Source organism: Rhinichthys klamathensis, unplaced genomic scaffold, assembly GCF_029890125.1.
Source record: "Rhinichthys klamathensis goyatoka isolate OS25496 unplaced genomic scaffold, OSU_Roscu_1.1 h1tg000281l_1, whole genome shotgun sequence".
Lineage (NCBI taxonomy): Eukaryota > Metazoa > Chordata > Actinopteri > Cypriniformes > Leuciscidae > Rhinichthys > Rhinichthys klamathensis.
The window spans coordinates 3,566,703-3,855,060 of NW_026606800.1; the positions used below are offsets into that span (position 1 = coordinate 3,566,703).

Genomic DNA, 288,358 nt, shown 5'->3' on the forward strand with positions numbered 1-288,358 from the left:
TGTGTGTGTGTGTGTGTGTGTGTGTGTGTGTGTGTGTGTGTGTGTGTGTGTGTGTGTGTGTGTGTGTGTGTGTGTGTGTGTGTGTGTGTGTGAAATAAAATTAAATAATAAATGTAATGCATAATATAATATAAATAAATGTAATATATAAATTAAATATATACATTTTGCATACAGTACCATTGGGACAACTTGACCAAACCTAGACTACTTTGTTAAAGTAGATGTACAAGATATTTATAACTCTATAAAATGAGATACAACATGGAAAGCCAAACGAGATACAACATTATGTCCATTGTACTACACGAGTAATATTGTTTCTTGTTGACATTTTTTATTTTACTTTAAAAATGCATTATGAAAATATAAGACCTTCAGCAAGTCTGAATCCCAGGAACACCTTCTGCCCTTTCATCATCTTGCCCTTTAGCACAACATACAATCATATCTTGCTCCATAGAGACATCCAGGCTGATTATTACAGTTGGTTGCTTTGAATAAAGTGTATCAACTAGGTGACAAGTATCCAAGGTAACCTTCATCCTCTATGGGAATAACAAAGCAGTGCAACCTGTTTTGTATTACAAACATTACCTGGTGCTGAACCAAAATCAATACAGTCCGTGCTCCCAGACTCACCACCTTTTCATCCAAAGTCCAACTGCAGACCCGATACACCTCCACCAGTAATTGTCTGGAGCCTAGACTCACCATACGGCTCAATTTTCCCCTCAATTCTCGTCTTTATCGCATTTGCTGAATCCTGTTGAGAGAGTTTTGTGATTAGAGATGAGGGTTTGAGAGTGCAGACGTGTCTTTCTCCCACCAGGTGTTGGAGAACAGTGCTCTAGTTTCAGAGGTGCTGGAGAAAGAACAAGCACATATTTGAAGTCCATGCTGAGCCATAAACTGTCGCAGACTTCAAGAGGCTTTGAGGACAAGGATGTGTCCTTCTCTAGACTGCAGCAGATCTACAGAGGAACTACAGGCCAGCAGGTGGTTCTGAAGAAAGAGAATTCTCCTTTTAAGACCCATAGACTGAACTGCAAACATCAAATGGATCATTTAGCAAGCAGTCGAGTTTAAATACATCCACCCTACTGCTTAAATCATTCTCTGTCTAGTGCATATTTGCCGTCCTCCTGTCATTGTGAATAATGAAGGAAAAGAAACGCTGGCATTATTTTGCCTGCTCTACCCTGGATGACGTTAACATACTTTTGCTGCTTTTTTATCCTTCTTTTGAATCATTTTTCTTTCAGAACTGTCGAAATACAATGTCCAGTTGCGAATATTTTGAGTTAGACATGTTTTGTGACCATGGTCTATCTGATACAATAGTTTTTTGTGTGTGTGATAAACAGAGAAATTTAAGTCATATTATTCACCAGCACATGACCTTTGATTATGAGACACGGGACTAAAAACAATAGCTAAAGCGTTCGCAAGGACATAAACGTGAATTTTTGGGTCAACTTTAATCTGAAGTTTCTTAATGATCTCTTTTTGAATGCAAATGATTTTTACTACATATTGATATGTCTTTGCTATATGCTGTATTCTCTTAGTTTTCAATTGCAAACGTTCAATTGCAATTCTCAAATATACGCCAGAATTATTGACACATTACATATTATATTATATTACCCATACCCACATATTATATTATATTATATTATATTATATTATATTATATTATATTATATTATATTATATTATATTATATTACATATTATACTGTATATGTCTCTGGCATTGTTTTTCTTGAAAGATTCAAGACTCTAGAAACATTCAGTGGTTTTATTATTATATATGTTTTTTAAATGGGCTGTGACCTTAATCACTCTTTCACAGGCAGTGCCACTGAAAGCATATTTGTGAGGCTCAGCATTTCATAAAATCGAGGAAGGTTATTTAATAGATTTAACATTTTGGCTGATACCTAGGCAATTTCTGTGTCACCTTCTCTGCAGATGATGCAGTTTACACTGGAAGGCTGTAATTGGCCCGCGGCGTCTCTCCAGGCAGGTCCTGTCCAGTAATCCGTTAGGTGAGTTTATCTGGCCCGAGTCGTTTCTGACCGTGAAACTGTGATTCATACACCTGCAGCAGTCTGGAGAGTCCTGATTTCTAACACGCAGTCAGATTGGTAAGCTGTCAAAGCTGTTAATCAATATGGTTCCATGGCGGTTGGTAGTTCCAGTGTGTTTTATGTCTCTTAGGGGACTTCAACTCTATCGAGACTGCAGGAAAAAAAGAAAAACAACTAACAAGGCAATAAATATCTTTGCTTTTCCTCTATAACTACAATCAACACAACTGAAGAATGTGCTGGGCAGATCTTGAAAGGATTTGAGTTCACACTTAAAATGAATAACCCATGGCAATATCAAAAATAAGTGCAGTAAATAAATACATAAATAAACTACATTCTTAAGTTTGTCAAAGCAAGAAATTTGTTCAAACAAATTTAAGAAATAAGTTATGCATGCTATTTCAAAGGAAATCATTTCAATTTTCAATCAATTTTTTTAAATAATATAATATTGTGTGTGTGTGTGTGTGTGATATACTTCATTGAATGTACTTACTGCATGTAATATAATATTTTGCAGGGACCTGCAGTAAGAAAGTAAACGTTTCATGCTTTTAATTTCATGTTGACTTTTCAACAGATAAAAAGTGATTCATACTGACTGTAATCCTTTGGTGTTTCCTCCTGGTTTTGTTTTCTAAATTTTCAATCAGGTAAGCCTACCTTTGTTCACTACATGAAGCTTAATTATCATCAATGCTTGGCAATGTAGTATATGCTTTTCTTTGAGAGACATCCTGTACCGAAGAAAACAAACCAATAGTATTTTGTTCTAAGACATTTTCTTTTCTCCATCATCCATATGAGACTGTGTTGGCCACACACACACACACACACACATCTAGTTTCTCTTACAACTCAACATCAATAAGCATTTCTAATTAGAGTTTGTTGAAAATAACCTAAGTTAAGCAGCTCTGTTAGTAGTTTGTGGTTTTCTTTTTAGTTGAGGGAATTAATTATAAATGCCGCCAACATTTTATTATTAATTGAACTAACTGATTCTTCACTTTGATAATTTCCACTTTGAATTAAAACAAAACAGTTAAATGAGGCAATTCTGCTTTGTACACAATAGCCCATGTGAAATATTCCCCTTAATATTAGATTACAATTTTTGACATGAAAAAGCACTCAAATGTCATTTAATATCCTTTTTCATGTTTTAAGTGTGTGTGTGTGTGTGGTGGGGGTGGGGGGGTTGCATAATTAAAAAGGAAATGTGTCGACCGAAACGTGACTGCTGCGATCTCCTGCTCGTTGTTTTTCCCCCTAACTAAATTAAACTCAAACAATGACGCTATTTGTTCAGTTCTATTAAGATGCCTCAGCTAGGCAACAGTACAGTGCATAAGTCATATGAGGACGCTGAGTTTGCATCTGAGAACAGTGTCAGGCCTGACAGTGCTGTCAGCATGATCTGTGTTGTATGAGGGTAATATATATATATATATATATTTATAATGCAATACAAATAATATTTGTGTGCTATTATTATTACTATTACTATAATAATACTACTAATACTACTATTTGTTATTTCTATTATGCCTTTCTATTATGTCTTTTGTGGTATACTTTCTGGATATAACATTTTAAAGCTTTAAAGACACAATAAACAATCAGTTTGAATTTTCTCTGAAAGCAGTGTGGTTTATTTTGTGGGGCTGCATAAAATTTAAATCTGTTTATCTGTGTGAATAGTTTTGGCATATTTGGCAACATTTGAGGAAAAAAAATATCTGAAAAGAAAAAAATATCTAAAAAATTCTGAAAGAGAGTTGCTTACCTCATATAAGTCCAATACAAATAACAATGCTATACAAACTTTCTAAGCTGTCTTTTTTGCAAAGATTTCCACAGTTTTGACAGTAGCTTAACAGTTCCCTTTCTTGGTGTAACTATTGGAGCAGTGAGGCATACAGTGTGCTTTAGATGAAATCATTGAGAACACATTCAGACACTGGCCGTGAAACTGAAGGCAGCTGCCTCACTGCCCAGTCAGTCAATGACTTCAGACTGTGTTTTTCTACCAAGGCACGTCATTAGTCTGTTTTATAGACAGACTTCCAAGACATCATAACGTATAACCAAGAAGAAATACTGATGTAATGTCTACAATGCTAATTTCTCAGTAGAAATTGAGTCATGCAGTTTGTTGAGAAAAACTGAAATTTATGTACTATTTCTTTCCACTAATCGTCAAACTGCAAACACAGGATTGTGGGTTATCAAAGGATACATCTCCTTAATGCATTTGATATTATATTATATGACTTGTGCTTGATCTTATATAGTCGTGCAAATTTCTCTATGACTAATTTGGTTCTTCAAACTCATGCAAATTCAATTTGAATATCTGGATTTAAAAAAATGTGAGTTAACATGCTTATTAAAAATATCACATGTAGTAATACAAAGCAGGTTTGAGTTTATGGACATCATGCTATGATAAGCCCATAAGGAGCTTTGAAGAAAGGAAGAATCCAGGATCATGTCAGTAATCCAAAATGGAACTAGAAAGTAAAGTTCATTAGGACAAACTTTGATGTTGGCTTGACAAAGCCGTATTAAAATTTGAAAGTTTTATAAGCTTTAATTTTAGTGAAGTGGAAAGAAAGAAAGAAAGAAAGAAAGAAAGAAAGAAAGAAAGAAAGAAAGAAAGAAAGAAAGAAAGAAAGAAAGAAAGAAAGAAAGAAAGAAAGAAAGAAAGAAAGAAAGAAAGAAAGAAAGAAGAAAGAAAGAGCTAGCATGGATGGATTAACATGTTTTAACACATTGTTATCATGAATTTGCTAGCATAAATTAACATGTAGCTAACACGTTTTAACATCTTGCTAAAATGAATTAGTATTTTGCTGGCATGTTTTAACACATTGCTATCATGCATTATCATGGTGCAATCATGATTTAACATGTTGCTAGCATGATTTAGCATTTTGTTAACATCATTTAGCACATTTCTAACATGTTTTAACAAATTTTAAAATGAATTAACACATTGCTATGTTTCTAGCATGATTAACATGTTACTAACATGATTTAACACATTGCTAACATGTTTATAACATGTTTATAACATGTTTAGCATGTTGCTAACATGATTAGCATATTGATAGCATGTTTTACCTATGATAGTCACATAGCTTTGTTAGTGATAACTTAAAGAGAATATTGCAGGTAAAAAAAAAACTAAATTAATATATAACCTTGTATGAAAATATCATATGAAAAGGTAATGCAGGATTTAAAATGTTTTAAAACGACATAAGGGCACTAATTTAGTAGATAAAGTGAGCGTTTCTTGGACTGCTCGTAAAAACGGCTTTTTTTTCAACATCGCGTCATTTTACGTCACGCTAGGGAGCCTCAGCCTCGCCTCAGTGCAGAGTAGGCTGCCATTCAGTGAGAGCGGCCGTGAGTCAGTGTGTTTTCGGTAGTTTTTGTATTTCAATCTATCATCGCCATGGTAAATTATTGTGTTTGTGGAGGTTGCAAAAACTCCGGCCTGTCAGGGGATCGAGTCCACAGGTTTCCATAACAAGAAAAAGGACGGTGCTGTATATATCTTTCATGCCTGGTGCGGTTTGTGCAGGTGAAGAGACGGGATTTCTCTTCCGCATCGGCTTCGAGAAACGCGGTCGTGTGTAGCTTTCACTTCAGATCGTATGTAGCGTTCACTTCAGATCGTGTGTAGCGTTCACTTCAGATCGTGTGTAGCGTTCACTTCAGATCGGAGGATTATCATCCCGGCGATATGATGGAGTTTAACATGGGATGCCGAAGCAAGAATATTGATCGTCGTATACTGTACCAATGGCATCAAATAGTGTGATATAGGTAGTCATGCCCTGGCCTAAATAGAGGCAACTTGTAATTGAAAAACAAAATTACTAGGTTGATTAAATATTCAAATCTTTAATTTTCTGTTTATGTTATAACCCAGATGAAAAATATGTTTTAAAAATGTACTTGAGTATGTTTTTAGTTACAATAGAAATATACTCAAGTATAGTTTTTATACATTTAATAGTATACATCTACCCTAAACATACTAATGTCTGCTGGCCTGATATACGATGGTAATAATCTGTACAATATTGTGAGCACAGTGTATATCGTTAGCGAACGTGTATCTATAAGCACGTCTCTCACCAAGACACCTGTCCTGTTCTCCACTGGTTCTCCTCACACCACAACTCAATGTGTCTCTGACCGTTCTGTCTAACATTAATCCTGGCCTGTCCCTACTCTATTGGCAGCATAGCAGGCTCATAATTGTATGGCTGTAGTCCGTCATACGGGTAAGTATTTCCTCAGCGTCCGATATGTCATTGCGATCCATTGTTTTCCTGTTGTTTGAATCGACCGCTCTCCCGCCCGTTACGTCACGCCCGCCACACCCATTTTCAGACGCGGAAGTAAAATTTTCTCACAAAAACGACTCCAGAAGCTTCTGTAGCGTATTTATAAGAATATTTTAAAGAAAATCTAGTTCCTACATTATTTTAATATACATTGACTTGACTCGTTGGGTCCTCTAACCTGCAATATGCCCTTTAAATACTCGATAAGCCTTATTGTACAAAAGTTTTGACCCCCTCATTGAAAGTCAGAGACTTTTTGTAATAATAATAACCTTAAATAGTAGGTCAGTGTGTTGGCATTGTCAAGCCAACATATATATTTTTTTTTAAACTCCTAATTGACGACTAATCTGAATATCCATGGAGGTTACAGCCCTGTGTTTCTTGAACACTGGATTCATACACGCATTGATGCTGTCCCTTCAGCCTGCGGAGGAACCATTTTCAGGTTTTGGAAAGTCTTTATATAGCTACTCTTCCGCTTTATGCACTTTGATATGAAACTCCGGTCTGTGCCGCTCCGTAACCCCTGAACAAAGCCCTCGCTGTCTGGATGGATGTCTCTCGTTCAGTCGTGCCCTTGAAAGTGTGAAAAGCTGAGGTCAAAGGTGAGGTCTGAGACTGTACTTCATGAAAGATTAAGCAGCCCTCTCTTGTTTTGTATGCATAGTTAAAGCTGAGAGGAGTCTCCCACTGCTCTACACATTTATTTTTATCTGCAGGTTTGATCCGGCCCATTTACAGCTCAAATTTGATTAACTTTATGATTTAGCGTGGGAAGAGCCAGCAGAACATTCACTCCTGATCGCAATTATTCCTGTCACACTCTCCTAATTAGGCTGGAGGGAGGGGCTTGTCAGGTCACATGTGCACTTGTTGTCAATCACTCCTCACAAACATAACATATTAGATATGTCATCATAAATACACTATCATTCAAAAGTTTGGGATTGGTAAGATTTTTCCTGTTTTTAAAAGAAGTCTCTTATGCTCACCAAGGCTGCATTTATTTGATAAAAAAAAACAGTAATATTGTGAAATATTATTTGAATATATTTAAAAAGGTAATTTATTCCTGTGATGGCTACTGAATTTCAGCATTATTACTCCAGTCTTTAGTATCACATGATCCTTCAGAAATCATTCTATGCTGATTTGCTTTCTCAAGAAGCATTTATTATTATTATCAATGTTGAAAAAAGTTCAATTTCTTACAAATAATGAAAAATAATAATAAAATGTTTAAACAAAAATAAGTACGATTTTTGTTATATTTTATATCCACCTAAAAAACATCATTAGCTAATCTTTGAACAGCATTGTTTTTCACAAACACAGACGATGAAAAACCACAAGTAAACATTTGCAGTTTCGGGAAAGTTGGAATGTGCATTTCTGTTTTAAAAGGTTAAAAGCCCCTTGGCATTGAATAATACATGATGTCTGCTCAGTGAAACCATATTTACCTGGTAAATCGGAAAGGAGGCAGCCATTCTTTTTTTGTCTTGTTATGCTTTTCTGAGTTTTGACAATGGCAGATGTGGAGTTCAGTTACCAGATAGATGGAACGCAAACGCGCGCACACACACACACACGCACGCACGCATACACGCACACACAGTGGTTTCAGACCATGCATGTCACAGCAAAAATATATATCACGGCAGTGATATAGTGGGCTGCAAATGCTTTCAACATCTGCATCCAAATATACCTTCAGATTGCTTCTCTGTTGTGGTGTTGCATAATGCATGATGCTCTGCTACATAACTTGCCTGCAAAAAAATCAAATAAAAAATTCTTAACCAGAATTTTGGTATTGTTTTCCAGTAAGGATATGGAAGCATATGGTTAGCAATATTCAATTTGAAATGTAATATGTAAAATGGCAATGAAATACCATACCAATGAAATCGTCTCTGGTTACGTATGTAACCCTAGTTCCCTGAAGGGAACGAGAAGCTGCGTGACAACGCTTTGGGAACGCCCCTGCGTGAGTGCGTCATGAAGCACGTATGAAATCAGTCCAATGGCGAGACGGAATGTCATAGGCGGGTGACTTCATCGACCAGGAAACTATATAAGCACCCCAAACACAAGCGCGTCAGCTTCTGACAAGACTGAAGCAAGTGCTCACGGGCATGCTGGGAGTATGGCATAGACACGCAGCGTCTCGTTCCCTTCAGGGAACTAGGGTTACATACGTAACCAGAGACGTTCCCTATCAGGGAACTCGAGCTGCGTGACAACGCTTTGGGAACGCTAATACCAACGTCGCCACACGAGCAAGTGTCCGTCGTGTGAAGTCAGAGCGCACATTCGGACGAAAGAACCTGCGCCCCTGGAGTGGAGCTGAAGTCGAGATAATAAAACTTCACGAATGTGTGCGGTGAGGACCAACCTGCCGCATCACAAACATCCTGGATTGATACTCCTGACAGGATAGCCTTAGAGGCAGCCATACTCCTGGTTGAATGAGCCCGGACAGCCAAAGGAGAAGGCTGACCGGCAGACTCGTAGGCAAGTGAGATGGCCTTGACCACCCACTTGCTCAACCTCTGCTTAGATACTAGACAGCCCTTCTTAGGGGGTCCAAAGCAAACGAATAGCTGTTCGCTCTTTCTCCACAGGGCAGCTCTGTGGACGTATGCATCTAGGGCCCTAACAGGGCAGAGCAGATTTAGTTTCTCTTGGTCCGACGTCAGAAATGGAGGAGGACAGAAAGCCTGCAGTACAATAGGCCTGACCACATTGGTTGGTACCTTGGGAACGTATCCTGGCCTTGGGAGGAGGAAAGCCTTCACCATGCCCGGTGCAAATTCCAAGCACGAGGGAGAGACCGACAGAGCTTGGATATCTCCTATTCTTTTTAATGAAGATATAGCCAGAAGAAAGATAGTTTTAAGAGTGAGGAATTTCTCAGAAACTTCTTCAATGGGCTCGAACGGTGCTAGAGAGAGACCTTCTAGAATAACCGCCAGGTCCCAGGTCGGCACCCTCGTGCGAACTGCTGGCCTTAGCCTCAGAGTGCCACGAAGGAAACGGGTTACAAGTGGGTGTCTCCCGAGAGAAGCTCCACTCAAAGGGACGTGGTAAGCAGATAAGGCCGCCACATACACCTTCAGTGTGGAGTGGGATAACCCTGTGGAGAAACGCTCCTGAAGGAATTCCAGCACTGCACCCACCGGGCAGTTGACTGGGTCCAACTGGTGTTCTCCACACCAAGAGGTGACATTTTCCACCTCAAGGCATATAATTTCCTGGTGGCCGGAGCTCTGGAGTGGAGGATGGTCTCCACGACCTCAGTCGAGAGACCAGATTCTATGAGCTGGGCCCCCTCAGAGGCCAAGCTCACAACCTCCATAGATCTGGGCGGGGGTGAAGTATCGACCCGCTCGCCTGAGAGAGAAGGTCCCTCCTCATCGGAATCTCCAGAGGAGAGCCGTCGAGGAGAGAAATCAGGTCCGAAAACCAAACTCGGGCCGGCCAGTACGGGGCTACCAACAGTAGACTGACCCCGTCCCGGCGAACCCTCTCCAGAACTCCTGGGAGCAGAGCAATCGGGGGAAATGCGTACAGGCGTGACCTCGGCCACTCCTGTACCATCGCGTCCAACCCCAGAGGGGCTGGAGGACTTAGGGAAAACCACAGTTGGCCGTGTGATGTTTCCCTGGATGCAAATAGGTCTACCTCGGCACGACCGAAATGTTTCCATAGGAGCTCCACCACCTCGGGGTGGAGTCTCCACTCCCCGGGCCTCGGCCCCTGCCTCGACAGGATGTCTGCCCCCTGATTCAAATATCCCGGGATATAAATTGCCCTCAATGAAAGAAGCTTCCCCTGGGACCATAGAAGGATCTGGCGAGCCAGCTTGTATAACGGGCGCGAACGCAGACCCCCCTGATGGTTTATATAAGAGACCACCGATGTGTTGTCTGAGCGGACAAGAACATGGTGACCTCTCAGGTCTGGGAGGAAGTGTTTCAGAGCCTGAAACACAGCCATCATTTCTAGACAATTTATGTGCCAATGAAGATGATGGTCCTGCCACAGACCCTGGGCCGAGCGACCACTCATGATCGCCCCCCAGCCTGTGAGAGAGGCGTCCGTCGTTAGTGTTACACGACGACACGGAGCCCCCAACACAGGACCTAGGGACAGGAACCAAGGTTCTTTCCACATAGCCAGAGCACGGAGACACCGTCGCGTTACCCTGATCTTGCGGAGCGGGTTTCCCCTCGGGGAAAACCCCTTGGTCCTGAGCCACCACTGCAGTGGTCTAATGTACAGCAGGCCGCAAGGTATAACGTTGGACGCTGCTGCCATCAGACCCAGAATCCTCTGATATTCTTTTACAGTGAGTGACTGGCCTAGCTTTGCCTGTTTGACGGCTAAGAGAATCGAAGCTATACGAGCAGGAGACAGACGTGCCTGCATCGTCGTTGAATCCCAAACCATGCCCAGAAAAGTGGTCCTCTGTACTGGAGAAAGCACACTCTTTTTGGCGTTGAGCCTCAACCCCAACTTTTTGATATGGGCGAGAACGACATCTCGATGCCGAATCGCCTGATGCTCCGATTGAGCCAGAATCAACCAATCGTCGATATAGTTTAAAATGCGGATGCCCTGGAGTCGCAGCGGAGCCAGAGCTGCATCCATACATTTCGTGAAAGTTCGGGGAGACAGTGCTAGGCCGAACGGAAGAACCCGATACTGGTACGCTTCGCCCCCGAAAGCGAACCTCAGGAACTTCCTGTGTTGTGGAAGGATGGAAATGTGGAAATACGCGTCCTTTAGATCTATCGTGACAAACCAGTCCTCGGACCTGATCTGTGACACGATCTGCTTGAGAGTAAGCATTTTGAATTTGAGCTTCCCTACTGAGCGATTTAACAGGCGCAGATCTAAAATTGGACGCAACCCCCCATCCTTCTTTGGAACTATGAAATATCGGCTGTAATAACCCAACTCTCTGCTGGGAGGAAGAACTCGTTCTATAGCCTCCTTCAGCAGGAGAGTTTTCACCTCCTGTTCCATAACCAGAGCCTGCTCGGGGCCCACCACTGTGGGCAGAACCCCTCTGAAGCGAGGCGGGCGTGATCTGAACTGAATCGCGTACCCCTTCTCGATAGTCTGCAGGACCCAATGAGATACATTTGGAAGGCTTTTCCACTCTGCCAAAAATTCTACTAAGGGTACCAGTCTCTCGAGACTGGCCTCTGGAATATTTTGCGTGGCAGACACAGTGCCCTGTAACGGCGCACCGGCAGGGAACAACTGGTCTGACCGCTCTAAACCGCTCCTCAGAGCGGGCGAGCGTCCCTCGGGAAAGCGCTCGCTGGGACCGTCTACGCCCCGGCACGCAGGCGGGGTTGGCAGAACGGGCCCCTGAGGGCACCGAGACAGAACGGGCGCCGTGTACAGCGGCGAACACCTTTCTCTCTCGGTGGGGACCACCCTCAGCACCCTGACACCTTTGGCGTCAGGACTTCTTCGACGAAGCCTTCTTGGCGACAATAACCGTCCTCAGATCGGCTTTGCCCCTGGAAGACCTCGTCTGAGAGCGCCGCGCCTCGGCCCAGTTTTGCTGGGGAGGAGCGCGAGACGCGACACTCTTCTTTTGTTGCGCCCTGTGTGAGGAGCTACTCGACGGCCGGGGCTGCTCCCGCCCAGCAGCCCCGGAGACATGGACACGGAGGGGGAGAAATTTCTGGAGCGCCGCCGCCTGCTTTTTTTCCTCCTGAAACCTTTCGATGACCGAGTTTACCGAGTCACCAAAAAGGTCAACAGTCGAAAGCGGGGCGTCCAGTAAAAAAGATTTATCTTTATCTTTCATGTCTGATAAGTTCAACCATAGGTGCCTCTCCGTAGCCACCATAGCTGACATAGAGCGGCCGACTGATCTGGCCGTCTCTTTGGTGGCACGGAGAGAAAGATCAGCTGCCTGACGTAGTTCACGGATCACATCTGCACCGATTTCATCCCCTTCACTAATGTCTTGCAACAGGTCTGCCTGATATGCTTGTAGGATGGACATAGTATGCAAACACGCTGCCGCTTGACCTGCCGCCGAGTAAGCTTTGCCCACCAAAGCCGAAGTATTTCTTAATGGCTTGGTGGGCAACGCCGGTGTCTTAAAAGACGATGCTGTATTTGGAGAAAGATGGCTCGCTAAAATCTCCTCAGCCTTAGGCATCGCCCTGTAACCAAAGCTCTTAGCACCAGAAATATTAGAATAAACAGATGTTTGTTGAGTAAATATTCTGGCTGACACCGGTCTATTCCATGATCTCGACATCTCGGTGTGGAGATCAGGAAAGAACGGAAGACACCGGCGTGGAGGTGCAGCCCGAGATGGCAGAAATCTCTCATCTAGTTTACTTCTTGAACGAGATTCCTGTCTTTCAGCTGGCCACTCAATGCTTAGTTTTTCTACAGCTCGAGTGAGCACCTCCATCAGCTCCTCACTAGCAGGAGACTGAAGTGACGAGTCCCCAGTCTCTGCTGTATCAACACTTTCAACATCCAATTCCTCAGAACTGGATAGTTGAAGTGTTGGTGCCTCAGCCTGGGGGGAAGAAACCGCAGCGCGTGCTTCCACACCGGGATCTGAGGCACTGGATCTACCAGGTAAGGGCTGAGATAAGGCAGAGCCCGTCTCAATCCCCGCTGATAGATCCATTTGCGATCCCCACGATTGAAGCCTCCGATGTGCCTCGGCAGCAGCGGGACCCGAACCGCGGGGAGCGCGCACCGAACCACTCTCCTCGAAGAGGGCTCGGCGGGAGCGGAGCGTTTTCAGTGACATACGCTCGCAATGCTCGCAATCAGCTCCCTCGAGAGCTGACTGGGCATGCTGCACTCCCATACAAACAACACACAGATCGTGAGTGTCCCCACCCGTGATATAACGTGGGCAGGGATGAACACACTTTCTGAACTGCTGTTCGCTCGCCGTAATATTGTCTCTTTATAGTTTTTTTTTTTTTTTTATATATATGTGAAAAACTCCTGCCTAGCAATTTCTAAGGACAGACAAAAACACTTTGAGACAGAGACTGATATATTTCACACACAGAGCGCTTGCTGAAGACTTCAGAAGCTGACGCGCTTGTGTTTGGGGTGCTTATATAGTTTCCTGGTCGATGACGTCACCCGCCTATGACGTTCTGTCTCGCCATTGGACTGATTTCATACGTGCTTCATGACGCACTCACGCAGGGGCGTTCCCAAAAGCGTTGTCACGCAGCTCGAGTTCCCTGATAGGGAAGTACATTTAGAGCAAAATTATCATTCAAATTCAATAATATAATTTACATTTGCTATTTCCTACACTCATTTTAACTTATAATTGAAACATATATTTAAATGTTTTATAAGTTGCATTAAAATGAAAATGTATTACAGAAATGATTAGATATGTTTAACGTGTTCAAGCAAAAATTGTTGTAAAATTGTAATTTAAATGTTATTTTTCTTCATTGCATTTACACTCACAGTTAAAGGGGTCATATAATGGTACATGCACTTTTACAAGTTGATTGTACTGAAATGTGTGTTGGCAGTGCCTGTACACAACCATCATATAATGATAAAAATCCATCCAGTGGTTTTGTTTAATCTCCTTATGTTTTCCCCTGCCTCAAATCGAGCCATTCGAGCCTTTGACGTCACAAGTTCGCACGCCCCTCCCACGATTGTTGATTGACAGGACTCGAGCGTTTCAACACAGACCCGCCCTCGCTCATGAGGGAGCTGTCAATCATAGTCTGCGTGGCGCGGTCATTGTTGATATGCTGGAGCACTGTCTATGAGCAGAATGGCGTCTAAGCGATTGTGGTGTTCTGTTCTTGGGTGTAATAACGAACACAGCAGTCATTTTAATGTTCCTAAATCCGAACCGCTGAAGACGCAGTGGCTGTGTTTGTTTTCGAAGGGAATATTCTCCACGAGCAACGTCAATGCTCTCATGTTTGCGCGAATCATTTCTCACCAGACTGCTTTATAAACGAGGGTCAGTATAAAGCTGGATTTGCTAAGACATGAAAAAAGGATCGGTACCAGATATTCGTGTTCCTGCTGAATCTCCAGAAGAACGGAAGTGAGTTTTATTAAACTTTATATTAATATGTTAATCTTTGCAAATCGCTAGCTGCATGCTTCACAATGAATGCGTCTAAGGTTTACACTCAGGGTACATTACGGCATGTTTTCTATGTATGACGTTCTCAATATAATTCATTATCCCACGTTTATACTGAACAACGCGTTATGGTTATTGTGTTATTGAGTTACAAATGGTGTACGCACAGAACAGAGAGGTGGGGTGAGCAAAGCTCATTATCATTTAAAGTCATATGCACTGAAACGGCGTGCTGAAAACAGAGCTGTTTTTGACCAGGTAAAATAAGTGTTTTCTTACAATACTAATGAGAATTTTTAATTAAAGTATATTACAAACTTTTAATTTAGACCCTAAAGAATCATATTAGCTTGTACAAAAATGGCATTATATGACCCCTTTAAGACACTTGCAATTTCATTTTCAATAAATTTTACATAATCAATATAGCAAAATTCAATGTGGATCTGAAAATGCATACCGAGCCGATTACGTCCCTGCCCCGTCCTGTCAATCACTGCATCAAGGCGGGCTGCGGTTGGAAACATCCCGGCGCCAGAGCTATTAACAGCATTACATTTACTGTCAGATGAAGTGGAGCTTATGCTACCCATTAAGATATCATGTTTAATACAGTATAGGCCTATCTTAATATAGAATACTCAGTGACCACTTTATTAGGTCCATCTGTTCAGCTGCTTGTTAATCTAATCAGCCAATCACATGGCTGCAAATCAATGCATATAGGCATGTAGATATGGTAAAGACGATCTGCTGAAGTTCAAACTAAACATCAGAATGGGAAAGAAAGGTGATTTAAGTGACTTTGAACGTGGCATGCTGTTGGTGACAGACGAGTTGGTCTGAGTATTTCAGAAACTGCTGATATACTGCGATTATCAAGCACAAATATAGGGTTTACAGAGAATAGTCAGAAAATTAGAAAATAGTGAGTGGCTGTTCTGTGGGTGAAAATGCCTTGTTGATGCCAGAGGTCAGAGGAGAATGGCCAGACTGGTTCAAGCTGATAGAAAGGCAACAGTAACTCACCACTTGTTACAACCGAGGTCTGCAGAAGATAATCTCTGAACGCACAACACGTCCAGGTCCAATCTTGAAGCAGAAAAGCTACAGCAGAAGACACACCGGTGACACTTTTGTCAGCTGAGAACAGAAAACTGAGGGTATAATTCACACGGGCTCACCAAAATTGGACAATAAAAGACTAGAATAAACGTTGCCTGGTCTGATGGGTCTCGATTTCTGCTGCGACATTCAGATGGTACTGTAGGGTCAGAATTTAAACTACATGAAAGCATGGATCCATTCTATCCTGCCTTGTATCAATGGTTCAGGCTGCTGGTGGTGTAATGGTGTGAGGGATATTTTCTTAGCACACTTTGGGCCCCTTAGTACCAATTGAGCATAAATATTTTTGGAAGAGCGATATTTATCGGCAAGCGGAGTCGACGGGAGATGTGATCGGTGGCTCCACATTGTGTGTATTTGCACTCCATCATCATTTTTACAATAGGGATGATCAAACTACTGTAAATGTACTACAAAATCAATCTCTCATCAGAGCCAGAAATAATTTCATTCAACCCAGTTCTGCTCTATACCTCGTATACTAGGTCACATTTTGCCACTTGCAAAATCAATTTCCTCAGCACTGCAATATTTTCCAAAGTTTAATTACTTTCAATAAATGGGAAATAGACATTCTCAAGGTGAAAGAGCTCAATTTCACTCACAGAGATCTGTTTGTTAGTGCTGAATTATATTGTTTCGCAGCAGAAAATAGTTCAATGCCTTGGCGTCTTTTCCACCTATTTTTCCGGCAAGCTGACAGTGTCTTTCAAGTCAAGTATGACATCGCATTACAAACAGCATCTGTAAATAAAAACAGATTTTTCTATTTACATATACAATTACATATTTCCATGCCTAAAACGTTTTTTTTTTTTGTCTTTCCTCATTCTATGCTACATAGATTTTACTTCCATTTCCTAAAATGTCTTAAAAGACAATGATGTTAATATGATACAAATATGAAAGTTATTGTAAATATGAAGCAATTATCAATATTACATGAATGCATTTGGCAGACACTTTTATCCAAAACAAAATACATTTACATCAATTACAAATGTTATCAATTCATGCATTCCCTGGGAATCGAACCAATGACCTTTGTGTTGCTAACGCCATGCTTGCAATTTAAATTAATTTGGTGTTTAATCCTATTATTTTTTTAATGATGCGAACAACTACAAAACATTTGTTGTTGTAAATTAATCAGTGAAGGAGATTAATATTTAATTTATTTTATTTTAAATTAAAAGTTTGGTTTCACTTTGGGTGGCCCCTTTAAGTTGACTATAAGTAATGTTGCACCTACATCTACTAACTCTCACTAGAGTGTTAGTAGAGTATTAGTAGACTGGTAGGGTTAGGGTTAGAATAAGTTGACATGTAGTTGCAAAGTTACTTATGGTCAGTAGAATGTCTGTTGGAGGATCAACACAATAAAGAGTTAGCAGATATTAAGCAGACAGTCTACTGATACTCTAATGAGAGTTAATTGACATGTAGTTGCAAAGTTACTTATAGTCAACAGAATGTTCAAAAGGGACCATCAAAATAAAGTGTTACCAAAAGTTTAAATTCAATTTTAATGATGTGAAAAATTACAAAAACATTTTTTATGTAAATTAATTAGTAAAAAAGAATTAAGAATTAACATCCAATCCCTCAGCTCCAGAATCCTCAGGTCCTCCCACTCTTTCCCTTTCCACATGACAATGACAACGTGGCAGATGTAGTATGTCAGAGTTTCAAGGTGCATTCACACCATGTTGTAATAACCATAATTGCGAGATTTCAACTCGTAAAAAGCATTCACGTTCTCGTAGAGCTCGTAATTACAGCTTGTAAGATGGGAATTTTCGGAGAGCTACTTGTACCAGGTGACCGCTGTACCACCTGACCACTGCAGGTTCATTTGGGTGTTGATAGTGTTGCCATAAAAAGGCCTTTTTCCCAGTTCAAAACCCAAATGGCACCAAATGAAACGACCCATAGAACAAATCAGTGCAACCAAAAGACTGAATCAACCAATCTGCATCATGTATAAGCAATCTCAACCATGCAGTCATCCCACGTTACATTAGAGAAGGAAATAAAAACCTGTTCTTTTGATGTGAATTGATCTGCTCCAAACGGGAGTGTGACTTCAAACACAATTCTCCTGGTGAGACAGGAAATAAGAAACAGAAAAACAAAGAGCGAGCATTGAAATGGATGAAATGAAAAGGAAAGAGAAGGGCAAAGGCTTCTTCTGACATAACAGTTTCTAAAACCATTCATGTTAAAATCCATCTCGCATTCCATACACAGAGACAGCATAAGCATGTTGGTTTCTTTGAATAATATAAACACTGTGTAGTGCACAGCACAAAAAGTGCTTCAACAGTACAGGATACATGTGTCGCTGCTCCTTCCTCCAACCAGTGAACCAGAATCGATCGAAGTCGTCCGCCATCATGACGGACATATCAATTCTCGAAATGCTCTGTGTGGAACGAGGAGGTCGGAGAGATAGGATGCTTCCAGAGGAGCTTACAGTGAGGAAACACATGTGCATCCTTGACTGAAGTCTTTTCAAATGTGACCTGCAAAGTATAAGCTTCAGTAACAGTTACAACATTAATCTCTATGCAAATATAACATGAAAATTCTGTAAAAAAAATATTTTGTGAAAAAAAGAAATTCTGTCAAAAAAGTTATATAATGTACCTTTAAATCAAAAAAAGAAAAAAGTCAGCATATTTTTTTTGTTGTTGATAATAAGAGAACCCTAGTGAAAAAGAGTATACTTTATTGTATTTGAAATATATTCCCTTTTTCAATAGTACATTGCAAATATAGTAACACAAATTTTTACTATCTTTAAATATATTAGCATCATGCTTTTACTTATGTTTTCACAATACAACTTTTAACACATTTTAAAATAATTGTACTTTAGTATATTTTCTGAAAATATATTTTAGAAAAATAGCCTATACTTGAAGTGAAAATTCAGTTTATTTTTTAAAAGTGTAGGCTATTTATTTGCACTTTATTAAAAATATATTTTAGGTATATTTTAACTGTGTGCTAGAAATTATCATTGTAACAATGCATTGAAAGTATACTTTCAAAATACATTATAGTATACAATAGTATTTTGTACAAAGTATAGCTAAGTTTTGTCTAATAATGTACATTTGTTATTTATTAATTGTTTTCACACGATAGCCTCGTGGGCAAGTGCACCGGCATGTGCTTCGGGAGACCCGAGTTCTCGGAGATTTGTGGGATGCACATCCAGGGCACGAAGCTCCCGTTCCACCACATCCCAAAGATGCTCTATTGGGTTGAGATCTGGTGACTGTGGGGGCCGTTTTAGTACAGTGAACTCATTTTCATGTTCAAGAAACCAATTTAAAATGATTCGAGCTTTGTGACAGGGTGCATTGTCCTGCTGGAAGTAGCCATCAGAGGATGGGTACATGGTGGCCATAAAGGGATGGACATGGTCAGAAACAATGCTCAGGTAGGCCGTGGCATTTAAACGATGCCCAATTCGCCTTTGGCTAAGCCCCGCCCCCCTTAGTTACTGTTGCTACGTCCGACAAACAAGCTTCATCTGGGCTCTGGTATCAACATGGCTTATGCTGTGACAGCTCTTCCTGCTGAAATATTATCAAACTTTTATAAAGCAGCAAATAAAGTGTCCGATAGAAGTAGGCAAAAGGGCTGCAATATACGTTCGAAGGCTATATTCACGACATACAGGTGAAACGCAAGGAACAACAAGGCATCCAAATAGAGGCAAAAGCATACAAAAAATGAACAGTCAAAAAATGAACCACCGCATATCCTACTAATCGAGACAGAGGCTGGGACTAACAATATCAAGGAGCAACACTGTTCATGCAAAGCTGGGTAGGTCTCTATTCACTTCTATAATCGTTATTACAAAGAAAACGAACTACGCGAGTATAACGTTGTATTTATTAGCAGCGTGTGCTAGACGACACTTGTCAGGATTTGACTTCGGTTTGGGAAGGGAAAAAAACGGACACCCCCCTCCAACCTCTCTGGGAAACGCGTATCTGTGTTACAAATGCCCCAGGCACAACGTTTAACCATATTTTTGATAAAACTACGACGGTAATAGCCGGCCGAGACCAAAAATATGAGACGCCTGTGTTAAAGTCAATGGAGCGCTGTGAAAAAGTGTCGGAGCGCTGTGAAAAAGTGTCGGAGAGCTGTGAAAAAGTGTCGGACCACTGTGGGAGCTCGTTCTTGGCTGCGCTGTGATTGGTCAAGCTACATTCTAGGGTATGGCTTAGCCAAAGGCGAATTGGCACTAATGGGCCTAAAGTGTGCCGAAAAATCATCCCCCACACCATTACACCACCACCACCAGCCTGCACAGTGGTAACAAGGCATGATGGATCCATGCTCTCATTCTGTTTACGCCAAATTCTGACTCTACCATCTGAATGTCTCAACAGAAATCGAGACTCATCAGACCAGGCAACATTTTTCCAGTCTTCAACTGTTCAATTTTGGTGAGCTCTTGCAAATTGTAGCCTCTTTTTCCTATTTGTAGTGGAGATGAGTGGTACCCGGTGGGGTCTTCTGCTGTTGTAGCCCATCCGCCTCAAGGTTGTGCGTGTTGTGGCTTCACAAATGCTTTGCTGCATACCTCGGTTGTAACGAGTAGTTATTTCAGTCAAAGTTGCTCTTCTATCAGCTTGAATCAGTCGGCCCATTCTCCTCTGACCTCTAGCATCAACAAGGCATTTTCGCCCACAGGACTGCCGCATACTGGATGTTTTTCCCTTTTCACACCATTCTATGTAAACCCTAGAAATGGTTGTGCGTGAAAATCCCAGTAACTGAGCAGATTGTGAAATACTCAGACCGGCCCGTCTGGCACCAACAACCATGCCATGCTCAAAATTGCTTAAATCACCTTTCTTCCCCATTCTGACATTCAGTTTGGAGTTCAGGAGATTGTCTTGACCAGGACCACACCCCTAAATGCATTGAAGCAACTGCCATGTGATTGGTTGATTAGATAATTGCATTAATGAGAAATTGAACAGGTGTTCCTAATAATCCTTTAGGTGAGTGTATATATGTGTGTGTGTTTTTTTATTTTTTATTTTTTCATGCATCCCTGAAGCACATGTAATTTCTCTCACTCTTCTAGTCTAAATGTACCAACTCCTGCCCTAGATAGAAGGCTTCTCTCAGCTAGTTTCATCTCTGGCATGGAAACGTAATTACAACTCAAGTTGCATTACATGATGCCCAGAAGTGGTGACCACACACATGAGGAGAAAACTCTGATTGAATGTCTTCTCTTCATCGTCTCTTACAGCATATTGCCTCTCAGGCCCCATGAGCTTCCACTCGCTTTGCTTTGAGACGTGTTTACCTGCAACTTCTTGCTGAGCAAGATGGAACTTTCTGCTTGAACTGCAAACATCAGACTTTTCTGAAGAAACTGCGTCTATGCCCCACAGAACAGATCAACTATTCAGAACCAGAGGAAAAAAAAGAGAACAAACCATTGAGTCAGTCTCACGAGTGTTTTAAGCCATTTTGATGTTTCTCTCATAACAATCCATATAGTTAAAGATAATATTTTTATTTTAATAATAAAATACATTTCTATATTCCTTTGAGATATTGTGTGGTTTGTGTTTCTTTTAACTGATTCTGCGAGTTTGTCTTAAAGGAATAGTGAAAATTCTGTCATTTTCCTACCCTCAAGTCGTTTCAAACCTGTATGAATGTCTTTCTTCTGTTAAACACAAAGGAAGATATTTTGAAGTATGTCGGTAACCAGACAGTTGATGGACCCCATTGACTTCAATAGTAGGAAAAAATACTACAGTATGGCTGTCAATGGGGTCCATCAACTGTTTGGTTACCAACATTCTTCAAAATATCTTGTGTTCAGCATGCAGAAGAAAGAAATTCATACAGATTTGAAACAACTTCAGGGTGGGTAAGTTCATTTTTAAGTGAACTATTCCTTTAAGCCACATTAATCATGTAAGAGTTCTGAAGTCTTGCAAACAATATCACAGGGTAGTTATTTGCTGAATCTTACTTTACTATAACTGTCACAAATTGCTCCGAAGCACAGATTGAGGTAATCCACAATCGTAATCCTTACGACAGGCAAAACCACAGTGAAGACAATCCAAAACAAGCAATAGAGTAAAACGCACAGGAGACAAGCGTAAGCACTCAGAAATGCAGTGACACATACAAGACTTTGCAGAGAATGACTAAATAAACAGGGCTTAATTAGACAGATTTAACAGGGTAATGACACACAGGTGCAAGTGATCAAACAATAATGAGTCCAGGCAATGGGTTATGGGAAGTGTAGTTCATGATGGGAAAGCCAATGAGACGGGAGGAGTGCCCTCTAGTGGAAATCAAGGGCACTCCAACTGGTGGATGTAACAATAACACAGCCAGATCTGGGTAAATTACTAACAAATTGTAGGCAGTTACTGATTCCAAATTACATGACAAAAATAGTAGTTAGTAACGTAATCCATTACATTACACATTTAAGGATATATAATCAGACTACTTTTTGATTACTCTTAGATTACTTTTGACCTAACTCGTTTATCACATTGACTTGAATAGAATAAACCTGTACCATTTTGATATAAAAATACAAAGAGAAAGAAAATATATTCCATTCTTTGTTATCAACAACATGAAGTGCATTAAATATTACATTACATCAGAGTTTCCCAGACTGGCGTTTGTCATGGAACTTAAGGGGGTTAATGAGTTTAATGAAAAGCTATTAATTAATTATCATACATTTTTTTTATTAAAATAATTAAAAATAAAGGCAGTTCAGATAAAACACCAGGGAGAATCAATGAATTATGAATAATTTATTGCCATTGTGAGAATAATATCATGTAAATCAATAAAAAAGAACTCTATTCTGATTACGAGTATTTTAAAACGTAATAAAATCTTATTACAAGTTCTTAATTTTTGGAATCTGATTAGGTAGCCTAATCCAGATTAGATGTAATCAGTTACTTCCCAGGACTGAACACAGCAATAAAAAGTTAAAGGTAATTTTACCAGCCGGTGTTTGCATGTTCCCTCTGGGGATCCAACGCATATTCCTGTGCAATATAAAATAAACCAATGCAGCTCCGTATACTGTCGAAACGTTTCCCTGGAGGATTGTGTTCCTTCACACCTTCGGTGCTGCGGTAGTCAAAGACACTTTCAGAGATGTTATCAGCAAGCCATGGCAGATGCCAACACCTCAAAAACAGAGAAAGAACTACTGTAGATGTTATTTTGTTGCATAAACCATGGCTCGAGTTAGATGCAGTTCAAACATATGTTGATAGGATGAATTCTGGAATCTGTCAGACTGGGCTTGAAGAGAGGGACTATACATCTGACAGCTGAAATCCATCTTTACTGCAGGCATAGTTTTTAATCAAAGGAAGCTCCTAATCATGGTTTCTACCTTTGTGTGCATTTCTATTCAAGAATCTATTTCATTGCTTTATGTCAGGCTCTATTTTTGACCCTGATTCATCTGCATTCAGCATAACCACCCACCTGTCATTCTGCCATTATTTACTCACCCACACGTCGTTCTTCTAAGCTCCTACCGCATGCTGAACAAAAATTAGACATTCAACAATCTTCATGCTCTTGCTAACAATGACAGTTCATAGTGACCATGGTCTGTCAAACATGCCCCCCCCCCCCCAAAAAAACGAGTTTTTTTCTTTAGTTATATAATTTAAATATAATTTCTACGGCTGTAAACCAAACCTTAGTCCCAAATTAGTAAGTGGCTATGAGTCACAGCTTAATTTCATGTAAATTTGAAACTCCTTTTTTACCCAAATCTGGCTTCCTTTTTTTTATACAGTTGTGGTCAGCATTAATGGCACCCCTGGTAAATATGATTTAAAAAAAATGGCTGTATAAAATAAATCTGCATTGTTTATCCTTTTGATCTTTCATTCAAAAAATGTATATATATATATATATATATATATATATATATATATATATATATTAAGTTTGGAAAATCATCAATCATCAATTTAGGCTGCATTTATAAAATGAAATAAAAAATATATAAAATAAAATGTAAGAACTTTTTTTATATAGACCTATAAAATATTTTACCCTTGAGATTAGTCATCAACATCTTCTTAAGGTTAAGTCCCTCCTTTGACTATATGTTGAAAAAGAAAAAAAAGAAAGTAATGTGTGCCACCTCTTCTCCATGTTCTGCAGTCATGACGGTGACTTCCTGTGCCCTGTGTGATAGGTATGCATGACACGTACGTCTCCAATGGTCCTCTCACTCTCCTGGTTGATGTGGTCTGATCTCAGGTTAGACTGCATTAGAGAGGTCTAAATCCATGGCATGATGAAAGGCGATTTGGGGATATGGTTGGCTAGTCAAGCACTGTGCCAGAGCCCCATGTCCTCTTGCTTTCATTAAAAACTTCCTCCACTCACATGGAATGATTTATGAGCAGTTCCACACTGCTTCTCACCTGGGCTTCAGGTCCCACAGATCTGAAAACAGCCGACCAGAACAAAGCCATGCTCTCTCGGAACCCAGCCATTCGAATCAAAGAGCCAAGCAGGCATAGTCTGGGAAAAGGTGATGTAAAAGTGTTCACATGTATGGTTGATAGAATTCCAACCAAGACATTTCTTTATAATGTAAAACCATTTCTAGGGGTAACCATTCACTTTTTCTCAATGCACATATTAAAAGTCCTGATGATTCATATGTTTTGAACTCACAATATTCAAAAGTGTGAATCATTTGATTTGGCGAATCATTGATTTAAAATGAAAAATAAAGTTACTTTGATGCAATAAACAGTCTGAAGTCTTCTTTTTATGCCTATAAGAATAACTAAATAATTATATAAAAATACTCAACTGAATCACTGCTATTGAATCAAACTGAAGCAAAAAAATTTTTTTTTAACCAAACTGAAAACCACTGAACCGATTCACACCCCTAATGATGACTCAAATGACAAAAAATATTTAGTTCTTACTGTCCAGTAATTCCCAAACCCTTTACAAATCAGTTGATTCACTCAATACAAACTTGTTCCAAAATAATCTATTTACATTTTATTTACATTTACATCTCTGCAATGCCAAACACAATGAAGACACAGTGCACACAACATTTTGCAATGCCAGATGTCTCTGTCCATTTAATAAGGATCTTTAGTTTGCAACAGGCTGTTTACAGTATGAGCTAACAACTCCTCCGTTTCATTTGCTTATTTCCCGTGGGAATATAGACGGGGTACATGGTATCAACTGATTGCCTTGTGTCCCAGTCTTAAGCCGTATAGTCTCAACCTTAGACGACATGCATACCAAACTGTTGAGGAACCATCTAATGCATATTGCAAAAGCAAAAAATTGTTGCAGTCTGATTGGATAAACTGGTTTCAATCAAACAAAGTTGACTATACGAGACTGTATTTCAACAGCGCCTATACCTAAAACATGAAAGTGCCTTGAATTTGGTTATTATTTGATGAATTACTGCTTCCATCATCTGTGAAAAAAGTACACAATTCTTTAAAATAGCAGTTTGCCATGCTTTAAGAATGCAACATTAATGGCATTCATTTCTTTTGTGAATTTAGTAAAAAAAAAAAAGTATGTTTGATTGTTTGAGTTTGCACAAGAAAACATGTCTTAAACTGGATTACGGTTAGTTGGCGAAAAATATTTGAAATGCAGTGAGCATCTAGTGAATTCACGCCTTCTCATGCACGAGACGCTGCAAAAGACGAAAGCGCAACGGTTAAAGACGTCTGTATAGTTGAAAAACTAAAGTGGCGCAGTGGAATGGAAAAACGCGTTCTGTGTGAACGGCCCCTACCAAAAAAAAGAAAGTGCCTTGAATTTGATTATAATTTGATGAATTCCTGCTTCTATAATCTGTAAATGTACACAATCAACTCTTTAAAATAGCAGTTTGCCAGGCTTTAAGAGTGCAACAAAAATTCCATACATTTATTTTCCATAAGACTTAGTCTATATAAGACTAATTTGCATAGAAAGGAGTTTGCAATAGAAAACATGTCAATTGCTTCATTTCTTTAAATATGCATTTCGCAATGGGATTTCATTACATTTTGTGGCTTCTTCAACTGTATTATGGGTAGTTCGCGAATAAGATTTGCGTTGAAATGCAGTGAGCCTCTAGGGAATTCGTGTGGTGTTTTTTTTTTAGTAGCTGAGGGTTTACTCCAATTGTCACATTATCCCTGATTTTTGCTCTGGTGAATAAAAGTCGTTCCATAGGCCGAACATTAATTTATTCCCAGCTGGCAGCTCTTCTTTCTCCTCCCCTGTGTGTTTGTTCTCAGAGGGAGGTCCAATCATCAGGTCCTTCCATGAGAACAGCTGGCTGCGTTTCAGCTCTCTCCTCGATAATTACAGCTCAGAAAATATCGCGCCCTCCTGCTGCCTGTAATCAAATCCATACATTTCATATTTCTGATCCATATTTCAGTGCACTAGGTAAACGGTTCCTTCGCCGCCATCTGTTGAATTGAACCTTAATGGTATCTGCTACGTTCATTAGCTTTTATTTGTCATTCTGTCCTTTTTGCAGCCCGTTCCGCTTGCTTGCACTGCAATGCACATATAACAGAACTGTGACAGATACAGAGCAAGTCGAAGCTTGCCCTCTGGGTTTGCCATGAATCTCGATTTCACAGAAAACCCCAAGGTCGAGTGCTAAGGTGTTCACACAAAGATGTATGGGTGTTTCCCATGGGATCATTTATTGAGCCTGACTGTGTTTTTCTAGGTGTAAAAAGCTGCAAATGGGTCAAATATGACCCAAATATTGATTTGATGTATTCTATTATATTTAGTAGTTCCTGAATTAAAATAAACAGAAAAAAATGGTGGTTTAATCATCGAGAGATTGGAAAGAAACTAATAAAAGGAATAATTGGACAGAAACTTTTTTCTTTGTACTTGCTCCCATTGGGTAGCATTTTTAGAAAGCATGGAGTATCATTCCACTGTTTTGCCGACTACACTCAACTGCATTTACCACTAAGACACCTAACGAAATCTTTATATTGTCTTTTAGCTTGCCTAAATGATGTTAAAAACTGGATGGCAATTTTTTTTTAATGTTAAACGAGGACAAAATGTGTTCATTGTGTTTGGCCAGCCAAATGACCCTACCAAGGTCCTTTTAGATTCGAGCCCATTGGCGTCTTACTGTAAAACGTCGGTACGAAATTTAGGCATCCAAATCGATGATAACCTAAATGGAGAAGCAAATTAATTCGGTGGTACGTGCTTGTTTTTATAATCTGCGTACCCTAGTAAAAACGAAACCTTTCTTATCATATGTAGATTTTGAAAGAGTTATTCATACCTTTGTTCTTTCGCGTCTCGATTTTTGTAACGCCCTCTATTGAGGCATCTCTGCCGCATCCCTGGCCCGTTTACAATCAGTGCAAAATGCTGCGGCAAGGCTGTTAAAGAGGGTCACGAAATATGAATCTATTACTCTTATTTGAGCTCGATTTGAGCTAATTTGCGCTGGCTCCCTGTTCATCTTGAGACAAATATAAGATTTGAATGTTTGTATACAAATCTCTAAATAATCTGGCCCCCGTGTACTTTATATTCCCCCGAGAGCATTGCGTTCAGGAAATCAAATGCTTCTTGTCGTACCAAGGACTAAACGCCTTCATAAAGGTGATCGCGCTTTTGCTGTTATGGGACCGAGATTATGGAATGAGCTGCCTCTATCTATTAGATCTGCTAAATCTATATCAGTATTCAAGAACTTGCTCAAGGTGCATCTATCATTGACCGCTTATAACAGATAATCTCAATGTGGTATATGTGGTGTCTGTGGTGTGAGATTTGTTATGTATGTTTTATGTTTTATCTTTAATTCTTTTATTTTATTTTAATGTAAAGCAATTTGGGCAACCTAGGTTGCATTTATCAGTGCTAGAAAGAAAGAAAGAAAGAAAGAAAGAAAGAAAGAAAGAAAGAAAGAAAGAAAGAAAGAAAGAAAGAAAGAAAGAAAGAAAGAAAGAAAGAAAGAAAGGAACAAAAAATTATAATAATAAAAAAATATACCAAACCACATATTACAAATGCATTAAAAAGAAAATGTATAAATAAATTAACACATTAAAAATAAATTTAACAATAGTAAAAAGTTAAAAAGTAGATACAGAAAATAATAAATAAAGGGGGGAATAATACACATAAGACAAAAATAAATTCAGGACTAAACTTAATAAAAAAATATTTGTATTTGTTGTATCAAGACATACCTTTATTTTCCTATTATTAAATGTATTTATTTATATATTTTTAATTTCTGCAGGTTTTGGCCTCCAAAGTTAATAAGATATTAGGAAATATTATAAATATTCTTAACATTAATACTAGGGGGCAAAAAGCCTGTTTCTTCTTTGACAACCATTTGAGGATAACCTTATATTCCCGGAAAACAAATATCAGAGCAACATGCAAATAATAAACATTTTACATTATATTACAGTGCATGTACTAACAGAGCTAATACTCAAATAAATAGTCGATTAAACCAGTAGACTAAACCCAAACAAGCACTTTGGGTAAAATTACAGTCAAATCTCCCTGCTGTTTATTTATTCTGTGACTGTGCAACTTAAATTAATTTAGTCAGACTCCACATAATGATGTAATTGGAGTCTTTTATCTGGCTGGATACTTTGGGCTACATGAACCCCATCTACTAGGCTTTATAAAGACTAGAGAGAATAAAGGATTTCAGCCGTTATATTCTCAAACTGTCTGGGGAAGTTTTCTTTAATCCATTGACTCTGTTGAGGTGGATGAGAAAAGACTAATAATTTGACCGCTCGAAACTCTCCACATTATAGGCATGTATAGTGAAACAGTGAGATCACACTTGACCTTAACTTCCAGAGGATTCTCACACATCTATTTTAGCTGTCATTGTGTTCAGGGAAAAGCTAATGTTCAGTAATGGCTCTTCAGTCGTACTCCTCGCTAGCGCCGACAGAATAAGGCGAGCTTCGCTCTTCTGGGAGGGTGGTGGAGCTCTCAGCGTCGGCGCTTGTTAATCAGCCAATAGGGCTGTGACTCACGAGTCTGCCCGTTAATGCATGAGCAGACTTTTCACATCAGAGCCAACAATACCACTCTCCATAACTCTGCTCTCTCTATTCACATTAAAAGCCCCATCATTGAAACAGCTTCTACTTCACTTTATGAACACATAGCTTAAGCTTAAGGTCACAAAAGATGCACATTAATGGGATATGCTTCCATCACTAAAATTAAATATTACTGCAGAATTCTTAGGCCGAATTTTGGCTTCTTTCCCTCTGTCAATTTTTTGTTCGGCTCCATAATGTCAAAAGGCTGTGCTGCACGCCGTACGGGCTGAATATTAGAACTATCCGACCATTCCAAATCCTTTGAACCCCGTGATTGGTCGAGCTGGGAGACCTGGAAGGAAAGTGCAGCAGAATTTAAGTGGCCAAATGAAATGTGATGAGTCAGGATAGCAGACAGCCAAAAAACCATTACCTGAAGTGATCTGTGAAATGAATGTCAAAGATTTTATTATGAGAGGGTCGAAAGAATGCTTAATTTTAGCTGAAAAGAACAAAGATCTTTCATCGAATGTAACTTTTTTTCCCCCCCTGATCCTTGCAATAATGGGAAACACCTCAATGTCCTGCAGGAATGACTAAAGGATTGGTCATTAAAGAGATTTGATAATTTTTTACAATGTCTTTTCATGTTATTTTTGCATTTGTTTCTGGTTCTAATGTTTTTTATCTATGTGCTCCTCATTGTTTCTGACATAATACAAAGAAACATTTGTTATTTTGAAGGACATTTCATTATGACCATGGCCATAAAAGTTCCAAAATGGCAAGAGAGAGAGAGAGAGAGAGAGAGAGAGAGAGAGAGAGAGAGAGAGAGAGAGAGAGAGAGAGAGAGAGAGAGAGAGAGAGAGAGAGAGAGAGAGAGAGAGAGAGAGAGAGACAGAGAGAGAAGTCAGCTGTGTCCCAATTCCAACACATTCTCATCTTTGGGGTCATATGTGACGCCATATGACATTTCGTCGAAAAATATTACGCACATGGCATCCTTTAGCGTAAGATTTCGACGAAATGTCAAAAGCGTCACATGTATGTGTCACATGTCTGTCCGGTCTTGTGTTGCACATGGGGGTTTGTTATGTTGAGCCATGTGCTCTCGTCATTGTTTGACCCCTCCCTCTTGTTATCTGATTATTGGTTTATTTGCTCCACCTGTCTGTCTCGTTACCCTCCTTGTTTGCCTCCCTATTTAGTCTTCCTGTGTTTGCTGTCCTGTGCTCGTTCGTTGTATTTGTTACGTTGTGTTTGTGCTTGCCTTGCCTTGCCTTGCCTTGCCTTGCCTTGCCTTGCCTTGCCTTGCCTTGCCTTGCCTTGCCTTGCCTTGCCTTGCCTTGCCTTGCCTTGCCTTGCCTTGCCTTGCCTTGCCTTGCCTTGCCTTGCCTTGCCTTGCCTTGCCTTGCCAATGTGACAGCTTCTGTTGTGGCAATAACGTTTGTACAGCATTTGAAGGGGCCTTCAAATTGGGACCGTCTTCGCTGGACCGCTGTGACGCAATCGGCCTTCGAAGAATGCAGCCTCTGAATTGGAATGCAGCTAATGAGTTGAACTCAGACTTGTGAACAAGTCAGTCAGTGGCTGCGTTTAACTCCATTTTTACTCCCTTCCCTCACTAACTTCACTCCATCTTGTTCACTCAGATGTACGTCATTCCTTATGTTGCATGAGTGCCCACTACTGGCGGAAACCTTGCAATGTGTTTAAATGGAACACCCTAGCCCTTGATCACTTGGAATCCGCAATGGAGCTGATTTTTTTTTTAATCAAAGTAACTTCAATATCATACACTGGAGTTGTCTAGGCTGAGGATAAAATAGGTGCGATCTGCTGTGACATCACAATCATGTTGCATTGTGGTCTATGGATCTGCCTGAAGTGTACCAATTGATTAGACTCGCCCCCTCTGTCAAAATCGAGGGGTCGAGGGTCTGTTCAAATAAACTTCCCTCGCCCGCTTGATGAAGTTAAACACACTTCAAAATGGCAGTGGGGATTCCCTGAGGGGAAGAGCTTAGGGATGTTTGTGAGTGTATGTCTAAAAGTGGAGTTAAACACAGCCAATGTGAACTAGATCATTTGAAAAGAACCGATTCAAAAGAATGATTTGTTCACTGATTCAGTTCCCAATGATCTGGAAAACCAGTGGTTCTAGTTACCATGACTACTTCTATGGCACTTGTTGGTCTTTTTTGTGTCATTTTGTTTCATTTAAGAAAATGTGTGGACACTATGAACTGGTGTTGTAGGAAAATCTAATAAATCTATTTATTAGATTGAGCAAATGACAGAATAAATTGAACTCTCCGTTTGAGCTACTGTGGGACACATTCAGCATCCATTCGCTTGCATGACACAAGCTCCCAAAATATCAATCAGAGGCTTGAAGAGGGGTATTAACCAACTTTTATGTTGCATTTCTGAAAAAAAAAATGCGTCCTCTGAAGTCTCACTTCATCAAACATTCATTTTAATCTCGCATCTGGAACAGAATAATTTGATTGTAAAATGTAGAGAAATCCATTTTAAACCTGCTACAGCAATCAGGGGTGTGTTGACTCTTAATCTATGATTTAATTCAATTGTATTAGGTTCCTTATTATAGTTAGTATTTCATTAGTGAGCCACAAGGAAAAGCAACACGTGAAATCTGTTATTAGAAAGGAAATGACAAAAATTGCAGCATTTTACATAAGATACGATAATTTTGCCCAAATGGCAGAATCTCACATTTATCCTTCCTTTTATATATCTAGAGGCTATTTATATATCTAGTACCTCTGCAGAACAACTAGTTCTTTTGTGTAAGAAAAGGCTAGCTGAATGTATCATTGAATTACAGACTTGCAGCCAAAACTACAGCTGCACTGTAATTGGCACAAGCTTTTGAGCAATACTCTTTTCTAAATCTTTAACTGCAGAAAGCACAAGAGATTTTCTGTACCTTATGAATTCTTAAAGCGACTATTTGGATGAATTTTTAGAGAGTTTTATGTCAGGTACATCTTTTGGAAGAGATTATCCAGTCAACTTCGGCTGGGTTTCCTGTTAATCAGGAATCAAGATCATTGTGACTTACGTTGTTATTTTACGATAAAGCAATGCCTAATTCAACACATATATCGATATGACTTAGATCTAAAAGGGACGGTTCACCAATTTTTTAAAAATAATCGTCATCATTAAATCAGCCTCATTTTGTTTCAAACCTGTAGGACTTTCTTTCTTCTGTAGAACACAAAGGCAGTTTTTTAAGAACGTTTCAACTGTTTTTGTCTACACAATGAAAGCCAATTTATGTTTTGGATGAAATAATTGCTTTACTAATTAGACAATTCTATGTGTACAATCATGTGAAGTGCAGTAGAAATTAAGTATAACTTAACATACTTTGGTGAAGTCTTGACTGTGACTGAGCATCTTTATGTCTTGCATTTCATATTTGACGGCAGTCACTCCATTCTCAAATATCAGGTTTTACTGAACATATCAAAAGCTGAATTTTTGTAGCTGCAGTTCATGCGATTATAATGGGTGTGCACATCGCTTTCCTCTCGATTCTGCTCGTAATTCCTTCTCTGCCACTCTCACAAACACAGATTTCTGCTCTTTAAGCCACTGATTTGATTGGAAGGTTCATCATTTCCTGGAATCTCTGATCTGATTAGCTTTACTGTTCTAGTGGTGAGAGACTAGCTGTTCTAAAGCATAGTTATATTTTTACCTCACAAGTACAATTCCAGGCTGCAACCGATTTATTTTCTGCAAACTTAAAGACAATGCAAATCCAAGAATGCATTTAATGCACTAAAGGACACAAAACATATGTAATATATACTACATGTTGGTAATTATAAGGCTGCCAAAGTTAGTGCATTCATTTGGATCATTACATAGTTTTATTGATTGACAGCCCTAGTAATTGTATAATTGTGAATGTAAATACAACTTTTGATATTTACCCTATGCTGTTGTGTTTCATAAGGTCCTGTGCACAAAATAAATGAATGCATAAATCAGTAAATCAAGATTACACAAACATATTTAACAGAGAATAGGATAAAACTACAGTTGCTGATCGTATTCCCTCCTTAGCGACACAGAAGGCTTGTGCTCATGCCAGACTGTGCTTGCACATGCTGCATTGTGTTAATGTTCACAGCTATTACAAATGATGGAAATGAACCTCCCCATTAACAGCCTCTCTGGATTTAGTCTGTATAGCTCTTGCTGACTCTAGTCACTCAAGAGCCCTTTTTATGACCCCTTGTATGCAATTAGTTTAATCTCATGTTCAGATGCACAGTCGTTTGCTTGCATACATGAAGTCTGTTCATTTATTACTCTGATACACACCATCAGTGAAATCTGTGCTTAATTAATATTCTGCAAGGCTATTTGTTTCAAAACTCTCAGAAAAAAAGGTACAAAAGCTGTCACCTTGGTGGTACCTTTTCAAAAGGTATACTTTTGTACCTAAAAGGTGCATATTGGTACCTTAAAGGTACATATTAGTACCTCAAGTGTACATATTAGCACCTAAAAGTAACAAAAGTATACCTTTTGAAAAGCTATCACCCCAGGGACAGCTTTTGTACCTTCTTTTTCTAAGAGCGAGGAGTAGAAGATAGCAGGATTGGGCAAAATCCTTTCAGTTCATGAGTATGAATTTGTATTGATATGGCTCTACAGGACATTGAATTGGTATACATGGAAAAATAAAATAGAGGAATTTCATTAGTCCAACACAATACAAATATTTACTTTTAATGAGATTTTAAAGATTATAGATATAGATTTATATATTTTTTAATCTTTATCTTATTTTTTCATAATCACAGGGATCCCTATAATGTGTCTGTGAAGTTTCAGCTCAAAATACCCCATAGATAATTTATTATAGCATGTCCAATTTGCCCCTATTTGGGTGTGAGCAAAAACACACTGTTTTCTTGTGTGTACATTTAAATGCAAATGAGCTGATGCTCCCCGCCCCCTTTCCAGAAGAGGGCGGAGCCTTTACAGCTCGAGCTTCTGATACTCCTGCAACAACAAAACTGGAGAATCAAACACAGCCAAGATGTCAGAAATCGTCAGTAGAGGTGTTCCGCCATGTTCGAACCGGAGTTGACACAGATGGAGAGACTCAGGAAGAAGTTACAACTTTTAGAATGCAACAGGAAGTTTCTGAATGGTTAGTTGATGAATTTATGTAGTTGTTGTGGAGTTAACTTTATTCAACTTATCGATTAACATGTTCCTTCATGATTATCTATACTGTAAATTGTGCTCATGTGGGAACTGTAGTAGGTTGCCTACAGAGCCAGAGAATATATGCCGCATGTTTAAATGCGGTTATAATTTATATAATCATCTCAAACCACATTATATGAAGTGGGATACTTGTTCTGGATATAAAGTTTGAGCATGAACAGTTGGTATTGACCCATCTTTCAGAAACAACTTTAAAGCAAGTCTAGTGTTGAACTGACCCTCGTTTGCAAAGCAGTCCATAAAATTTGCCCAAACATAAGACTTTGCCTAATTTCTTGGGCACATTTCCTTTGTTTTTACTTCATAAATGAAATTCATCCACTGTGTCCTCAGTGGCTCAGATGCCGGGAGTCTATGGAAAGTCTTACTGTATGTTCATTGGTACATCCAATAACAGACCTCTTGTAATGTTTATGTGAAGCAGACATTATATCAATAGGTGCTATTGCAAGGAAATAAACATGACGGACTATGCGTGGCTCACCAGCTCACTGCTAATAGGGCAGATCGTCACCAGTCATGGACAAGGCTTGTTTGGAATAGTGCTTTTTCAGTCACTGCTTCTGATTTATGGGGATTATGCAAAAGGAGCAGGTGGATTTTTACTATTATAGGCTGGTGGACCAGCCCGATCTCACGGCAATTTGTACGAATTTTACGAGGTGGCTAATTCGTACGAATTCATACCTCACTTGTACAAATTCGTACGATTTTTGCTAATTCGTACATATTTTACGAGTTACCAAATTCGTATGAATGACCTACACTTGACCCCGCCCCTACCCATCACGTGGGTTTAGACAAATCGTACGAATTCGTACGAGTGAGGTTGTATGAATTAGTACAAATTAGCCACCTTTTAATCACTCGTACGAATTGGTCGTGAGATAGCCTTGGGTGGACACAATACCATGTAAAAGGAAATTTTGCATGATAGATAGATAGATAGATAGATAGATAGATAGATAGATAGATAGATAGATAGATAGATAGATAGATAGATAGATAGATAGATAGATAGATAGATGTGACATCCCTCTGACATGAGACCCTGGATAATGAATCTCCCACTTTTGCCCACTCACTCTCCTGCCTGTTGAATGGTAATCCAGCTGGTTGGAGCTTCACTGTCACAGATTCTGGCAGTCACAATCTTTCAGGGATGAAGTGTGGATTGTATGGGTTTCTCAGATGGGTGGGATGTTGCAGTGTACACTGTGGTTTAGCTTAGTGCTTAATGGGCTGATAACTGAAAGATTGTACAGTAAAGAGTTTGGACCCTTTTATTTTTTGTTGTGAGACACATAACAAATATATAAATATCTTAATGTCTAAATAGACTACAAAAAGGTTTATTTTAAAATGTTTTTATAAAGTACATTTGTTTTACGAAAAACCTAGTCCTCTGTTGTGCTCTCTGAAGACTTCACCATTTATAACTTTAGAGAAAAACTTAGATATAATCATGCAGCTTTAGAGACAAATCTATAAAACGTTATTAAAATTCAGCTGTTGACGATTATGAACCCAGACACATTTGTGCACTGTAAAAGGTATTTGTGGGAATTATTCAAGGGAGGTGTAACAAATAATACAATTAACTTACAATTAACTTATACAGTATAAAATTTGAGAAATACAAAAAAACAAAACACAAAAACCGCATTTCCACAGCAAGCGTGCCAGGGCCAGTCGTGAGTTGGATAGGGTCAAACGGCTGTTCATTTCCAGGGTTATCATATCAGGCTACCAGCTAACATAAACATTTAAGACATTTAAACCATTTCAGCTCAAAACTCACTTTCAGACACCAGCGAGTGTCTAAGAACTTCAGATTGCAATCAGATGGGGATTCTGATCGCTGTATAAGGCAGATATATATTTAGGCCTATATGCCATGCTAAAGGCTATGCTAACCAATGCCATAATAAATACACATGCGTAGAAAATACCAGAGACTGCTTGAAGAACTCAGATCAATCATATATGATTATAATTGTATATTTATATTTATTTCATCTGTCTCTTCCCTATGCCTTTGTTGATATCCACATATGTCATAAATGACATATTCTCCGGTTAACTCATTTAACTCTTGTTTTCTGCTTGTGAGCTCCCTCTGTTGCTCAGACCTCCTCAGATCACATAATTCCTTGAAAAAAAAGAAAGAAATGTTCATTCTTTCTAAAGAAATGTGATGTAAACATATTATATTTTATCCAAATTGTTCTAAATGTGTAAGCCTTTGTAATTAAAAGCCTTAATGGAGTTGTTTTGTGCATTCCTGTGATCAGAAATAAATGGAAGCAGATGCAGCTGAATAAGTATGCGTGTTCTCTTTTTATGTGAAATACTGATTCAGCGTGATTGATGTGCAGCCCTTTCCAAACAAATGACTGTCACTTTAACATTTTTATCGTAAATCACTGGTAAAATATCGCTGCTGAAGTATTAAGTCTGTCATAGTCATTTAGCAGCTAGTTTTCATTTACCTAGCTTCCCCTTGCTGGGGAAATTGTGGGGTTGTATAACGTTGTTCTATGGAGGGGTGTAAGGTTTTAGGGCAGCCCTGCAGGGCTACTGATTTTGGCCTTGCGGTCCAAGGCTATTGGCTCTGCCCGGCACGCTGTTAGCCCTGGATCGCACTGGCCCGATAGTGGAAGAGTGGCTATTGATAGGATGGAGATGATGACCTCAGGGTACATGTTTATACATAAATATGTTTTTACAATTCTTATTTTGATGGTCCCTTTGGAACATTCTGTTGACTATAAGCAACTTTGCATCTACATAATCATTTAACTCTCATTAGAGTATCACTAGACTGTCTGCTTAATATCTGCCAACTCTTTATTGTGATGATCCTCCAACAGACATTCTACTGATATAACTTTGCAAGTACATGTCAACTTATTCTAACCCTAATTAGTCTACTAATACTCAACTCATACTCCAATGAGAGTTAGTAGACATGTAGGTGCAACTTTACTCATAGTCAACAGAATGTGTTAAAGGGGCCATCAAATTAAAGTGAAACAAATTTCTGCTTCAACCATACTCCAGAAGACTGCAAATAAAGTCTTTGTCCTCAAAAGGTGTGTGGGTTTTTATCAGCAGGTTACACTGAAAGACTGCCATTTTGGCAGAGTCTGGCAATCCCAAGTGCCCACAGGCTCAAAGCACAACCTATTGTTTCCCATCCAGCATTCAGGTGGGTCTGAAAGGGCCCCGTGTGCCACAGTCTCAGTGCCAGCTATTGTGTCTTCACTCCCTCTGCTTGCCCAGCCACACTTCTTCACGAGACGTTTCCTGGGATATTAAGTAACAATTAATGTATCTAATTGAGTAACAGATTGAAATTTAAACTGTATTTGCTAATAATCTTTCAGTCCACTGAGCTCTTGACAGCACACTAGAAATGAGCAATCAGATTAGATTTCTACAGATTTGAAAAAAGTAAAGGTTTGAGTCCCTGCCTTGTTTTCTTCTTTTGAACGACGAGAGAAGGAATCTCGAACAGATCTAGTCTAATGTTATTTACACAGGCTGGGTTTCAGTCACTGACGTGGGCAGCCTGGGATGGAGCCGTGTTACACAAACCAGCACTTTAACTCGTAGATGGATCACATATCGATTTCTGTACCATAATTCATTTTATATAACTGCTGGCAAGGCACATATGTGGATAGTGAGTGGGCTCGCTTCCGGAGATATTTTTATATCCTTTTAAGGACCGAGACCAGAACAAACACTGGTTTGACGTGTTCAGAGAGTTGAGATTTTTATTAGCCTTCCAAACACCTATGAATCAATGCATTTTTTTTTCTGTTCGCTTGAGAACTAGATACACATCCAGTGGCTGTGCTTTTGATTCAGTCAATCTTTAACACTTCAGATTCTTTTCATCCAGACCAGTGAGAGTCTGCTACTACAAAAGACCAGAGCAAAAGTCTTGGCAAATACAGTCTGACTGGATCAAGCCAGCTAACAAAAATATGTACTAAGAACGTAAAGTCAATGTTTCTGTTAAGTTGTGTTACTGTCTATTCAAATGCTATTTCTGAATGTTCTCTGAACGTTTAAAGCGTGTTAAGGAAACATTCCAATTAATCATTCTTCAAACTTCATTAGAATGTTACTTGTAAATGTTCTCCAAACGTTCTGAAACAAGTAGTAATACTTAAACTATGTTAGACGAATGTACAACTAAAATCTGGAAATTAACATTAGCATTGATTCTGAGCTTATCATCTGAGCTGTAAAAAAACAACACATGACTAATTTCTCAGGAGCCACAGGAAAATGACCCCCCACTTTGTGCTGTGCTGAAACAGCCCTTATTATTAAAATGAATCAATATTCACCAAGTTCTCAATACACACATTCAAACAAATACTACCACAGATTTGACTGTTCTTAATGAGAGTAATTATATAACTACACTTTAATCTTACCCATAGCACTTTCCTTACACATTCTGCCATGTTTAGATCATTTTACCCATTTATGAACCTGTTTTACTACTGAGGGAAATCCTTACAAAGTGTTTTAAGAGGGTTAACCCTCTGGGGTCGACAAACACGCCGCCGCGTTTTGCTGGATTTTCTTCACATAGCAGCAAAATTGACTTAAAATACTCCGTCATTTATGGTCATAAAGGCATAAGAAATATGAAAAAATAAACTGCAAAATGTCTACTTTTTTATGTGTCCACTTACAATCGAAACAAAACATTGTGCTTTTGTAAAATAAAGAAAATAAACAGGGTTTGCTTTCTGCCTCTCCGTCTCCGTGAACTTTTTTCTGGAGCACGTCTCTAAACTTAAACAAAACTCAGAGAATACTAGTCACACAGGCAAGAGCAATATATATTTATAAACATTTAAGTTTCTATGTAATATGTGAGAATATTTTGAGTAATTTGGCCGTCACATGTATGGTATGACACACACACACACACACACACACACACACACACACACACTGAAGGTATCTGAAGGTCCATGGCCTTCATTTATTTATTCTACCTTTCAAATGCCTTTTATGTTTAGATTTATTGTTTAAATTAACTAGGAAGAATGAGAAAGAGAATCAACAGGACCAGACAATTCAAGAAACATCCTTAAAACAACACTCAAACTTGGGTCACATCACATGAAAAAAAAAAACAGCAACATTTCTAAAAAGACAGAAAATACAGCACAGACATGGCTTTACATAAATCACTACTGTAATGTAGTTAATGGGGAATACAGGGAAATCTGCTGGGTGAATGTTTGATCTCTTTGTCAGTTACAGTAAGAGTGGGCCATGTTTCTTATCTTCATGGTACGCCTTCAACGGCTGAAGCGGTTGTAATGATGTGGATGGTTGCTATTTCTGTGTGGGCTCTCAGAGCTGGATTAACACACTCTATCAAGATGATAAATGCACAGAAGCAATTCATGCATCTCTCTTTTGTGTTTGTAATCTATGCTGCTCATGACCAGGCATTTTGTCAGCATGTTTCCTTATTCACTGCCTGATTTTCAAGTGAGAAACGGCATTGCTTTCAAAATTGATAATTTAAGAAACATAGGAAGATCTGAGGTTAAGCACAGGCCAGTTTCTCTCAATTCATTTTTGTTAATGGTAGCTCCTTGCTTACACAAATATTTGACTATTTTTGGAATAACTTTTAAATCAAGCAATTAACTACACAGTATGTTCACAGTAATATAAGATATAATTTTCATATTGTGTTTCTGTTCATTATGTGAATGTGTTGTCACGGTACCAAAATTTCAGTAGTCGGTACCAATACCAGCAACATTTCATGATTCATGTTCAGTGTTGGGGGTAATGCATTACAATCAGTAATCAGATTACTTTTTTTATTGACAATGTAAATTGTACAAGCACTCTGTAAAGTCTCCTCCAGCACATCCCAAAAGACTTTCAATAAATTTAAGTCTGGACTCAGAGGTGCCAATTCATGTGTGAAAATGATTCTTTATGCTCCCTCCCAACCATTCTTTCACAATTTGAGCTGGATAAATCTTGAGCATTGTCATACTGGAATATGACCATAATGTGTCTTTCTACATGGTTGTTTAAGAAATGAAAAGCTACACACTCCATCAGTTAGAGTTAGAAGAACTGTTGCCAAACATATAACTTGCTAGAAACATAATAATCACTGCAATAATGATCCAATCATATGCTCTTAAGTACATGTATTTGCATATTTAAATCCAAACAGCGACTTTTTTCTTTCTTTTTTTTTGTCCGGGCATGTGTACATTGTTGGTTATAATGATTCACGAGTGTGCAGAGCTCATACTGAACAAAATCTGTTGTATCGAGTGGATTCTGACTAACTTAAATGCCTCTGATTGGCCATTGCCTTCACAAGTTCAACAAACATGTCTCTGATTGGCTACAATGCTCAACGTTACAAAACATGTTGTAAATACAAACCTTTGACGCTCTCACAAATCTGCATGTGTTTGATAGCAGCCGCCTATCAGCAGGTACCGGTACTTCAAAAAGGCTGATATCGTCACATTTGTAAAAATTTAACTATCTACTTCATACCACCAAACTGGTACTTCTGACAAAACTAAAAGGTATAGTTCACCTAAAAATAAACATTCGGTGGAATTTTTTGTGTGAAATTCTTGTGGAACAAAAATGGCCGAAATTCAGAATGATGTCCAAAAACAACGTAATGAACATAAATAAATAAACAATAAACAGAATATTCATCTATGGGCACTGTTCCTTTAAGTGTTTTACTGAGTGCTGTTCATTGACTATTTCTCTGACACTTCACCAGGTGGCTTCTGATCACCAAATACACAGATCCTTCATTAGCAGCTCATTAGCAAACACTGGGCCAAGAGCTTGTTAACTTATGTTTATTACTGTTTTCATCCATGGGAGGAAAAAAATATTGTTCATTTTCAGCGAGTTGGAAAATAAATTAATCATCTTCACCCTGGGCCCGCAGTCGTTTGTTTCTGTCAGGAGATATCTCTACTGTAAACATAAGAGCCCCCCTGTGCCTCCAATTAGGCTGCACAATAACTAGCATGTTGACGCGCAGTGGCAGGACTAATGCTTTTGAAACAAATCATTAACATTTTGTAATTATTTATGCAACTCTGGTCACATTTTTTTCCGCATAAGATTGCACATTAAACATTTAACTACAGTAGTTCATCTTTCACTTGGTAGAAGCTAATCTAATGCCAACATGCCAACAAGTGCAATTAAAAGTCAATACACAGTTAAGATTGCTTTCCATTCACAAATTATAAATATGGATTGAATACTTAACAGGTATTTACACCATGCACTTATAGAGCAAGACAACTAATAATCTATGGAAAAATGGCTTTCTATTATACCTGATAAGATGCATCCCAATTTTGACTAGATGAAATTAAAACTGTCATTCCTGGAAACAAGCATGAAATCAAACGCAGTGTGTTATCATTTCAGTCTTCTTTGACTTGTCTAGCGTTTGAATGGAAACAAATAGAAAGTGACAGCGGGAAGAGGTACAGCTGGAGACAGTTTCATTACCTTACATCAGTCAGCGATCACAATATCGAAGGATATGAAAAAAATATGACGCTTTGTGTTGGCCTCGTATTGAAAAGAAATCTTGCTGTGACAAACAAGACCCCGTTCTGTGCTGAAATAGAAAGTGTGTTGCCAAGGCTTTGTTTAGTTCTAAATGGTTTTAATTGCTCAAGACATTTTGGGATATTTAGCCATGTCCCTGAAATCCTTTGTCCAGTGCGCTCATTGACCCTAGGACTCTATAATAAGGGCACAATTAACATTGGCACATATATGCCCACATCTGGGCCAAATTGCCAATGGGATGGAAAACATTGCAATGGTGCCAAGCCCTAAAGGCCAACAAATATCCCAATTTATATTCATTCAAGACTTGATATAAAAAAAAAAGAAATGTGTTTTCCTCAACTTGCAACTCGTCGCTCCACACAGCGGGTAAATTGGGTCTGTGTGACGTTCTTCCTGTGCTTGATATGGTGTATTGTTATCGTGTATCAGCTCTACAGGCGGCAGTGTTGGGATTTAAGGTCAGGCTCAACTGCTGAGACGGACTGATGGAAGAATCAGACTCATTTTAGCCTCACAGTCGAGCTGGACGAGGCTTCGGGCAGTAGCTCGCTAGAGAAATATCATATTTTGAAGCATTTCCTATGAGAATAACCCATGTGTTGCTACTGCCATCTCACCAAGAATAGGTGCATGGCTGGAATATGAAACATAAATTATGTTCCCAACCATTCCATTCAAATAGCATGCTATTCTGTAAGCAATTCTCTTATGCTCACCAAGGTTGCATGTATTTGATCAAATATACAGTAAAAACTGTACTACTGTAAAACACGTACTACTGTAAAACACAAATAAAATATATTTTAAAATGTAATTTATTCCTGTGATGACAAAGCTAAATTTTCAGCAGAATCAGTTACACATGATCCTTCATAAATCGTTGTAATGCTGATTTGCTGCTCAAGTGACATTTGTAACCATTCAACTATTGTCAGGTTTATTTGATGAATTTAAGAGTTTAAAAGAACATATTTTGTCTTTACTGTCACTTGGATCAATTTAATGCATCCTTGCTGAATAAAATTATTAATGTCTTTTTAAAAAGTCTTACTGACCCCAAACTTTTGAATGGTAGTGCATATAATGAAAACAGTCAGAATATTGCAAAAAAGATTCACAGAACATCATGGGCCCTATCTTGCACTCGGCGCAAATGACTTTGTACACTGACGCATGTATCATTCCAGACACAGACACACGTCGGTTAACTAAGAAATACACTTGCGCTCCCCGGGGCGGTTCAGCGCAAAGAGGAGGCGTGTTCCGGCGCAAACTTTCCCTCATGCTATTTTGCTGTTCTATAAAACAACAGAAAACCAGACCAGAAAAAACCTAGTCTAAAGTCAGTGGCGCGTTGCGCGTTGTTCATTATGCTATTTTAAGGGCGCATGCTTAGCCATAATCAATGTAGCGTGTGCACAACGCGCATACACGTTGATTCTCTCATCTAAGCAGCAGTTTTCATTTTTGCAAATCATACATTATTACGATAGATAGATAGATAGATAGATAGATAGATAGATAGATAGACAATTTATTATAAAAGCATACATGTAGCTTACACATTTACCCAAATTATCATACGCCTGTTTAACACAAGTTAATTTGGGTGGGTTTCTCCATCCCCAATGTCACTTCTCTGTGTTTTACGGCCCTGACGAGAACGTTGCTCTCCTCGGCTGTGAACCGCTCCTGTCGCGCGCCTGGCAAATCCGCCGTTATAATAGGAATCCGCTTTAGAACAAGCACGCCTGCTCTTAAAGGGAATGTGAGATGACGCTCTGATTGGTTTATTTCACGTTACGCCCAAACCACACCTATGAATAATGAAGCTACTTCAGACCAACCCCTTTTAGATTTGCGCCAGGCGCAAGAGGCATTTTCCATTTGTAGGAAAATGGCAACAGCGCCGGGATCCGCCCACAAAGTTACTTGCGCTTTGCGCTTTGACACTTGCGTTTCAGATCGTTAAAATAGGGCCCCATGTATTAAAAATCACTTCCAGGGAAAGTGGTGCAAATTAGAAATGGCAATAGAAGTTGTAGTCATGTAATGTTTTTACTTACATCTAAAAATCTATTCACTAAATGTGTTCCCATTATGCTCATGTCTTCTTACTAAAAAAAAAAAAAACGTGTCTATCTTTAAACAAGTGTAAACGTTTCTCATTTGCATTTTCCATACCCATGCCAGCTACTGAAAGAGTTACATGATATAAATCAAAACACCCTGGCAACTATCTATCAATACCCTAGAACTCCCAAGCACACCCTCGATGTCAAAACAACCTTTAGACACCACCCACAACACCCTAGCATCAGTTTTGCAGACAAACACAACATTTCTTCACCCAAAATAAAAATCTAGCTGTGCCTGAATGCATTCTCCATAGTAAAATAAAGTTTGGGACATGTTCCCCTTTCACAAATGGACAGAGCAAACTTAGCTCCTATTACTATGTTTGCTGCAACGTATAAAAAATGATACCTGCTGTAGTGAAAAGAAATCAATATTATCTCAGTTACGCTACATTTTGTATTTAAGAGCCACCTTTCCAAACTGGAAAGATAAGAAGACATGCGCATAAACTACAATAATAATAATTTAAAAAAAACATTTACCACATACATCCCTTGATGCAACACAACATCTCACGTGACATTGCCTTAACAGAGGATGTGATTATAGCTGAACCACACCCCAAACCACCATAACATAGCTAACAGGTTTAGCATGTGCGTTTGAAGTTAGCATGAATGCAAAGCATCAAATGAACTAGAGAAACAGCTACTTTAGGTTATGTAAGTCAATTCATTGTACAGTTTATATAATGCAATAGGAAAAAAATAATCTTCAAAATCCCTTTTTTTAGTCATAAAATCTGCAATGGTGCTCACAGTGACATGCCACTTCTCCTGTGAGCTCAAAAAGGTGATGGGAGTGTATGATATTGATGACATCACCACAGCTCTTTTCTGACTTGTTAAACTGACAGTGTTACAACTGACCCCATGTTCCAACACTCTCCAGTCTCCCCTTACTCGAACTTTACTCAGACAATAAGTAAGAACATAAAATTAAGATAACAAGACATTAATAAACTTCTCCCACTCAAACTCAATTGGACTTGAGGTGGACTCGGAAATAACATTAATCCCCACGCTGCTCAACTTCTGTGTTTTTTTTTTTTTTTTAGAGAAATCAAGTTTATTCCCACATAAGACACACTTGGTTTGTTCCTCAAACATTTGTAACTTTTTTCTTTTTTTTTTTGCTGCTGCTGCTCCATTTACAGATAGCACATGCACGCTTACAACAAAATGAACACGAGTAAACTTGTCTTATGTCGGAAACCAAATTTTTTACGCCTGACCATATGAATCAGCTACTCAACTAACACCAGGCAAATAAAACATCACAAATATTGTAAATAAACAATAGTATTAACATGTACATTTTTTTTTTTCATTTTTTTTTTCTATTGCATAATAATCAGTACAAAGGAAATAATACAGAACAATGAACATGAACATGTGGGCATACAGAGAAAAGGAAAACAATTAATAATAATACTTTACTTTACTTTTTTTTTAAATTACAATTTATATAAAACTTGTTCTATAATCCAGGATGTTTTCAAAGCTTTTTTATTGGAGGGGATTTTTTTGAAGTGATGACAATAATAAGTGTAAATCATAAGCAAATACTTTACAGTTAGGTTTGAATTTAAGGTATCTTGCTTTATGAATATGGTATTTACCCATCATACAAAAAAAGTTGAATATATCATCTAGCTTTTTATTTTCAAAGACATCCGAGTGAAACAGAACCTTACTGACAGGAATATTACACAACTGATGAACTGCAAGAAATATGGAAGCTGAAATTTGAAGCCAAAATTGTTTAAGAACAGAAGTAGAATAAGTGAAATAGATTCCTCCTCTTGGCAAAAAGAGCATAGTGGGGAAATATTACGGTAAAATTTACTTAAATATTTATTACAAGGTTAATAATGAATAATTTTTAACTTTTATTTTATTATGAAACAAAAATTAGTTTGGCACTGTCCATACCCTCATGAAATGTGATATTTGGGAAAAGTGCAAACCATTTCCCATAATCCTTAATAATTGAACTATTACTATCAGTGATAAAGTTTCTTAAAAAAATTATTTGTACATTTAACATCCAGGATTTACCCCTTGTATAAATAGTTTAGGGACATTCATATTCATGATGTGATATGATTTATAAGATTTCACCAAAAACAACAAATTAGAACCGATAGTCTTTGCAAGCTTAATGTAGTTCTGTTTTGATACATTTAAACCTAGTTCAATAACATCTTTATAAGAATATAAGTCTCCACTATTGTTTAATAAGTCTGAAACAAAAACAATGCCCTTATTAAACCAATCAGGGAAGAAAAAGGATTTACAGGCTGATAATATATATCGATTGTTCCATATGATATGAGGAGAAAAAGTGTGTTTAAAGATCAGCTTCCATGACACAAGAGCTTGCTTATGAAAGTACATTTAAAATCACAAGAAAGCAAAAAAAATTTTTAAATTTCCACATCTTTTAAAAATAAAATTAGGAATCCAGAACCATACTGTCACGGTTGGTATATGCAGAGGAAGAAGGAGGCTGAGTCAAAAATGAGCCATGGTGGTGAGGACCCTTCGGGCGGCCATGGCTGTGACCTATGGCCCCCCCCAAAAAAATTATTGGGGAGAGTGACTGGATGAGGGACAGGCTCTGGGACAGGCTGGGCAGACGGGACGTCAACAGTCTCTGGCTGGGCAGACGGGACCTCAACAGTCTCTGGCTGGGCAAGCGGTGAGGGCTCTTTGCTAGACAGGACCAGTGGCGAAGGTTTTGAGCTGGGCGGAACCAGCGGTGAAGTGGGCTTTGAGCTGGGCGAAACCAGCGGTGAAGAGGGCTTTGAGCTGGGTGGAACCAGCGGTGAAGAGGGCTTTGAGCTGGGCGGAACCAGCGGTGAAGAGGGCCTTGAGCTGGGCGGAACCAGCGGTAAAGAGGGCCTTGAGCTGGGCGGAACCAGCGGTGAGGAGGGCCTTGAGCTGGGCGGAACCAGCGGTGAAGAGGGCTTCAAGCTGGGCGGAACCAGCGGTGAAGAGGGCTTCGAGCTGGGCGGAACCAGCGGTGAAGAGGGCTTCGAGCTGGGCGGAACCAGCGGTGAAGAGGGCTTCGAGCTGGACGGAACCAGCGGTGAAGGAAGCTCTGGACGGAACCAGCGGCGAAGGAAGCTCTGGGCTGGACCAGCGGTGAAGGAAGCTCTGGGCTGGACGGGACCAGCGGCTGAAGGAAGCTCTGGGCTGGACGGGACCAGCGGCGAAGGAAGCTCTGGGCTGGACGGGACCAGCGGCGAAGGAAGCTCAGGGCTGGGTTCATGGGCTGTAATGAATGTGTGTGCTGCCCACACACACAAAACAGCCATGGATCCCACAAGGAGCACTGCGTCCTCCAGAGCTGGCTGGACGGTCTCTGGCTGGACGGTCTCTGGCCTGGGGATGAACACAGGAGAGGTGACGTGCAGATCAGGTGTTGTCATGGCGTGCCAAGGGAGGAAGCTCTCCAAACAACTGGAGAGTGCCTCTCTCCAGTCCAGACTGGAGAGATCTGGGAGCTCCCTTGGATCGACCCTCTCAGCCCCTAGCCGGTAGCACGCCTTGATCGTCTCGTCGCTCAAGGTGCAGGTGACAGCAAGGAGACAAAACCTCTCTGTGTATTCGAACAGATCGCGGCTACCTTGAGCCACCGCCGCGATCTGTCCAGCGAGTTCCCAACTCATTTTCTTTTCCTTGGTCGGTTCTTCTGTCACGGTTGGTGTATGCAGAGGAAGAAGGAGGCTGAATCAAAAAGATCCAATTCCAACATTTACTAATTAACTCCAAAATCAAACTGGTACAGGCGGGCAGAGAACACAAACACCAGGTAACATTTACAAGAACTGACGAAGACAGACTGAACACAAGCAAACTAAATACAAGTCCAAATGAACACTAAAGAGGTGAAGACAGGTGACACAGATGATGATGACGAGGGACAGGTGGATAATGAGGGAGTGAGTTCAGGTGTGGAGACAAAAAGGATTCTGGGTAGTGTAGTGCAGACTAAGACAGACTGGTGCAGACGGAGACTGTGACACATACTGAGTTCCCCTTTAAACATTTTTTCAACCAGTAAAAAAAAAAAAAAAACCCTGGTTCAAGGTAAAAAAAAAAAAGTCTAAAACATTCAAACCCCCGTTTGAGTACAGTTGAGTTAAAGATTTCCTGCTGACGTGTTCCTCTTTGTTTTTCCATATAAATTTAAAAATAAGAGAGTCAATAGATTTACAGGTGACAGAATCAACATAAAGGTATATAGAAGGATAAACAAAGCGTGAAATTCCTTCAGCTTTAAATAACAGAGTTCTGCCATATATTGTAAGGTCTCTTTGTAACCATAAGCTAAAAATCTTTTTGGCAGGATAAAATTTAGGATGGAAATTCAGAGAAATTATCTTCTTGGCAGATTTACAAATATGAATACCAAGATATTTAACAACATTTCTTACTAATATTCCATCCATAGAGGTCACATCTGAGTTGTGTATAAACATTATTGCACTTTTTTTATTTATTACTAGAAAAATTATTTAGGCTGCGAATTATTGAACTTGACATTGATTCTTTAAAAAGATGCATGTATTATCAGCCAGTTGACTAATCAGAGACCTTTCCCTCTCCAATATGAATTCCTTCAATAGCAGCACAATTCACCATAAATAGATTTAACAATTCTCCAGCCAGTAAAAACAAAAAAAGGGGAGATTTGACACCCCTGCCTAATACCTGTTAACATAAAATCTAAGTACCATTGGCAAGAGAGACACAGCCATCTATATCATTATATAAGGTTTTAACAACACCAATAAAATTAGGGCCAAACCCAAATTTATCTAAAGCTCTATAACTAAAGTTATGTTCGACTGAGTCTAAGAAAAGAATAAGGGCGTCATTACTAATCAAATCAGAATAATCTAGTAAATCAAAGATAAGGGCGAATATTATTAGAAATATGCCGGTTTTTCATAAAACCTGACTGTGTTATAACTTCCTCTAAACAATTTTTAAGACGACTAGCATACACGGCTGCCAGAATTTTGTAATCTATGTTTAGGAGAGAAATAGGTCTCCAATTATCTAAATCCTGGATGTTTTTATATGGCTTTGGAATTAAAACGATTAAACCTTGCTTCATTGTATGGGTCAATTCTCCTCGTTCAATGCATTCTGTTAAAGCCTCATAAAGTAAATCCTTAATGTAATCCCAAAAAAACCTATAAAATTCAAAAGGTAGCCCATCAGGACCAGGTGACTTATTTGACAGAGATTTTGCACATCATTCAACTCGTTTCTTGTAAGTGGGACATCACAAACAGATTTATTAAGTTCTGAAATTTGGGGGATAAAAGGTGTCACCTTATCAAAAAATGAGTCTGCAGCAAAACTATTAAATGCAGAAGAATTTGATTTCTGATCAAATTAAAAAAAAACAAATTGAGATATCTGTTCTTTACAGGAGTAAAGAGAACCATCAATAAGAAGAGAATCAATTGTTCTCTTCCGTCCATAATGTTTTTCTATTAAAAAAATAAGTTTTTTTCGCCAAATTCAAGCCATTTAGCTCTGGATCTTACAAAAGCTCCCTTTGCCTTTTCAAGATACAGGGAATTCAACTCCGCCTGTAAAGAATAAGCATGTTTTGATCTTCTTCTGAGATCTGTCTATTTACAAGATCTGAAATATTTTTAAGCAAAGCTGCATATTTGTTTGCTTTTTCAGAGGAAAGTTTTTTACGAAAATAAATTTAGAATATTCTACACTCAAATTTGAGTAGTTCCCATTTAGACATAAAGGAAATATCTGTCCTTGAGTTGATGTTTTCAATGAACTGCTTTAGATTTGTTTATAGGGAACTGTTTAATTTCCAATAGCCAGGATTATATGTTCTTGAATCATGGCTTCAGGACCAACTCAATGCCACAATGATCAGTTAGTGGTGAAGGAGTGCAAGAAACAGATGTCAAAAAAAGAAATCAAAGAAATTGACACCAACCATAAATCAATGCGAGATTTATGAGTTAAATCTGACTTGAACCAAGAAAATGAGGTGGAATCAGAATTTAGGAATCTGTGTGCGTCAATCAAATCTAAAGCAAGTTATCTGGCAGTTATCAAAAATAGCATTTTGACATTTTCTAGGAGGATGTTTCTCTTCAAGAAAGTTAGTGGCTTCATTAAAATCTCCTCCAATAATCGTATAGGCAGAGGGGAATTTACGTCGCTTATAAAACCATACACATGAACTAAAATAAAATAAGAATCATTCAATTGAATTACAACCAATATCCATCTTCCTTTTGATGAAGATAGGAAATCAATAACTGAACCACTGAAATTTATAAAACAGCGACACCAGGTGCACTGCGAGACCCATGATCAAATAAAATCTTATTACCCCATTGATTTTGCCAAAATTTCTCATCTTCCTTACATGAATGAGTTTCTTGCATGAAATAGAGATCCCGGTTAAAAGATTTACAAAACAAAATAATTACGTCTCTTATCCCCCGAACATTAAGCGAAAAACAAGAAATATGAATAACATAAAAGTTATTAAGCTAAACAACCAGATAAACAACCAGATTTACAGCTGAATTTGGAAAAAAAGTAGTCTGAACTCTGTGTTCTTGTTAAACTCTGAGGTAAAATGCAAAGATGAAGCTCTCTCCCTACAGCAGTTGCAGTTTGCTGACTTCAGATAAATCTTTACAAAATGAGCAGGGTAATTGCTGTGAAATGGCCTTTTCAAAAGCGTCTCCTGATACTTCTGGTGCGTGATCTACTGTGCCGAGCATCAGCATCACGCTTAAGTAGCCGTAAATTATGCTAACGGCTAACCTAAGAACGCGTTTGCCAGGTACGGTAGTTTAATAACAACACTTATTGTAGAGGCAATTAAGCTTAATAAACCTCTTTTATTGTTCATTAAAGAAGCCTGCAGTCGTCATTTCAGGTCTGACTGTGCTCACCCTGGTGGCACATTCAACACTTCTGAGGATTCCTGTAGATGTGTCTTCACTTTAGCCTGCATAATGAATATTATATGCTACAGACCATCAGAGGTTTGCACTGAAACTCTTCTTTGGCTATGATGTCTGTGCTCAATAATATATCATTACCGGTACATGTCAAAAAAGACTGCCGTTCGAAAGTTAGAGGTCAGTAAGGTTTTCTTTGAAAGAAGTCCTTCAAGATTTTTTTAATAAAAAAAAAAATACAGCAAAAACGGTAAATACTGTTTTCTGTTTAAATATATTTTAAATTGTAATTTATTTCTGTAATCTCAAAGAATTTTCAGCATCATTACTTCAGTGTCACATGATCCTTCAGAAATAATTCTAATATGCTGATTTGCAGCTCAATAATCATTCCTTATTTTTATCAAAATATCCCCAAATTATTTTTTAACTCTTTAAAAAAAAAAAAAAGAATCTTACTGACACCAAACGTTTGAATGGTGTATATTTCTTACAGCGTGTAATTTCTGTACAACTAGCATCACTGAATGGAATTGCAAAAAGAAAAATAAGTAAAAATAATGATTTAAAGTTTACTTGTAGTCTCTGCATTTTAGAAATTATTTTTCATCCCTGTGTTCATCCCCACTTTGAGGAACACTTGCAAAGGAACATCCGTGCACCGTTTTAAATAAGTCAAGGTTATTCTGACAAAATACATTTTTCAAGCAATATGTGTTTTTACCAGTGACAGATTTCTTTCTGGAGAACTCTTAAAAGCATGAAAGGGACTCACTTTCTACATTGAAAGAAAGAAAGAAAGAAAGAAAGAAAGAAAGAAAGAAAGAAAGAAAGAAAGAAAGAAAGAAAGAAAGAAAGAAAGAAAGAAAGAAAGAAAGAAAGAAAGAAAGAAAGATTGGTGTACAATGACAATTAAAATGGATACAAGACATGAATCCTGCTTGAATGACAAACAGCATCACCACAGTTACCGTAGACGTTACACCAACACTGGCATTTATATTGCTACAGTCCTTCTGTGTTCTGATTATCTGTCAATCATTGTTTCTCTACCATTCATCATCATTCATATTCACACATCCATCTTGAGCACGATGTACGAGTCGATGTTTAACGTTGATGCATGAGCTTGAAATATAAGCTTATTAGATTTCTACTGAACAGTTTATTTGATGACTTCGTTGAGAGAAGTTTATTTACTCTGGGCGCAGGGGTTTTATTACAGACATTGATCAAAGTGATGGCACGCTTTGAGTGATCGGCTCACCCATAATCCCAAGTTGTGCATGTGCTGTCGATGTAATAATATGTAATGGGGGCTCACAAGCTCTGGGGTACCCATATTGCATCCCTCATCACCTGTGCAAGTTGCCATAAATGACTAATTTAATGGAAGTATTGGGCTAGAGGCGGCAGCGACACCGATTCCAGGAGGAAAAAACAGAACAGACGGGCCCAGAGCTCTGGAGTGAGGACTAAGTGGCAGGCGAGGGAACACAGGAGTGAATTTACTGGGACAGGTTAACAGCTCACCTTGTGTTGAAACACCAAGGACAAGCACACAGCAGCACAGACGTTGTGTATCGAGTCTCAGTATGGGGGAAAAACACCACAGAGTGCTGCTCGCAGAGATTTCCAGTGCTCAAAACATCATCCCTGAGGAGTCAGCATAAAAAAATAAATGCATAAACGATCACATGAGCTGCATCTCATGGGATTATGCATGCATGCATAAAACTGAAAAACTTTCTGGAGATCAAGAATGGCAATGAATTCCTCAACGTATTGGCGAAAACATATCTGAACTAGCTCATGTTACATCAAACATATCGGATTGACTTAATACATATAAGTGTTATCACAGAGGATCGATCAACCGTATGGAGAAAGTATTAGTTTTCAAATGCATATGAGTGTTTGTGTAAAGATGAAACATATGTAGAGCTCACATCTATATTAGATAACAGATACTGAAAGACACATACTAAACTATTTATACGTAATATTTTATAAAGTTCTGTGAAATAGATTCAGAACTGTTTTTAACATTGATAATTATAAGAAATGTTTCTTGAGCAGCAAATCAGCATATTAGAATGATTTCTAAAGGATCATGTGATGCTGAAGACTGGACTGGAGTAATGATGCTGAAAATTCACCAAGTAATAATATTTCACAATATTACTGTTTTTAATAATGTCTTGATGAGCATAAGAGACTCAACTTAAAAAAAAAAAAAACTTACAGACCCCAAACTTCTGTAAAAGTGTACTGTATATTCATTCAAAATAGAAGCAGAATCATATAGAAAACTTATTTTGATTATCTACGGACACAATCCACCAAGTTTGTAAAAAAGTAGTGCCAAAATACTTGTCTCAAGAGTCTTATTGTTTTATCCTTTTGTAAAAAAAAAAAAAAAAAAAAAAAAAAAGTAAAACGGTGCCTCTTCCATTTAATTAAATGTTATTTGTAATTGTATTTTGTTATGAATGCAGTGACATTCATACATCAAGTGTAGAGCAAGTTTCCAAATAATTTTTAAGACTGCGGTTGACCCTTCATGCTTTTGGTATGCAAGTTAATAATGCTGTGATGTAAAAGAAAAATGTTGTTCTCTTTAGCTTTCAGTACGTTTATCATTTTCATACCACGACCTTGCTGCTATTTCTCTCTCTGATACATACATTTCAGATGAACCGTCTCTTGCATTCTGCCTTATTTTGACAAGCATTTTTCCTCTCACAGCCTTCGTTCTCCAGACACTTCTATTCCTCACTGGTCATCCTCAAGGGACTTTAGCTTTTCTGCGCTGCATTTCTGACACATTGGATGGATTATAAGGGGGTCTTGAATAAATCCTGCTCTCAGAGTCTCCAATTTACATGCAGCTTTTGTAGCATCTTTGCCGACAAACGCGATTGGCGCTGCTTTAAAGTGATTGGCTCTGTGAACACTGACAAGGCTGGTTCATAGGACGCCACAATGCTGTGCTTCAGAGATGGAGTGACAGTTCTATCACGCCAGCACACACTTTTGCTCTGGAATGATGATGAACAAGATTAAATCTCACCCTAACAATGGCAATCTTTCTTCTATCGCTCCGCTCTTGTCAATATCAGTTTGTTTGACAGGAAATAAGAAACTGAGCCTCTTCTGTTAGACGAGAGTCACGTCGAGGACTCGGGTCACGGCACCAACATGATCTTTAACGGTAACGCTGTGCATTGACAAAATCAAACTCGTATTCACACTAATAATGATGAATTACCTGCCCCGTCCTGGGCTTGAGTTATTTGTTGCATTATGCCTGAAGATAAGCCGTTATATTTATGCAACCAGACGGTTTTATTGACCAGATAGGGAGACGTTTGAAGGCAGGAACTGAGCCTGGTGCAGTGGATAATAATAGTTCAAGAATGAAGAATAATATCAGCTATAAACTGAAATTGGAGTGATTTCAAATGGATGCGACACTTCGTGAGCGATGGGGAGGTGGGAAAGTTGAGGTATTGCCTGACTAAGATAAATGTCATACTTGCTGGATGACTGATGAGGTTTGTTTCTTTCCATCTTACACAGGTCTTGAGCTTCGACTGAGAAAGTTACGCCAACAGACACACCTGCTGATCTGTACCTGAGTTTAGAAAAAAATTATTCTTTTTTATTATTATTATTTTATTCTTATTAATGTAAAAATGACAGACAGACAGACAGACAGACAGACAGACAGACAGACAGACAGACAGACAGACAGACAGACAGACAGACAGACAGATAGATAGATAGATAGATAGATAGATAGATAGATAGATAGATATAATGTAAAATGACTGGCAGACAGACAGACAGACAGACAGACAGACAGACAGACAGACAGATAGATAGATAGATAGATAGATAGATAGATAGATAGATAGATAGATAGATAGATAGATAGATAGATAGATAGATAGATAGATAGATAGATTGTAAAAATAACAGACAGACAGACAGATACAGATCATGTCTCAACATCAGGTTTGTGTCAGTATGAGCTCCTCTGGCCATTTCTCCTTCATTAATGCTATTATAGTATCAATGTCTCTCACTCGCCCTTTTGAGGGATCTCACCTGCTTTTGTCTGCTTCACTGACGACAAACATAAACTTTGCTGTCTAACTGCAAGCCGATTACAGTGAGCGCGCTTGTTCAACTGCCTCTGCACTGTTGAGCCATCATCAGATATTAATTAAATCCCAGGTTGTCATGGAGAGAGTCATCCTGGAGAGTAACAAATTACAAAAGGCTACGTAACAAATTCGTTTTATTCAGTGGTGGCAACTTAATAGGCCTCCATCATCATACGGTTATTGAAAACAGTTCAAGTTGCTGTATCCCATGACAACCATTACCCACATGAGCGATGCCCATGGAGAAACCATAACTCTTTCCCGCCATTAACAGAAATTTCTGGCTTTACGTGTTTTCACAGTTATAAGGTAGGGGGTGCTATGACACATCTTCTGAAAGAGTACTGAATCTCCGGATCAAAAGACATGAAGAAGAAGCAGAAACAAGCGATAGCATATGTTAGCAGATGCATATGTAAAATAACGTGATCATCAACATTAAACAGCATATGAATCAAAACTGCCACAATGTTACTGAATGAAATGTCGACCCAGGACGAGCTATAGCTATGTGAGGTTGATGGACTCGATCTACTCCATCTATGTTTCGATCATCATTCTGAATCCTATCTGGATGTAGTCTTTGACAAAAACACAATTTTTCTCAGCTTTTGCTCAAAATGTTTTTTATTTTATTTTATTTTTTTAATGCATTTTAAAGCATAGACTCTACATGTTCAGATATTCACACAACAAAATATTCTGGGGGCCATGACAATTTTGTGAAAATGATCAAAAACGCTGGCGGGGAAAGAGTTAATATATATATATATATATATATATATATATATATATATATATATTTGGTAATTACCGATATTTTGGTAATTGCTAAAAGAAGTGTTGGACAATTCATGAGTTTGCTGCATTGATTGGTGTTGTGTTTCTTTCACGGGCAGCAAATATCTAGATGTTTACTGTCATCATTAGGTCCCAGGACCTGTACTTTGGTCCAGGGAAGAAAATATTGGGCCAAGTTCACAGAATATTGGTCATTTTTTACATAGCATTTGAAGTCACCCCTTCAAGTGCTCGGTCTCTTGGCGTCCCAACCTACAAAGCGCATCTGGTACATAAAACTTCTCCTGATTTAAAGACCCAAATGCCTAACCTTAAAAACCAAGAGAGTATCATCAATATCAGAACTTCACGACCCACTTTCACCGTTAGCTTTCTTAGTTTCATCAGATCACTCTCTGATATTAGCATTAACCCACTTTCCCGTACAGGGAGGTCTCGGGAGGAGGCGAGTGGCAGAATGTCACGGAAATGTCATCATCAGACTTTCGCCGGCTGAAAATCGCAGAGAGTTTTCATTGAATGCATTAGACGTGGAAGTGGTCGAGCTATGTGTATATTGAACAGTCTGCCTGCTTCATACCTCATTATACAGCGTCTCTGAGATGATCCCTTGAGCGCAAGGAGAAAGAGACAAAACAGAATTTTAAACAGTTGCCGATCACCGTGACCTTGTCCTAGATTGAGTTAAATTTCTTTATACTGTTGCTTTCCTTTTCTCCTTTAGTTGAGTAACATATACTATAATGTTATGATTATAAGATGATATAAGCATATTTGTTGTTGTTTCTTTAAATGGTTCAAATGATACTTATATTTTTGGTACGCCAAAATTAGCCCACACCACAAATTAAGATAAGTTTGGTTTGCAATCAATGGAAGCCAAGTGTCTATTATAATGAACATATTTATGAGGAAAAATATAATTATTTAAATTAAAATAAATATATTTTGGCCTGGTTTAACAGACAGGGCTTAGATTAAGCCTGGATTAGGCCTTAGTTTATTTAGGACATTTAAGTAACTTTTTTTTAAAACGTGCCTGTGAAACAACCCAACATGAACATAATATGCATGGTATTGAAATAAAATGAAAATCAAAGAAATTCAACTGTTGAAATAGATTTTCATAATATATTTCAGACCTATATCATACAAACATACAGGCTAAAATATTATATGATATTAGTAATGCACATTTGAAATTCCACTTGTAGAAATGTGTATAAATTAAAATAAAATAAAAAAATATAATATGAAGGTAAAATACACATTTATCATTTAGAAAGCTCTAATAAAAAAAAATCAATGTAGCAGGGAATAAATAAATAGCCTAAGCGTAAACAGTGAAAATAAATTATGTGCAAAACTTTTGTGTGAATGACATATTTCTTTGAATTGCAATTCCTGCAATTACTCATATCATTCAAATTCCAATTCCATTCTGTTGCTTGTAGCAGACCAAAAACTTAATTTAGCTTAATCCTGTTTAAGACCAGCTAAAATCCATGTAAATCCAGCAACCAGAAGATTCTACATTCAAACTTCTGGTAAAATAAAGACCGATGGCAAAATAAACCACAATCACCTTGGTGAATTTAAGCTACATTTTATCAACCCTGTAGTCAGTTCCTTATTTTCCAGAACTGATTAAAGTTTTAAACACCTTACAGAAAGTAATCAAAAGTTTGTGCTGAGAGTGTGAACTTCATCCATTCGTGACAGAGGGTTATGGAGAGCGCAGTGCGGCAAAAGCAATGTTTTTCTTTCTCCAAAGCCCTTGGATTCAGTTATTTGCTCCTGTCTTGATTTCCACACTGAATATCTTATGAGAACAAGCTTTGTTTAATTCTCTCTTAAAGATCAGCAGTAATGCAATATGCTATTAGAGCAATTCAACCAGGTTATGTCACAAGTTCAGGCACATTTGTGTTTAGTTATTTACATACATTTGCAATATCCCACTAGGCTAGATTATATTTTTCTAAATATACTTTTACCATTTAAGTAACTTATTTACTGCAGCCAGAAGAGCAAGCGACAAAGAAGAAAGTAAGAATGATCAAATCACGTTAGGCCTACTCACGCTGATCTATTTCCTTTCTTCAGTTTGATGTCTTCAGGAGTCCTTTCTTAAATCCATACAGAAATTAGCATCTCTCATTTCAAACCGAGGATAATTCTCAAAGGAATGTCCTTCACTAAAGTGAGCTTAAACCTCGCTACACATTCCCATTCCGATTTCCAAAAAGGCAGCGAGCTGTCATGCTCTTTGAGCCCACGCTTCAGCTATCTGATGGTTTTCAGAAGATCTCAGGAATGAATGAGCTTTGATGAATATGCTTATGATTCAAGTGGGACTAGTTACATGAACCAATCAGTTTTCAGATATGGTCAAATAGATGGCCATCAATTTTAATATTATTTAGGTGTACTAGACGTAGCGTAATCCGGCCTGTTTTAATAATGCATTATGCATTGGTTTGGGAGGTGATGTGAAGCAACCGCACTTGAATATAGAAGATGCAAGTTTCCCATTGCAACAAAACTTCAACAAAAGGGCTTAAAAAGCTTAGGGAAGTGTAATTACTATCGTAAACATACACTGTAAAAAAAATGCTGGGTTATTTCAACCCATGCATGTTTGGATCAAATATGGACAAACCAAATCAAACCAAACCAAACCAAACCGATGATTTACATTTTTTAATTACATTTTAAACCCAATGGTTGGGTTTGTCCATATTTGACCCAAACATGGGTTAAAACAACCCAGCATTTTTTAGAGTGTAATTATATTTAACAGTTAACTGAACATTGTTTTCGATTAACTACCCATGATCCTCTGCCACTCGCCGTGTTTCGTCTGGTAGTGAAAATGTAGTTTGTCAGCTATGACAAAATCACTTTTCAGTCAACTAGCTATTGTGAAAACAACTCGGTTACAATCACGCATCTATCCTTCCCGAGAGGGACAGAGCGAGAAGTGTCACTTTCAAATTTTTCACTGACAGCCTGTAACTTTATTAACAATAATGCTAAATGATATCTAGTATAAAATGACTTAACACATTTCCCATTTTGGCTAACTGTTGACGCTGTGGGGGTACAAAACTTGCTTAAAGCAGAACTAGATTGAACCCATATTAAATTAGTTCAAATGATGCTGTTGTGACAGTTTTTAAAGCAGAAGGGTCCATGGTCTAACGGCCCCACAAACCTAAATGCATTTATGTCTGTGATAGAACTAGACGTGACCTATAGCATTGGTATAGAGAGACCGGGAGCAATTTGTATCACTTTATACTGTACATTTCCTTAATAATGTAGTTTTTACACATATATAAATAGCCTATTGCATATACCAAAAGTAAACTTTATTACCCTTCTTTATCTCTAAAAGAAAGAATACTAATATTACCAAAGAGTTTTCAGCTTCATATGGTACAAATTGTATAAATAAATAAAAAACAGGGGTCTAATGGGAACTAGATTATGAGAGAATCAATCCTTTTGACCAAAAATATATTGCTCAGTTCAGTGGCGTGCATTGCCCTCCTCAGGGGCAGGGGCGGACCAAAAAGGGCACTAAATTGTTTTTTTTTTTAATTTAATTTAACAGTACCTGCATTTTTATTCTCTCTTTTCAGCCAGTGAGAGGGATGCTTCCTTTGGCTGCATCAGAGAGTTCCTTGATTTTTTTCTTCTTTTTTTTCTTTCTTTCCTTGGCATTCTAAGAAAATATGTTATTAGAATGCATAACACCAAATGTAAATAGGGAAATGATGATAATATTACTAAATATTATTTACTTTAGCAAACAAAACAGTGAGAATCAAGGAGGTAATTATGGAAAATTAATTTTTAGTTTTGTTGATGTTGTAAATGTAATGTATGTATTATATGTATGAATGACAGTGTTAGCTATCATGAATCAGTAACACTTTACAATAAGGTTTCATTAGTTAAATTAGTTAACATTATGAACTGGACTTCAACAGCATTTATTAATCTTTGTAAATATTAATTTCAGCATTTACTAAAACATTAAAATCAAAAGTTGTATTTGTTATCATTAGTTAATGCACTGACTGTGACATAACATGAATAAACAATTAACAGTTGTATTATTAACTAAGATATACAGTAACAAATGTGTTGCTCATGGTTAGTTCATGCTAGTTCATACATGAGTAATGAACAAATTACCTAATTGTAAAGCGTTACTATGAAATCAAAGATATAAGTTCCTTACAATTTAGAGTTGGACATGGACTTAAGATTTCATTTAACTAGATGTATTTCCCCTTGCACTTTTATTCCTTGGATAAAAACGAATGACATTGTCACTCAGAATGCGTCTGAAATCGAGTTATACTTTTATTACAGTTAAGAATAACTCGCATGCTGCCGCAACTTTTAGAGTAGCATGGTGATGGTAGAGTTCTATGGAAGCTTGTTTCCGCCACTGAATGAAAAATAAAAAAGGTAATTGCGACTTTTTATCTCACAATTCTGACTTTTTTTCTCACAATTGCGAGTTTACATCTCGCAATTCTGACTTTATTTCTCAGAATTGCGAGATATAAAGTCAGAATTGCGAGATATAAAGTCAGAATTGCGTGATATAAAGTCAGAATTGCGAGATATAAAGTCAGAATTGCGAGATATAAAGTCAGAATTGCGTGATATAAAATCGCAGTTGCGTGTTATAAAGTCAGAATTGCAAGATATAAACTATTCTGAGGGGGAAAAAGTTAGTCTTTTTTCCCCCTTAGAATTGGCCTGATAACTCGCAATTGCGAGTTTATATCTCACAATTCTGAGAAAAGATGTCAGAATTTCGAGATATAAACTCGCAATTATGTGTTATTAAGTCAGAATTGCGAGATCTAAACTCGCAATTGTGAGAAAAAAAGTCAGAATTGTGAGATAAAAAGTCGCAATTCTGTCTTTTTTTCTCGCACTTGCGACTTTATTTCTCATAATTGCGACTTTATATCTCGCAATTGCGACATTATTTCTCAAAATTCTGACTTCATATCTCGCAATTGTGAGATAAAAAGTCGCAATTATTATATATATATATATATTTTTACTCAGTGGCGGAAACAAGCTTCCATAGAGTTCATACCGGTAAGTACCTAAAGGTACATATTAGAACCTTTTTAAATGGTATCATCCCAGTAACAGCTTTTGTACTTTTTTTTTTTCTAAGAGTGTACGAATTAGCCACCTATTCACCAAAACGTAAAATAGTTACGAATTGCCATTAGATTGCATGGGATAAATACCATAACTCATAACTATTTAAATTACTAAAAGCCTTTTTTAAAAATGGGTTTTAGTTAGGGTCCAATTCTCACTATTAACTAGTTGCTTATTAGCATGCATATTACTAGGATATTGGCTCTGTATATTCACATATTAGTACTTAAAAAGCACATATTAATGCTTTATTCTGCATGACCATATTCTACATCCCTTCAAAACCCAATACCTAAACTAAACAATTACCTTACTACCTATTAATAAGCAGGCAAAAGTCAGTTAATAGTTAGTTAATAGAGATAATTTGACACTAATCTAAAGTGTGACCAAAAAACTTCTATTTCCATCCCATGTGAATCATCAAAAAGCTCCCTAAGTTAGCCCATTTCTTCTATTTTTAAATAAAATGATACTCAAATTCAAATGTTTTTTGGGGGGGTGTGGTCACCCCCAAATCCTCCAATTATGATCACTCGTCCCAGTTTACTACTAACTTTTTTGTGACTATCCACAACATTTACAGTAAGTCTGAGCACTCAGTTTAACGAGCAGCAAATATACTGCTGACCCTGAGATTAGAGGGAGGTTTTGGCGTATTTTCAGTGTTATTCCCCTTAATTCACATTACATGATTTAATCAGCTTAAAATGGAAAACAAATTGCTTTGGCACAGCATGCATGAGTGTCTGTGTAAATACAGAGGCATTGTCATGCTCAGCTGTTCTTTATAATTTCATCTCACATTCTTTCCATTCTCTTTTATGTATCATGCAGTTCATCATGAATGACAAACGCACACACAGGAGCAACAACCAGAAGCAGATCACGGTGGTGTGACACGTGACGACAATGTTAGCAACATTATTCTAGCCAGTGTATTTTAGAATCAAACGAATGAACACGCTTCAAGACCATTTAGTAACATTTTCCAAACCTTAATATAGTTCCATTTGATTTATAGCTAGAAAAAATGTCGCTCTACGTACACAACTGTTTCCGACTAAAGCTTTAAAAAGCAAAGTGATATTAGCTGGTCATTGGAGGTCTGTGATTATGTACCATTACCGCAAAGACAAGCAGTAATTTGTCTTTATAATTGGCACTGGCATAAAGACCCAACCAGGGCGGCCTGCTAGGTGATGTTGGCATGGTAATTACAGTCGGACAGGAAGCTTGGCATCCCAATGGCCGCCATTTTAAGGTCAGAGTTCAACTTCAGTCAGTTTTCACACTGTAAAAGACAGAATGCTCTCAGACATTAAGATAGAAAGCGACTCAAACCCACACAGTACAAGAGATGATCTATTATGTCGACGGCAGTGGTGGACGAAGTACACATACCATGTACTTGAGTAAAAGTAAAGATACTTAAGGTAAAATATTACTCAAGTAAAAGTAAAAGTGCTGCCTTTAAACATTCACTTGAGTAAAAGTACAAAAGTATTTGCCTTCAAATGTACTTAAGTATCCAAGTACTTTGATTTTTTTATGGCTATAATGTCCTATTATAATTTGTCACAAGACTCTTGCTTAACTCAGTCTAAGTGAAGACTAATGTCACTCTTGGCACACCAATCTATTAATAAAATGACATTAATTAGTCTGATATATATATATATATATATATTTGAATTGAATTAATTTTTTGTGTGTTTAATTTTTTCTTTTTGTTTAAAGTTTCTTTGTGTTTAATTTGCTCTTCACACAATTTATTGAGGACAAAACAGAGAAAACAAAACCCACGAGGGGGCAAAACAAGACTCGAGGCAACAAGACTAAGACTAGCTAATAAATAAAGACTAGACAGGAACTAATAACAAAAACTCACAATACAATAAACTGGAACTAGACAACGTACTCACAGAAGTGTGCTAAAAAGATAGACACATGATGATCAATGATAGACAGAGTTTGACAATGAACCGACAAAGGACAGCAAACACAAGGGGATAATATAGGGAGACACTAATGACAAGAACAGGTGAAACTGACTAGACAATAATGACAAGATGAGGATAACAAGGGGGCGGGGTAACGTAACGAGACAACACAAGCACATGGCCAAAACAAAAGGCCATGTGCTTGTACACAAAACATGGGTCTGCCATGATCCTGCCACACGACTAGAGAAATCAAAGACATGATGGCAGAATCATGACAGACTGTTCCCATAAGGTATAAAACATTTAGAGTATTTACTGTATATATTTTTCTCCAGCGCCTATGGTCATAATTATTAACATCTTAATGTTATGATACATTCACATAAACCTGCACAACGCCATTAAATATATATATATATACACACACACACACACACATTATATATATATATATATATATATATATATATATATATATATATATATATATATATATATATATATTCTATGTTATGGGAGCAGCCAATTTCCCTCCGAAATTAAACACAAAAACGTATTAATGCAGTGTTTCTGCTAGGCTACTCCCCAATAAAAAAGCTATTACATGCAAGTCATTTTAGTGGCAACGTAAGCAATGTACATTATGCGTCGGTCAATACTTACCGATAATTGCTGCAATGATAGCTGCTGCTCTCTGTCCCGCTTAAAATCATTGTCAACGCGATTTATTTGGAACTATTGAGAGCTACACGAATAACGTGACAGCGCGGCGGCGAGATCACTGTCACATCTATGTTTGCAACTCTCATTGACATTTAACGGCTCTGGTTCGCGCTTAGTAGATACCGCCAAGGCAAGTTCAAAACAAAGCGCGCGCGCTGTACTGTGATTGGTGGCTCGTTCGACCAGTTACGTTTTTATCCACTCATAAATAAAAAGGAACGACTGATTTTAAAAATGTAGTTGAGTAAAAAGTAAGATATTTGACTTTGAAATGTAGTGGAGTTAAAGTAAAAGTCTCCCAAAATTTAAATACTTGAGTAAAGTACAGATACGCAAAAAAGCTACTTAAGTACAGTAACGAATTACATTTACTTCGTTACTGTCCACCACTGGTCGACGGCATCACTATTCATGTAGCTACTGTAAGAAGGAACCTAACCAAAAGAACAAATGTGTGTAATTTCTGCAATACTAGTAATTACCAAATGCACTTGGAAAAATAAGGCCTTTAAAGGGATAGTTCACTTTGAAATTAATTTTTGATATGTTTTAGATATAAATATAAATATTAAATATAAATACTGTTCGTTTTCTCACACAAACCGCTCGTTTCTTGTCTTAGGCCATCAATGTGTACTTACATTTACGAGTCATTAAATCATGTTTAATTTGGACTTCTCTGTGCATGCTCTTTGAGGTGATGACCATAGACCTGCATTACATGACTGACAGACAAGAACGGTTTGACCTAAAAATATCAAAATTGAAACTACTGTGTAAACAAAGACTACATCTTGGATGCCCTTGAGGTAAGCTAAAACATATCAAAAATGTATTTCAAAGTGAACTATCCCTTTAAACCCAAATGTTTACCTAGTCTTAGCCACAGAACTAGGCTGCAAGGTCCAAACCCACTTTACCCCAACATTCTTAAAAATAAAGTTGTCTTTAATAATGTTTGAACTTTATTAGTTAGGCAAGTAGATTTTGCTGTGGTGTCGGAGTACTTAAAGTACCCCCACTATATTTTTTTTCTTGCTGATCTGAAAAAATGATCCAATCCATGACTCAAAAAACGTAATATGATCCGAACGGTGAGTTTTGTGATCTGTTGAACCACTATATATAGAAAAGAGGTGCAGAAAAAGCTACTAGCGTCCTGAATCGTTCTAGACAGATGAGGGCAATCCTGCTTGTGACCTGTCGAAAGGCTGCATTAAAGATTAAACTCTCATCAACTTGATGATTAGGTAAAAATAGGGGGTTTTCAATAAGATGCTTTGTACTCTTCAGAAAGGTCACTGGGCGACCCTGATGTGACATTGCACGCATGCATGATTTAGAAACTCCACACTTCATGTTCATTATTCTGCAAGCGGAGCCGTCTCAAAGACGATGACATTAACCGCCATTGTGAAGAACAGCGATGGGGACAGATCGCTCGCTAAAGGTTAATTCAAACTAAAGAAGGAGTCAACCAATCAGAGGGCTGAGGTTTGTGTCCAACAGGCGGTTCGGAGGGAACAAATGAATTCTTATTCACAATGAACCCTACAGTTCATCACATGCTCTCACCTCTTATCAATTTTACTGACAATGCTGGAGCTCTCTGACAGCCCAGAGCATTGAGACTAGCTATTTTAACCTATTATGAGAGTACAGAAATAAATCACATCTTTTTGGAGGTGTTTCCTGTTATTATTGTAGGCTAGATGGAAGTTTTTCATGAAATGAAAGCTGACTTTGATTTGAGATGGCAGCTTGGCCGTAGGCAGGGGGTCTGATTATATGGTTTTGCAATAAAATTAGAAGCGTGTCCTAAAGCGTAACACGAGATGTCCTTGTGTTAGGTCACAGTCATGTAACCATATATGAGGGTCAGCGAGCTGGATGAGAATTAAATGTCCACAGCTTGTGTGGCTTCCCGTGTGTTTCCATCACTTCAAGCCATTCTTTATCAGTTCTCAAGCTTCAGGTTTATTTCCAACACAGCAAGTGGAGGAAAAAAGCTCGACAAAAGGAGTATGATGGGGAGAAAAAAAGAAAGGTTAAAATGTTGGTTTTGATTTTTGGGCCAACAGTGGGGGAAATAATTATTTGATCCCCTGCTGATTTTGTAAGTTCGCCCACTTACAAAGAAATTAAGGGTCTATAGTTTTTATGTTAGGTTTATTTTAACGGATAGAGACAGAATATCAACCAAAAAATCCAGAAAAAACACATTATATAAAGGTTATAAATTGATTTGCATTTCAGTAAGTGAAATATTTGACCCCCAAGCAAAACATGCCTTAGTACTTGGTGGAGAAACCTTTGTTGGCAAGCACAGAGGTAAGACGTTTCTTGTACACTGTAAAATCCAATAGCGTTCCTGACTCACATATATTAGTTAACTTTACTCAGTTATATAAAATACATACTTCTTACTAGGTTTTGTTGAGTTACGGTCAATTGCAGGGTGAAAATAACAAGTTACTCAATAATTTGAGTGACGCTTACTTGATACAAGCAAGTAGTAACAAATGATGCAATGGCGTTACTGAACCAGTGAGAGGCAGCAGTGCATTAAAGCGTGCCTAATGTGCCGAAAAAATTGCAAAGCATTGCCCCCCCTGGTGGCTGAAACCCGTTTAAATTTTTTTTTTGCATTGTTAAAAAAAAATATATTATAAATATTTGAAATAACACAAAACAACTAAATGGTGGTAGGTAATACACATCTGATTTTATATACTGCTTTAGTAAAAAAAAAAACTGCAATGGAAACAGGTTTTGCGCATTTACAGTCAGGTGACTTGGAGAAGACGCGGGGATAATAATAATAATTATCATCATTATTATAACATTTATTAGGCTACATATGTAGAAGACGCTTTTCAAAAAAAAAGGAACAAAGCAATTCGTCACATATCATTCATAATACAGGGCTAAGATGATCACAAATAGGCTAAACAAGATTTTGACGCATATCCAAGTGTGTGTGCGGAATGTGGAGCGTGCACTGGATGGCACGGAGTCGCGGGGCGCGGGCGCGAACACTTGCATTTTCCTATCAACAGTGGAAACAACTTAAAATAGGCTAGCCTACTCATTTCTGGTCATACAGAAAATAATAATACATTATTCGCAACTACTTTTATTTGTGTACACTCACAATAACAAGAAAACGTTGTGCTTTTGTAAAATAAAATAAAACAATCAGGCGCGCTTCATGGTCTCCGTGAACTGAAGCGCTAGAACTGAAACAAAATAGCCTAAGCTAAAGCTTGAAATGTCCACTTTAAAACGAACAAATTCGAATCGAAAGCTAATACCTTCTGATTATGTAATCCGTATGAGAGGTGCATTTCTCTCTAAAGGTGCATCCTTACAGCGGAGATGGAGATATGTTTTAGCCGACACTGATTTTTTATTAATAAACAATTAAAATGCCTTGTTATTTTTTCAGACACATTTATTAATTATTATAGCCTATAACTCACCTATAAATCCCCTTTCTGTAGCCTGTGGTTATCTTCTCATTCAGCACTACGGGAAAAATATAATTTCCAGGTTCTAATTTGGCCTTAGAAAACCAGTTGAATCTACATTTTCTTTTTCATATTAATTTGTCAATATTTTAAATGTTTAATAAAGGGGCAAAAAGTCATAAACAAAAATCTGAAAATTCGTCCATATTATTTGTTTTGCGCAGCATTTGGTGTGTAGCAGTTCAAATAAAAATTTTGGTGTTCGACTTTGCGTTTTAAAAATACAACCGTTTATTTTTCGTTTTGCAATTACGGGTTAAATTAGGAAAAACGAATGGACACAAAAGTACACTGACCGTTTGGACATAATACGAGACAGAGTTCTTTATTAAATTAATAAAAGAAACAATAATTACAGGAATACTGGATTCTAAACCGCAAAGAAATGCCACAATCAAGACCTCGGAGCAGAAATGAGGGAGAAACAGCCAGGAACTCTTAGGCTATATGTGCCGTTCGCAGTATAAGGGTCTACCATTAATGCTTGGATAACACACCACGTCTCCTTCCATTAATAATAATAATGTCTAGTGCGGTGGCTGTGATATAGCCTAGGCTTTAAACCTACCAACATCCGTTTACCATGATTTTTGGAATGACTTATCGCGAGAGGAAAAAAATACATTTTAGTCGCATAACATCGGTGAATTAATGGAAACGCCGTTTTTCGCAATAGTTTTTTTTATCGACATTTGAAAAAGTCGCAAAGGTTTTGCGCAAATCTGTAATGGAAACGCGCCTAATGATTACTATATGAATGAATGAATGCTACAATTTTTTTTTTTGCCCCCCCTGGCTCGAATGTCAAACTCCGCCTATTTGTGACAGTATTTATGAATTCACAATAGCATTATACTTTTATTTTTTAAATTGAGTAACGTTACATTAAGAATGTAATGCAAGCACTGGTAAAAGTGATTTTCTTTACTCAAACTCAACTGCTTTATCACTGCTGATAAAATTAGCCATCTTTTAACAAGATGAGAAACTTAGTAATGTTAAGTGATGTTATCCTAGACTAGTGGAACCTCTGATTGCATCAAAGATGGACCAGACCTTCTCAATGCGAAGACGTGAGATTGTGGATGCAGATGGAGCAGTGGCCAGCTCTTTTTACAGAGAGACCAGTAAGAACTTATTCATATCCCTTTTTCCACCATGAGAAACCACATTCTGTTTAGGTTTGGCTTTAGGATTGGCCTGTAGGCCTGACCATGCATTGAAAAATTTCCACACTGTCCCATGCCTTTTTTTGTGTGCCTGTGTTGTAGGTGTTTGCAGAGTTTGACAGGATAGTCACCACAGATCTGCAGACTGCAGAGTAACTTTTATGGTGCTGTGGATCGCTACACACCACGTTTTGTCACAAGTCTTCAAGAAGCATTGGAGAGAAATTTGATGATCTTATGCAGCGAATTAATACAGGGGTGAGTTTCCTGCAGCCTTAATTTTTTATTATTATGACACTTTTTTTCATCTTCAGATAAAAAATTATGATACTTTTAATAAAATCCAAGTCCTTTCTGTTCCTCAATAGGCAGCAATGAAAGAAATCATTAGCTCATGTGTCTCCAGTGGTTTAAGCTCATTTCATGAAGCAACATGAGCGCTTTTTGTAATAATATTTATATATAATAATATAAAAATAATATTTTGTATTTACTAAATCTTATCGATTTGTTCAAAGGATAACAACTGGCTGCTCATGCAGCAATACACACATGTATGCAGGACAGATAACTGACAATTAATCATGCCTTTTCACTTTTCCCTGTTGTAATATTTTTATTGTTTGGTTTCATTCAGGTTTGTGATGTTGATGAAGCCTGGGCACAAGTATCTGTTGGGGTGCTGACTGTCATTGATGAAGAAGAATCTCTCTCTCTACCTTTGCCCAGTGTCTACTGCCATCATTGTTGAGAGAGGTATTGTAATAATCTGCAGAATCATGCAATTTGCATCTATTTAGGTCTGTCTTATGCTTTAAATTTGGATTACACAAAAGACATGAAAAACACTTGGTTTGGGACAGAACAAACTCCCACCAAAACGGCAATCTCTGAAAAATCTCTTGAGTAATGAAATGTGCAAGATTAACGATGTTTGGCATTAGATTAAATTCGTTTATGACAGTGGAATTAGATTAGTTGATAGACAAATAAAAGGGAAACTAAGCCACTTGTTTAAAATTATCAGCCCATTAGTTCCTGAGCAAGTTAAAGGGTTAGTTCACCCAAAAATGATAATTCTGTTAGTATTTACTCTCCCTCATGCCGTTTTAAACCCGTAAGACCTTCGTTCATCTTTGGAACACAAATAAAGATATTTTTGATAAAATCAGAGAGCTTTCTCTCCCTCCATTGAACGCAACGTCATTGAAACTTTCCAGGCCCACAAAACTAGTAAAAACATTGTTATCCATGTGACTACAGTATTTCAACCTTAATATTATGAAGCGACGAGAATACTTTTTATGTGCGAAAAACCCCCCAAATAACGATGTAACGAGGTTCAGTTGTTATGGGAAGAAGGAGGCGTGAACCGGCGAACATTCAACAAGTTTAATAACCTAAAATAAAACAAATACAAAACGAAAGTATAAGCCAGCTGCCCCTCGAGGATGACTGCTGGCCACACATAACAACATAAAATCCAGGCCTGGCCTTTCTCGATCTCTACTGTCGTCGCTCCTCCTTTATGCCTCTGCTCCTCCTCACAGGTGTCGCTCATCAGCAATCACGCCAGCGGCCTAGCGCCGCTCTCTCACGGCCCTCTGCCTCGTCCTGCTCGCTACAAACTACATTCAACAATCTCTTCTCTTCCACGTCATTCTCCTACACTATGGACGATAGTGTAAACAGCACAGTGCTTCTAGGTTCTATGTCAGAATGTAGGCTTATTATTGGCCAGCATCACACATGACCAGCGTCGGCCAATAATAAGCCTACGTTCTGATGTAGAACCCAGAAGCGCTGCGCTGTTTAAACTAGATCAACAGCGTAGGAGAATGACGTTGAAGAGAAAGAGATTGTTGAATAATGTCGTTATTTGGCGGGGGTTTTTCACACAAATACTATTCTCGTCGCTTCATAACATTAAGGTTGAACTACTGTAGTCACATGGACTATTTTAACGGTGTCTTTACTACCTTTCTGGGCCTTAAAAGTCACAATGACGTTAATCTTTGGAGGGACAGAAAGCTCTCATATTTCATCAAAAAGATCTTCCTTTGTGTTGTGAAGATTAATAAAGGTCTTACGGGTTTGGAACGGCATAAGGGTGAGTAATTACTGACAGAAATTTCATTTTTGGGTGAACTAACCCTTTAAGATGCTGTCAGCGTATTCATTTCTAATGTACATGTGTGTCAGAGACATTGCTTCTTCATTGTTTATGATAATGAATGTAGCCACTTTTTTTGCACTTCTATATACCAAGTTTGGTCTCCGAAGTGTTATTGATTAAAGTGAGTAATTGTTATTTATTGAATTGTTAAAGCTGTTTGTTGAGGATGTGTTAGAGTCAGGGTATGGTCTCAAATTTATTTATTTTTATTCAGATTTTATATAAAAAAAATATATATATTGTTGTACTGTAAAAGGTTTTTGGGAAACAACTTAACAATAAGGTTAATTAGTTAACATGAACTAAGAATTAACAATACTTCTACAGCATTTATTAATCTTAGTTAATATTAATTTCAACATTTACTAAAACATTATTAAAATCAAAGTTTGTATTGGTTAACATTAGTTAATGCACTGTGAACTAACATGAACAAACAATGAACAGCTGTATTTTTATTAACTAACATTAACAAAGATTAATTAAGACAATAGCAAATGTATTGCTCATTGTTAGTTCATGTTAGTTAATACACTAACTAATGTTAACTAATGAACCTTATTATTAAGTGTTTCCGTTTTTTTGTTTTACAGTTGTTGTTGTTTTTTTAAACCTAGTGATTTACATAAATTGTATACCCCAATGCAAACTTGTGTGGACCACCCCTGTGCAGTTTTTAAGAAAACAATACAATAAATTTACCTTTGAACTGTATCATTGCCTTACATTTATTTGTCCAGTTGTAAATGTTATCTTTGTAAAATTGTGAAACTATTCTCAATGATTTATAATAGATGTGTACACGTGTAAGTGTACACTACTAGACATGCACTTGTTAGTTCTACATATTTTTCCTATTTCACTTTACTCAGTTTTTAGAGTGCAATCGGTTTGCATGCTTTTTTCAAGTAAGGTGTACTAATTGGATTTTACATCAGAGTTAACACAACTAGCATAAATGAGTACATCTAAAGTAAAAGATCAAGTATAGTATACAAATTATTTTAAGTTACTGGAACTCTCTTGTAAGTGTACACTACTAGACATGCACTTGTTAGTACTACATATTATTCCTATTTCACTTTACTCAGTTTTTTGAGTGCAATCGGTTTGCATGCTTTTTTCAAGTAAGTTGAACTAATTGGATTTTACAGTGTAGTTGGTCACCAGGTTTGCATAATAAAATAATAATTTCCTCCACTGTATATCAATAAGGTATGGTTTCCTTCCAAGCTGCAACCCAATTATTAAAATTTTGCTTAAAAAAGAAAGAAATACACAGAAATACACAAGAGAAAAGAAAAAACAATTCACAGCTTTTTTTGTTCAAGAAAATTAGGAAATTTTTCTAGGAGTAATTTTTTTGCCAATTGTCTGAGGGAAATATTTTAGTCATATTACTTTTTTGACATTTACGAATTTATTTAGCAAATATGATGCATGTCATCTTAAATAAAAATATCCACCTCAAGATTAAAATTAATGCATATTTTGGACATTTTAATTGCATCTTGATGTTTCATTCTAACATTTGTTATGTGCAACATCTCAAGATGCATAAAACTACATGGATATGAGATTTGTTTTGTAAGTCTGAGATTTTGTGCCTCATATAACACCTGTCAGTTGAAAATCATAAGTCAACACAAATGCCTTTGAATGAGTTACAGTACAAGCTAAAGTTTAATATTTAATTAAGTTCTCTAAACAATTCTTTCCAAAGCCTTAGCAAACACGACTCATAAATAAAACAATAAAGTCATATAAAACACCTGCATTTAGAAAAATATGAACACAATCTCTAAGGGGTAGGCTAATAATGGGATCTGCATTTTCATGGGTTTAAATAAAACGTTTTTTGTTACAAAAATCACTTGATTTTCTAAAGTCAACGAATTTGCGACAGCTGAATGTAACATTTTTGACAAACCAAACATCAGTCTCTGAGTAACATAATTTATTCAAGCCACGAAATAAGCATTCTGAACGTCTCTAACACGTTTTATGATTAGCCACCCCTCGCTCACGTTATATCAAATCTGTCAAAAACTGTCAGTTGAAATATTAGAAATAAAAACAAGCAAAAACAAACACACTCAGAGGCATCAATCACTTCAATACTTGCCGGCAAAGAAAGAAATAAGTATTACTTACGATCCATCTGTTTTCAAATCCACATCCTTTGAATATCAAAACATCGATGTCTGTCAAAAAATAACGTGCACACAGTAGTGTTTATCAGAAGCAGAGCTCCAGCGATTGCACGGCACGCATTTTTTTCTTCTAGAAAACACCAGCCTACCGGATGTTTCAACGCTTCGAGAAGAGGGAGAGCGAAAAATGGCTGCCTGATGGCTTCAATATGCTGAGTGTAGCCTAATACATAGGCCTACGCATGTGAGTAACTTTGTTCTTCACTTACTGAAATTGAATCGAAACTGAGTAAAAGTCTCCACACTGCATGCTAAACAAAAAAATGAAAAACTTAGCTGGTTTAGCAAACATCATTCAACTTGTGTTGGTTTTGACAAAAATCTTTTTCACATTCTGATTCTGACATTCCTGATTTAAATATTTGAAATAATTTTCTATTCCTGACTGATCTTTTTTCATAATTTTGGCAATAGATGAGCCGTTAAATGAGTGATCTTGAGATGTCCCTGTAGTCGTCCAATTTGACTCTCATGCTGATGTAGCCTAATATAGGCCTATATAAACTTGACATATGATTTTTTTTTTTTTAAATGTAGTTTGATCACTATCATCTCAACTGTTTAAAAGTTCAAATTATCAAAGATTAAATTTTGTTTAATTTTCCATGAGCAGATTTAGACTCATTCTGACCTGGATGAAACGAGCAAGATGATTTAATGGGGTTTCGGAACTAGGATCCATGTCTGGGAGGTTCATATCAGAAGGGGATTGATGTTTTTTCTTGCAGCGAGAACATTCATGAACAAAGTCCGGAGTGTCACGCAGCAGGCCAGACAGCAGGAGCAGCGGTTCCCGAAGCAGTGTTCCTGCTGACAACCGTTTACCAGCACAGCCGCTCTGACAAGCCTCTCATCTTCCCATTTCATCTTCACCTCCTGCATCATTTAGTCCCTGGAGAGTGTGCATACTTAATGTGCGATGATACACGGGTTACTCACCGCCCGCAAAACACAGTCAGAGATATTCACATGTCTACAATCCCGTATGCCCACACAAAAATTCATCATTGAGAACGTAACATGTATTTTGAAGATGACTTTTGGGGTGATTTGGTATATGATAATAACCAGGGCGTTTGATCAAATTCACAGGGAGAATTTTTTTATGCATTGTGCCCACTCTTTCCTGGAAAAATACTTCAGTTGGAGGAAACAAATGTAACAGAAACTCATTCTCCCGGTGATGTGAGAACAAAACCCCCTGGAGAACCCCAAAAGAGGGCCAAACTAATAAAGAAAACTATAACAACACAGAAGAAATGGGGATCAACAAGGGAAACATTACATTACCATAACACAGAGAGGAAAAGATTTAAGAGCACATAGTGTTCTCGCCATCTCAGATTCAGAGCCTACGGAAGCTTTTAAAGTCACCATGAAATCAAAATGAACGAATCTTATTTTTTATGGAATATTTCAGTATTTATTATAAAAGATTCATCCATGCATTGCACTTTTTTTTTTTGTGTCATGTTCCCTCGTAATCTTTAATCAAAATAACTGCTCCGTCTTGCATTGACATCTCTTCATGATGAAGTATTTACTGGCACGAGGGTGGGACAACCTGTCACTCACATGACATCACAGCTGTAGCAAACCACAACCATCCAATGATCCAATCAATTCCGCATGGACAAAATTCCGTCCTATACATTTTTTCTTTTTCAAAAAGTTGTGTCACTCAGATATACGTCACAATATGGAAGCAAAGACTGAATAATGAGTACTGTTGTGTTCTCATTGGTGGAGGATTGGGCGGAGACTAGCACAATCAACCAGTCAGAGAGCAGGTTTCACTGCATGACACACGTTCTCTATCTCTGGTCGAAACAGGCTGATCTACTGTAACAGGTGGCATAGTAACTATTTTCTTCAGCATATTATAAGTGTGTTTGAGTATGAATTAAGTTAAACATTTATTTAGCCTGTGTCACAATATGAGGTAAATCCGGCCCTGGATAAGATACAATTTTTCTTTGATCTATGATTGTTTGGTACATCTAATTTACCGGTAGTGAATAAGCATTTATCTTACAATCGAACAGACGCTTACAATTTTGATATGCAAGTAGTCTTTCTGTCTCTCTGTTATCTGTTTTCAGCGGTTGTTATCTAGGAAATTGCGCTGGATCGCGCGATTGACCAATCAGAATCAAGTATTCCACAGAGTCGTGTAATAGACAGAGTTATCAGACAAATTGAATGCTTTACTGTGCAGTTATGAAACCACATGCATGATAAATTATTTTTTGAAACAATTTAAAGTGCATAAATGAAAAATGATTGTCTGTGAGTCCCTGCGCACAGTTTTAATTAACCTATCCAGATAATAACATTAATAATGAATAACAATAATGTATTCAGACATAACGACGACATTAATATTATATTACAACTTAAATTTTTTTTTTTCAGATCTGGACAAGGGAAAGGTAAGAAGAGAGCTAAGTTTATTACATTGATTTCTGTGGAGAAATGTCTTTGTCCATCAATATTGCAGTGCAGAGTAAATGTCGGGGGGTGTTTGGTGTCAGGGGGTCCCCACTAAGGGCTTTGACATAATTCCAACACTGTAGCCTATAAGACAGGCAGAGCGAAGGGAGAAACCGCCTGTAGTGCTGTATCATTTGTCCTTTGCCGTGTCACAGAAGAGAACAATGCCTTCCATTCAGATTCCTCCCCAGGCGAGAGAGACGTAATGAAAGATAGACTAGATTGTCATTTCCTGTGTTTGCTGTGCTTCTGTAAACACTGGGCGCTGGCACACAGCTGCGCCCCTGATCTATGCCATGATCTCCCGTATACCTCAGGCCTCGCACCGCTCAGATGAACTGTCATCATCATTGAACTTGGCCGTGTGAAGAGTGGTTTGTTTTTGCAGAATAAAAAAAAAAAAAAAAAAAAAAAAAATGCACAAACAATATACAATTATACTTAACATTAGTGTTCATGTTAGCATGTAAGTAATTATGTGATTAATGAGAAATACTAATGAACATAATGTACTTATTATGCTATTAGTTTGTGGAGCAGCTTGCAATTACACATTGCTTTTGTAATTTATTTGATTCATCGTCCAATTTGTGTAACATGAACATTGTAATGTGGTGTTAACAAAAAACACAATTAACAAAAGCTCAAACCCTGAACACTTCATGACAGGAAAATAAAGTCTGCGGTTAATCATAATTGAAGAGACTTGATTTGTAAACATAAAAAGTATATGCGACATATGTAAAATAAGTCATTTTATTCATCTAAGATATTCTGAAAACTAATTAGGATTTCCTGAGGGAACCCATGGCAAATTAGCTTTTTGTGTCAGCCTTCAAACTGACATGTCTGAACAGCTTTATCATGCCGTGTGACATCATTTCCTCTAATGTTCTGGGTGAACAGCAAATCTCTATTTCCCATTCCTTCTCACTTTTGTCTATATCAGTTTTACTTTACCCAGTGGCTATGGCGTTTTCTTTCTTCCAATTCCGCTTCAACTGTCTCATGTCGTTGGTTTTAAATTGATAAAAAACATTTTCTCTCTTCATGTGGTTGTCCAATTGTTTTATTTATTCATAGTCTATATTTATACCTTTTTGGTTATCATGGTTTATTTATGAATCCATTACGTCGTCTTTATATACGTCCTCGGACTGTTCCAGCTGTGAAAAAAAACTTTCTAAATTGCAAATAGGGAGAGAAAAAATTCAGCAAAAGTTTGTATTGGATGGATGGAAAGACGGACAGGTAGGTAGACAGATCTTTCAGATACACTAGATCTATCAGTTAGACAGACAGACAGATATACAGACAGACAATTTATGGATGGAATTCAGTGATGAGTCATTTTAATTCAACAGTTTGAGTATGCTAACCATCTGACCTGTTGGATGCATCTTTATGGTCGGCAATTAAAAATGAAAAATAAAATGAGTTGTTGATTCTCTTGCAGTGTCAGCCTTGTATGAGTCAGATCCGCCCCCGAGTAGGAAGAAAACCCCATTAAAAACAACAACTCAATATCATATTAAAAGATTGTTTTATTCACAATTGAAGTGTAACAAATATAGTTTATCAAAAACTTTTGCTTTAATATAATTTATTACATGATAAGATCGTAAGATTTATATAAATGATGGCTGGCAGTTTGCCAGAATGAAATATGTACAATTAACAAAAAAAAAAAAACGAATAAGAAATAAAACCAAACAATTTCCCACAAAATGAATTGCATTTATATTAAAGAAAAACATAACAAAAACAAATCCGATTATGTGCAATGGAATGATTATCAGCAATATAGTACAGTTACATTTCTGAGGTTGTCTCATGAAGAAATAACAAACGACAAGAATCACAAACGATAAAAAAAGGCATTTTCTATGCAAGATCATCAACACAATATTTAAACGACAAATTTTAATCTGAAAAGCACATCTCCTATTCCTGTTCCAGACTGTCACCTAAGATTCTCTGCGGATTCTCAGTCACAGCTTGAGAAATCGCTTTCACTAAAGAGACAGCACGAAGCGCTAGTCCGCGCTAAGCCGCGGCAGTGCTAAACATCGTTTAGATTCGCAGTATTATGAATACAGTGAACGCGATGTCTTATCTACAGTGTCACAGTGTTTTATGACGGGCCTCCCTCGAGATGACGTTGCTTTCATATATTACTCGCCAGCACACATATAGCAGAGAAACACCATGTCAAGAGTTGCAGTCGCTGGCCTCAAGAGAGGAACCTCTGTGAGGTATTTTTTCCCATGTAGATCCACCAGTATAATACATTGGTTAAAGCACCACGCCATACTAGTTAAGCAGAGTGGGTCAGGTTTTTTTCTTATTTTTGGAAACACAGCCTAAATGTAGACACTAAACAAACCTGTCAACCACATCCTGCTATTCAAACCTCAAGTTTGAGGTGTCAATTTCCCAAAAACATTAATAAGATGGGAATTGGGTCGTTCCTCCTAGAATTGGAATGTGGCTATGTAATGTGTAATAGATGTAGTGATGTATATGCAAGCCAATGTGTCAGATATCTTTCTTATTAGTTTCCTGTGTATGTGTGTGTGTTGTATCCAGTGCCATGGACTGCTTTGCATTCATTGGTTTGCATCATTTTCCATCGAAAATCTTCACTTATGCTGTCACATTGTACAGTAATATTCCTATTCTTTTCTACACGGAGAACCCAAACATACTGATTCACAACTTTGTGCTTTCATGTTAAATCAAAAGACGCAAACAGATAAAATGATAAAATCACAACAGCTAGGCCAAAGTATGTTCAATTCACATTTGGTGGTACATTCAAACAAATATTCACTCCCCTTTTTGACCGACGCTACCCGTGTCCTAATAAAACACTTTCCCAATGGATTTAAGCAGCTTCATCACTGTTAACTACAGAGCCCCTAAAGGGACATGGTGATGGTAAAAAAAAAAAAAAAAAAAAAGAGATGGGATGAAATTTCTGTTTCAATTCTTCTGTTCTCTTGCAAAACTTTTGCATTCGCTTTAAAACTTTTGCGCTTTCTTAAAAAAAAAACGTGTTTGCTTACAAAACCTTTCGTTCCCCCAATAAACTCTGTTCATTTGCAAAACTTTCATTATGGGATGGGAGGTGGAAGGAATAACTATATTTAAACGCTTTTGCGGGCAACGTCAAAGTTTCTCGGGGAAACATAATAAAGAGAATGCAAATATTTTGCAAGCAAACGCAAAGTTTCTTGGAGGAATGCAATCATTTTGCGAGAGAACGCAAAGGCATTGAAATATTTTTCCATCACCATGTCCCATTAGGGGCTCCATAGTTTTCTGCCCTTTACAATGAAAAAAGACAAAAAACCCTACGTCTTGAGTAATAAATTAACACAAAGTACTCTATTTTACATGTCCAGGATAAAAAGTCTCTGCCTCCATTGATTAAGTAAACAATTAAAACACATTTTGAACACATTTTATGCAACAGAGTAAGCTCACGAATGTAGAGGAATGAATGATAAACGACTGTCCATCACAAGCTTAAGAAGGCTGAAGCCAAGTAGGATGAAGCTCTTGGTCAGAGCGAAAATAAATAGAGCGTTGCTATTAAAACATGACTAAATTGATCAGTAAGACTAAAAGGCACTAGTTGACTTGCTTTCCCTACCTTGCTGTAGAATAAAGCGTCAAAATACCGAACCAAACATCACCCGAAAGAAACAGACAGCAAGAGACAGCAAAGTTCGGTGGATATGTCATATCTTCGCTTCTGTAAACACAGATGATTTAAAAAAAATAAAATTAATAAAAAAAAACAGAAAAGGATGTCGATACACTGAGTTACCTATGGCTTTATAAAGTGTGTGAGAGGGCAAATACAATGGAAAACGGTATGGTCTGGTCTCCTCACAGAGGAAATATGGTCCTTCTTGGTCTCTGAGGCTCAGAGACATGTCCAGAGTGTCAGGGACAGAGAGAGAGAGAGAGAGAGAGGACAGGGGCAGCATGCAGAATCCCGAGAAAGAGACGGCAGAGGAGAGAGGGCTGTGGAGAAACACATGAAACTCCAGCAGAAGTTCTGAAGTCCTCTCCAGCCACAGGGGTTTTACACCCATAACTATTGTCCACTGTTAAAGAAGGTCCAGGAAGTTACGTTTCATTGGTCCTTTGGGGTGGGATGAAGATTACTTGAGATGGTTGGCTAACTCTGGGCTGGGTTTCTTAATGACGGGAAGAGGATGAGCCTCCGTGTTGAACACCCACTGATCGAAGGGCAAATGGTCATCGTCTGAGAACAGCAAATACAAATACCTGGAAAAAAAAAAGAGAAAGACAATCTTTTAAAGGGCACTTTATGTTGTATATAGTTGATATAGTAATTCACAGTAAGATTGCCAGTGAGAGATTTGTGATATTTGAGAAAAATTATTATGTACATGAATCAGAAGCATAAACATCAAGGTTATGAGAGGGAAATAATGTATTCTTATAATTGCCACAAAATCTCTCTCTCTCTCTCTCTCTCTCTCTCTCTCTCTCTCTCTCTCTCTCTCTCTCTCTCTCTCTCTCTCTCTCTCTCTCTCTCTCTCTCTCTCTCTCTCTCTCTCTCTCTCTCTCTCTCTCTCTCTCTCTCTCTCTCTCTCTCTCTCTCTCTCTCTCTCTCTCTCTCTCTCTCTCTATATATATATGTATATGTATATGTATATGTATATATATATGCTTTGGCAACATTGTGTTACACAGTCATGCTAATAAAGCTAAATTGAAATTGAAAATATATATATCCATCGAGAAAGAGAAAGTTTTCGGTTTTTCTTTTTTCAGTATTATGTACAATTTGCGACAAGATGGAAATTTTACAGCTCTAATGTAATGCCATAAACTCATAAATACTTTATTTCTGACCATGCAAAAAAGTAATAGCACACCTTCTGATCAACAAACTGCTTGATTTGAGAAATCCTTCATGTCTATATAGCACAAGGGGGGTGGGAATAGCCAAATGGCAAAGTTTAATACTTATGCGCAATAGTAAAAACGAAAACATCACTAATTATCTCCATTAAAGTCAACCTGCATAAATAAATCTACCTCTTAAAATCTGAATGTTCCCTTCGTAATAAAACATGAACATCTCCCAACTAAGTGCTGATGAATTGAAGTAAAACACTGCCAAGACAACAGCACTGTAATAAGGGATGGAGATTACAAACTACAAAAAGTCTGAACATTTTACTTCCTTTGGCTGAGAGTCATGGCTAAAGGACATTGTTTCACAAATGAAGGTCATAATTCAAAACCTGCAGCCAAGGGGGAAAAAAACCCCCACAGGTTTATTTGGAGGGCCGGATGACACTCGTTAAATTACAGCCTATAAACTTTAGCTGGAGACTACGATGCTGACGCCTGTTTCCTGATGAAGTTGTGACCTTGATAATACGGTTTCTAACCCTTCCTCCCTCTCGGTTCCCTCTCTGAACACGCATTGGCTGGAGATTCGCCGATGAAAGGCTCTCTTCTCCACTGCCCCTCTGAAAATATAAGCTGTTGACCTCAGGCCTCCAGAGTTAAAGCTAAATCACGCATGTCCACTGGATGAACCACTCCTGGCAGCTTAAACTGCACCTGAACTACTTTTGCAGCCAGCATGATCTTCAGACCTTCAGTTTCAATGCCCTGCCACTGGCTAGAAAAAATTTGGAAGGTTACGGCCAATTATAAACGAGACTAAGAGGATTTATTTAATGACAGAGGTGACAACAGTATTATACTGCATCTGCAAGTGAAATGGACCCAACAGCTATCAAGCTGATATCCTCTTTTAAATTTTAAATACTTCAAAATGGAAGTATTTGTTATACTGTGATTCATCTGTGCACATCATTTTTTAAATTTTTCATAATCTTTAATCAAAATAACTTCCCCTCTTGCAGTGACATCTCTTCTCTTCTCTGATGAAGTATTTACTGGTGTGAGAGCGGGACAACCGGTCACTCACATGAAATCACAGCAATAGCAAACCACAACCATCCAATCAATTCCTGATGGACAAATCCAAGTCTCGCCATTCGCCTTGTTTGAGAAGCCGTTAAGCTCAATAAGAAAGAAAAAAGACAAAATTAAAACTTCCGTTTCATGCAGACTTTAGTTGAGTGCAGGCGTCTCCTGGTTTTACTATAGTGCTTTTAAGTAAAGCCTCAAAATACTGAATTTAACTGCACCCCAAAAGCAGCAAAAAAACCAACAAAATAAAATAAAACCCTGGGCAAACCAAATCATGAAGTAAAATGGAGGTTCGCATATTCTATGAGAATAGGGAAATCCACACCACAACTATAACGATAACGACGGTAGGAATGTAATTGTTGAAATTACTTTTTAAAGCGATTTTCTTTCCTGCTGGTAAATGATAAAAACATTGATAGCCATTTAGAATCCATCCTGCTTTAATGGATGTGGGCATTTAAAGCGGCAGATGACAAAACTGAAGCATGTGCCTATAGTAAATGAATGTTATCGTGCGTTGCTGTGGACGCCAATATAGTTATCGCTATATCGTTCTTGGTGTGAATGGGCCTTAAATCATAAAGGTTGACATGAGGATAAGTAAATGAACGAATTTTCATTTTTTAGTGTGAACTCTCCCTTTAGTGGTTCAGCATGTGAAGCGGAGCAGATGAAGTGGGCTGAAGTGAGCATGTTAAAGAGCACAGTCATGCCCACAAACACACTGAGAGCATTTCTATGAACAGGAAACTCTGATCCCTCAGCCCGCCAGACAGTCTGGCTCTGAAGAAGATTCATTACTTAATACGCACTAACTGTGCAAAAGAGGCAAACACAGCCAAAAGCAACAGAACGAGAAACAACCAGAATAAGAGAAGGAAAAGCTGAAAGCAGGGGTTTCTGGAAGCGCTCACTCTCTCTCAAAGAATTGCTAAGTCTTTTCTGTGTTCTATTGTGTGAATTGTGCTCCTCCTGGCCAAAGGGCAAGCACTCCTCCAGAGTATTAAAGGGAGGAGAAATGGAGAGCCACTGTCTTCAGCGGCAGGGTGAGACTCGAACAGTGATTTCCTCTTAAGCCGCAATCAAACTGGAAGAGAACTGGAAAAAGCTACCCAAAAAACAGGACACAGAAGTGCATTGTGACCTCTCTAACTCCTCAGCTCTTCATTCTGGGCCCTGATGGAGTAAAATACTTGTTCTTTATTCATTTCTTTCATTTATCAGTGTTCCAACTGTCACCGTCTTGTGTCTCAGTCACTTCACCTTGACAGTGATAATTCTCGCTCTGACAGAGAAATGGCTCCATTGACTACATTCTGAGTGAACATCGTTCCTTTAGTCAATCATTGCAGAAACACAAGTTAGTCTCAGACTCTTAAACACGCCCTATGGATAATTCGCAGAATATTTGATATTTACTGCACAACAAAGTGGCAAGAGGTTTCTGAAAAATCTAAAACTAATTGGCTGGCTGATCTGATTTCAACGACTCAACCTCAGTGCTCTAATATACAAATATGTGTTTACAAACTTATTATATATTCCTCAAAAAAAAAAAAAAAAAAATCAAAAAAGACAAATACAACCTTTTTCATAGCGAAAAGCAAGTCTATTAAGATGTTTGATTTGATTTGATTTATTCAACAATGATCTTAAAAAAATACAATCATGCCAAAGGCAATTCATACACATTTCAAGACAAATTGTCGAGGATAAAATACACAAAAAAGCCTCAGGCTTATTTCCATTGTGGTCCTCTATATGCATAAAATGGACAAACAGTTCGAGTGGGAATAAAATCAAAAACAAACATCTCACACCTTAATAAATTCATATGGGATCTTAATTGGAAAGCCATTAGTTAACTTCTGTTTTGCACTGTAACATTATTTTTATGACAATTAAGCACTGTTCTCCAAATTCTCATTAGTTTTATGTTTCCCCCTCATTATTCTGACTGATGATTCTCATTAGATTCGTATTAATTTAAAACAATTTATTTTACTGGATTATAGTAACAAATCACAGTAATAAATGTATAGTATATGAATCAGAATTCATTCAACACAGTACAACACACATTACCATTGCAATAATAATTACAATAATACATATTTACATTATACACACACACACATACATATATATGTATAATGTAAATATGTATTAAGTACACATACTGATTGCAGTAATACAACATTTTTGGAGAAATATGCTTAAAGGGATACTCCACCGTTTTTTCATATTAAACTATGTTATTCTCTTATCTAAGACAAGTTGATACATACCTCTCTCGTCTCAGTGCGTGCACTGAATCGCTCTGTCGGGCGGAGAACTTTGAGAGCAGTTAGCTTAGCCCCATTCATTGTATATGGGCCAAACAGAGATGAAGTTAGAAGCGACCAAACACATCCACGTCTTCTCTATTTAAATATAGTTACACAAGTAGTTACACGACCAAGTATGGTGACACTAAATAAAATGTGGCGCTTTTTATAAGCCGGTAAAATGGATAACTATAATGTATGGCGGAATAGCACTTATTGGGAGCACTTCGACTCGGCGCTGTAATATCTTCACTCGTGAAAAGTCCTCTCCCCCCTCTCCCTCTCCCTGTCATTTCCATCAATAGAACCAACGTGACCTGCACGCCTGCAGTAGTATTTTTTTGTGCAGAGTTGACGAAGTATCAGGGAGAGGGAGAGGGGGGAGAGGACTTTTCACGAGTGAAGATATTACAGCGCCGAGTCGAAGTGCTCCCAATAAGTGCTATTCCGCCATACATTATAGTTATCCATTTTACCCGCTTATAAAAAGCGCCACATTTTATTTAGTGTCACCATACTTGGTCGTGTAACTATATTTAAATAGAGAAAACGTGGATGTGTTTGGTCGCTTCTAACTTCATCTCTGTTTGGCCCATATACAATGAATGGGGCTAAGCTAACTGCTCTCAAAGTTCTCCGCCCGACAGAGCGATTCAGTGCACGCACTGAGACGAGAGAGGTATGTATCAACTCGTCTTAGATAAGAGAATAACATAGTTTAATATGAAAAAACGGTGGAGTATCCCTTTAACTGTCATGAATATAGTGTCACAGAAAAAAAGGTGTTTAACTTATAAAATGTAAAAGCTCTAAGCTTTTAAGCATTAAGCAAGCAGTACTCACTTGAGTGTTTCAGCCAAGTAGAAGCTCTGCTGCACGTCATCATGGTTAGGAGTGCTGGCGTAGACGTCTCTTACTCCGCTGTAACCCCCTTCCAACCTGCAGTACTTCTCCAGAGCCTGAGATACAGAGATATAAATGCACCTGTCAGTATCAATGTAATTCCTAGCAACTGCATGTACCTTTGATTTTCAGAGACAGTACACCGATGCAAAGGTGTTTACTGGCTCCATTCAAAAGATCCAAAGTCTATATGACAGGGCTTGGCAATTCTGGCCACTTTTCTGCAGAGTTTAGCTCTGACCCTGACCCTGATCAAACTCATCTGCCTCCCCGCTTTATAATATGCTGGTCTCTAGATATATATCTGGGGCTGCTCCTTCAGTGTAAGTCTATGGGAGATTCAGCCTGTTTTATTGACAGTCAGGCATAAATAGTAGTTCCAATCACTCAGAAAAGTAATAGTGCAGCATAGTTTACCTCAAGGAGCCACATGATTTACAACAGAAAAAAAAAAAAAAACTGTGTGGAACAATTTATGTGCCAAAGTTTAATACTCAGGATTTAGGTGTTTGTTTGAATTACTTTTATTCAGCAAAGATGCATTCATTCAATTGATCAAATGTGACAGTAAAGACTTCACAAATCATCATGTCTATGGTAAGTCCCCATAAAACATGTGCATGTGTTTAGTGATATTTTTTTTTTTTTTTTTTTTTTTACATATGTGAATAAAGTTTAAAACCATTGAAATCTATTTTTTTTTTATCAATAAACATCAAAGTTAAATTGACAAAATATATTTTATTCATTTAAAATTATCCACTTTTCATGCTAGAAACCTCATATAACAGTTTATCCATCAGTAATGGGATGTCTCTGTAATGGGAAAGCAAATTGTGCCCTATTTGTGAAAAGTGCCATAATAACAATCAAATTATTGGCGTTGTGGCGGTGTAAAGATTGTGTAAAAGAACATTTTAAGATAATGAAGATTTTACAAAGCAGTTTTTGAAGGAAAGAAAGAATCAAGCCTTTCATTCCATAAGAGTTGAGCCAGCACATTTTTACTGAGAGGAGAATAGATGGCAGAGGGAGAGCGAGGGAGGAAGAGATGTGATGTATCGCCTAAAGGGACAGACAAATCACAATGGCAATCTGAAGTCATTATGATACAATTACAAGGCTGTGAGATCCTGGCGGTCTCCATTGTCTCTAATCCTGCTATGCTGAAGTGCAGGGAGCGTCTGAGGGCAGTGATAAAGCTTCACTGTGACTCACAGTCTGGCCTACATCCCAGTTTAACCAGTCACATACTGGTGACATTACATAATAAGTGATGTGTCAAATCCACATGACAGAGTTCTCACCTGTACCGCCTCCCAGCCCCACTGTCTGTACTTGGGGTCGTGGGTGAACCTCCACATGTACATGTACGTTTCGATGACCTCCGGCCTCAGGATGAAGTACTTCTCATTTTGCCGTGTGGCGATGGCCTCCACGCCGCCGTCGAAACGGAACGCCTCGGGACCCAGCTTCATACCTGAAACATGCATGCCGACAAATTCATCGCTCAAACGTCCATGTAGACAAGGGATTATGGGATTACATTGTTCCTGAGATGAAGAGAAACACTATCAGGATGTGGATTAGGGGCTGTGGCTTAATCTGGACCTTTGTTAATCTGCGTCAGATAAAAATACCTACGCATTATGAATACGTAGGTGAAGACTGTGACTGTGTATGTTTACGTTCATGTGTATGTGCATAAACGTATAATTTAAATATTTACTTAAAGGGATGGTTCAAAGTAAATTCAACCTAGGGTCCTTTGCACCAGGACCTCGAGCCAAGCACCCCCCCAGAAGCCATTTTTCCCTTGGTCAAACATTATTAAAGTTAGAGCTTATTTGGAGATATCAGCCGAATGGCTTAGTGCAGGCGCTAATGGATCCAAGCTTGTATTTAGTAAATTACCCCACTAATAATGCCCGGAATGGTACCAAACTTCTACAGTAGTACAAATAGGTTCTGTACTCATAAAACGAGGCATTGGAAAGTTTATTTAAATAACACTTGCCTGATGGCTTGTGCTACCGCTAACTCGGACGTCGAGGTCACTTCTGTGATTTGGGAAAAGCCCGTAAAAGTCCTTTGCAAAACTCACAAGTATAAGGGAAAAGCTAGTGAATTTATTTTAGTTTTTCCAAAGTGTTGACAACTTAGTGTTAACTAATAATTGTTACAACTCGTACTACCAACAAAATATTAGTGCATTCCTGGAACTGTGCGTCGTTACATTACATCCTTATGCATCGCTTTCTGCCAGGACTTTTACAGGCTTTTCCCAAATCACGGAAGTGACCTCGACGTCCGAGTTAGCCATAGCACAAGCCATCTTGCAAGTGTTATTTAAACTCCTGATGTACTTACAAACTTTCAATGCCTCGGTTTATGAGTACAGAACCTATTTGTACTACTATAGAAGTTTGGTACCATTCCGGGCATTATTAGTGGGGTAATTTACGAGATACAAACTTGAATCCATTAGCGCCTGCACTAAGCCATTCGGCGGATATCTCCAATTATAAAACGGTTAGTTCCAATCCTTGATTCTGATTGGTCAATAGCTGTGCTTTATTCACGATAAAACACGGCTATGACCGCTTCACCCAACGGTTCTATGTATCACTACACAACACCCCTAGCAACCACTCTTAGCAACTTAAACAGATGTTTCATCTCATTGATATTGTTCATTTAAAGCTAGAGCAGAGCATTGTGAGAGATCGAGTAAGCGAGTGTACCTGCATTTACAGTAGACGTAGCATTTTCCTTCAGGTCAGTCCTATATTCATAATAAAAAAATGCGTTTGAATGTCCGCTGCATATTTTGTCCTTTTAACAGTCATGGGGTTTTCCGTGCATAACGTTAGTCATCTGTCAGTTGCGTCTGTCTTCTCCGTGATCACAAGTTCGAGTCCTTTCAAAAGCCTTCTCTACAGACTCACTCACTCACTCACTCATAAAGACAGTCTTTGCCGCCATCTATTGGCGAAATAATATATGTAACTTCTGTTGCTGTTCACGTTCCGGGACTATTTTTTCCAGCGGAAGGCAGGCTTTTAGTGATTTTACTTCATGAAAGTTGCATAGATACATATTTTTCGGCTTTAATATTTTTATTGTGTGGCAACCGTTTTATAAAAGCAATAAGGTACTCGAGGCAAGTGCTGTATCGTGAATAAGTAACGGCTGAAGGGGTTGCAGGCACTCCGCTTCGCGTCGTGCCTAACAACGCCCTCCAGCCGTTACTTATTCACGATACAGCACAGCCTCTCGTACCTTATTGCTTACATAAGCTCTAACTTCAATAATGTTCGACCAAGGTAAAAATGGCTTCTGGGGGGGGGGGGGGGGGGGGGGGGGGAGGGGGCATGTTTGGCTCAAGGTCATGGTGCAAAGGACCCTAGGTTGAATTTACTTACTATTACCGTAGTTTAAATAAGTAAATAAATCAATAATTCTCATTACCGTAATTACCATTTTACCTTTGAGTACTTTTGGTTTACTGTTATACAGTAATTTGAATAATAAAAAAAAGAATAATAAAAGTAAATAATAAAGATAATATAACAAAAATACTTTACTACAACAATAATTTATTCACAATAACAAAAAAAAATTAATTATTTTTTTGCAATCATAATTGGTAGGCAAGAAAAATAAGCTTACTTTTCTTTACACAAAACATTATTTCTTATTTCAGGGTGTCTGCACTTGCACTGCACTATTCTAACTATAACTAGAAAATGTCTGTATAATCAAGCATCTTTTTTTTGCTGGAAATGTTTAATATTCGTTGTTTCAGCATTTTCAAAGCAGTTCTGTCACTCACTTGTTCGGGTGTAAGACTCGTGACACGTGCGGGCGATCTCAGCCGCGAGCTCCATCTGGTGTCCCGTCTTATCATCGGGGGCTCCGTCTGCTCCTAAAGCAATCATACCACCGGCGAAGCAGGTCAGGTGACCCATCTTATGCTCCAGGAGTCCGCCTTTCCATTCTGCGATATACGTCAACCCTCCGCTTGACTTCCGGATCAGATTCTTTTCAATCGCCTGAATACAGAACAGAAAACGAAAAGTAGGTGTCACTTTAAGTTGTTTTCAATGCCAATTTCTTCACTCTGTGGGTTAAAATGAACTTTGTCCTCATTTGTATTAGGCAAATAAAACAAAAGCAAACAAGGGCATTCAAGGCCTCGGTGTGATTTCTCTCAAAAGCGTCCTAAGAACAGTTCAAGGTCCAGAGTAAGGAAGATCATAGCAGAAATCAGGGTCACAGCTGTGTGCCAGCGATGTGTATTTACAGAAGCGTCACACACATGGGAAATGAGATTATTATCTGTCTGGAAAAGGGCTCCGGTGCATTTGAATGGAAAACTGGAGACTTGATCATCATGGCACCAAAGGCACGCAAGGAAATAAGTAAAGCATCTGACTCTCTCTTTTTCTTACATCACACCCTTTGTAATATTATTTCATCATAAATATGGCATCAGTGTTGTGGAGAAACTGAAAGTTAGTAACAGTACTAGCTTACATTTTTTTTTTTTTGTATGTTGAATAATGTATTGTAGCTGTTCATGTAATGATAGCATTTTTGTCAACAAGATTTTTTTTTGTCTAATTGAATTAAAGAGTAAGATGAGTAATTAATCAAAAAAAAAAATTCTATAGCATGAGAATGCTGGATTCAAGTGTTCGATTTTGGATCTTGCATCACCCTAAAGGATATATACTACGATAATGAATGGCAGTTTATTATCCTGTGTATCACTGCTGTGCTAATTAAATGCATAGATGGACATTAACTATTCATTAAATAAATCAAATATAAAAATAAATCAAAAATAAATATTGATGTGAGTTCAAATTATTTTATTATCCAAAAGAAAAAGAGTGCGGATTGATGCATGAAATCGCAGTAGACCACAGTAACTACTCTCCTGCCACAACACATGGAGAAATAAATCACATTCTGTACTGTGAGATGTGCTTGTCAAACCTAAACCATAACAAATTTAATAATATTTATAAAATGTATCTTCTTTCACATGACATTGAGGATTGGCAGACAGGGGTCCAGCACTTTTCAGAATCATAGTAACTTTAAAAATGTAGAAAAATTGTGTATGAAACCAGTTGCCTGAATGCCACAAGTGAGCAGGATCAAGAACAGTTGTAATAGAAATGATGCAACCCACATTGCAAATCAGGTTTATCTGCTAAATTTACAGACTTTCACTTGTTTACAATGAACAAATCAAACAAAAGTAATTGAAATGGCTCAACACCACAAAATGTTGAAAAAGTGGTTTCCCCAAATTCAACTTTTAATGACTTCTGCAGTCTCAAAATGATTCAACCCCTTCATGGCAAGCATATTTAGTACAGTGGAACACTCTTTTGCTGTTATGACCTGCTACAAACGAGATGTATAACCAGACACTAGATTCTGGCAGCGTTTCTGAGGAATCTTAGTCCATTCCTCATGAGCAATGGCCTCGAGTTCAGTAATATTCTTGGGTTTGCGTGCTGCAACCGCCTTCTTCAAATCTCACCAGAGATGTTCTATGGGGTTCAAGTCAGGTGACTGTGATGGCCACTGTAGAATCTTTCAGGAGTTCTTCTGCAACCAAGCCTTGGTGGAATTTGAAGTGTGCTTGGGATCATTGTCCTGTCTGAAGGTCCAATGATACCCAAACGTCAGCTTCTTCACTGACGGTATGATGTTTTCTCCTAGGATTTCCTGATATTTAAATCAATCCATGTTGCCTTCCACACGCTGCAGGTTTCCAGTGCCAGAATATGCAAAGCAGCCCCAGAGCATCACCGAGCCAGCATCATGCTTAACTGTTGGCAGAGTGTTCTTTTCAGCATATGCTTCATTCTGCTTCCTCCAGACATACTGCTGATCCATAGGGCCGAAAAGTTTCAGTTTTGTTTCATCGCTAGACAGAACAGAATCCCCAAACTTCTGTGGCTTATTTATATGATTTTGAGAGACTTTTCTTGTGCTTTTGGGTGAGTAGTAGTGTACATCTTGGAGTTCTGGCATGGAAACCACATGCGTTTAGTACATGCCTTACTGTGCAAGCTGAAAGCTCAGTGCCTGTTGCCACCAAGTCTTGCTGCAGGTCTTTTAGCAGTCACTCTAGGGCTTTTCTAAACCTGCCTTCTCAGAAATCTGGCTGCAGCCATTGATAGCTTCCTTTTTCTGCCCAGTCCAGGTAGTGCAACCACAGTTCCTTTATATTTGAACTTGCGAACTATGCTTCCAACGGTGTCTCTAGGAACATTTAGCGCCTTCGCTATCTTTTTGTATCCTGTTCCTTGTTTGTGAAGGGCGACGATTTCTTCTCTCAACTTTTTGGACCATTCTTTTGACTTATCTTTTGAGCCATATTTCTAACATGCAGTCAAATGTGACACTCAACAAACACTAGCCAGTTCAGGTATTTCATGTGTTCTAGCTCAAGCACACCTGATGCAACTAATGAAGCCCTTGATTAGTTGCATCAGGTGTGCTGAAGACAACACCCATTTTGCAGTTTTGTGTTGTTGTTGTGAGGAATTATATTCAGGGGTTGAATAATTTTGAGACAGCAGAAGTCATTAAAAACTGCATTTTCAGTTGAATTTGGGGAAACCACTTTTTCAACATTTGTTGTGTTGAGCTATTTCAATTACTTTTGTTTGATTTGTTCATTTCAAACAGCTGAAAGTCTGTAAATTTTGCCAATAAACCTGATTTGCAATTGGAGTTGAATAATTTCAATTACAACCGTATTCCAATGACACTAGTTCGTAGCTTGGAATGCTAGTTGTAAAGTAGCTCCCCAACACTGTTAGGCACAAAAATGAAGACTTCAACATTTAGCACAGCTTGAACAACAGGAACTCAATCTACTGCGATACGTCAACAGTCATTGCCGTAATGTGCTTATTTTTCCCAATGGTGCAAATAACTGAATGCTACAGCTGAGAGATGTGGATGAAAGGAGATGATTGAGCACCCTATCCATGGTTAGTGAGATAAATTAGCTGAAATCAGGCTGTATAAAGAGAGTTAAAGACCTGATAAAGAGCTTTATATAGTGGTAATGAATGCCTGGGTAAAATGGTGGACACAATGGCAATTTTATAAGCCCTCTCTGAAGGTGACCGAAATAATGCACTTTTCTTTTCTTGGATGATTGGCCTGGAGTCCAAAGTGTGTGTGTGTGTGTGTGTGTGTGTGTGTGTGTGTGTGTGTGTGTGTGTTTGAGTCACTCCAGGGAGGCACCCAGACAGACGGCCAGAGGGACAACATTATCTCAGGCAGGTTGAGATGGTCCTCTCTCTAATGAAAGTGAGGATTGAGTTTGTGGTCTGTAACAATCAGTCTGCACCAGCTTTCCAAAGCTCTCACGGACAGCTTCAGCAGAACGCTGGTGGCAGCTTACACACACGCACGCACGCACACACACACACACATGCACGCAGACACACATGCACGCAGACACACATGCACGCACACACATGCACGCACACACATGCACGCACACACACGAACACTGAAGAGGAATTCCAACACCTGAAAACCTGCAGAGGACAAATTTCTAGATGTTCAAGCTAAGAGTAATAAAAAAACAAACATTTGCAATGCAGATTCTTTCCTGGAAAAACTGGACATGGAAACTTGAGGGGAAACATTCAACAATCCAGAACTAGCACTAAAACTTTAGTCTGACTAGATTAAATTTAATTTGTTAATGACAATTGGGCCTTAAGAATAGAAATTTTAGTTTTTAGTTTTTGTTTTATTGAAGTGTATCTGGATCGCTCTACCAAAAAATAAATAAAAAAATGAGACATGGGAATTGAATTGGAATTGAACAAGCGAACATGCAGAACTGAATTTAAGGACATACAGTATACATAAAATGAAAGCCTTGTAGTTTTAAATTATACTTTTACATTTTTTAAATTTATGAATTTCCCATAAACGGAAATATTCTGAAATATTTTCATTATATTTAATAAATTACCTTTCATTTTATGAACCACAGTGGAAGAACAGTTAGTTTCATAGAATGCACTACCCATTTAAAATAGAGCAAACCTAAATAAATAAAAAATAATAATGTGGGAAAATTTAGCTGATAGTTCAGGTGAAAATCAGTGATAGTGTTAATTTTTTGACAGTTTTGGACTCGGTTAAAACTGTTTAACCTAAACAAATGTATTTGTAAATGTATTACAGGAATAATTAGCCAAAATGAATTACGTAACTATGTTTTATTGCATACTTGTATTGGAATAAATAACTTTGAATTTTGTTCAACCCTGGCATCAACTAAAACCACAATTGCTTTCTAATTTAAGTACAAATTTTACAATTTTGTTTCCTCACTATTTTGCTGACACAAATCCCTTGAAGGCATCATCCAAGAAACATGGATGTCTAGTCAGCAGCGCTCTGGCCATTTAATTAAATCAGCAGTAGAATGTAACATTTCTCTGGTCTTTTTCTCTCTGTAAAAAATGGACTTTACCTGCAGGGCATCGTAGTAGAGCTTCTTTCCCTCCTCGTCACTTTTGTCTGACATGAGCCAGGCCTTCAGCAGGTACTCGTAGAAACTGTCCCCCAAGCCTCCAACTGAGACGTGATCTGTAACACAGCGAAAATGCCAGAGAGTAAGTGAAAAATCCCTTCCATTCATCTATAGTCTGCTGTGGGACTGCATTAAATAGAATTGCACAAAATATTAGACATGAATATGTGCGCACACAGAAACTTTCACACAGTACGAGAGAGCAAGAGAAGCGCTCTTATCTCAGTAAGTTTGTATGGTAAAACATGTTTGGAATTACACAAATATCAAGATAAAGTGAACCTGGAGTACTTCACAATTCACAATGCATGTTAAAATCGTAGTAGTAATCGTAGTACATGCTTAATGCCATGACAAAAACATGCATACTGTATAAACAACATACCAGAATGAATAAAAGGTTACAAACAACAAATGATCTTCATACAGAAAATAAAATTCATATTTTACTACTGTGATAAAAAAAATTCTAAAAGGTCTTTCTGATAATTATAATACTGTATAATTATAATTATGATATTTGGAATAGTTATAAATTTCCATCTGAGCAGCAGTAATAATTTGTTTAGGATTATTTTTATTATTTTGAATATTAAAAGGTAAAATCAGATGTTTTATCAGACTTTTTATTTTTACATTTATATACCCACGTATGACAGAAGGCCATGTGACAGAAAAGATACGGTATGGGGGTCAGGGTTTTCTTAAAGTCTGAACCATTTTCATATTTTGTTAAGTAGGCCTTCCTACTAAAAACAAACAATGTACATAATAATCAAAACACTCATAACGAACAGAAAACAAAGTCAACCAGTATTTTTTTGTCGTCTTCCCATTTATAACATTGTTTATTATGACATGCTCTTAACATGCCTATTAATAACACTAAATGTAGATAGAAAAAAAATTGTCAGTCATGTATGACAGATATAAAATATATTTTTGTATTTGCTGCATTCTCGTTTTCTGCAGTGTTTAGCAAAAGTATCAACTTATTTTGCTGCTCACTGTGTTTTTGCTACTGTAGTTAAAATAACTACATTATCTGCGGCTCTTCATGTGGCGCTTTAGCGGGAGAGAGAAGCAACTTGCACGGAATGGAAAGGCCTTTAATGAAGAACGTTTTGCTCTAGATATAAATATGAGAGGATATTTAGCACCAAAAAGATCATTATCATAAACAACCCTGAGGGCTTGTGGTGTGAACCGCTCCATTGTTTTGATGGTGCTACCGGGTTCATTATGTCTCGTGGTCCGGTTGGAACCAAGCCAGGGTCCAGAATCAGATCACAGTCCGCTATTTGAGGACCCCTGACCAAGAACATCCTAGCAACCATTTAGAAAACCATAGAAACCACTTAGAACACCATAGAAACTATTTAGAAAAGCCTATCAACCACTTGGAACACCCTAGCAACCATTTAGAAAAGCCGATCAACCACTTAGAACACCGCAGCAACCATTTAGAAAAGCCTATCAACCACTTAGAACACCGCAGCAACCATTTAGAAAAGCCTAGCAACCACTTAGAACACCGCAGCAACCATTTAGAAAAGCCTAGCAACCACTTAGAACACCGCAGCAACCATTTAGAAAAGCCTAGCAACCACTTAGAACACCCTAAAAACCATTTAGAAAAGCCTAGCAACCACCTAGAACACTGTAATTGATAATCGGATTCATTCACACAAAAGTTTCTCAATTCATTTCAAGTCACATTTCCTTTTTAATTATTATGAAGCAATGCATCACTATGCAAATACTGTCATCACTGAGTGGCCCAAAGTGACAGACCGTTTACAGCATACTCAAATGTGTGAATTCCATTTAGTAGCCAAAAAAATTAATAAAAACATACCATTCAAGCAAAACGGACTGATGCATCCAATTAGCACGAGATAGGGCTATTACTGATTTTACAGATGAATTGTTGTCAAATTTTCTTGAATATTAAGTATTGATTTGTGAAGGTTTAAGACATTTGAAGATGAGACATTAGCATAAATTTATGAAATTGTATACTCTTTAGAAGTATTAATTCATTTGAATAAAATTAATATAGTAACTGAAATATATCTACATTATTTTGGGAAATGAAAAGGGTCTGACCAACACTTCTGATATAAATTAAAATGGATATAAATATGAGGCTGATGTAGCACATGTAGCTGTAATTGCTGGTTATTGCACATTTTAAAACCATAAGTATCGGCTATTAGCGGGTCATTTTTATTCACTGGCCCCTGGTGCACATTTTGGCCCATGAGCAGCATAATTTGAATATCCCTGAGGAAGATTAAAAAAAAACCTAATTGAGAAATTCAGCTGAGTACAAGTGCCATAAAAACCCCTTAGACATTTGAAATAAGACTTTAAACTAAAGCAAAATCCTTGTTTTTCCCTTCCTGTGCATTCCTCAGCAGTGTATTTTTTACATCTGTGCGCTGTGGCTCCATTTCTCTTGACGTATCTATCACACAAACAAGTGCTTAATGAGGTATAAATATTCATGAGCTTGATCATCAATCAGACAATCACACAACAGTGCTGCTCCTCGACCCACAGACTCTCATCTCTCACACACAGTGGACTGGACAGCACTGAACGGACTCACCCTGCCACCTGGAAACACACACACATTTATTTCCTCCTTACGCACACAGACCTGACTTATCTAGGATTTCGCTTGATAGAAAAGCATGCACTGCGGAATATATTAAAAATGAATGCTTAAATTGAATCTTATTAGTTAAAGATCTGGGCTTATAACTCAAAATTGGTAGGTTCAGTTATGAATTGAAAAGGTACTAAAATTTCATTTAAATCATTTGTGCCCACTTTCAAGGCATTTGCTAAACTAGATTTTTACACCTTCTGTAGAAAAAGTGAATGATTGATTTGGAAAGTTTGGGGTCAGTAAGATTTTTTTTATGTGTCTTATGTTCACCAAGGCTGAAACAATGTTTCAATGTTACAATGTTACATTTTGTAACAATGTAAATGTCTTTGCTATATTGTTATTTAATGCATCCTTGCAGAATAAAAGTATTAATTTCTATATAAAAACATACATTATTTGTCTGAGTGTAGACAAGAGCCGTGTCTCTCGAAGTGCTTCATTTATTTGAATGGGAGAGGTTGTTTCCTTCTCTTGCAGTGCAGGCACAGAAGCAGGTATTGAATTCTCAAAAGAAAGTCTTTAAAAGATTTTAGCGGGAGGTCATTGATACTCGTGGCAGACTGGATTTGCCCGCGGGCCCGATTTTGAACAGCTCTGCGCTACCTGATTTAACTTCTTAGTCACAGAAGATGGCTTTTCCCCACTGTTGTAATATTAGTTCACACACAGATCTCATAGAAACTCCAAACTCTTCTGCGCTGTTGGTAAGAGGGTTTGGATGTGAAAAGGAGATGTGAGGTCTTCTGTTGGTAAAAGCTTGACAGCTGGAAACGGGGGTTTTTATGTCAGCTCTTGACGTGCTTCCTGAGCAAAACCTGAAGACCAGCTGAGCTTATTACCCAACAGACACTGAGAACGTGTGAAGTCTCTCTGTACAGCACTGAAGCACACAGAGCAGCCCTGAAACAGACCATATACAATATACACACGTTTTGTTCTTAGCCACAACCCTTACTGAAAGCAAAATGTGAAACGACAAAATTACAAAATGTATTTTGTGTTTCAAAGCATGACATGAGGGTGAATGAACGATTGTAATTATAAAAAAAATTTAGGGCACCAAAAAATGTGAAATTCTGCGAATATTTTGTTCCAAACCGGAATGACTTTTACTTCTGTGGAACTCAAAATAATTGGAAGGATGTCAATGTGATTCAAAACACTGGATACCACTGTCTTTCATTGTATGGATTTTTCACACGCACACACACAGTCATACAGATTTAGAAAAAAACCAAGGGTCAGTAAATTACATTCTTTAGAGTAAATTAAGTCATTATAATAAATTCTGATAAATACTTAGAATTAGAATTAAAATATAAAAAAAAATATTAATAAAATGTTAATATTTCATTTACTAATTGTAGCAATTATATCCATTTTAAAATGTACAAATATTATTTCAATAAATGTTTTTGTAAATATTTAGAATTAGAATAAATAATAAGACTAAATTCTTGATAATAATAATAATAATAATAATAAAAAGAGTGCTACAATTCAGTCTCCTATGAGGTTTTATTCCGTTGGCATGTCCCCTTAGAAAACAGCTTACTATGTTTTGGAACTTTTGTCAAGTTGCACATATGAAGCTAAACTGGAAGAGACAAACTGATTTGAAACATTGAGAATTCCTGACCATGTAAAACTAAGTTAAATGCACAAGTATGAGGAAAAAAAGAGGAAGGGTAAAAGGAGGGTAGATGGTGGACTATATATGAAAGTTGTTTCATTACGGTCAACCCCGGAGCTACTAGCTGCTCAAACCCAAACATGACAACTGACCCATATGGAAAGCCCTTCAGGACTGTTCTGGGCTACTTGTGAGAAATAAAAAGACTGACAGCTATTTTTAAACGTAGCTGTACGTTATCATCCCATCTTCCCTGCGGCCTGCTGCCATCTCAGATCATTTTTGTTTATGATCATCTAACAAATGACTTTTGTCGAAGCGAAAAAAAGAAGGACTTGTTCTGATGCACAAAAAAGAAACCTTGTTTCGGATTGCTACATTCTGACAGCTCAAAAGCCTCTCCCTTTTATTTTTTCCGCTCAGTGGCGACGTTCCTCCATCAGAATTTGTGCTCCTGTGTTATCCTTACTACACACACTGCAGTATCTTTGTTCTCCTTCGGCTCTTCATCATCAAGCGCCTGCGTCATCGCTGACCATGAAGTTGAGACAGCACTGCTCTCCAGACTAAGCCGCCAATAAATCCCTCAGAGCGAGGACGGCACGAAAGCCGCCTAACACCGCAGAGCAGGCCTCGCTGAAGCCGTCGTTTCGGTTGCCTCGAGACCAGCATAAAACAGCCCAAACTATTGATGTACGTGTCATCTAGAGGATGAATGCAAGGATAGGAGTGTGTATATTTATGTCTGTGTTGCATAATTAACCCTGAAAGCACGATGAAGATGAGATGTGGTGAGAGAGTCGTGCCACTTCTCCACAGTTTCAGGGTTGCCAGACTCAGCCTCAAACGGCATTGAAACGTCTGAACCAGATTACACCCAAAAATGTCAAAAGCGGCCTGAAATCGACAGTTCCAAACAGAAACGCAAATCGGTCTGCTGGCAAGCAAAGTCATGTTTAAAAGTTCCCAGGCTCCTACAAGAACAACTTGTCACTGGTTTTGCCAAAGTTTGAGCGGTTCATGGTTTCAAAGTTTTGAAAGAAATTCATGAGTTCCAGTTGAGAAACTCAGTAGCTAGAAAATAATATCCTGCTTTGCCCTCAGGGATTTTGCCACCAGATTTACACAACCTATGTCAAACACAAACTGTGGTTGGTTATTTTAGATGTACTGCAGGTCATTTTTGTCTATACAGGAGATTGTGGCCAGAATAACCTGCAATATGGAATGGACTTTATGCAGATAATCTAAATTCGGGCAAAAAGCAGACAGCAGGAATTAGCTGTCTGATGTAAACAAATGTAAAAATATAAATAATCATCTATATTAAATTATCTAAAATTGCATAATAATCTAAAATAAAGTCAAATAATCTAAAAAAAAAAAGAAAAAAAAGATATATATATGAAACCGATTTTTTAAAATAATTCAGATTAAGCATTTTAATTAAACTGCAGCAAATAACACTTTGTTATTTTGTTTAGTTGTCTGTTCAGAATCGCAGGAGAATTGTGATCTCTATTTGAAAAAACAAAAAAAATTGTGATTCTCAATTTATCCAGAATTGTGCAGCTATATGTAGTCAAAACTCTGTCTGCAAGAGACAGACAGCTATCTAAGGGTGGGCGATATGACCAAAATCTTTTATCAAGATACAATTAATTCTATTTCAATAGAACAAAGACACAAATGAAATAGACCTAACAGAAATCTTCAAGCACTTGATAGGCCTATTGAAATAGGCTACTACATTAATTCTATAAAGTAATCAAATGTACAAAAACACTTTCAGTGTAAATTAAACACACTTATTCTCATGAAAGTTACATGTTATTGAGTCAAGAACAATAGGATTGTTAATGACGAATGCACTGATCTAATATACTGATACACATGATTTCTTTCTGTTTACGTTCACGTATGACATAAACAACTGCGTTTATGAGGATACTCGCAAGGGCATTTTGAAAGTGTGTGTATTTGACCGTTTAAGCCCAATAAGGTGCTAAAAAGTACTTTGCTCCGTACTCACGCGCTCTATGAGCAGTGGCTTTATGTGCGCTTTGCAGACGTGTGTGCTTGGAAACTGTATTTCAGAGAGCGCACATATACCAAAATTAGTTTGCCTTCGCTGCTTATTGTGCTTGAACGGTTTAAAATCACTTATTTTTAAACCACAAGGCTTAAAGGTGACATATTATGCCCCTTTTCACAAGTTGTAATATAAATCTATGGTGTCCCCAGAATTTGTCTGAAATTTCAGCTCAAAATACCTTCCAGGTGCCCTTTTTGTGAGTATCCCTTTAAATGCAAATGAGCTGCTGCTCCCCGCCTCCGTTCAGAAGAGAGCTGATCCTTTACACGAGCTTCGGATTCTCCGACAATAACAAAACACGTGAATTTCAGTAAAATCCCAGAAATAACCAGAAGCGCAGTAAGTGCAGCCTTACGGAGTGACTCAGGAAGAGGTTGCAACTTTTAGACGCACCTGGACGTTTCTGAATGGTTAGTTCAGTGTTCTGTGCTCGTCTGTGTAGCCAACGACAGAACAGTTCGCATGCTTTGCTCGAACTTTTGCCATTGCATTAGAACCGGTTACACCGTTGTCGCTTGCAAAACCAAATGGCGGCGCCGTGGGTGGAAACCATAAACGGTGGAAACGTGCAGATTAAAGGGACACTTCACCCATTTGCATTAAGCTTTCCATTGTTAGAAACCCAGTCATACTATTGAATGGTCGTGCAACACTCATTTTCCCCTGAGACGAGAGAAATCCGCTATTTACCTTTTTCACTTCTTCCTACAATGACGCAAAAATCGTCATTTTACGTCATTGTAGGAGGAAGTGTTAGAGGGGGGGATTTCTGTAAAGACTACAAGCACTAGATCCCACCCTTTCAAACCCGCCCATAGGGGGTTGGACCTAATGCGCTAACAGAGCTATCACAGATCAGTGGGTGGGACTTCACTTGTAGATACTGAAATTCATATCAGCCATCTTGTTTATAAGCTAAGCTAACAAGCGCTGTGGAGATAAGAAGTTATGACAATGACGGAAGAAACTAAACATGATATGGAAGAAACTAAACATGATATGGAAGAAACTAAACATGATATGGAAGTAGAGAATTTTTAAATTCTGCTGCTCGAATCCGCTGTTTGTGGCTATCTTTACAAGCCGCAATATAGTGAAGAGCAGCTGAGGCTGATGGAGGAACAGGAGACGGCTGCCTGTCGCGGACGAGGAGCCCGGGCTGGCTCGAGCTGGGCGGACTGCTGGTGCCTGTGCTCTCGCTGTGCTTTGCGGACACAGATAGAGTCCGTCTGCTGCAGAGCATTTCAACGATAGCAATTTCTCCTGGAGGAAATCTCTGAATCAGAGGAGCACACGGACGTTTGTGTTGTGATGTGAACCATCCTAGTGTCGCACCGCATATGTTCTGACTGAACCAGGTATCATGCAATAATTCACCATATAGAAAGAAATACAAAGGAGGAGTAATTCGCTAATGAGTTTGCCAATGTAACGAGGTTCGTTGTTGTGGGAAGGAGGAGGCGGGAACCGGCGAATATTTAAACATTTTAATAGTAAAATAAACGCATACAAAACAAAAGTATGAGCCAGCTGGCCACACACAACAGAAATGAAACATAAAACCAGGCCTGTTCCTTTTGTGCTTCCGCTCCTCGGTGAGAGATATGAGACCGCTGCGTCTCACAGGTGTCATTCATTATCACTCGCGCCGTCCTCTCACGTCCCTCGTCCTGCTCGTCACAGCCAACTAACTAGACATTTTGTGTGAAATGAATTTCAAACTATTTTGGCAGCTAGCCTTGTAGACGGAAGAGTGATTTGTGATGTTTGCGCTGCTGTTCTGGATTAGTGGGAGTGGCTTGCGGAGCTGTGCAATGTGGTGCATTGTGGGAGTTGTTGTCTTACATACAAATGCACCTTATTTTCTGTCTTTTCTCAATCAAGAGGGCACCAAATTCAAAATTTCTTTTACATTTCGACTACATATATAACCCACTTTCAATAAAGATTAATGTTGAAATGGGTGGAATGACCGTTTAAGGGGCGGCAATATTATAATAAGATCCCCTTCCTAAGTCAGAAGGGGAGCGAAATCTGATCGGTTTATTGTTTACATGCTAGCAGAGAAAGGCCAAAACAAAGTTACTGGGTTGTCACTTTTCATGTTTTCAGGGTTGGTAGATGCACCGGGGACCCAATTATAGCATTTAAACACAGAAAAAGTCAGATATTCATGATGTGTCACCTTTAAAATCTCATTCAAATGATAAGCTTTCGTGATGGGGCAAGCCGTGGAGCGCAGCAACTGAGTCACATCACCTCCCAAAGTTCAGTCTCTGTCAATCCACTACAAATATTGTCTTCAATCTGCCTTTGAGTGTCACCATGAGAGTATTTAGTGTACAAATCAGCGCACTCTCTCAAAGAGAAACACTTCCAATTGCCGCTCATTTTAAATCAAGGCATTTCTGGGAAAACTGGCAACTTCTTGGACATACAGTATTACATTTCAGCTAATACTTCTGAAGTTCTTCAGTATGTGTGTGTGCGTTTTTGGACTTACGCTGGCCCCACTGTCCACTGTTAGGGTTCAGGTAATTCGGGTACAATCCTTGAGGTTTGTCCAGCCGATTCAGCACCTTTCTGATGTTCATTACCTGCAATGCCAGAGCACACATCGCTTATATCACCACATCCAATTATTAAGTCATAGCTAAGCTCATCCACTATAGTAAGCCACTGAAAACCATAAACAGCCTCTGTGATGCAACCGATGTCTTCCAGGGGACAGACTCATAAATCTATAGACTAGGTCACTTTCACAGTTTGTACAGCCTCATTCAGAGCTTGTAATAGTGTCATTTGTCTGTGTCTATATCGCAAGTCAGGTCAGCGGATTCATTTGGTGAGAAATCAGATCTGAGAATTGCAGCGAAACGAGCATCAATAAAACGGTTATGAGCAGAGGTCAATCTGGGTCACTGTGGTCAGTTCTTCTAACAGTTCATGACCCCTACAAGTTTACATTTAGTTCAGCATAGCGTTTAATGCACTGCAGAGGTGTAACGCCTGAACTGCTGCTCACCTTCTCTGCAAAAACTGGTTTCCCAGAGAGTGCACTGAGGTGCATGAACTCCAAATGCAGCGTCCCGTATTCTGCGAGAATGCTGCTTCCTCCTGACGCCCATGGCCAGTTTCTGCCGATCCCACTGCAGGAAGAGGAATGAAGAGAGATTAGGCTTATTTGTGTAACTGAGCAATCATGAGCTGTGTACACATTTTGTGCTCTGAAAACTTTCAACCAGTCAAAACTGACCAGTTTTCTTAAACCGAAAAACATGAAGCGGCATTGTTTTTTCTGAGTAAAAACAAAACAAAACGGGTAACACTTGATTTTACAGTGTCCTTGTTACATATGTTACATCCACGTATAGTAATAACAGTAAATTATGCATAATTACATGCAACTAACCCTCAGCCAAATTCTAATCCTATCCGTACTTAAATATCTATAATTACACTGTAACAGACACCTTAAAACAAAGTGTAAAAAACAAACAAAAACAAACAAACAGTATATCAGTGAGAAATATGGCAGGACTTGATTGATGACACCAATATTATTGGTAAGAATTTCTGTTGATTCAGAGGCTTAAATACATGCATTATTTTTACCCTGCGGTTCAAAAGTTTGGGGTCATTACGTAAACAAAAAAAAAGAAAAAAGAAATCAATACTTTAATTTAGCAAGGATGCATTAGGTTAAATCAAAAACAATAGTAAAGATAATTAAAATGTTATATAAAAAATGTTATTGGCATATTAAAGCAATTTCTGAAGGATCATGTGACACTGAACACTGGAGTAATGATGTTGAAAATTCAGCTTTGCCATCACAGGAATAAATTACGTTGTAAAAAACAAAAACAAACAAACAAACAGATATTTGAAGTTGTCATAATATTGCACAATATGATTACTTTACTGTATTTTTTATCAAATAAATGCAGCCTTGGTGAGCATAAGAGACTTTCAAAAACATGTAAATGTGAATATATATTGTGTATATTTCACACACACACACACACACAGTATATATGGATTAATTATAGTTTTACAGAAGCAAGTTCTAGACTTAGAAAATGCTAAAACAATTATAAATAATGAAATAATTATTTCAAGACAATTACGGTTTGCTTATCCGTAGTTTACAAGTTTTACCTTCCTGCTTTTTATTTACCATGTCACTGAATTGATAATTAATTTCCGACTAGAGTTTATTCAAACATAATTAATCACACCACTTCTGACAGTTGCCAAGTTGATTTCATAGCCTTATTTTGCAGAGGGGCCATGTTCTCCTCCTGTGATTAGATCCGTCTTTATTGATTTTCACTGGCACGGTTCCATCTAAACCCTGACAACTTAACTCCGGCCTGGAAAAGGAAGCCACCAGTACGCCACGTCTCCTGACCAGCGTTCACTACCCCGACAGCAGATCCGCTCTGCACAGGACTCTGTCTCTACACCAATTATGAAGATAAATTACTGCTGAGTAATGACATGTAATCACAGCTTTAAAAGGACGACACTCTCCACTTTATTTTTAAAACCTAATTCTACAAAACAGACTGTGTAAGATATTTATATCATTAAGTCAATAAATTACCCACAATAGCTCTGGCCAGGAGGAACTGAGTACTGCTAAAGTACTCTTAACGGTTTAATTTGGACAATGGTTTTATGTGAATGTTTTTCTGTGTGTGATGCAATTAGATAGCAAGGAATTTATAGGCACATCTGTATAATTAATGAACAATCGTTTTGACTATACATAAGAGGATATTTTCTAGCCTGTGGCAGCAAATTCTTAACAAAAACTGAGGCAATGGCCTCAAATGCAGTGCTGGGCAGAATTATTTGCCCCCTTGGTAAATATGATCAAAGATGGCTGTACATTATTTTTTTTTTTTTTTAAATGCAATGGTCTCTGATCTCTTGTCAGGTGTTCTCCAAACTCATCAGGCATTATAGGAGAAGACTCAGAGCTGTTATCTTGGAAAATGGAGTTTGCAAAAAGTATTTAATAAAAGGGGGCGAATAATTGTTCCCAACATGTTTTGGAGAAAAACATTTATTTCATAATGTGATTTCCCCCCACTTTCAATTCTTTTACTTCAAGGTTAGATTTTTGCTTTTTTTTTTAAAAAAAATATATATGTATCAAAAGGATTAACAATGCAGATTTATTTCTTACAGCCATCTTTGATCATATTTACCAAGGGTGCAAATAATTCTGACCAGCACTGTATCAGGCACTAGCAGGAAAAGCGTGCAAACACCTCTGGAGAGTTGCTCCCAATGTCATCATTTTTTACACAACGCTGATCTGCCTCTGGCACTATAGACCTCTGCCTGTTACACAAGCTGCAGGGCTCTACAGTGCAGGTATTTGTGCGAGGAAATTGCTGTGTGCTAATGTGAAAATGCATTCAGTGACATCTGACACCTGAACAAAACTCGTTAACATATAATACTAGCACTATCACTCAAATTACAATGTGATCGGCTGCTTCTCAAAGTCAACAAAAGAAAGAAATCCCACATGTTTGCAACCATTTAAGGATGTTTTTCAGTGTCTGGACTTAAATTACAGCATATACTCTACCGTTCAAAGTTTGGGGTCGGTAAGATTTTTTTAATGTTTTAGAAAGAAGTGTCTTATGCTCTAAAGCATAGGTTCTCAAAGTGCGGCCCGCCGAAACATTTCTGGCGGCCCGCGATAACATCTGTAAAACTGTTAAAACTATTGCTTTGAAAAAATGAATATCTCCGTTTAGTGGTGTTTAGCGGCATCCATAGGCATAAGCGGTAATTACATGGTCCGACCGACCGATCGCACTTGACCTCACTCCCAAGGCCACCAGGAACAGTGGTTGTCTACACAGGAATAGGAATCGTGGCCAACCGAAACCAGCACCACAAATCCCATTGCAATTTAAAAGGGTATGTTGACCAAGTAATCAATATTCAATGTGACTTAATAATAATCTTAACAATGTCAAGCTTATTAATAGCCGCGTTTCCATTACCTTTCAAAATGTTCGCGGGCGCGAACACTTGCATTTTCCTATCAACAGTGGAAACAACTTAAACTAGTCTATCATTTCTGGTCATACAGAAAATAATAATGCATTATTCGCAACTTCTTTTATTTGTGTAAACTCATAACAAGAAAACGTGCTTTTGTAAAATAAAATAAAAATATAGCTGCGAGCAGCGATTACGGGCCCAAGCCGGTGGCACCGCAACCCCGGTGCCTTTAGTTACCTAAAGGCACCGGGGTGGCGGTACCACCGGCTTTGGCCCTTCATCGCTGCTCGCAGCTATATTTATTTATATATATATATATATATATATATATATATATATATATATATATATATATATATATATATATATATATATATAAAGCCGGTGGCACCGCCACCCTGGTGCCTTTAGGGTTATTGTGCACGACGTGCAAAAACGTAACCCTGCTTTGACTGTCGAAAAGAAGTGTGCTGTAGAGCTTGTATCAGTGTGGGCTCTGCAAAAGTGTGCATTGAGGGCACATGTCAACCACAAAGTATGCGAGAGCAACCTTCTGAAAGGTCAGGTCTACATCCAGGTCTACATCTGCCGTGTGTTTACATCATAGTAGTGAAGTTTGAAGCAATCAGGTGATTTCAAAGCTTTTTGAAAGTGACAGACTTCCTGCTGCCAGTTGGTGGCGCTATAACCGGGGTGGCGGTGCCGCCGGCTTTGGCCCTTTCACGCTGCTCGCAGCTATATTTATATATATATATACACACACACACACACACATATATATATATATATATATATATATATATATATATATATATATATACATAAATATATATATATTGTTTTTTTAAGAGACAAGACAGAATATTACTTGCCTGATCTGATTAGAAAAATAGTGTTTGTGTGTGTGTGTGTGTGTGTGTGGCGTAATTGAACAATGTAGACATAAAGACATACTCCGTCCTTTTGTTCATACAGGACATTATTCAAACTGCAAAGTGTTTACTTATATTTGTGTACACTCGCAATAAAACACAACATTGTGCTTTTGTCAAACTATAAACTCTTGTCAAACTGTAAACTACAACTGTCACCCAACCAAAATCTCTTACACACACACACACACACACACACAGTTTAAAAGCAAAAAATATCAAACAATCCTATTTAAAAACAGTCTGTGGGAGCCATCTTTTGGACATTCATCATATCGCATTGGTTTTCATTTCTTGTCATCAAACAGAGCCCTAATCTGTTTATTTTTTCAGTTACACATTCTACATTGATTAAAAAAGAAAAAATTAAAGGTGTTAAAATTAAAGGTGTAAATATATGATCTGAAATATAGCACATTCATGTAAAATTCATTTAGGTTCGATTACCAAACATACAATCTTAATGTAATTTTTAAGCAAACAATACATTTAAAATATATGGGTTGTATGACTATTTTTTTATATAAAAAGATATATATCCAAAAAGACAAGGTCTAAAGTTTAACAAGGGTTAAACTCTTATCACTGTAACAGACACAATCACACACACAATCACACACACACACACACAAGTCAAATCACTTACATTTTAGATGCAATATTGACTTTTTTTCTGTTTCAGCAGCGAAAATAGTTAAACAAAGATCACAGCAGAACCATCGCGCATCTCACAGCAACGCGTTCTCATTACTGAATGATTCAGCATTTTGAACGAATCGGTTGACTCAAAGATTCAATGACCAATCAATCCATAAACATCTATCTCATAAGTGTTTACTTATTTGTGAACAATCGCAATAAAACACAACATTGTGCTTTTGTCAAACTGTAAACTACAACTGTCACCCAACCAAAATCTCTTTTTTATTTTATACAGAAATAAATAATCTATCATTCAGATGAGAATAAAGTTAGTGTTAGGTCAAATTTTAAGGAAAACTCTGAAATATAGCACATTCATTTAAAATTCATTCAGGTTCAATTACCAAACATACAAATCTTAATGTAATTTAAAGCAAACAATACATTTAAAATATATGGGTTGTATGCCTATTTTTTTTTATATAAAAAGATATATATCCAAAAAGTAACAGACACAATCATACACACACACACACACACACACACACACACACACACACACACACACACACACACACAGACACACACACAAGTCAAATCACTTACATTTTATATGCAATATTGACTTTTTTCTGTTTCAGCAGTGAAACTAGTTAAACAAAGATCACAGCAGAACCATCGAGCATCTCACAGCAACGTGTTTTCTCATTACTGAATGATTCAGCATTTTGAACGAATCGGTTGACTCAAAGATTCAATGACCAATCCATAATCTGTCTCATTCATGAATGACTCAGCCGTTCGAACGAATCGTTCGAACAAATGAATCAATGACTCGCTCATTAAGACGGTCGCCTGGCGACACCTAATGACGGCTTAGTGATATGTTTAAAAGTATCATTCTTTCAAACGATTGTTAATTAACTCATATTTGAAACATAAGCTATATATATATATATACACACATATATACACACAAAAATAAAATAAAAACACATTTGAAGCGTGTTTGCTTACTAAATTGTGAGCAGAACGAAAGTTGCAGCAAATATCAGCAACAGGAGTCAAATTTCATTAATCACGAGAGTGAAGAGCTGACTGAAAAGATGATGACGGAATAGGCTATTTTATGTAAAAGCGCCTATTTAAGCGAATCTATCATTGTACTCTTTTGTTGTTGTGTTTTCCGTGAAAAATAATAGACTATTGAACTCACAATTCAAGCAATTGGCCCCCGATATTGCACTAATTTTAAAGTGACACTAAAAAGTATGCGGCTGCAGTGGCATTCATTACGGTGCGCGTCCATGGCGACGAGCGAGCAAAACAGAGCGAACGTTTTTTCATTTCTACTTCCATAGAAATTCATTCGAGCGCACTGTGAGCGCCACCACTATAAATGTCCTTACTTTACTTTCACTTTTAACTTAGCGATATAAAAGCCCCCGGTGTTACACGTCAAATAACCGGTGAGAAAAAATTCTCGGAGTCACATAGCAGCTACCTATATTTAAATACAACAGGCCTACCTGATTTTGAACACAAGAGGGCAGTATAGCCCTATGTATTTGATATATTTATTTTTTAACTGAATAGTGCATCCTGGCTGTTTTTAAACTTGTACATTATTCTTAAATTGAAAACAAGAATAAAATGGGTTTAGTTCTGATATTTGTATAATTTTATCTAGAAATAAATGGTGTATAATTAAATTTTTAGAAGATATGAGGCTTTTAGTGTTTATTTTTTTTTTACATGACTTTAATCCCTCGCCATAGCAAAACAATTAGAGATATTCAATAGATATTCACAATTATGCTTCTTTAATGTATTTTCATCATGTTGAAAAAGTTTGGTGGGAATAAAATAAACCACTTAAGAGGAGTGGGTAAAAATGTAGAGCCTGGTTTTGCAAAACATCCACATTAAGACCAAAATAGCCCACTTCCTGTTGGGCTGGCTTAAAGTTGTTTGGCCCGATGAGATCTATATGTGTACAGAGTTTCATAATATTACATGCAAGTGTGTTTGATTTATGGACCAAATTTTCTGACCAAGTTAATTTAATTAATAAACTAATTATATAAAACTATTTTCAATGCACTACAATTCAACTGGTTATATGCCTTTACTTATTAATACAACTTATGTAAAAAATACAAGGCGTAAGACATTTTTTTTTCTTTTTTAATGCAGGCCAAACCACACAGCAGTCAAATGGTTAATCTAGCCCCCCTCCCCCTCCCCACACTCACAGACACACACACACACACATAGACGTAGGCTCAGAGAGAGAGAGACATAAAATGACAATTTTCAAACCAAAATATCTGACTTCCTGTTGGTTGGAGCTATTGAGTGTAAATTAGAAAGTTGTCTAGCTGGAGGAGAACAATACACATACCGATTTTTATTACTGTAGATAAAATCAATCCCCCCACTTTTGACAAAAGGTGGCGCTACTGAGCCCCTCACCACGCCCGTTTCTGAAACTCTGCACATGTCTACTGTCTAATAAATGTGATGTGTCTGTCGGGTTTCATGCAATTTCAAGTATGTTAAGAGTCTCAAAAGCATCAACAAAGAATAATAAAGTTTGATGCGTTGCCACGGCAACAGTATCTAAGATATCAATAATCCTTTCTCAGGTCTACATCTGCCGTGTGTCTACATTATACACATAAAGTTTGAAGCAAATTGGGTAAAAATAAGAGGGTGATTTCAAAGCCTTTAGGAAGTGACACACTTCCTGCTGCCAGTTGGTGGCGCTATAACTTTGACTCACAATAGTCACATCCATGTGATCGGACTCTTACAGCGAACACACTGCTGAAGTTTCATCAAGATCAGTTAATGTATGCAGAAGTTATAACACACTTCCTGTTTCCTTTATTCGCCATAAATTCGTTTCCTCGCCACGGCCAAACCGTTCGAGATATCAAAAATCCCCTGGCAACTTTTCATCCTCAATGTCTTGACTTCATGCTGACCGAGTTTCGTGGCGATTGGTTGAATTCTCTAGGAGGAGTATATCGAATTCCAGGGGCATACGCTTCCAAACAAACCATAATAGCCGACTTCCTGTTGGGCTGGGGTAAAAAGTAAAAGTACAAAGGATATATGAATCGATGAGATCTATATGTGTACCGAGTTTCATATTATTACATTCAAGCGTGTTTGATTTATGGACCAAGTTTTCGGACCCCATTCCAGGGGGCGCTGTCGAGCCCCCCTGCCACGCCCAGGTACCAGCTTCAGCCCGGCCCTGATGGCCGCGGGTTCTGACCCGTGTGCAAAGTTTCAAGAGTTTTTGAGCATGTTAAGGGCCCCAAAAGTGCGCTGAGAGTCTCAAAAGTATCCAAAAAGAATATTAAAGTTTGATGCGTTGTCACGGCAACAGCATCTAAGATATCAACAATCCTTTCACAGGTCTACATCTGGCGTGTGTTTACATTATACAGATGAAGTTTGAAGCAAATCGGGTAAAAATAAGAAGGTGATTTCAAAGCATTTTGAAAGTGACACACTTCCTGCTGCCAGTTGGTGGCGCTATAACTTTGACTCATAATAGTCACATCCATGTGATCGGGCTCTTACAGCGAACACACTGCTGAAGTTTCATTAAGATCAGTTAATGTATGCTGAAGTTATAACACACTTCCTGTTTCACGTTTCTCGCCATAAATTCGTTTCCTCGCCACGGCCAAACCGTTCGAGATATCAAAAATCCCCTGGCAATTTTTCATCCTCAATGTCTTGACTTCATGCTGACCGAGTTTCGTGGCATTTCTTTGAATTCTCTAGGAGAAGTACTTTAAATTCCATTGCATGCGTTTTACAAACAACCCTAAATAGCCGACTTCCTGTTGGGCTGGGGTAAAAAGTAAGAGCATGAAGTATATATGAACCGATGAGATCTATGTGTACCGAGTTTCATATTATTACATGCAAGCGTGTTTGATTTATGGACCAAGTTTTCGGACCCCGTTCCAGGGGGCGCTGTCGAGCCCCCCTGCCACGCCCGGGTACCATCTTCAGCCCGGCCCTGATGGCCGCGGGTTCTGACCCGTGTGCAAAGTTTCAAGAGTTTTTGAGCATGTTAAGGGCCCCAAAAGTGCGCTAAGAATCTCAAAAGTATCCAAAAAGAATATTAAAGTTTGATGCGTTGTCACGGCAACAGCATCTAAGATATCAACAATCCTTTCACAGGTCTACATCTGGCTTGTGTCTACATTATACACATCAAGTTTGAAGCAAATAGGGTAAAGCGTGTTGGATATATGGACCAAATTGTCTGACCCGTTCAAGGGGGCGCTGTCGAGCCCCCCTGCCACGCCCGGGTACCAGCTTCAGCCTGGCCCTGATGGCCGCGGGTTTTGTCCCGTGTGCAAAGTTTCAAGAGTTTTCGAGCACGTTAAGAACCCCAAAAGTGCCCGAAAGCATAAAAAAGCATGAAAAAGCTTAAAAAAAGGAATATTAATGTTTGATGCATTGCCATGGCAACAGTATCTAAGATATCAATAATCCTTTCACAGGTCTACATCTGGCGTGTGTCTACATTATGCACATGAAGTTTGAAGCAAATCGGGTAAAAATAAGAGGGTGATTTAAAAGCATTTTGAAAGTGACACACTTCCTGCTGCCAGTTGGTGGCGCTATAACTTTGACTCACAATAGTCACATCCATGTGATCGGGCTCTTACAACGAACACACTGCTGAAGTTTCATCAAGATTAGTTAATGTATGCAGTAGTTATAACACACTTCCTGTTTCACGTTTCTCGCCATAATTTCGTTTACTCGCCACGGCCAAACCGTTCGAGATATCAAAAATCCCCTGGCAATTTTTCATCCTCAGTGTCTTGACTTCATGCTGACCGAGTTTCGTGCCGTGTGTTTGAATTCTCTAGGAGGAGTATTTCACATTCCATTGCATGTGTTTTCCAAACAACCCTTAATAGCCGACTTCCTGTTGGGCTGGGGTAAAAAGTAAGAGCATGAAGTATATATGAACCGATGAGATCTACATGTGTACCGAGTTTCATATTATTACATGCAAGCGTGTTTGATTTATGGACCAAGTGTTCAAACCCCGTTCCAGGGGGCGCTGTCGAGCCCCCCTGCCACGCCCGGGTACCAGCTTCAGCCCGGCCCTGATGGCCGCGGGTTCTGAGATGTGTGCAAAGTTTCAAGAGTTTTCGAGCACGTTAAGGCCCCCAAAAGTGCCCAAAAGGTAGTAAAATAATAATAATAATAAATAAATATAGCTGCGAGCAGCGATTACGGGCCCAAGCCGGTGGCACCGCAACCCCGGTGCCTTTAGTTACCTAAAGGCACCGGAGTGGCGGTGCCGCCGGCTTTGGCCCTTCATCGCTGCTCGCAGCTATATTCATATATATATATATATATATATATATATATATATATATATATATATATATAAACAAGCCGGTGGCACCGCCACCCCGGTGCCTTTATATATATATATATATGTCTACATTGTTCAATCACGCCTCACACACACACACACACTTTTGCAGAGCCCACACCAATGCAAGCTCTATAGCACACATCTTCTCAAAGGTCAAAGCGGAGTTACGATATTGCCCGTCATGCACAGTAACCCTAAAGGCACCGGGGTGGCGGTGCCACCGGCTTGTTTATATATGTATATCGTATTATTCTAACTTGTAAAAAACTATTAACTTTTGTTAATATTCAACCATTTCACAACTAACTTTTTTCCATAGATCAAACACAACATAATTATATGGTGGACTGAAACAAAAATTATTAATTAAATAAAATTATTGTTTTCCTCTGAAATAGCAAAAGCATCACACACTAGCTGTACCTGCTCTAAATAAAAAATAGTAATTCAATAAAAATACAAAATCGAACTAAATAAAATAAATTATTACAAAAACAAAATCAAACCAAAGAAAATATATCTTCGAAAAAAAAAGCGAGTGTCATGAGGAAAGGCGCCTCAGGAATCGTCAGGATTAACTCCATGTGTAAGGAATTTTGATTGATTTTATTTGTCACTTGAAAATTATTGTTAAATGTGTGCCTGCATAACTTTAATAAGATTTATTTTCTTTGATTTGATTTTGTTTTATATAATTTATTTATTTCGATTTTGTATTTTTATTTAAATACTATTATTTATTTAGAGCAGGTACAGCTAAGTGTGCGATGCTTTTGCTATTTCAGAGGGAAAAAAACACATTTTATTTCAAAAAGGCTTTTCAATTAAATAAAATGTTCAAGCTTTGTTTTCGTTTTATTATTTTGTTTGTTTTAAGCTTTGTTTAATTTATATTGTTAATCATCTGACACAAAACAAATGCATAAAGTATCATTTTAACTTTTAAAAAACTATTAACATTTGTTAATAGTACATTGCCTGTCTTTTGTTAATAGGACAAAACATAGTTATTATATTTTATAATATTTTATAAATATATAAAATAAACATTTGTAATGAAATCGTTCAAAAAAATGATATTAGCATTGTTTTAAACTTTGAAATAGAAGTAGCGCAATGCCTGGCCACTCCCGCGCCGCCTCCTTTTCACAATCCGAGGGAACCGTCTCCGGAATATTAACCTCACTCCTAGAAGTCCAATTCTCATTATTCATGCCTCTTACCTGGGATTGATTGCACACACACACACACACACACACACACACACACACACACACACACACACACACACGCACGCACGCACGCACGCACGCACTCACACGCACACACACACACACACACACACACACACACACGTGTCAAGTCACTTAAATTTTAGATGCAATATTGACTGTTCTTCTGTTTCAGCAGCGAAAATAGTTAAACAAAGATCACAGCAGAACCATTGCATCTCACAGCAACGTGTTTTCTCATTACTGAATGATTCAGCATTTTGAACAAATTGGTTGACTCAAAGATTCAATGACCGATCCATAAACATCTGTCTCATTCATGAATGACTCAGTCGTTCAAACGAATCGTTTGAACGAATGAATCAATGACCCGCTCATTAAGACGGTCGCCTGGCGACACCTAGTGACGGTTTAGTGTTATTTGATTATACACTCAAAATATTCCACAACAAATCCTTTAAATTTAATGATATTCAGAACAGAACACGAATAAAAAAATAACTATAATAAAGCCAAAACGAAATAATTTAAAACAAAAGTAAAAGTAAGTGGTGTTAGGCTCACGTAAATCTCTCTTTAGAATCTAAATGTTGCAACATTTGCGATGTATTTGGATGCTAAACTATTCTTTATTACAGGCTTTGTACTTCACTCACGTTCCAATATCGACGGAAAAAATCATCCTCTTCACTTGTGCAAAAATGTGCTTGGAAAAATCACAGTGGAGCGGTGCTTACTGTGAATGATACAAATTGTACTACTGACTATTTCAACATAGCAGTGTAATTTGTATATGTTAGGTTGAATGTTTTATTATTGTGTGTGTGTGTGTGTGTGTGTGTTTGTGTGTGTGTGTGTGTGTGTGTGTGTCAGTGTGTGTGTGGGGGTCTGGGTGGCTCAGCGCGATTGAACAGTGAAACATACTCCGTCATTTTCTTCATACAGGACATCATTCAAACGTCAAAGTGTTTACTTATATTTGTGTACACTCGCAATAAAACACAACATTGTGTTTTGTTAAATAAATTAAAGTAATACGTCCCCCGAAATGGCGCTAATTTTAAAATGAAACTAAAATGCTCACGGCTGCACGGGCATTCATAACTCTGCGCGCCCACGGTGAGGGACGAGCAGAACAGAGCGAACGTTGTTTAGTTCATTCCTACTTCCATAGGAATTAATTGAAAAAGCTCACTCTACTCTGCACCATTATTAATGAATTGTGCAGACGTCCTTATTTTACCTTTGCTTTTTACCTGATTTTGAACACAAGAGGGCAGTATAACACTATGTATGATTTGTAAAAAAAATTTTTTTGACTAAACAACCATTCTGGCTGTTTTTAAACTTAAACATTATTCTCTAATTGCTCTCACCATGCCCGTTTCTGAAACTCTGCACATGTCTACTGTCTAATAAATGTGATGTGTCTGTCGGGTTTCATGCAATATCAAGTATGTTAAGAGTCTCAAAAGCATCAACAAAGAATAATAAAGTTTGATGCGTTGCCACGGCAACAGTATCTAAGATATCAATAATCCTTTCTCAGGTCTACATCTGCCGTGTGTCTACATTATACACATAAAGTTTGAAGCAAATTGGGTAAAAATAAGAGGGTGATTTCAAAGCCTTTAGGAAGTGACACACTTCCTGCTGCCAGTTGGTGGCGCTATAACTTTGACTCACAATAGTCACATCCATGTGATCGGACTCTTACAGCGAACACACTGCTGAAGTTTCATCAAGATCAGTTAATGTATGCAGAAGTTATAACACACTTCCTGTTTCCTTTATTCGCCATAAATTCGTTTCCTCGCCACGGCCAAACCGTTCGAGATATCAAAAATCCCCTGGCAACTTTTCATCCTCAGTGTCTTGACTTCATGCTGACCGAGTTTCGTGGCGATTGGTTGAATTCTCTAGGAGGAGTATATCGAATTCCAGGGGCATACGCTTCCAAACAAACCATAATAGCCGACTTCCTGTTGGGCTGGGGTAAAAAGTAAAAGTACAAAGGATATATGAATCGATGAGATCTATATGTGTACCGAGTTTCATATTATTACATTCAAGCGTGTTTGATTTATGGACCAAGTTTTCGGACCCTGTTCCAGGGGGCGCTGTCGAGCCCCCCTGCCACGCCCGGGTACCAGCTTCAGCCCGGCCCTGATGGCCGCGGGTTCTGACCCGTGTGCAAAGTTTCAAGAGTTTTTGAGACAACATTGTGTTTTTGTTAAATAAATTAAAGTAATACGTCCCCCGAAATGGCGCTAATTTTAAAATGAAACTAAAATGCTCACGGCTGCACGGGCATTCATAACTCTGCGCGCCCACGGTGAGGGACGAGCAGAACAGAGCGAACGTTGTTTAGTTCATTCCTACTTCCATAGGAATTAATTGAAAAAGCTCACTCTACTCTGCACCATTATTAATGAATTGTGCAGACGTCCTTATTTTACTTTCGCTTTTTACCTGATTTTGAACACAAGAGGGCAGTATAACACTATGTATGATTTGGAAAAAAAATTTTTTTGACTAAACAACCATTCTGGCTGTTTTTAAACTTAAACATTATTCTCTAATTGCTCTCACCATGCCCGTTTCTGAAACTCTGCACATGTCTACTGTCTAATAAATGTGATGTGTCTGTCGGGTTTCATGCAATTTCAAGTATGTTAAGAGTCTCAAAAGCATCAACAAAGAATAATAAAGTTTGATGCGTTGCCACGGCAACAGTATCTAAGATATCAATAATCCTTTCTCAGGTCTACATCTGCCGTGTGTCTACATTATACACATAAAGTTTGAAGCAAATTGGGTAAAAATAAGAGGGTGATTTCAAAGCCTTTAGGAAGTGACACACTTCCTGCTGCCAGTTGGTGGCGCTATAACTTTGACTCACAATAGTCACATCCATGTGATCGGACTCTTACAGCGAACACACTGCTGAAGTTTCATCAAGATCAGTTAATGTATGCAGAAGTTATAACACACTTCCTGTTTCCTTTATTCGCCATAAATTCGTTTCCTCGCCACGGCCAAACCGTTCGAGATATCAAAAATCCCCTGGCAACTTTTCATCCTCAATGTCTTGACTTCATGCTGACCGAGTTTCGTGGCGATTGGTTGAATTCTCTAGGAGGAGTATATCGAATTCCAGGGGCATACGCTTCCAAACAAACCATAATAGCCGACTTCCTGTTGGGCTGGGGTAAAAAGTAAAAGTACAAAGGATATATGAATCGATGAGATCTATATGTGTACCGAGTTTCATATTATTACATTCAAGCGTGTTTGATTTATGGACCAAGTTTTCGGACCCCATTCCAGGGGGCGCTGTCGAGCCCCCCTGCCACGCCCGGGTACCAGCTTCAGCCCGGCCCTGATGGCCGCGGGTTCTGACCCGTGTGCAAAGTTTCAAGAGTTTTTGAGCATGTTAAGGGCCCCAAAAGTGCGCTGAGAGTCTCAAAAGTATCCAAAAAGAATATTAAAGTTTGATGCGTTGTCACGGCAACAGCATCTAAGATATCAACAATCCTTTCACAGGTCTACATCTGGCGTGTGTCTACATTATACACATCAAGTTTGAAGCAAATCGGGTAAAGCCTGTTTGATTTATGGACCAAGTTTTCGGACCCCGTTCCAGGGGGCGCTGTCGAGCCCCCCTGCCACGCCCGGGTACCAGCTTCAGCCCGGCCCTGATGGCCGCGGTTTCTGACCCGTGTGCAAAGTTTCAAGAGTTTTTGAGCATGTTAAGGGCCCCAAAAGTGCGCTAAGAATCTCAAAAGTATCCAAAAAGAATATTAAAGTTTGATGCGTTGTCACGGCAACAGCATCTAAGATATCAACAATCCTTTCACAGGTCTACATCTGGCTTGTGTCTACATTATACACATCAAGTTTGAAGCAAATAGGGTAAAGCGTGTTGGATATATGGACCAAATTGTCTGACCCGTTCAAGGGGGCGCTGTCGAGCCCCCCTGCCACGCCCGGGTACCAGCTTCAGCCTGGCCCTGATGGCCGCGGGTTTTGTCCCGTGTGCAAAGTTTCAAGAGTTTTCGAGCACGTTAAGAACCCCAAAAGTGCCCGAAAGCATAAAAAAGCATGAAAAAGCTTAAAAAAAGGAATATTAATGTTTGATGCATTGCCATGGCAACAGTATCTAAGATATCAATAATCCTTTCACAGGTCTACATCTGGCGTGTGTCTACATTATGCACATGAAGTTTGAAGCAAATCGGGTAAAAATAAGAGGGTGATTTAAAAGCATTTTGAAAGTGACACACTTCCTGCTGCCAGTTGGTGGCGCTATAACTTTGACTCACAATAGTCACATCCATGTGATCGGGCTCTTACAACGAACACACTGCTGAAGTTTCATCAAGATTAGTTAATGTATGCAGTAGTTATAACACACTTCCTGTTTCACGTTTCTCGCCATAATTTCGTTTACTCGCCACGGCCAAACCGTTCGAGATATCAAAAATCCCCTGGCAATTTTTCATCCTCAGTGTCTTGACTTCATGCTGACCGAGTTTCGTGCCGTGTGTTTGAATTCTCTAGGAGGAGTATTTCACATTCCATTGCATGTGTTTTCCAAACAACCCTTAATAGCCGACTTCCTGTTGGGCTGGGGTAAAAAGTAAGAGCATGAAGTATATATGAATCGATGAGATCTATATGTGTACTGAGTTTCATATTATTACATGCAAGCGTGTTTGATTTATGGACCAAGTGTTCAAACCCCGTTCCAGGGGGCGCTGTCGAGCCCCCCTGCCACGCCCGGGTACCAGCTTCAGCCCGGCCCTGATGGCCGCGGGTTCTGAGATGTGTGCAAAGTTTCAAGAGTTTTCGAGCACGTTAAGGCCCCCAAAAGTGCCCAAAAGGTAGTAAAATAATAATAATAATAAATAATAATCCTTAGGAAAACAATAGGGGCCTTCGCCTTTTCAAGGCTTGGGCCCTAATAATCCTTAGGAAAACAATAGGGCCTTCGCCTTTTCAAGGCTTGGGCCCTAACAATCAGTAGCCTAGGCTACTACGCGCTTTCATGATCTCCGTGAACTGGAGCGCGAGAACTGAAACAAAATATAGCCTATGTAGGCTAAAGCTTAAAATGTGCACTTTTAAACAAACAAACTCGAATCGAAAGCAAATACCTGATTATGTAATCCGTATGAAAGGTGGATTTCTCTCTAAAAGCGCATCTGCTTAACAGCGGAGATGGAGATATGTTTTTAGCCGACACTTAGAAAACAATAGTTTATTAATAAACAATTAAAATGCCTCGCTGTTTTTTCAGACGCATTTATTATCATTAGCCTATAACTCACAAATCAGGCTAGATCAGACACGTACAGGCTATATGGCTCTTCTCATTCATCACTGCGGGAAAAATATAAATTCCAGGTTCTAATTTGGCCTTAGAAAACCAGTAAAATCGACATGTTTTCCATATTAATTTGTGAATATTTAAAATGTTTAATAAAGGGGCAAAAAGTCATTTAAACAAAAATCTGAAAAAGTCTGTCGATATTTACTTTTTTTGCGCAGCAGTTGGTGAAGCCAGTTCAAATTAAAATTTTGTTCAACTTTGCGTTTTAAAAAGACAACAACCGTTCATTTTTCGTTTTTCAGTTACGGGTTAAAAAAGATAGATAATATGCAAATCTGCAATAATGGAAACGCGACTGACAAGCAATGATAGAAATGAATGATGATGATGATGACTTGTTTGGTAAGCTTCTATTTTAAAAGTTTCTTTCTCTCCCCCCCAAAATTTTCACAAGTTTTGCCAGGTTTAGCCTCAGTTATGAATTAAAATGTGTTTATTGCAACTAATGTAAACTGTAGAGATGCAACCTGGTCATTAAAATAATTTCAAATGGGATTTTCTTTTCAGTTTTTTTTTTCTTCGTTTTCTCCCCCGCACTTTGGCGGCCCTCAGTTCAATGTTGGGTTCCTAAATTGGCCCTCACCTATCAAAACTTTGAGAACCCCTGCTCTAAAGGCTGCATTTATTTGATCAAATACAGTATAAACTGTAATATTGCGAAATATTGTTACAATTTCAAATAACTGTTTTCTATTTTATTATATTTTGAGCATCATTACTCCAGTCTTCAGAGTCACATGATCCTTCAGAAATCATTCTAATATGCGGATTTGCTGCTCAAGAAACATTTCTTATTTTTATTAATGTTGAAAACAGTTGTGCTGCTTCATATTTCTGTGGAGATGTGATAATATTTTTCAGGATCCTCTGATGAATAAAAAGTTAACAGAAGGAACAACATCAATTTGAAATATAAATCTTTTGCAACATTATTAATGTTTTCACTGTCACTTTGGGGAAAACCCAAAACCTTTGGGGAATCACCCGTTTTAAACAAACAGCGAACAGAGGAGACTCCCCTGGGAAACAGAGAATGTGACATATCTCGTAATAAAACGAGAATCAACATTGGCTTGGCTTAATGTTGTAACAGCAGTCGGCACCAATAGCCTCGTGGGCAGCGTGCCTACATACAGCGAAGTTGTGCTTCAGGTTGTGTCCCGTGTTCGAGTTCAGGCTCGTGGACCTTTCCTGATCCCACCCCACTCTCTATCTCCAACTTCACTTCCTGTCGACAAGATGGCACTCAATAGGTGAGTAAAGTATTTTACTGAACAGATAAATTGCCATAAGTAGCTCTAACAGAGTTTATTGTAAAGCATTACCGTAAAACTTCAAATAATAGCCGAGTCCCAAATAGACGCCTGTCTCTTTTACACGCCGGGTGTGGCTGCAGGTTTGGGTAAATAAAAGCCGGTCTCAAATAGAGGCCGGTTCTGTTTTTTAGTTTCGGTTTGTATTTAATCTTCTAAAACCCGTCAGATCGTCCGCTTTTTGGGCGGCCCCCAAAGCAAATTTTTGTCACACCAAAGCCTTTTTTGATCGGTGAGTGATGTAGAATAGAATGACTGCTGCGCTTGACAGGGCGCATAACGAGCAGAGAGAGCGCTCCGGCCGCGCGCGCGCACTCTCACGTCTTCAAACAACACGAGCGCTGCCCTGCTCTCTCTCTCCCTCGCGCATATTAATCAAAATCAATGGACACGATAGTAAAAGATCGGAAGACCGCAGTTTCACGAGGAGCATTTGGAGATTTTTAGAGATTATAGAGACTCTAGGCCTACAGTCAATGAACAACATCAACACTAAATTATAAAGGCCGGTCTCATATAGACGCCTGTCTCAAATACAAGCCGGTGCAGTTCGACGATTTGGGAAAATAAAAGTCCGGGCTACTATTTGAAGTTTTACGGTATCTATTGTGAAGGGTCATTATTCATCTGTTACGCAGAGCCGAAGCACAACCAAAACAATATTCTTCTGAAAAACGCATGCGGTTTTGTTTTTAACCGCTACAGGGCCAAAAGTTACATAGTGTACCTTTAAGACCAGTGCAGGTGATTATAAAAATATCGATATAGTTTTCTTTATCGGATGTTCAATCAGGTCTGCCGCCTGTCAGGTTGAAAGAAGTTTATTCTTGAAAGTGTCTAATGTACTTTGTCCCAGACCAATCCTATGCTTCAGAATTGTTGCAGTACTACATATTTCATATATTCAGTTTTTCAGTGCCTGATTGTGCATATGTTGTATTGTCACACATTAGTTTTGCAGTCTTAAAAAACAAATGCAGACTGTACCCATAAGGGCAAGAGCGCTCCTAAGCAAATGTTAATGTAGAGCCCTGAGCTGTGCCAAACCAATTTGTATTTCATTACACTGATGATTAAAGCATGTAACAGAAATTTAGGAAAATGAAGGGAAAAGTGATGCCAGGCAAACAACTAAAAGAACATACAGGCTCCTTAATGAAATTTCCAAATACAGATTTAGCTGCTCCTCTTGTGATATTCCATGGTGGCAGAATATAGACCAGTGGTTCTCAACTGGTTTGGCCATGGGACCCACATTTTCCCATGTTCATCAAGCTGTCACCCAAATTTTTTTGAATTTGAACCAAGTATTTCTCAAAAAAAGCACTGTTCTGCTTTACTTCACATACACCTAAATTGTAGGAATATCACTAACAACAGTGATGAATAAACAGTTTAAGATAAGGCTATTAAATAGTTGGTTTTTTGACTACACACAGCGTGAGCCACTCAAAACGGTCTAGCGACCCACGGGTTGAGAAACACTGATATAGATGATTCCTTTATAGAAATTTAAACGGCCCAAGATGGTATTTAACACTAGAGATGCACCGGTCAACCGGCCATAAATAAGATTTTCATGATCGGTGCATCTCTATTTAGCTAAGTTTTTACTAAGTTTTCATTACAGTTCCGTACAGTAAAATAAAAGTACAGTCAATTATAACAACATTCACTTTTATGAGGTTTGTATTTCATTTAAATCCTATTAACAGAAAGTAATTTTTGTCTACTATTCAATATGTAAATTTGAGTCATGTTACCAAACAATCACCCAAAATAGATGTTGAGCATTGGTCTACATCAGATACATCATATTTTGTATTAAAGTAAGCAAATTACCATGTGTTTCACTTTTGTCGTATGAAAATCGCTTGCAGATTTTGTTACCGTTTCATGTCAGTTTGTAGCAGCAGTCTTATCACACACACACAGCCACACCTCTGCATTTATATACATGGAAATAAAATTGCTTTATTACAAAAAAAAAGCAGTTCAATAAACAATAAATGAAAAGTTAATAAGAAAATAAGCATCTGCTGCATGCCTAAATTAATTTCCTAAAGTAATGCATGTTTATGACTAAAAGTTAATAAAAATTATAATAATAAAAAACAAACTTTTGTTTCATTCCTAAATGAATCAGTAGCTGCGTTTACATGGACACTTATAATCGGATTGACGGCTCAATCGGACTAAAAAACCTTCATGTAAACACCTTAATCGATCCGATTGAGCTCGATCCGATTGAAATTTCGGCATACAGCGGCATATTCGTGCAGTGTGCGCATGTTAAAGTCAATTCCGATTTGAATCTTGTGACATATAAATGCGCACATCAACCCGATTATTTTATTTATAGTTCATGTAAACACCGTGTTCGGATTTAACCATGTAAACGCAGCTACTGTTTTTGAAAAATCAATTGAGTAAATGATTCAATGACTCAATCATAAAGGCAATCATTAGTTTCTTCTTTACAAAATGAATCAGCATTTTTGAAAGGTTTGACTGAATGAATGACTCATTGATTCACTACAATACTAAATATTGCAGTATGTGGTACACACAAACACACACACTTTCTTTTCGCACAAAACAGCTAAGCTAAATAAATAAATGGGCATAATATCTGTAACATGACTGTAATGTAAAATGTCCTTGACTTATTTTTTGTTTATTTTAGAAATTAGCTAGTGTACACACCGCTCCAAAGACGACACTGTCCTAAAAGGTAGTTCTTTCCCAGCTGTCTCTTTATGTAGGCCTATGTCCCAGCAGTAGGACATTTAATAATGAGCAGTAAGGGATACATAACAAATTATCTGCCAGAGCTCAGAGAAAATACCATTAGCCTGAATAATTAACTAGCGCTGGAGTGAAATAAGAACTCCAGCAAATGAACCAAAGCTCATGTATCCTCAGGCTGCTACAGGAGTTAGCCTTTATGTTTGAGAGAGTGTCATTGTGTGACTGGTCTGATGTCAATCTCTCTTGTTCACAACCTAACAATTCATTTATGTAGGCCAGAGGCCACATATGTATGCTATACATTACAGGGATCTATAAAGCTGTCGTACCCCATATTGATCTGACAGGATGCAATGCGTTTAACTTTGCAGACAATAAAACAGCAGAGCCTTATATGTAACGGTTTTGACTGCTCTAGCACCGAGCAACAGCAAAATACCTCTGAAATTAGGCTAATCACATCACGCACATATTCCTAACAGCCCAAGTCTTCTGAATTGATTTCCCAGCTAGAGTTTAAGCACCCGGGGCACGGTGGCGACTCCGTTTGTCATAATAAAACAGAGATTAGTAAAAAAAAAAAAAAAACATTTATACCATTCTTTACTCCCTGACATATGCTTAATGTAAAGCTCAATTAAACCATAGAACAATTTTCCGTAATCTTGTTCGATTTTTTTTTTCGTTGGGGGTGAGATGAGAGTCCTAAAAATGGATGAAACGGAGCAGCTGCTCTCAGAGGAGGGAGAGAGGAGAGTAAGGTCTCATTATTATCTGACTTCTTGCTTTCTCCTAGTTTTTTTTGGCAAGACCAGAAGAAATCGCCTCATCAATCCCTCTCGAAAGCATCCATCAGGCATAAATATGCCTGTTATGTAACCCCTACATATGCCCGTAAAAGATGAGTAACTGAAATAAATGTGAACAATTGTAAAATACCATTTAGAGGACATCAATTATCTGGAGGGGAAAATGACGGCAGAAAAGCACGCAGCATGTGGCCTATTCAAAGCGCCGTTATGACGCTTACACTGAACATCTCAGCGAGGTGCAATCGTAAAGCAGTTACTGTCTTGCCAATGAGACGAATACATTATGTGAAAGGCACATTTACCCACCTCAATAGAAAATTAGTGTTGATTCACACTCTATAACTTTCTTGAGTGTTTCTTATTCAAGCGTGTATGCTTGTTCCACTGGTGTGACTCACTGCTGCATGTACAAATACATCATTACCATCAAGGATGAATAGACTTTTAACATTTGTTTGAAAGAAATTGAATGGTGTTTGTGCAAAACGTGTCATGATGCTAAAGTGGTTGCCAAGATCTGATTTGTTTCTGGTGCGTTGCTACGTGGTTGCTAGGGTGTTCTGAGTGATTGATTTCCGGTCCAAATCAAAGAGCCCTTAAATCTTATGTATGTATGTTATTGTAATGTTATTATAAATGTTATGTTATGTGCGCTGGGTGAAAAATTGCACATCCTAAAGTGAGTACCACTCTTTAAAGAACCAGAAATAGATCTCTTACAGTCTCTGAAATAAACCTTTGGTTTCTGCATAATAATGTAAAAATTGCTCTCAACAGGTGATGTCGAACAGTGATTGCCTTAAAATGTATTGTCCTGTTAAATTTGTACATTTTTACAAATGACCGCATTGAACCGCATTACACCGCATTGGAAAAAAAAAACTTTTTTGACTGCAAATATTTCTTAAATTTTATAATGTAATATTTAGCAAAATGTTACAATAATAAAATATTAATAATAATAATAATAAACAAAATAATAATTTAATATAAAAAAAAAAAAAAAACGATTTAAAACAAACCCTCGGATTTACAGACAGACAAGGCTTAAGCTAGTCCTGGACTACAATGCATGTTTGAGCCGTTTTAACTGAAAGCAACTTAAAGAAAGCACTGGCATATCTTAAAAATATATTGTTTTGTCTCAAGATGCACACCAATAATGTTTTTTTCTTAAGGCACCTTTATAAAAGCTACTTAAATATCCTTATTAAACAAAGGCTTAATCCTGGCTTAAGCTTAGTTCACACTACATGATTTTAAAACGTCGGGCTGAACTGTGCGGTTCACACTACATGACTTGCTCTCTGTGAAATCAGGAGTGTTCAAGTTGTTGAGCTGTTCACACCACACGACACAACGTGATTGATCCGCAACAGGAGGTAACGCACTACACGAGTTGACAACAACTCTGTCACCCAACGATTCTATCTTGTATACAAACCACGTTTTGTCACAAAAAAATCATGCGATAAAACGAGCCGGAAATGACGCGAAACAGCACACGCGCTAATACCCAGCGAAGAAGACGAAGACCCATGCCTTGCTCTGATTGGAGCAACCCATGCCTTGCTCTGATTGGCTGTAGCTCATGACATCACTGAGGTTGAGTCGGGCGACAGCTCTGGATATCTAGCATGCTAGATATTTTTCTGGGCTCGGCGACGCGTCTGCGAGGCGTCAGCGAGCGTCTTTGATGCGTTGTTGGCTCTTTCATACTAACAGATTGGCGAGCGTCCATCGTCCGCTAATCCCACGCGATTTGCACGCGATAACACCCTGACCTGTCGGCGAGCTCAACGATTTGCAAATCGGGCTTAAATCGGGCTTATAATCCTGTAGTGTGAACTAGGCTTTAGTCTAAGCCATTTCTGTGAAACCAGGCCACAATTCTAAATTAATTCATCATTTAAAAAATAATAATATTTAATTTTTGGGGCCAGTGCAAATGTTGTCAGGGAAAGCCGAGATCTGGCCCGACCGGGCGAGTATAAAAATTCCTTGTCATTGCTAGTTGCCCATTCACAGCGTAACTGCATTGAACTGCACATTTGCAGAACTTCGTTACATTATCAACAGACACTGTTAAGTAACCAGAAATCCCTGAATGCCATCCAATCACCGCAAGCATGAATTCATTGTAATACTCTGAGGTACGAGTAATATTAACTGTGATGTTTTGTTTGCAAGCTCCACTAATTAGGATGGATGTCACAGCCTTGTTTCTATGGTGAAAAACTTCAATGTAAAAAAACATTTCCTATTCCAGATCTTCGGCATGAGTACAGTATTCAAAAAGGGTATATCTAGAATTAGATGCTCCGATGTTAGAAGCAAGGCCTTAACCAGCTTGTATTCAATGACTTCGCTCTTCTCGTGAGCATGCAGCATGCAGGACTCTTCAGTTTATTTCAAGCGAATGAGGTTAAACAGAATTAAAGTGATGTCAGACAGGTGGCACGGTAAATTTGATTTTGGAATCCTTTATCTGCCTTTCAAGCTCTCATAAAAGGCACCAGGAAGGAGTGCAGAGGAGAGATAAGCTGACCATGAAAAATATTTCACTGAGCAGCGGATGTTGAAAAACTCAGTAACAGGGGTCAACAGTCACGTGCACGACTAGATGGGCTGACGACAGGCAGGGTAAAAGAAGAGGATGTGCAGGAAAGCAGACAAAATTATCTTCATACCAAAGAGCGTCTGTATGAAGAGATGGGAAAAAAAATAAAAATAGAGAAATGCTTAAGGCTGCTTGACTTTAACCAAGGGGAACCTAGGAAAAAAAAAACATAGCGAAGGACGAATGTTTATGCATGAGGGGGAACTTTCCCCTCTTGAATAGTTAACAAAGAGCAAATGTGGAATTTGCAGGAATTGATGTCTGCAGGAGGAAGTGTATGAGGGAAGGTACTGGATGATGGCTTGAGCGTTTGACACACTTCAGGAGCTTAAAGAGCTGGATGTCCTTGGTGGCAAATTTAAGTGAACACTGTAGGGATGATCTAATGCAACATACGCCATAAAACTCTCTAGGAGAGTCTAGGAGCGGAATTCATGAAAATCTTAGACAAAATTAAATTAGAAATTAAATTATAATACTTTAATAAAAAAATAGTACTTAATACATTTATTAATACTTGTTATAAATGTTTTTGAAAAAGATTTTTCCATGAAATGAAAGTCAATGAATTGTATGGACAAATTCATGTCAACAACATTGCTCAGTATTTTCTCCTTAAAACTGCAGTGAAAAAAAGACAGTCTCTGAAACACGGTTTGAAATCGCTGGTGTTTCTGACATCACAAACAACCTTGTATCCAATCACGTCAACATGTGGGCGGGCTTTAGCATATCATTAACTGCGAACTAGCACGAGAGTCTCACAGGTTATCCCGGTATATTTTTCTGTTGATATGAAAAAAATCGAGTAGATTTAGCAATGTAGCGGGTGTATGATGTATATTACTATGTTATGATGAACTATATATACACCTTTCTCCAATGACGTTCTGAGTTGTTCAAACTGTTTCTGATGATTGTTCGAAGGAAGCTGTCCGACTCGGAGATGCGAACGGGAACATGGTTCATGTAACTTTAGCAACACATTATTAGCTGTTTGATAAAATAATCAAGCAACAGGATAATTAAATTAATCACCGTTATGTGTCCGACGTTGTAAAGAGCAATACCATTGTGCAGCGTTTACCTCAGTAAGTTGGCCGAGTGAATCTCTGAGCTAGTGGAGGAGAAGGGGAAAACGTTTAAATGTGTCATTTTGGTAATCAAAGAGGAGTTTTAAGGGATAAAATGATTGACTACAGGGGGACTTTAACAATCTGTTATATTTATGTCTTTTACATATAAAATCAGCCTGACGATCGATAATAAAGAGATACAAAGTGGTGCTTACACATGACAATTTTCAATGTCTCTATGAAAAGACCTAATCGACTATTTTTTCTCTCTCCTTTAAACAGAACAATGTTTTGAATTACACGTTCAAACGCCGTGGGATGGATTGGTTCAAGAATTTGTCTTCTAAGAGCGAACTGAAATGTGTTTAAGAGATAAAAAGTAGCAATCAAGGATTAAACCATTGTAACAATCTTTCAAAGCGGAAAAGGGAACAAAGGGAACAGCTGAGTCAAGAACCAAGGAGCAAATAATGACAGTTTTACTGCTGGTTTCATTTCAAACAAGCTGGGAGTCGCGTCATCCATACAGTTAATTGAACAAATGCTTAGTGGGTTTCTAAGCAGCACTAAACATTGACATTTCGATTTTATACGACAATTAGAGATTACACATTATGACTGTTCGCACTGAGCGGATGTTACACTCATGCAGTCAATTGCTTTGAAGCAAAGGTGTGCAAGCAGAAGCCGACAATGTGAAGGGAGAGTCATCCACAGAGACCCTCAGTCTTGATCCAGACAAATCTGGGTCAAGGTTGTCTGTAAAAAGAGGGCTCTTCTTCGGTCTTTTCACGCCTTTAATTCTCTGCCTGGAACACTGGGGACTCACAGCAGACAGACGGCATAATAATAAAACCCACATAAGTCATACAAATTCAAATTTCTGTTGGCTTGAGGCTGGTTGCTGCTGCAAGTGGGTCAATACTCACATTGGTGGGTGTATAAAGTTATCTGACATCAGTCCAAACATACTGTGTTTTAATTTAGATTTGAGCTGTTATCACCTCTTCCTAATAAGTGGGTTTCATAACTATACTCGCTCTCTTCGATGATATCTCTATATTTGCTCAATTAAACCGATTCAGAAGAGAATATGAATTCATAGCCCAGAAACTGACGATTGCTGTGATTCATGCTCTCATTAGACACTGAATATGATTATGATCTCCTCTCCAGAGCTTTCAACACAGAAGAACACAAGGCTAAATCAAGGATGATGGCGCCGCCAAGGACCCCTCAGAACAAACAACAGCTCGTCACCGACTGTTTAACAGACCCAGCTACCCAATCTTTCACCTTTTTTATGGCTGGGGTTTTCCAGTTATCTTGAATTGGGTGTCATTAGTGACTATGCTAGCATTTCTATACTGGCAACTGAAAATATATAAATGACTACGTCACAACTACACAAACTAGAGATGGGCAGTTTTGTCAATTTCTCATTTCGATTACTGACAGGACAAAAAAAAAAAAAGGCGTGTCCCTCATGAAGGTGAAAATATTTTAAAGGGGTCATATGCACATGCACTTTTACAAGTTTTTACATACTTTTTAAAGGGGTCATATGCACATGCACTTTTACATACATGCACTTTTACAAGTTTATTGTACTGAAATGTGTGTTGGCAGTGCCTGTACACAACCATCATATAATGATAAAAATCCACCCAGTGTTTTTTTTTTAAATCTCCTTATATGTTTTCCCCTGTCTCAAATCAAGCCGTTCCCCTCCCACGATTGTTGATTGACAGCAGCGTTTCAACACAGACCCGCCCTCGCTCGTGAGCGAGCTGTCAATCATAGTCCGCGCGGAACGGCGAGGTCATTGTTGATATGCTGGAGCACTGTCTATGAGCAGAATGGCGTCTAAGCGATTGTGGTGTTCTGTTCTTGGCTGTAATAACGAACACAGCAGTCATTTTAATGTTCCTAAATCCGAACCGCTGAAGACGCAGTGGCTGAGTTTGTTTTCGAAGGGAATATTCCCGACGAGCAACGTCGATGCTTTCATGTTTGCGCGAATCATTTCTCACCAGACTGCTTTATAAGGAGGGTCAATATAAAGCTGGTTTTGCTAAGAAGCTGCTCCTGAATAAAGGATCGGTACCAGATATTCGTGTTCCTGCTGAATCTCCAGAAGAACGGAAGTGAGTGTAACGTTTTATTAACCTTTATATTAATATTTATATTAATCTTTGCAAATCGCTTGCACACTTCACGATGAATGCGTCTAAGGTTCATCAATGTACTCAGGGTACATTACGGCATGTTTTCTATGTATGACGTTCTCAATATAATTCATAATCCCACGTTTATACTGAACAACGCGTTATGGTTATTGTGTTATTGAGTTACAAATGGTGTAGGCAGAACAGAGAGGCGGGGTCAGCAAAGCTCATTATCATTTTAAGTCATATGCACTGAAACGGCGTGCTGAAAACAGAGCTGTTTTTGACCAGGTAAAATAAGTGTTTTCTTACAATACTAATGAGAATTTTTAATTACAGTATATTACAAACTTTTAATTTAGACCCTAATGAATCATATTAGCTTGTACAAAAATGACATTATATGACCCCTTTAAGGGCACCTATTATGGAATTTTGAAAATTACCTTTCATGTAGAGTGTAACATAGATCTAGGTGAACGAAAACATCCTGCAAAGTTTTAAATATGAAAGTTCACCGTATACAAAGTTATTGTCTCTCAAAAGTAAGAGTCGACGCGAACACAGAGTCACTGATATGAATCGATAGATCTCAAATAAACTGAGTCGCTGATATGAATCGATAGACGAACAATGCCTTTTCTCTATCTATATGACGTCAACTTGACAAGTTATTTGAATAAGATACGTCCACTTATTGCGCACGCAGACACCAGGGTAAACTTGAAAACCTCATGTCGACAACAAGATGCAGTGTTCTGAAGTGCGAATCAAAAGCGACCTTTTTTCACTGCCCAGGGAGAAGCATTTGAAGACTAAGTGGCTACAGTTCATATACACAACTATACCACACAAGTATAGGCCGAACCTTGTGCTGTGTTCGCGTCATTTTAATGACGATTGCTTTACAAACATAAATGCTTTCAAGTGTGGATTCGCAAGCCAATTTTATTTGGATCAGCTTCCTCCTCCGAATCACAACCTGTAAGTATTATTAATAATTGTTGCTTTTATGTGTTTTGTAGCATGCTCAATAGTATTTGTGGGTGTTGTGTAAGTTACGCTCAGCTTCTAGGTCTCCAATGTACTTTTTTTTTAAATATGTGAAACGTATGTCGTTGTTATTGGAGTTGTCATAAAGAATAGAGCAATACCTTGTAGTACTGCAGTGCTTTATCAATATGTTTATGTGTTGGGCTAACACAAACAATAACTGATTGAGTCATCTGACCAATCACCGCAGATTAGCGTCACGCAAAGTAGGGGTTTGGAAAAATTAGTCGTTGAACGAATCATTTGGGAGTCGGTGAGCAAATCCGGTAAAAATACATGCATATTATAAGACAACAAAAGTGTTTTTTTTGTCATTGCATGCATGTAAAACTGTTGTTGGGGACTCCCAAAACAATATTAGGAACATTTCAAATGCCATAATAGGTGCCCTTTAATGTTGACAAATAAAAATGGCATGAACATCTATGAAAACATGAACGTATGACTAGAAAATAAACACTAGATTACAATGTTATCGAAAAAGAAACATCTAAAAGGAATAGCTGCTTGCCTTGAGGTAAAGCTGAAGAGTAAATGATCTCAAGTAAACTGAAGCCCGTTCTATGACATGGACAGATGAAACAAACAAAAAAAATGCTTTTTTGGCAGCAAACACTTAATATGGGTTTGGTTCATACAGGGATAAAAAAGTACCCTATGTGTAAAATGATATACTGTGCTGTATCTTTAATGCTGTGGGCCTAATTTTCTGCCAGAGGTCCTGGACATCTTGTTCAGATACACGGCATCATGGATTCGATCAAATGGCTTTAAATCAAAACCTGACAGCCTGTGCTAGAAATCTTTTAATGGGCCATGTTCGGATCTTCCAACAGGACAGTGATCCAAAAACAAACATCAAAATCAAAACAAAAGTGGGTCACTGAGCACAAAACCAAGCATCTGCAAAGGCCATCCCAGCCCCTGACCTGAACCCTGTAGAAAATGAGTGGGCTGAACTGAAGAGAAGCAGTGCCAACATGGATCTGGGAATCTGAAGGATCTGGAGAGATTCTGTATGAAGGAATGGTCTCTGATCTCTTGTCAGGTGTTCTCCAAACTCATCAGGCATTATAGGAGAAGACTCAAAGCTGTTATCTTGGAAAAAGGAGGTTGCAAAAATATTTAATAAAAGGGTGCAAATAATTATTCCCAATGTGTTTTGGAAAAAATCATTTATTTCATAATGTGATTTCCCCCCCACTTTCAATTCTTTTACTTCAATGAAAGGTTCGATTTTTGCTTTAAAAAAAAAAACATATATATATATATATATATATATATATATATATATATATATATATATATATATATATATATATATATATATATATATATATCAAAAGGATTAATGCAGATTTATTTATATATATATATATATATATATATATATATATATATATATATGTGTGTGTGTGTGTGTGTGTGTGTGTGTGTGTGTGTGTGTGTGTGTGTGTGTGTGTGTGTGTGTGTGTGTGTGTGTGTGTGTGTGTGTGTGTAAAATTAGAAATAAATCTTAAATATAAATTACATATATATATATATATATATAATTTATATTTAAGATTTATTTCTAATTTTACACACACACATTTTTATTTTTGTGACATTTTTATCACATTTTTTTTTTTTTTTTTTTTTTCACACATCTAATTTTTGTGTGTAAAATTAGAAATAAATCTTAAATATAAATTACATATATATATATATATATATATATATATATGTAATTTATATTTAAGATTTATTTCTAATTTTACACACACACACATATATATATATATATACACTCACCGGCCACTTTATTAGGTACCCCATGCTAGTAACGGGTTGGACCCCCTTTTGCCTTCAGAACTGCCTCAATTCTTCGTGGCATAGATTCAACAAGGTGCTGGAAGCATTCCTCAGGGAGTTTGGTCCATATTGACATGATGGCATCAAGTCAAGTCACATTTATTTATATAGCGCTTTTCACAATACAGATTGCATCAAAGCAGCTTCACAGTGATCAAAGCATCACACAGTTGCCGCAGATTTGTCGGCTGCACATCCATGATGCGAATCTCCCGTTCCACCACATCCCAAAGATGCTCTATTGGGTTGAGATCTGGTGACTGTGGAGGCCATTTTAGTACAGTGAACTCATTGTCATGTTCAAGAAACCAATTTGAAATGATTAGAGCTTTGTGACATGGTGGAAGTAGCCATCAGAGGATGGGTACATGGTGGCCATAAAGGGATGGACATGGTCAGAAACAATGCTCAGGTAGGCCGTGGCATTTAAACGATGCCCAATTGGCACTAAGGGGCCTAAAGTGTGCCAGGAAAACATCCCCCACACCATTACACCACCACCACCAGCCTGCACAGTGGTAACAAGGCATGATGGTTCCATGTTCTCATTCTGTTTACGCCAAATTCTGACTCTAACATCTGAATGTCTCAACAGAAATCGAGACTCATCAGACCAGGCAACATTTTTCCAGTCTTCAACTGTTCAATTTTGGTGAGCTCTTGCAAATTGTAGCCTCTTTTTCCTATTTGTAGTGGAGATGAGTGGTACCCGGTGGAGTCTTCTGCTGTTGTAGCCCATCCGCCTCAAGGTTGTGCGTGTTGTGGCTTCACAAATGCTTTGCTGCATACCTCGGTTGTAACGAGTGGTTATTTCAGACACTGTTGCCCTTCTATCAGCTCGAACCAGTCTGGCCATTCTCCTCTGACATCAACAAGGCATTTCCGCCCACAGAACTGCCGCTCACTGGATGTTTTTTCTTTTTCGGACCATTCTCTGTAAACCCTAGAGATGGTTGTGCGTGAAAATCCCAGTAGATTAGCAGTTTCTGAAATACTCAGACCAGCCCTTCTGGCACCAACAATCATGCCACGTTCAAAGTCACTCAAATCAACTTTCTTCCCCATACTGATGCTAGGTTTGAACTGCAGGAGATTGTCTTGACCATGTCTACATGCCTAAATGCACTGAGTTGCCGCCATGTGATTGGCTGCTTAGAAATTAAGTGTTAACGAGCAGTTGGACAGGTGTACCTAATAAAGTGGCCGGTGAGTGTATATATATATATATATATATATATATATATAATATATATATAATAATGTAAATTTGTGTATAACATGTATGCATATATATACAGTATATAAAGGGAATGCATACACAGGGATGTGTATCAAGCAAGTGAACCCAACAGATCGCACACTGGTTTGAATTCAATCCTACTTTCGAACTGAGTTTCCCATGACCCCTCTCTCTCCCCTGATTATCACCTGTGTCTCTCCACTGTCCTGTCATATCCAGCCATTAAAAGCCCATAAAAACCAGAAAATTCTTTTACAAAATAAAAGATTGCCTTTCTTTGAAATGCCTTCAACTGTGAACATTCTATGAAGATGCATTAGGATGCTTCTGCACATTAGATGAATACACTTACATTAGCACATACAGTCTGAAAAGGGTCTGCGACACGAATTACAGGCACACCGCGGCACCACGGGTGCCTCGAGCCAAAGTGAACAATAGCGTGGAAGCGAACAGCATTAGCGATGTGGAGTAACGATGTAGGTGACCCACATGGAAGAAGGTAAGGGCCTTCGCTAGAGGTGTTAGGAGCACTTGTGCTAAGTGCAGATATGGTGGAAAGCTATATTTACTGACAGGAACTGAAAACCATTTGTCCTGTAGCTGTGTTATTAGCTGCTCCTTGTTATAAAATGGTAAATGCTCGGCCGCTCCATTTAGAGCATTTGTCAGAGCACTTCACTCCAGTTCTACAGCAGTTTAAACAAGGAAACACACCCTAGATACTCAAGCTAATAGGAAAAGCTTTGATAAACACTGAAGTATGTTTCTGTTCTCTGCCATGTGCCGCCCACTCATTTTGCATTGTCCTCGCCAGCGGTGCCTGACTGCATAAAGACAACTGTTGGGTAGTATGTCAGTTGAAGGATAACTCATCCAATCAGATTCTCTGACAGGCTGTCTTTGTCAGGATGTCTGCAGTGACTTCCTGCTTGTCTACGATTGAAGAGCTCGGGTGGACAGACATCCATCACACACCAGGACATCCGGGAGCTCGACCCTGATACTTATAGGTGTATGAAACAGGGGCGGGTTGGATCATATTATGTCATTTTATATATTACGGCCATTGTCTATTACCAAAACATCAATAAATTATCAACATACAGTGAATCAAATACTTAAATGAAATCTATTTAATTATTATTTTGCATGGAAAGTAATGAATGCAAATCAAAAGATGCACAATAATTCTGGCATCAGTGTAAATGCTTAATGTTATATATCTCAACTACAAATCAAAATCAATTCTTATTGGATGAGTTATGTCTGAAGCTGCTAAAAATTACACAACCTTCTTGAATATATGACGCACATGTATTATAGTGGGAACTGCAAACGACTAAACTCCTCGTCTTGACTTAGCAAATTGATCTACTAGAGTGGTACACTATAAACAATACATAAACATCTTTCCTCATTGACATTTCGACCGCCGCATGGTATAGTCAAATCACCCAGCACTAGTATGAAATAAAACTAGAGTTCATCTACACAAACATAGTACAAACACGTCTGCCTTTAGATGTACTTATGATCAAAACCTGTCTTTGATTATGAAATAGCATGCATGAATACATACGTATATATGAATATATCACAATGTCTAACTTAGACTATTGTTGTAATCCACAAATTTTCACACATCACACATTTTCGTTAATTGAAATAAAGCTAAAATAAAATAAATATCAGATGAAAAACAAACTTCAAAGTGACTGAAATAAAATGAACTTAAGTACTAAAATGACTATAACTGAATTAAAAATGAATTAAGGCTAAACAGAACAATAAACAAATAAATAAAATGACAAAAGCAAAAATTACTTTGATGAAAACTTTAACTGAAAATATAAAAATAAAAAATAAAATCAAAATACTAACAAATACTTTACAAGTATGCAAATAATACTAAAATAACACTGCTGGTTAATAAGTAGTATCCAATTTATGATGTAGGTAACCATAATAATACAATATATGGTCACCAGAAATTCACCGCCAAGAAAATTAGTTAAAATATTTAAACACATTTAAAAAAAAAAAGCTGCATATTTTTTTAATTTAAAGCCTCATGACTTTAATTGGAAGTGCTTTACTGTAAACAAAACGTTATGTGGTGATTGGCTTTACATATTGCAATAGAGCATTCATTTTATGGATCTTAATTAATGGGTCATTTAACACTCCTTAAATTAATTGACATTTCTGAGACCATGCAAGCTAGGCTGAAATATGGCAAAAAATATTACAAAACAGGAATAACAGCATAAAAAGATTGACTGCAAAGAAAGCAGCATTTACACTTAGTCGGAAAATCGCTCCTGCAGAAAATGGTTTCTGCAACAAAATAATCCCACCAGACTAATGGATGTTTACTCATTATCATATCTTGAGGACCGGGTGCACAGGTGACAGAGAGCCGCTGCTGGGTTTGAGGATTCAGGTACAGCGCTTGCGAGTTAATAAGACATATGCAGTGGAGAGATCTGACCTGCTTGGCTGAAGAAAGCCTCAGGAGTTCATGTGGAAATGTTTGTTTGTGCGTCACTGACCTCTTTAGGTTGAGGAGAGCCCAGGGGACGCCAGTCGGGGTCTTAAAAGCCGGCAACAGCTTCTCTCCTAGTTCAACAGCTTTTTTCCTGAACACCTGGAGTGAAAGAAAGACAGACAGACAAAGAGGTTAGTCTAACCTCATCTACACAGAGCAACAGCAGAGCCGTGTAACCTCTGGCTGCCCCTGCCTTCCCATAAACTCACCATATTTATTTTATCAGTCATATTTGCATGATTCACAGAGTCAGCTGACAGAAAGAGAGGCATTGATATTCTGCTGAGGGCTGGATTGGGGAGACGGCTGATAACAGCAGATAAGATGAGGGCACGCGTCCCGCTGTAACCTGCTGCCTGCCTGTCATCTTCTGTCTGCTATCGGGCCCTTCATTCTACTCCTCTGACATTTCAAACCATCAGGGGCTGCTACAATCCCTCCACCAGCAAATTGTATGTGTAAATTGTATCAGAATTGTAGGTTTAAACTATCGTTCAAAAATGTGTGTTTTTTTTCTTTTAAAGAAACTAATACTTTTATTCAGCACGGACACATTATTTTGATCAAAAGTCACAGTAAAGACATTTATTCTCCATAAAAAGATTGCGCAGCCGAACGGTTTGCAACATTGATAAGAATAAGAAATGTTTCTTGAGCAGCAAATCAGAGTATTAGAATGATTTCTGAAGGATCATGTGACACTGAAGACTGGAGTAATGATGCTGAAAATTCAGCTTTGCCATCACAGGAATAAATGATGTTTTAAAATTAAAACAGAAAAATGGTCCAATTATTGCTTAAATTTTTACAGATTTTTTTAGTAGCTATGGCGTGCCCACATATGATTAGCTATTTCTAACAACATATTTGTGTCAGAAAAATATACATTTGTATTCTTTATCAAAAGTTGTGTATAAAAAATAAGCACATAAAATAAACTATAAATTAATGACTTTGGACCACAAACAATTGCACATGGTATGAAAAATGATCAATTTATTTATATTCCTTAACTATTTTTTACAGCAAGACTACCACTAATAATTCTCAAAATTTCAATAAAACCTTTGATAAAACGTTAACAAGCTAGACAACATTATATCGTCAATACAGAATGTACAACAGTATGTTCGAGCTGTAGTTTTCTTTTGTCATTAAAAAACATGTTTATGATCAACAAACATAAGGTACAGTCACAACGCAGCACTAGCCTGTACCTTAAGATCCTAATAAATATTAGTCAAGGTTTCTTGCATCAAAAAGTTAGTTATGCATCCGTTTTGAGCTTCTTTCTGACTCCTGCAGGCAATTTGTTTTAAACTGCACCTTTACGACTTTTATATTTAAATGACCAGCTTTCCATGATATGTCCCATTTAAGCAAATATGTACGGCATTTGTTGCAGGGGTTAGCTCTTTTGAAGGGTTACTTTGGCGAAGGATGCAGCTCTGTGTCAGAGAGGCGGATTTACTCGTCCCTCTTGTAATTCATCCTGTGAGTCAGAAAGCCCACAAATCAAAGGTCCCATGAGCACGGACAGATCGCTGCGTGAGAGCCTTCCACAACACGAGAGAGGAGAGGAGGCACAGACAGAAATTAAACTGCAATTCAACGACTTGCCAACATTTATTGGGGAATAAAAGCACTGCACTAGTGTCAACCAGTTAAACAATAATAATCATACAATTGAAATGAAATCAACTGTAACACTGAAGAATGTTAGAGTCAGTTTCATATCTGATCATAAATCCCACTATACTGAGCTCAGCTTTAAACGAGGACGTCTTTACCTCCAATTCGTCTGCCATTCGGTATGCATATCAAGGATGATGTCAACAGGTCGAAGCGTTTTCCCCAGCGCCTCCCCGGCCTAGATGAAGTGTGTGTGCTCGCCCTTGCTACATCAAACACAAGGTCAGCGTCAACTGTTATCCTGTCCGTGTGAATTCACTTAACAGGTTGTCTGGTTGGATGTCACCAACAAGTCCCGCCACCTCCACCACATCCAATAATGCTTTTAGGAGAATGTTTACAGAACATTTGGAAGTGAGCCTTGAACTGTCACGTACAGCCAGCATAATTTCTATTCCAAATAACTGCTAACAGAAACAGCCAGAAACTCCGTCAAAACTGCTTCTGGGATATTAGCGGCTGGCTTGAGTGCTAGTGTGACCTTGCTCATCGTTTCTTTAATTACATGCATAAATAAATGCACATATATTTAGCTAACATATGCAGGTGTGCATTATCACCTCTGTGATTGCATTCACTTTCAACAATGGAGCTTTGATCGGCTGTGCCATGACTCAGAGAAAGCAAAATTCGAACAGAGCGGCTCTGCTAGACATTTTCAAATAGACTGATGACAATGTTTAATATATCAAAAACAGACAGCCTATAATATAAATGAGAACTGATGGCCATAGCATGCAGATATTCATGTGGTCAATTTATCAGTGGAGTACAGAGTTTACTGATTAAATTAATTTAACAAATTACAAAATTAAGCATGATTAAGTGGTACTTGTCTGTGCAAAACTTTTTACCATGATGCCTTAGTAATAAAAAAAGTAATTTTTTAAAAGGCATAGTTCACCCAAGATTGAAAATCTTGCCATCATTTCCTCACCCTCATGTTGTTCAAAACCAGCATGAGTTTCTTTCTTCTGTTGAACACGAAAGAAGATATTTTGAAGAATGTCGGTAACCAGTTGACGGTAGCCATTGACTTCCATAGTATTTTTTCCTACTATGGAAATCAATGGCTACCGTCAACTGTTTATAATAATAATAATAATAATTATTATTATTATTATTGTAGATTATATAGTGTAAAAGTAATGCTGATGAGAAATAAAACGAGGTTAAGCAGACTCATAACTTGAAGCTCGGTTAAAAACATCTTGTGACACTTCAAGGTTGTGTAAGTGCGAGTGCGTATGAACATGTACAAGACAAAGCAACTGTTGGTCAAGTGCTAGATGTCCACTAAATAAGATAAATTGCCTTGACAGTGGATTGTGACCGGAGAACCTCACAAGCCTTTACCTAGATTACTGTTAGGACTACAGGGACAGGAGCACACAGCTGCAGAGAGCCATCTGACCCTTTCAAAGCTCTCTGGATCAGTCTGATCCAGGTATGGAGAAGAGCGGACAAAAAGGTTCAAGAAAAAAACAATGAAAGCAAAGCCCTAAAGCTCAAGACAGCTTCGACAAAAGCTGACATTTACGCCACCGTGAGGACCACAGCTCACGCAAAAGGGAGACCAGAAAGTGTATTTTGGAGAAATGAAACACGGCTAAACTAACAGCAAAGGTGCTGCATGCAAATTTGGAATTAATTTCAACTTCAAATCAGGTCACACGAATGAAGGTCTTTTGAAAAATGCTAATTAATTCTATCATTAACTTTAGTATAGCTTTGCACAAACAAGGACAGAAATGTCAAGACGAATGTACCATTCCAATAAATGTTATTACTACCAAACAAAAATAAAGTTTCGATATTTCATTAAACAGAGTAAATGTTCCACATGGATACTTTTGGAAACCAGATTTAGATCTACAGGATTAATTGCTGTGAAAGAAAATCTATTATCAGATCAATCCGAGGTAAACCGGGCAGACAAAACAAGGTCAACATTACCAAATTAAAATCCCAGAAGCAGTAGCCCAGTTGAACTCCATTTACCAAATTAAAGGTGTTTAATTCATTTTTTAAACACACCATGTTTAATGGTTATTAACCATCCATGGTGGGGTTTTCTAAGATGTTTGTTAAGAATCATTATTACTATTGCTCATACTTAGTTTTAGTGATATGAACCAGTGGCCAGCCATCATTAAATGTTGAACTTTGGCTTTGTTTGTGCTATGATACCACAACTCTTACTGTACTCTTACTTTTTTTTTAAATATCATTAAATATCATTGCAGCAATTGGGCAATAATTAAAATATATATTTAAATAAATCAATCAATTAAATCAATTAAAATAAAATAAGCTTTTGTGAAATGTTCAAATTGGCCAAGAGAACGGTTCAAGCTCATCGAAGAAGAGAACAGAAGGTATGATATTTCTTTGATTACTGGTAGTGGTTACCAACATTCCCCTGATATAACATCAGAAAGAATAACGAACAAAGTGCGTAGGTTCAGTAAGGGATTGTTGTCAAAGTTGCATTAAATTATTGAACAACAACTATGAGCTATGTTCTTACGACACTGTTTAAATTGGCACGGAAACCATTAATGCCATAAGCTACATAACAGAGCTCAACAGAAAGCAGCCGGATGCTAAATAATAGTTTGAAAGCATCACTTTTGATGCGGTTTCCGGCTGTTTCTGTTTCCAGTTATTTCGAATAGAAAGGATGCGTGCTGAACGTGTGACTATGAGGGACAGAGATGATTCTGAGAGAGAAGGAGAATGCATTCCATTCAGAAATTATCACCCAAAACTTTTCTTCTTTACCAACCAATGTCAGAGCTTTAGAGCCCTGAAAAGAGTGGGGCTCAAATATAATTGTCATTTAAAACTCATTTATAGAGTTTTTTTTATTTATTATTATTTAAATTTTAGGTTGTTTGGGATGTAGGAATTGTGTGTGCGTGTGTGTGTGTGTGTGTGCGCGCACGTGTGAGAGAGAAAGTCTGGTGCTCAGTCATACTATATAGTATAGATTCATGAAAAAATTGTAATTGTGTAAGTTTAGCTACAGGAGTACACACACGAAAACACAGAGCGAGATTTCATTCATTTCAAATCATAAAACCAAGTTGAAAAATTTATGAAATGAGTGAATTCTCTGCAAACTTGTGCTACATGGCATGAAACATCGATTTCCAGTAAGGTCTGAAGTGAAGAACTACACTTGATATCTTTCAGGCCTAACAGCATGTGCGATTGCTCTATCTCTACATTAATAATTAAAAGCTCTTAATTAATTGAAACAAGACTAAGAAGCTTAAAAAGCAAAAGCAAAATAGTTGTTCGACATGGCACTACAGTGCTAAATGGCTGTCACCACTGACACAGACAGCAGAAAGCATCATTTGACATCACTTAGGGTCTGGTACAGTAGATCATGTCATCAAGCGAGCAGGAGACACTTCTGAAAGTAGCACCTGAAAGCAATTACTCTGAACACTTCAACATATTTATCTTAAGTCAGCAGAGCGAGTCAGCTCTAGCCCACGAGGCTCGGCCTTTAGCTCCAACAGTGTGCAAGAGCAAGACAGATGAGGGGAAAATATGACCACAGAAAAAGGGTGTATATGAGCCAAAGTGAAGGACACCATTAAACCCACAGGAACTTGTGCCACGGTCATCTAATTATCAGAACATTAGTGACCATCAGCTCATGACAGTTTGAACCCGGTACAAGTAAAAGATGTGTCATTTAAGCGATAAATCATGGCTTCTACAAATCACTGGTCTGGAAACGAGCAAAAATTGCAGAAATACTGTAGATGAATGAATGAGGCATTTATATAGCGCTTTCATATGTACTACTGTACACCGAAAGCGCTTTACAATCATGTCGGGGTCTCTCCTCAACCACCACCAGTGTTGCAAGTATCCACTTGGATGACACGACGGCAGCCACAGTACAGCGGTGCCAGTGCGCTCACCACACACCAGCTATAGGTGGAGAGAGGAGAGAAAGTGATAGAGCCAATTCAATGGATGGGGATTATTAGGAGCCCATGATTGGCAAGGGACATTGGAGGGAATGTGGCCAGGACACCGGGGTTACACTCCTACTCTTTACGAGAAGTGCCATGGGATTTTTAATGACCACAGAGAGTCAGGACCTCAGTTTAACGTCTCATCCGAAGGGCAGTGCTCTTTGACAGTAGTGTCCCCATCCCTATACTGGGGCATTAGGCCCCACACAGACCACAGGGTGAGCGCCCCCTGCTGGCCTCACTAACACCTCTTCCAGCAGCAACCTAGTTTTCCCAGGAGGTCTCCCATCCAGGTACTGACCAGGCATCAGTGGGCAACCAGTCTTGGGCTAGAGGGCGATATGGCTGCTACCTGTAGATAAAGTAACTTAGCACAGAATAGCCTTCCCCAACTTGCAGACAGATTTTTACAGTCAGTGTTGTTTCACTCAATATTAACGGTTTCAAGCAGTTCATGAGTAGTTGAAAAATGTCTCCCAGTTCGTTTGAGTTTAATGTGAGAGCAAATATTCACTAGGGTTCACATCTGGGGCCTCATTTATAACCGTTGCGTACGCACAAAACAGGCCCTGAAAGAGGCGTACGCCACTTCCGACGCATAAGTTGTGATTTATAAAAACAAACTTGACGGAAAAATGTGCGCACCTGCACGCAAACTCTGACCCATGCGTACGAACGTTTTGGAGACGGAGCAGTTTGGCGACACCGATGGTGAGCTGGAGTTAAATGTCTTTTTGGTCACTTTTAGACAGAAAATCTAAAGAAAATTATACATAGGCTATACAGAAAGATAATACAAATATAATTTCACTCACCAAGCATATCACTTGAGGCAAATATTCATCCCTTCTTAAATGTCCGCGCCAGCGAGCGCGTTGTGCCGTTTAGTGAAACTAACGCCTATCTAACGACAGAGTCCTAATCATAAAAACAGTGCATGTTCACAATAACAGTTTAAATAAATAAAAGAATGATTTAAACTGTTTTACTTCTGATATAAACATTTAGATTAAATATGCCATTGTCATTGATGGAGTTAAACACTTAAACATGAAATCATTACTGAGAAGTTACAACATTTTTTATATTCAATAAATATAAATATTTGTTGTGGATGCAATGCTTTTGAACACTTTTCCTCTGGCATGCTGTGTTTTAATGTTTTAACTAAAGAGATAATTGCTTATAGCAGATTGTCTGAGAAAATAGTTTCGTGCAAATAATGCACAACAGTCTATCTGTTTCCATTAAAAATATAAATCAATAAAAAATACTATTTGGTCAGTGGAAAAGATTGTGAAAACTTTCTCTGAAATGTATTTTACACTATTTGATTTATTTATTCAAAAACAAGGCAAGGATAGGCTACTAAATTATTTTTATTAATGTAGGCTAATGTGACGGCACATCCGTATTAGGCTATTTCATATTTTCCTAATGTCTATACCGTTAAACATGTTATCATGTGGATGAATAATCATATGCAAATGATATGCAGATGAGGATATGCATAGTAAAACTAGGCGTTGTAATCTATATGGTTATTTCGGGGAGGAGACGCGTGTGCGCACAATCTTCCGCTGACTGAGATTTATCGGGATTTATAAAGTGAATTCTGCGCAGGTTCTGGCGTATGCACGGTTTTATAAATCTGAATATTTTTTTGCGTACGCCATTTTTGGCTTTTGGGCGCACGTACACTTTTAGTAAGGATCCTACGCACAGTTTTATAAATGAGGCCCCTGGACTCTGACCAGGTCAAAAAATGAGTCTGATGAACTTTATTCTCAAGCCGCTTCTTGGTTGACTTTGCAATGTGGGCAGGAGTGTTGTCTTATTGAAAAAGAGCATCGGATTCCGGATTGAAAAAGAGCATTCCTCTTTAGATAACAATTTTTTCAATTGTGGGTATCAAGCGATTCTGCAATATTCTCCTGTGCTCTAAAGCATTAAATGATCTTTCACAGGGAAGCAGCTCACCAACACCAGCAGCTAAAAAGCTCCCCACACAATGACACCTCTTCCTCCATGCTTCACTGTACTGGAGAAGGATTTATTATTATATTCATCAGCAGATTTTCCAAGACACCACTCTAGAGCATCACCATGCAACTCGTGTTTCATTGTGATCCATCACTCCACACATAACTTTCCATTTTCTGCCATTCTTTGATGATTTTCTAAGAAAGCAATGGCTTTTTATAGGGCATTTGCTTGAATTTAGTTAATTTCCTGAACAATAATTTGTGGTTAAGTCAATTAAAAGCTTAGTGTTTAGCCATTTTGGACTTGGCTTATTTTTGTTATTTGTTTGGCCCAGGATGTATACAGTCCAATGCACTTGGCAGAAGCCACCAAAATTTGCTTTGCCAATAAATAAAATGGACAGACAGATGTAATAACCTGTGCTGTAACAAACATAATAGGGTTAATATTATAAAATAGTTTTTGCTGTAAAAACCCCCCAGCTAATCTCCTTTTGTAATTTATAAAATATATGTATTAGCAATATATCTCCTATCAGCCACCTTGTTCTTTAAATGTTGCCAATGGCTTCCCTAAGTCAACTACTAGTCAATTCTAGTGCATTTCTAACTGTTCTGAACAGGGGCAGTTACAATAACACCTTACAGGGAACTGTTTAATCAAACAATGTAGTCAGAGAGCTTCCTTTATGAGCATAATAGAAAGGAACTAATCTCTTTTTTAATCTTTAGGGAAAACATCATAAAAGTGATGTATTCAAGATATGTACAGAGAGACGAAGACTGCACTAAATGAATAATGAAACCTGTGATATTTCCCCAAGGTTGGATTCAGATACCTGAGTGCGAGAGCGATCGCTCATATGAACGCAGTCAGTAAATTACACCCAGAGCTCCAGCCAAAGGCTGCTCTGCGCCGGCTTTCCTTTGGCTGCAATACAAAACGTGTTGTAATAACGGAGCAGCCTGCTCACATCTGGTCTGTGTAGTCGCACAATCCAGACGCATAACGCACAGATCTCTAACTGATGTCTCGCAAACATCCATGTATGAGTCTAATCCTGTACTGTATAAACTTCAAGGTACTTATTCTGACTTACAAAACTTTCCTTAACCTTAGTTCTACACACTTATCTGCCTTGCTTCAGCCTTATGCTCCTGTTCGTTCCTTACGCTCTTCTAGTGCGGGATTGTTAGTCACCCTTAAATTTAGTCTGGTGACGTGAGGCTCCCAGGTTGTGAAATGCTCTTCCTCAAGACATCCTTCAAGCATCCACCCTTCTCTCCTTCAAAAACCTCTTAAAACACGTTTTTTTTCTCTGAAAATTACTCTTCAGTTCTCAGTCTGTAAATTGTACCTTACTATGGATATGTAATTAGTTTGAATCCCTCTTGGTTTGTATCTTTAACCTAACTTTGTAAGCAACTTCTGTATATTCTTTCTGCCCTTGGTATGTGTATTGTGCTTTGATGTTGATGTGGTTCTGTTCCTTACCCTATCTTTGTAAAGTGACCTTGGGTGTTGGAAAGGCGTTATATAAATAAAAATTATTATTGTTAAAGCTTGTTTCACACAACACGAAAACAGCATGTTTTGATCTTGCACCAATATGAACTGATTACAGTAGAATTTAACAGCTAGATTCCTATTTACAGGTCATGCAAATCTGTATATTTTTCAGAATAAAACGTTTAACATTTATTAAACTTTCCCCCAAAAAAATCTTACCGACACTAAACTTTTTAAACGGTAGTGTAGATTTTATGATGATCAAGTTTTATAATTTATAGTAGTTATAAAGAAAAATACTCACTATATTTTCCAAACACGTCTGCTGTTCTTTTTAAGCAGTAGAAACACTGTCAGTGTGAAAGCAGTTGCATTTACGCTGCTTCTTTACTTAGCGCTGCTCAAAACAGGCTGAAAACTCACCTTTTCCAACCTTACTCAGTCTGATAAAGAACACAAGAGATTCGCCCACATAATTATGCTTCTGCTGGCTGGTGCGTATCTCTGTAATGAATTAATTCTGCATTAATGCCAGAGTTTGTCTGCCAGATGTGTACAGCAGTGTGACAGACAGCTGAGGAATAATTGATTCCTCGAAGGCTGAGCAGGCATCTTTTTAATAGGACAGATATACGGTAACATGGGGCCATTGTGCTTATAATACAAAGGGGATGAATGGGCATCAAGGCAGAATGAAAGCAGAATTTATCAGCCGCGGATCCTGTTGCAGCTCTTTTCAATAGGACACTGAAGTCTCTGTGTTCAGACACACTGAGTCGGTGACATACCTTGACATTGTGACATGTCATATCAAAGAAGTGGATGGGGAAATTTCTACTTGCAACAATAAATACAAGCTTAACAATACCAGTAAGCTAAAATTAGCTAGAAAACATCCCTGTGATGGTCGGCACCAGTTGTCAAGGGCATGCCTGGAAATGATAAGTAGCGTAGTCATACCGTAGCCATTCAGATGAAAATGAGGGGCTGGTTGAAAAGACAAGATGGATGGCATGAGATGACAGGGACGAAAGATAGATGGAGAACAGGCTTTCAGCATTGTGATGAAATAGGCCACAGGGACGCACCTGTGCTCACTGATAAAGCAGAACTAGTGAGAACGTGGAGCCATACTAACCCTGAAAGTCATTCCTCACCATATCAAAGTAAGAACAGGAAGCACTGGTGTGATTTCACAGGCTACTGCCAAACTCAAGAGTAGGGTTGTCAAGTTCCAGTACTTTGGCACAAAGTCCATACTAAAATAATATTGGTAGTACTTACACCAGGTTCACACATACTGTTCCAGTGCGTATGCAGTACGGACTCATTGTGTTTTCCCATATAACACGTTTGCAGTGCACAACTGATCCGTGGCTGTATACCACAAACATTTATTCATTATTTTTATTTCAAATACAAAAAAGTTGTTACTGAAAAAGATTTTTTTCAGCATTGTGATTCTCTTGTTCACAGTGCATTTAAACAATCTTTCATAGACGCATTCACAATTAAACGCACTAAATTTAAACAACGTATTATTTAACTCATTACTTCTATATAGCTTTATAAGTTGCTCAAGCAAGTGGCAAAACATTTAAACATACTTTTCGTATGTTCAAATAAATTCAAACTTACAATTGACTAAAATAGCTGACTCATGCATTTACTTTTGCATTTAAATCTTTATACATAAATCCTGCGGGTCATCAACTTGTTTTTCCACCTACACGAAGAGACGATTGCCATTCATTATGTCACCTTGTCATCTACTGTATATGTGATGTAAGGTGTAGTTTTCCTTGCTTTACCCTGAGCAAAAAGCCATATGTTGACTGTGAAACAGTAGAGTTTTTCATTTTCGTGTCAGTCCATGTTTATTTTTGTGCAAACAATGCGCTGTCACTTTAATTCCGTGTGCGGTATGAATCCTCTAACCTGTTAACATGGGCACAGAAAATAATATGCAACACATGCGCACTGCAAACTGAGTATGTGTGAACCTGGCGTAAGTTCGGCATCTGAGAGGCTGTCTGACTGCAAGATGACCATTGCTGAACACTTGCATATGTATTTGCTCTGGATGAAATGAATCTTGGTCAAATTATGATGAAATTTCAGCTTTGCCAACACAAGAATAAATAATATTTCAAAATATATTCAAATAAAAAACATTTATTTTTAAATATTTCACAATATTACTGTTTTTATTTATTTTTTAATCAAATAAATGCAGCCTTGGAGAGAATAAGAGACTTTATTCTATACTTTATTTATATATAAACATTTAAAAAAAAATCATAAACTACCCCAAACTTTTGAATGGTTACGTGCATCAAGTATTACCTGTAAGAGATAAAGCACATAATCACAACAGAATGAAAGATATCACCAAGTCCTTCATGTGCTGACCTTTACCCAAAGGCTGCTACAAAAGGCACACTTGGATCATTCTTACCAGACGATAAAGTGGTCTGAAACCACCAAGATCAGATAGAAGGAGCCACTCAGGGAGAGGAAGAAAGGAAGGGCTGTTTTACACACACCTGTCAAAACACTCTTGTGAAAAAACACATTTTCATTTTCCTCTCTCTATTTCTTCTGTCTGGACAAGATAAATGTGTGAAAGAAGGTCAATTCAAACAGATAACTCTGGAGTTCTTGACTCTGTGACTGATTCATAAAAGGTTTGGCTCAAAATAATAATTTGTTTGTGAATCATCCAACAATGACTTCAGCTTTTGAAAATTAACGAGTAAAATCTGCACACTGTTTAACTATTCCCTTTATTTTCAAAATAAAACCGCAATGTTTCTGATGGACATGGCCCATTAAGCGCAATATAAATCAGACTGTAAGCTCACAAAATATGATTTGCTTTGCCGTAATTCAGAATAGTCTGTACAACTTTGCATTTCAGTGTTCAAAACAGGCTGATGAAAATGGAACAAATCTAGACTATCAATAAATATGATGGAGAAGAGCAATAACTTATTCCCCCCCAAAACAGAAACTCACATTGCAATGCTCCCTGATTTCTTGTCTTAAAATAGACTTTGTTGCATTCAAAAGGAAGACGGGAGCCATGTTAATCTGATGATGCAAGTTGGTGACCTTTCTGGAGAGGCAGACAACGAACAGAAAAGGCTGCCATTGCATTCAGCTCTAAATGAGAGCGGCAAAATAAAACCTGCTGTCAAGCAGAAACTCTCGCTAGTGTGTTACAGCAAAGACTTTAACCTTTAAAGAACCCACAACAGCCAAAGGAAATGAGGGAACTGGAGCAGAGTGATTCCATCAAACATCAGCCGATGAAATATCACGCCAGCTTATGTTGTGTCAGTGTGTCCAAGTGGATACACTTTAGAACAAGTTCAGTCACTTCCTGAAAAAACAAAAAAACAAAAAAACTGATACACTACGCTTTTACTGTAAGATGTAAATAATCACATTAATTTTTACTGCATGAGCCTGACAAACAATACAAATAAAATATGAAGGTGTTTTCCTGGGGATGGTTAGGTTTCGTCCCATAGAGCAGGACTTCTGAATATTGGAATGAAACTTTCTCACAGAGACAAAAGAAAAACTACCAAACTGACATATCAAAACTGACTAGAGTTGGCTTTATTTTCATTTAGTTTTAAAACAAAAGCATAAATTACTTTTTGAAAAATCTTACTGACCTCACATTTTTGAACAGTAGAGTAGTATATAACTACATCCTCACTATGCAATGTACTTATAAAAGATTTTTAAAAAAAGATGTACCATGCTTTTACACAGTTTCTAAATGGTGTAAACACTGGCCAATACAAGAAATCTGAGCTGGGGCTCAATGGCTGGAGTGCCATTTATTTGCTCAAGTAACATGCATCTAAAACTAGAGCAGCCAATGAACTGTAACAAACAAAACAGCCTCGCTCGGTTATTCTAACAAAACATTTGCCAATGAAAATAATGCAAAAGCTTATGGGAGGAATAAACACAAGCTGACATTAAAGTGAAGAATTACATAAGGGATCAAAAATCAATGTCTGAAGTCTGTAGCCTGTGAAGGCGTTAAGACGTCCAACTGGTAACTGAGCAACAGGACCTGCCAACAAACCTATGAAGATCTGGTTCTTAAACCTGATCAAGCTGTGATAATCCTTCCAAAACTTCCACCGATGTGTGACCCCTCTAACATAAACCAATTTTCGCCCTGTCAAGGTATCCTGTGGTGCGAAAAGTCGAGTGAGAAAAACACGGTGGGCTGCGTTCTTGGCAAAAGGAAGGAATACGCGCAAGATTTCACAGAAAAACTGAGGTTTGGCTCCAAGTGATTGTAACAAACAGATTGCAACAGTAATCATGCTTAACCTAAATACAGCATGCTGCATCTGAAAATACTACGGCCTATTAACGCTGGAGATTATGCAAGTGGCTTCTAAACGGCCTGGGCTCGGCAATCCAATTATGCTAGTTCAGGACTAAATGACCAGAGCTAACGCAGCATAAAATGCCTGAATGGAGACAGGAAGTAGAGCTGGATGTGTCGGTCTAGTGCCTTCATGTGTTTTAAGGTCGTATTTTTGACGTAAATTAGAGGTTTTGTTGTTTAGAGATGGAAAGTTGACACTGCAAGGCATGACAGTAATGGTCGGACACAGGTGGCTGTTAAGACTTGCTTTGTTGAACATGTCTGGGAAGGATCGGCATTGCTGTGATGAAACTCGTTTTTTCTCGCCAAAACAAACACCCTGACAGCAGTCCCAAGCCTGAGGGGGCAAATCTAAGCAGTGAATCATGAATAAAATGCGATAAGAGGCAGACAAAAACAATAAAGCCGGAGGTCCGGATTCGGCATGTTCGAATTAGAGCTTTGGCCAACTGTGAACGGTTCACTTCTCCGCTTCAATGAGCGTCGGCTCATGTCCAATCAGACACCTGCAGAGCGAGGAGAGTCAGGCCAAACACTCTGAATGCAAACCTCTTCACCTTGCAACCTCTCCAGACAGCCACCTGCAGAGCCGGGCATTTGCGAGCGATCTCGCATGGCAACAGGTTGGAAGAGTCAGGGAATATTAAAAAGCAATCAGAATATATGCAGTGTTCAAAACGTCTTGAAAAACGAACATCAAAAACATCAACCGATGGAAAAGAATTCAATAAAACCAGCAAGTGGCCACTTATTTCTGATTGCGTTTGTGTGGCTGGTGATATGGTGTGAAATTGAAGCTTAGCAAAGCTTGTTTGAGCTCCGTCCAGCTCAACTGTGAGGGCTGAAATGAGTCTGATCCCTCCAACTGTCTGTCTCAGCATTAGGGCCTGACCTTAAACCCCAATGCTGCAAAACACAATAATGCGTCACAATAAGCACTGGAGAAAATTTGAAATACAGGAGCAAATGACTATAACTTACGACGTTTACTAGTCTAAGCTCTGGCCATTTCTCGTACGAAAACTGAAGGAGCCAGATGTGAAAGTAGATATGCCAATGCAAATTTTGCCCTTATCAACGTGAAAACTCAGAGGTCAAGTGGCTTGATGGACAAGCCATTTTGTGGAAAGGGTAAACGAATGAATGTTACTTCATATAAAACGCTTGGAATATTTTGAGCATCCAAATGAAGTGGGCCTTCATTTCCCCTCACCAAAACTAACTCATTTGTCATGTTAATGGACTTTTGGTTTTCAGGCACAGACTCACACAGCGTTCCTGATCCTCCTCATAGTTATTTAGAGAGCTGCAGCGTTTTTCTTTCTCTAGTAACAGTCAATCAGTCAAAGTTTTCCTGTGATTACTGTGTAATATGAAGTCTTTCCCTGAAGCAAGCTTATATTTATCACACTTTACAATAACAGGTTAATCAGCCCTGAATTGTATGGTTGTGAATTGGCCATCAGAACCACATGTCTTGTCTAAACAGATATTTTAGAATCTAAAAAGATTCTTCAAATAAATCACCAGGACTCTTGTCTCTAAAATTTGTGGAAGAAATATTATGGCATAACAAATCAATCGGCAGTGTTTCGATATTAGGCTAGCTAGTAATTTATTTATTTTTTTAACACCCAAAACAAATCTCAATGCTAATTAACAATGACAGAAAACCCAATTAGGAATTCCCATGGCTGACAAACTGTCGCCTATGGAAACACGATGAGACTACGATCTGATAAAGTCCAGGGAGGCCAGTGAAGGCTTTTTTCCATCTTGTGTTCTGCAGATCGTCTCTCAGTGCTGATAGCCCAGCAAATGTACCAAAGACGGATAGAAACACAACGCCTGAGTGCAGCTTTCTCCTGAGACATCTGCCTTTTCTTTCTTCTCTTGCCTTCTCTCTCTGCCAGGCCTGTTCTGAACAGCATAATTCATAAAAAATAGACCATTCTTGTCAAATAGATATGGGTCTGATGTTTTCCCAGCACTCTGTATGTTGAAAGAAATGTCATATTCTTTAAGTATGGCCGCCGTTTTACATTTCTGAAATGTGAAAACACCGAGCTGAATTTGAAGCAAGTAACTCTGGGGACGAGAGATAAATTGGCCTTGCTTTTAATAGTAGGAAAGGCTGGTCCAATGGGAACCAGAAGGCCATGAGAGAGGGGGAGCAGTGAGTCATCCGTGCAAATGTACAAAAAAATAAATTTAATTGGCTGGGTATGCTAAAGAACATCAGCATCTGCTATAACACTGATTAACTGCTCAACCAAGCTCACAACATTAACAACACAAACAGGCCATTATGTGGGTGAAAAACTCAGACGTACCTGGTCATTACCTGATTAAACCTCAAGTCTCAAGTGGCACTCTGCCTGTGATTTGTGATTATGGCAGAAGAGTGTGAATTGCTAAGGATAACAATTCACACTCTTCTGCCATAATCACAAATCAACAAACACAAGCAAGACACGTGACGGTACATGAAGATGCAGGGACTGACACACCAGAGGAAGCTCTTATAGAGCGCATGATGGACAGGAATGATTAAGATCTATTATGAAAATGTAGAAAGAGCTGGGTCAGTTTAAAGTCTAGATGGAATAGTTTTCTTAACTTAAATTAAACAAATTGGTTCAGTCAAATTAACTGAGTATTTAGAACTTTTTTTCTTTTGAGGTCACAAAACTGACACGTTTTAAATCATCTGAACTGAATTGTTTCATAGTTTTGAGTTGTATGAACTTGTTTCTTTTAATTTAGACAAACTTACATGTAACTGAAACTGGGCTTGGATTTGTGTTTCCCAGCATGCTTTACCATGACACTCAACAGGGCGAGTAAATGCTAAAGTTTAAATAATGTTTTTTGAGTAAGATTAATGTCAAGTGGGAGATTTAGTAGTGTTTGATGTTCTGCTATGTTAATTTAGAAGAGTTTCTGTAATGTCACTTCTTGAAAATGGCAAAATGAAGACTATATTTCCAAAAGCACTACTACACACGCTTGTCAGATATTCAAATAAAATATAAAATACAACATACAAATAAAATAAGATAAAAGAATTAATAAAGTAAAGTAAAGTAAAGTAAAGTAAAATAAAGTAAAACAAGTAAAAAAGACAATGCAGGTCAAAAAGGTCCGAGCCATCTCTAAATACACATGACTGGAAAAACAGGTTTGTAAACAACACAATACACCTTTTATTCACCATGTCAATCAAGTCTATGTGCTAGCCGAGTGCGTGTACGGCTTCAAGAAAGTACAAAGAACATTTGAGACTAGTGGATTTTACTGGATGTACTAAAACAGAAGAGAGGTGCATGACGGGACGGTGAGAGATCTAGTGGAGCTACGGTTGAGACGGAAATGCTGAAACCTAGAGATAAATAATTGACAGCCTGAGCTTTTTGCACTTTTACATCTAACGTACCCTGTGAAAGAAGCCCAACGAGAGATGGATCGAGATCACAGACCTAATCCTGCACTTATCGCCACTTACCACCTGCGCTTACGTTTCTGAGGTTAATGTGAGAGGCATGCTGGGGCCACGGGCTACCATCCGAAAACTTCACAAACTTGAGAGTTTCAAAAGAAAGGCTTCAAAGATTTTTTGCACTGAGGTCCTGTGTTTATTCTGGGCTAAAGTATGCACAGAATAACTTTCGCAATTTACACTGACTGGTCCCGACTGGAAGCTCACTTGTTTTGTAAGCCAACATGAGGCCCCGTGTTGTAGGGCCCCATATTGTACGAAGGAAATTGCTTGTCATGCTCTATCAGTGGAGGGAAGATCTCTTGCTAATAACAGGTGCACCGAGCGTCTGGGGTATTCACAGGAATGAGACGAAAACAAGTCATTTACCTCAGAGCAAGAGAAAAATTATGCATTTACGGCTAAGTAATGTTGCTTTATGTGATGCTCTCTAAAGCTTAATTTCTCTGCTCGTTGCAGTCAAATTGTCGTGGCGGCTCAGCACAGCTGGCAACAGGCGTGGTGTTAATCGGCATATGACTTCCATCACGGTAAAAAAAAAAAACGGTGCCGAGAACAATCTGAAAGCAAGAAATGGGCAAATTAGTGTAATTGAAAATGGCGCATTAAACAACTCATAGAGAGCTCTTTGTTGTCGGGAAGAATGGCGTTTGCATTATGCGAACGGTACACAATAGCCGTGTCACTCAGCGCAGCATGCCGGCATTAAAGATGCATGCGGCGGATTCAGTATTGTTTGACAAACTACAAAAGAATGCTGCATGTATTTACAGTAAAGATGTCTCCTGACAGAAACAAACGACTGTGGACCGAGTGAGGATGATTCATTTCCTCTGCCTACTGTAAACAAGTCAAATGCATTTTTAATCATTCAGGAAAAATAACGGCAAATAATAAAAGCCATCGGCCCACGGACTGCTAATGAGCTGTAATATGTTTGAGTCTCCGAGACACAATACAGAGAAATACCAGAGTTCCCACCCCAAATCCTTCCAGAAAGAATATTATGGAGACTACTAGGACTGAGAGTGTGAACGAAGGTCTGGACAGTAGTTATGATGAAACCGATGTTATGATCATTAGCGCTGACGGCATCATTTATCCAGCCTTGCCGTGCCTGCAGAGATCAAGCGCATGCTTTAGAGTTCATGTAATTATGTTGCTTAAGCGGCTTTTATCAGATCGCCATTGTTTGGAATTTGCTTGGCAACTAAAATGAGGTAGTAGGGCTTAGTCACATGGTTTTAGTGTAAACACGCAACCAATAAAAGCACCTACACATGCCTCATTTTTGTCCCTCAGATCAGCGGGGTATCCATGTCAAAGCCCAGACTCCAACCGTTTGTCCCACTAGTGCAACTGAAATGTGTTAGAAGTTGCACTGGTGCCCCGAAATCACCAATTCACAAATGGCACAATCCAATCACCACAAAAGTGGGATCAAATCAATTTTATGCAAATTTATATTCATTAAATTAATTAATAGAGTCAAGTCAAGTCACCTTCAAAATATAGATTGTTTCAAAGCAGCTTTACAGTGATAATAGGAAATTAAAATAACAGATTGTTTTGGCTTTACAGCAGCTCTAGAATAAAGTTATTGTCCAGCTAAAGTACGTTTTTGATTGATTCACTTCCATTGCAAAGATCATTAGTAATTAACTTAGGGGCCGCTTACATGACACCATTCTAACCGGAAACCTCCAACGTGCTCTGGCCGTTCATTTACACGACAACGTTGTTTGGTGGCTCGAGAACGCAAACTTTGAAATAGGTTCCAAGGTGCAAGTTTTGAAAAAAAATTGATAAACTTTATCATCTACGTGTAAACTTCAAAAACGTGAATCTGTGAAAACAGTGCACATGCATATTACGTGTTTAGTCTATAGATATGCGCGTTTGAATATGTATGTGCGCAGGCAAGTAGTCTTTCTTTACAAATTGACCGCCAAACTACTTGTCAGACCTGCATAATACTGATTTTTTTTGTCGTTTCCGCGGATTCACAATAGAGCAATATATGCATTCAATTAGACAATATTAATAAATATTTTTTTAAAGTTATTTTTTTTTTACTTTCACTGTATTTCACTCTATGGAAAAGAGCAGCCTGGACATACATGTTCATGTTTTTTTTAACATACAAAATGCATGAGCTGTAATAAAGCTGGACTGAAAATAAGTATTTGTGCATCCATTGATCTCTGTCAAGGTATAGAAAAATCTACACCACAGATGGGACTTGCCAGAGGTTATGTAAAATGAATTATAGAGCAAAAAAAAAGGAAAAAAGATGAAAATCGATATGTGATCCATTAAGGAGTTAAGTGCTGTGTTCTGACAGGTGGCTCTGTCCCAGGCTGCTCACGTCAATGACGGAAAACCATCCGGGCGTAAATAATGCACGAATAAATCAGCCAGAGATTAATCCTCTCATCGTTCAGGAGAGGAAACCCACAGCAGGACTAAATCACAGCAAACAACATTAGCTTGTGAAGCCATCTATGAATGCGGCCATACGCTTCGACCGTTCTGGGGAGCATGTGCGATATTTGCATGAAGGCTGTCTCTCAAGACGATGAAAGATTCATCAAAGAGCGGAGACTTGCTTTGAGTGCAAGCCAAGGCGCTGGAGCCCTCACTAGCTTGAGAAGAAATCACACCGCTTTTCAATTTTAGCACCACCCAAACCCATTTAGAATCTTTATGTTATATGCATGCGTACATTCAAAAGGGTGATGAGAAACGGGCCATGTTGCCTGGCAGAACGTGGAAACTATATCGATCTGATGCCTCCCAAGAAAAGCTAAACGTCTTCGCAATGGCGATGATGTAATCATCCTCCTCCAGTGATGATTTAGTCATGCGGTGTTAGAAGAATCCTATAATGGGTTTGGCCTCCAAAAGATTACATTTTCCAAAGCCCAGTAAGAATTTAAAGCCAGACACATCTACTAAGATCTCTTGCTGTGGTTTAACAATGTGAGCGGCTACCTGAAGGCTCTCTCCTCTAATCAACATTTCTCAGTTCAGGGCACACATTATTATGAAGGTAGGCAGGAGGGCGTCTCATTATCCGGAGTGTCTGAGATTACGACTCTGAAGGACTTTCATCAGAGCTGTGCTTGAATCCTGGACTGTGTGCTGGCCACTTTGTATTCAACCGCTTCATATGTCGTGCCTCCCTAGTCAATAGTGATGAAACAAGCTTGCGTCTTGCTGAGAGAACAATAACGTAGTGTTCAAAGATTTATATCACTGTTAGACTATTCACAACAAGAGAGATAGCGGAGACCTCCACTGTTATCTGAAACGATGTTTGACAAAGAACTATATACAGGGAGCCTTTTATTTCGACACACCCATCTTATGTAACCCGACATACGACATCTGAATCTCAGTGCGGGATGACAAGAGGTCATGTCTCATTAAATGAAAAGGGTCACAGTAGGGCTGGGTGGTGTGACCATAATGTTTCAACTGTAGATACTGTGCTATAGGGTTTTATGTGATTTACATTTGAGAGCAATAATGAAACGCATTATTCCAGACTTCTTCATTTGTTATAAATGATTTTCTCTTAGATAAAGTTCCAAAAAATGTTCCAACAGTAAATATTACAACTTCATTGCAATTAAATTCATTTAATTAAATAAAAATTACTTAAATTTGAAATCATTTCATAAATAAATTTGCTTAATTATTGAACAATAAGAACTACTGCATGTTTACATAAAAAATTGACCATGGACGTAGAATATGCAGGGGACGTAAACCCGTCCCCCTTACCGTTTTGGGGGCAAGTGCGTTCACTTAGGCCCCGTCCACACTACTGCGTTTTCGTTTAAAAACGGAGACCTTTTGCTACGTTTGCACCTCCCGTCCACACTAAAACGGCAAAAACGGAGACCCAAAACGGAGAAGTTTAGAAACGCTGCCGACCCGTTTTTCGTTTTGAATCTCCGGAGGGCGTTTTAGTGTAGACGGGTCAAAACGGAGGACTTTAGAAACGACAACGTAGTAGAGGCTCACGCTCGGCTCTATGATTGGGTGTCATCAGTCATGGCGTATATCTTTGCTAGCAGCTGTTGTACAAGTAAATTCTGCATTTTACAACGCTATAACTGCCTACATGCGCCGGAGTCAAGCTATTATTCGAGCGATCTGTGACAATTCCCGTGTGCAGCGGCGGTGTTGACCGTACATGGAGCGTCGGTTTGGGGTTAACCCAGAGCATGGTGGGATAATTTTATCAATGAAGTTGTGTTTACACCGGCACGCGCATGCCCAGTGTTGGTGAATGGTCACGTGATCCGCGTTTTCAGTCGTTTTAATGTGGACGGAAATCAATTCTAATACGCAGCTAAAACGCTGGTGTGGACGGAGATCGTATTCGTTTTAATTATCCGTTTCTAAACTAAAACGCAGTAGTGTGGATGGGGCCTTAGAGGTTTTCATGGGCCAATGTGAATAAATCTAGATTTAAATTTAAAGAGACAAGGTAGTCTATGCATGACCTGATGCTTTTATTCTTATCCAAAATGAGGCGATACTAGAAGCCGGAGGGCGCTCTCTCGCAGAAAGTCCAAAACAGATACATAGAAGTAATAACTCATGCCGTTCCAGGAAATCCCTTATTTGGACAAAGGCATTCTATTGGCTGTAGCTGAATAAAAAGACATTTTAATGAAATGTGAAGACAACCGCAATATATGGTTTATGTGTGTTATTCAAGCTATCTCAGGGTATTTTCATAATAAAGTATGAATATTATAATGAATAATGTAGTGTAATTCACATCACTATTTTCTGCAATCTTTTTTTACATTGTATAAAATCTTATATAAGACTTGCGCAGTGTTTGTAGTACATAAATCAATTATACCATTTTCACAAGGAATATACAAAAAAATATAGAATACAAATTATTGTTTGTTCAGCAGTGTATTTGATTTCTTAGCCAATTAAAAAGTAAGAGATTAGAAAAAATAAAACCTGTAAATTAGACAAAGGTAAGAAATAAATCTGGCATTACACTTGACATTTCTGTCCCCCTCACTTGTGACACGATGGCTATGCCCCTACAATTTACCATTATACACAAATACTGACAAAGGATTTTGGTCTGTGCAGAGCATTGTAAAAAATATTAGTATTACAGAAATTAGCTTTTTTTTTTCAGTGTTCTTTTGATGAATAGAAAGTTAAACAACAGCATTTGAAACTGAAATCTTTTGTAACATTACAAATGTTTGTACTGTCACTTTTGATCAATTCAATGAATCCTTGCTAAATAAAAGCATTGCTATTTTTTTATTTCAAAATTTTGAACAGTAGTGTATTCTGCTCTATAAAAAAATGAGTGAAGCATTAAATACAAAAACAACTGTTTAACATCATGCAAACACCAGTCTGTCAAGTCATTCATCCTGAAGAAAAATGAAGCTCAACTTCCTTCAGCAACACTACTACAGCTATTCTGTGCTAGTAGTCACTCTGTAGATGAGAGACGGCTGTTCTGCTGAAGGGTCTGCCTTACATCAACAAAACCACACAAGTACAGGCCTGATGAAGCTAACGCAATGATCCATTCCCCCTCCGGACAAAGCTCTGTTCTGCACCGCACAAATGAAAGCTTATACTATCACTGAGAGCACATTTGCTGTGGGACGCAATGAGAAAGCCCTGAGTATCAGCCGAAAATGCCACTCTTTTGATTTGAATCAGATCCTTCACATTCTGCCAGACGTTACTAGGAAAATCTAATTTACAGGAGAGGAGATCGGAAATATGAGCAAAGTTCTGCATTATCCTGATTCAATGAAGGCTTGGAAATGGGCTTTGTGTGTGTACTTCAGGTCACGCTTGAGAGTCCAACATCTTTTTGGTTTCAAAAAGGCTTTCAATTTATCAGAGTGGGTACAGAGCTTCCTGGATATACTGGGATCTCCAAATGAGCTCTAAGTGGGATGACGGAGTGTGTGTGTGTGTGTATTTGTTTGACTTGGCTCAACGACCGGGCAAACAGCCGGACCACCGGGAGAAGACAGACCTAAGGCCCCTGTGGCTCTCCTGAGTGGTCTATTGTGCCCTGCCAACTATAAATGTCACTGATTTCCAACAATTGCATACTAAGATTTAGGAAATCTGTGTCTTTAAACGTGTAGGAGTCGAGAACAAATGCCAGCTACAGGCTTCAAGCTTCCTACAGGCAGCGTGTCAATTATAGCCAGCTTGATATCAAATCCTTTGGCCATAAACACACATTCAGTCTGGTAAAACATGAACAAAAACAAAAAAAACATCTGTACACTCCAGGTTTACATACCTCTTTGCCTGAGAGATAATAGGCGGACAGCAGGCCTCCGACAAAACGGATGTTCACTTCAAAGACAGATATTTCGGCATTCTGAGGAAATAAAGCACAGAAAAACAAAAGAGGTGAATATTTAAGCTCATGAAAACAATGCGACTGGCTCACCTTGAACTGCAGGCTGTAAAAATAGGAAGGGGGAAAAAAATGTGTGTACTACAAACACACTTCACCCTCACACACCAAATACAAAGAAATGAAACAATACAACAGAGCTGATAAAGCTCCGCTGGGATTGAGCAAAGATACAAACAAGCTCCCACAGGAGGGTGAAATCTGAGTGCAGATATTTTCTGCAGATCTGAGAAACCGTGACTGCTGGGTAAAGGGGTACCCTAATGCACGTTACATGAACAAAAACATCACTCACAGGATACAGAGCCATAAAGAGAGGATGCTCCAGACACTATCTTCAAATTAAATAAATAGAAAAAATCTAATATTTCAATAGAAAACCTCTTTGATGTTATACTTTCATCATATTTATCTGCAGTAGAGAATACTTATCCCACTATTACATCTCTAACTATATTATATTAAATATCTTTTATACCCGTGGTTCTCAGACAGGTGGAACACAGCACAACCCTGGATATTTACCGTATTTAATCATATATTTCCGTTTTCACTTGTACAGTATATTATTTATGGCAAAATGAGTAGAAGAAATGAGCACATTTAGATATTTTGAAATACTGTAATTCTGTGTATATATCTGGATTGTGCGCTGTCTGAGGCGTCTGTGTTCACGCTTCGGATGTCTCAGTCAGCGCGAGTAAGATCGTTTTGTTTACATCAGTATGAGTTTGAAAATCATATTTCATTGGTTCAGATTCATGCCATCGAGAATTCGATATGAATATTCAAAAAGTTGAAATGCCGCGCTTTAAAACGATACCAAACTTGTGCTGAGGGGAAGTGGCAGTCGTCAAGAAGCGAGTAGAGAAAACAGCATTTTTCATGGACAGAGGAAAGGTACTCCTCAGAAAACATACAAATAAAGATACTTTTAGATGTTTTAGATGAGGACTTGAACAATTTTTTTGTAAAAACCTCATTCTACTAAAATTTACGTAATTATCCCATGCGCATTCCGACTCAATTTGCCAGCACGGGTCACTCACATATATTAAAAACAACATAATAATTATTAATTTAAGTATATATTAAAACAATACAAATACTTAATTACATTTTTTGTTTAAAACATTATTGTTTTAATTTCTCATTCTAATTGCAATATATCTTTGTGCACCTAAAACTCATGCATAGCCCATGTTTAGATTGTGTATAGGTAATGTTCTCTTACTGGTGCAGAGTGCCAATTTGAAAAAAGGTTACACTACTAGGCCTCAAAAGTTTGAGAACAACATTTGAAATGAAAAACAAAACCCAAACAAACTGAACTCACCAAACAGCAGTTTTGGCTGGAACAGTTTACATTATATTACATCAATATTTCAGATTGTGACTATGCAATCTGGCACCTGTGGCATGAAACCAAACCGCAATTCTCATTTAGCCTTTGTCATTTGATGTTAAACAGTCTGACCACAGCAAGACATCTGTGGTCTCGTCTGAGGGTTTATGAGGTGAATTATTTGTGTCTCTGGGCAACCACACAATAATGACCCATTATTGCTTAGCATAGGAAAGTGCTTTAATACGCTATCAAAACAATTTCATAATGGTGCACAGGTGGCGCAGCAGAGACATATCTTGCATCACATTGGTAAATATCCATTCAGACCAAGATAAATAGCTGATATCTAGGGGTGGTTAGGGGTGTTATGAGGGGCTTTTGCACCCGGTAGTTATAAGAACTCCGCTATAGGAACTAGCCACCATTACTACATTTTCCCTGAGTACCATTTTCCTGGTTGCATTCGCAACACCAGTCGGAACACTAAAGTGACGTAAGATGGCCAACAGCAACGACATTTAGCCCTCTGGGGTCCAAGGTGCTTTTGGGGTCCTTGAGATGTTTTGACATACTCTGACATTTGTGCTTTTTTCAGTTGCTTATAAACAAATTACTGGCAAAGGTGTAATTACACTCTATTTAGCACAAACAGGGCTACCATAATATGTTATCAACATGTATGTACATTAGGGGTTGAACGACTTCAGATTTTTTGAAGTCGACTGTTATGACATCAAAGTCGAGTCGACGTCGACTAGTCGATGACGTCATTCATAAAAACACAAGAGATGGGACTGCTTTGCAACATGCCACAATTTGCATTTAATTAACAGAAAATTATACAGATGCTGACAGACAGCTCATTATGGGGCCGTTTACACCTGGTCACTTCATGTTTTTTTACTGATCTGATTTATCAAAACGATTCCATTTAGCCTACACCTGGTCACATAAATAGGTTTTCGCAAAACAGATATAAATCTGATCTTCAAACAACGTGCTATGCAGATTTAACAGAGTTCACGTCACCGAAAGCAACAATAATGAGCTGCATTTTATTGATCATCAGCTAATTTCAAAATCAAAGACCGCAATAAGAGAGACAGCACTGGTAAGATCATTTTGTTTCTTTACTTTTAATGAAGACGATTGTGTGTTAAGCGTCTGACTTACTTTCACTTTGATTTGTGATAGTTTGCACGTTGGCTTGATGAATATAGATGCTCGAGCTGCTCATATGCGGCGATGCGTGTTGCCATAGCTTCATCGCTATAATACGCTCTCACACGTTTATTTTTAGCATTGTTGGGAGAAGTCCAATTTACATATGTGGTTTCAACAACCAGATGCATTTACACTTGTCCAGTTTCGTCTGTTAAGCAGCCCAGACCTCCTCCTGAAGCGGTTTGAGCGATCGGATTTAAATTCGTCTCGAGTGCGTTTCGGAGGGCATTTACACCTGGTCTTTTCACGATCGGATAGCTATCAGATCACAGAAACACATGAAGTGGCCTGGTGTAAACAGCCCGCAGTTACATCATCATTTAGGAAGAAAAGAAAAGGAAAAAAAGCTATAAATTCACATCTGCGCCTTAGTGATGCGCAGATCCAAGTAATAGGCCTACAAAATAATATTCCAATTAATTGCGGGTGAATTAGCTACATCATTAATATGTTTAAATAAATAAATTTAAAAAAAAAAAATGTTTTAATGATTTTAATAAAGATACTGAACTCTCATTTCCGGTAAAACAGTGAGCGTGCGTCATGCTTTTACTTTCGTTTTCAACAATATCTAGTGTTAGGTTAGTAAAGTATTTACACACACTTGATGTACCAATGCTGCTTTCTTGCTGCAATGACCCTCTGGGCTCTTCATCTGTTGTCGTCTGCAACATGTTAGTATCAAAATTAGCGCAATCATAGTGTCACATGATCAACGCGACTAGTCGACGTCAAGCTTAAAGCGTCGCGGTATTTCATTAAGGTCGGTTTTTGAGAGAATATTGTTTATGCGTGGTTATTGAAAAAACTAAAACTTAAAGTTTCTGAAATAAGGCCACAAAACGCATACTAAATATGTGTCCACAAGACTTTTGACTAATGGATGTTGTCGCCTAGAGTTTTTTTCTTCAAAATGATCTGAAAATCATCCTGCCTTATCATTCACATAAAACAATAGATTGGTTTAAATTTAAAATTTAATATGCAATAGGCAATATGCACAGGGGTGTGACCTGCTGTGATTCACACCTGAAAAGACAATGGGCCCGCATAATGAGCGCATAATGGGCTGCATACTAATGATGACCCTTTCATTCAGGTGTGTCACTGAGCCACAAGAATGCAATGACAAATATATATATATATATATATATATATATAGGCCTATATAATACAAAATTGGTTCACAGTTCCAATTATTTAATTATTTTTATTTCAAATTGTGCTTGCAAATTGTATAATATCAAATGTAAACATTTTTAGTAATTGTGCAGTTAATTATCATACTGTTTTTACAGAAAGTTTGGGAATATATCCCAAATGTGTCACTAATAAAACACAATACAAATAATTTAAAGAGGAGGCTTATATTGAGCTTTTAAGATTTACCTAAGATTTATTTATATGTAGCCTACATATATTTTTGCTATTTTAATAAAAAGGTTACAATTACAACAACAATTAATATTTTAACTATATTTCAAATGTAATCTTTCTTTGTATGTACTAAAGTATACATTTTATCATACATATTTCACAGTTGCGGATTAATTAGTTTGAATATAGCCTACAATCGAACAAACACTATAACAACATCTTAGCAAACAAGCTTATTTGATGTGGCAGTATTTTACAGTAAAAACGACATCTTGTCTTTCATATGTAACATATCGTTTTTATGATTAGGACATATAAATGTTAATTTGCAGTTTAATACGTTGCTTATACAAAAATATTTTATTTCAACATATTTCAGTCGATTTTTACTCATCTCAGTATTGGAATATAGTTAGGTAAAAGCTTTTCATTCATTCACACACAAAAATGCGATTCATATTCAAACAGTCTTTTTGTTTACAGACACCATTTCATATCGCTATTAGAACAAAGCACTTGAAAATAAAGAATGTACCTATTCCTCAGCTGGATCCGTTGCTCCTCCAAATGAAACTATCTGCACTTCTGAGGTAATTTTTTCCAGGATTATTATTAAGATAGTATTATTCCTCACAGCGTCGTAAATATGAGTCTCTTTCGGTGGTTATCCAGCTGATGTGGGCGTGGATCGCCTCAGAGCATTTGTGTTTGAATAGAGCGCGCGCTCCGTGGGCGTGGTCAAATTAATTTTAATGACCTAAGACGAGAACGACTATCATCTCTCTCTTTTTGTACAGATTACATAAAATGAGAAAATTTGTTTTTTATATAAATTACTTCATTTAAAAGAAGATAATTCAGGCTTCATCCCTGTGTGCCTGTATACCTGTTTGACTGAGTATTTGCAGAGTTACAGTTCATTTTTCGGACGCGTTTCAGAATGGACTTCACTGACAGAGAGAACGCAGAACACGCATCATGTTTATTTCTTTATTAGGCGAAAAGCACAACACTTTGTTTTTATTGTGAGGTTCCACAAAAAAATACAAACTTAACAGGATTGAATGATGTACAACACTTATATGTAAGATCAAAATCAACAGAGTAATTTGAGTCTCTTTTGCACTGATAAGGAAAAAAGTTAGCTGGTATCGCCGGCGAGACCGCCGACCCCAGAGGGTTGACAACATCAACAACTGGAGGATGGAGGACTGGGCAAACAAATAGGTGCAAATGCATTTGCCATTTAAACAACGTGGCGCAGGACGTGAAAATGATAAATGCGTCGGGCTGAAACTAGCAAGAAACACTAGCGTCGCGCCTGCCGCTGCATTGCGGCGGGTGTATGATAGGGCCCGGAATGTAGACGTACAAGTTGTCTGATTGAAACAGCAAAAAGCAAGGCTAAGAGACAAAATCTCCTATGACAACTTGCAGTTCTACATATCAGAGGCAGAGATAAGAAAACAACGTGGCATGTAAATGCTGTCTATCGCGGTTTTCCATGTTTGTGGAGTTAGTTCATGGAGTAAGAAGTAAACCATTTACACGGCTTTTTAAGAATGGTGGCTGCCGGTGTTTCATATGGCATGCATTCTGCCGATCAACGTACACTTACATCACTATTAGTTCTTATTGTGCCAAGTTAGACCCTACTCTGAAGTAAACTATTCTGTAACTAAAGTCGTTCCCAGTTCCTGCGGTGCAAACACGCCAAAAAAGCTGGTACTTCCACCAATAGTTATAAGAACTATGAAAGTGTTCCTCCGGTGCAAAAGCCCCTATGGAGAGCCTCCTCTCATATGCTTATACTGTTCCAGTTGCAACAGGGCTCCAGATGTTTCCGGATGATGGCTCAACCCTTTTGTAGGTCATAGAGGGACCTGTCAGGAACTGGCACAAAAAGACCATGACAAAGGCTTTCTTGTACATGTCAACTTGGAGAGAAAAAAACAGAAAGGGGGGGAAAAAGTAAATACTGTAAAAATCTTGATAAAACTGGATAGAACTTTGTGTGAATCAATGGTAGCTATTGAACCAGTGGTAAAGCCTGAGAAATGCACGGCAGAAGGGACATAGACTGATGTGTAAAACAAAAAAGTGGGTCAAAAATACCCCAAAAAAACTCCACAAGACATGTCAGAAGTTCACTTCTGCAATCTTCTCCCTGCACACATGAATATGAACAAAGTCAATAGGGAATCAGTAGAAGTTAGAAGAGGCAAAAGCAGCGATGCAAAACCTCCAAAGACTCTGCAATTATTAAAGAGCTGCCTAAGACTTTGCTTCGCTTAGAAAAATACCGAATCCAACCGAATCGCTGATATTGATGAGGAAAGGGTGGAAAAACCCTTAGAGAGAATTGATATGGGTATTTAAAAAATAAAATCCATCTGCAACAGACAAAAGCACAGTTATGATACAAGCTAGATGTCGAACAAAACTGTTTATGTTAATGCAGGGGTTTTCAAAGTGCGGGGTGCGCCTCCCCAGGGGGGTGCGAGAGCATGTTAGGGGAGGCACGGAGCAGGGCAGGGACATATGGCGATGTCAATCAAGAGAGGTTTTTCTATATAGTTTATCCGTTTGTAAATACATCCGTGCAGCGCAGAACTGTTTAACAGGATGCGACAGAGCAGCAAAAAAACAGATAAGAAGAAAGAGCAGGACATGCTTGATGATGTGTTAGGACAAGCAAAAACTACAAAAGAGACCTGAATTCTGTTCTGACAGGAGGCTTTCTGTGGCGCACATCCGAAGCCCATGAGTTCTGAATTCAGTTCACTTTGCCAGCTTATTGAGCTTGAACGGTCAAAATGACCATCTTGGTGAGTATTCACATAAACTAAGCCAATTATGTTTAAAGTGAAAGTCAACAGCGAAATTAACATTATATTGGATCCATGCATAAGTTCTCAAAATGAAAGCAGCCTCATATAGAGGGTATGTATTGACGCCACTTTCCCGCTGGAACACGCCCCTCCAGCCGGAAAGAGCTGCTGCATGACTGGATTTAATAGGGGAAACTGCGAAAACGAGAGTAAAACGAACGATTATCAGTTTAAACAAAAGGTTGGACTCAATATGGTGTTCCTTACAACTTACCAAAGATCCAGTGATCCGTGGATATTGACATGCAGCCAGTTATTGTGTTTCCTGACATTTACATGTGCCTGATTGGGATGCCGGGGGAAATACATAAAGCAAATTTGCCTGTGAGCGCTTTAAATACAATATAGGTAGGTCTAAATCCGGGTGATCACTTAATATCACCATATTGTCCAGCCCTAAAACTTGTATAGTATTTTGTCAGTTTATTTAAAAACACCCAATTATGCAGAATATACGATGGTAAATATTTAATTGACGAGTTGTCAATACAATATATAGGGTATGATTTTACTCCAAAATTCAGCACATTGACACAAAATTATCTATTTGACACAAAATGAGTCAAATCTATTTATTCATTCAATCTCAAAGCTCTTTCCCATTTTAGATGCGTTTTGTGAGTTTTTCGCGGCATTCACGCTGAAAACCAATGTTGCTGCTCAGTCTTCCTGCCTCTATAGGCCTACCTGCTGTCGTCTATGCTGTTAATGTTAATCAAAGAAAGGGAAAGAAAATCATTAGCCTGCATATCTTTGACGGATTTATAAAGAATCAGTGTGTATACGGTTCATACAGTGCAATCATGTATGTCAAGGGAGGCCCACTGTCTTTGACTTTGAAAACCCCTGCTCTAATGCATACTTCAGAACGGAGAGGGATGGACACAACGAGCCACACTGTGCTTGAGTGCTGAATCTAATGCTATGTATCTGATTGGTAATCCTTATAAAAAGGGAAGGGATTTTCTATTTATATGCTTTTGATGAGGTTTTTCGATCCCCCAGCAGTATAGTGTCTCTGTCTGAAAGGTTATCTCACTCGGGTTCGAGTCCAGTTGGGATTTGTGGTCACTGCAACACAGCGGTCTTTTACAGCAGTCTGTGAATCTGACCTTCGATGATGCTGGCTTTTACAGGAATAAAAGAATCCCACAGCATAAAAGATGAGAGATCAGGGCTGTTGATACAGTGAAGTGGCTCTCCTCCTCAGTTCAGTTCCAGGGTCAGATTTCTCTGTAAAGCAATCTGATCTTAACTTGTAAAACAACTGATTGTGGTAATGAGGATTCAGGAATGACCTGATTAAACAAACAAAAAAATGCTAGACAAATAAAATGCTGAGATAATGTGCAAGGATAAACAAGATTAATCATATCTCCTAATATAATCAATGAGTTGCCAAAGAGATTGGACCACTTTGGGAAAACCTTTGAACCGATCTGAAACCATACTCTGGATTATAATGTAATGTAAGCTTGATTCGCAGATAGCCTTTACTTAGATAAACACCTTTTAGCTTCTAACCGGATGATAGCGGAGGTCAAATAAAGCAGCATGACTAAACTTACAATGGCTACAATTATTCTATTGAAAAAAAGAGGCTTCCGTGCATCCGAAAAGAGTTGCTTAGTATTCAAGAGACAAGCTGAATATTAATAACCGTTTCACAGGGGATTTTTGTGGACTCTTTCATTGTTGGAATTGCTTGAGGGTAGAAAGAAAAGCCTTTCAATTAAAAGTTGTTTAACACTCTTCATTAAAGCATTGGAACAAGATACAGTCTTCTCTCTTGCCTTAAATTGAGGCGGTAGGATGTACTGAAGAATTTCCGATGCTCAACTAAAAGTAAACCCCTGCAGAATGTCTAATGAAATACCTCAATAAAGAGCCACATCAAACAAAGCATCATTTTGGCCTACTTTACCCTGCATGTCTTAATTCGTTCATCAACTTTGTTTAGTAATTTCTGGACTGATCTGCATAAAGTACTGATTCCATTTTACTATTCACTTGTCTTTATGATTAATCAGATTAATACCTTCAGTGCTGATCTGCAGGTCTGAAGACGAAATAGTTCAGCACTTCTCATATTACTGAAGTATTATTGACGTTCATAAAAGGCTGATAATTCCAGCTCTAATATCTAGATGGGTGAATCACATTTAAAACAGAAAATAGCAGATATACTCACACCTGCGAACACACTTTTTAATCATCAGAATTATATGTAAATTCTTCATTTAAATTGTAAACCCCTTGTCGTTAATGAACTACTACTTGGCAGAAGAATTGTTTATCATAAGTATTAATACTAACAAATGTCATTTTTTAAAAGTAAATCTTGCTGCATTTAGTTGACGAAAAATACAGTAAAAACAGTATTATTGTGAAATATTATTGCAATTTAACTGTTTTCTAATTTAATATAATTATATATGTATAAATTAATTATTGTGATGCTAAATTATCAGCAGTCACGTGATCTTTCAAAAATCTTTCTAATATGCTAATTTGGTTGTCAATACACTTTTATTATTATCAATTTTGAAAACAGTTGTGCTTAATATTTTTGTAAAAACCATTATACGTTTTTTTTTTCATTACACAATTTCTTATAACATTTAGGCCTATTTAAAATGGAAATATTTAGAAAAAAATTCTTCACTGCCTCTTGATCAATTTAATGTTTCTTTTCAAAGAAAAAAACATCTTTAAAATAATTTTTTGAACAGAAGTGTGAATAAGTATAAATGTGATATAATATAATAATATATAAACATGACGACAAAAGAGTCATAATTTAGTTTAAGATAATTTTACCTTCTCTGACCCCATTTTTTTTTGCTACAAATTGCATATCAAATGGAAAAACAACTTTGCTTTCTTCATTTCTGCTCACACATTAGATAAGGGTTTGTTTTTAACTGCCCCGTCCTTCAATAACAGACACTCTTGCTTAGCTCTATTTATTGCATTGGGTCATGGACTGAAACACACCATACACACACAATAAAACGATCAGATCACACATTTTAGCTGTTCGTTTCAAACATTTCTTCTAAAATATCATACAGAAAATGATTCTTCATGATAGGACCCATGTAAGTCATGCAGACATGGCCGTTTTTGGAAAAAAAAAATAAACAGACAAACATGTGAACTGAAAAGCAAATCATGGAGTTAACAGTCAAAGTTCAGGGGCTGGGAGTCTGCAATTAAAATTGCTGAAAAATAGCAGAAATCATGATGTGGAAGATAGTTTATGAAGCTTGGAGGATGTGGAGCATCTCCTCATACATTACACCAGAGCCGTGAGTCAGAGTCTTATTGGCAGATTAACAAGCGGTGATGCTAGTAGACATTCCGTCAGCACGCAGACAGGTTTTCAAAGCCGTATCAAAAACTCATTATTCTGATTCTCTTGTATTATTCAGGGGAAATTTTATAGCAAGGCAGTATTTGTACGGATAAGAATCAACTGGATCATCAGAAATGAGTATAAAAGGCTTGAGTCTTACCATGTTAAAGTCTAGGTTTCGGTCCACCCACTCAGTAGCAATCTCGAATTCGTCATACATCTCCATAATGTAGAGCGTGTCCAGTGCATCCACAATGGTGGCTCCTTTGAGACTACCTGTGAATAAATACGACAACAAACCATTTGAGAAGAAATCCTGTGGGATTACCTCTAGGATCAGAGCCTAGCGGTAGCTTGAAATAAAACCGATAGCTCTATGAAAAAGACCTCAGAGCCTCTGAGATGTGGTCACTAATGCCCTGCCTAAGGTGAAATCTTGTCTAGAGAGCAAACAAACCACAACTCAACAAATATAAACCTTGCGAGTCAACACCCTCAAAGAGAAGACGAGGTTAAGATCAACAGATCAGGCCATGTCAGATTATTTAGTAGATGACACGAAAACAACATCCTGGATGGATAAAAGAAACGCTCAATAAGTCTCTGGTGCTGTAATATAGTGTAGATAATACATTTAGCCTTTCATAGACTTGGACTTGGGCTCCTTAGTTTCACATGATGTGAATCAGTTTATCAATACCACTAATATGGATCCACTAAACACTGGGACACTGATGATTTGAATACCCGCAACATGTTTGCGCATTAAAATGTAGCTGTTAAATAATATATGATTTGAAATGAATGCTTTTTGTAATAACAATATTTTTATAATAAAAAAAATAGTATTATTGTATAATAATAAAACATTTAGTTAAATTTTAAACAATTTGATGCTATATTAGTAGTGTATTATTATTACCACCATTACCAATATTATCATTATCATCATTATAATAATAATTATAGAATTAAAACTAAGAATTATTTTTGTTACATTTAAAACAAATTTGATGGCTATTATTATTACTATTATTATTATTATTTGTAGTAGTAGTAGCAGCTTCAACAACAACCACAGTAATAAAAAAAAAAGATTTCTGTCTTAATTGTTATGCTTTCTCAAATATCAGTTTAATTTCTTATAAAATAAATGATTAATTGTTTATTTAAAATTATTAATTCAATAATTATTTTAGAATACCATCATTGTATTCATATATTTTAATTCATTTTAATAACTTTTAACTGCTTACACAGTTTTCTTCAGCCACCATTGAGTCTATGCACTTCAGTAACGGCCTGTTTTGGTTCAACTACCAAATCAGATATCAGAAGACTACAACGGACAGTCCGGACTGCTGAAAGGATTATTGGTGCACCCCTGCCCACCTTCAAGGATCTGTACTCTTGCAGAGTGAGGAAGAGGGCAGGTAAAGTCATCACAGACTCCACTTACCTTGGATGTTTCGGAGCATGTGCACTTGGTCATGGGTTCAACACTTCTGTTTTTAATTTAAAGCTGCAGATTTCATTTTGTCCCCATAATACAAATAATCCATAACTAAAAATTGGTCGTATTCTAGGTCATTTCACACAACCATTTAAGGCATCATTACTCAGCAAGATTCTCCGACAACATGATACAAAGAAAAAAGAATGCAGCTAATTAGGGTGCTGATGTTACGAAACACAAATTTAGGTGGGGAAAGGGAAGGAAAACAATAGCATAACTGGAACACTCCTCAACAACAAAAAGACATTCGTTGTAGTTTTAGCATTTGTACTGATTACGAACACAGCAGGTTGGGCGACACTGTTTCTTGTACTTTAATTATTAGTCTGGCACTGCATGCAACCCTCTTCAAGAAATTCAAAGCTGCCAACCAGCTGTGTTCCTCATTTAACAGCCCAGGCTCTTTCTAGTGAAGTTGAAGACGCAACATGACAGAATTATTGTGTGCAATATATGTACGCAACATCTCAAACGCCTCCTGCTGAGGATTCACACATCTTTTCCACATTTACTGTTGCTAGAGCCAATAAAATGACGAATAATCTCCCAAGAGAGTACGCTATGAAGTTATTGCAGGAGTTAGACGGCGAGAAGTTTTTCAACAGGAAAAAAAAGAATGTCTGATGCATTTACTTTTGCAATGCTGACTTTTCTTTTAAAAAAAAAAAAAGTGCATCTCACTTCCAAAATTCTGTCAGGAGAAACACATGAGAAATGAGACTCTCAGTTGGGTTTAAAGCATGTGATGCAGGCATGCCATGCCCCCCTCATTTCCACTCATCCACAAGTAGAAGAGGACCCCAACGAGGTGTCAAAAGAAACAGGAAGAGGAAACGGGATGTGGTAAACACCAGACAAAACACCATAAAAATGTGCAAAGTGCCCTCCCTCTTGTTTCCTACAGGAACACTGTTCTTTAGGCAGAACAGTCATCATGCTGTTAAATTGCACCATCATAAAATGTCCAGTTTTATGGTCTAACGTGACTTTTTCAACTCTGACTACTTTGGTTAGTCATTTTTCTATCTTACAACCCTACTCCCTAAATCAAAATCACTGGTTACTGTAGGCTACACTTTGTAAAAGCCAGGAAAACAGACAAGGATGAGACCGTATCATGCTGAACTACAATACTGGAGTACAAAAACATTCACAAGTAAAGGTGAAAAGTCTGAAGGCAGAGAATGAAGGCATGTGTGTATTAATATGGTCGACATGTAGGTTTCATAGACGTTCATTAGTTCCTAGTGGCCTGCCTTTTGTGTCAAATAACACATTTACATTAATACACAAATGTAAAAGTACAAAAATCTGTATGCAGTATACAGAGAAAGAAAAATCAATGAAAACAATCTTTAAAATACTAAAATACAGTTCACAGTATTACAATGCACAGTGCAATTTCTTCCTGATAAATATGAAAAATTACATCAACATCTAGATTTCTCTGTGGCAAGTTGTAAAGATATCAGAATCAGCATGTCTATGACTACACTAAAGTAACCAAGTTTTTACAGCTCGCATCCTGCTTAAGCCGACGATTTCCATATACCTTAAACACAATACTCCATGCACAGCACACAGTTCAAATAAGATGCAAAGAGTAAGCAAATATTGGGGTTCTATGCAGAGACGACGCAAATCAATCTCCTTCAAGGCAGAAACTGCACTGTAGGTGAAAGGACAGCATATTTGTGCACTGCAAACAGGCCCTTGAGGACGAAAACCCCAGTGAGGAAGTGTGAGAAGGTCATAAATCACTTCACTATGAAGCTTTCCAATACAGCCCTCGGTTAGACATTCACGTCCCAAAAGCTTTTCCCCTACATGACTGGTTTTACCCTCTGAATGCTGACCCAAATCAGGAATATACAATCTTATCCGCAGGGAAGTCCACTGCACAGGTTTAGGAGAGAATCTTAGGCACTATACACAGACCTTATCAATTCCAATTACACTGGTAAATTACAAACCAGGCACTTAATGACCTGATAAAGCCATCCACCATCATGAATCCTTGCTGAACCTGATGAGAGCATGTTGTAACCCTTAGGTTAGAGGTGATAGGATACCAGCCTGCTTGTCTTTCAATACAAAGACTTGATCTTATCAACGCTCTACCCCTTGAGAAGGTTGTGGATCGAAGACGATAACAATCCAACGTCGAAAATACAATCAACTATTGAACCATCTTCCACCCCAGTGCATGCAATGGTTTAATCAATGAGACCAACCACCATTCTAAAGCAGGGAAAAAACAAACAAGATACGAGCATTAATGTTTGACGGTAACATCACGTGTTGGAGCTCATCTCAGCAAGGCCTGCATAACAGATGGTCGCTCATTTGGGATCTGAAAGAAAGCCATTACCAGAAGAGAACGTCCTGGAAACGGTATTATCGAAATGAAGGCTGACCCCGAGAGCTAACTTGGCAGGGAACTGACATTGGCAGCATCTGCAAGGTGGTACAATCCTGCCTGTTTATTCTGGGCTGACAGATACTGGACAGTAATTCAGAGAACATTATCTGGCAGGGCATTTTGAAAAGAAATGAACATTTGACACCACGGAAAATAATAAAACATGGGACACAAAGCCTAAAAGCCCATGAAAGCTAATTTAATAACACACCGACTTCTCAGTCAAACTCCAAAAGCACTGAATAAGTATTTAAATAGTAATAACTTATTAAAATCTAATAAACATGAGTCAAGAATATGTCGATTTAAGCAGTTTCAATGTACATCGGATTCCTTCATTTGCTCATATTTATATTAATATTAAACTTCTTAAAATACATTTGTTAAATACATCTTAAAAACTAGCATTGAGAAATGTAAATAAATAATAAAATAAAAGTGCTATTGGTTTCAGGAAAACCCTACCCGCTGTCATACAAATTAAAAGTTAATACAGGTCCTTCTAAAAAAATAAGCATATTGTGATAAAGTTCATTATTTTCCATAATGTAATGATAAAAATTAAACTTTCATATATTTTAGATTCACTGCACACCAACTGAAATATTTCAGGTCTTTTATTGTTTTAATACTGATGATTTTGGCATACAGCTCATGAAAACCCAAAATTCCTGTCGCAAAAAATTAGCATATCATGAAAAGGGTCTCTAAACGAGCTATTAACCTAATCATCTGAATCCACTAATTAACTCTAAACACCTGCAAAAGATTCCTGAGGCTTTTAAAAACTCCCAGCCTGTTTCATTACTCAAAACCGCAATCATGGGTAAGACTGCCGACCTGACTGCTGTCCAGAAGGCCATCATTGACAGCCTCAAGCAAGAGGGTAAGACAGAAAGAAATTTCTGAACAAATAGGCTGTTCCCAGAGTGCTGTATCAAGGCACCTCAGTGGGAAGTCTGTGGGAAGGAAAAAGCGTGGCAAAAAACGCTGCACAACGAGAAGAGGTGACCGGACCCTGAGGAAGATTGTGGAGAAGGACCGATTCCAGACCTTGGGGGACCTGCGGAAGCAGTGGACTGAGTCTGGAGTAGAAACATCCAGAGCAACCGTGCACAGGCGTGTGCAGGAAATGGGCTACAGGTGCCGCATTTCCCAGGTCAAGCCACTTTTGAACAAGAAACAGCGGCAGAAGCGCCTGACCTGGGCTACAGAGAAGCAGCACTGGACTGTTGCTCAGTTTTGCATGTCATTCGGAAATCAAGGTGCCAGAGTCTGGAGGAAGACTGGGGAGAAGGAAATGCCAAAATGCCTGAAGTCCAGTGTCAAGTACCCACAGTCAGTGATGGTCTGGGGTGCCATGTCAGCTGCTGGTGTTGGTGCACTGTGTTTTATCAAGGGCAAGGTCAATGCAGCTAGCTATCAGGAGATTTGGGAGCACTTCATGCTTCCATCTGCTGAAAAGCTTTATGGAGATGAAGATTTCATTTTTCAGCACGACCTGGCACCTGCTCACAGTGCCAAAACCACTGGTAAATGGTTTACTGATCATGGTATTACTGTGCTCAATTGGCCTGCCAGCTCTCCTGACCTGAACCCCATAGAGAATCTGTGGGATATTGTGAAGAGAAAGTTGAGAGACGCAAGACCCAACACTCTGGATGAGCTTAAGGCCACTATCGAAGCATCCTGGGCCTCCATAACACCTCAGCAGTGCCACAGGCTGATTGCCTCCATGCCACGCCGCATTGAAGCAGTCATTTCTGCAAAAGGATTCCCGACCAAGTATTGACTATTGAGTGCTTAACTGAACATAATTATTTGAAGGTTGACTTTTTTTTTTGTATTAAAAACACTTCTTTTATTGATCAGATGAAATATGCTAATTTTTTTAGACAGGAATTTGGGGGTTTTCATGAGCTGTATGCCAAAATCATCAGTATTAAAACAATAAAAGACCTGAAATATTTCAGTTGGTGTGCAATGAATCTAAAATATATGAAAGTTTAATTTTTATCATTACATTATGGAAAATAATGAACTTTATCACAATATGCTAATTTTTTTAGAAGGACCTGTATATAAAATTATCACAAACATTTAGCACATATAATAGTTATGATTTTTAGCATATTTCATAAAATAAAATAAAAATTGCTGTCCAATGAGTCAGTTGACTTAGTAATCGATCCGAAAGATTCTCTGACTCCCGTCTTTCATGTCTATTCAATTCAATTCAAATCACTTTATTCATCCCCAAGGGGCAATTCAAATGACACAAGGAATAGCATATCTTCAACTCCACACAGCACATCATTACTAAAAATAAATAAATAAATAAAAAATAAGAATAAAAGTGGATATGACTGTTCAGTCTATGGCATGTTTAGCGCAGTTCAAAGATTTGGGGGGCGGATGGTGACTTGGAGTTTAATAGCAGGACAGCCCTGGGGACAAAGGTCACCTTCCTCCTCTGGGTCCTACACACTTGACAGCGAAGTCTGCGCCTTGAGGGCAGCCACTCAAACGTAGAATGCATAGCATGGGATGGATCACGGATGATCCTACAGGCAGTCTTCAAGGTTCGCTGTTCACATAAGATGGGCAGAGCTCTCAGGGGGTGTCCAATAATTCTGGAACACACTTTAACAATTCGATGTAAACAGTTTCTATTTTGAAGACTAATGGAGTAAAACCAACAAGTAAAGGAAAATGTTATCACACTTTCAATAAATGAGTAATAAAATATGGTTAAAATGTCCTTGTTTACATCAAATGATTTCAATTTCCTGAGCAGGTATTGCCGCTGATGGCATTTCTTCAGAATTTCCTCTGTATTAGATGAAAACTTCAGCTGATTGTCGAAAATAGTCCCAAGGTATTTATACTCCCCCACAAGCTCTACCTGCTTTCCCTGGATGAAAGTAGTGACTGCCTCAGTCAGCTGTCTTTGCTTTGGTGAAAAGGTCACTATCATCTCTTTGGTTTTATCCAAGTTCATCTCTAAACAGGACTCTTCACACCACTTCACAAACTCCTGCAGAGCTGGACTATGACCATGGAGGGAACCCGAGAGCAGAGACAGGACGACTGTGTCATCTGCAAATTTTACAATATGACAGTTAGCTTGAGTAGACCTGCAGTCATCTGTGTAGAGGATGAAGAGGAGGGAAGAAAGGACACACCCTTGTGGCGAACCTGTTGACGTAATCCGAACTTCTGAGTAGGTGTCATTGACCAGAACCCTCTGTGTCCTGTTGGTCAGAAAGTCTATAATCCACAATATAAGTTGATGACTAAGGCGAAAGCGGTTAATAAGCTTCTCTGCCAGGATGTGTGGCTGCATGGTGTTGAATGCAGACGAAAAGTCAGCAAACAAAATCCTGGCTGTGGAGTTTGGAGTTTCCAGATGTTTATGGATATTGTCTAGGATGAAAATTTTTGCATCGTCGACCCCCCTGCCCACACTATATGCAAATTGAAGAGGATCCATCAATGGATCAGACACCTTGGTGATGTAATCCTTTATGAGTCTCTCCATGGCCTTCATTACCAGAGAGGTCAAGGCCACCGGCCTGAGGTCATTCAAGACTTTGGTGGTACTCTTCTTGGGTATTGGAATCACCGTGGAGTGCTTCCACAGCTGGGGGACTGTGCTGTTGTTAATAGAACACTGGAACAGGTATTGGAATACACCCCCCAATTGCTTAGCACAGTGCCTAAGGGTCCGCCCACAGATATTATCTGGGCCTGGCGCCTTATTTACTTTAGTCCTCTTAAAGGCGCCGATCACTTCTCCAGTTCCAATAGTGATACCACAGTCATCAGGATCGAGCGAAGAAATGAGCCTTTTGAGATCAGAGCTGTTATCTTTCTCAAATCTGGTGAAAAATATGTTCAGGTCATTAGATAGTGAGGTTGGGTTACAGCCTGCAACCTGAATGGACTTGTGACTGCAAGGACTGACGTTAACTGCTGCCATACTTTTAATGCCCTGCCATGCAGTACGGAGGTTGCCCTGGGCAAATGTGCTCTCCACCTTATTTTTGTATCTCAGTTTTGCATTTTTTATGGCACGTTTGACCTCTCTATTGACATCTTTCTTTTCTAGCTCCGAGCCGGTAAAGAAGACCCTCTTTTTTTTATTCAAAATCTCCTTTAGGTCCTTAGTCACCCAGGGTTTGTTGTTAGGAAAAATTGTCACCCTCTTAGTCGGTATAATACTATCCACACAGAAAGAGATATAAGAAGATACTGAGTCCACTTGCTCATTCAAGTCACTAGAAGAAGATGTCAGTATGGACCAGTCGGTGGTCTCAAAGCATCCTTGCAGCTCCTCAATGCTGTCGGCAGTCCACTGCTTAACGTCCTTTATTATTTTCTCTGACCTCTTTACAACTGGAAGGTATGCTGAGGCTAATAGAATGGCAAGGTGATCAGCAGAACCAAGAGGGGGCAAGGGGACAGCTTTATATCCATCTGACACTGATCCATAGCATTTATCCAGTGTCTTTCCTGAGCGGGTGGGACAATTGATATATTGATAAAAACCTTTAAGAGATCTGTCCATTGAGCAGTGATTAAAATCACCTAAAATAAATTTAGGGGCGTCTGGGGAGATAAGTTCAAGTTTATCTATTGTCTTCCTAATACATTCAATAGCTAAAGACTCATTAGCTCTGGGATGAATGTAAACTAAAATTAAAAAAAGTTGTGGAAATTCCCTCGGTAAATAAAAGGGACGTAGGGAAACAGCCAGCAATTCAATGTCAGTATTGCACAATTCTTCTCTAACAACAGTTGTCGTGCACCAGCTTTTGTTGACATACAAGCAGACACCGCCTCCCAATTGTTTGCCTGTAAGCATGGGATCTCGATCAAGACGTATAGGAGTTCCAAAGCCATCAATATGCAGTTTATCATTTGCATCATTCGCATTAAGCCATGTCTCAGTAAGTGCAAGAATAGATGCAGTCCGATATTCATACATATAATTGACATTGGCTTGCAGTTCGTCAGTTTTATTGCGCAAAGAACGCACATTGGCTAATATAATCGAGGGAAGTGCGCAATATTTATTTTTTCCCCTTTTAAGTCTAGCTCTAATTCCACCCTTCTTTCCTCGCTTTGTTACCTTCCTCCTGTGTGTGTTGTCTTTATCGTACTGATGTTCACGCTGGATCTCATCTGGAAGCCTCACAGAGAACGCAACTTCATGGGAGTAATAATAGTGTTGCATTTGCAGGAGAATGTGCCTCGGGTATGTGATCCGCTGTCCATTCGGAGTGCATAATCCGTATGTGAAACAGGTGAAGAAATCCAGATAGTACAGCAGAAATGCCATTAACCGCAGGAGAATTGAAATATCCATTCCTCTATTACTGGCTTTGTGAGTTAGCCGGCGTTGGTTAGCTCAAACAGCTGTTGCAGGTAGCAGCTAGCCTCCTCAGCTAACAGATAGGCATGGGAAAGCTTAGCATGGAGTGTCTTCGATTCACAAATTGTCCGCACTTCACAGGTGATAAACTGTGCACTATCCAACTTGAGAAAAAAAAAGCCATAAAAATAAATGAATGAAAAACAAGAAAAACAAGCATAAAAAACGCATAAACAAACACGCACGCTATTCCCTGTGTCGTCAGGTCGCCACACGAGCAGCGCCCCAATATATATTCCAAAAACTTGCATTATTAAAAAAACTTGCAAAAAAAATTAATAAAAAAATAACCAGCAATTAGCTCACAAATCAGACATCACTGATTTTGCTGTTCATTTGTTTGTGCATGCAACAAGTGAGAACAACATAAAGTTGTATTTTCTATGTATTGTCCAATGTCCTGTGGTTCTCAAAATATTCAATTCAGACTGCAAGCTCACAACAAAAAAACTAAAATAATAATAAATAGTTTTGCTGCTGGGTTGTAGATACAGCAGCAGGGTACTGCCACTACTGAATACAAACAGTAAAACATTACCTCCTCTAGTGACTGTAGTAATGAGGAAAATACATAAACAGACTTTATCAGTGAACTCAGAGGACTGACACAATCTCTAGTCAGTGCTTCTAAAGCAAAATACATCACTTCAAAAATAAGATTAGGCTGGTGATTACAGCTGAAACAAGAAGACTCGTCTTGCTCAGCAAGAAGCTGTTTGTAAGCACATCTCCAAGCAGCAGGAACTCCTAGAGCCTGCTGTGAGACTGGACCATGGGCTTCTTCAGGCAACAAACAGAAACGCAGATGAAGCAGCCAATGGCCAATGATTGTGGTAAAATTCAGATTGCAGGATATTCATGGCTGAACGTGCAAACACCGCAGCAACAAAGCTGTCTGCTGCATCCTAAAAGCATCAAGCCGTTTAGTACCAAAGATGCTCCAATTTGTGTTTTCCAGCCGGCAGCCAACAGGCAGAAGAAAAACACTGCAAACATCATCGTCATCCTCTTAAAAACAGATGCGAGTTTCTTCAACTATGAGATATTTTAGGTCTCAGAGGTTGATTTCTAGGAAAACTAACAGATTGCAGCTTTTTTTCTTGTTTATTGAAGGTCACATTCAAATCTGAGACCTTATAAAAGCAGGAGACAGTTCACTCGTATAAAAATGAATGGGAGAAATTGCTGCTCACAATATGGCAGGTGCAGTCTTGTCTTACATTTTAAAGAACAAATAGTCTTTTTCATAGCGACACTGTTTATTTACTCTAAAATGCATGCGCATTAACTGAGTAAGCATGGAAAATACAGGATTTAAGCTAAACTTGTACTTGACTGGAAAAAGCTACCCGAAGGGTAAAAAAAAACAAAGACACGTTTGAGCCACTGCAAAAGACAAGAACGTAGCACGTTAACATATACAAAAAATCATGAAAATGTAACATTTTTAAAACTATGGTTATCTTGATAAATGTACAGGAATTACTAATATGTGAAAATAATTCATAAATATTGTTACACAAATTATGAACATCATTTTACAGCTAATAAAATGATCAAATGTTGTATTTTGTAATGCGTTATATTTTAAAAGTTAAAATATTCATATTAATTTTTACTTTTTAATATTTATATATATATATATGACAATTATAAATGATACTGCTAATCAAAAGCTAGTGTAGCAAAAAGCTTGCTTGAAGAGCAATCTGAAGCAAGAGAAGAAAAAGTAAAGTCAAGAAAAAGTTCTACTGTACTTCCTAACAAAGACTCCTCATTTAAATTCAGAGGTTCTCTCTACAGAACAAAAACCCAGCGCCTCTTCTGTCTATGCCCCAAACACACAGCTAAGCATACAACTGTTGTTGGGTCATTAATATGAGTGTGGCTATATACTGACAGAACATCATGGTTCAGCAGCCACTGTGTTAAATGAGCACACAAGGGCTTAGAGCCGGACTGACGTGTTCTTCCTCTTCCCGACCACTTATCTTTCAAAAAGATTGTGATGGTTTTTTAAGCTTTTTTATTTTATTCTTTATTTTATTGCAAAGTTCATGCCAGGGACCATCACAGATCGGTTTAATTCACTGTTGGGAAATTGTTATTTCCAAATCACGATCTTTTCCCAGTGCGTTTTATTAGAGGAAGTGGTCGTGAGTGACAAGCACGCACATTCGGGAACTGCAGACAGTTCATACTGTACCTGAGTGGCTTCATTAGCCAAGGCATTGTCTCAGTCCCTGCTGGTTTCTCACAGAGAGATCCAGTCTGGAGAATCTGCTCCTGCCCTGTGCTCAGATGATTGGCACATGGAACAGAACAGCCAGTATTTAGTGTGATGGAATCAGCTATGTGAGATACGAAGACACTCAAATCTCTATGCAGGTCAACTTTCAAACATTCTCTCGGAACAAATTTCCTACGCAGTATTGCATGAGCAAAACGAGTGCTGTTTTAAAGCTAAGATTACGCATACTCTGGTCTGAAAAAGCAGCAAACACTGACAAACGGAGTGATACAAACAGTAGATTCTATTGAATATCAAATGGAGTTCAGCTGAACAAATGAGAGAACAACTGTTGTGCATTTAACACATTGGTCTTTTTCCTGTACAAAGTATTTACATTGCATTTAAGGTTCAAGCATTCCCTGGGGATCGAACCCATGATCTTGGCGTTTCCAGTGCAAAGCTCTACTGTTTGAAGGTCAGCCAATCAAATCAGAGAATAACTATTATACATGTTAAACACTGATATTTTTCCTGTACACCAAAGTATGATTTTATCATGGAGTGAAATGTAAAAAATAAATACAAATTCTTCATTAGAAAGAAAATAATGTTCTAAATCAATAATTCAATTCAATAATATTCCATTTAAATTATTCTACCAATTAAACCCATATAGCCCATTTTTTAGGGATGCACCGATATGAAAATTGACCGATAACCGATAATTCTTTGTATTTGAAAGCCAATAACCGATATATTGGCCGATAAATCTAAATCCAAATTTTTATAGAATTTTTGAGAGTCTGATTACAAAACAAAAGTTTTACCATTAAAAAGCCACCCAAACACACAACTATAATGTTCTTCTCATTATAATTCTATGCAGTTTATAGTTATATGACAGTGCTGCACATGTTGCACATGTATTTTCCTTTTTGAAGGGATTTCAATCATCAAGCAAATCATCATGGCGAACAGTGCACATGAAGGGAAGTGTCTCAGCTGAAGGAAATAATCCATTGCTTATAGGCTTTAATATATCAGCCAAATTTTCTTATCGGGCAGATAATGATAACATTAAAAATGAACATCAGCCGATACCGATATGGTGGCCGCTATATATCGTGTATCCCTACCATTTTTAACAAACAATTTTAACAAATATACCTAAAAATCATACTGTTAAAATGACACTTAAGAGTAATTAGGTCTGCACAATTTGGAAGAAAATTTACATTTGCAATAAACTTTTTGGGAGATGCGATGGCGGTAAACGATGCAATAAACTTCAATTTAACATTATTTTCAAACTTTTTGGACAATGTGATGGCGATAAAGCATGCAATAAACTTTAATCAGTCATTAATTTCAATTATTTGAATTATATTCAATTATTTCATCACTAACACCCCATTCTCTTTTACCACATTCTATCCTAGAATATTATGTGGATTTAATGGTCTTAAACAAGCCCAGTGTGTGTGAAATATTCAAACTCACTCTAATCCACAGATTCTGAGGCCTTAATGATTTTTTTTCATGGCTGGTTAAACGCAATTCATCAGAAATTGCCATATACTGCACTGTCAAATGGATCAGAAAAAGACCCATACCTCGTCTTCGTGTATGCGGCATGCAATGGCACAGAATATACGTTTATAAAAACACGTGGCAATAATCTCACACATCCGGAACACACAAGCAGGCATAATGTTTTGACTAAGCACTTCCATATGGCTTGACTTCAGCCTGATTTTTCTCTGCGAGCTAAAGCCCTGTGGGTTGTAAAGTGGCTGTTCTTGTGACCGCCCCAGTGATCATGATTCCCAGCGAGGTCTTACTCTGTGTCGGTGTGTGTGATCCGATCGGCCGGTATCAGCAGCTCACATCTCACTGAGAAACGCGATCTAGAAAAGCACAAAACAGTCATTCCAGCTGCCTGGTCAGGTACAAAAACCCTGACCAGCATATTCCAGATAATCTTTTATTCAGAGTCAACGTACCATTAACCCAACCTCTAAATTTATAATGGAAAACCCTGCCAGACAAAACGCAGCAATGGTTGAGCATGTGTTCAGTGGTCTCCTGTGTTCATGGGCCGTATGGCCCATGGGGCCAACTTTACAATTTGAGAAATTGACAAGCACTCAAAACTGCCTGGAAACGCACGGCACAACAAAAAAGGTTGGGAGGTAATAATAATGTCAGGCTTTGACTGACATGGGAGTTTTTTTTAAACGCACACACACGACTGAGGCTGTAGGACAGGAAGGGATGTGAAGAGTGTGACGTACTTCTTGCCAGATTGTTATTCTGATAGTGTGTGAGCCAAATAAATTAAGACTGTATATTCTACTGGCAAGTCCAAAGCAAAATTATGGAGGTTAATCAAATGTGCGTTGTAAATCCCCGGCCTGCCCTCCAGCTGAGTGCCAATCGACTATGTGGAGTTTACAACACAACAGCAGGACGTCTGATGAATGTTTCATAACACTCTCAGTCTCAATCCTGAAAAACACTGATGTGCATGAAACAAGATTCAGAGAACGCAATTAATTGAGAGGATATGCAGCTGGAAATTGTTTGTATGGTCAAAACCCACATTTTTATTAAATAGTGATGCACAAAAAAAAAAAAGTATCTGCAACTGAAAATTATTCATTTTAAATTAGACTCGTTTGGAATCAAATAAATTAGGCTATATATTTTCCTTAGTGATCACTGCATGAACATCTAACATCTAATAAACAATCTAATAAAAAATAAACACAATTTATGCACTGGGAACCAATCAACAAACTCAATTTGCAATTGTGTTTACATTTTGATCGCAACATGATTCATTCAAAAACAATGCTATTTTTGGCCAATAATGAAATTTTAGTACATCATTAATTTTCATCTGTAAGACATAGACAAGATACAGGTTTCAAAGGGAGGTTATTTATGCAGGATTTATAAACTAGGCTAATCTAATTGGTTTGCTAAACTTAATTGTTAAATCAATCAGTGAAGCTATAAAAGTGTGCCAACCTAACAGTCTACTATAAAAATACTAAAAAATAAATAAATCTGGCCCAAATTGAACACAGTAGTCAGACTCAGAGGGCATGTCTCACTGCCGCATGTATACACTGTCTTTATTATTTGTGAAAATATTTGGTCTTGAATGATAATTGCAAGTTACATAAATACTTATTTCTTGGAATAAATGTATTGATGCTGATATTTTATAGACTGTTTCCAAACTTTCTGAGTGCGTTTCCAATTCCAAACTTTTGAAAGGCACGGTAACATTTTTGAGAGGAGCTAAACAACGCATACTACAATACGTAGGTAGTACAACAGTGTGATATAATGGGCTGTTGCTATGAGTTATTGATGTAGATTACAAACCTCACAGAAAGATGGACAGGCCTTCATGAATTATTCAAGAATTAGTATGCCCACTCACAACCTGTGCTTTTCAGCTTCAAAATAGAAATAGGTCAAGATGGTGACGGGCAAAAGCAGCACAACAACATTTCTTTAGAGGGAAGGAAAACACAATGCGTAAACGTAGAGGATCAAGGTTTCATGAAACTAAATTTGTGTTGTGTGACCATGCTGTTCCCACCCGATGCAGTCAGAAATGGTTTTGTTTGTCGTCTTGATAGAAGAAATGAACCTAGACGGAGCTTGTGAAGTGAGACGGACCAGAGAGAAATCAAAAGCCTTTTTGATAGAGGTCACCTAACCACCTGTGCAGCTTTGATTGACAGTTCTGACTGCTTACCAATTTACTGTGGAGACGTGAAGCTGTACATGAACGAATCATAGTTTGATGGTCAGAGTCAGAGAGGCACTCACCAAACAAATTGCTGGAGTGGCCTTGCTTGGAGACGGGACGCAGCTCGTTGGAGCCCCAGGCGTAGCGTTTGTAATTGTCCCAAGCGAACTGCATCATCTGAGGGGAGAGTGACAGATGAAGAGGTTACCTTTTGGTTAATTTACTTATTGCAAAGGTAAAACATCACAAAAATGACAGAAATCATTTTTGCAAACAACTGAATCACGGTTCAGGAAAGTTAAATAAATATGTCAATAACTAACATACTAGGGATTGGGCTAATCAAGGATCAATATCATTAATTCATTTGATTAAATTCAAAAGTGGAAATACTTAATGGATCCACTTCACCACAAGTAAGCAGTGCAGAAGAACTTAATTAAATGGAGGGAAATCTCAAAGCTTGCATGCCTTGGGTATGATTAACTGGATAAAAATGGGTTGCTGGAACATAGTATTTTAGGTCCGACACAGTTTGTAAATTAGCAACAAATTAAGCATTAATACAAATTAAAATGACAATCTACTCCCATTCTCATAACATTCTAAAAGTGAAATAGCTGAGATCATAAATAGCAATATAGAACTCATTACACTAAAATAAAAACAGAGAAAAAAGAAGTATAACAGCATTTCTTTAGGGAAGTCAAACTGAAAATGGTGTAGTTGTATCCGCTTATTGATACACACATATTGAAAACATACACACGCCCGTTTTACAACAAATCACTAGAATCTTAGACCACATAAACAAATCAGATTATATCTGCACATGCTCGATACAATACAAAGTCACCGTACGAGACACACAACACAAGTAAAATGGCATTTCCCATTTGAGTCATGAAACACATTATTGTGGTATAAAATGGTTAATTGCATGATATTTTGAAGCCAACCTCAATTGAACAACACAGGATTTTTCCATGCACTACAGCAGCGTCTAATAATTATTCATGAGACTGCATGACCACATCCTAGGAGAAGGTCCTGGCTCATTATTATACATGATATTTTCCTAATACCAGCGTTTTACACACTCTAGCACTTCACTGCTACCATGCTGAAGCGTGGATCACGGGAGTCTGCTTGCATGCTTTCCCCGTCGATGCTGACAAAGCTACAGGTTTTCAATCAATGATTGACTACTTTGGCATTTAATATGGGAGAGTTTTTATATTTATGGAGATGTGGACTGTGAACGGATCAAACCACTTGTAAATAAATGTTGCATAATAGTGATTAAAAATGCACAGTACATTCACATTTGTCAATGCAAAATAAAGATGTTAACTGTTCCACACATTTAATAGTGTAATATAAAATGTGCATTTGTGCAATGTGTTCGAAGCTTACAAAACATTTGTAAGAACCTCTGAAACTTAGCAATTTACTTTTGTTAGATTTCTAAAACTGCACAAGACACTAAGGAAAAGAGAAAGCAAAAATTGTGTAAATCACTGTATAGATCAATATTTCAACAATACAAAAAAAAGCAGCAAAACATTACGAGATGTCATTTCAAAGTTTTCTTTTCATTCCGTTTGTCCAAATAAACATTTTATTGTATTTTTGTTTACTTAAAGCAATTAATTCTTTAGTTGGAAGGGTGGAAAGCAGCTGCAGTATTTACTAATGATGTATGCCGTGTTGAGGAAACAAAGATAAGCAGAACTCATTATTCACTGTGACAGGATGGCGCTGATGATCCCAGAGAAAGTGATTGGAGAAGGATGAAATGTCCTCAGTAATTTTTTGTCCATTAAATAATCTACTTCCAGCTCATTCATTCTAAAACTCACAAGAGAGTGTTTTTAGACCACAGTCTTCGCACTCCCCAGGGGTGCCAGTTAGCAGGGCAAGAGAAACAGACCTGCTGTTCTCCCCGGAGAGCGTCAGACAGCACCAAAGAGATGGAAAAAAAGCTCTTGACACACACACACACACACACTCTTCTGCTTGGATAAAGTCTTTAGCAGCCTCTGAATGAAATTAGATCAGTTTATCAACTGCTGGCCTAACTTTTAAGCGTGTCCTAATCATATAACTCTTTGCTTTCAAAGATAGCCACTCAACACCAAAGACACCGACTGAAAAAGAAAAGATAAAAAGAAGTGAAAACAAAAGTCTTTAGCTGAAGACTCCAGGCTGGAGATAAGTAGATAGACAAAGCTGTCCTGCAGGCCTCCCAACTGGCCGTATTTATTCTCCCCAGTGCTTCCTGCAACACTGTTCAATAGAATTGCTGTGCTGATGATTCTACAGCCCACAGTAAAAATAAATATTTTGGTTTATTATATTATGAGCTTTGAGTCTGAATTGAAGTGACCATAAAACTGCATCTACTGCATGTGTTGTCCTTTCCAGTTGCATGGTGCTGTATGCAAACTTAAAAAAATATGGATTTTTTTTTTTAAACAAAAGTTAAAAATAAGCATTTTACTTTCAAATAGAACCTTAAACAATAAATTTAAATTCCGAAACAACAAAAATGACCGACGTCAGGGTTGCCAGATTGTCAAATGTACAGAATACAGCTATTTATCTAGATCTTTATTGCTAAACAATCGACCTCAGCTTGGAAACAACTGACCTAAGCGTCACGGCAGGGACGTTAAATTGCGTTCGTGAGAGAGTGTCATTCTCCACGATGATTGGCTGAGGCAGAAGTCAAAATTATCGTACAAATACGATAACTATCGTTTGTCTGGATACACTGAACACCGTACATGGAAATACACAATGTTGTCAGATTCTCCAAAAAAGAGAATCTTATTTTCTGTCATTTATTACTTTAGATGTTAAAACTCATATCTAAAATAAAGGCTGATTTACACATTTTCAGTGAATCAGTCTGAATCAACTTAACTCCCTCAGTCATTGCTATTGGTCAAGTCTTACTTGAAATGATCCGTGAACTGTTATGGTGTTTACTGTGTGAGAGACTCAAGCATGTCTACATCCTAAATCAGTTTAAAGCCAAACACAGATTCTCCTTTATTGAAATTGCTTTTTCGAGAAGATTTTAATACCTGCAAATTCTAATATGTCCAGAGTAATCCTATCATGGATGTGCCCGCCATCTGTCTGCAGCGCTCTGGCTGACCGATTACCATCTCTCAGACGGCAGCGGGCGCCAGTGACGTCAACAGGCAACAAGGTTATGGGTCCACATGTGATTACTGCGGTGGTGGCGCTCAAAGGTTCGGGTCACAGAACCTCAGACAACTTTCAGATGCTGAAGCGCGAGAGGTCTGGCTGTCCGGGGACCGATGCCGAGTGGCTTATGTCAGATGAGCGGAGAGGACAGGTGGCATATGAACCTGGTGAGGATGCTTGAAACGAGTTCAGCTAGCTTTTGCCTTGCTCTTCCCCTCACACAGTTCTGAGAGGCCTTTAACACAGCCTGGCTGATAATACACCCCACGGACTGCCAAACGGATCAAACAGCTGCCACAAGGTTGACGCGCACTGGGGGCATGTTCTCGTTCCTAGAGGACCATGTCTTTCTGAGAATATGCTGAAAACAAGAGTGATGAGACAAACGGTATGCGATTAAATTGTGAAAATTGTGATTAAATATTGATAAATATCGAAATATTGATGAAAAAAAATCATGATGGTATTCTTTTGTCCATATTGCACAGCCCTAATATATAGCCTATATAAAACTTTTGAAAAATAAAACTAAAAGATTCCAAGCAGTTTCTTGATAATCAAATCAGCATATTAGAATAATGCCTGAAGGATCATGACACTGAGAACTGGGGTAATGGCTATTGAAAATTCAGCTTTGCCATCACGGGGATGAATTATATTTTAAAATATAAAATAATAATATTGAAATTGTAATAATATTTTACACAATTAATCGTTCTACTGTGATAAAATAAATGCAGCCTTGGTGAGCAGCATAAGACATTTTAAATAAATAAAACATACTGACCACAAACTTTTAGACGGGTTTTTGTGTGCGTGTGTGTGTAAAGGAAAAACCAAAAATGTTTTATAAAGATTAACTCATTATAGATTAACCTTTCTAATCAAACTGATGGTTGTTGAACAACTGTTTTGATGTTCCCCCCAATCTTGTAGACTGGGTATTGTGTTCCATTTGCAGTGTGGAAATGACTTCGGCTTCCTGCCTTAAGGGAAATGGAGAGGAAGTGGGGTTGGCATAGGAGGCTAAAGATGGGTAAACGGGATCCATCAAGGGATCTGAAAAAATAAGGTTTTAGGTCAAACAGAAAGAGAGAGAGAGAAAGAAAGAAAAGGAAAATGGACTGTGTGATCTTGGCAGAAGGAAATGGCAGCAAAATGTGCTTTTGTATGGACCCTATAAAGGGTGAAGAAAAAGAGAGAGACAGAACCATGCAATCTGTACGCTAGCAGATGCACGAACGAACAGAAACGTTTACAATGTCAGCGCTTGGTAAAATGTATAACACATCTCCCACCCTCCATATACAGTCACTACTTCCTTTCCTTTTATCCTCTACATGTTAATTTTAAGCTCTCCCACTCAGTTATTTCTATTGCAACAGCTGCCCTCAAACGCTGCAAATTCAGCCCCTTCTACCGTACCCGCCTGCCCATTCCTAAACCCTTCACCCCTTATTGTAATACCCCTTAATATACCTCTTTTTTCTCCCTCACACCACGAGGGACCAGTGTATGCTGACTGTGCTTTTTGCCCTGCTATAGAACAAGTCGTTTAAAGGGTAACTAAACCCCTGGTCAGAGCCTGACTCCACCCACTGGCAATATTTGAAAAATGCTGAAAAAAAATGGGCAGACCCCAGTGGAGATAGAGGGGACGAACCGAGGGCGGGGCTGAGCGGGGGGGCGTGCACCTGAGACCCGCAGTGACAGCTGCTGTCAGACTCTAAAATGGAGTGACTGGAGTGACGCAAGTAGCTTTGCAACAGAGCGGTCATTTGAAGTCGAGGACTTTTCTCCCCCACCTTCACCTGAAGTGGAGGAGGGTGAATTGTCTGTGGACACAGGGCCATATCAATTCGAGCCGCTAGCTCAAACTGCGGTCTTAACTCCCGCATCGCGATCGGCATCTGATGAGTTTTGTCGAGTTGATGTCAATAGCGCGCGCTCTCTGTAGGCATATATTCATATTGATATTTTGCCGCTATGTGAAAAAAATCCAGCAAAATGCGCCGGCGTATTTTTCGATCCCAGACGATTAACTTTAGCCTAACCATAAATTGTGATTAAAATATACATGATCACTCACATCAAGACGCCGCTGCGGTGGTGGAGTCCATGCAGGAGGAGCAGTGTTTGGCGCTGCGTCGCTTTTCAGCGCGAGCTGTGTGGAGAAGCCCATTTCCACCTCTATTCCGTTACCATCCTGACCACTGTACTAAATACAGATAAATCGACGCTAACTTGAAGCTATCCTAACTGATGCAGTACTATGCTACTAACTAACTAACTGCTACACAAAATAATCTAAATAACTATATAAATGCTATGCTAAATAGATGCTAAAAATACTCTATCCTGATCGTTTTCAATACTCGTAATTCCAACTCTTGACTCGCAGTGGTTTTGACGAAACAAGGTGGTTTTTATACTGCCAAGGGTGTGGTAGCTCGTACCAAGGGCGTGGTAAGCTGGAACCTGCTTACGTCAGCTCTCCCCGCATACTTCACAAAGAACCGCAAACATCCAATAGGAAAATTCAACTGCAGTAGCCACCGTTCAAAGTGAAGAGGGCAGCACTCAGACGTTTTTACACCATATATTGTAGAATTAAAACGCTTTATACTCAAATGTCAAAAAAGTTACTCGAATCAATGATCAGCACTAATAAAGCCCCATTCTTACAGATCATTAACTAAAAAAAGTTGGTTTAGGGTTTAGTTACCCTTTAAGACTTCAAAACAACAAGTTCACAGTCATGGATCGGTGTTGGTTCCCAGAACTAGCATTGGCAGTTTCACTGTTTCTCTGGAACTGTGCACAGCCATGCGTGGATGCACAGTGTGTTTGTTTAAAAGCATCCAGTCGGATCAATGCCAGGTATTGAGTCTGGTTAATGTTCATTGACATAAGACTCAAGGCAGAGAGAGGGAATCCAACAGAAGACAATAAGATGCATCAAAAACTAGGGGTGCCAATTTAATATGTAAAACTGCTGAGCATTTTAAAATTCTATACAATTTTAAATATTTAATGTAATATTTTGCCTTGCTCTTCCCCTCACGCAGTTCTGAGAGGCCTTTAACACAGCCTGGCTGATAATACACCCCACGGACTGCCAAACAGATCAAACAGCTGCCACAAGGTTGACGTGCTCTGGGGCATGTTCACATACACACTATATATTTTAAATCTTAAATATTTTATTAATATCATACAAATATTTAAACTGTGTAAATATGAAATTCTGCTTTATTATTTTTCAATTTAACACATAATATTAAAATTATATAATATACTATTATATTATATATTATATTATATTATATATCACATATATTATATTATACAATATATGTGATATTGCTTATAATATATAAGCAGTATCACACGAGTAGCCATGCGATATCGCTCAATGTGATTCGGCTGTAGGCAATCACAGCCATGCTGATATAGAGCCATCAAAGTCTACGAGTGTGATATTGCGTTTAAACAAGTTTGACAGCACAAGTGTGTAAATAAGAAACGATGACCTAGTGTCTTTAAAAACCCTCTTTTGTGCAGAACTACTTCCTTCCGCCACGGATTCAAATCTCAAGTTGACAGTTTAACAGTTGAGCCCAAGCCTCCGTTACTAATTCTAAAACGTCACTTTAGAACAAGTATTGAAAGAACGCTTCGTTGAAGCTTATTATATTGTTTAGAGTAGGGTATTATGAGGGAGAATATGTGGTGTATACATATATTATATTATATTATATATTAAACTCCTAAAGCTCATAGTAGATTTGAATATATCAAATCCAATCGGACACTAGTTGAAAATTCATATAACAAATATTTCAAGATTTTCAAAAAGGACGTTGAAATATTTTTGAAAATGATTAATCTCTACCTAATATCTTTATCAGAGATGAATTAATGAAAATGAATAGAATGTGATTATTGTATTTAAAAATGTTTAATCGACTGACAGCCCTACTAAAAAGCCAAACTCTTCTCAGAGTTTGTGAAAGTACCATGTGGATGTCATTAAGATGGATGTCCTCTCATTACAGAATCTGACAACAAGGCATCTGTCTTCCTCAAACGTCCGCACAATCAAAACTGCCGAGCACATTAGCTAAACCCGTTTAGCATAAAAATCTAATCAGACCCACCTGGGCATCAAGCCTGGCATTGAGAAATCTATTCAAGCTAAGCTGAACACAAAATCATCAACTCAGTTTCATCTTAAAATGATCCTCTGCTTTTACTTTCACTACTTTAGAAGTAACATTTCAATGCAACTCATTTGACTTGCAAGTGAAATAACCAGCCATATCAAATTACTTCAATTGATTAATTCAAGCTGAATCTAGGCAAATCCAAGTCAATGATACGGGCTGAGGCGTTATCCTCTGCTTTCAAACCCCAGAAAAGGTTTTGGTAACTTAATTACATGCCACCAGAGTCACAAGAGAGAATCAGAGGGATTGCATGTCTGCTACTGAGAGAATTAGGATTACAAACTGGAGTCTGTCTCCTCCTCTTCCCGGTCGTACGTTCTCACAGTCGCAGATTCTTCAGCAGCTTATCACTTGGTAAGATCTTCATCCCTTCTCTCAACACACGCAATCTGTTCCCAGCAGGCATGTGGCTTTACTCTCATTTACAACTCATTGTTTACTACCTTGGTGGTGCTGTATTTGAAACTCATGCATGGATGTGGCAGCTTGATGACAGGAATCAATGAACGCCATGATGCGTCTCCGTTCATCTCCTGGTGGAACTTACCAAAATGGGCTCTGAATAGGCCAGAAATATCTGTATGCACTCTTTATGGAAAAGATATTGAGAGATATGACACGTAAGAACACCTAGTACCTCTATCCTTCACAAGAAAGCATATTACTCATTCCCCAGCCAACACCACGTGTGGCCTTGGCAGCTGTCGCCGAGAAGGGAAGAACAATGGGGTTTTCCAAAAAAAACAGGACCTTGGTAAATGAGAATAGGAGAAAAGAATATGAAACATGATGGTGTGAGTGACGTAAACTGCCAAAAACTAACCCAGATCTGAAATAGAAAGGTGTGCGCCTGCTTCTTGTTTAGGCAAGACAAAGTTAGAAGGTACTTCCTGTCAAAATGAGACCATTTACTTGACCTCAGGGCCTTAGAAGGTCCAGGCGTACTGCTGTGAGACTGACCAACATAAAACCCTGCCTGCAGTGTACTGGAAACAGGAACATTTATTTTCATTTTTTTATCTTTATAAGAAATTAGATTGTGAAGATAAATGGAGTGAACGCAGGCAGGGGTTTGAAAACGTATTGATGCCACAGACTGCAAAACATTTTGATCCAGCTGTGAGGGAATCCCTTCATAAAACATAAAAGCAGCTATAAATGTTCATGCATATGTAACGGAAGCAAGCTAGTAAGAGCTGTGCATGTAAATCTCACTCCCCTGGCCTCAGGAGGTGCACTAGCAACTGACGCTAGCGGCTGCAATCTTTAGCATCCTTGCTAGCGCATACCGCTTGGAGCGGGTCGAGTAGCATCAGTTACATTTGGTGCCGTGACCCGGATGGGAGTGAGGTTTAGGGGCCCCTGGCCTCAGGAGACTGATGCTTGAGACTACGGTCTTTAGCATCCTTGTTAGCGCAGCCACCTCCCACGCAGGTTTGAATCCTGCTAGGAGCGGGGCGAGGACCGGTTACACAAAGACATATTTATTCATTGAAAAATAAAAATGATACAGTACCATTCAAAAGTATGGGGTAAGCAAGATTATTATTTTTTTGAAGGAAATTAAAATCAACCTCAAGTGACCGTAAAGACTTTTACATTGTTACAAAAAAATCTAATTCAAATAAATACTAGCCTATCTTTTTAACTTAAAAAACTGAAAAAAATGTTTCAAGGCTTCCACAAAAATATTAACCACCACCACAACTGTTTTCAACATTGATAATACTAAGAAATGTTTCTTGAGCAGCAAATCAGCATATTAGAATGATTTCTGAAGGATCACGTGACTATCTTTTATTCTACCTAAGATGTAAACCTGAATAGAAACAAAACTATGCGTGTCAAGCTTTATCCATGTATGTTATCATCATTGGCCACAACAAATGATACGAAATGCAGTCACAGAAGTATTTTTGCAGAATACGCAATGATTCTTTAATTGAGATGTCACCAACTTAGAAAACCAGGGTTTAAAAGAGATCCCCACTGGTAATTTATGATAATGTGCTGCCATTATCAACCCTATAGATACATAGGCGCCCCATTATCGGCTGTTACTATGGGCTGCTATACGCAAGCCATCCACCATATTCGAACGGTCAAAGCCGGTCCGCCAACACTCAAGAGCAAGATGACTGTGTCTGCAACCGTAGTTGGATGCATGTATGAATATCTATATCTGCTATAGACTTTAGCAGATGTTTTTGCTAAACTAACACAATACAACAAGTTGAAGGCGTCAGCTAACACAACATTAAAAAGTTACCATAGCATAAATACTATTGAGTATATTGAACATAAAACACAAACCAACATATCCATACCACATACCAACAGCATCATTGATTCTTAATGTGAGTGACGACATGCTGACTTTTCCAAGATGACGGGCAGACTGACGTCTCTGGAGTGGTCGACTGTGGCATCTATACATGCATCTATGAACAAAGCCACCTTCACAGTGAGGACATTATCAGAGTGAAACAGACATTTTTACTGATGCCATTTTCCAGAAAAGCAGATAAGGTGAGGGATTGTGCAGTACTGCGTAGATTTAGTATTCAGTAGGGAGTCCTCATAAGTAGATGACAAGGCAAATTTGATAAGACTGTCCATAACTACCTAGTCAGCAGCAGAGAGTTCACACAGCAGGAAGGACAGGATAAGCGTCTTTAGAACTTAAATGCATTTTTAATACATGCAGCGTTGCATTTAAACATTAGTAAACTGTCGCCTGCCTGTGCGAAATCCTTGGGTGACTGATTATGATATTTAGGCCTAGTTGTTGTTTTGAATCATTTTTGCAAAAAATTTGACAGGCTTCCAGGGAAAAGCTGCAGGCCTGCTAAACTGTTTGCATGGAAATGTTAGCATCTAGCTAAATTCAAGCTTACATTTCAAGATTTATAAACTGCTGTAGCAGATTTGGCTTTGCATTCATCATCATTTAACAAAAATGAACTCAAAAGCAAACCATCACGAATGCCTCATCTGTGCTACAGAGAGATTGTGGGTAATAAGTACTCAAAAGTCAAAACATTTCAATAATCCACAGTAAACATCACCATTTTTGGCACCTTTGGCATACTATTTTTACTGTACTATAATAAGGGACAGTAATCCTAATCTCGCGTACTATGCAGGAAGGATACAGCAAACTCCAGTAAAGTATTAATAATGGTTCACAACAAAAAAACTAAAACTATAAACTAAGACTATGTTTTCAGTAATTTAAACGGCTGAATTAAGATCAAATATAAATATTAGATGAAAAACATTGAGAAATGTTGCATTGGCAGCTAACTTGAATTACTAAAAATAGAAAAGAAATAAAAATAAATTAAAGCTAAATTAGGAATACCTGTACAAAAACCTGTAAAAACATAACATAAAAATGTTTTACAATAACTAAATCTTTAAAAGGAAAATTAAATTATAATTAAATAAGAAAAATGAAAGCTAATTCAAAATATAAATAAATGCTAAAGTAGTATACATAATAGTAAAATAAAACCATCCAGCCACAGCCTCAAAGAACTGTCTATTAATAAAAAGAAGAAAATAAGCCTCTACTACATATTAATGATAATTGAATTGGCAAAGGATGTATCACTTTATCTCTTCCTCAGATGACCTTTACAGCTGCAGCTTATGTTGTGTGAAAGGATAATAAGAAAATTAGGTAAATGTTGACTGAAGGTTCAGTTACACAAACAAACGGGATGACACAGCAATGCATTCATGCACACACAAAAAACCCATTATGTACGTGACGGCTTGCAACAGGAAGCCATAAGTTAGCATGTTTGCACACAGCCTAAAGGAAGAGAAGCAGTGCTCATAAGCAGCCAACTCCACAGTCTCATATATTGCATGTTAAACATTCAATATAAAAAGAGAAGTCATTAGAATTACAACCTCAGGCTGCAGTGTGAGTGTGCGCACAGAATAATCATTGAATACTCAACGCTAATTATCTCAGTGACTTTGATAGGTCACAAAACAAGCAGTCGACGGAGTGACTGACACCTTGTCAGATTGTTTGTAGACTGCTCGGGTTTATAGAGGCTAAAGTAATCGTCTTTAATTTAATCGTTTAAGATTATCGATTAGTCAGCACAAAAACGCATTCAGTTAATCATGCTTCTGAAGTGAAAGACTGCATCACATTACAGGTCAGCGGCAGCTCAATTATTTTGCATTTACACTCCAAGACTTAAATGCACAGATCATTTGACATACAATATCAGATTTTGTTGTTTTGTTCCTTCCATTGCTATGGTTAATCACGTCAATCGGATTCAATAGCATTTACATATGATTGTCAATCCAGAAACTTTGCAATGTGTAGTTAGCAGCATGAAAAATATATGCAGAAAGCCAGCAAAGATCACTACCATTACAATCACTGAAGTGGTCAATTACAACACGAGATACACAAAGCTGCAAAAACTCCCGTTATAATCAATGAAGCTGTCTACGCTATGTAATGAATCTCTTATTGGCATCGGGTTTATACTTTGTTGGTTACAATGAAAGGATTTGTGCGCATGCAGAACGCTCCTCCGTTTTGAGCAGTGTTGGGCAGATTCGGACTAACTTAAAGGAATAGTTCACTTCAAAATGAAAATTATGTCATCATTTACTCACCCTCAAGTTGTTTCAAACCTAAATGAATGTCTTTCTTCTGCTGAACACAAAGGAAGATATTTTGAAGAATGTCAGTAACCAGACCTTTGATGGACCCCATTGACTTCCATAGTAGTAAAAATAAAATAAAGTCAAATCAATCAATGGCGTAGTGTTTGGTTACCGACATTCTTCAAAATATCTTCTTTTGTGTTCAGCAGAATAAAGAAATTCATACAGGTTTGAAACAACTTGAGGGTGAGTAAATGATAACAGAATTTTCCTTTTAAAGTTAACTAATCCTTTAAACACACCTGATTGGCCATTGCGTTCACGTGCTCAACAGATATGTCTTTGGCTACAAAGCTTGACACTGCAATGCAAAAACGTTGGCGGTAAAACGATTTATTTTGGTGGACGCCAAAATATTTTCACTGCAGGAAAATCCCTGTTCATAAATATGTTAATGATAAATTAATTAGTAAGTAATTAGTTAGGATTTAATTGCTTTTTTTTAATCTCTTACTCAGATGACCTTTATAGCTGAAGCTTATGTTGGGTGAAAGGATAAAATGGAAATTAGGCAAATGTTGACTTACGGTTCAGTTTTATAAACAAACTTTTAATAAAAATAAAAAAATGTAATTACATAATATAAATGATTAATAAAAATAAATATATTTTCCATTCTGGAAAATTCCAGAAAATTAACTAAGGACGAATCTTCCAAATGAAGCACATGCACAATGCTGTAATTAGGTGAGACCGTTTAGATTCTGTCACGCCTGTAATTTCACTTCCCCTTACGGCACCAGGAATGGTACTGAAAACAGCAATAGTAATGCCACTTCAACAGCAAATCTCAAACATGTGAGAATGCAATTATGCTAACATTGCAGGCTACGGGTGTCAGGGTGAAAATTATGTCCTTCGCATAGCGGCTGTTTCTGAAATAACAGTCAGTCTGTACTGAAACAGAAGATGTAATGCCTTCTCTGACAGGCCTAGAGGCCGAAGCCGCTGGGATGATAAGACTGAAGTCCACATATTAGACATCACATGCTACAGAAGTAAAACAATTTGCAAAACACGTTTGTCCTTTGGCAGGCACTTAGGAAAATCTGCTTGTATTTCAACTTAGGAAAAAATGCATTTTGAACGGTTTTTAACTAAAAGCAACTTGCCATGACATTGGTTCGTAAGGGACGTTTATAAAAGCTACTTAAATATCCTAATTGAACTAAGGCCTAATCCTGGCTTAATCTAAGCCCTGCCTGTGAAACCAGGCCTAAGAGTTCAAATCCAGCCTTTGCAAAAGAGACCTTTAGTTAACAGTTGAATTGTATCCACTGCATCAACACATCTTTCCATAACAATGGATCTGCAGATATTTCTTAGATTAATATTGTCTGTCTTCTAAGTCTGCAAGCATCGCATCTAAGGGAATATCATTCCCTACAAACAACACAGCAGTCTCATTTAATTTAAGCCAAGACCTCTAGAAACGCTCAGGGCATGAAAAGTTATTGAGGTCCCAACAATATCAAAGTCATATTAGGAGATTCTACAGCAGAAGTGAATAGGTCTGTAATGTATAATGCATCTGTCTGACAACAAAACCTCAGAAGTAGTTTAGGTCATGCAGCATAACATGCATCCAAGAAATGGGAGTAAAATAACCATCATCTGATCCGAAGCAGACCATATACAGTTGTGTATATAATATAATGCAGTTATGTCAACATTTTAATGATATAATTGTTTCTACTCAAATCCAATATTGAAATTTAAACATTTAAATGGTGGCTGTAATAAAAGCTTGATTTCATGACAAACTCATCCAAACATACATTAAATAATGAAAACACCATGTAAAGCAAAAGTAATATGTAATATTGTGCATATATAAGTGCTCTTCTCTAAAATAATTTTCTTTTCTAGCTGACTAACTATGGACATTGACTGGTTTTCCAGTAAATGTAACATTACATGACATATTGTTTACAAGCTATTTTAGTGAGGTCTTTTGATTACATGAGATAAGTAACTTACATGACAGTAAGTTATACTGTTTTTAACATACCGAATAGATACTATTGGTTGCCGAAATTTTTGGTGAATCACTAGAAGAGAAGATGAGTTGGAGGGATTGCTTCCCAGCTAATGGATCAGTTCATGCTGGATCTCAGGATATTTCACTGTTAAATTGAGTAATTAGGGGTGAACGTTATGGTATGCTACTGTGGCATATGAAGGCCAATCACTGACTGCCAAGTGAAGCTCCACAGGTTAATGACCCGCTGTATGCATTTGTGTGCATAAGCAAAACACCTGAAATAGACACCATAAGCGACAATAAAACAAATTCAGTGGTGAAACAGTAACAGCCCATGCCCCAACGCATAAGAAGCACCTGCAGACCGCATGCCAAAGAACAGGTGCGGCTCAAGTGGGTGGACGTGCTTCCCTGGCACAGGAGCTATGGCTAGCCTGGCTCACGCTACCACACATGCCCTCTATCTCCCTCTCAAGCACACAGAGCCATTGATCCACTGCCAAAACCCACTCTCCAGAGACAACCCAGGCCCACAGCTGAAAACAGGGAGGCAGAGTTAAGTTACAGCCATTTGCCTGGCTCTCCGAATGAGAGTGGAACCGTGGCGGCCGGCCAGCGGCGTGCCGCGATGTGCGTCCTCCTCCGGTACCAACCCATTCAAACGGTTCCAATAAAACAGTTTCTCAAATTGTGGGATGAATGGACAAATTTATGTCTGAAAAGAAGTGTGGCGTCTAGGGATGTCAAATGCTCTCTAAGTGTGGCGAATGGAAAGATGCACTGCCTGGTGAAAAAGCTTAGAGGCTTTCGCACCGGAGGAACCTTTTCATAGTTCCTATAGAACTATTGGAGGAAGTACCTGTTTTTTGCCGTGTTCGCACTGCAGAAACTAGGAACGATTTTAGTTTTAGGAACTCCTTTTGGAGGATCTATAAATTATAGCTTATTAATACTTCAGAGTAGGGTCCAAACCAGCACTATGGGAACTACCAGAGTCATAAGTGAATGCTGATTGGCTGAACGCAAGCGAAACACCAGTACCCGCCATTTTTTTAAAAAGCTGTGTAAACACACAGATATAGCCTATATATTTACACCAGAAACTAACTCTACGAACATGGAAAACAGTGATAGATGGGCCTCTTAACCTTTACGCTAAGGAGAAAATCCAACACAACTTTGAGGGGACCAAGCAAAACATGACTATGTATTTCTGCTCAGCCAGCCAAATGCTCTCACTGGACATCAACCACACGGCATGCGGCATACCTTTTTATACTATCTACTTTGTATGTTTAACAGTTCTATCTAATAATGTGTTAGACAGATCTTAAACTAATGAACACGGAGAATGCGAGCACTGTGTGCTCAGGCTCTAGCTGGTGTTCTCAGCGCCGACACAATAAAGGGCCGTCACGCAGTCAAAATAAAAGTCACAACAACAAGCGCGGGTTACGCCACTTCAGAGTGCCTACTGGCGGTGCGAATGCAACCAGGAAAATGTTCCTAGGGGAACCATTAGATCTCGGTGGAACCATCCTGATGGCTAGTTCCTAGAACTAACCGGTGTGAAAGCCCCTCTTGTCATGGTTGCAAACACGGTCAGTTTGTCTTAAGTGAACTCAAACAAGTACATTTTAAATTCTGATTTGTCAAAATAAGATATGTGCATTAGAAACATGAAAAAAGATATTTCATTGTTCTTGGCAGCATTAATGTAGTAGGTTTAGTAAGCCCTCTACAATCAAATATAACAAATAGGCCTAAATAAATAAAAAGGTACAGTTAATTGTAACTTGACAGTAAGGATATTACTCTGATGGACAGATTTTTCTTACACTGCCAACATTTTCACCAGCCTCGCCACAAAACGTTCAACAGTCAAATTTCTAATGTAGCTCCGTAAATGAATGTAATATGTCAATGGCAGTGCAGCAGTGTTCTGAAAAGGCAAGAGACAGTATTTTAACTAATAATTATGCAGTGAAGAAGACTATGCAAAATTAAATAGTTTTATTGAACATTTGATTAAATTGCATTATTTTCATTCTCTGAATGTTTACTTGAATACTAAGTTCACCGTTTACTTCATTTGCATCTTTATTATACTGTTATTAATTTGTTTTCTTTGCACATTTTATTACGGACTGTGTACTTGTCTTGAATAATTACTTCAAGCAATATTTACTTAAAGACTGGTTCAGTCAAATAAGAAAATGGTGTTATTTGTGGTTTCAAACTGTTCTTTTTTATGTGGAACACAAAAGCAGAATAATTTAATAGAAGCTCTTTGTCATGCAATAACAGTGAATGGAAAAGGAAACTTAAGACAACTTCTAAAACAGATCAGATGAATCCTACTGGATCGACAGGTTCATTGAAAATATCCTACTCAAAAATATTTGTTCATGAATCAGACATTGCAACTTCTCTAATAAACATGTCAAGTAGAGCAAGTCAAGATTTCACAGATAAATTTCAGTCTGTTCCTCAGATAAAGCTATCATATGGCTTAAAAAGACTTGGAAAAATAGAACAAAAGGTCATATGGACTACTTTTATGATGCATTTTGAATAAAGTGGATATTCATAAAAAATTTACCATTCGTGGCCCATTGAAGCAAGACAGTCAATCAGGTCCGGAACTTCATAAGGGTGAGTACATTTTTAGACAAACCGTTACTTTAATAAATATGAGACTTAGTATTGTGTATTAGTATTGTGCATGTAACGGAGATCATGCCCTACCCTGCATCAATAAGCCACATTCATAAAGCATTAAAAAGGCATATTATGTTTTGATCACAATTTTCTATGCAATGAGAGAAGCTGTTACCACCTATAATTAAAGCTGCAGTCCGTAGCTTTTCCTCTTTGTCGCCATTTCTCTGTTCGAAATCTGTAACTGCAGTGATTCGCAGAATTATCATCTTTACGTGGGTTGTAAATCGGCATGAAACAGCGCGGATGAACACAGTGCTTTGAGGCGAGTGCTGCTGTCAGTCACCGCGCTGTGTGGATACTGTCATACAGAATCACAGATTCACTTTTTGAAAGTTTGACCAACATAAGAATTTTCATAAGAAAATGTCTTCTGAACAAGTAAGTAAAATCCATTTTTGTTCTGACCAACTAAGGGGGAAAAAGCATTCGACATGATAAGCTTCGTTAGATTTAATCAACGCGATTTACAGCAACCGTGCAAATTATAGCCTACTTTGTTCTCAAATTGTTCATGTTAACAACATCACATCAGCATTGCGTGACTAATGTTAAATTTAATGTGTTTTATGGTTACCTGTGTAGTTCAGAATTCATATTCTCCATAATAGCAAAACGAGAAAGGCACAACAAAGGAAACTCCATAACAGTGTGAATTAAGAAAACGTACTGTTACACGATTGAACTATTGAAATGTCTTACTTGTTCAGCAGAAAAAAGCCGTCTCTTCTTCCGTTTTGAACCCCTTCAAAACACGGAGTTCACGCACTTTTCAAAAGCCCCGCCGATGTTTAAATCCTTGTGTTCGCATGAGACTGTTTCTTTCTCTTTCTCTAGCCACCTTAAATCTGAAGTACGAAGTCTTTTGGGTTTTATAACTGCTGAATCTCCAGTTGACACTGATGATTGTTGTTTGGATCTTTCTGGATGCCATAAGTTTAATCATGTAAAGTGCTGCGAGAAAAGCCTATACATCTAAACATCTCGTCACGCGCAGTATAGCCGAAGGAGCCGAAACTCCTTCTTTATGTGTACGGGTGTGACGTAATGACGCAAAGACATGCTCGAATTTCCCGCGGAAACCCACCAGTACCACTGGAATTAAAATCATTATTACAAGCTAACCGTTTTGAAACTAGCTATGGCAAGCAGATAGTTTTGACCACTGGCAGAATAAGTTTTTTTTAATATAATTATTTTGGATTATTTTTAACTTAAAAAAGTTACGGACTGGAGCTTTAAAAATGTGCTTGCAATTTTCAAAATAAGCCAGAGGCTCCAAGCTACGATTTTTGCTCTGAAATTTACACCACTGTTAAACCTGATGTGTTGTCATAAAATGGAGGTAGATCTGTAGCAGTCAACCTTAAGAATCTCTGACCCACAAAAAGAAAGCGCTCTCAGATTCAGTGAAAGGGGGAAGAAAGGAAAATCAATCTTTTTGCTTTATATCCTTTTGGCTTCAGGGATGGAAAAAAAGGGGCAGATAGTCAGAGAGTTTCATAAAATCCACAGGCTTTCACAGCAGCAACCGGCAAGATACATGACAGGCTGTGCCCTAAGTGTGCGCTTATATGGCAGATGGATTTTTTATTTTATTTTTGTACGCCAACTGGTTTTACCCTAATACACACCTGTATGAAACAAAACAGTCTCCTATAAGTGCATCGGTGTCAACAGTCACTGTAATGGATACGAGACACTCCTTTATGTATTCTCAACAGCTCTTGGACAACAGCAATACAAAACCACCATGACACGTATTGCCATGACCTTTTTATTAGTGATTGAAAACATAGCAACAACATTTGACCCTCTTCAGCTGACATGTGGCAAATTAATGAAGACTTTGTGAAAGGATAATCGATTTTTCCCCTCCTTTTCAATACAGAATATGAGGCAGTGACATCCATTATTTGTTTAACAGGCTGAGCAAGCACAATAAAACCACCAAGACCAAATATTTAAATTAAATTAATGTCTCAGAACACTGTAGTAAAATCAGAGAGTGAACTTTTACCAAAGCAAAGTGTCATTTTCGTCAAATAACACTCTTAATAGACTTGCACTTTATTGCTCCGTTTGATTTTTATGGTTCGATGAGAGTGGGTTGTATACTCATAAAACCTATTCAAATTTGTAAGAAGCAAAGACGGGGAATGGGATTAGTGCTGACATGCTTCAAAGACGCTTTAATTTTAAAGATGAAAACATAAATCATTGAGGGGAAGTGAAGGTTGGGTCGTACGGTGCACCAGAAGGCTATTGTCTTGCATTGACCCGTCATCCCTAGAAAACTAACAACTTGACATGCATTCAAAAGACCAGCTACATAATGGAGAAACTGCTGCTAGTACTGATGAATGACCAGAAGAACTTGATGTACAGCAGGACTGCAACTAACAACTGACAATAATTAATTAATAGTGGTGTTCAACCGAAATATCGCCAAGGCTGATATTCGCAGATATTTTTTAATTATCGACACATACGTTTTTCTGTTTGGCCGATGTGTTGTAAGCAGGACTTTTATTTTGACAGTGCAGTTCCGCTGCCACTGAAGACTCACGATCAACAAACTTTAAACCCTTGATTTCAAACTATGATGAGCTATATCCAGCTGCACACTGTCATATTCATGTCATTTTCACTGTGTGCTGTATGTATAGTGTTACGTTACCACGTCTTTATTTGAAAAGATACATAACTCCAAGTGAAAACAAACTTACCAGATGCCCTGTTTGTTACAGTGTTTACTTCCTTTTTATTCATATATTCAACCATTTTTTTTATATTTTTATATTTAAAAAAAAATTATTTGTGAAAAATACTGTAATAGGATTACAGAAGTTGTCTTAAAAGTATAAGTCTGTTTATTTTACAGATTTATTTTTTTATCAAGTTCAAATCTTTTTTTCATCCAATTAATTTTCTAATTTAGTAAATATTACAGAAAATAAATATTCCATTTCATCATGCGTTATGCACGTTTTTTTTTTACTGTATTTAAATTAGTGTGATACAGCAGGCTATACGTTTATCGGCTTCTCTTTAAGATATCAGCATCAGCCATAAAAAAAAAAAATCTATATTCCAACCACTATTAAAGGAGAACTCCGGCGCAAAATGAACCTTTGGTCTAATTACACATTGTTACCTAGTCAACCGTTATCTGAGATTTGTTTTCATGATTATCGAATGTAAATAGTTTTATCTCTAAAAACAGTTTAGCCTATAAAGCTAGTATAACGCTAGTATATTGGGCATAGTGTAATGACAAATAAAAATCGCTTGTTAATACCACTAAAAAGGCTGAAAATAGCCCCACACTAACACGGTAGCATGAGGGTCCCTACCTTCAAACCGAAGCATTGAGAACTTTGTCAGTGTCCAGACAGTTTAATAAGAAGATATTTTAAACATACAGTCAACTTCGCGTATACAGGCACAAGCCATCTTTGAAATACAGTCTTTACCAGTCGATCTACGAACGCCGATCCAAGTGCGCTGGTGAGATGTGAACGAGCTATAAGTTGTGATAGGATAAGCGCGAACAGCAGGCTTGGATCGGCGTTCGTAGATCGACTGGTAAAGACTGTATTTCAAAGATGGCTTGTGCCTGTATACGCGAAGTTGACTGTATGTATTAAATATCTTCTTATTAAACTGTCTGGACACTGACAAAGTTCTCAATGCTTCGGTTTGAAGGTAGGGACCTTCATTATGCTACCGTGTTAGTGTGGGGCTATTTTCAGCCTTGTTAGTGGTATTAACAAGCGATTTTTATTTGTCATTACACTATGCCCAATATACTAGCGTTATACTAGCTTTATAGGCTAAACTGTTTGTAGAGATAAAACTATTTACATTCGATAATCATGAAAACAAATCTCAGATAACGGTTGACTAGGTAACAATGTGTAATTAAACCAAAGGTTCATTTTGCGCCGGAGTTCTCCTTTAATTAATCTGTTCATTAAATCGGATCTTCCACATTTTGCCCAATAATTCACTTCAAACAATAATGTGCAAGCATTTTTCCCAACTAAAGTGCCATCACTGACAGATATTCTGCATACAAAGACCAAATGTCAAGACCCAACTAATCTAAAATAAACATGTTGTTCATTTTCATGTTCAATTATTATTGATCTTATAGATTCATTGCTGCATCCTCTCAGGCTTCTCCTGATCAATGCACAGTGCACACTTCTGGGGCTGGGCAGATGTTTATTGCTCTTCTAATCAGCGCTGGACTCTGATTTTGGAGTATTCAATTACTGGAAAAACCAAGCAATCACTACTGCAGTACAAGTGTCCCAATGCTCTCTGAAAACACGAACCAAAACTCCCTTGTGTTATCCATTCCACATGCATTTTAATCTGCTAAATCTAATCTGTGCTTTAGTGTAGAAAAGACCATGCAATTCATACAACAAAAGCAAAACATCATGGATCCAAGCAAAGGATCAGATATGCCATTTAAAGCCACTGGAGATAAAGCTGCTTTTATTTAGGTTGAATTTTGCTTTCTTCCCCATTTCTCCCCTTACTATCCATTGTGTCACAAAAGCACACCATAATATAACCCTCAAATAAGTGAATGTAGTATTCTGGCCATTGGAGAACATTCTAGCCACTTCAAGACCAAAGATTAGAGTAAAAAAAGACGAGACTGACTGGGGACAAACTTTGCCTGCAGCAGATGTGCTATTGCTTGGGGGCATTCATTACATTTCTCAGCACCTAAGGTCAGTCGAGCTGCTTCTGGCTAAAGCGAGATTGACCCAAATAATCCGAGGTCTGTCCTGGGTCTCCAGACAGCCTACGCTGATCACAGCCATAGTTGTAAAAGGGTGCAGGTACGCTGTACGGGACCAAAAGTTCTCGCTCTCCTCTCCACCAGCAGATTCTATCTCTAAGAGTAAGACCATGCCTTATTCACAAGTAGTAAAATGAAAAAAAACCAGCTGAATTATTTAGTATCCAAGCACTTCACTTCAGCTTTCAGGGGGGAAAGGCACTGTATGATAGAGGGAAAACAAACAAATCTATGATAAAAGCCATGACCAAAAGGAGAAAACATCAGAGATACAAAAGAGGTTCTGCAACGAGAAAAAGTGTTTGCATGTTCTTCTTGCTCATGGTGCAAAAAAGGTTCAAAAATAACCTATGATATTCAAAGAACAGTCATTGGTAAAGGGAAACAATTACAATATACAGAGCCTTTAAATCTACCGGATGTCCTGATATACCTAAAGTCAAGTGCACACTGTGAGATTTTTAACCAATTTTGAATTACGTCACAGTGCAAAATCAGTAGTTTCGGAGTGGTTAATGTTGCATGCAATGTTTAAACTGATTAAATGCATGTACACACCCACATCCTGTTGCCAACGGTCGCTGTCGCATATGGCACCAGAAATTGTCAATGAAAATGAATGCGTTCATAGTGTTTTGTGGAAAGCTCTACCGAAGATGTATATTGCATAATCTGACATAAAAAGACAATTCCTGTCCCAGTTTGCCTTTTATCCAAGATCTCACTGCAGTCACATCTTACAATCTGAAAAGCAAAAGACAGTAAAAAGAGTTCACTTTATGCACTACACGTTTCTGCACCATCCCAGTACTTTTCATTCTTTCAAAATTAGGTTGAAACCATCACACTTGGCTCTCCATTCCACCATATACCTTTAAAGTTTCATTTGTCTAAGTTTTTCTGTTGCCCCCCTGCACTGAACAACTCGATAAGAATTAATTTCTCTTATTAGCTTGAATTGTGCATAATTGATGGTGAGAAAAATGAGGTTTGAGCATGCGGAGAGCACTGTCATCTATAATGAATGAGGAGCTCAGAGCCCAGATGGGTGTGTGATGTTGCCTGCGAGCAATTCCTGCGGCGGACACACACAAGGGAGAGCATTTCAGGTGGAGGTGAGAAGCCATATACAAAGACACCTTTGTGAAGTTCTTAATGCACATAGAGTCTGTTTGCTAAAGTGCCATGACCAAATATCTGGTGGGGAATTTTTAAGGTATGGTTTGGTGTACTTTATCAAGTCAAAACTTTTTAATTAGCATGGCCTAGCCTTGCTTCTGCATTACTTAGGGTTCTTAATGACTGTTCATTATATATTGCTGTTAATAATATAATTGTTCAAGAACAGCAATTTCACAAAAAGAAAAAAAATCTTAAACTTATGCATGTACACTACTGTTCAAAAATTTGGGGTCGGTTTTATGGAATTCATGATACATTTTTTCAGGATTATTGTACAAAAAGTTCAATATCAGATTTAAGTGTGAACTGGTTAAGGTCATGAACTGACCCGCATGCGCAAAAGAACGATAACAAAGATGGCACGCCCTCATATGGAAGTAAGCAGGAAGTGAGCATTTACGCGTTCATTTATACGGTTATGTCGTGACACAGACGGCCAGCGAATTTGTGCACAGACAAGGATGATGAGAGAGCAATGTTTTTCTCAAAAGGTTTCTTCTCAAGTTTTGCTTGAATAGAGCGGTCACCATAATAATTATGAGTATAACAGTTCACCATCCCTCCACTGACTGACTTCACCGGTATGTAAAATCTATGGAATGATGTTCATCGGTGCAGATTGTAACGAATGTCTAGAGTGTTGTAAAAGTTGCATGAATTCCAATATGACTATACAGGTTGAGGTTACATTGCAAAACATCAGACCTGTATCCGATTTAGGACCACAGTTTCACTCCGATATACGTCACAGTAGGGAAGAAAAGATTATCGCAACTTCCGTTTCTGGCCTACTTTAATACCAGTAATGTAGGCCTACCTAATCAATTTTCATTCATTAACTAACAATCAAAGACATTTTTTATATGTGAAAAAATGTAAAATGCACACAAAGAGGCAAAAACAGCCCTGTAAAATCTCACTGTGGCCTATCCATATTACGAGTTTTCAGCTTATAAAAGCAGAAAAAAAAAAAAATCTCACAACCATTTTTTACATCATAACCTTGTTGAGATCAATCCATTTTCTAAGGCAATTCTGCTCCTCAAAGGTCAGAGTGTCTGGCAGAGGCGAGACAGAGTGCCCACAGTCGAGTCTGACAAGTGAGACCCCACAGGGTCCAGCTGTGACTATTTGTTTCCATCATGTCAGCGATCAATGGATGAAATCCAGCTATTCAGGGGTGAATTATCACTGTTCTCATGCTGAGCCGCTGCATTAAGCAGGAGAGATGAGGGGCTTGTCGGATCCGCAGGAACACCAATGCTCTTGGAGAGGAAAGCAGAGGCTTCCGCATGCATTAATGTGCATAACTCTATAACGGTTTAATCCTGGCATTAAAACATATCCTAACTCTGAGGAGCCACCGTATTATCAACAGGTTTGCACTGTTAGCCATTTAGTGTGACTGGGATTGCCTTTGTCACACGCTTGAATGCACTCAACTCAAACTAAATATATTTAGACAGATCACACGATTTAGGTTTAATGTTTTACATCAACTCAAACCCTTTGCAGCAATCTCTATACCTGAACCTAGGGCTGGGCGATATGGAGCAAAAAATATATCTCGATATATTTTGCTATATCTCGATATTCGATATATATCTCGATATCTTTACAGGAAAATGGATGTGAATACAACTCAAAATATAGGCCTACAATCAATAGAAAATTAATTTTCCATAACAGAATGTAACCAAATGAGAAAAATTAAACACAGGGCCTGAATTTCGTCATCATTATTAATCACGTGATTCATATACAGAAACTGAATAAAATAATCAAATGGAAAATAACACTGAGTAGTATTTTAGTCCGGAATAAATTAAATACATAGGTTATTAATCCTGATTCCTTTAACTCAGTGTTTCTCAAACTTTTTCTGCCATTCCCCACTTTGAAGGTAGGGAAGGGTTCGTGCCCCACCTGTCCTCATGCAATCGCCCCAACAAAATGTTAATAAACTAAGCTTTAAGTTAAAATGTATTTTATTAACATGACATTTTAAAAACATAAACATGACAGTAGATAAAAATAATAATGCAATTGTGTTTGTATTTTGCCTCTGATAACATCAAATTCAGAAACGGAGAAAGTAAAAGTGTGGACTAAATGTGCTTTGCTTTATTTTGTCACTTCGCAAACTGCATCCAAAAAGGACAAACAAAATTGAAAAAGAATAATAAAAATCTCAGGGTTTTTCCTGGCTCAAAACGAGGCGGAGGTGGTAAAATCCTATACGTATTTTAGGTATTTTTATAATAATAATTGTATTTTGTATTTTTCGAAGACTATCATATAAGCTACTGTGTTTCCCACAGTATTTTGTGTGTGTGGTGGTGTGGACCTCTGCACCCCTAGGGGGGTCCGGGGGCATGCTCCCCCGGAAGAAAAGTTTGTACGTTTTAAAAATAAATTCATAAATATGGTGCACTTTGAAAGTTCAAAATTAAGTGATTAACTAATTTAATGTCTGCAATGAGCCTGTTTTTTAGTAGGCTACACATATTTTCTGAACCAGAAAATCGCCGCTCACCGCTTGACATCACAACTATTCAGTGTTTTCAACCACATAATGTTTATTTTAGGTTTCAGACATTTAAATTCACATAAGTAAGTTATTAAAAAAGCAATACATTTAGAGTTTGTCAAATACACACTTATGTCTATCTATGGAAGCGGGAATAATAATTATTTCCATTATAATTAGATGACACGTATTATTCATATCAAATACACATCATGTAAGTAAATTTCAAGTTTACTCTATGCTTCTCTGTTCACCAGCCACTTACTTTCATACTTTCATTTCGGGAGAACTTGAAGTAGATAAATTGACGTTTGTTAAATCCAACAGATCCGATTCTCTAAAATCCGGCATAAACTAACGCCCATCGCGTATAGCTCAACTAAGGTGTTTAAACAACAAAACAAAACACATCCACTTGCTCATATTTGACAATCGGAATATCAGATATGTCCTGTTATAGCCAACACATTTGTGAAATAAAAGCAGATAATCAGTCATTCAGCGCTATTGTGGCTGCGGTGTGACAAGCAATGACGCGCCACCATGGAAACCATAAAGGGATATGATCTAAATAACGGGCGCCTCTAAAAACTTTTAAACTTACGTGTGAAAAGGTTAAGTAAGGCTTCCATTTAAATGTGTCGTTGTTTTGTTTGAAGTTTATGCTCAATAAATAAAGGAATTAATAGAGATGGGCACAAAAATTACCACATTTTCTCCCGTTTGTCGCGCCCCACTTGTCATGTTTCCATTCCCCACCAGTGGGGCGCGCCCCACACTTTGAGAAACGCTGCTTTAACTTAAAGCTATCTTTTGTTGTATTGACAACAAAATGAATGACACATATGGCTGCCGTCACTTTAAGAGGTAGTGCACGGATCCTGTGTTCATTATACTGGCATGCGTTTTATGCTTATTAAAGACAAAACCGACTATGTTTAGAGTATACTCACGACGACCGAAATTGACAATTTTGCGTGTTAAAGCAATATAATCCGCGAAAAATAACTTTTGTTACTGGCCAGCTGTTCTTAAGGCGGATTTTCTATGAATGTGCGCATAGAAAATAATCTCAGAGAGCGCGCGAGCACTGATTAGTTTAAAATCGCTTGAATGTTTAAACTGGTAAGACTTAAAAAGACGTGCAAATGGTAAACTTCAGTCACGATGCACTGCTGGCTCGATTGTGCGAGTGAATATCCATCATGTCCCGACTCCTAAACGCGAGTGTGTTTTATCGCCGCAGCTCTTGATGCTTGCCTTGCACAACACATTATGAGAGACGAGAAAGAAGCGGCACCGCTGAACACTCAAGCTGTTTGTGAAATTGCGTCTGGCAGAGAGTTGTTAAAAGAATGATTTGATTTTATAATCTGTGTGGATTACGATTGCGGGAATTTCCCGCATTATAAATGGGAGACCTGCGGGAATGATTAGAATTATGCGCAATACCCGCGCCGAAATTCGAGCCCTGCAATAGTTTAAAACAAGACGTTTGTAGTAGCCTTCTGATTACTGGAGTCCATTAATCGAACTTCCATGCCTCTTATTTAGTAATTATATATTGTAGTATGTAGGCTACCAATTTACTAATGCAATTAATGCTCACACTCGGTTTCTCTCGTGCTCTGTCGCTCGCGCGCAGACACACTCTGAGTTCTGTAGCCTCCGGGCTGGTTGCGGATGAGACAATTGTTGAATGAGACAACACGCGAGGTGAGGGGGAAAAAAAAGCAAGGAGGCGGGGGCGAGCACAGCACAGAGAAGGCAAACAAGCAAAGTGGCGAAATCAGGATTAAATATAAACAATATATCGATATATACGATATGTCAAAATCCATATCGTGTTTAAAAAATATCTCGATATATTTTAAATATCGAGATATCGCCCACCCCTACCTGAACCTATAGCTGTTGATGTACAGTGGGGAGAACAAGTATTTGATACACTGCCGATTTTGCAGGTTTTCCCACTTACAAAGCATGTAGAAGTCTGTAATTTTTATCATAGGTTCAAAGTAGGGGTCGACCGATATGTGATTTTCAGGGCCGATGCCGATACCGATTATTACAGGTCAAATAGACCGATAACTAGGGGTGGGAATCTCTAGGCACCTCACGATTCGATTCGATTACGATTCAGAGGGCTGCGATTCGATGCTAAATCGATTATCAGAATCTTTTTTTTGTGTGTGTGTGACTATAAATACTTTGCTTTAAAAGTACAAAGTAATGACCCATAAAGAATTAACGTACAATATATTTTATTAACATTGCAAAGAACCAACAGGAAAATACATGTGTGTCTGAACTAGCAGCAGCATATTTGTAGTAAATTAATAATATAACAACGACCGGTAACGTTACAGCCGAGTGTTTTTCCTCCTCTGGCTGGAAACGTGTCATATGGCTTCTCATATGTGTCTTGTTTCCGAAATATTTTAGTTTTACTCTACAAAGCTTACAACTAGTGTGGCTCTTGTCCAGCTCCTTTCCCCCTTCAACTTCAGAAGCCAAAATATTTCCACACGTCAGCTTTTAACGAGGAGGGTGTTTGGATTTGGCGCTCAGCCATAGCGTCCGCGTCTGTTATGTGCACGCCACAGACGGTCCGGCCACTGCACTTCCGCGCTTCAGAGTTCCGTCTTTCGCGTTCCGTCAATATTACGTTATTATAAATATATATCTAAATTTTTTTTTTTTTGAAAATCGATTTTTGACAATTGTGAATCGATTCAGAATCGTCCACATCCGCATCGCGATGCATCTAAGAATCGATTTTTTCCCCCACCCCTACCGATAACCGATATTTTGAACCGATATATATATATATATATATATATATATATATATATATATATATATATATATATATATATATATATATATATATATATATATATATATATATATATATTATAGCTATGTATGGTGTAAAACTGTAAATTAATGTCAAAATTAAGAATAACAAAGGGTTTTGACAAATAATTTCTTTAAATGATTTTAAACATATCTTTGAATCTGAGAACTGTTATTAATAATAATAATAATAATAACTTGTAAAAAGTTCAGGGAGCACCCAGCAGCATTCTGTAAATATTTTGTAAAACTTAAAGACTCTATTTTAATTTTTAAATAAAATTTTAGTAATCAAAAAGCATTTCTAATGAATTAAAATCAAACTTATTCAATTTATTTACAGTTTAACAAAAATTTAATTTTTAGGGCCTTGTGAAAACCCTAACTTTTATTTTGACGGGTTGCCGTGGAGATCTTTGAGTTTCTGTGTGTTTATGATATGTCGATAACTTTTCTCAGTTGAAGCATTAAAAAGCTCATGAAGTGACTAAGCGGCTCTGGAGATGATGTTTATGCAATCATGTCCTCATATAATGATGCGGCTGAGGCTGAAAACAGCGCAAGCGTCACGCGTGCTCCAGTGTGTGTGTGTGTGGTAACTGAAATCACGCATCTCTGCGCCATTCATTTAACGTTAGAGACACGCAGGATTCATATTTAAATAGTCTTTTTGCGGTTTGATTTGTACTGACCTGCTTTTTATTAATTCATCAAATAGTTGACAAATTCCGTGATATTCCGCTTTATACAGTAAATTCCGTTTTTATGACTGGATTCCGCGACTCCGTCTGTTCTGCATCGCGGAAATCACAGGGCTCTATTATATTGAGGTATTTTGCAACTTCAGTGTAGTAATCTATTGCTTCTTCAGCAAAGTCTGCTGCTGCCTTAACTTTGAGAGACAACTGAAGCGTGATCAGTGAAGGAGCTCTAGTCAGCGAGTGCTCTCTCGGTGTGAGAGTGCAACACTTTCAGTGCCTCAGCTTTCCGCGCTGATTGGCCGGACTCGTGACTCCCAACAAATCAGATGTGCGGGGACATTAGTCTAGTCTACAGAGTGGTGAGTTCCGACAAAGGTGGCTGCGTCAGAGCCAAATATAGCGCATTTCAAAATAAAATTATTTTATCGGCAAATCGGTTTTGAAAATGGCCGATACCGATAACCATAAAATGCTTAATATTGGCGCCGATAATCGGCCAGGCCGATAATCGGTCGACCCCAAGTTCAAAGTGTGAGTGACAGAATCTAAAACAAAAATCCAGATTCAGACAACAAAAATTTTATGATTTTTAAGCAATTCGTTTGCATTTTATTGCATGACATACGTTTTTCTGATGATACATCAGAAAAGCAGACCTTAATATTTGGTACAGAAACCTTTGTTTGCAATTACAGAGATCATATGTTTCCTGTAGTTCTTGACCAGGTTTGCACACACTGCAGCAGGGATTTTGGTCCACTCCTCCATACAGACCTTCTCCAGATCCTTCATGTTTCGGAGCTGTCGCTGGGCAATACGGACTTTCAGCTCCCTCCAAAGATTTTCTATTAGGTTCAGGTCTGGAGACTGGCTAGGCCACTCCAGGAACTTGATATGCTTCTTTTGGAGCCACTCCTTAGTTGCCCTGTTTTGGGTCGTTGTCAAGCTGGAAGACCCAGCCACGACCCATCTTCAATGCTCTTACTGAGGGAAGGAGGTTGTTGGCCAAGATCTCGCGATACATGGCCCCATCCATCCTCCCCTCAATACGGTGCAGTCGTCCTGTCCCCTTTGCAGAAAAGCATCCCCAAAGAATGATGTTTCCACCTCCATGTTTCACGGTCGGGATGGTGTTCTTGGGGTTGTACTCATCCTTCTTCCTCCAAACACAGCGAGTGGAGCTTAGACCAAAAAGCACTATTTTTGTCTCATCAGACCACATGACGTTCTCCCATTCCTCCTCTGGATCATCCAGATGGTCATTGGCAAATTTCAGACGGGCCTGGACATGCGCTGGCTTGAGCAGGGGGACCTTGCGTGCGCTGCAGGATTTTAATCCATGACAGAGTAGTGTGTTACTAATGGTTTTCTTTGAGACTGTGGTCCCAGCTCTCTTCAGGTCATTGTCCAGGTCCTGCCGTGAAGTTCTGGGCTGATCCCTCACCTTCCTCATGATCATTGATGCCCCATGAGGTGAGATCTTGCATGGAGCCCCAGACCGAGGGAGATTGACCGTCATCTTGAACTTCTTGCGCCAACTGTTGTTGCCTTCTCACCAAGCTGCTTGCCTATTGCCCATCCCAGCCTTGTGAAGGTCTACAATTTTATCTGATGTCCTTACACAGCTCTCTGGTCTTGGCCATTGTGGAGAGGTTGGAGTCTGTTTGATTGAGTGTGTGGACAGGTATCTTTTATACAGGTAACGGGTTCAACCAGGTGCAGTTAATACAGGTAATGAGTGGAGAACACGAGGGCTTCTTAAAGAGAAACTAACAGGTCTGTGAGAGCCGGAATTCTTACTGGCTGGTAGGTGATCAAATACTTATGTCATGCAATAAAATGCAAATGAATCACTTAAAAATCATACAATGTGATTTTCTGGATTTTTGTTTTAGATTCCGTCACTCACAGTATTAGGAGATGAAAAGTGTCCTCTAGTGTGCAAACAAGTAGAACAAAATCTCAAAATGTAGGATGGCATTACAAAGTGACACAATATAAATTTGGAGGACACAGTAGGGACACAGGCACCATTTTCCTATGCAAATAACTGGATAAACTAGGTGGAATTCCAGAAAAAAACAAGGAGACAAGGTCAATACAACTGAAAGGTGATTTTAACCATGCTGTCAGTTTTCATTTGCATCTTTACTCTGGACTTGCCTGATTCAAATGGGAAAAAACTGGGTCTCAATCAATAGCAAATTTAATTTAATCAAGCCAATGCAAAGTCTACATTCGACTCATACTGAGGGAACATTAGACTCTGGCCTGACATACTCTAAAAGCATTCATCCTGAAAGAAACAAGAATTGACAGCCTTGTTTCTTCTTAGTTAATACTTTAACAGTTCACCCTTAACCAAGATGTTGAGCTGAGCTCAACTAAACCTGATTGAGTTTTCTATACCACCAAGCACAAATAAAACAATTTTTTTTTTAAACTAATAAATAAATAAAAACACCAGCATCACTTTAGGATATGATCAACAGCTAAATCAATCAATATTTTTTGTGCATTTTTCAAAGGCAAGCAAAATTTGCCAATTTAATAGGCTAGTTTAAAAAAAGATCAAATCAACTTTGCTTCTAACAGAAGTTTAATAAGTGAGTTATGATGATGTAGGGAAAACATGCTTGAGATGGGAATCTGTATCTAAAATAAAATATCAACCACTATATTGGTTATTGGCGATATAAATATTTCAAATTATTACTAGTACTTCAGCATCATAACTTAAAGGGACAGTGATAGATAATTGAAGATTCAACCCCCTCTCTTGAATAGTGCATAACTGCATACGTTTCTGTGCCAACTGTAACTTTATATTCATAAGCAGCTCAGCACAATATAGGTTTTAGCTTACTATTGTCACTATTGATTGCAACAGTGCCCGCCTCCTTTTTAAGCAGCGCTGGTCCCTGAAGGGATTTTTTTTCCATTCATTTTTCCCATTTAAAATAGTCTTTGTTAAGGTGTTATAAGCCATGAACCAAGCCAATCAGCTATGAGGTGAATCACAATACGTGCATAAAAACAATATATTTTAAGTTAATAGCAAAATATGCAAACATTTCAGTATTTTGAGAGCATATGGGAGCTACTGTTCCCCTATAGGGACTGGGAGATCAACTCGATTACATACGCAGTGCTTCATGGGAGTGGGTGGAGGTATTTTGGAGCATGTTGCTTTTTTAACTCTCTAATTGGTGTAGGCTAATTAACTGTACAGCATCATTGGTAATGTAGTTTTTCATCAGGAATTCTACTGTTTAACAATTATTTTAAAAATAAGATGAAATAATGTGGGCTGACAGCTTCAGTATTTGCAAATACCATGGATTAACAACTTCATTCATAGCTCACAGTAGGTCAGTCTTTAAAGTTATTGTTCAAAATCCATTTCCTTATAGAGAAAATGAATGGCGTTTTTACTTCCGGAACTGAACTGTTGCACTCTATTGGCAACATATAAGCAATGATACTGATGACTCACATTGCACTTTCACTTGATAATTTAAACAAAACAAAAAAATGCCCTCATCATGTAAAAACATGTAGCTCAATTATGACCAGTCTGAAATTCAGGAAATAGAATCAATGTGAAACACTTCACAAACATATTAATATTTTTTTTTTTTTTTTTTTTTTTTACAGGAAATGCTGACAGAAAATTATGTAAATGATGACTGACTGATTAAAAACATGAGTGAAATAGGGGATTTTCAGTGACTGAAAAACTGACGAATAGCCTATAGTGAATACTGAAGTGAATACAAAAATAGGAAATACTGGCTAGAATACTGACTGAAATACAGGCAAATCTCACTAAAAAGCAGAAAACACTGCTAACAGGCACGGTTGACTGAACCAGTAACGAATTAAATATTAAAAAACAGACTACTGACTGGAATAAAAAAAAATAAAAAAAATAAAAAAATTCAATACAGACCGCAAGTGAAACTAGGATACTTACTGCTTAATTAACTGGAGAGAAAAAAACAAGGAACGCATGGCTAAAATACTGACACTGACAGAGATATTTTTAAACAAATCAGGAAATACATTGGCTACTGAGATACAGGACAACTCACTAAAAAAACAAAAGGCTAAAGTAGCTATCTGACATACAGGAACTGCTGGCTGAAATAGGCTACTAAAAACAGATTACTGACAAATATTTGAAAATACAGTTGGAAACTAGAAATGTTGACTACATACTGACAACAGTTACAGCGAGCTGAAATACGCTGTCAGTTTTCAACAAACTAACGTTACAGTTCGGCGAATGACCGACAGAATGAATGAGCACGCGCTCGCTCTCCTGTGAGTGACAGAACTCACGTGTCTATTAAACAGACCTGTCAGAAGTCAGGCCATACTGGTTTCACAACACGTCACGTTATCTACCTTATTACAACATTGTATTTTAATCAAATGTTCTTTGGGGAAATGTTTCCTGAAACTGACACGGTGTCAAACAGTCCCCTTCTTCAATCTCCAGCCACCGTGACCGGCACATAGGCTATAACCGATATTATTAATACCACTTGGTTTCTCTACACTGGGAAAGTTATTTAGTTTCACAACAATATCTGACATGATTTCCTTCGAGAGTCTGAGAAAATCGCAGGAGTATATAATAATAAAAACATACAATACCTCTTTTATCTTGGCTCTTTTCTCTTTAATGTCAGGATCCGCGGGCTCGTGCCCTGTTGCTCCGGGCGGCCGCACGTACTGAACGAACGGCAAACTGTCACCGTCCGCTCCATTCACCTGCGCAACTTTCTCCTTGTCGCGCATGATGTCTTGCTTGATCTCGTCCGGCCGTTTCTGTAGGGTGTCCTTAGCCTCGATCAGCGCCTTTTCGTGGTCTTTTCTAATCTTGGCCAGGATCTTCTCATCCTTGCCCGTCCCGGTGATCGTGTCACTGACCGTACCTGTGCGCGTCTCTGCCTCCACCGAGGACGAGCGGAAGAAAACTCCGCTGAGAAGCTTAGAGGAATCCGGCAAGAAGAATATAGCTCCGAAACACAGGGTGATAAAGGCGCTGAACACTAAAAGCAAGATGAATTTCTCCGTGAGCCTGAAGGAGGTCGGGCTGGCGGACTTCCTATTCGGAGTGGCCGTGAAAGGCAGGAGAGAAGCTACAGGCATTTTCTTCTGCGTTTAAAAACACGACTAAATAAGCTAAATTCTACAACAAAGTAACTCCCCGATTACCTTGACCTACGCTGTTTACGATACCTGTTACATTGAACTCAAGGTGTTCGAAAAGGGCACGGTATATCCTCTGAAATAAGTTGATCCCACTGAGCGAACAGAGGAGTCCCACCGCCTCAACTGATCACGCCTGAAACACATCTGTGTAAAGTCTCGTTGGCGGAACGGAAGGAATGGCAGAGATCCATGAGTGACAGCGCGCCTCGGCCAATCGGTTTGAGTCGCTGTTGCACAAGTTCGTTGTGGGCGTGTCTTCCGGATTTAAAGTACAGACTGGCTTGATGTCTTGTTCAAACTTAATTGGCTATGGACTGGGATTATTCATTTATGTGACATGATCATAACGGCATAAAAAAGGCTTATGGACTTGTAAGGATTGGCCAAGTTAGGATGTTATTTTTAATTCAAACTCTGCTTATTATAAATTGCCCCTGTGCAATTGATTAGCATTTTAATAGAAACCCACAGTAACCTTTTTCAGGCTTAAAAAACTGGCTAAAATTATTAATAGCATATATGAACTGCAAATAAAGGACACAGTTTTTAAATTGGACATACCAGAGTACTATGTAGTAATTATGTAAAATAATTCTAACTGCTTTGTTGATGTCCTCTTGAGAGACATGCATGAGATGAGATTTATTTCAAAATTCAAAAATTAAGTATTCATAGGCTTATATAAAAATGTATTCTTTAAGCTGAGTTTTAGGAATGTGGCAATGGCAGAGCAGAAGAGAGTAGCCTGCAGGGCAGGCTATAAACTTTACATAAAGCAAGACCAGATTTTCCTATATAGCTGAGTATTTCCTGGAACTTGATTACAAAATAAACACAACGTTTAATCGTTCAGCCTTGACTTTGTTTTTTCAAAGCACTGGCAGCAGCATTGTTCTTTAACAAGACTGAGAACAGGAGACAGCTGCTTCATGCATGAAGATTTTGGTTCTAAAGCTTAAAAACTGCCTTTAGAGTTTTCACTTTCGTAAAAGTAGGTTGCTTCTCACATCTGGAAAGCTGAAGCATACATAAATTCTTATGTTATATGTATATTTATTGTAAGGTTTGGTGGCAAGCTCATTCTTTTAAGTCTGTGAGTTCATCTGCCAGTGAAAGCAGCAGTGGTGGGGTATGCAGCTGTTAAATTTGTACTCAGTGACTGTGCTATAGTGACTTTGGCAGAGCTCCAGTGCAACAGCTCTGTCTCTCTCAAAACATGCATTGTATCCATATTGTATTTTTTTTTTGTATTCTGATTGATAGAATCGGTTTCACTCCAAGTACTTTTCAGCAGCTCCATTGTGTTTTGTCTTTTGTTGTCTTTTGTTAGTGCATAGATACACACGTGTGTGTGTGTGTGTGTGTGTGTGTGTGTGTGTGTGTGTGTGTGTGTGTGTGTGTGTGTGTGTGTGTGTGTGTGTGTGTGTGTGTGTGTGTGTGTGTGTGTGTGTGTGTGTGTGTGTGTGTGTGTGTGTGTAAAAATACAGAATGTAAGGTTTAGAGCTTTTTTTAATTTTTTTTTAATGTTAATTCTTTATTAGTTTTGTTAACTTTAAGTACTTTTGTTTTACTTTACTATCCCATGAGGCCATGGGAGAGGGTTTATAAATGGCAGTGAAGCAACGAAACTAAAGCTGGTAGGTCACATGATATTGCAACCCATCACACTAAATGCGTCTCTATAGCACGCAGTGTGTTTATCGAGTAATTTATACGCGAAAATGAGTTTTTACGTGCATAGGATACGCATGGGTTGGTTAGGGTAGGTTTAGTAGTGGTGTGGGGTGCGTGTGTATTATACGTTTGGGTAGAATTATATGGCGTTATATATGTGCCTCATTCCTGAGCGAGTAATTGTACGTTTTGAGCACAGAGAACTATATTTTGCAAGCACATTGCATTATATTTTGAACAGAAATTAACAATCGCAAAAAAAAAATTCGTTTGAGCAAAGAAAAAACGATTCCGTGCTCAATAAATGTATTTGCTATTATCCATATTAACGTGCAATAAAAACCCCTCTCACGCAGTTTACTCAGGTGCTCTCTCACAAACTTATTCTCTGCGCTCCTGTCAAGTTCCTCTCTCTCTCTCTCAACCTCTTAATTCTGTGCGCGCTCAACTCTTGACACACGCGCGCTCAACTCTTGATACACACGCGCGCTCAACTCTTGACACACGCGCGCTCAACTCTTGACACACGCGCGCTCAACTCTTGACACACGCGCGCTCAACTCTTGATACACGCGCGCTCAACTCTTGACACACACGCGCTCAACTCTTGATACACACGCGCGCTCAACTCTTGACACACGCGCGCTCAACTCCTGACACACGCGCGCTCAACTCTTGATACACACGCGCGCTCAACTTGCAACAGCGTTACAAGTGTGCCACAAAATCAACCAATCGGAAAATTAAAGGTCAATTGTGATTGGCTGTGGGTCTCCAATCACCACTCAGCACAAAGAAGAACAAAAAAAATGTATGGACAGATGTCTTCTCTAGTATGGAATGCCAAAGCTGACTTAATTAAAAATAAATAAATACATAAATAAATAAATATTCGAAGAAATGCAAAAAAGCAAAAATACATAAATAAATATACAAAGAAATGTAAAATTTTTTTTTTTTTTAAATGAGTATTTATACTTTTATTTCCTCATTTATGTATAATTGTATTTTTTTCACACATTTTTTATTTTTTATTTATACATTTATTTATTTATACATTTATTTATTTACACATTTATTTATTTATACATTTATATATTTTATTGTATTATATAATTGATTTCCAGGGACGTTCAGCATCATATACTGCATGTCAAGTTCTTAATATTAATCGATAAACTACCCAGTTATTATAATAATAAGGCACTATGGCTGTTATCAGTAAAATAAAATTAACAAAAGTCATTAAGTCATTAAAAGTCAAAATCTTAATACAGAGGAGAATGTTTTTACACTGCAATTACAATTGCATAAAAGTCGTTATGAGATTAATGTTAAAAATAAAACATTTGAATATAGAAATATGAAATGATGGAATCAATTAAATTGTATGTTTAAATATGAAACTAAAACAGCCAGTAGGTGGCGTTAAGTCACTGTCTTAAACGAGTGAGTCATATCATTAATTCAGACCGATTCATTCAAATACTGAACTTCAGGGAAAAACACCACGTTTTATGTTCAACTGTACAGCTCAGGTATCAAAATTATGGCGGGGCGACGTGGCACCAACATTAATAAAAAATGTCAGCATTTAAAAATGCTGTAAAAAAGCCCATGTATGAGATAATTTTATTATAATTTTTTCCCCGAACTGAATGAATCAGTATTTGAATGAATCAGTCTGAATTAATGATATGACTCACTCGTTTAAGACAGTGACTTAACGCCACCTACTGGCTGTTTTAGTTTCATATTTAAACGTACAATTTAATTGATTCCATCATTTCATATTTCTATATTCAAATGTTTTATTTTTAACATTAATCTCATAACGACTTTTATGCAATTGTAATTGCAGTGTAAAAACATTCTCCTCTGTATTAAGATTTTGACTTTTAATAAGGCCTTATTATTATAATAACTGAGTAGTTTATCGATTAATATTAAGAACTGGACATGCAGTATATGATGCTGATCGCCCCTGGAAATCAATTTATATAATACAATACAATATATAAATGTATAAATAAATAAATGTGGAAATAAATAAAAGTGGAAATAAATAAATGTATAAATAAAAAATAAAAAATGTGTGAAAAAAATACAATTATACATAAATAGGGAAATAAAAGTATAAATACTCATTTATTTGTATTTTTTTTTACATTTCTTTGTATATTTATTTATGTATTTTTGCTTTTTTGCATTTCTTCGTATATTTATTTATTTATGTATTTATTTATTTTTAATTAAGTCAGCTTTGGCATTCCATACTAGAGAAGACATCTGTCCATACATTTTTTTTCTTCTTCTTTGTGCTGCGTGGTGATTGGAGACCCACAGCCAATCACAATTGACCTTTAATTTTCCGATTGGTTGATTTTGTGGCACACTTGTAACGCTGTTGCAAGTTGAGCGCGCGTGTCTATCAAGAGTTGAGCGCGCGTGTGTCAAGAGTTGAGCGCGCGTGTGTATCAAGAGTTGAGCGCGCGTGTGTCAAGAGTTGAGCGCGCGTGTGTCAAGAGTTGAGCGCGCGTGTGTCAAGAGTTGAGCGCGCGTGTGTATCAAGAGTTGAGCGCGCGTGTGTCAAGAGTTGAGCGCGCACAGAATTAAGAGGTTGAGAGAGAGAGAGAGGAACTTGACAGGAGCGCAGAGAATAAGTTTGTGAGAGAGCACCTGAGTAAACTGCGTGAGAGGGGTTATTATTGCACGTTAATATGGATAATAGCAAATACATTTATTGAGCACGGAATCGTTTTTTCTTTGCTCAAACGATTTTTTTTTTGCGATTGTTAATTTCTGTTCAAAATATAATGAAATGTGCTTGCAAAATATAGTTCTCTGTGCTCAAAACTTACAATTACTCGCTCAGGAATGAGGCACATATATAACGCCATAGTATGAGTGGTGTGGGGTGCGTGTGTATTACACGCAAATGAACTGCGTATCAAATGCATGGTAGTACCCCAGAGTGCAGTCTGGACGATGGGGCGGGGCGACACTTTTGGGCAGGGCGACACGTGTCGCTCCGCCCACCCCCAATTTTATTGGTTTATAATACCGCAATCTTATTGGTGTAGACGATTCAGGTCTGAGCATGCGCATTCCTTTAAGTACGATTTTATGAATGATTTGGCCGTATTAAAGAACTATTAAATACTTTAATCGTATGGCTATCTTATCGGTTTACCATGGTAATTTTAGTTAAGATCTATTGCTGTTTTATTGTACTTAAGACACAGAATTGATTAAGTTATTGTTTAAAAACGAACGCTTGGTGACACAGCACCTGTAGGCCTACTTCAGTGAGATGTTTTACATTATAGCGCGTCATTCACTTGGCTTCTTTATACTTCTATCAGGATCGGTGGATCAGCACAAACTCGGGATTTTACGCAAAGGATGATAATTCACTATAAGAATGTAGCCTAATAGCAGCTGATTTTAATTTTTAAAGCACGACCGTTTTTGTTTCATTTTTTTAACGAGATGTTGTCCAATGCGTGCATTATTTGGTAGGCTACAAAGTGCAAAATAAAATGTTTAATGGCAAACTCATGTTTCATTGTTGTTTACCTGTTAATAAAATGAGGGCCTATATGGTTCTGTAAAGCCCTATGTTATAGTTTTAAAAAATTCATGTTTTCTAATAAGTGTCAACTGGTTAACATGTAGGCTAGCTACAACTATCTGTGACTGCGACATTATAAAAATCCTATAATTTATTTATCCACCCCCGCATTACGTGTCCATGTTTTAATCTGCGTAGTATAGGCTACGGGATAAAAATGGTTTTAAATATTAACACTCACATATAGGCTAGCTGCATAACCATAAAAAAAACACTGCTGTAAATCTGTGCAATTATAAGGCCTATAATAAAATAAATAAAATACCCAGCAGAGAAGTGATAAACATGTAGGCATATTGCTTAAATACGCTCTTGACTTGAGCACATAAATAATAATATTTGCTATAGCCTAGATCGACATAATAAATCTGTTTTAGTAAATAAATATATATATATTTTTTTTCACATTTCAGCAGTGCACGGTTTTTATTCCTTTTGTAGCCTACGCACAAACCCCAATGGCCAGGGCTTGTATGCTATTTGGTAGCCTAAGCCTATCATTGTCTTATTTGTCACCGTGGTTTTGCTTTAAAATAAAATAAAACACACTTTTGGATTTATACAATGTTTTACTGAAATACAGTTATCATCATTTGTGTAAAATCCCGAGTTTGTGTTTATTCACTGATCCTAATGGAAAAACGAAGAAGCATTTACGAATGATGTAAAATTCCGGAGCCCTGCATGAAATGCGGAAAAATATTGTCTAGCCTAAATCAGCCTATAGAAATTATCTCTCCTTCTATGCCAGTAATTTCATGCCGTCATGATCATTGCTCACTAAAAGTGGCACTGACTTTATCTCCAGGGTAAATTAATAAATACAATAGTATCTAGGCTAAATCTCAAACAGTGTATCATCAGCAACATAGGCTATTTCGTTATATCGCCTAGCCCTAAAACTGCTCAATATTATAGCCTATAAAGCTTACAATATTACTTTTTGTAAAGCTGCTTTGAAACGATGTGAATTGAGCGCTATACGAATACATTTTGACAGGAACTTCATCTAACTTGATTCGTAAATTCATCAAAACATTATCCAATTGATCGTTACTGAAATAGGAAATCGCCATGGTTATAACTTAATATTTCTGTAGTAGGCTATGGCCAAACAGCGTCGTAGTTCATCCATAAACTCCTACCACAGACTCGTACATAATGGAATGCGCATGCTCATGCCTTAAGCATCTACGCCAATAAGAGTGCTGTATTATAAGCCAATAAAATCAGGTGTGGGCGGAGCGACACGTGTCGCCCCGCCCAAAAGTGTCGCCCCGCCCCATCGTCCAGACTGCACTCTGGGGCTACTCAATGCATGCGAAAACTGCGTATCATATGCACGTAAAAACTCATTTTTGCGTATAAATTGCACGATAATACACAATGCATGCTATAGAGACACATTTACGCACATTTATATTGACAACATGGCCATGTAGTCCGGATAACATTCATACTACACATACGGTAGAACATGCATTTTAGCGGTTGCAAAATAACTTATTTAAAATAAGAAATACCTACTCAAGAGATTATGTGATGTTGGACGCAGCCCATGATTCAATGACTCATTCCTGAATGAATCAGCATTTTTGAACAAATCTGTTGAATTAATGAGTCAATGATTCACTCATAAAGACGGTCACTAGATGCCACCTGGTGTAACTACCAGCGCTGTTTCACTCTTATGACAAAACACTTGGTCTTTATGAGTTTTTAATTAGTCTTTTTTAACTTTGTTTTTCTGTAAAATATCTAAAAATCCCTAAAACAAGATACACTTGAGAAGAAACACTGTACTAAGACTTAGATTTATCCGAAATATATATGTATTTTGTTATAAAAAGAAAGTCTTAAAGGAGCTGTATGTAAGATTGTGGCCAAACCCGGTACTGCAATCACTTTCAAATTACTGTAGAGCGGTGTATCCCCTCCCCCTCCCCCCTGACTCGAGGTTGCCAGATCGGCTGCATTTTTTTATCCGACACGTGTGTAGCTGCAGCTGTGGTAACTAGAGCAGAGCTGGCAACCCGGATGGCGCAACACTACTGACTTCGTGAATGGTCGATGGGTGGAGGGTGGAGCATCAGACCAAAACACAACATGACAACATCAACATCAGTTGAGGGCTGCAACTTCACTTTTTAAATGACAATATCCTGGCCGGACTACTGTTGTCAGTGATATAAGTATTTGAAATGAACATGATTTCTCAATGTCTAGTGACATATCAGGGCCATTTTATGATTAATTCAAAAATAAATGTCTTACATACAGCTCCTTTAATATTTTATGCAGTGTTCCTTTTCAAGTACTGTAAATCTATCTTGTTTTAAAGAGTATTAATTACTTTAACTGAAATTATACAACAATATGACTTTTTGCAGTAGCTATTCTTGGTTGAATTGGGATTCATTTTGTCCATGCTCAAAGAATGATAAGGAAGAGCAATAAAACGAGGGGAATGTTTAGTGAGAAAACAGCAGGTGTCCTCTAGGACATACTGTAAAATCACATGGGACGTGCAGTCACATTACCTGCCGCAGGAGTTCTCGCACACACATTTCAGGGGATTTTTTAATCTTGTCACTTCATCATAACAGCTTGCTGTTACTCCCAAAAACATGGAGAAGTGCATGGAGGTGGTTGAAAAGGCTTTGCATTATGGGAGGCATGGTGTTGAAGAAAAATGAACTGGAAAATTGGTCAGGTCTGGAGACGTGAAACTGACTAACTCAACCAGTTCTTCCACTACACCCGCTTTAATTCCTTTCTTGAACGAGCTAGAGGTTTCTGTTCGCTCAGCAGGCCTTTCAGGTCCTTTGGGAGTGACAACAATCCAGGAACACGAATATCTTAAATACAGTGTAGTAGGCCTTCTAAAAGGATCAATTTACTTTAAAGGATTAGTTCACCTCAAAATGAAAATTTCCTGATAATTTACTCACCCCAATGCCATCCAAGATGTTCATGTCTTTCTTTCTTCAGTGGAAAAGAAATTAAGTTTTTTGAGGAAAACATTTCAGGATTTTTCTCCACACAATGGACTTCAAGCTCAACCCACATGTTGAAGTCCAAATTAATGCAGTTTCAAAGGGCTATGAAGAGCTTCAAAGGGCTCTGCACGTTCCCAGCTGAGGAATAGGGCCTTATCTAGCGAAACGATCGGTCATTTAAAATAAATAAATAAACATTGCAATGGCTGGCGCGTCGCCGACCAGCACAGGAAACGTGATGATTTTTTTTTTTTTTTTTTTTTATAATAATAATAAATTAAAACAAAGATGTCAGACGATTTTTAAGTTGGAGGAGAAAACAGGAGAAAATGAGATGGAATTTTTCGCCTTTCCCTGCCTTTTTGAACCGGACGGAGTACACAGACAAATAACCCTTCTTATACTGTCTATACAAATAAATTAGAAAGATGGCGTGACGTTTCCAACGTGATGACGTAATCATCGTAATCGTGAACGTAATCGTGAACCAGCACAAGATAAACAATGGGCTCTATGCACGGCGGTATTTCCGGTGAAGGTCTAAGGATGCTGGATTACTTCCGCCGATCGTAGAGTCCAATGCTATACTGAGAATATTGGTTTTTATACTCTATTGCTATATTAAAGAAACGTCACAAAAACAGACAAAACAGACACTCCTCATTTTGTTTATGCTTCTGTGTTTATTATATTAAATAAACATAACTATATATAAAATTACATCTAAACGTATTAAAGTTTCGTTTCAAAGACGAGAGGACAGTAAATTTTGAAGACTCTGCCATAATCCCGTTTTCCTTGGTTTTCCTCCGCTTTAAAGGGATACTCCACTTTTTTTGGAAATAGGCTCATTTTACAACTCCCCCAGAGTTAAACTGTTGAGTTTTACCGTTTTTGAATCCATTCAGCCGATCTCCGGTTCTGGCGGTACCACTTTTAGCATAGCTTAGCATACATCATTGAAGTGGACAAGACCATTAGCATTTCTAAAAAAAAAAAATGACCAAAGAGTTTTGTCATTGACCATGTGTGCAAATGACCAAATGACCATGAGTGCAGCAGGCGTAATGATATGACGCAGCGCCTGAAAATAGGCCACCTTCCGTCAACACAACGGAACTATTTTCAGGCGCTGCGTCATATCATTACGCCTGCTGCTTTCATGGTACAGCAGTGACGTTTCTTGATTATTACGCAGGAATGAGAGTATAGTTCCTAGCCAAATCAGCCTAGAAAATCGCAACTTTACATTTTCCGTCGGTCTTAGTGCACGATGTAACTACAGAAGAGTCAAGTTTTAAATAGGAAAAATATCGAAACTCTTTGGTCATTTTTTTTTAGAAATGCTAATGGTCTTGTCCACTTCAATGATGTATGCTAAGCTATGCTAAAAGTGGTACCGCCAGAACCGGAGATCGGCTGAATGGATTCAAAAACGGTAAAACTCAACAGTTTAACTCTGGGGGAGTTGTAAAATGAGCCTATTTCCAAAAAAAGTGGAGTATCCCTTTAAATCTCCCCAACCGGAAACGCACGAGCATCCTTGCGTCAAACGCGGAAGTTATGCGTGCATATAGCCCATTGTGGTTAAAAAGTAGCCTATATAAATGTTGTTTTTTTTAGAAAATGAACGATCGTTTCGCTAGATAAGACCCTATTCCTCAGCTGGGATCGTGCAGAGCCCTTTGAAGCTCTTTGTGTGAGAAAAATCCTGAAATGTTACCCTCAAAAAACGTAATTTCTTTTCCACTGAGGAAAGAAAGACATGAACATCTTGGATGGCATTTGGGTGAGTAAATTATCAGGAAATTTTCATTTTGAGGTGAACTAATCCTTTACCTATGGCTATGAGCACAAAAAAAATGCTGTTTATTGTGTAGGCTAATTACTTAAAGGGATAGTGCACCCAAAAATGAAAATTTTGTCATCACTTAGGCCTACTCACCCTCAAGTTATTCCAAAGCTGAATGGTAAATGGACTGCATTTATATATTCTTTCTTCAGTTGAACACAAAAGAAGATATTTTAAAGAATGTTGTTAGTCAAACAGTTGACGGCAGCCATTGACTTCCATAGTAAGAAAAAATACTATGGAAGTCAGTGGCTACTGTAAAAAAATATATGATCAATGAGTTATGACAACTTATGTTTTTATGTTAAAAATGTTCACTTCAAAACTTTTTATTTTATTTTATTTTTTAACTATTTTGTGTTCAACTGAAGAAAGAAACGTATACAGGTTTGGAACAACATTAGGGTGAATAAATTATGACAACATTAAAAATTTTGGGTGAACTAAGCCTTTCCCAAAAATCCTTCTGAACAATGTGAACACTCTTTTTAATGACTCAAAAAAGGAAAATGGCACATTTTTGAGTGATTGTTTAAATGCAATTAAAGTAACACCAAGTATTTTTTCCTCTGCGGTCGCCCTACAGGTTGGAAGCGGAATTGTCCATTACCGCTGTCGTAAATAATTTAGCCTACCGCAGCCTACTGTCGCACACGCACGCTCGCTGTTTATCCAGCACCGGCTTTGGAATCAACAATGGCAGACATCCCAACCTGCAAGAAGTCATTTCAGGGAGGTATATCTTGTTGACTGGATTGTTGACGGGGGAATGGGGGCGACGGGTCACGGGTGACGGGTTGACTAGCTTTCGTGTGGCACACTCGCAAGGTCTCTCGCTCTCTCTCTCTCTGCCGTGCTCGCGCTATGTATGTTATGCGCGCAGTATGTTTTGTCTCGCATGCGCGCTCTAGATTCCGGGAGATTTTAACTAATTTTCGGGCATCAGGGAAATGCTATCAATATGCGGGAGACTCCCGGTAGACTTGGGATGTCTGCAATAGCCACAGACAAGTTGAGGAAGTGGTGGGGGAAGTGACGTATGCCGTAAAGCAGTCGAATTTTGTAGTTCTTTTTTTGCACGGGTTCCTACCCGAAACCCGAAGTTACATAGTGCCAGTAAAAGCGATACAGACCACGTCAGGCTATGGCAGACGTGTCATTTAACTTATTTTAAGTCGATGTACCATCACAAGGGTCTTGGAAATATGTTATGAAGGTTGAAAAACTACTTAGTGTTACTTTAAAAAAAAAAACTTTTTTTTAAAAACTCCCTTTCTGCTCAGCTTGTACGTGAGGTAAGGGGCTTCTTTTAGGTGGAATGTGTGCATTGCATGCAGCTCAACACCTGCCGCTACACACATCACCTGCTATTCACAGCTTCCCGATCCCACTTCAGCTGATTTACCATCTTCAGCTAAACTGTATCATTCACAGTTTGCACTTGTCATCAGCTATGAGGCTTTCTAAATGTTGTGTTTTTTAGATGGTTTGAAAGAACCTTAATCGTACAGTTCAAAATCATTTGGCTGATTAATGGTGCACAACAAGCCAAGGAAATGAAAATTAGTCCATGTTTGTTTCGCCTTTGAGGGAGTTTCTATGGAAGCCATATGGTTATATGCACCTGCTCAGAATAGGCAGGCATGCAAATAACTACGGCCTGTGGCTTTAAACCGGAACAAATTAGCCTATCAGGTAATGCCATGAAACTTATAACTGAGAACGAGAAGGTGTGACAGAATGTTTGAAATTAAATTAGAATTATGCAGCCAAATGTGGAAATGCAACAGTATTTTTGCTTATTTCAATGCTGTGACATTCATTTTGGCCAAATAGAGAGAAACTATCTATGCATCAAAGAATAAATTACAGTGAGAGTAAGAGAAATGTAACTGAATCAGCACTGAGGCAAAAAAGAAATTTCAAATTCTTATGTGACAGTATTTTGGCCTTCATTTCTCTTTAATGTCACATGCCTGCTTTACTCTGCTACAGCCATCGGCCAAACAATGAGAAATGGGTCTCTCTCTCTGATCAGCCTTAGATGTGTGACACACAGTCTTGCTCCTTGTTGGCTTGACCATGCTAGAGATTTGAAAGCTTTACTGCTAAATATGAATATATACAAACAAATATTGTTTTGTGTGCCACATATATATTTAGAAATGTTTTTTCACAATTATTTCCACATTTACATAAGCACACCCATACCCATACATTTTGTCCCAATAATGTAGGGTTTACCACAACAGTTCAAAAGTGGGATCAATAAGATTTGTCGTTGTCGTTGTTGTTGTTGATGATGATGATGATGATGATGAAATTCATACTTTCATTCAGCAAGGATTCGTTAAATTGATCAAAAGTGACACCTGTTCTTTCTATTTCAGATAAAGCTATATGAAAATCTATATTGAATTTTCTATTTATCGAATCCTGAAAAACAAAATATGTCATGGTTTCTACAAAAATATTAAGCAGCACAACTGCTTTCAACATTGACAATGAAATATTTTCTTGAGCAGCAAATCAACATATTTAAATGAGTTCTAAAGGAAACTGTGTCACTGAAGACTGGAGTAATGATGCTGAAAATGTAGCTTTCAATAAATAAAAAAAACTAACAATGAAATTGAAAACTGAAAATATAAAAATAAACACCAATTTTATAAAAGCTAAAAAAATGTATACCGGTAATACTAAAATAACAGAACTGTTTATGCTCTCAATGGATGTTATTATAAACTGTTATAAAGAAATGTAGCTTTTTATACATTTTATACACTGGATCTATAGAGGTTGAAAACCCACTGCCATATAGCTATAGCATATTGCTGACTTTGCAGGGCTTATTCAATAAACATGACCAAGAATCCCTCCTGCAAGTCAGCAGAAATCCCACATATCCACTGCTCAATTCAAAATAGACTTAATAGCCTTCCTCTCAAAGCATATATTCAGATAAGACTTCTTTTCTTTTGACACATCTTGCATACAAATCCCTTTGTTTGACTTCCTAATTGACCTATCCATCATATAATGTCATTTTCTCTGACAGCATAACAAAATGTTGACAGTCCTTGCCATGCCCTTGATCTACTGGCTTGTGTTATTGACAGGTAATTTGAAATGATTTCACTTTCAAATGAGATAATCCACATAACAAACTCATACTTGATTCATGGACAGCCTGAATAAGCATTAAAGGATCTTTGGCATTTGGGTTGATAACCTCATTGAAACTACATTCCTCATTAACAAAAGGTCAAATAAATCCCGGCTCCAAAGACAAGCGTTCAACACCGTCAGGACAGGACAAACAGGAAGCGCCATACATTAGCACAAACTCATTAATAAAACAGCTGCAGGATTTGTGTGCTTGCATTTATGTGTTTTGCATGGCTAATATGCCTTTTCCCCTCCAGTGATCAGTACACACCTCACTGCACTGGACTGCGTATCAGCACAATGCAACATGTGCATGACGGCAGGTGCATCACTATTCCTCCGTAGCAGAGTGACTGCTAAATAACCGGCTTCTGCTATTCTTAGCTCTATTCATGGCATGTTCAGGCGATCTCGGAGCGATTGTTTTGGTGCGGATCCGAGCGTGGTTGCCGTGTTCACATTCAGTATGCCTAAACGAACCGAACCATGGAGAAAACGCACCAGGTTCCGAAACAAATGCGCATGAAAGCACCCTCGCAGTCAATAAACTGAACTGAATCAACACTGAACTGTCTTCAGCTGAATAATAACACTAAACATTCTATTGGAATAAGAAATTGGGCCCCACAAACTACCTTCATAATAGCGTAGACTGTTCATAGGCCTATATTAGTCACACTGTGATCCGAATGCATGTTCTGTGCTAATGTGTCTTGAATGAATAACCTAATAGACCTTCTTAATCCCACTAAACACCATAAGATAAGACTTTCTGAAGTGTCCACAGGCTGACACGCCGCCGCTCTCAGCAGAGACAGCGCGACGTGTTTACTTCTCCTATCAGGGACGTCTTCTCCTCTTTATGAGGCTGTCGCTTCGCTTTATTTAAAGAGCAGCCTCTCCTTTCTGTCACCCATGGCATGTGATTTTTCATTGTGATAGCTCAAAATTAACTTCTGCGTGATGAGCAGTGTGGTGTAACGTACCTAAATGCAGAGCCGGTTTATTTACAGGGATGGGCAGACTTGAATAGCAATGAAAGAACCTGGAGGCTTTAAGTTGAAGCGCTGTGCTGAAATATGAATCAAAGAATTGAAAGAGGACAGGTGCAAACACTTTAAGAGGCAGGTGCTGAAACAGATCTGGTGTGCTTTGATACGGTACAGAATGATCAAAGTTAACATGGCTTTCGCTATCTTGCGATTTACTCACCTTCATTTGCATTCCTTTGATTCTGAAATGGTCTGTTTGTTTGTGAAATAGTCTATTCATGAGAAATTGCCTCAATACAGACTCTGCCTCCTGTTCACAGCTGCCTAATTGCAAAACCATAAAATCGGGGACTTGAAGTAATTTGAGTTTAATTATTGACCTTGTGTAATATGCTATAACATGACATAACAGCGGTTGACTGTACTGGAATGGTTATTATAGGGAATTCAGTCAATAACAAGGCAACTAGATCCCATGCTATTATGAGTGATTCAGCTGAACGACTTTCTTATTCTGTTTAACACGAGAATGATATATTACCAAAGAAACACTAATCCGAACCTAGAGAGTTATTATAATATTTAGATGTTTAGCCAACTATATACAGCGTCAAGGGTGGAATAGTAAAGAGGGAGACTTATCCTTGGCACAGAGGGCTTGAAATTGAAATTAATATCTTATTTATCATCATGAATAAATATGACAAGGTGAATTTAAAGGTCCTCAAGGTGCTCAGACTTGGATTTATTAAAAATAATGGAGTCTTCCATTATAAATGGGTGTGAATAAGCCAAAAGCACATACACAAAGAAATTATCTTTTTATTTTTATTTATTAAATAGTTTTTTGGGATATAGGACTTTCCTGTTAGGATGACATGGCAATGACTGAATTACAGTACGTTTACATAACGATGTATACTAAAAACGAAAGAATTTTTTTTATTGTTTTTCATGTACAGACGACAATGTTGTCAAAGCTATCCCCGTTCAAACGGATCCAAGAAACCGAATAGAAACTGTATTATGCAGCCATTGATACTTTGTAAAGAAACCCTACGTGCATATAGACTGAACATATACGCATGCGCATGACATCACAGTTTTCACAAATGTGTGTTTTTGTAGGTAACAGTTTTCAAAAACTTGCACATTGAAACGTTGCACGTTTTCGATGCATTTTCAGGACACCAAAACGCTGTTGTCACGTTTAAGAAGTTTTCAGTTTTAGTTGAAAACGTTTTTTTGTAAACGGCCCCAAAATGTCCTTTGTTTTGCTAAGGTTAATTTCATAGCTAGCATTTTATGTATCCTAAATTAAATAGTTCACACTTGCGTAATTTGTCAAATTTACAGCTTGATTGGAAATTACAAACATTACAAATATTCTGTTTACAACTGATATTTACCTTGATTTTTCTAAGTTGTCTCATAGGACATCTAAGTATGCTTGCTCTCTTGATTTTTATACATAAGACTGAAATCTGCGTTAAGGAAAAGGGTAAAACAATAAAACCTATAAATAAAAGGCATCTGAAAAATAGCAAAAATAAAAGTTTTCCCGACAGCATTAAAGTGACCTTCTTATAACAAGTAGAATAACAATATATGTTGGTTTTAATAAAAATCAACCCAGGGGACATAAAAGTGCCCATAGTTAAACAAACACATATAACAAACAACCAAACAGCAAATGGAAACACATGTCGTCCTCTTGCTTCTTGAAAGAGAACATCATGATTCATGTCCCATCACAGTCTAACATTGCATGTGGAGTGACAGCCATTTGTCAGAAAGCATTCAATACAAGAACCAGACGTGAAAACAGACTGTTATTTACATCCTACACTCTCTGGGTTTGCCATTTATTCTAACTACAGTTCATGTTTTATAGAGGCGACATTTCAAATTAAATGTGGATGTGCTTGTGGTCACCCACTCGCGGATCTCAAAGCAATGACAAAACATGTTATACATTCCACAGCAGAGGGTTGAAATGCTGCAGGTTCAAACTGTCATTCAAAATGACAACATTCAACATAGAATTCACTTCATGGTTACTTATGCACCATGCTTACTGCCAGCAGTGATATTTGTTTTCAGAATAACTGAAGGCATTGGAACACATGCTATAATGTTTAAAGTTATCTATGTAGCCTATTGCTCATCACAAGCCCTATTCGGACAGAATTCTGGGCCCATGGGCGCATGATGTAACTTATAATGTAAAGCTTCACCTGCCTATATCAATAACTATTGTTATGACACACAAAAGACCAAACATGATGTTAAACAGGGTAGACAATGTTTTTCAGAAACACTTTTTGTGGTTGAAACTCCCTCCACATCCCGATAGCTATCAATAATAGAAGTGGTCTTAATATTAAAAATATAGCCCTATATCTTCTGTGGAAGTCTCCGGACCAAAATATGTTCGTCCAATCATTGCATTCGGTCCTGTCTTACTACTTGCCTATCAACCTATGTATTTCCATACCATCGCACAAATAAATATATAGGACTATTCTAATTTATGAATGTAGTATTGTAATAAGTTTAAAGGCGCAGTTAGTATTTTAACTCTCATTGTTTTTTTAAGTAACCCCGAAAAAATGAATAGAACATTTCATATGTATATACTGAAGACAAAAAACTATTTAATATTTTTAGTGAGAGACGAGTTATTTTAACCACATAGGAATGTATATGCAATGTATCATATGTTCTCCACTGATGTCAACTGAAGTATTCTTTATTAGGAATGAGGATTATGTAGCATGATGTAAATCTATTTTGAACATCTATTTTAAACATGAACAACATGTTTCTCTACCTTGTAAGGATAGTGTAAGTTCCTTTGGTCAGCATATGTCCAACCTTGGTGTACTGACTCAGAGAAAGCTGAGCATGAAGACCATCTCTCCAGAAAATTGTCTTTCTCTCCTACATCTTGACAATTAATAATAAAAAAGAGATCTCTTGGCAAAATAACTGCTGTTCACGTCCATGATCCAAGAACAACGGGGATAAAAGCTTAATTCTAAGTCTACAATAACATTGCTGTTGTGTGATGCAGCATCCACAATGACAGCCATTGACACAATTAAAAAGTGTCAGCAAAAAGTTTAGCTTTAAGTTTCAGGTAAAGGTTTTTTTTTTTTTTTTTTTGTGCAGAACCTGAAAGCTAAAGGAGCTTCATGACGTAAACACATTTTTATAGCTTGTATTCTCAGTAGAGTTCACAGACAAAACCAAAAGCACATGTACTGACAGCGAGGCCAATCCGTCTGACAGCCCCTTAAGACCCATCATCATGTTCTTTCATACACTGTCATATGAAAAACGTATTTTTGTGTGACCAGTCCATCTGACACACACCGCCACAGCTCAGAGCCAGCCCACCCTAAGCAGGCATAAAAATAGAGGAGACTGTTTCAGACTAATCCTTTTAATAGAGCTCTGTAAACTGCGAAGACGTCCACAAATACTCTCAACCAAATGCCTTAAATATGGGATTTAAGCTGAAGCTCTCTTATCTCCTGTCATGGAGAGGAGGATGGCGGCGCGGTCTCTGACATGGCTGCCATGTATTTTACGGTGAATGAGATTCTATGTCAGTCTCGGCGCGAAATCGCTTTCACGTGTCTGATGTGCAGAGGAGGCAGTGCTTGCGCTCGTGCAGTGGTGAAGATAACAAACTCTCTGCGCTTTCACCTCACATCACACTCAATTACACTGTAGTGGAGTTAACACTGCTGTCTACCCACCTAGCCCATAACGCAATATATATGTGGTCGATATATCTCACCAATAACTCACAAATGTAACTATTAATATTGATATTGATGGTGGAATAGGCCTACAGCTGATAGTACATTTGCGCTTGCGGATTGTTTTCACTTTATCTAACTAATCTTTGTGCCATCTTCTTAAGTGGTTGCAATTTTGGATTTTATAGCTTGTTATAACTGCCAGGACAGTAAGTGTGGGACACTTGGAGCACTTTTTTATTGCCTCTTTTTCTCATATATGATATATATTTTCTCATATAGCCTATCATATATTTTAGTAGCCTAATAATCATAAAAGGGTAGGCTATCATTCGAAAGTTCAAAATTCATTCTGTGAAAACGGTTTGGAAATTGGACAAGTGCTTTAAAACCTTTTAGTGTTATCACCTTCAAATTTGGAACACAACTTGGTTATACATGGATTTGATTTTATAGCAATTTTAGAGTCTAAATTATTTTGTAAAATATATAATTTGTAGGCTATACAAATGTTCTGTAAGGTATATTCGCTTTACAGTAAACTGTTTTTAAATGTTCTTTTTTTAAAAGTGTTTTCACTTCAATAATCTGCTGCCCAGCTAACAGATTTATGTTCTAAAAATGTTGTGGGAACAGTGATTTGCAATGCTTCTAAAATGTTAATATGTCCAGTTTTCTTGTCTTGATTAGAATGTTATTTAAAAGGTTCTGATAATGTTATAGTAAACATTCTCCTTACCTTATTTTTGCTCTCACAATATACATTCTTTTAACGTTTATTTGTAATATTCCAAGAATGTTAATATCAATAACATCATAAGGAATGTTGTTCTAAGAACATTATGAGAACATTCATCAAGTACAAATAACATCATAAGGACATTTCTGTCATGTTATCTGAGCTTAAGTTTAGTTTGAGTTGGACTCGTAGTTTGTTTTTCATGTTTCCTTCGTTTACATTAGTTTCCATGGTTTTTCATTGTTTGAAACATATCTTCCCTTTGTTAACATTTGTATAGCCCTGAGTTTTTAGTGTTATTTGTCCGATCTTGTTGCAGTTACATTGTTCTGTTTGCTTTGTGTTTGCTTTACTCACTCATTCATACGCCCGTCGGTGTATGAATGAGTGAGTGAATGGGTGAATGTGAGGCAAATTGTAAAGCGCTTTGGTGGCCATTGGGTCTGTGAAAGCGCTATATAAATGCAGTCCATTTACCATTTACCATTGTGTGAAGATTCTGTTATTCCTGGGTGTTTTATATTGAGTTAGTGCTTAATAAAGACCACTGCTGCGAATAGATCCTGCTTTTTTCCTTCCTTGTTGGAACATTATGAGAACGTTCATCAAGGAACAACATCATAAAGACATTCCAAGAACGTTGTTTATTTATACAAATGAATTAAATAAAAAAGTTGCAATTTATGTCAATAGATGCTCATCAATAACTGTAGCCTATCATATTTGATTGCATTTTATTTTGTGGTTTGGCTAGACCGGAGATAACATAGAGATCTCTGAAACCTGAAGAGAAACCAGATCATCACCAAATTTTAGGAGTTTTGAAAACGGAGGCAATTGCAGATTTCTTTAGGAGGCTGAGATGAAAGACAAGAAACGAAGTCCATATGGTCTGGCAATATTCACATGTCTATCCAATCTGTGTGCATATAGGACATCTATTTGCCTTCCTGAAGGTCAAACTGTAGAGGATGGTACCAAGGTTATGACAAAACTATGTTTCGAATGCAATGTAAATGGCTTTGGATAAATGTGTCTGCCAAATACATAATTATAAATGTCTATATTGTAAATTTCCAGATTCTATGCTTCTAAATGACTCCCATTTTGTTTTAAGTGTGTGGTTTTTTAATGATTTTTTTTTTTTAGCTTAAAACACACAAAGCCTGATCAAAAGATGAAAGATATAACCAGACTTACATCACCCATGTCTCCAAGAGGGAATGCATTATTTACACTGACAGCAACCTATAGGAAAGCAATTACAAAGAAAAAGAAACATTAATGGGTCTCAAAATCATGTCTAAAAGTCAAATTTGAGAACTTTATTTTACTTTACTCTTTATACATCTTTAGGGATGTAGTATGTGAATATGCAGCCATGAAGACTGACAAAAAAAAAAAATCTAAATCTCAGAACAGAATATTCTTCATAGTCACTGTATTTATTGAAAAATCCCTGTGCTGCTCTGTCATTCCAGAAACAATTCTCATGCGCGCCACAAACTGATATAAAGGCGATTAATGCCGGTGGGGAAATAGTTGGGGAGTTAAATCGCCTTGTATCCTGTCCTACCCAAGAAAACACCTCTCAGTTCACATTTCATGGTTGAGCGATATAATCTTTTTTCACTCCAAATGTGCGGAGTTTCCTTTCAAGCTCAGCGGCTGAGACTGTTTCTCTGCATTACCATCAGAGAGTAAACACATTTCAGAAGGTCAGTCAAAACCGGCAAACTTTCTTTTATTCTTTCAAGTTCAAAATTGTGAAAGTTGCAGTGTGAAAGAGTCACCCAAAAAATAGAGGCTATATTAGATTTGAACCCCTTACATCACTCTCCATCTCCCACCAAATTCTGACTGTAACATTGATAACATTTCTATTAGCTGTGTCCTGCCATCTTAACTGTGTCGCCATCACCAATGTGTCCAAAATCTTGACAGCAGCAGCCCATATACGGATACAAATGGATTGGATGCCTGAAGAGGAGAGATTAGCAGGCCATCCTGTTATACAGGCCTCTCAAAGTGACCGAGAAGAGCAATATTTCATATTTGCAGAAACTGAAGAACAGCTCAGATTGAGAATAGTCCATTTTCTGTTGAGGGCTGTTATACTGTACTCTGAGCAGCAAAGGACAATTTGTGTTGAACCTCAAAAGAATTACCCATAGAAATGTAGACATTCACTGAAACTCTTGTATTCCCATTTTAGATGTGATTGTCCGCATAGGATATCAATAACTTGCAGCTAGTCCAAGCAGTAAAGTCAATTCGAAAATACAAAATATGTAAAAATAAAAATAATTCCCTATCAAATATTGCAGTTTGGTCACCTCTGATCTCATATAAAGATGATGGTTTTGTAAGCGTCTTAGAGTTTAGAGCCCTAAGCTTTTCATCTCCATTTCAGTATCATTAGAGACAACTCTCATGATTGAAGGATCTCTGTCACAATACAGATCAGTTTCAGGGGCATGAGAACGATCGAGAAGTGGGGGGACACATTATAAATCTCATCAACCTCTCTTCACGAGCATGACACAGATACTGTCATATGAGATTACGAATGAACACTTGAAAATGAAACTTCTAAACTTTAAGCCATTTTTGAAACTCAAACAGTGGCGCTAGCGAGTCATGAGTTTGATTCCGAGGGAATGCACTGATAAAATGTATACTTTGAAAGTCACATTGGATAAAAGTGTCTGGCAGATGCATAAACGCAAGGCCTAAAACTTGAGTATATAAATGCATACTTTTGTAAAAGACAACTTTTTTTTCTTTTGTCTTTTCTCCTCAGGAAGTTTACTTTCTGTCAGCTGCTCAGTGCATAATGCCAGGCATGCGGGTCATAAATATTAATTGCATTATGTGATGTTCGCCCTAACTTATTTGCTGAAAGGCCGACGTCAGGTGCTGGTGGGATTACCAGTTATCACTTGCGCATTTGTGCGTGGACACATCTAAAGCGGCTGGCTGGCACAGTCTTCCACTCGGCCAATACCGGGACAAAATCATTTGAGAAAAAGTTCCATGATATAATTGTGTCAGATTGTTTGAGCCCTGCAGAAGGAGGCGATGCAACAGCAGGTTGGATCTCAGAAACCATCTTGACTGATGAGCCAGAATGAGGCTAATTGAATTGAGTCATAAATCAGCGGATCGGATGAGTGAGGCTGAAAAAGAACTAAAGCTTGGCTCATGAAGACGAGAGTTGGCTCGCGACCGATCTGGGAAGGAGATGATTTGAGGGTACATCGGGCCATCTGAGAGCGACTTCTCTCCTCCCACTAGTCTGGAGAAGCAAGCAAGCACTGAGCTGTTCCATTTATTATATGTCCCTCGCACCCCGCTTTCTGCCATCTTCATTTCTAGACATGGAGTTAAAGTGGCCCAAATACACAGGAGCAGATGGCCAGAACCATTGGCACCCGGCCCTGGTCACCTCAGACGACAGGCTGTTTGTGTCCAGATGCCCTGATCTCCACTTTTGCTCCAGTGGTGCGTTCATTCTCTGGTCTGCAGCATCTGCTTTACTTCACACTCATTCTTTTCTTTACATACCTTCATCCGGCTCGACTCTGCACAAACCCTGAGGCGACGAGGTTGCGTTTACTCCTGAACCCTGTTAAGTTTGCATTAAATGCATGATGGCTCTTCCAATCGCACTGGCAATGCCAGTTTTTAAGACATCGTGGTAGTAAAGTACCAATGGTAGCCTCTGTCAACTAGCCCTCACAGAAAGACAGTCTAGTTTAGAGACCTCAAAAAGCTTTTGAGCTGGGTCAAAGCATTCAAGGAGACGTGTTTTCCAAAAGGACACAATAAGTGGGAATCATTTTTTTGTTGAGATGCCTTTGTTTGGCTCAAAAGGGAGACTCTAAAAATGTTGTTTAGAGGCAAACTGGCACAAACATGTCATAATCCTCACATTGTCCTCTTGGAAAACCTGCAAAAAAAAAAAAAAAAAAAAAAAAAAAAAAAAAAAAACCCATTGAAATGTAACATCTTTAGAAATAAAATGATTTGAATGAATGAAAAGTCACGCAACACAGGCCGTCTGGGAAAATAACAATTTATGTAATTCCGATCCATCTTCCTGATGAAATATAGCAGATAGTTGTAAGGGGGGCCAGGTATTTAACAGAGTAATAAAACAAAATAAAAAGTGGTCTACGAGAGCATGCAATACATTTACGGGACAGGAGTTTTAAAGCCGACTGTCTGTTTATGAATGCCACAAACAGAAAGGTTTTAGAACAATCCTGTGTTATGTATTCTATTCTATTTAAATCTTTCTATTGTACCAAGTAATGAAATGCTTTGAAATGTTTTGTTCATGACATAAATGACACCTTAGATTTATTCAAATAACATGATGTGTAAATACCAAGAAATAACATAACTGTAGGTACAGTAAGCAATTTCTGAGAAACACTGTTGATATTTGAAATCAACACCCAAACTAAAACACCTTCATTGCTCCACCCCCAAAGTAGTGAACATGCTATCCAACCACATAAAGCTGGTGAGTATGGAAGAATCAGCTGTGATTCAACAACAGAATATCTTGGTTCTGTGAAACAGTAAAAAACAACAACAAAACAATGTTACTCATGTATCGAGCAGAAACTATGCAAAATCTGCGTCCGTTTTCATCCCGCTCTCTAACGTCTCTCCAGAGCTGGAAAGCTTTTTCAATATTAATGTGGGACTTAGATCTTGCCAGATTGGTTCAATCCACTTTGTTTTTTCTCCAATTTACACAGCCAGGACTATGTACAAACACAATTTTTTTTCCAGCACAGAACAGACATCTAGCAAATATTCACAAAATTGTCAGTTTAAAGTTGGTGTTGATTACAATTTTCAACAGCGTGTCTCAGAAATCGCTTACTGCACCTTTAACAGTTTTTGTGCTTACCCGACATACGGTAAATATGATGATATTTTAATTGTAGTTTGGATTATGAAATGAACTAAAACTGTACTGTAATCTATTAAGGATGCAGATAGTAATAGCTTATATTTAGAAAAAACAAAAAACAAGCACAACTAGAGTCATTGATTCATTGTTGTAATCCTTTTCTTTTATTACCATGTTAGACACAAACAGAGAAAGACCGGAAGATAGCGTCTGTCTTTCTGCTGCCATCATTGCTGACATAAACTGGTCGGTGTTGGTGTTGCTGAATTTTAACATTGTCTTTCAGCAGAAGTCAGATGTATGTCAGGTTGTGATGGAGGAGGCTTCCATCTATTTCAAATGAAGTGCCTCAAGCTCCAACCAGAGAGAGCTTGAAATAACCATCACGTGACACGTGACTGATGCATGCTCATTGTTTCTAACATTATAAGTTGTTTCTAGCAAATTCTCTGAACAGGTTTGCCACATTTGCACACGTACTGTATTTCAGTGCAACAAATTGCATCATGCACCCACAATCCATTTAACCAGCCACTAAATGTGCTGAGATAGCACTGCGTCGTGAATATTCAAATGAAGTCATTGTCATTTTCTCAGCACAAACACACCTCCTTTCTATGCAAATTAAGCTCATTATAGATGTGCATTACTCAGAAAAACTCAGCACTATTTGCCCACTGCAATTAACGTCACTCTATTTCTACCCACAGACATCAGGCAGTAAATTGAATTTTATTTAAGAGATGTTTATTTACAGTTTTTATCGATCTTAAGCCGATTCAAGTGCCTGGATCACAGTGATGCTGTAAACTTCCTGTAAAGTATGCCGGATCACGGTAGCCGCTGCATTCGTCACAACTGTCAATTAAAGAGGGAAATATAAAGCATGATATAAACCTCTGTACCACTCATCCAAAACATAGATCAATAACACCATCCTGCTGTGTCATGGTGCCTTAGTGAATCAGCTTGATGTTTTATTAATGGCAAACTGTTCAGCGGACCCCTGACCGTGAATGAACACAAGAACCTCTTAAACGTACAGTACACACTCCAGTACAGTTTCCACACTCCTTTGTAGGTTTACCCTTGAGACTAAACTTACAAAGAAATGTTGCATAAATATTGTGCTGGAATGTGTGAGGCTAGGGTTAAAATGGAAATTCTTTCATGATTTTTTTTTCTTTTTCTGTCTTCAGTCACACAATGTTGTTTCATTTCATTTCATTGCATTGGATTAAATTCAGCTGTTCTTTTCCATAAAGTGAAAGTGGACACAGATTTTTACTTTCCGACTCCAAAAAAGTAGGCTACCATAAAAGTGGTTTATATTTCTTAAGCCGTATAATAATTTAATGCGAGTGTTTCATCGCAATCTAATGGCCTTGGCAGAAGAATACAGTGTTTTTAGTCGTTTTCGTGGATCCGTGTGTATGGGGATTATTTCGACAATGGGGTTGTCTGTACGCGGAAAACTCAAAGGAAAAACTTCTCCGTTTTAAGCATATATAGCCTATGGAAGCTTGTTTCTGCCACGGAATAAAACAATTTAAAACATAATTGCGACTTTTTATCTCACACTTGCGAGTTTACATCTCACCATTCTGCAGATATACAGAATTGCGAGATATAAACTCACAATTCTGACTTTTTTCTCAATTGTGTTAGCCTATAAAGTGCAATTCGGAGAAAAAAATACTCGTAATTTCTTTATTTCAGTGTTGCCAAGTCTGCAGTTTTCCTGTAGCCTGGTTAAAACCAGACCATTCTCAGTTGTAACTGAGTTATGGTCTGGCAAAGCGTCATAGACAAATCATTTCCAGAGGGGCGTCACCAACGGACGTCGCGGATAGACCTAAACCCAATCAGAGCGATGAAGGAGATGACGTATGCAGAGCGGCGGAGAAACATCTCCGAGTGTTGTTCTTTGCTCGGTTTTTAACAAAAAGGAAATGTTCAAATCGCTTAAAACAGACGCGATAGCTGATTCGAACGAGTGATGTTCGACGGAGGCATCCATCTTTGTAATGTAGGCTACAAAATCCCAGCGCTGTCGTCATCGTGTAAAGCCCGCCCCAACGTTTCTGATTGGTGCCACGATTTCGGCGGATTGGAAATGAGCTCGAATGAGCTCTTTGCCAGACTAACTTTCAGAGCAAATCTAAATTTGCCGGAAGTTGTCTGGGTTTTCCCAGGCTAGTTTTCCTGTGGAATTGGACTACTTTTGCATTGTTGCCGCGGGTTTTTTTTTTTTTTTTTTTTACGGCTAGTTTGGACCGTGATTGGGCGGGTTTTGAACAGATATTGGGCTGGTTTTGTTACACAAACCTGGCAACCCTGCTTTATTTGCAGATTTTGCGCTCAAGTTAAAAACTTTGGATGAAAACCTTTTTAATGATGTGTAACTCCCTGGCATACATTTTCAGCACACTGAAATCTTCCACCACGTCACAGATATTTAATTGCTCGGTCTCTCGTATGAGGATATCATTGTTGACATTTATTTTGACAGGCTCAGAGCGTAATGCCATCAAATTATGAAGCAACACTAACCAAATAATTAGAAATTTGTCATGGAGGAAATGACACATGAAGGAAACATCTTCTACCACATTTCTGTACTTTGACGACTAGAGGCACATTGAGTGGTATACAAGAATGCCTCTTCTCTTTACTGGGAAAGATCATTTTATGGTATTGATGGATGGCACAGTATACACTATTGGTTACAGGGGTCAAATACAGCAGCCAATAAATTTGAAGAGCACTTAAATGGAGTGCTGGGACAGCCAGTAAAACACACCCACATCTGCTCCCCACATTAGTCATTTTTATAACCCAGTGTTGGTGCTTTTTTACCTTCCTGAATTAATCCTGTGTTTCCACAGCTTTCTTTTGGCTGCAATATTATCATTGCATCTATACGCCACTCTGCAAGTGATATAAATATGTTAGGACATTCATTTAAGTGAAAGCTAAATCAAAGATCAACCAAAGATACAGGATCTCTAGACCGATGGGAGAACTCTGATGTACAACCACATGGTCTTTTAGAAAACACTACAATTATTTCTCAATTTCTGCAAGGAGCAGAGCCAGGTCTGAAAAATACAGTTCAGTGATGGTATCAGATAATAATACAATGATAATAATACAATGATTCATGGTATTTAAACAGTACTCGAAGGTAAGGTATTACCATATCCTTAAGAAGGTATTACCATGGTAAGGACCAAAATACTAGGAAAACCTTGAATTAAAATTTAAACAAAAAAACAGAACATTATGAATGTAAAAAAACAAACAAAAAAAAAACAAAAAAACATTTGTAAATGATATCTCTTAATATTTTAATCTTGAAAATGCAAAGTCTCATTAATTTATATAAAAATGTATCTCCTGATTAATTGAAATATAGCCTATATATATATTAATGAGTGTATATATATACTGTACACACACACACACACACATTAAAAGTTTGGGGTCAGTAAGATTTGAAAGAAATTACTTATATTCAGCAAGGATGCATTAAATTGATCAAAAGTGACAGAAAAGATATTTAGAATGTTACAAATATTTCTGATATCTAACAGTGACTAGATTAATCACACAATTTGAGTCAAAACTACACTTATAGCTCTGTTCTTTACTTTATCAAGCTCCAGATTCTGTCAGATTTTGTTTTCTTTATTATGAACAAATCTTTTGCTCAAACCACTGTTACAGGTTCATTAGCTTTAAATTCATCCGTGCTGCAATGGCAGGCCTGTGGGTGGATTGCTCATTGATTTTAATAGGTGTAAGTGATCCAAAGACACGTTCCCATTTAATGATGCAATATAGTTGCATGTGGGAGTCTTGTACTCCCTGACTGTTGCCCTCTCTCTTAACAAGTTTTAATATGCGTTTCTTTGTGAATACCTGGTGCAGCCCATCCCTGAGGCTGTTTATGGTCTAATTTTGAAGCTGTCCTTTGACATGTCTGGAACTGGATTTCTGGTGGGCATATATTTGGTGGCCATAACCAGTGTTGGGGTAAGATAATTTGTACAATATTGCATTACTCCCTTAAAAAGTAACTAACTCTTTCACTCTCTCAAGTACTTAACTTGCCGTTATGTTACTTTTGTGTTACTTTTTTTACACCTGGGCTGGGCTTGTTTTTTTATAACAAAAAAGTAGAGGGCGCCGCTCAAACAAACCTTTCAGCTGTGCTGCCATTCTGGATAACTGAAGAATGGGATGCAGGAGAAAAAAGTTTAACACTTAGGCTACTTTACTTTACCAATAAAAACTTCTCTTTTTTTTTTAAACAAATCAATTTTTGCTTATGGTTTAACTTAATCATCGAAGGTCAGAAGCAAGTACATTGGTCAATAAAGTGAGATTAAATGGATAAAAATGTACGTTTTATTTTACATATTTAGTTATTGGAGGTTTGCATAGTATTCTGATTCTGACCTCTGAACTTCGATTTGTCTCAACATGGGGACAAGAGAGCTGTCAGTCAATAAATGGGGAAAAAAAGTAACTTGTGTTACTTATTTGAAAAGTAACTGTAAAAGTAATGCGTATTAGTTACTTTAAAAAGTAATCTGATTACGTAACTCTAATTACTTGTAATGAGTTACCCCCAACACTGGGCATAACATGTATATTACTATTCTTGGCTTACAGAAAGGAGTATATAAACTGCTGCTTGAAGTGTACTTTGGTGTGTAACTTACTATGACACTGTTGATGTAGATGTTATAATAAGCAAATACAAAATAAAGTAAATAACAACAAATAGTCCTTTACAAAGGAGATTCTACTCACAGTTGATGCCAATAGGGTTTAGCAGGATGCTATGCTACTGATCAGCCCATTAGGAACTAAGTGGGACATCTTTCTGGAATCAGCGTGACACTCTAATAAGCATAAAAATCAATAATCAATATGCAAATAGATGTATGAATAAAGATAAGTTGCAATTCAATATGGAAATACTGATAACCTCATCCCTGTTGAATCCCCATAAATATTGAATGATTTTAAAACTTTGGTCTTTATATTCTAATATTTCTTTAATTACATATAAAATTTTGAATACACACACACACACACACACACACATATATATATATATATACAGTAGGGCAGGCTATATATATACACACATATACAGTGTGTGTGTGTGTGTGTGTGTGTGTGTGTGTGTATATATATATATATATACACTCACCGGCCACTTTATTAGGTACACCTGTCCAACTGCTCGTTAACACTTAATTTCTAAGCAGCCAATCACATGGCGGCAACTCAGTGCATTTAGGCATGTAGACATGGTCAAGACAATCTCCTGCAGTTCAAACCAAGCATCAGTATGGGGAAGAAAGTTGATTTGAGTGACTTTGAACGTGGCATGATTGTTGGTGCCAGAAGGGCTGGTCTGAGTATTTCAGAAACTGCTAATCTACTGGGATTTTCACGCACAACCATCTCTAGGGTTTACAGAGAATGGTCCGAAAAAGAAAAAACATCCAGTGAGCGGCAGTTCTGTGGGCGGAAATGCCTTGTTGATGCCAGAGGTCAGAGGAGAATGGCCAGACTGGTTCGAGCTGATAGAAGGGCAACAGTGACTGAAATAACCACTCGTTACAACCGAGGTATCCAGCAAAGCATTTGTGAAGCCACAACACGCACAACCTTGAGGCGGATGGGCTACAACAGCAGAAGACTCCACCGGGTACCACTCATCTCCACTACAAATAGGAAAAAGAGGCTACAATTTGCAAGAGCTCACCAAAATTGAACAGTTGAAGACTGGAAAAATGTTGCCTGGTCTGATGAGTCTCGATTTCTGTTGAGACATTCAGATGTTAGAGTCAGAATTTGGCCTAAACAGAATGAGAACATGGAACCATCATGCCTTGTTACCACTGTGCAGGCTGGTGGTGGTGGTGTAATGGTGTGGGGGATGTTTTCCTGGCACACTTTAGGCCCCTTAGTGCCAATTGGGCATCGTTTAAATGCCACGGCCTACCTGAGCATTGTTTCTGACCATGTCCATCCCTTTATGGCCACCATGTACCCATCCTCTGATGGCTACTTCCACCATGTCACAAAGCTCTAATCATTTCAAATTGGTTTCTTGAACATGACAATGAGTTCACTGTACTAAAATGGCCTCTGACAGTCACCAGATCTCAACCCAATAGAGCATCTTTGGGATGTGGTGGAACGGGAGATTCGCATCATGGATGTGCAGCCGACAAATCTGCGGCAACTGTGTGATGCCATCATGTCAATATGGACCAAACTTCCTGAGGAATGCTTCCAGCACCTTGTTGAATCTATGCCAACAAGAATTGAGGCAGTTCTGAAGGCAAAAGGGGGTCCAACCCGTTACTAGCATGGGGTACCTAATAAAGTGGCCGGTGAGTGTATATATATATATATATATATATATATATATATACACACACACACACACACACACACACACACACACATATATATATATATACAGTAGGGCAGGCTATATATATACACACATATACAGTGTGTGTGTGTGTGTGTGTGTGTGTGTGTATATATACACTCACCGGCCACTTTATTAGGTACACCTGTCCAACTGCTCGTTAACACTTAATTTCTAAGCAGCCAATCACATGGCGGCAACTCAGTGCATTTAGGCATGTAGACATGGTCAAGACAATCTCCTGCAGTTCAAACCGAGCATCAGTATGGGGAAGAAAGGTGATTTGAGTGACTTTGAACGTGGCATGATTGTTGGTGCCAGAAGGGCTGGTCTGAGTATTTCAGAAACTGCTAATCTACTGGGATTTTCACGCACAACCATCTCTAGGGTTTACAGAGAATGGTCCGAAAAAGAAAAAACATCCAGTGAGCGGCAGTTCTGTGGGCGGAAATGCCTTGTTGATGCCAGAGGTCAGAGGAGAATGGCCAGACTGGTTCGAGCTGATAGAAGGGCAACAGTGACTGAAATAACCACTCGTTACAACCGAGGTATGCAGCAAAGCATTTGTGAAGCCACAACACGCACAACCTTGAGGCGGATGGGCTACAACAGCAGAAGACTCCACCGGGTACCACTCATCTCCACTACAAATAGGAAAAAGAGGCTACAATTTGCAAGAGCTCACCAAAATTGAACAGTTGAAGACTGGAAAAATGTTGCCTGGTCTGATGAGTCTCGATTTCTGTTGAGACATTCAGATGTTAGAGTCAGAATTTGGCGTAAACAGAATGAGAACATGGAACCATCATGCCTTGTTACCACTGTGCAGGCTGGTGGTGGTGGTGTAATGGTGTGGGGGATGTTTTCCTGGCACACTTTAGGCCCCTTAGTGCCAATTGGGCATCGTTTAAATGCCACGGCCTACCTGAGCATTGTTTCTGACCATGTCCATCCCTTTATGGCCACCATGTACCCATCCTCTGATGGCTACTTCCACCATGTCACAAAGCTCTAATCATTTCAAATTGGTTTCTTGAACATGACAATGAGTTCACTGTACTAAAATGGCCTCCACAGTCACCAGATCTCAACCCAATAGAGCATCTTTGGGATGTGGTGGAACGGGAGATTCGCATCATGGATGTGCAGCCGACAAATCTGCGGCAACTGTGTGATGCCATCATGTCAATATGGACCAAACTCCCTGAGGAATGCTTCCAGCACCTTGTTGAATCTATGCCACGAAGAATTGAGGCAGTTCTGAAGGCAAAAGGGGGTCCAACCCGTTACTAGCATGGGGTACCTAATAAAGTGGCCGGTGAGTGTATATATATATATATACAGACCTTTTATAGGCCTACATACATATGTGTGTGTGTGTGTGTGTGTGTGTGTGTGTGTGTGTGTGTGTGTGTGTGTGTGTGTGTGTGTGTGAAATGTATCATATACACGTTTAAAGTTCCATAAAGTTCTGATAAAATCTTCACGGTAAATATCTGCCTTAGATTATTCAAACAAAACCATCAGCAGCTGTTAGACCTCACAGACCTTTTGTCACGGCACACCCATCCCCTCTGAGTATTAGTGATGCTCCCGAATGCTTCTGCATTGAATCCTCCCACATTTAAAACTCTTCGCCTCTCTTCTAAATGTCAGAGATAATTTATGGAACAGCTGTGATGCTGTTTATTCACTTACGACTGAAGCCTTTAAAACAGCGAGAGAAGAACAACACTTGCAGGTACTTAGCGTTGTTTGGGCCACATCAGCAGCCGAAACAGATGCTTGGTAAACGAAGATAAAGCCAGACACAGCTGAGAACGGGGTTTGTAATGGGTGATCAACGGCTGGATTTGCACAAGGTACTGCTCTGAGACCCACAGTCAGCTTAGTAATTGGTGCAGAACAAATACCTTTTCCAAGCGCATCCAGTTAATTGAATGGAAACGGGGAACATATGGTACCTGAAAGTGCTACTGTATGAAGTATTGTTTTGATGATGCATGCCTCTTCATGCACAATAGTTGGGCTAGCAGAAGATTCCCCAGATAAACATCTGTGAGGTTTTGTGGGTTCATGTTGATATTTTTGACATTTTCAAAACCGTTTTGTCCACTTGTGATGTATCATTCCCATAAAAAAACCAGCGCTTTCTGACATAAAATCACTGTAAGAACTCTTTTTTTTTTTTTTCTTTTTTTTTTTTTACATTTACTGCTTTCATGGATGTGCTAAAGAGAACTAAGGTGATTATTTTATTAGTATAGCGATTTTCACAATTCATGGTGTTTCAAAGAATAAAACCATGCATTAATATCTTAGGGTTAGTTCACCAAAAAATGAAAAATATGTCATTAAATACTGTACTCATTCTCATGTCGTTCCAAACCCGCAAGACTTTCGTTCATCTTCAGAACACAAATTTTGATGAAAACTGAGAGATTTCTGTCCCTCCATTGACAGCTATGCAACTGCACTTTGATGCTTTAAAAAGTTCATAAAGAGATCGTAAAACTGATCCATATGAATGGAGCAGTTTATAAACTGTTCTAAATCTGTTCAACATATTAAGCGATCGAGTCTCTTCAGAACATTTGATTTCATTTAGATTTTATTTTGTGTTTTGGTGTTGTTTTAATATAGAACTACTTCAATTTCAATAAATACGGGATGTTATTGTTTTGGTGAATGTCTGTTTTTTAGATCATAAAAAAGTGTATAGAAAACAGAGGAGGAAAAAATATGACCGTTCACACCAGCGTATTTCTTAAAGTTCAGTGGTTGAGACCTTCAGAGGGATAGATGAAATACAGATGATATTGAGACAAGCTAAAGCCTGACTGCCAGAGATGTAGTAGTCCATGATTCTCGCTCCTTTAATTGGTGGCAGGATTAAGTCATTTAGCTCTTCGAAAAGGTCAGCGCTCTCTGAAGAGGCAGTGGATGGGAGAGGTGAATGAACCCTTGACCCGCACGATATCAGACCCTCAGCTGAGAGATATGACCTTTAACTCAGTTACATACGGTGAGAGTGGAAACATGACGTCTGATGCGAGGCCAAAACACTGTCACAACACACTCTTTAACTTGAGCTGACCTCGCCAAAGTTTGTGTGGAGGATGGAAGTACTGAATTCATGAATATTCCCAGGATGGTAAGGATTGATGCTTTATTCTTTAGGATAAAACTGAGAGTGGAAGAGAAAGACTCTGCCTCTGGAGTAATCAGAAAAGATTTACATCAAGTTACCGATCTGAAGTCCGCTGAAGGAAGGCCTGTTCGCTCTGGGAGTTTCTCGCTCCTTATGCGGAAAGTATCTCACCAAAAGAGAGCTGATGCTTGTTTGACATGCCAATATGGTGACGCACACACCTAATGTGGAGATAAAGCCAAGACTCATCTAAAATAGGGTCACAAAACAAAAAAAGTAACAAGTTAACATGTTTAAAGCTGTGCTCTTGATTTTACGCAGAACCAAAAATTCCCTAGATGAGCAGCCGTTTATTGGTAAATCATTGAGAAAGACCCTGTTAATGGGTAATTTATTTTTAAATCAACCCCTCATGGGACATTTAACAAAAGACATTTGCACTCTTTGTATAATGAAATTTAATTATCATCAAAGCTAAACGAGCGAACAATCATCCACAAGCTAAACACTGTCATTCATGTTAATGAAAACATTAGGAAGGCCATTCTAATGCAGTTTAAGAAATATCAAATATCAAATGTTTATCATCCATACGAATTCCTGAACCTAAGAATTATACAAAAGCTTTTATGTATTTTTTTAACAGGAACTATATGTTAATGTGCTAAATAATATTCTAATAAATTGACAATATCAACAAATATCTTTCAATTACTTTGTGATTTATTTTTTGATTGAACTGTCAGAACTTTAGAGAACTTATTTGATAGTGTTTCACATAAAATAAAAATGGTAAAAGTTGTTTTATGAAATCAAAGATAACCTGTCAGTCAACACATTTCAGTTTAAAGCCAAAAATATGCAACATTTCACTATGCAAATTTAAACATATTTGAAGACTTTTTATAGTCAAATTAGCTTGAAAGGATGCCATTGGGTTTTCAGCGACAACTGTTACTGATATTTGCTCATTTCTGTCAGAACATATTTGTAAATTCTGCATCCAGAAATTCTGCCTCAGTAAATTAAAAGTGTAAATTAAAAGGTATATATATATATATATATATATATATATATATATTTATATTCTATCAAATCTATAATATGAATAATTAAATGTACAGGTGAAACTGGAAAAATTAGAATATCGTGCAAAAGTTCATTTATTTCAGTAATTCAACTTAAAAGGTGAAACTAATATATTATATAGACTCATTACATGCAAAGTGGGATATTTCAAGCCTTTATTTGTTATAATTTTTATGATAATGGCTTACAGCTATGAAAACCTTTTCACAATATTCTAATTTAGAATACTTTTAAGTTGAATTACTGAAATAAACGAACTTTTGCACGATATTCTAATTTGTCGAGTTTCACCTGTATATAAACACCAAACATTTTAACATTAAGAAGGATTTAGAGGATATTATCAGAATTTTTGTCTGATAATGTGGTTCAACAATGACGGCAGATATCAAAGTAAGCTGTTATTGCTTGAAATGAGATAGACTGTCATGTTTACATCATAAAATAATAGAGGGTTGTTCATAATTATATTATCTTTCAACAAGGAACTTTTCCAGCAACTTCCTGTCAATGTTCCTGTCTGTATTTGACTTGAAGTTTGTTTCACCCTGAGCAAGCTGCAAAGAGCAGTTTCATCTGTCACAGGAACCTGCGAGTCACTTATTCCCTCTGACACCCTGACAGGAGGAACACTATAATGACAGTCTAGACACTGTGGAAGAGTACAGGGTCTTTGTGGGAAGGCAGACCCTCCACGGGGAATGAAAAAGCGAGTGGAGCTACAAACATGCCCAAGAAGGGATCACTCATTTCCAGCCTGTATTTTTGAGGATTGATAACTGTCAGTTTCCACAACAAGAATAACCCTGTATATTTACTGAGCAGTGGAGAATGCAGACCGCATTTTTCTTTTTTGCTCGCCATTATTGCCAAAACTGCTTATCAGAACATGCAGAGATTATTGCTATATACTACAAAAATCACTCTTTCCTTCTTGAAATGTTCTTATCATTAAAAGCACAACATAGTCAGGAGGATGCTTTTAGTATTTTTTTCTTTTTTGAAGGGAAAACGTTTTTCTCAGAACATGCACAGACCCAAGGCCCTTGTTAAAGGCACTCCAAGACAAAATCAGTATGTAACACATTTAGTGCCCTAAATGCAGCGCCAGGTACTTTTTTGCTAGTTTCAGCCTGACGCCGTTATCATTTTCACTTCCTGCGCCACGTTGTTTAAATAGCAAATGCATTTGCACCCATCTGTTTGCCCATGGTCTGAAAATGAGGTGTGTTCAGGCGCATTGTTGGCGAGTTGCTATTTTGAGGTAGCCTGACTGCGTCAGACTTCGTACTTCCGCTCTATTTCAGTTCGCTTCTGTACTCAGTCTGAGACATCGACATGTCTCTCAGTTTTCCTCCGGCCTGAAAACAGCCGGCCAATCAACGAACAGAGCGCAGGCTGAGAGCCGTGACATAGACGCTAAGCACCGAGTTTAAGACTGTATTTTAGGTTAGGGTAATCGAAAACGACCGCGGATATGGAGACACGGGATGCAATTCACTCTGTTGTGGAGAATATTCCCGGCATTTGCAAACTGAAGGCCGAACAAGAAGAGTGTTTTTAAACATTTTGAATGGAGGTGATGTTGTGGCCCTACTCCCGACAGGGTTTGGGAAAGTTTAATTTATCAACTATTACCGATCGTCAGCGAGAAACTGGGCAGGCCAAAGGCCGGCAAGGCGATAGTTGTAATTGTGTCCCCCTTGGTTGCACTCATGGAGGATCAGGTTAAGGAGGCAGCAAAACTCGGTCAGCCATGTTCACTCTGGTATTTCGCTCGATGGTTTAGTTTTCGCATCATACATGTGTTTACAGTGGAAGTTCGATGCGGTTGAGCTGGCGAATAACACACGTCATAACCAAACGTTATGTGATTGGCTTACGGGTAACCAATGATTTTATACTTCAAGCAAGCACTTTTTTGCACATTACACCCAAAAGACACCCATTACTCATAAGAGAATAGGGACAACCATTTTAGACCATGCACCGGACGCACCCAGAGCCGGATTAACGCAAAGGCAAACTAGGCACGTGCCTAGGGCCCGATTGGCGGGATGGGGCCCAGACAGAGGAAAAAAAAAAAAAAAAAAAATAATGTACCTACAAATGTCCTATCTACAATTTATTTAAATATTTATTAATTAACTAAAAATAGTGACGATGTTTATCTTAACCATAGACTGTTACATTACGTCACATTAACGCCAGCCCATCAGGTGCTGCGAAGCAAAAGCCTAAATAAGCACGCAAAGAAGCACAGCTCGTAATGCAGGTGTGTGCGTTGTCGTCATCTATTTTGGAGTGATTGATTGCAATGTATTCTAAATATAAACTTGTACTGTAGATCTGCGTCATTTCTGGAAAAACCATTCACCGCTTTATTACGAGTTTAAAAGAGCGCGGGCGTCATTAACGTGCCCAGACGCGACGCTTTGAATTTGCGCGTACAATGAATAACATCGCGTCGGGAGCTGACTAAAAACGCTACAAAAGTAAAAGACAAGACGTTTGTATTCAAAGTTAAAAAGCCAACACACTACAACATTTTTAAATGTTTCAAATAAAGGATCTCGGGTCTATCTTCTAAATTCTGCTGATGATTAGATTATAGGGCTACCCTGTCTGACATCAGCCTACTTACGCCAATAATATCAGTTTAGAATTTCTTTTTCTAATCAGTAGCGACCGTGTCTTTCTCTTCCACTTGATTTGTGTATAGCAATTTAAGCAAGCAATGCAATGCATAATATCATATTACTTATATTAATAATATGACAATATCTGCAGTCAATATTGATTAAATGGGAGGGGAAAATCCTGGCCATACCAGCTATGAAAAAAATGATAAAAGCATATATCACTGAAGTGGTATTCTGGAACTGTGAATAAATTGAATAAAACAGCAAAATAACAATAACAATAAAATCTTCATTAAACAAAAAAGAGATTACCTTAGATGAAGTTTGATTAATATGTACATACAGTAGGCTACTGGTAAAAAGTCTGGACAGATTACTATTTTTAATGTTTTTGAAATAAGTTTTTTATTATGCTCTACAAGCCTGCATTTATTTGATCAAAAAAACAAAAAACAAAACAAAAAAAAACAGGAATATTCAGCAAGGATGTGTTAAATATATAAAAAGTGATAGTGAAGACAAAAAAAAACAAAAAACTTTTTAATAATAAAAAAAACCCTGAAAAAAAGTATCACAGGTTATAAAATAAATATTAAGCACCATTTCTAACATTTGATAATAAATCTGAATATTATAAAGTTTTCTGAAGGATCACATGACACTAAATTCAGCTTTGCATCACAGAAATATATTTTGAAGTATAGTAAAATAGGAAAACCATTATTTTAAATTTTTAATAATATTTCACTATATATTATTTTTCTGTATTTTTGATCAAATAAATCCAGGCTTGATGAGCGCAAGAGACTTCTTTCAAAAACATTAAAAATAGTAATGTGTCCAAACGTATGTACTGTGTAAGTAAAAACATTTAAAATTAAATGTTGTATAAATTAAAAGGTTAGGAATCATATATGTTTTAAGAGTTTTTTATTGGGGATGGGGGGGCCTCCAACATGAATATTGCCTAGGGCCTCCAAATGTCTAGAACCGGCCCTGGACGCACCGACCATTTTTCCCGTCGTTAAACTAGCAAAATTGATTTTGGACACGACCTAAGTGCACGTGCGCCGTGCACTTTAGACCATGAGCTTAGATCGTTAAAATAGGGCCCTCAGGATAACTTTTTCCCTGCCATGTTTTCACTGTTAGACAGTAAGGGGGCACTATTACGCAAACAAGCAAAGAAGAAGCAGAAACAAGCTATGGAAGCATTGCTTACGCACATGAAAGCTAACGTGATCATCAAACATTCAACAGCATAAAATCAAAACTTCCCGGGCTTAAGATACCGAATGTAATGTATACATTTAAATACATTAATGTGGTACTAAAAGCATGTTATTATAGGGCCAGGACTTTATGGAATAGGGGATCCCTGTCTTTAGAAAAGTGCTATATAAATGTAAAGAATTATTATTATTATTTTTATCATTTCTTTCCACCATGATAAAGGCTGGAGACCTTGATTTGCATCATGGGCTTTTCTACCATCATAATGCGATCGCATTCACTGGATTGTGAAAGGATGGAGCTTATTGGACAGTGAGGATTGGCCAGATCTCCAAGCAACTCTGTCTCTGAGCACCGAGCCTTGTAATTGTCCTGACAGACAAAACGCTGTCACAATCAATTCCATTATCAGTCAGCAAGAACGCACTGTAGAGCATTCACGCTCCACCCAGCGGAAGAGAGGCCGTCTTCATTAACACAAAAAAGCACACGCATTCGCTAGGTGAGACACGTCTATGCAGCAAACTGAGCAGCAGCGTGCCGGCGGGGGTCGACGCTAGAGGTTGTTAAAGCCTCCGAGCATGTCTGAACTCACAGTGCTGGCAAAAGTCAGTGCACATAGTGGGCCTCTTTAGATCGTAATACAAAAAAGCTGCAGGGCATTTCTCGGAGCCGGTCTGAATCTGTTCAGATAATGATCTCAGGCCTCATCAAGAGTAGGAGATTCAACCAACGTGATGCAACCACTGAAATCACATCCTTTGTTTTGAGGACATTGTGTCATTGGCGCTGGGGAGAACAGAGACATTTGTTACTGGTTTTGTTTTCAGAAAATGTTTAGCATAAACCTCACATTTAAGCGTTTATTTCCCATGTCAAAATGTAAAACTTAAGAAATATCAATAACTTAACAGCAGGCACGTGCAGAGGGGTGAGGGTGGGGGTGGGGGTGGGGGGGGGGGCTTTGGGTGCTCGAGCCCCTGCCCTTTTTCAAAATTAATCAAAAGTGCCCTTCTCAAACAAATATCAATGATAATATTGTAATAAATTTTTACGTTTCTGTCAGTCTGGGGTGTCGTTGCCATAACGCGTTGCTGTGGGTTGCGTCACTTGCATCATGTGACTGTCTTGCTTCGGACTTGACTCACTGAAGAGGTCAGTCTCCGTTTTCGAGGGTCGAAAACTCTGTGGACGGCAGGCGCAACCGTAGCGAAAGTTATGCGTTTTAAAATAAAAATGCTCTGGTATACACGTGTATAACTTAGCTATTCCACAGTCTGCTCGGGAACCGATGCTCGCGATCCAAATACTATGTCCACCAACAAGAACCGGGTGCTGGTTCAGAGCCAGAGCTGGTTCGGAGTTGGTTCAACTGACAAGCTTACTAAGAACCGGTTTGCCTTTCCACCAGCTAGAGAGCCACAACAGAGCCAGATCTTACGTCACTGCATACGTCTCATGTTGCCCAGCAACGCTAGTGCGGTAGTGCCAAACAAACACGCCAGGCTTGTTCGAGATGCATCGGCTTCTCGCAGATCGATCGCCGCATGACATGAAAGCACTGCAAAAGCGATCCAAAAGCACAAGGAGTCGTATGATCTCCAAACACTCCCGCAGCTCCGATCGGTCCGCGCCGCTCCGATGCATCTCGAACAAGCCATCACCAATAACGGACGTTGCGTTACTATGGATGCTCATGGGTTTGCAAAAATACATCGGAATCCAACGCGTTTGTGCAGCTCGCCGTAACTTACATAGACGGATATTAAAATCAAGCTGCTATTAGCTCGACTAGCTGCTATTTAAAAATGGCGGTCATAAGTTTCTATTCGTCTTGTTGGTCACGGTAACCCCGCCCCCAGCCCCTGACGCAAGCGGTTCTTACTTGGCTCTGTTCTAGACCAGCAATGATTTGGTGCTACCACTTTTTCTGGTTCGGAGCTGGTGCTTTGCGTGTGGAAAAACAAAGAACCGAATTGAAACTAGGCTCTGGCTCCGAACCAGCACCAGCTCTGCCTTGGTGGAAAAGGGGTATATGTGAGTAACGTTAGGCCTATATGGCTCGACCGCAATTTTTGTAACCTTTTTTTTTCAATAATAAAAGGTAACGTTAGTGTGTCGATTCAATTAAAAATCAACATATCACATATTTTAAAATATTACATAATTCATTGAAGCCTGTCATGTTTAATACACCGACCAATCGTCATCAGGCACAAAAAGTTCAAATTTCATTGGACAATGTGAAGTGGAGCGGTAATTTTCAGGTCATTCATAAATCGTTTGAAAATTACATGGACAGACGAATTTACATTTACAGTATGAAGCGATCTGAATCTGCGTCGTTAAATCAATGGATGTTAATGGACTACAAAGCACTGCACAAAACCAGCACCAAAAGTAGCATTAATGGTAAGTAATACTAGTAGCCTATTCAGATAATTATGCAGCAATAGTATAATAGTACAGTACTGGTCAAATATTTGGACACTTCTATTTTAATGTTTTTTTATTATTTTTATTATTATTTTCAGGATTCATTGATGAATAAAAAGTTAAATAGAACAACATTAAATCTTTACTGTCACTTTTTTTTTTATCAATTTAGCACATCCTTGCTAAATAAAAGTATTCATTTCTTTAAAAGAAAGAAAGAAAGAAAATTACTGACCCCAAACTTTTGAACGGTAGTGTATATTGGTTCAAAATATTTATATTTTAAATAGATGCTGTTCTTTTTTTTTAACTAAGAATCCTGAAAAAAAGTATCAAAGGTTATAAGTATATTATAATAGAAAACAATTATTTCAAATTGTAGTAATATTTCACAATATTACTGTTTTTTTCTGTATTTTAGATCAAATAAATGCTTAAAAGTTTAGTGTCCAAACTTTTGGCCGGTTGGCTACTTATATATATATATATTATAAGCATAATAGTATATATATATATATATGCCTCTTTTTTACATTTGAGCCCCTGCCCCTGAAGAACTCTCTGCACGTCCCTGCTTAACAGTCTTACATTTGAACTAGAAGTACACAAAGGTTGACCATGCTGTTTAACTCTATAAGTGAAATAATGTAATGTAATTTAATACCCATGTCAATAAGCATTAGTATATCACTCTAATATTATTTTAATAAATAATGAATATATTTTCAGGTTTTGTTTCTTTTACTTGTGAGCCATTTTAAGCTGTGGAGCTTAAAGATTTACACTGGAATGTGACATTTAGACGAATTTTGCAAGAACTAGTATGGGTAGCTGTGATTAACATTCCAGCGACATGCAGAGTGCAAATTAAACAAAATAATCCAATAATGTAATAATCCCAAAGACAGACGTCCCCTGAGTGAAAAATAAGCCTGGAATAATGGACAGGCCTGTTCTAAAAATGGCTGCTGTCGTCTTTGTGTGCCTTACGACCTTATTTAAATTCTCCACAGCTTCCTTTCTGGAAAGAATGTCATGCACACACTAATTCATGCGTAAATCTGTGAGAAAATTACACAGATGTTTTTTGTTGCTACGAACACATGCTCCACCATCTGCGGTTGTGTCTGCTTAAAGTATTACAGCGTAATCATGAATGAAATATCAACACAGTTCATATGGTGATTTCAAAATAAGCCTCTTTAGATCAAGTTTGATCTGGAAGCAGGTTCACGCCAAGTTACACTTGCACTACTTTAGTGGTGCATATGCTTTCAGTTTACTGAACAAACTAATTGACTTAAAGGCTATGATGACTGTACATTATCCTGCCTTGTTACCAAATAAATCAAGAAAAAATATACATACTGTTGAATACAACTATACCACAAGCCTAACAACGGTGCAAAAAATATTACAATATTCAGAAAAATTGCAAAAACTATCACTAATGGAATCATTCAGGGATGTATATCATTTAATTCCTTATGATTCCCATATACTCATGTCATTTTGAGTATTACTAGCTGATGTGTCTGCTTTGCATTCACAGTATGACTGAAGAGTGAATGCAATTTCTTGGCTGGATTATGACTGACAGACAGGAATGAGTGGCACACATCTTATCTTCATTTCACTGGCGAGGAAGAGCTGCTGACACACTGGATTTCGCAAATGAGCCACTGATACATTCCTAATGGTTTTTTTTTTTTTTTTTTTTTTTTTTGCTTAATTCGAGTCGGGCTCGGCCAGTCGGGTGCAGCAGATAATGACAAATTGCAGACATTCTTAATAGACTTACAGAGTTTTGATTTCAGGGAATTCAAATCCATTAACTTTAACGCAGTCTTTCGCATCGGCCTCCGAAGAGAAACACGTGTGAGGAAGGTTAAAAAACAATGAATCTAGATGCTCATCATGACACAATCCAAAACCGTCACAAACACCCCGAATAATTGAATTACAATTAAACATACTAATCATTATGATTATGCTAATTTCGACATCTAAATGAGGGCTGTCATTGTAATTATGTCCATTTTGTGAGGCCTTTTATGAGTCTGTTTCCTTGGGACGGTTGCACATAGTTGCATGCAAAGATAATCAATCTAATCTAATCACAAGAATGATATATGTTGGGAGCAGCTGGGAAGATTTTATATAAGCCACTGAATTTAAATGCAAATGGGACAAATCGGCGCAAAACAAAAAGGTGTATGAGTCAGATAATAAGGCAGTTTATTTCCTCCTGGAACTGTGCACTGTGCTGGGCGAGAAATGAAACTATTGTTTCCTTTGTCATCGCCATCATTTCACAAGCTTCAAATTAAATCCTCCTCCCTGTTTTTCCTCTGCTGTTTAAAAGAGAATAAATGGAGGAAAGTTTCTCCGAAAAAATAAATGTATTCTTAATTATCCATCCTCGGAGTACACATGAAAATAGTTTTTTTCTTCTTAAAGGGGCCATTTTCTACACTTCTACATCAGCCACTTACTGTACTAATGTACCTTAATATGTAACTTTGCCAATTTCAAACCGGTTCGTATTGTTACAATCTCGGAAGTATATGTAAAAGAAAAATGCCTCGTTCTCTTATTCTCCGCTGGATAATGCACCCTGAGCTCCAGGGCTTTTGTGAAAACTCGAGATTATACTTCTGCATTTTTGTATCCCAGCCCAAGAGGGTTATTAACAGAACAGTTATTGTAAGGGTAGGTTTATCACTGAAAATTGTACCGTACTACAGTATGTCTACTCTTTAAACAACATTATGGTAGCTTTCTTATCTGTATGCGAGAGCGTTTTGCTTCGGGGGGTTGGGCGGAGCTGCAGAACGTTAGCTTCTTTCAGTTTTTTCCCTCCTTTGGTCTAAGCAAGTGTCAGTGGTCATACAGTTTGAAATGTATACTACAAACACAGAGGTTTTTCAGATTTTCCATCGCAGTGTTCTCTCCATATTTTCATGTTCTCTCGATTCTTTTCAGCCTTTAGCCACTATGCCAAAATGTATTTAAAATACATTTATTTCATAGTATAAAACAAATTCATTAACATATTTTTGACATATTGCTTGAGACTGACTGATATAAATACTATAATTAAACTTAATTTGGAGTACTTCTTTATTCAACAATGCACATTTCTTAATATTAGGCATAACGTGTTTAGTATGTATTAGTAAGGATAGTATGATCCACTGTATAATTTAAATGAACGATATTTAAATTGTACCTAAAGTATACTTGCAATAGTTCCAATTTAGCACAAGCAAATATACTTATATATTTAGGTGATTATTATTATTTATTTTAATATTTTAAACTTGAGGGAAGAACAAAACACTAAACTTGGTAAAGGTATTTATCTGACAAAATTATTTGGCAAAAAAGGGAAACTACAGCTACAGGTTTTACTTTATACAATAAATGTCCGCATAATTTGGCATGTTTCATTGCGTTATCACAAATAAAACAATTGACGCAAGCACGACTACACAATATGCTTACAAAATCTTTAACAAACTTTGAATAATATTTGAATAAAGGTGTCAATTTTCCTTTTAGCCACTACTGTACATGTCAAGACAGTAGAACAGCTTGTATACTGTACTTTTAAATTGGATTCATGTTTAAATGAATTTAAAAATGTTAAGCTTTTCCCATAAGGTCTACTTATGTTTTATATTGTGCCAAAATAGTTTTCATGGCACATGCTACTGTGCTTTTAAGAAAAAAAAATTGAAAACAAGAAAAAAAAGTACAATTTGCTAATGGGCTAAAACAATTCAAGATCTAAAAACTAAATTTGCTTCCCAAATAAATGAATTCTGTTTGAGGATAATTAGTTATTTTAACTGGAAAGTCAGAAATACAGATTAAGATATTTTTTTCAATGCAGGTTAATGCTGACAAAAAAGGGACTAGATATTTAGATCCAGATAGAGTTTCTCACTGGCATATTCAAATACGTCTCATCCTCTAACAGGTCAGATCAGGAAGATCAAATACTGCATGCAAGATTAATGAACTGTTATACAGAGTAAATATTGAGTGACAGCCGTGGATGCTCTTGCAAAAATCACACACGGGTCACTTGAGGTCAGCTTGTTTGTTTGTATCAGGGGAAGTGTTCTGAATATGGCACTCTCACCATGCACCATGCACCGAGCATTATCCCAAATGAAATTTCATTTCCGTCACACACATTCTTCCTGCGTCAATCACCTCCAGAGTCATTCATACTGTGCCCTGCCGGTGCTTTGTGTCAGGAGGTAAGCCATTCCAGGAGGAGATGAGGTGAAGAGAGAGTTTGATGGTGAAGCATTGCTTTCGGAGCGATGATACAATGTTGAAAAAGTCTTCAGTTCTCTGCCAAATAAAAGACACAGATTATAAGAACAGTCAAAGGTGGATCTAAAACCGTTTCCTGAAGTATTGCCATACCTGAGAGCTCCTGTGAAAGAGGGTTTTGGCCCAGTTAATAACATTGGAGGCCAAAGAATGACACCTAAAAGTTGTTTAGAGTCATGTCAAGTCCTGTCATCTTCTGTAAGGTCTGCTGTGGTTTTGACACAACATTGCATTATTTCTCTCTTTTAACTATTCATTAAACATATTAACATGTTGTTCCAAACCTGCACTAAAAAAGGGGCAAACACAATTAACACTCAGAAATTGCTAGAAATTTTCACAATAAATTACAAAGAAGCAGCAAGTAACAATTTTTAAGTAGAAAGACAAGCACTTTCTTGTAAAATGTACTCCAAGCTTTGTTTAATGTACAACTTGAATAACTTATTTTATTTTGAGTTCCAAAGAAAAAAGGAATTTTCAAGAATATTTATGTTGCTCTTTTCCACACAATGAAATAATATTGTAATCAGGGCTGACATGCTACAAAAAGATAATAAAAACCCTAAAAGTAGCATAAAAGCAATGGAAGCATTATTTTAAATATCTAAATATTATATAATTTATAAATAACAACAGATGATAGTGATGATGTGCTTATTTTACCTTATTATTTTGTATATTGGTACAAAAAGGAAAGGACTCACATAAGTGGATAATATTTTTAACTGGCTCATGTAAAAGTGTCTGAAAAAATTGTACACTGATCATACACTGATCAAACATTTTACTGAAAGTAAAATAACAATGTGTTTCATGTAACATATAAAGTAATTAATTTACTTGAAGTCAAAAATGTTATCTTAAAGCTGCTGCAGTCTGTGACTTTTTTGGGTTAAAAATTAAAAAGTTAAATTTTTGAGCGAGTACATAACCAGCCAGTGTTCAAAACTCTCTGCTTGCCTTAGCTCGATTTAAAACGGTAAGCTTGTAATAATGTTTTTAATTCCAGTGGTACTGGTGGATTTCCGCGGGAGATTCGAGCATGTCTTAGCGTCATTACGTCACATCTGTACACATAAAGAAGGAGTCTCGGCTAGTAGGCTATATTGTGTGTGAGGATGTTGGAGGTGGAGATTTATAGCCTTTTCTCACAGCACTTGATATAATTAAACTTATCAATTTGATGGCGGATCCAGAAAGGTTCAAATTACAATCACCAGTGACAACTGAAGATTCATCCGTTGTAAAATGCAAAAGACTTCGGACTTCGGAGTGGCTACAGATAAAAAAGAGACTGCAACCGGACCCATGCGAAAACAAGGATAATATCTGAAGGGCATTAAATGTAGTCACGCAATGCTGATGTTGTTGACATTAACAATTTGAGAACAAAGTATAATTTGCACGGTTTGACGTGATATGATAAGCGATCGTTAGATTTAATCAGCGGGATTTACTGCAATGTTTTTTTCGCCTTAGTTGGTCAGAACAAAAGTTACTTACTTGTTCAGATTTTCCGGTGAAAATTCTTATGTTGGTCATACTTCCAAAAAGTAGAATCCACGGACTGCAGCTTTAACATCTGTAATTATTTTGTTTTTATTTTGTTTGTATGTTTTACATTGAGAGTTAATGGTGTCATAGGCCATAATGGGGTTTGAGTCTCCACTGACTTTCATTGTACTATATATATATATATTTTTTTTTTTTTATTCGATTAATAAAATAAACATCCTCAAAATATCTGTGAGACCGCACGAGAAAGATAGTTATACAGGTTTGGGACAACATGAGGGTGAGTAAATTGTTTATTTTTGGGTGGACTATGCCTTTATCAACTGCTTGATTTACATAGTCATCAAAGTTGAACGTTTTTTTTTAATAGTCATATTTTAATACGGTGGCTTTTGTTGCCCTCAGCTCTCCTGCACTGAATTAATAGCACAGTACTCAAACCCCAAATAAAACCATGAAATTTCAGTTAAAGAATATATGGGCTGTCACGCTCCCTTCGGCCAGAAACGAGCCGGATTGCATCGCATGGTCCTCTTATGAGGACGTTCTATGCTGAAGCCATTTAAGTGTGACGGAATTTAAAAGGAAACTCTGCTGTGACCGGTCTTCCATTAGGGCACTTTCGGATTTCCAATAAAGGCTTCTAAATGTTTCAGTATTGGCTGATTCTGGGACGTAATCACTGACTTTAATTAAAAGCTGTGAATGTGCATCGACGTGCGAACACATTGAGCCTGCTGAAAAGCTATTTAAAAATCCTAATGGAATTCATCATTTTCTTCATTTGCAAACGGCTCCAACATGGGATGAGCAGCTTCGCGTGAACACTTCATCATTCTGTGTGATTGTTTGACAACAGGCCTCTGCCTTCTGTTAGCTGAATCACCAGCGGTCTGCACTGAATACAGATGCCTGCCGATGATTCTATGCTTCGGAATAATTACGAACAGCATGAACATTTATAAAATATTCACTGTCACTGAATTGCCAAATCTGTCGATGAAGTCGAGTGTAGAACCAAATATTGAGTTTTATAGAAATACGAGTATTTGCAGCATATTTCTATATTTGGTTGCGTTGTGAGTTGCAGACCGTTTCTGTATTTGGTTGCCTTGTGAGTATTAGCTGCGCATTTCTGTATTTGGTTGCGTTGTGAGTATTTGCAGTGGGTTTCTGTTGCGTTGTGAGTATTTGCAGCACATGTGTGTATTTGGTTGCGTTGTGAGTATTTGCAGCACATTTGTGTATTTGGTTGCATTGTGAGTATTTGCAGACCGTTTCTGTATTTAGTTGTGTTGTGAGTATTTGCAGCACATGTGTTGTGAAACTGATGAAGATGTTTTATTAATTTACTGGTGTTTTTTCTATTTGCATGCGTTTTCTTCAGTTGCAGCTGAGCTCTCTCGGCCACCGTACAATTGAATTAATTGATAACTTGTCTAGCTATCAAAACATCACATGCAAGTATTTATTGTGACTATTTATGGCATATGAATACAGTGGCTAACTGGACCATGCTAACCAGCTTTGCATTTTCATTTATCCGTGAATCCAGTAGAAAACAAACTGATGTTCATAGTAATGAACAGCTTCAAAGATTGACAATGGCCATGGAGTTGGTAGACTGTGAACTTTTTTACATTCAATATATTTATCCTCTGTCTTCCTGTATCCATCATGAATTCCCCCTGGTGCAACTAATTATGTACTCAGAAACACATCAATAACCCTGACAGGTGACCTTCTTCCATTTGATATCCGAAAGGGAAAATAAATCAAATCTAAATTACAGTGCGATTGCGTTCTCCGGGGACAGCTGGCCCCGTGCTGTGTTTATAGTGATGCAGTCATTGTCCATGTGAGAGGATGATAAAAGCATCAGGGCCAGAGTCCATAAAATATGAAAGCACGCTGTGTACTTCGCCCGCATTAATAGAAACACATTCAACAGGCCAAACCTCCCAGATTTACCTGTGTGACATCGCAAATCCACAAAAATGATGTACTTATAACACAAATTTAAGCCACGCTCAGCAGTTTTATTGCTGGAGGTCGCAGGACGCTGGGCTGTAGGCGTTCTTGCCGCTGGATGTGCAACTGGCCAATGTTTGTGAAAACCTCATAAATGAGATGTATTGCCAGTGAAAATAAGATGTCATTATGTCAGTTCATTTTCATGCAGCTAAAACGAATACTGTACACTGCAGGGGGAAGCATTTGTATATACATTGCAGCAGAGCATAATACATCACATCATAAACAAGATAATTATCAATGCATGAGTCAAACTCACGCAGATTGTTGACAATTTCTGGCTGGCGTGTTCATTTTTTTTTTATTATACAGCATGCCTTGTGGGAAGAGACAAATCATATAGAACAGTGACATCACTCACAGTAACATGAACTCCTCCATCTGGATGATACTCGATTGCAGTATCTCACAGGATAAGTACGGATCACATCAGCTCCAGCGTCTTCACTCCTATTGCTCGCCCACATCATATCGCTGACACTTCATAAAAGACAAAATTTTTTTACTTTTATTTATTTTTAAACTTATTTAAAATCATTTTAATTTTATTTAACAATAACACTGGTAGCAATTTTCATTGCCAAAATTAAGTTAAGGAATCCACCAAATTAAACTATAACAGTTTCTTTTCTGTATTTATAATATTACAATATTAACAGAAAATATTCATCTTCAGTTAAGTGCTAAACTTAGCAGAATCTTAAAAGTTTATAGGAGAATAGCAATATACTAATTTAAAAAAAAGGAATTAGGGAAAGACAAGCATTACTGCACACTCGTGCTTATTTACAAATCATTTAAAATATTTTGCACTTTTTTATAGACAGTAGAGAGGAGGCAGAAAGTTACTAGGCAGATGAACATTCAACTCAGGTCAGATTCAAACTTAAAGGTGCTATATGTAACTTTTCTTCTAAAATTAATCCTTTTTTTATTGCCTGTGTGTGAAGGGGTTGTAATCACACATTACAATTATCCACTTGTCGGGTTTTGCTATTACCTCTGAAGGCCAGTATACCTATTTCTATGTGAAGTCACCGGGTCGGATTTTCTGCGAAATCCATCGGATGTGACGTGCATGCGCGGTCCCGAGCCTCTCTCCTTTTTATATACAGTCTATGCGACGGCACTGCAGCTGACGACATGGAGTCTGATAACACCAAAAAACGACCTGCCTCCAGCACAACACAGACTCCAACACAAACTCCACATAAATATAAAAAACAAAACAAAACAAAAATGTATCTGCTGAAGCTCGTCAGGCCAAACGTCAATCGGATCGACTTAGGACGAAAACACGGATCAACATCGGCAGAGCGTTTGAATTATGGAGAGACCTCCGCTATTTTTATTGTTATAAATTACAAGTTTTCAGATATGCTGAAATAAATAATGGTAAACTGTAATGAAATGGCAAGGTAAACTACAACATATATGAGACATGAAATGAATACAACAGACTGTTCCAGTAATAACAAAAGTAGGTGCTTTAGGATGTAACTTTTATTTTATGTACTAGATCTACTGTCTAACGTCACTCATCCCACTACTATCATATTGTATATAATACACATTTCCAGACACGTTCAGTACAGTAATGTTACTTCCTACGATCTTACTGTTACACAGAAATTGTTCAGTCTAGTTCACTAGCCGTTTTCGTTATCATATTATACATTCACCTATGTTGACATTGCTGATTGTGAAAGATAAGCCTTATGCTAGATAACACCACAAATGTAACGTTATCGTGGTACGAGCATGGAGCATTAGTTCAACGTCAAGCTGATAAAAGTAGCCTATTATTGTAACGTTGCAGTGGGAGTTTACATGAGTTTCCAGCATGTTGTGTGATGCTTTCTCCGGTGTGTTGAAAGTCTCAGTGTGGCCGGTACCATGAGTGCTCGCTCTTGTGTTCGAGCACGCGCAAGAGCACGAGCGCTCTTGTAAAAATTGGTTGCAATCTGAAACATCACCGATAGAGGCCGCTAAAAAATACATATGGCACCTTTAAGGCTCCTAAAAGAGCACCAAAGCTCAACGTAGCTGCATGCCTACTAGCTCTAATATCATTGGTTTTCCTTTTGGGTGACACCACAAAATCTAATTTCCTGTGACTGGTTGTCCATCCATCCTTGTTGTGGAACATTGTGGACTATTTTTTTCTTAGTTTGTGAGATCCTCTTGAAGAGATTGACTCGGTTACTTGAAATTCAGTAGAAGTTTTAAAACCTGCACCTTTTGAGCTATGAGGTCAGATTCTTCCCGCTGTGCTACCACCATCTGTGCACTCGATTTGAAGACAGGCATATACTACAAAAAACCCCCGATATATTTCTAAATCTATTGCTTCTGACTTCTTCTCTAAAACCCATTTCCCAAGTGTGTCAGGTATTCATAATGAAAAGCGAGCTTGATGATGAATTTCAAAGTCCTAGACATGCAAGATGAAGCTGTAGAACATATCAGCAAGGATTCAACTTGGATTGCGAAGAGTATTGCGGTTGAAAGTCAGTGCTGCGGTGAATCCTGATAACCATGGGTTCGGCTCAGTGGCGGTTCTAGCCCATTTCAACTGGGGGGGCCAAGCTGGGGCCAGTTACATTTAGACCTTATTGTTGTCCTATCATTTTCTGCACTACTGCAGGCATTAACAGGCAAAATACCGTGTTTATAATCATTCAACAATGTATTTGAATTTCCATTATATTTTTACATTTGCATTACATATTCAGTATTAGTCACAGTAACTGTAATAGACCTGATGTCCTTCTTTCTCTTCATTTTGAGAACTATAGAGCAAAAGCAATGGGGACCAAGAAGCTTAATTCATTTACTGAAAATAACTGACTTTCTAGGTAACTACGTCTAACCGTTTACAGGGTTCCTGCACACTTTTTAAAAAAAAAATAAGGCTTTTTAAGACCTAAAGAAATCAAAATTAATACCGTACATTAGGGGTGTGCAATATTGACAAAAATATATTTCAATATTTTCAACGTTTTGTTGATAATAATTAGATGATATTTTACTGATTGTGTTTTTGTGCTGGTGCCATGGCTTGTTTAGGCCTGTTGTTGACAGCTGACTCACGAAGATATTAATATTTTTCGTATTATATGGTCAGTTCACAGCAGTGACAGAAATAAAAAAATTTAATTAAGGGGCAATATTTGCCACCTTAAATTGATTTCCAGGGGCATTTTCACCTATATATGGACATTTTTTCTAAACTTATTTAGAGTTATGCATCACCTTTTATGTCAAATACTAACATTCAAATTATACAATAATTATACTTATTTATACAATAATACTTAATTATACAATAATTATACAGTACCACTGCTGCCAGTCAAATTAATTAATTCAATCAAAATCCATCTTTGCAGTGCAGAGGTGACACAGAAGTGGCATTAATACATTTACACTCCATTTACAATAGCATAAATAAAGCTATGAGATTTTTTTAAAATCAATATTTAAATATGAAATGATTTCTAATTTTAACGTTTTAATTAAAGGATACTTTAAATATGAAACTAAAACCGCCAGTAGGCGGCGGCAAGTCCCTGTAAGAGGGATTCATACAACCGATTTGTTCAAACGGCTGATTCATTCGGGAAAGAAGCAAGTGATTCGTTCAAAACGCGGATTTCAGACTAGTCAATAAATCATCGCTGTGTTGCATTGAGACTCTGCTACGGTTTCATTATGAAATTCTAGTCGGCGAAATAAAGGGAAAACAAACAATATTGACAATATTGTGTCTAAACTCCCAATGTTAACTTATTGTTAATTTAACTGTTGTATAACATAAATATCAGTTGCAATTGTGCACGGGAAAACTGCACCCTTGCTGATGTGATATTCTAATATAAGAACATAATATGATATAAATTTAAGACAAAAACTAATTTGGGGACATAGCCTACCTATGAACTGCACACAGCAGTGAAAGGACGATAGACAAATGCGATGTCACCTCACAGTGCCTCGTACATAGTTAAAACAATGATTTACAATATCATAATAGACAATACACATCGCACACCCCATACGCACATAAAGAATGAACTTACAACTGAACTGACATTTACCAACTTTCTCCTTCTCTCCTCTCTCGCGTGCAGGAGACAGACGTTATTCTGCCGCGATTCCCGCGAATGTGATGCGAATTGTCACGTGAAAATACAAATCCACAAAGATAGAATAATAAATAGAAAAAATAATACGCATACAACGATAACAACGATAGCAAAAAACAGTTTTGTAAAAATTATTTCAAACTCCACATTTAGGGGGGCCACAAGGGGGGCCAAGCTTTTTGTCACAGGGGCACTGGCCCCCCCTGGCCTCCCTCTAGAACCGCCACTGGTTCGGCTCACACTAACATTACAGACGTTGGACAGATCTGCTCGTCAGGCTAAACAAAAAATGCACTTTGTACTTTTTAATGATATTAAAGAGGAACTATTGTGTCTTGAAGTCTTGATTTTGTTTTTGGGGGCTACTAGAGCAGGTTTTCATGCTTGAATATTCACATATTTGACTGTTGCAGCACCTCTGTTCCCAGTCTGTCAGTAATGTTCTGGGGTGCGTTTCTCGTACAACAACATAACTCACTGATAACTACCATAGTACAATACATCGTTAAAGAAATCTCTTTAGACATTGTTCACCATAATTAGGATTTCTTTCACTCCAGCCCGCCACTTTTTCTTTTCTTTCTCCAGTGATCTTTCATCTAGTCTAGTGCATGGCCTTGGGTGACAAAACTTGCAGAGAGATTAATTAGTTTGAATGAATCAGTGGGCAAAGGGGTTCAGAGATTTCACCGTATACAAAATACATTCAGCTGTTCAGTATCTGCTTTCAAAGCAGGAGCGGTCAGGAAAAAGCAAGAGCTTCAAAGCTTATATGTATACACTCCTTGTTTCCACCACTTGCAGTCAAACATTATTTCATTTTCTTGACAAAAAAAGAAAAGGAAAAAAGAATTCCACTCACTGTTTATGATAATGTTGTCCATTTAAACAATATCCATTTTGTTTGTGGATCAATCTTGAATGTTAATCAGTTCCCATTCTCTTACTGTAAGATCTCGAAATGTATGATTCTTGCACTGCCAAAAAAAGTTTTAATTAGTCATTTTTAACAAGTATCTAAAAGTCATTGAAACAAGATTAATTTACTTGAGAAGCCACACTGCATAAGCTATTAAGACTAGATGTTGTAAGAAGCTATGGAATGGTTGCTTCATAAAAGCCTAGTACATTGCAAATGCATACGTTTTTGCATTCATAAATATTTTCAACACTTCCAACTGAGTTCAGTGCTAACAGTTGCTTTTAATCTTCATACTAAAAAATCCACAAGCATTTAAGCAAGTAAATAAATAATGTAATAAAAATAATCCAGTCTTTAAAACCCACAAAAAAATGTTTGCTAATATCATAACATAATGCATGTTCGCCGTGACTGACGCCTGTCAACGAGGAATCAAAGTGAAATGAACATGACTGCATGAGAGTAGCATTTTACTTTTCTTGATAACAGATCTAAACTAAAGATTACATTTTCTAGGCCTCTGCTCTAGTTTTGCCTTATTTCTATCTTTTAGAGTGAACCACAGTATTTGTGCTGAATTAACTTTTTTGCTGTATTAAAGGGATAGTTCACCCAAAAATGAAAATTAAGTCATTGATTACTCACCCCATGTTGTTCCAACCCCGTAAGACCTTCGTTTATCTTCGGAACACAAATTAAGATATTTTTGATTAAATCTGAGAGGTGGATCACTCCTCCATAGGCTTCCTAAGGGAGTGAAACTTGACGGCCCAGAAAGTCATTGAAGAAAATGTTTAAATATTCCATGTGACTACAGTGGCTCAACTATAAGTTTATCAAGCGACGAGAATACTTTTTGTGCGGAAAACGAAACAAAAATAACGACTTTATTCGACTATTCCTTTTCTTCCTTGTGGGCCTGAGACGAGAGTTCAAGAGATTTCCACGACCCATGCGCGAGAACTGAACAAGAAGTAGTAGAAGAAGAACGTCCTCTTCTCAGTTCTCGCACATGCGTCGTGGAAATCTCTTGAACTCTCGTCTCAGGCCCACAAGGAAGAAAAGGAATAGTCGAATTAAGTCGTTATTTTTGTTTGTTTTTCCGCACAAAAAGTATTCTCGTTGCTTGATAAACTTATAGTTGAGCCACTGTAGTCACTTGGACTATTTAAACATTTTCTTCAATGACTTTCTGGGCCGTCAAGTTTCACTCCCTTAGGAAGCCTATGTAGCAGTGATCCAGCTCTCAAATTTAATCAAAAATATCTTCATTTGTGTTCCGAAGATGAACGAAGGTCTTACGGGGTTGGAACAACATGGGGGTGAGTAATTAATGACTTAATTTTCATTTTTGGGTGAACTATCCCTTTAATAAACATAACCCAATGCAAATGCATTCTAATGAGCCGTTCAGCTGTTCTCAAATATCTGATCTCACCATCAGAGAGTCTGTCTGTGTTTACATGAAGAAACAGAAAGAACTGAGACAGACTAAATCCAGAAGAACTGCGGCAACCTCTCCAAGACGCCTGAAGAAACATACCTGCAAAGCTATTGTAAAATGTTTTAGGCACTTGTGTAAAAAAATGCTGTAAAAAGAGGATTCTTACAAAAATAATGTCAGAAATAGAAAAAATTTGGTGTGACCACCAATTTTTGTGTTTAAAACAGCTTTTGTCGGTACACTTGCACATAGTTTTTCAGGTATATTATTACAATTAATGGCAAAAGGAATGTTTGTAAATGTAAACTGATTTTTCCTACTGACACACTACAGCAAACGATATAAATAAAACCAACCCGATCTCGCGGCAATTCGTACTACAAATTTTACGAGGTGGCTAATTCGTACGAATTCATACGACCTCGCTCGTACGATTTTTGCTAATTCGTACATATTTTACGAGTTACCAAATTCATATGAATTCGTACGAATGACCTACCCCTGAACCCGCCCCTAAACCTACCCATCACGTGGGTTTAGACAAATCGTACAATTTCGTATAAGTGAGGTCGTACAAATTCGTACGAATTAGCCACCTTTTAATCACTCGTACGAATTGATAGCTTTGATAAAACCATTGGCTTAAAACCTTTTTTGTTTATTTGGTAAAAATACTAACGTGTCTAAGACAAAACCAACATTTAAATCTTAATATTTTTTTAACTAATTAATATTATATACCTAGGCTAGTTCTGGCATGCAACTCTAGATGGTGCAGGCTGATAGGTCCTTAACTCATTTGGTAGCGATCACATCATTATCTACATAGCGCATCTGATTGGTTGCTGTTGCATCAGTGGTAAATGAGCTGCGGCTCGACATTCAAATACTGGTTGGTGTTAGCAGTCTGCTGCGCGCTTTTAGAAACCCTCCACCTCACCAGCTCCACCTGTATAGATGTGCTACGGGGGTTAAACTAAAACAAATCCTAGACCAGCAGTAGGCAGCTTCAACATGTAGTCGATTCAGCTAATTTAAGTGAAATCTCCAGAGGTTTTTTATTTTCTGTTTAAATTAATTTTTCCCTCATATTTAACAAGTCATTATGGGTGAGTACAGTACGTCACTGCCCCCTAATGCCTGATGCCTGCCCCTGGCACATGACTGTCATAATCCAAGCAAGAAATAGTTTCCTGGAGACGTAATTAGAAGTGCAAAGTTGTGAATGTCTATCTTCGCCAATGCTCTGCCCTACATTTAGCATGAGGAGTGAAACTCCTGAGGGTTTTGTAAAGTGAGAGTCGTGTCAACACTGAGCTGGCAGACTGATGGTGTCGAGATGGAGTGAGTTACACCCTTAATGAGGATGAGTGATCAGGGATAGGAACCTGAACGCCCTTTGGCACTGCTGCATCTGTTGTAATCATCTCTCTGTCTCTCCCCAATCGCATATGACAATTACGTCCCGCCTTCAAACCAGACTCACTTGTCACCAGTTATGCGTTTAAAAAAAAAACACAAAAAGAGAAGGTATATGTGCATGAGATGACTCCGAAATGCAACCAAAAAAAAAAAAAAAAAAAAAAAAAAACAAGGATGCAATATAAAGACACTATTATCAGAGGAATTGAAAGACTCCAGGGATTGTTGCATGGGGCGGCAATTGTTTCACAGCTGGTGCTTGCGTTAGAACAATAATCCAGCTCATATTCTAGTGTGATTCAGAACAACAGGATCTCTCCAGAATCCCCCAAAGGGCCTTACAAAAACCTACTACATATGCCTTTTTATCATCTTTTTTTTTGGGTGGAACAAACAAGAGACTTTGTACACGGTTTGATTTAGCATCTCCACAATCCGATATATTATCTGTCTGTCTATCCATTTGTCTGTCTGTCTGTCTGTCTATCTATTAAAATCCATTTGGGTGAACTCCGTATGATATGGCAATGGTTTTTACTGACATTTTTGGGTTAATTAATTAATTTGTATTCCTGACAAACAGACCCTAGTAGTGTAATCTCACAATCTTCTCACGTCTCTTTTAGAGTTTCAGAGATCTCAACATCTCAAAATGTGATAATATTGTCCAAGAGACCAAAGTCTGCCATAAAAAAATAAAAAAATAAAAAACAATTTCAATATAAAAAAAATGTTCACAAAAAAAAAGAATCTCATGAAATTCTTCTGAACAATGCTATTTACATTCCTTTTAAAGCTCTATACTCTTAGTTTTTTCTATATTATGATATAAATTAAAATATTCTAATTTGTAAGCCAATTTCCTCCACATAAGAAAAAAACATCATATTCTGGTCATAGAGTATGTATGCATGACAAAAAGTCAGAATTATGACACAAGTCAAAATTAAGAGACGCAAATCTAAATTATGACTTAAAATGTCGAAATTATGACTTAAATAGTCCAAATAATAAATGAAAAAGTCAAAATTATGATTTAAAAAGTCAAAATTATGACTTAAGAACTCGCAAATAATTACAAAGAAACACCAAGTAACACATTAAACATGAAATTTTGAAGAAGAAAAACTGAACTAGTATTTTCTATTTATTATGTATTTGTTTACAGTTAAGAAGAATATCGTATTCCCAGATAAGTGAACTAGGCATCAGAACCTGCCATTTTTTTCTTCTCCATCCTTTTGTGAGTGTTTCATTTGCAAATGAGAGCAAATAAATCTCACAGATAACAGTGTATGCTAATCAGTCCAGCTTGATGTATCCAGCCGTCTGGTTCTCCACGTGAAAATTAGGGTCCACTAGGTGTGTAATTAATTTCACATGAAAGTGATTCCGCCGGCTCATAGATCACAGTAAAGCCACTGGGTTAGCTGGGTTAATGTGTGCTGTGTCTTTTCATCCCACTGAACTGCTTTGAAACTTTTTAAAAGATGTAATCTTTTTGTCTAAATAAGTTATTGTGGGTTTTTTCTTCTTCATCACAGATGAACTCCATCAACCTCAGCATCACAACTGACATATAACACACAGTGTAAATAAATCAAGGATCCTTTGTTGATAAATTGGAATACCACATCAAATCCTTAATTCAATTGTGTTCAGTGGTTCTGCATGCTGATAGTGGGTCTCTTTAACATTAAACTAAACTGATCAAATACCCTGTGAAGTGAAAACTTAACTTAATTGCGTCAAATTACACGGCAAAGTTCAAAAGCAATATTTTTTAACCATTGAACAAGAAATAAAGAAGCCATTATGTGCAGTCGAAGCGCAACGAAGATAAAACGGTTCTATTATCTAATATAATATTCACTTACATTTGCATATTTGCAACCAAAGCTCCGCTCTTCACCTCAGTGGAAAACCTAAAAAAAGAAATTAATCTAAATCCATATTCATAAAGAACATTTAACTCTAACAACTCTCACGCTTTTCTCATCTAGAACACATGAATAACTGGTGGCAACACTTTACAATAAGGTTCATTAATTAACATTAGTTAACTACCTTAGTTAACATAAACTAAGAATGAGCAAAACGTCTCGGTTACGTATGGTAACCCTCGTTCCCTGAGTAGGGAACGGAGACGTCTCGTCGGAGGAGTTTCCAACGAATTGGGATCACGCTAGGGAGACCAATTGCCTTCGAGTGAATTAAAACGAGCCAATGAACATTGGCATGCAAGACTTGCATTCCGCGCCCCGCCTGTCAGTGCGGGTATAAAGCGGAAGCAAGCGCATAGACAAATGCTTAACGCTGAGGAGCCGAACGGAGTCCAGTCCTCCGCGAGGGTACAGTAAGCATGGCGACGGGACGAGACGTCTCCGTTCCCTACTCAGGGAACGAGGGTTACCATACGTAACCGAGACGTTCCCTTTCGTTAGGGAACTCCTACGTCTCGTCGGAGGAGTTTCCAACGAATTTGGATCCCTAATAAAACGCCATGGTGCTGGCCCCTTCCAGCGCCCAGCCTAGCTACCCACCTAAGCAGTTTCTTAGTTTTCTTTACGGCGGGAGCTAGCTAGGAAGAGTCACACTGCTGTTCCGCAAGACCCGCTCAGTGGACTTTGGATAACACTGGGGAAGCGTGCCCCGTAGGAGGGGACGCTGCGGAGCCCCTGCCCGCCAGAAGGGAGGCACTGGAATACACGTATGTACTAACCCGTAGGGTAGTGAAACATACGGCAGTCCTTGAGGTATTCCCAGCCTGAGGGGTGGGAGCGTACTCAGCAAGGACGACAGAACGGGTCTGTCGAGGGGAAGACACGGAGCTAACCCGGAAGGTAGCTGGAACGTGGAAAAAATGAGTCACCGAAGGGACCACTGTAAGGCCACCCAGTCTAATAACAACTCACACGAGAGGTAGTAGACCTGGCGCCGGGCGATCCGCCTCGCCTGGCGCCGGAGGGGGGATGGAGGAACTCACGAGGTTAACCGTTTGTTGGGGAACCAACGGAGCAAAAAAGACGCACGTATCCGGCCCCTGGGGCGGGAATGGCGTAGCAAGCCGACATACCTAATTCCTCGCGCTACTGGCCGTAGCGAGTACACGGGAGGAAACCGGTACAACACGGAGGCTATAAAATCTAGCGAACGTGTTAGGTGACGCCCAGCTCTACAGATGTCTGTCAGCGAGTCGCCTTGAGCCAAAGCCCAGGAAGCGGCAACACCTCTAGTAGAGTAAGCGCGCAACCTGGGAGGACAAGGCTCACCCAGAGACTCATACGCTCTGGTGATAGCATCCACTAGCGAGTGGGCTAACCTCTGCTTGGAGACGGCCTTCCCCTTCTGCTGGCCTCTGTAACAGACGAAGAGCTGATCTGAGGTTCTGAAGCTTTGCGTTCTGTCGATATAAACCCGCAGAGCGCGGACGGGACAGAGAAAAGCTAGGGCTGGGTCTGCCTCCTCCAGGGGCAGCGCTTGCAGGTTCACTACCTGGTCCGCAAAGGGAGTGGTAGGAACCTTGGGCACATATCCGAGCCGGGGTCTCAATACAACGTGAGAAAAGGCCGGCCCGAACTCCAGGCACGATTTGTCGACCGAAAATGCTTGCAGATCCCCGACCCTCTTGAAAGAAGCCAATGCTAACAGGAGCGCTGTCTTAATGGACAGGATATTCAGCTCTACTGTCGACAGAGGCTCAAAAGGAGGACTTTGAAGAGCTCTAAGTACCAAAGCTAGGTCCCAAGAGGGTACAGAGTGCAAAACACGAGGTGGATTTAACCTCCTAGCACCCTTAAGGAATCTGATGATCAGGTCGTGCCCTCCCAAAGACTTACCTTCTACTGCATCGTGATGTGCGGCTTCCGCGGCGAAATACACTTTGAGGGTGGAGGGAGACAGCCTTCGCTCCAACCCATCTTGCAGGAAGGAAAGCACGACTCTGACCGAGCAAGTTCGGGGGTCCTCCTGACGGGAGGAGCACCATTCGACGAACAGGTTCCACTTAAGCGCATAGAGGCGCCTCGTAGAGGGGGCTCTAGCGGAAGTGATGGTGTCTACCACTGCCTGTGGTAGACCACCTAGAACCTCCGCGTCCCGTCCAGGGACCAGACATGGAGTCTCCAGAGGTCTGGACGCGGGTGCCAAAGAGTGCCCCGTCTCTGAGAAAGCAGGTCCTTCCAGAGGAATGGGCCAAGGAGGTGCTGTCGCGAGGAGCATAAGTTCTGGGAACCAGGTCCGGTTGGGCCAATACGGCGCAACTAGCAAGACCTGCTCCTCGTCCTCCCTGACTTTGCACAGTGTCTGTGCGAGAAGGCTCACTGGGGGAAACACATATTTGCGAAGGCCCCGGGGCCAGCTGTGCGCCAGTGCATCTGTACCGAGAGACCCTTCGGTCAGAGAATAAAACCACTGGCAATGGGTCGTGTCCGGAGAGGCAAACAGATCAATCTGAGCGGCTCCGAAGATTCCCCAAATCAGCTGGACCGCCTGAGGATGGAGTCGCCATACTCCCGGAAGAGGCGGCTGCCGTGAGAGCTCGGCATGGAGTCTCCAGAGGTCTGGACGCGGGTGCCAAAGAGTGCCCCGTCTCTGAGAAAGCAGGTCCTTCCAGAGGAATGGGCCAAGGAGGTGCTGTCGCGAGGAGCATAAGTTCTGGGAACCAGGTCCGGTTGGGCCAATACGGCGCAACTAGCAAGACCTGCTCCTCGTCCTCCCTGACTTTGCACAGTGTCTGTGCGAGAAGGCTCACTGGGGGAAACACATATTTGCGAAGGCCCCGGGGCCAGCTGTGCGCCAGTGCATCTGTACCGAGAGACCCTTCGGTCAGAGAATAAAACCACTGGCAATGGGTCGTGTCCGGAGAGGCAAACAGATCAATCTGAGCGGCTCCGAAGATTCCCCAAATCAGCTGGACCGCCTGAGGATGGAGTCGCCATACTCCCGGAAGAGGCGGCTGCCGTGAGAGCTCGTCGGCTGCATGGTTGAGCACACCTGGGATGTGAATGGCCCGAAGCGACCTCAGATGCTTCTGACTCCATAGGAGGAGATGGCGGGTGAGTTGCGACATACGACGGGAGCGTAGACCACCTTGATGGTTGATGTACGCAACGGTCGCAGTGCTGTCCGTACGGACCAGTACATGCTTGTGCAGAAGGAGCCCCTTGAGTCGGCACAAGGCCAAGCGTACTGCTTGCAACTCTAGGCAGTTGATGTGCCAATGCAGTTGAGGCCCCGTCCACAGACCTGAAACTGCATGCCCGTTGTACGTGGCCCCCCATCCGTTGGCAGAGGCATCTGTGAAAACCACAGCGTGCCTGGACACCTTGACTAAGGGCACTCCGGCCCGTAGAAATGCAGGGTCCGACCAATGACCGAAGGTTTGGCGACAGTGCGGGGTAATGTTGACCCGGAACGTGCCGCTCTGCCACGCCCATCTCGGGACTCGATCGTGAAGCCAGCGCTGAAGCGGTCTCATATGCAGCAGGCCGAGCGGCGCTACCGTGGCTGCGGCTGCCATATGCCCCAGGAGCCTCTGAAATTGTTTCAGTGGAACCGCTGACCTGCCCTGAAAAGACTTGAGGCAGTTGAGCACTGACTGGACGCGCTCCTCTGTGAGGCGCGCAGTCTGGCCGACCGAGTCCAACTTCATGCCGAGATAAGAGATGGGGCAGAGTTTGCTCTTGTCCCGGTTGACCTGAAGTCCCAGACGGCTGAGGTGCCGGAGCACCATGTCCCTGTGTTCGCACAACACATCTCGCGAGTGAGCTATTATAAGCCAGTCGTCGAGATAGTTGAGAATGCGAACGCCATGTTCTCTCATGGGAACAATGGCCGCCTCCACGACTTTCGTGAAGATACGGGGCGACAGGGCTAGACCGAAGGGTAGGACTTTGTACTGATATGCTCGACCCTCGAACGCAAACCGAAGAAAAGGTCTGTGTCGAGGAAGAATCGAGACATGAAAGTACGCGTCCTTCAGGTCGATCGCTGCAAACCAATCCTGGGGACGGATGCATTCGAAGATGCGCTTCTGCGTGAGCATCTTGAACGGGAGCTTGTGCAGGGCCCGATTCAAAACTCGCAGGTCCAGGATCGGCCGTAACCCACCGGTTTTCTTGGGTACGATGAAGTAAGGGCTGTAGAACCCAGAACTCATCTAGGCTGGAGGGACCGGCTCGATTGCGTCCTTCGCCAGCAGGGCGTCGATCTCTTTCCTCAAGACAGGGGCATCGACGCTCCGCACACGGGTGAAGTGGATGCCCCTGTACTTGGGAGGCCGGCGGGCAAACTGAATTGCATAGCCGAGCCGGATGGTACGGATGAGCCAGCGGGACGGCCTCGGAAGCGCTAGCCAGGCTTTGAGAGCCCGTACCAACGAGCCCACCCGGACCACCGGCGTTCCCCCGGAGGGGCAGCGAGGTGGAAGACAGGGACCGGACTCCGGAGGCATTGCTGCGGCCGAGAGAGAGGTCTGAGTGTGCGGGGCAACACCAACCTGTTTCCACCGGGGGGCAGACAGCAGGGAAGGCCCGGAGGCGTTCGGCTGCTGGCTGACCCGAGGCGAAGGAAGGAGGGGAAACGAGGAGCGAGGCCCAGGGGCGTCGAGTCCTGGTTTCCGCACCTCCTTGCCCAGCGAGAGACGAGAGTGACGAGGCCGTAGCGGCGTCACTGACATCTGAGCGCTGGGGCGAGGGGAATGAGAGCGGCGAGGCAACGTGGTGGCGCACACTGTCATTCTCCTCTTGGAGGGAGGAGACTGGGAGCGGCGAGGCAAATGAGCGTCGACCTGGACTGCCAGTCCCGCCCGTGAGTGACCCAGAGGAAGTAGAAACTGCTCTTTTATTGAAATTTTGGGTACCGCTGACCGACAGACCAGCGGCGGAACAGAAAGAAAAGGAAAACAAAGATTCTCCACCCGGCCCTCCTCCGGGGGAAGGAGATGTGCAGAGGCACCCTCCCGAAGAGCAGCTCCGACGTCCTCTGGGTCGCCCGTCTCAGGGTCTCGAACCTCTCCTCTTGCTGGGGAGCTTCGACGAACCCCGAGCGGGCTGGGCACCTCTCTTGCGGCCAGCACCCTGCTGCTTAGCTGGCAGCAGACTCGTTGAGCGTGAAGACAAACACAATCTTGAAGCTCATCACTCAGAGGACACTACCGGTCGGCTCCGAAGGTAAAAGCATTTGTCTATGCGCTTGCTTCCGCTTTATACCCGCACTGACAGGCGGGGCGCGGAATGCAAGTCTTGCATGCCAATGTTCATTGGCTCGTTTTAATTCACTCGAAGGCAATTGGTCTCCCTAGCGTGATCCCAATTCGTTGGAAACTCCTCCGACGAGACGTAGGAGTTCCCTAACGAAAGGGAACTTCTACAGCATTAATTAATCTAGATATTAATTTCAACATTTACTTATACATTATTAAAATCAAAGGTTGTAGTTAATGCACTGTGAACTAACATGAACATACAATGAACAGCTGGATTTTTATTAACTAACATTAAAAAAGATTAATAAATACTGTAACTAATGTATTGCTCATTGTTAGTTCATGTTAGTTAATACATTAACTAATGTTAAAGAGATAGGAGCTGCACTTGCATCCCCGAGAGACGTTTCAAAGATGGCCGCCGAGCTAAATGATTTGTCTTAAAGGGACTTTGCTATAAATAATTTTGCCACTACATGTCAACTAACTCTCATTAATTTGCAACAACATGTCATCTAACTCTCATTAGAGTATTAGTAGACTGTTAGGATAGGGTTAGTATAATTTGATGTACTTGCAAAGTTAGTAATAGTCAGTCGAATGTCTGTTGCGGAGCATCAAAATAAAGTGTTAGCAGAATTAAACAGACAGTCTACTGATACTCTAATGAGAGTTAGTTGTCATGTAGTTGCAAAGCTACTTATAGTTAGTAGTAGAATGTCTAAAGTAGAACTAATTAATTTCATGAAAAAGCTTGTAATTTCTTTTTTAGCATGTTTCTTCTCTGGCAACAATTTAAAAGTGTTTGTGGATATAGAAAAAAATCAAAAGATATATATATATATATATATAGTATAAATGGATTTCCTTTTATTCACCCATATAATCTGAAATATTAATTTCATCATAAATAATCATTCATTTCCTGTAAACTGTTTTTTGAACACCTCTATCTTCTTTCATTGCAAATCACACACTGGGCACACACACTTTCATCACACACACACACTGACAGAGGATGATAGTGATGGGACATCCAGAGTATTTCAGCAGTGCAGGTCGAGTTTTATTTGAGGTACTCAGTCTCATGTGGACTGCCTCTGACGGTGAGTCCCATCATTAATTGGTATTCCTCTCCTCCTCTGACAACACACTTCATCAAGTAGTCTTCCGTCTCATCAGAATCGAGGAGTCATCGCCGTGGGCAGCGTCTTTATAAATCTCACTTGCTGTTGTTTTCTCTATAGCGGCATAACTAAAATTACATTCATAGTCGTGGGAGGATGAATCTCAGCGATCTCTTAGAAACTAGAGAGTGTGTTTCTCAAACACAACATCATATGTTAAAGCACAGTTAATGACAGTAGCCTTTTTTATTTGATATCTTCACTCCATTCACTGTCCTTTTAAATGATGGCTCATTTACAGTATATACTTGAAATTAGAAATTGGATTTGCTTGTTTACTTGTTTAAAATGAGTCTTTGCAACATCTCTCTTGAATGTTTGTTGCAACTTAATTGAATTGCATGAAAAATTATTTAAATATGGTAAACAAAAGTTTGTTTGTTTTGCATTGAGACTTCATGAATAAATTTCATTAGTTTGATCAGGGGATTCCCAGTTTTCAACATGCTTTGTATGGGACTGAATGGAAAGAGTAAATTACATATTGTAAGTTATCCAGTAACACTTTACAATAAGGTTCATTAGTTAAATGGGGACAAATCTAATTCTCCAAAACTGTTCACCAAGCTTACGATTAAATTTCATATTTGAAATCACCAATGAAATCTGACAACAACACTGTCTCATCAATTTTGTTTCTAAATGCTCGAATCATGACAGAAAACAATTGTTCAAGCTGGACCAAACAGTGGAAGCGTATGTCTGACTGTTTCTATAGATCTTATTGACCGGAGCTTCTAACGGCAACTGCAGTGACGCAAAGACTTTACCAATCAGCGATTGGCTCTTATTTAGAAGGCGGGACTTATTCCGCCATATTGAGCGTTTCACTTTTCCCCATTCAACACAATATGAGTGAGGCACTTTGTGTTATTCGATAGTCTTTGTTTATAGTTAGTAGAATGTCTAAAGTTGACAATAAAAATAAACTGTAACCTAAAATTCTACATCTTCCAAACCTAATGTGCTTAAGAAATGTTTTTTATTTTTGCTAATTTAATCATGCTTTCATGTGTAGAATTACACGATTTGCTTAAAACATTTTTTTTTTAAAGACATCTAGTTGTCCAGTTCGGAGAATATGGGTTTGACTCTCGTTGCATGTTCATACAGACATGAGACACTACAGTAAGTTGCTGTTTGAATGGGACATTTCGAGACTCACACTTGTAAGTAAACGCGGTTGTCAATCCCAAAAACTTACAGTGTGAACGTAGCCAGAATTCGAGACGCTACTGTAAGTTTCTGTTTGAGTGGGACATTTCGAGACTCACCTGTAAGTAAATGCGGTTGTCAATCCCAAAAACCCACAGTGTGAACGCAGCCCTAGTTGTCCGGTTCCGTTCACACAAAGCAGGTTTTCCGAGAATGCTGTTGTGAGTCCTGAAAATTTGCGGATGTGAGTTTGGTTATAGAATGCGGTTGTCACTCCTGTAAACTGAACTGTGTGTGAACATAACTGTATTAAGCATTCAATTACAGGACTGACAACTGTATTCTGTTGCTGTGTGAATATGGCCATACTCTTACCCTATGAGATGTTTCCGGTCCCCAAGACGTGAAACAGCCACCCTGTGAAAGGACACCGGTGGAATGACAATCCGCTCCTTATGGCTTGCTCCCCTGGCAGTCGTGTACTAATGATAACTACAAGATGGAAAGTCTCAGATCAGAATAGTGTTGCAAATGGAACTGCTGGAGTGTGACTCTTGATCCTTTCCCTTTGAAAAGCAAATTCCCTATGGGACAGCAGCACAGATGAGAACTCATAATCACCAAGAGACGGGGCGATATATATCAGACAGATCTTGAAGAAAAATCAGACAGGTTTGGGGTCTATTGACAGCCTGATCTACGTTTTCACACCGCTAATGTCCCAGTAAAGCTCTGCTCTCTCTATGGCAAATGCCACCAGTTCAAATTTCATATCAGCAAAAGGGCAGCCTCTGTAAATATGAACATTTCTGCAAAAGTCATGGTGTGAATTAATAAAGGACATTGGAATTTATCCAGTGAGAATTCTTTGATTGGTAAAAATTAGAAATATCTTGCAGCCTGATTTGAACAAGTTTCTGGCTTACGCAATGAAAACGGGAGTAAGAAAAATGTATGTAATAATGAATAACCCGCAAGAACGCTTCTACAAAAGTATCCTTTTTACATAAGCTTCTCACGTCAGGCTTTTATTCCATTTTATGCCTGGCATCAGCCAGGGGAGAAATATGCAGGACCTGAGAGCATCCATGAGTTATGAACGCTCCAACCACTGCGCAGAAATATTAAACTCTATTGGAAACTATTCAATAATTAAATACATGAACGAAATCTAAGCAATCCCACTGCAAGAGTGATTACTGCTCGCAATTCACGCTTGGAAGAAAATCACTGGTCCCTCAGAACCATCACTGGCTTATTCATTTATAATGCAAATGGCTTTATTCAACTGAATGAACACATAAACAAACAGAGAGAAGAATTCCCTGAGATTTATCAGGACAGGGATCCAAAATAAATCCGGTAACTTTGTGAGATTGGAATTACACTGCATGAAGAACCTATTATTAGGATCATTGCACAGGGACGATGAAGAAATCCCAAGGGTTTTACAGTATATTTAATTCATTTTACACTCTGCATAATGATTTCACTTAAGTGCATAGTCATATGTTCATTAAAAGGACACATATTGATGCATAAGAACTACAATGATTGTCTGACCCATCAAGCATGTAAACTCACATGCTTGAGGTGGTTGTAGTCCTAATCTAGCAACTTGCATTTAAAAAAAAAAAAAAAAAAGACAGTGACTTCAAAATTCACATTTGAGGTCTGACCGTGTATAATTTATCATGTACAGAAAAATATGTCACTTTATAGCTGCAGTCCGTAACTTTTTTTGAGTTCAAAATTTGCAAAATGTATTAAATATACAATATATTTTTAAACCGTGTTTTTGTCTTATCCTGAATCACTATGGTACACCTATAATAAGTGTTTGCATTCAGACTATTTAAGACTGGTACCACTGTTGAGTAGCCCCTGTGTGACTCTTCATAAACAGCATAGACACAAACAGAGATAAGTAGTTTGGTGTAGTGAAGAGTCCCAGTGAAGTGATGAGTCGCAGCTTTAGGACCCAAATAGTATGCCTGATCTAAAGCTGTTCTCGCGATTCTTAAAGGGATACTCCACTTTTTTTGGAAATAGGCTCATTTTACAACTCCCCCAGAGTTAAACTGTTGAGTTTTACCGTTTTTGAATCCATTCAGCCGATCTCCGGTTCTGGCGGTACCACTTTTAGCATAGCTTAGCATACATCATTGAAGTGGACAAGACCATTAGCATTTCTAAAAAAAAAATGACCAAAGAGTTTA

The 288,358-nt window shown here is 38.3% G+C and overlaps 1 protein-coding gene and 1 long non-coding RNA gene across 2 annotated transcripts; both read right to left on the bottom strand.

The window, feature by feature from the left end:
- Positions 1–437: 437 nt before the first annotated feature.
- On the bottom strand, positions 438–15,150 carry LOC130102973 (uncharacterized). The gene is made up of 3 exons (XR_008809309.1): positions 15,069–15,150; positions 1,966–2,246; positions 438–766 (listed from the first exon to the last, which is right to left on the bottom strand). It is a non-coding gene; the product is annotated as an uncharacterized LOC130102973 (long non-coding RNA).
- Positions 15,151–78,473: 63,323 nt separating this feature from the next.
- On the bottom strand, positions 78,474–220,133 carry man1a1 (mannosidase, alpha, class 1A, member 1). The gene is made up of 12 exons (XM_056269460.1): positions 219,417–220,133; positions 185,884–185,980; positions 170,587–170,702; positions 160,109–160,189; positions 136,675–136,769; positions 102,593–102,716; positions 102,071–102,164; positions 93,100–93,215; positions 88,399–88,618; positions 85,871–86,043; positions 84,504–84,619; positions 78,474–79,638 (listed from the first exon to the last, which is right to left on the bottom strand). Exons 1-12 carry the CDS (start codon positions 219,912–219,914, stop codon positions 79,512–79,514), a joined length of 1,857 nt encoding a protein of 618 aa, XP_056125435.1. The 5' UTR covers positions 219,915–220,133; the 3' UTR covers positions 78,474–79,511.
- Positions 220,134–288,358: the final 68,225 nt, after the last annotated feature.

What these genes read in the sequence shown, in the direction of transcription:
- man1a1 (XM_056269460.1), bottom strand. Translation starts at nt 219,914, where the DNA reads ATGCCTGTAGCTTCTCTCCTGCCTTTCACGGCCACTCCGAATAGGAAG. An exon ending in AACCAGTTTTTGCAGAGAAG is followed by an intron (nt 102,165 to 102,592) that starts GTGAGCAGCAGT and finishes CTGGCATTGCAG; the next exon opens with GTAATGAACATCAGAAAGGT. An exon ending in CGAGTCTTACACCCGAACAA is followed by an intron (nt 86,044 to 88,398) that starts GTGAGTGACAGA and finishes TGCATGTTTCAG; the next exon opens with GTATGAAGCTGGGTCCCGAG.